Genomic DNA, 288358 nt, shown 5'->3' on the forward strand with positions numbered 1-288358 from the left:
GTGAAATGTTCTCTTGCTGTTGTTATTACTGCAAAATGATGGAAACAGCACTGGACTGTCAAAACTCTTAGAATGCTAGAGTTCACACACTTTCACGAATTGTTAATTGTGCTTATCTCCAAGTTTTATCTGATAAACACAAAGTAGTTCTTTTTTAAAAAGATTTTTATTTATTTATTTATTTGAGAGAGAGTGAGCTCACAATCCAGGGGGAGAGGCAGAGGGACAAGGAGAGGCAGAGGGCATTGAGCAGGGAACCCAATGGGGGCTCTGTCCCAGGACCCCAGAGTCATGACCTGAGCTGAGGGCAGACGCTTAACCCACTGAGTGCCCCAGATGCCCCGGAAACAAAGTAGTTCTATAAGTAAAATAAATGACTGGCTTTAACCTTAGTACCACATTTCTTTTTTACATAAACACTAAATTATTGGTTATTTTGTGTATCTTTAATATGATTTTAAGCTTTTTTACGAGTATTTAGACCAATTCTGATTTTAATTAACAAAGAAAATTGTAAGTTCTATAATTTTAGGTGGTCTAATGGTTTGCTTGTCTTCATATAAAATTTTCAGTGTCAAAAAATAAATAAAATCAAATCTTCAGTGTCCTTTCAATTATATGTCAGTTTTAAAATATTCTTCTGAACCTGATAAAATTTTTAGGAAAAAAAATGTACTCCAAGACTGACAAATGTTTTAATTTATTGGCTAGAACTGATTAAGATATCATGAATTTATTTGGACGGATAGTGTGGCATAATAAAAAGAATAGTAGCTTCCTAGTATATCTGAACTCCCAATTTTGTCTTCTGTAAAATATGGCCAGGGGTCTCAGATCTTCCTAAGGAAGGGAATACTGCATAAGTTGTAGAAAGTGGTCACTGAAAATGTTGAGTTGGTTTTCTTTTTAAGATCATTTCTGATTTTTTCCTATTATTTTATAATTTTTACATTATCCTGAATTATTTATGAGTGTCTACTGGGGTTCTTAAAAACCTTGGCATCTGGCTCCTTCATATTATCCTACCTTTATTTTCTTGCCTGCCTTTTCTTATTTAAAATTCAAGCAAATAAACAGTGAGCATTACTCTCTTATTGTATTTTAATGTCATCATTGGAGTTTTAACTGTTACTGGATCATAGGAAACTTTAACACTTTAGAGAGCCCTCTTGTTGCCCCTGTTTTTCTTAATATTCTGTTGTATTATCATACATTTCCAAATAGTTTTTGGAATAAAGACTTTGTAGTTAATTAAACCTATGATTACATTTTGAGAAAATTGATAGGTTCATCTTACTCATTTTTTCTAGTTCAGTAATACAGAATACCTCTTCATTGCTTTTTTGGCATTTGTTTTGTAATTGAGCTCTTTGTTTTTTTTTTTTTAAATCTCACACACACACACACACACACACACACACACACACACACGCCCCTCATTACTCTCAAATTAAGGAGCATTCTTGGGACGCCCGGGTGGCTCAGTGGTTGAGCGTCTGCCTTCGGCTCAGGGTGTGATCCCAGAATCTGGGATCAAGTCCCACATCGGGCTCCCTGCATGGAGCCTGCTTCTCCCTCTTCCTGGGTCTCTACCTCTCTTTTTCTGTGTCTTCCATGAATAAATAAACAAATCTTAAAAAAAAATAAAATAAAAAAGGAGCATCCTTAAGTGCTGAGTTTTGGTTATTGCTCTTCTTACCAACATTACTTTTCACTAAGAATGGTTGACATAGAGGAATGCTTTTGATTGAAATGTGTGTGTGTGTGTGTGTGTAAATGTCTGTTTACAAATCAAGAAGTCTTATTATTTTTCATAAGTGTAAAAGGTAGTTCACAGCCTCACGATTTCCCCCAAACACAGATTTCTCAAAGACCTAGCATGCTTTAGGATAAGGCTTAGGAGCGCTGCACAGTTGATCCAGCTGCTGCCCTCACTTATGGTCCTGTAAGGTCCATGAGAACTGAAAATAGGCATAAAACGTATTTGGGGAGTCCAGAGAAAAACTCATTGAGAGAAAATGGAAGTATCAGAGCCACATGAACTTGCTAGAAAATGGCAGGCCACTCAGGTGGGAGTAAAACTTTGAAAGACGTATGGGCTGTTACAGGACGAGAGACACCTGAGAGACTGAAGGGGGTTTCCTCGCAATAAGTGTGTGAATTTGTCCTGTTTTTTCATCCATCTTATCTATATCTTCTCCCTTTCTTCCCTGTGTTTGAAGGCCCCCCTTCCTCCCTAATATGAAAGGTACCCCTGTTCCTTCCAGTCCCCCTCCCTCCTGCAGGGCCTCAGTGAGGCCTTGGGCTTCCAAGCAACCCCGCAGGTGGCTTCAGGAAGAAGGAAGCTGGCAGGGCTCTGGGGGCCGGGTGCCCCACAGCCTGGGAGACCTCGCCAACAAACCTGAAGAGCCTTTAAATAGTTTTTCAAATCGTATTGCAGCTGCCTTGATACAGAAACAGAATAGTGTCAACAAGCCCTCAGTAGTGATGATGTGCAACAGTGAGTATGAGATTCAGTTCTTAGCATTTGATCTTTTTTGAGAGGCACTTCTCCAACATCACAGGTTTAAATATTTCTATTGATTTTCATGTCTAGATTTATTGTGAACATATAACCTCCAGTTAGCCTAAAGCAGCCTTTCTGATTTCTTAAGCAAAACGACCAGTTAGGAAGACTTAACAACAGCACTCTAAAAGTACGTGCGTGAGCTCTGAGAAATAATGGTATTTATTACGGTAGGCATTTTATACTGGAAACTGTTGTCAACAGTTCAGGTTTCAGAATATGTTATTGCAATAAATGGCTACATTTGGGTCAGGCAGGCTCGAAATTTCTTAAAATGATCTGCAAATTATTCATACATATATTTATTTATTGCTCTCTCTATATATATGACAAAGAAAACAGTTTTGATAGTTGTATTACTCAGTCCCACAGTATAACTTTTCCAGATGTTTGTGGTTAATATTTATAACTAATTAAAATATTTAATTGGTATTTTTCAGATGTTTACAGTTAATATTTAATTCTATTTACTTCTACTACTTCAAACAGGAAAATTAGCTGTGGAATTTAGAAGATTCCTGATTTCCCCTGCAAAATTCACACTTACTTTTTTAGGGGAAGTATTGGACATCTTATCTGAACTCTATGTTGTTACTGTCGGTCTCTTCTTTATAAAGTATTGACTTTATTATTTGAAAAATCCTTTCTCTTTCTTCTGCCTATTTCTGACTCTGCTCAGGTCAGACCAAGTTCTTATTGGTATAATTACATGTGTCTAGAGCACCTGGCTCTGGGCCAAGCGCATAATGGGTGCATAATAATTGATAGTATATTATTTTATTTTATTTTATTGTAGTCTCACTTGAGAAGAATTAAAAATTCTTAAGTGAAGTGATGCTGTATTTCTTCATTATGATCTCAAAACCAGAATATTTTGCAAAAACAGCATATATATTCCATAAACCTAAACTTTTTAACAAATAACTGATATAAACTATTTTTAGGGGATCCCTGGGTGGCGCAGCGGTTTGGCGCCTGCCTTTGGCCCAGGGCGTGATCCTGGAGACCCGGGATCGAATCCCACATCAGGCTCCCGGTGCATGGAGCCTGCTTCTCCCTCTGCCTTTGTTTCTGGCTCTCTCTGTCTCTCAGTCTTTCATGAATAAATAAATAAATAAAATCTTTAAAAAAAAAAATAAACTATTTTTAGTAGTTTTTAAATGAATAATTCAGTCTAGAGTAAGTAAATAATTCTGGAGTCACGAAGAAAGAGCGTTTATTTGTATATATTATGTTTTATGTTAAGTAGTTAAAGCCTGAACCTATAGAATTTCCTAAATAATACTTAATCATACAATCAATGTGAATGATTTAGTGCCTACCTTATAGGGTTTTGTATGCAAAATGGGATAAGAAGAAAAGCCCCTTTTAGGAACCAATAAACTAATAGTATGGATTATACATAAAGACAAATAATTAAAATTCTAGAAAATATATGACAAACATAAGAAGTAAAACCGAAGTGATCTAAGAATTTAGAGGAGATCAAAATACATCCATCTGCCAAGAAGAGAAGAAGCTTTTTAGAAGAGGAAGCTATTGGGGCATCTGTGTGGCTCAGGCAGTTAACCATCTGACTGATCTAAGGTCTTGGTCTCAGGGTCGTGAGTTCAAGCCCTGCATTGGGCCAACTTAACAAAGAAGAAAAGGAAGCTATAAACAATGTATGATTATTTATCTGCTACTATAGACTGAAAGTTTGTGTCCTCCAAATCCACATGTTGAAACCAAATAATCTTTAGTGTGATGGTATTAGGAGGTAGGACCTTTGGGAGGTGATTAGGTCAAAGCATGGAGCCTTCATAAATAAAGGATTAGAGCCTTATAAAAGAGACTTGAGAGAGAGCCTTTGGCCCTTGCACCACGTGAGGACACAGCAGAAAACAGCTGTGAACCAGGAAAAAACAGGCCCTGACCAGACACCACATCGGCTGATGCCTTCATCTTGGACCGTCCAGCCTCCAGAACTGTGAAAAATAAATGTTTGTATAAGCTAGCCAGTCGGTGGTATTTTTGTTGTGGTAGCCCATACAGACTAAGATATCTACTAAGTTTGGAAAAGCAAAACTCAAAAATTTAGCAAAACTCACATCTTACTATATCTGAGTTTAAGTTTTCAGAAATTCAGAAGAGAGATATATCAGGTCATATTTTCAGTAAACATAATAATTGAATTATAAGCATCTATGTATAGAAGAAGATTATACAAATTAGTAGGGAAATGGTTGTTTCAATATAAATGGATAAATCCTGAAAAGATTTTCAACAACAACAAATAATACAATTACTAAATATGAAGAAAAAATATACAGTCTTGTTAGCGAGCAAAGAAGCATAAATCCATGTGCGAGTTTAGCAGATAGCTGCATGGCCTAGATCAATATATTTTAGATGTTAAATTAAAGCAACAGTCAGTATTATGACATTCATCCATTACTGATAAGGAAATATTTGTACACTCTTAGAGTTCATGAGAGCCAGAGCTAACATTTGTTTTTTTTTTTTCAGAGCTGACTTCAAATTCATGATTTGTTATGTTATTTTTAAAAATTAAACAGAAGTGATAATACTGACAGAAGTAACGAAATAAGCACAGTTCTTTACTGTTGATGGAAGGACAGATGGGTAAAAATCTTGGAAAACAGTTTGGTTGGTGGTATGGGGCAAGAGCCGGCATATTGTTTTATCGTGTACATTAGTCTCAGCAGTGAAACTCACCAAGTAGTAATCCAAACACAGGAAATGTGGACAAAATTCTTTGTTATTGGACTATTTATAACTGCAAAGTATTTAAAACCTGAGGTCTAAAATTAAGGATAGGAGACGGGGAAAAAATGGAATCTGAATTTTATATGTGGTGCTGAACATCTATCTCCCTCTCGGGTTCACTCTTCACCTTTGTCCACACAATCCTGGGCCCTGCTGGCTTGTGTCTGGAGAGGGTGATAAGGGGAGTTAGGACATGATGTGAAGGGACACAGCCAACCACCATGATCAACAGGGAAGGAGGTGGGGGATATATTCCAAGTTCACTCTCCTCTTTCCCCCTCGTCTCTTGAACATGTCTCGTATTGACGGACCACAGCCCAAAGCCAGCGGAACAGACCAGTCTCCCCAGGCTCTTGATACTGCTCTTTTGCCTTTTTTCTAAAATCCTTTCATTAGTAAAAGCCCCCGAGATTGCTAGCCCAAAGTAGATGCGACAACAGCTCTTGTTTTCCTGAACACTGATCTCTTTGTTTGGCTGGCTCTTCCCAAATTGCCCGTGTAAAGGTGCCTTATGTTTGTTTCATGCCAAGATTCTAATTCTGAATTTTTAAGAATTTTGTTAATATTGCATTTTTTTCAGTGTTGATAATATACGTAAAAAAGCAGAAGAGCAAATTTTAAAAATTCAAAAAAAATTTAAAAAAATAAAAATTCAACTTCATTGTCTTATTACTATCGTAGTTTTTACTTGCTTTTTCAAGAAACATTTCATGTTTGCCCACTCTGCGCCAGGTATTCTCTTCTCATGAAACTAAAATATGTAAAACACTATCACTGGTGACAAATACAAAATATAAGCCTACCTGTTTATGATATAGCTGTGATTAATAATGATACTGTCAACCGATTTTCCAAATGTTATTTTCCAAGGATGGGATATTTATGTTCTTTAAGATTTGAATAGTCTTCTATTTATTATTGCTAGAAGTTATTTTAAAACTTTGTAGGATGTTATGTTAATAAATTTGGTTTTACACATTAGAAAAAATATAAAAGTCTATTTGAGTCTTCCAAACACGTAATGAAAAATGCAAGAACACACTTGAATCGTGAACTTTCCAGTAAAGCATTAGAATTTGTCTTTCAAATGGAACTCAAACACCTGAAATTTGGAGTCAGCTTGCAAGGACTCATCAAACTGCTCAAGAGATTTGCAGCATTTTGTTTTTGTTTTTCATTGAGGAGATATATTTAAAAAAAAAAAAACAGATCTTTTGAAAGAATTTGACAGAATTTAATTTGACAGAATTTGCCTACTGGTGATAGGTCATAAAACAAGTGAATAGATCAGTTTTACTCTTGTGGCTCACTTTGACTCTGGGGTCCAATTATCACACCTTAAGCTCCCACACGTGATAGTTGTGTGACCTTTCTCAAAGTAATAATAGTATTTATCTTGTGAGGTTATTTTGAAGGTTAAATGAGGTAATAATACCTGTAAAACTATCAAAGCATTGTTGGAATATAATAGTCACCACTAAATGTTAGCTATTTTTCCCTTAGTGCCACCGTAATTGTGGAAGTGGAAGCATCAAATATATCTAAACCCACTGATACAAGATCAAAACCACCACCATCTTGGACAAAAGATTATTTTAAGTGTGCTATTTATATTGGGAATATAGTCTTATATTGGCAACTGTTCTCTTATTTTGGTTTTTCCTTTAGATGGGCAGATAGATGCTTATTTCAATGTTTAGATTTAATTAAAAAAGGTCTTTCTCTTTCTTTCTTTTTTCTTTCTTTCTTTCTTTCTTTTTCTCTTTCTTTTCTTTCTTTCTTTCTTTCTTTCTTTCTTTCTTTCTTTCTTTCTTTCTTTCTTTCTTCTTTCTTTCTCTCTTTTTCTTTCTTTTTCCTCCCTCCCTCCCTTCCTTCCTTCCTTCCATTTTCAGCCTGCTTCCTAATTGCCACTGGTCCAGTTAGTCCAGGAAGGCTACACGTATATAAATTTAAAGATGTATAGAAAAACAAGTAGATCCTAAGATTAATGAGACATATCAACAAACTAGTAATAAGGATGTGTGTTGTTTGTGCAGAATGCTACAGCTATATGTTAAATATATTATGTTTATATTACCATAATAATGCATTTCTCCCTAGCTATTAATCTGAGCTACAGAATATCACATGTATATTTAATTTTCCTTCAAAGGGATCTAAGCTTATTTACATGTTCTATACATAGCATAGTTTTAAGGACATTTTAATATCGGCCACTAATTTTATACTGTCAGAATGTTTTAATGTAATTACAAAAGAATGTAGCTACAATCTAAGCTTATTTAATCTACATTCTCTCTGTTTGACCTTTCCTGTAGGAACATATGAAAAGAAATCCATACCATTCTACAAGATTCCCAGTGTGAGGAAAAGAGCAAAAATAACAAAAATTGCAGCACGAATTATTTCGTATAACAACAACTCACAGTCCGAATCATATAGCGGAGAAAAAGAGACGATAACAAAGCTAAACAAACAGCCTTCTTGTTGCTCACTTTCTTAATCCCTTTAAAATAAAATAAATAAGGCATTTCAATGAAATAAATTATTTCCAAGGAGCACAGTACCTTCTGTACGATGACTGTATTTACTTTCAAGTAATAATGCTTAGAGATAGTATGTACAAAAGTCGACATAATTATTTTCTTTATTTGACTATAGTGTCTGGATCTTAGTCAAAGGACAAAGTGCAATTGGTATGTTTTTCAAGTTATTTCTTATTTCAGTTGCATGTCGGAAAGATCATAGTGTCACTGTTTTAATTTTGATTGTTAACATAAAATTGGAATCCAAAGTAAAGGAAAATTGTGAAAATTAACTTGTTACAAGTATAAGAGAACAAAGCATGGGCATTATGATAATGTAATCATTGAGAATCTGTGAAGTAAAATGTATTTTTAAAGACACAAAGTTAATGCTTTCCTTTGAAATCTCCATGTAAAAATTGAAAACACAACTTTAATAGAAGACAGGCACAGGTAGTATATGAAGAATTACAACAGGGAAATTAATAAAAATAGTATCTAAAACAGTATTAGTAAGATATGAAGCTCATTCATTAATGGTCTCTATGATAATATATCACTGAAAATGTTGCATGAAGGACAGTCTTTGATAGGATTATGTACAGTATAATAGCAAGACACCGGAATTAAAATTCACTGAGAAGATACATCTTGTGAACTGAAGGGTAAGAAGATAATAATAGTAACATTAATAATAGTAAATAACAGGAATAAAATGACTCACATAAATAGAATTTCCATCAGCAGCCATTATTGTAATTGTGGGAATGATAAGCTGGTAATCTACAGTAAATAGCTAATCTTTATTGATTCACTGTTTAATTTCTTTTTATTTTAAAGGCTTTAGAGCTGCTGTCAATAACAATAACGGGTACAAGGGAAAAAGTTAACACCGGGAAAGAATGGGCAAAGAATGTACTGCGTGTGCAACATACGGCACTGCTAAAGAATCTTTTTAAAAATACATTTATATTCTATTGTGAAGGAGAAAGAAGAAAGGCATTCAGAAGATCCCTCCCACCCTGCACCCCCCCCTTTTATTTTATTTTATTTTATTTTTTTCCACCCCCCCTTTTTAAGTGATTGCGGTGGGATTTACTCTAACACAGTTTATGGGAGTTCCAGCCACGAGGTGGGAAAATGCAGGGATGTCCGCTGTGGCTCTTTAGTCACAGGGAGCTGAGGATCAGTCTTCATCCCTGACACCTGGGAGAGGAAGACAGGCCACCGGCGGGCGGCCTCCAGCAGCCCCAGGGCCACCGCCACCGACCAAGTGGGCACTAAGGTGACGGGGCCATTATCCAAGGTCTGGGGCACAACAGGAGCAGAGAACTCCCTTCTTGACGGTGGAAAAAAAATTCCACGTGTGGCTCCTGATTCCTGGCAACCAAGCCTTCTTCCAGGGAGTGAAGGTTACTTGTCTTTTAACATAAGTGAGAGATGACAATGTGAAGGGCGGCCGTGCGCGCTGTGGCAAGGGGAGAGGTGGCAGGGGCTGGTGTCCCATTCTACTGCAGGTGACACAGAAAGTCACGGGAAAAATTGAGCTGGAATCCAAAAACCACGACGTGCGGTGGTTATGGGGAGAGAGGGGGGCAGAAATCAAATTTATTTCTATTTTCAGATGGCTTTTAAGTGAAATCTAGATGGCTCCATCAGTTAGGCCCCTAACTGAGGACTGTCCTTTGGCTGTCGCTTAATTATTACCATTTGAAAAGTCTTATTTTTTTATGAGATCTTTTTTTAAATTATTTTTTTTTAAGATCTTATTTATTTATTAGAGACAGAGAGAGGGAGGCAGAGCTGAGGCCTGGGACACCGTCGTTGCCCATGGCCACCACTGTGCTTTCTAGAGAACCTTCCAGGCGCCGTGCGGTCACACTCCTTGCTCCTTTGAGATTCACGACGATTTCCCCCTTGTCCCTCCTGTCACCGTGCTAGGCCGGCCAGCCCGGTTCCTCCTCAAGGCCTCCTCTAGGGACTTCAGCGCGTTCTCTCTCTCTCTAGCCGTATCTTAAGCAACCAGTTCCCTTTTTGTAACGTTAGTTTTTTTTGCTTTACATTCAAATAGCCCCCCGAAAACTGTTCTCTCTCCTTCCAGCTTTATCGAGGCAAGACTGACAAATAAGATGGTAAGATATTCAAAGCGCGCTTCTGATGGACATGTATATTGTGATAAAAAGATCCCCCCCACCTAGTTAGTTCATACACCCACCACCTCACACAGTTGGCCCTCTTGGGTTTGGGGGTTTCAGGCTTTGGGGTGAGAGCCCTTAAGCTTCACTCTCTGGGCAAACCTCAGTCGTCCGCAGCTGTGTTATCAACTAGAGTCACCATGAGATTCACCAGACCTTCAGACTTCATTTATCCTGTAGCTCAAAGCTTCCACCCAATTTTTTTTTAAAGATTTTATTCATTTATTCATCACACACACACACACACACACACGCACGCACACACACACAGAGGGGCAGAGACACAGGCAGAGGGTAGGCCCCATGCAAGGAACCTGACATGGGACTCGATCCTGGGACTCCAGGATCAGGCCCTGGGCTGAAGGCAGGCACCAAACCGCTGAGCCACACAGAGATCCCACTTCCACCCTTTTTTAAGCCCAGTTTTGCAAGGCCGGCCGTTAAGTATGGGTTTGAAGCTCAAGAAGAGAGAGAGTTCAGGATGGAACAAAAGGTCACCCTGAAGGATAAGTTGAAGGTCACCAACTTGTTCCTAGATCCCCGTCTGTGGTGGCTCTGCCTCCCATTCTCTCCAGTCCTTCAGCGACTTTTCTGACCATCTACTGTCTAACCTGGTGACCGAGGGGCGCTTGCAGTACAGACTCCAATAAAGGGGTGCAACGGAGCACGACACCCAATGAAAGGGAGGACCCAGTGTTGCCTGAAGGGATGGATGACAGGGCATCAAGGAATCCTTCACAGAGACCATAGTGCTTGAGGCCAGACTTTGGGGATAAGAAGAAAAATATCAGACAGTGAAAAGGAGGGAAGAGCTCCCCAAAACAGGAAACAGGTAGTTCAAATTGCATGGCCATTAGAGTAAGCCAACATGGTGAATGGAGGGTACATACGAGAAAGTCACAGGAGGCAAGTGACAGGATGCTTCATTTCCTGCCACACACTCTCATTTGACTTCACTGTGGTACAGGGCCCATCATCTCATGCTGATCCTAAAATCCTTCCAGAGTGTCCCGTTGAAGTCTGATCCGTATGTTGGAAACATTGGGATTAGGCAGGTCACAACAGAAGACAGGCCAGGCAGTCTCATGAGTCTGAGGTTACTCTGTGTGCTCTTGTACTGTCCTTATTCCCTTAAAAATCTCCCATCTCCATTTTCTGGGCTCTGGTTCTGGTATTGGCCTTCTGGTCCCTGCCCTTGCAGTTGTCTCCTCTCTGGTTCCCTGACTCTAGTCTTTTCTTTTCCAGTTCGTTCTTCCCGTTCACTCTTAAAAACAAAAATTTAATCATGTCATTTTTTTTACATTTTTCAGCGGCTACCCAACTATAGGATAAAGTATAAGCTCTTTCATTTGACCAACCAGAACCCTTCATGAGATGCCCCTATTACTTATTCTCAGCCCCATCTGCTACCCCCTCCCTACGCTTTGTAGTTTTATCCCATACTTTCTAATTAACTGCAAGTCCCCAAAGACATGCTGCCCCATGCTCCTGTGTCCTTCAAGGTGCTGGTGCCCTCTGTCTGAGATGCCTTCTCCACCTAACGTGGTGAAATGGCAAACTCCTATTCAGTCCTCAAAACCCAGACAGGTGGTTCCTTCTTTATGGCATTTGTCCCTGTAGTCTGTTAAAGTACAGGATTTGTCGATGAGTGGAAGTTGTCTATCCATTCTCAGTGTCATTTCTGCACCCTACACATGCAGTTAAATTACTAGCTTAATCCTTATTTTAACCCTGTGCTGGCATATAAAAAGCACCTAGATAAGATATTGAAATGAGTTGAATTGCATTGAATAAAAGAGAGGAAAAGAAGACCGGTCGAAGACTTATTTTGCAGAAAGTTGCTGTTAAAGTACATCCTATCTCCGCAGTCATATGTCTGCCTAATCCACTTAAATGAGTGTAAATCTTCCAGGGCCTTTATCAGGAAGCAGAAACACAAGCAAAAGTGTCTCCAAATGATGCACAACCTATACTTAACCGAAAACTCCTCCTCGGAGAATATTGTCTGCCTCCTTTCATAGATTCCCTGCTTCCTCCTCATCGAAACCTCTACCCACTTAATGACAATAATTAGTGTCTCAAGAATAATGCACCAAGGGATCCCTGGGTGGCTCAGTGGTTTAGTGTCTGCCTTCTGCCCAGGGCGTGATCCTAGAGACCCGGAATCGAGTCCTACACCGGGCTCCCTGCATGGAGCCTGCTTCTCCCTCTGCCTGTGTCTCTGCCCCTCTCTCTTTCCATCTCTCATGAATAAATAAATAAAATCTTAAAAAAAAAGAATAATGCAGCAAGGTGAAGCACAGCTTTGTTATTTGATTCGTAGTCAGATAAGAAGAACAGTTACCCCAAACCTCGTGGGACGACACCCAGATGGCACCTGTGGACCTTGGAACATCCCACTCCCACTGGAGGGCCGTGTGACCAGCAGTGTTTACCGATGCAGCCTATATGTCTTGCTCTCAGTAAACTCCAAAGTAGAGAGGTTGTTAAGAGTCAAGCACTCAACATTTCTCGGGGTTCCAGCTACGGATCCAGGAGCGACAGTCTGTTTTCTTGCACATCTACCGAATCCTGTTGTCTTCCCTCATCCCGGGGGAAGGAAAGACCGTGCTGTGTGGGGTTCCTTAGAAGAGGGAGAGATGGACCTGACTAGTGGAGGAGCCAGCATCCATATCCTTCTGAGAGTTGGCAATAACTTTTGGCCGAGAGGCTGGACGTCACCTCCCGGAGCATGCGGTGTGTTGACTTGACTTGCCCCGGTGCCGGCTGTTGTAGCTTTCTGCTGCTGCACTACTCGGTGGCATCCACTTAGCTTCTTAGTGATGTGCACACACGTGTGTGTGTGAACACAATCGGTGTGCTGCTTTCTCAGTAACACCTGCATCAAGGGCGGGTGTAGACGAAGGTGGGGATACTTAAGCGTAGGAGGGGGAGGCACACAGACAGAGCCCATGCGATGTAAAAATACGAATCGAAGAGTCTGCAGATCCACAGAATGCAAGAATGATAGACTCCAGGTGGAGTGCGTAGTCCTGGAAGGAACAAGGCTCTAAACTTTGGTTGGGCAGACTATATCATTAATTAGCTAACTTGGGCATAAAACTTAACTACGGGGTTCAAACTGTTCCTTTATCTGTGTTTTCTGTCTGTTGTTGACTTCCTGTAAGAGCTAAATGATCTCAGCCCCTTGATTGCTCTGCACTTTGGTCTGGGGGCTCTGTATAAAATAGAACAGGGCGCAGACGTCAACTCAAGAACTAAACAGCACATGTTTCTAAAGAACCATTTCTAAAGAACATGTTTCTAAAGTTCTAAAGAACTTCTAATAGTTTTTTTTTTTTTTTAAATACTATTAGCACCATAGAAACAATGACTCTGTAATTACTTTTTGCCGTGGAGTGAGGTTAGGCGTTTCTCCTCGTAGAGGCCTGATGCACCACAAGTCCACCCTGCCCCTGTGACCCTTTCCCTTCATGATGAACACACCGAGCAGGCCTTTTGCATGGCCGCCACGGCCCTGGGGGCATCCCATACGGCTAGTGTAGACGGTGCACCTGTAGTCACTATGCCACCTCACTCCTTGCTAGAGAGGACAAGCTCAGTCGCGTACAGTTATTAAGGTCCAGAAGGTTTTGTTATGCCCTACCATATGCTTCGGACAGCCGCCCTACTCTCCTCTAGGAGGCCTGTTTTAGCAGGAAGGCAAAGGAAGGAGCAATCATCCTCAGATTTTTTTTTTTTTTTTTTTTTTTTTTTACACAAAATCCGTGCAGTGAAATAGGTGATGGAAGTTTCTCAAAGATCCATTTCATTAATGACACCTCCACTGCAGAGGTGGCAAACATTTTCCCCTTTAGAAATAGACTTTCTAAAAATATGTTAATGAATTAAGAATAAAGGCTTTGCAGATGGGAAGAAAGCTTTTGAAAATTCTCAGCTTGCTAAAAGGAATTCAATGTGATCACTTTGTTTAAAGATTTCAGAATCATCGTATTATGTTTTAAGTGACTGCTTTTGCTATGAAATGAAGGGCCCTTATTAAATTTACTCCAGGTCATTACCAGACTTCATTTAAAATTAACTTTCAACCACTGCCCTTAGTAACTATGTATTTTTAATCTCGAGGGTCATCCGGTGACGATAGTCTCGAAAGGCATCAGCTGAGAATACCTGGAGAGAATCTTCAGCTCTCCCCCACTTCTAGTGAAATCATGAGGAGACTTTCTCTTCTTATCACTGGTGAGCAAAGCATCTTGTAGGAAAACAATCGCGAGTTTATTTATTTATTTTTTTACACGGAGCATATCACATCTCATGCCTTTTTCAGAAATAAAATTTCCTTATACGACTTTACCGGCACTGGAGATATTTTTTAAATGTTATGAGTAGAAAAGCATGGGATGAGCAGCATTTTTTTAAAGGTCATTGTACAGAACCCGCATGATTGAAAAACCTTCGTTTCTTACAGCCTCAAAAAAACAGTCGCGTTGGGTTTTTCTTGTGTGTCATTAAACCATTAACAAGAAAAAAGTGTACTTACACAGCTCTTTCAAACAGTAGAAAAAGAAATCAGTTTACCACCAGTGCTATTTAAATATCTTCTAACTGGCAAAATTAAACCATGTCTCTTTATTTATTTATTGCACTTGTAAAAAGATTAATGGGGATGTGATTCCTTGAGGCTTTTACATATAACCCCTTCACAAAGAACAAAATTATACAGTTTGGCAAATGAACTAAATTAGCTACATTTATTTAAATAATCACTATAGAGGAAACAATAAATCAACAACATTCTGCACAAAAAAAGTGTTTACAGAGTGTCTTGTAATTTGTTTTATCAAGGACACAGACTTTTTGCTCTTAGCTAATCTTGCTTCTAACAGTCTATTATCACATCAGCCATTAATGAGTATTTGCAGTAGAAATTTAGCTGAAGCTCAGGACCAGAAAAGTAAGAATAACTTCCACCTTTGTGTCCAGCACAGTTTCTCGGAAACACATTCTTCTAATAAACATTTTGTCAGAGGGCCCTAATAACTTCAGAGACAATCAAAATCAAATGGCAGAGCTTTGTTAAATCAGGGAAAGGGATGATTTGAATGGTCATAATCGTGCAATTATCTCGGCCTCCCTGTATCTCAAAGGACTTTGTCCCTATCTCGGTCTGTATCGGAAGTCAGTGAGTAGGGGGAGCTCTAATGCTGAACCTGTGATATATTCATAAATCAGGACTTTCAGAGCCTGTCACGGGCACCATAATGAGGGTCATTATTCAGGCAGAGTGTCAAAACTACTATCAAAGGACCTTCTCAGAATTACAATCATTCTGTTTCTTGTTAAATAAGCAATGTAGTACACAAAAATGGCAAACAAGAAGCAGGTCAATTTGATACAGTGTGAGGGCACAGAGATCTCTAGAGTAATTTACCCTCTGGGAATTCTGATGGCTGGTGAGATGAATTATACACACCCTCAAAAAAGATTAATGGTAATAAAGCCCCTTGAACATTTTCACTAAAAGAAAAAAAAAGGCCCCACAAATTGCTCATAAGCAACTTTAGAAACAAATCTGGGGGAAAATTGTTTAGTTTTATCGTTGTGAGGCCTAAAATTCCTCGCAAAGATCAAAAAGAGCGTCTTGGACAATTGTCAGTCCACCAATAAAATGTTACCGATTTGATTAACTTCGTAGTATTTGGTCAATTAAAAAAAGGAAAACTTTAAAACTGGAAAATTCCCGTTCCTTTTATCTTCACCACATCATACATCCGCAAACGTTCTCGTAGACTCACACCAGCATGAATGCACATCTCCCGTACACACATAAAACCCAAGTGTTGCACTGTAATGCAGCAAGGAAATAATTTCCTGATGTTTGTATTTCTCTGGTAGGCAGAGTGATACAGAGAAAGGTGTAAAAAGCAATATAAACACTTTCATTCTTCATATGTCAAAAAGGGAGGAAACAGTCTTTAGAGTCAGGTGGCAGTTAAGTAGGTAAGTGCATCTTTCCTCACTTTCCAGGTGAAATTGGCAGCCTCTGTCTTTATATGACCTAAGTAGTAAAAGCGTCAGCCCCACAGACAAGCATGTCATCAATTAGAACTAATATAAAAATATAGGAGTGTATGTGGACAAGAACTTGAAGAAATTTTCATATACTCGTGAGTGAAAACTCATATAAACTTGTTGGTGGATAATTTTGCAATGTAAATACAATGTCATAAAAAAATTAATTCAGATTTGCATCCCAAGTTCCACTTGTAAAAAATCATCTGAAGGATATAGTTTTGTGCAAATATAACAATTGGAACATGGTATCTCAAAATAAAAGATTGACTAAACCAGTTACATTTGAGTCAAATAAGGAAACTATATATCCATTGAAAAGATGCTGTAGAAAAAAAAAGCATGATTATGAGAAAATATTTCTTAAGCACTGCTAAGTGAATAGATTTGCAGATAAAATTAGGCATCAGATGATAATTTTGATACATAAAGTAATTTGTTTCCTTTTTGCACTTCTCCACGTTTCAAATTTCCTGCGGTCAACATATATTACTTTTGCAATAAATAAATATATTACACGAATACTTATTTACATAAGAAAGATACATGCCTATTTTAAATATTTTAAAAGAAAGCTCTGAAATCTAAATAGTATTATATTAGAAGACTGTCTAAATAGAAAACACTTTTCTATTAGAAGTGAAGAATTTCCCTTTGCAACTTTTTCAATGAAATGGACACTTATTAGGAATGAGTAGATGCATTTAATACTTTTTTTTCAATAAGCACCGTTTGCGATCCGTGGAACTTCAGCAAGTCTGGTGCTGGCATGGACATTTATAAACATTTATATGAACATTTGTATTTATAGTATGTAATTTTGGAAAAATTCATGTTGACAGGAAGGAAAAGGGAGATCTTCGAAATTATTTTAATTCTTAGGTCTTATCTTCATAGACTTTTGTTATTGAGTTTAAATGCAACAGCTCCTATTAAAAAACAAAGGAACAAACAAATAAGCTTAAAGAATCATTTAGCGATTCTTAAAGCCTCATATTTTTTAAGTTTCATGCTTACTGTAAGCTACAAAATAGGATTAAGCACAGTCAAATGTGGATTTATTTTTTCAAATGTGGATTTTAACATAAGTGGGCAGAGCATAGTGTTCTGCTGGATACAAGGTATTAAAAATAATAGTTGTGTTTAACCCTTTGGGCTGGTGTGCTCACCGAAAAACAAAAATAAAAAACAGTTGAAATCTTCATATATAAGACACAGAGCTATTTCAAGAGACTTTAAGAAGCTTCAGGGCAAGGGCCCGCAGCATTGCTTTCCAAAGAGCACAGATTTCACAATGAGACAAAATACATTCAAATCTAGGCTTCACCATTTGTTAACTCTGCAGCTTTGAACTATTCAATCGCCTTGAGTCCAACTTTCTTATTTGTAAAATGGAAATGATGCCATTCTCTTTCCTACCTCTGCGTGTGTGTGTGTGGGGGGGGGGGGGGTTGTGTGTTGATGAAAGAAAGAGAAAGAGAGAGAGAGGAGAGATTTCACGGCTATACTCCTTCAGTTTTCAGATTTTATTTAACATGCTTAAAGAAAACATCCAGGATCCCTTAAAATACAGTAATTTAACTAAGACTTGGAAGTATAGCTGCATTTTAAAAACAATCATCAATAATTACTTCTTATATTTTTAAAATGGAGTGTTCTCCAGCTATTCAGAAGAATTTGCAGTAGGTGGATACCTACTGTGAAACCAAGAAACCATTAAGAAGATCTCAAGTAACAAGAAGACTTTAGTTTTTATCAAAGGTTTGTGTTGTTAGCTCTAAGCAAAGACAAAGCCAAACATTTGGTCAAGATTTCATTTCTCCCCAAGCTTTCACGTGCGGAGGCTGAACGAGGATCACTGAATCCCTTAACTCCTCTCTGTCAAACCGAATATTCTGTGACAATAAATCCTACCATGTCCAGACTTGCTCTTTAAGTAAATTGGTATCAATGAAATAATCAAAAGCAAACCAATTATGTTCTGGCATCTTTTATCCATCTGTTTGGATTTAACTGTCTATTAAATGGTGTTTGCATATGAGGAAATGCTCTATTGTAGGCAGAGGTACTCAATTATTTAGATTATACATTTGAATAAACTGTGCAGTGGAAGGACTACCCTTGTAATGTAGGACAATTACATTTTCTTGCATAGTTTACAGATTATTAAACTAATATCAATTCGACCCACACTACCGGTTGCTGGATTCTAACCTTTGCCTTCGAGACTTAGCTACTGTGAGGGTCTAGTTTCTACCCCAACAATTAGCAACCCATGTCAATCATTTCAAATTATACCAAATTATGTAAATTGGTTTTGGGAAAAGGATTGTGTGAGAAGAGACCACAAAAATTTAATTTCAATAAAGATCATAGGTGAGGTTTGTAGCTGCTCGCTGCTGCTGGAGCATTCCCAGACATCTGTGGTTAGTAAGCAGTGGTTCTCTTGCTTCGGAATGGCTTTGCCCCCACACGTACAGGTCAGGAGAGGCCTCTGCATGAGCCTTCCCCGCACACAGGAATGTCCATTCCACCTCAGCTGGGCACCTACGAGCTACAACAAAGATTTTCTTTATTAGAAATAGCTTTCTTTAATTTTTCTGAAAGAGGCACTAGGTCATTAACACGTTAGTTCATAACGATGCGCAATGTTTAATAAATATAACAAACTATCGCATTTGAACTCCATCTTCACAGAATTCGGTTTTTTTTATAAGATTGCTGAATGAGGTCATCTTTTTTCTCTCACGTCTACATTTTAATTACAAAAGTAAAAAGTACTTTTTAGTTATGAAATAATGTTGATTTGCTGTCACAAAACAAATAGATGCTTCTCTCTCCAATCCTGTTTGCCACTCATGTAATAAATTTGGTGTGGATGTAGATCTTTGTCTATGTTTATAAATGCAGGCATAATTTCGAAAATCTATATTTTATAAAGTAAGGTTAGAGAACTTGAGAGAACATGAGGTACAGACACAACACGCTGGTAACTTGATTCCCTCAATGTGGTTTGTTGGAAAATTCGTGTAAATGCTCTCTTTTCATATACCCGACTTGCATGGTTTGTTTCTGTTTCCTAAATGTCCACAAAAGGAATTTGAGTGTAGAAGCTTGATGGTTAACCAGTTTTAGTTTTTACAGATAAATTGAGGGTCAGAGAGGTTAAGTGAATTCTCAAAATCATACAGTGATTAGCTGACAGCAAATAGGGAAGTAGAACCAGGGATTCTTAACTCCTTGGTTAGTGCAATGTTCTCTGACCTCCACTGGTTCTTATGCACAAACAAGCAAGCTGGATTTTTCACATCATATTTCTTATATGTTTCACTACAACATACAATTCACACACATTTTAGAATTATTCGTATTAATCTAAAATGTGTTCCAACCCTCCTATGAATGTAGAAAGCAAATATGTTTTGCTTCCGGGGCACCTGTGGTTCAGTTGGTTAAGCCTCTGACTCTTGGTTTTGGCTCAGGTCATGATCTCGGGGTGGTGGGATCGAGCCCCGAGTCAGGCTCCATGCTCAGCTGAGATTCTCTTCTTCTGCCCCTCCCCACGAGTGCATGCTCTCTCACTCTCTCTAGTAAATAAATATTTTTTTAGAAATATGCTTACCTTCTAATAAACTCTGAGTCTCCTCATATCACAGACCTTATTTATTTCTTTCTGTATGTCCAAGTGAGAAGATGGTAGTTTCATGCATCAACTTGGCTAGCCTATAAGTATTCAGTTATTCAAACAGGAATGTAGGTATTTTTGAAGGTATGAGTAACATCTGTAGTCAGGTGATTTTTTTATGTAAAGGACGTTATTCTGGGAGAATCTGAGTGGGATTGATCTAATCAGTGTAAAGGGCTTGATAGCAGACCTGAAGAAGTTTCCCCCTATGGACTGTAGGGTCAGCTTCTACCCAAGAGTTTCAGCCTGCCCTTCCTGGCTGCCTATCTTTTAGATTTGGATTCGCCTAGCCAGCCAGCCCTGGACAATCTCATAAACTAAGTCTTTGATACAGATAAATATATATCTCCAGCTGGAACTTATAATTGATATGTGAGTACCAGCTGCAGTAATCAGTAAATGTTTTCCAAATTGATGAACACACGAATGAGTGTTTTGTTTCATTAAAAACTATGTATTTAACCTGAATTCATCATATTACTTATAAACATTTTGTTAGTTTTCTAATATGTTTAAATGTATTAATATTAATAAACCAGATTCCCTCATGATTTAGGGATTAAATGTCTATTTTTATTTCTCCTGTTAGAAAATCTATCTCACGGCCTGTCCTGGGGAAAGTGGACTAGCTTCCTTGCTTACAGAAATATACAGAGAAGGAGAAGACTCTTTAAAAAATAATATTTGTAGAAAAGAGTGTACATTTATATAGCCTGTTCTCAGTTGTTGAAGAAGAACCTGGTTAAATCTCCCCGGACCATTATGAATCCTTATTTTAAATCTCCAGTGCTGTAAATAATGAAATAGCAATATCTTGCAAGCATTGTATTGACTGTAGTATCCCTTTGAAGTGAAGATTTGGCTTATAGGTTACTCAGATCCTCTTCTTCCATTAATTAAAATTCTCATATATTTTTTGAGGGTTTGGGGATATTTAAAAAATTTTAGTGACAATTCAATTCCAAAATTTTTTATTGACCAACTGTTCTTTAGGTGTAATGACGATGACAGCATCATCACCACAAGAAAAAAAAATGAAACAAAACAAAACAAAACAAAACAAAAACCTCCTTCATAGCCAAGAGGAGGAAAAATACAGAGTAAATATTTTCATGTAGTTGATCAAATACAGAGCTTTTTAAGGGGTCCCATTTTCAGATTGGTTCCAACCTACTGAATATGTGACTCCAAGTAAAACCTCTCCTATATTCATGGGTAACAGAACCTGTGACAAATAAAAGACTAGCTGTACAACCAAATCTTTTACAGTTATTTGCATTTCCAATGACTGTTGACTGCATACCACAGTCAGGTAGTGTCAAGGTGACAGGTGTGCAGGAAATGATTCTGATCCATAATGCATGGAACTCAAGGTGCATTATCAGACTGTATAACACTATTTATCAGAAATGTTTTGGGACAGCAAAACATTTAGGTAAACAAGGTTTTGTGTAATCAAGGGACTTACAGGGTAATTGATTCATGTCGGGAGACGTAACCTAGATTTGGAAAGGAGGTGGTTTTGAATTGAGGATTTAGGACCTGTGGAGCTTTAATTACATAAATGTAGGATTCCCAAATTTCATTAGCAATATTAATGTGTACTTCGGTTTGCATTTTAAACACATACAAATAAGTTATCTGGAATCCTTTAGAAAATCCCAGAGACAATAAAAAATTTAAAGCATGACTATTTAAATGTTCGAATAAATATTGTTTTTCAAATATAATTTGTCTTGAAGTTAAACACCAGCCAATGTGAACAAAAGAATTTCCTGGTATGTGGGAATTTAGGCTCTACTGTTCGCCCCCCGGGTTCATATTTTTGTCTTCAAACACTACAAATAGCTCCACACACAACCTAAGCTTTCTATATAATTACTCATTTTTCATTTTAGTTTTTCCTGCTTGTTTCTGATCCAGCAACACGGGCAGAACCGTATACATTCTATTGTGTGTTGATGATTATTTCCTGAGAGGCCTGGGCTTTCTTATTCCCTTCATGGGTAAGTAATTGTTTCTCCTATAAGGAATCTGTTCTATATTGCTCTTATGGTAAGAATCACAGACATTGGGTTGGAGATTTCTTCATTAGAGTTTGTAAACTTTACTTAAAAGGAACCCCATATGTCCACAAAGCCTCCGTGCTCTGGTAAAGGAATAGGTGGCTTGTTCATTGAATCCCTTGGCCTCACCTAAGGTTGGTATTAGGGAGTAAGTCTTTCTTGGAGGTGGAGCAGCTTTAGCAGGCAACCTGTTGGGGGCAAGTTTTGTGGCCTAGAAATTACTTTACACTTGGGATTGCAGTCCGTTCTTAAGTAATATAATTTCCTACTATTTTTTCAAGATTTACTTATGTATTATTTGAGAGAGAGAGAGAGAGAATCTCAAGCAGACTCCCCACTGAGCCCCAAGCTTGACACGGGGCTCGATCTCACCACCCTGAGACCATGACCTGAGCCAAAATGAAGGGTTGGATGCTTAACTGACTGAGCCACCCAGGCTCCCCTAATTCTCTGTACTACTAGGGAGATCTCCAGTCCTTTTCCTTTCTATCAAGTGCATTGGATAATAACCAAAGCCAAATGTCTTGTCTAAATATAGAGTTCATTGATTCCTATCTCCAAGGCACTGGCCTCAGTGATTGGCCCATCTAGACTTTAATTCACGTCCTTTAGTTTAATGGCCTCTGATTTAGTGTACTGCTACTTTTTATTTTTAAAGTAAAAATATGTCATGGCTTCATATTGATTTTTTAATTCAAAATCAGAACATCAGGAGTTTAAAAATTTTCTTGGATCTTACATCTATATCTACTTTCTCATAACCTGTGAAGCCTGCTTCTCAATGAAATCAAGGATAAACAGAATTAAAATATTATGTACACAACAGTCTCAGAATGCCAGTGTAAATGTTATGACGCATAACACGATTATTGAAAACAGTTAAAAAATTTGTTGCAGTTCTGGCTAATTTAATTTAAAGGAAGGAAGGAAGGAAGGAAGGAAGAAGAAGAAGAAGAAGAAGAAGAAGAAGAAGAAGAAGAAGAAGAAAGAAAGAAAGAAAGAAAGAAAGAAAGAAAGAAAGAAAGAAAGAAAGAAAGAAGGAAAAATGTATAGAATCTGGAAAGAAAAGAATTTGTTGCAGTTCTGCATATGCCACTAAGGATATACAGTCAAATCATTGGAGTTGTTTTTTTTTTTTTTAAGATTATTTATTTATTTATTCATGAGAGACAGAGAGAGAGAGAGAGAGAGAGAGACAGAGACACAGGCAGAGGGAGAAGCAGGCTCCATGCAGGGAGTCCGATGGGGGACATGATCCCGGGACTCCAGGATCACGTCCTGGGCTGAAGGCAGGTGTCAAACCACTGAGCCACCCAGGGATCCCCAATTGGGTTTTAAAGTCACTTATCATAGTTACTCTTTTGTGTAGTTATTCTAGCATTTAAGGTTCATTTGTTTTCCTATTCTTTTCAATAGTTAAAAATTACTTTTTCAGTTCAGTTTTATATTAATTTTATACTATATCTCATCCTTATCTTAGACTAAAGTTTATACTAATTTATAAAAGAATTACAACATTAAATCAACATAAGCAGGCACATTCAAAGAAGGTAAGTTTTTAACACTGTCTCCTTTACCTTATTCTACTTTAGATGACTCAACTTCGTGAGTTACCCTGTTTTGTGATACCAAACACAAATATTTGTATGCCTCCTTTATTAGATAAAATAATTACATACTATACACACTTTCCTCCACCTTGCTTGTAATTACATAATATTTTTATAGATCACTTCTTGGTAGAATAAAGATTCTTTATTCTTTTTTATGGCCATCTGACCTTCTGTTGTATGGAGCTGCCATAGACAGTTCAATCCATTTCCATTTCTCTGTTAAGAGACATTTAAGTTGTTTCCATTTTATGCTATAACTAGTCATATTTTTGTCAGTGTATCTTTGGGATAGATTCTTACAAGAGGGATCAATGGATACATAGCTATCCACTTACCCCAGTACCACTTATTAAAATTTCCATTTCCTTTACACTAATCAGAGAGGTCAAATTATTATATATTATATATGCTACTTATATAGTATAGATTTGTTATATATTAAATTCACATATGCAATTGTGTTTACTTCTGGACTATTTATTACATCTGTTTCCATGGTATTTTGAAAAATATGACCACAAGTTTTTTGATCCTCTACCCCTATCCCAAGAAGTGGAACTTAATTTCCCTGCCCTTGAGTGATGACCAGACTTTGTGACTTACTTCTTTTTTTTTTTTTAATTGAAGTTGGATTTGCCAACATGTAGTATAACACCCAGTGACTTACTTCTAAACAATAGCATATGGCACATGTGATATGTCACTTTGGAGATTAGGTTATAGAAGACATGGCTTCCATCTTGGGTTTAGATTCTCTTTCGGTCTCTCTCTCTCTCTTTCCTTGTTTCTCATCACTCAACCTGGGAGAAGCCAGCTGCTATGTCACCGTGGGAAGACTGCTCAACTTCAGACGACTGCAACCCCAGCCAACTAATTGCCTACGGCCTCATGATAGACCCTGAGCCAGAACCACCCAGCTAAGCAGTAGCTAGATTCCTGACATTAAGAATATGAGTGAAATAATGAATATATGCTGATGATTTGGGGAAATTTGTTACACAGTAATAGGTAAGTAATGCATCCATCTATTCATGAGCCAATGTCATACAATTTTCGTTGCATAGGCTTTATGGTATGTTTTTATTGCTCATCATTTCCCAAGGTTTTAAGACTACTTTTGCTTGTTTTTTCATAAAATTGCACCATTTGGGGCACATGGGTGGCTCAGATGGTTCAGCATCTGCTTTCAGCTCAAGCCAGGATCTCAAGGTCCTAGGATTGAGCCTGCATCAGGCTCCAGCTCAGCGGGGAGTCTGCTTCTTCCTCTTCCTCTGCCCTCCCCCTGATTATGCTTTCTCCCTCTGTATCTGTCTCAAGTGAATAAATAAAATCTTTAAAAAACATTGCACCAAATAATTATATTCTCTAGGTCCAGACAGAAACATAGTAGGGGTTTCTTTTTTGGAGCGGGGTCACTAAATACAGTATATAAATTAAGAACTGCCACTTTTACATTGAACATTCCTATTTGAATACATGATACATTTTTCCATTTCTTCCAAGTCTACTTCTGTGTCTTTATGAGTGTTTTCCAGTTTCCTCAGAAATATTGTGTATATTTCTTGTTAAATCTATGTTTGTGTTTTTTCTCTTTGCTATGATAAATGGAGTCTTTTCCTCCAGTATTTCCACCCCACCACTCTTTCCCTCCTCCTTTTTTTCTTTTTTCTCTTCTGGTATTTATGTGTGAATACTTTTGATTTTTGTAAGTTGATTTTATTAAGGGTTAAGCAGAGTCGAGCTACCCACCCCACCTCCCCCAAAAGTGTTCATTCTAATCCTCAGAATCTGAATGTTAGGTTGAATGGGAAGGGGAATCAAGCTTGCTGACCTTGATTGAATGACCTTAACATAGGGGGAGAGCATCCTAATTACACAGGTGGGGCCAATGCAATTACAAGCGTCCTATAAAAACAGAAGTGGGACGCAGGGACGTAGAGTTGTTGTTAGGTGTGATGTGTGGAAAACTCGAATTGCTGTTTCTGGCTTTGAAGGTAGAAGGGGCCACACGAAAGGAAATGAAGATGGCTTCTAGAAGCTGGAAAAGGCAAGGAAATAAATTTTCCCCTAGAACGTCCAGAAGGTATGTAGTCCTACCAATACCTTGATTTTAACCTCGTGAGACCAGAACTATATGATAATACATTTTTGTTGTTTTAAGCTACTATGTTTTTGGTAATTTGTTACAGCAGCAATAGAAATGAAAGCACCTGAAGTTGACGAAATTTTCTTATTGTTTTCAGTGGTTTTTCTATTGGTTCTTTTCAGTTTTGCAGACATATCATCATGTCATCTGAAAAGGTATGCTTGTTACAATCTGTATGAATCTGGGTGCTTTGGCCGATATCCTCTAAAACAATAATATATTAAAATTGACACAGTGGGCTTATTCCTGGCTTTACTTGGAAAGCCTCCATCTTCACATTAAGGGCCTGGCTTTTGGGTTACAGCATATATATTTTATCATGTTAAGAAAGTATTCATCAACTCAATTTTATTGAGTTGTTGAGTTTTAAATAAATGGTGTTAATTTTTTGCAAATATTTTTCTGTATGCATAAAAATAATCATACAGCCTTTCTCCTTAACTCTATTAATAAGATGGTGGGGTCCTGTTTGCAAGTATTTCATTAGAGATTTTAACTTTGATATTTAAAAGTCAGTTTGATCTGTAGCTTTATTTATTGGTTAATTTTCTTGTCATATTTTGGAATCCCTATCATACTTTTGAAAAATAAATTGACAAAAGTGAAGTACTGATATATACTAGAGTGTGGGTGAACCTGAAAAACAGTGTGTTAAATCAAAGAAGCCAGACACAAAAGACAACATATTGTATGAATTAATTTATATGAAATGTCTAATAAAGTCAAATCTCTAGAGCTGGAAAGTAAATTAGTGGGTGCCTAGGGCTAGAAGTCAGAATGAAGATTAGCTATAAATGGGCAAGAGGATCTTACTGGAGTGATGGAACTGCTCAAAAAAGTGGATCGTAGTGATGATGATAGCACAGGTTGGCAATTTACTAAAAATTGTTCGTTTGTACATTTAAAATGACAGATTTTTTAAGGTATGAAAATTATGACTCTAATTCAAAGTTGTTAGTCATAAATTTAAAATCTAAAAAAATAAAAACATAGTCCTACCAAAACCATATAGTTGTGTTTAATAGAGAAAAATAAAGTTGGAAGTTTTCCTCCTTTTCCAAACTCTGAAATAGTTCAAGTAACACAGAAATTATCTAAGACCTAAATGTCTGGTGGAGTACCCAAGGAGAATATTGGGCCTGGTGATGTATTGTGTGTGTTAGGGATGGGGAAGCTGTTGCTTACACTTAGGTTACACTTAAGTTAGAGAAGTAGAGTGAGGTCTTTATGATTTTCGCATAAAGTGATTGGCCTGTTTAGACTTTCTCTACTGAGGTCAATTTGGTGAGTACAGTATTTCTTTAAAAATTATTTTCACTTAGATTTTAAAGTATATTTTCACAGGGATACTCAAATATGTCTTTATTTTGTGATTTTTAAAAAAAATCTTCAGGTATCTTCCACTTACTATTTTTAATCTTGTGTTTTCTCTCTTTCGCCTTTGGTTAGGTGAGCTAAGAGACTATCTGCTTTGTTGTCTTATTTCAAACAATGATAACTGGATTTGCAAACTGTGTCTTGGTGTTGGCTGTTCTGAGTAAATGTTTCTAGAGGTGCATGGTGCCCTTTCATTCAGTATCTGATTTCAGTGTAAACATATATTTTTTTTTTAATTTCAAGAGGCTTTCTTGAATTACACATTTCAGTAATTGTTCCATTCCACTGCTTTGGTTTTCTTCTTTGAGGACACCTATCATACTTATATTTCATCTTCTTTTCCTATATTGTAGATCTGTGACTGTCTCTTGAAACTTGCTATCCCTTTGGTATGGTTTTAAACCTATGTATTGGGATATAAGTTACATACCATAAAGTACATCCCCTTCAATTTTTAGTAAATTTATATACTTGAACAGTAATCACTATGATCCAGTTTAAGACCACTTTCATCATATTATGCTACAGCATAAAACAAGCCATGATAAATTAAAAGGAAGGAGATAATGCGATGAAAAATCTCCAAGTAAAGCAGAATTAAATTGGAAATCAAGAACAAAAAGAAGTTAGGAAAGCCCTCAAATATATGAAATTATGCAGTTCATTTATTAATAACACAAGGATCAAAGAATCATTCACCTATAGGATGTTCCACGTGCACTTAGCTTCTTTAAAGTCTTTGCTAACTACAAAATCTGAGATCAGCTACAAATGGTTTCTGGTGTGGGTAAAAAACTGCTATTTCTTTGAATTTCTCCTAATTTTTGGTTGAGATCTAAACATTGTAGACAATCTGTTTTGGTAACCCCACATTTTAATTTATTATTCTATCATCTTTTTGTTGTTCGCCTTTTTTTATTTTGGAGGGCACTTTGTTTGGTTTGGTTTGGCAACTTGTCTTACTCCAGAAATCTTTTTTCTGTATTCCTAAGTCCTCATAGATCTGCTCGGTTCTTTTACTATTATTTTTATTTTTATTTAAGCCTGGCTTCCCTGCCTTTCTCCTGTGACTACATGGCTTATAAGGCAGTCAATGATGTGGGCAGAGGTTGTGTTAGAATGTGTCAAGTTCATAAGGCTCCCACCTTCTGTGATCGATTTATGTGTGAGTTGGTGAGTCCATTCATTGTTCATCTGGTCCTCACATCTCTCTCCTGCCTTTTAATTTCCTCTGTATTCCCCTGAGTCTCCTCTGTAGATGTTCACAGTCTCCTGGTCAGCCAGAGATGTGTTATCTTATCTCATTCTGAATCCTTCTAGATCTCTCTTCAACTCTGGCTGGTTTTGCCTCTCATGCCAACTGTGGGCTTTCCCATGTATTTTCTATAGGAGTTTGTTTCTTACCATAATTGCCATGTTTATCTGACAAAGCCAGAAGTTTTAACCTCCTGCTCCAAATTGACTCTCTCCTCTCTGACAGCAAAACTGTTGGTTTTGCAGCCGTCTCCACTCCAATAAAGCTACAGATCTGAAGCACCTAAGCTTGTCGGGGTGTGTGTGTGTGTGTGTGTGTGTGTGGTGAAGCCAGAAGAGGGGGACGTATGGTAGTACCTGCGGACAGAAGGACCACAGATTCCTGCTGTTCTTACCCAAAGACAGAGCAGTTTTTTTTTTCTTTTTTTTTAATTTTAATTTTTTTTTTTCAGAGCAGTTTTTCAAGAATAAAGACTTGCTGATTTGTTTTATATTTTGTCTATTTCAAAACCTTGGAATGGTTCTTTCTGAGATTCAGCTAAATGCCTTCACCTTTGTAAGGCACCACAGCGTAGCATTTAGGATCTTTGGATTCTAAAATTGTTCTTTTTCACCCTCCACTTATTCTTCAGATACCTGTTGTCGATTCACTCTCGTGTGTGTGCACGTTCTAATAAGATTTATTTACATACACAAAAGATGGGCCAGATTTGACCCTTGAGCCCTAGTTTAAAAAATCTTAAGTTTTCATTTGTACCTTGAATTGATGAAATCTACTAATGGAATGAAGAATACAATTTGATATACATAGTTTGTTTTTGCTTTTTTCCTGTGGTGGAACTAGAAACATAAAATCTGCTCTTCCTTTTTGGTCCTGGGGGATGGAACTACATTTTATTGAACAGTTGCTGTTGCCAGGCATGAAGCCAGATATTTAATTCTTAGGGCAACCCCATACACCTCTGGTCTTAAGCGGATTATGATGACATTTTTAGATTTAGAGAAGTTAAGTTAGACTGTGAGTTCCTTGAGGGTGAGGCGCTCACAGGGCTTGTTCACAGCCACATCTCTAGGGCCTGGAAACATGTTGGCATCTAACACCAGTCTTCATCAGGGTGGCTAAGCAGGTGCTCACAGCACCAATAATAAGGGACATCCACAGAAAGAGAAAAACATGATATTAAAGTATATGAAAGATATTAACCTAAAAAAAGATATTAACCTAAAAAAAGATATTAACCTGATCATCCTAAGAATAATTAGAATATATTGAGCTTGCTCACACTTAGGTTATGATATAGTATAACTTTTAAACGCTTTAAACATTTAAAAGTTGTGAGATGTGATCTCTACATAGAAAAAAAGGCATCATATATGAACATACAATTGAATGAGTAATAACCTTTGTAATTATTAGCTAGGTCATGAGATGGGATCACAATATCCTCCTTACCTACTATTCTGACTTTTGCAGTAGTAATTTTCTTGTTTTCTTTGTAATCATTCTTAGTCTGTATGCATCCCTGAATTATGTGTTTTAGTTTTGCCCGTTGTTTATTCAAGCTTGTGTTTCTTCTCATTTAACTTTTCTTTGTGAAAGGAACTTTTGATTTTCTTTCTTTTTTTTTTTTTTCAGATTTCTTTCTGGCTGTTTCTAATTCTCATTTATGGTGCTCTTTCCTGTCTTCTGTTTATTTTCACTGAGCTCATTTTGAAATATTTGGTTACACTTTGTATCCCTTTTGCAGACAGGTTTTTGTGGCATGCTTTTATTATCCAAGAGGATGCTATTCTCTTTGTTCTTATTTCTCACAATGGTGTTTGGGATTCCTTTTATATTGCACATTTTTACATAAAATTAGTTTACTTAAACTCTTAAGGAGTGGTCAGGATAGTTTCTCTATTTTCTCTAGAAGAACTGACTCTAGAGATCCTGCTTGGGTTGTTTTTGCAAAAAGATCAAAATACTTTCTGAGATTTGCTGCCCCTGCTCTCCTTCCTCCTTTTTATCCAGACCTTTCTCTTTATTTTGCTGTTATTCTTCCCATCTTGCTTAATTTACATCCTAGTTTAAGTAATTTATTTTGTATCTGTGCGTGTTTGTCTAGGAAAAGAACTCAGGTTTATTCTTTGTTTTGTTTTGCTTTGTTTTAGTTTGGAGTATTCGTATGCCTATGCCTGCTTCAGCCTTCTCACCTTGATATGAATCCCATGTTTTCACTGTGTTAAATGTGCAGACTTCTCTCCATGGCGGCTGCTCTGTCCAATTGGCCTGCCACCCTTTCTAATACATGTCTTTTGGATATTTTGAAGCCCACTCTATTGCTTTTCTTTTCCTACAGATGCCACATTGTACTATTTATGTTTTCCCCTCACCTACTCATATTATGCTGTTCATGTAGATGATTTATCACCAGGTATTTTGTAAACTCCATCTGTGTTGTTTTTGTCGTGGTGGTGAATTTTACCATCCCAGTTATGCTATTTCTGTGGTAGGATTGACATAGCTTCAAACACGCTGGGGCAGGAGTTCCAGTTGAGATTCATCAATTAAGCAGTTAATTGACTCTCGTCTTCCCACAGAATGCCACTATACACAGTGGTCAGAATACTAAAGACAATGACTGGAAAGAACTGGAGAATGATCACAAGCAGGCAGATTATAAAGGAGAGTGAGCACTCGAAGGAAGGGAACAATGGAGTCGTCCCCATTTTCTTTAACTCTTAGCTGCGAGTTAAGTGATAGAAAATTTCTAGTTTTTCTTGTCTGAAAAACCAGAGGACAGGTTTTGGACAAGAGCCTTTTAGATACTGAAGGAGAAATCCCAGAAGGAAGAGAACCAGACAGCAAAAGTCCCACATTTGGTATTTCAACCCTGTCCAGATGTCTGGCTGAGACATAAATCATAAAGACCTAAGCTATCATTTTATCTGCTGCTCAGGAGAGCTTTTTTTTTTTTTCTTGGTGCTTCGAACCAAGTTAATGTCCCACTTAATAAAGAAATAGACCTATATATAGATTGATCGGCAGATATAGATAGATCTGTATATGTAGATCCATCTATCTATATCACCACCCTTTAGAAGACTGTAACAAAATCCAGAGTCTGAAAACCATAACAGCACAATGTCCAGTATCTACATCCAATCCAGGATCCATTACTAGACCTGAGACAAAGAGGGAATATATGAACTCTTTTCAAGAGAAAAAATAATCATAAGGAAACCAATTTTCAAATGTCTGAATATTGAAATTTGACATAACATGTAAAAGCAGTTATTAGAATTGTGCTCAAGATCAAAAAGAGAAACTGTGTTCACAATAAATGAGAAGACTGGAAATCTCAGCAAAGAAAGACAAATTCTGAATCCCTGAAAATAAAAACTCAGGAAATGGCTCCCACTGCAGACTGCACATAGCATAGCAGAGGTTGGAGTTAGTAAACTAAGGTATTTCAATACAAAATATCCACTCTGAAAAGTGGTTAAGAGGTTGAAAAAAATGAAGAGAACCTCACAGACCCATGAAACATTATCAGAAAGGATTATTGTGTGTATAATTGGTGTTTCAGAAGGAGAATGGATAGGGGGTGGGCAAAAAATAATGGTAACAAGAAATTAAGCCATTAGGAAATAATGGTTGAACATTTTCCAAATTTGATAAAGATCTAAATATCAATACTCAAGAATCTCTGCAAATCTACTGAGCAAAAAGTACAAAGATGCATGTCTTAAAGACACATCATAATCAAACTGCTGAAAACTAAAAAGAACAATCTTAAAAGCAGAAAAGTGCATCGACACTTTCCTTGCGAAGGAACAACAACTTACATGTTGCCTGACTTATCGGAAACTACGGAGGCCAGAAAATAGTGGGAATGTCATTAAAATACTGCAACTAAAAGCTGTCACCCCACACTTACGTATCCAACAAAATTATCCTTTCAGAATGAAGGTGACATAAAGACATTTTAAGGGGAAAAAAACTCAGATAATTCATTACTAACAGATCTGCACCACAAGAAACGTTAAAGGAAATTCCTAAAGTTGTGTAAGTTATGTAAAGTTGTGTGTGACAAGCAGTTTCTGTTCTTCTCTTACATATAGGAAAAGCAGGTTTTATTTGCTTCATTTGAGATCAGTCTCAAACAGCTGTGTTCACTTATTATAATGTTAACGGAGGCACCATTGTCACGGCGTGCATTGCACTCTTGTAAGCACTTTACAGTCAGTACCTTACTTAATCCTCTCAACCTCCATCTGAGACTAGGTGAGGTTATTACCTATAGAAGATGAGCTGATTGGTTCAATGGCTTGTCCACAGTCAGACTCCTAATAATTGCTGGAGCCATGATTCTAGACTCATCTCTCTTTTTGGTCCTATTTATTTAATGAATCCATCTAGCATTGAAGTTGATAATTGTCTTCTCCTTTAACCCAAACTTACAATACTTTGAACTATTATTAGAAACTGTACCCTGATTGAAGTGGTTAGGTGGAGGTTATTGAAAAACAAACTGGAAAGCATTTATTATTCCTACTGAATGATAGTAGTTATTGAAGTTGGACTCTTGTCAGTTTTATAAAAAGCAAGGGCAGCGAAAAAGTGGGATCTAAATACTTAGAATGGGAATATTCATGAAGAACCCGAGAAATGTCTCCAAGCTCCTCTGAAATGTTCCTTCTTAAGTCTTCCTTCTGGAAAGAAGACGCCAATTCTCACCAGCCTCTATTATGATGTTGTGACTAAAATTTGAATTTGACATAGCCTGAAGGATTAATTAATTAATTAATTGTTATTTTTAATTATTTATAATCAGAGTAAAAAATGGTACTTAAAGAATTGCTTAATTTAGTCATTTAAGTTGAGTGGCTGAAGAAAATTTGTGGCTATAGATTTGAGGTTGCTTCAACAGAGGAGGTCAAAGTTTTGGATCGATTTCTTAGCTGCTGTTACTGTAGCAAACTGTTGGCTGCCTTCCTAACAATCATTACACCTGTTTCCTTGTTGTGGAACCAAGTTTTGTATTGATATAATGCAGCCTTGTCTACATGGGGTAAGTTTTGATCATTGGAGACAATCTGAAAATTCTGTTTCCCTTCCCAGAAATGCTCCTCAAATAAATATGTAATGCAGTTCTGGTGAATGAAACATGAAGACGTTTCATTGCAATGGACCTATTCCAGAGATGATATTCACCATTTTAAATCACACATATATGCTCATGGTCTGCTTTACTCACTGGTGAGCTGAGGATAAAATCACCTCAAACTTGGGCTATACTCAGTAACTTATGGCGTGTCGGAACTAAATAGAAGTGTGTTGCTATTGTGTAAGAACATCTGAGTCATCTCAGTGGTCACGAATGCGAGAAGATGCTTATCCTGCTCAGAAGGTGAGGTAGTGCGAGGTCAAGAGCTATAAGATTCACTTGACTGTATCTAACAATGTAACTTGGTGATGAAGGATATTGGATGAAGAAAAATTGAAGTATTGATGGCAAGGAAGATTGGAGACGAGATTAATGAATGGCCCACTCAAAATGCCCCCAGGACCTGCAAATATTGTTGTTGTTGTTGTTGTTATTATTATTATATGAGAATTCTTACTAGAAGGATTGTTAAGACTGTTTGGTCACCTCCTTTTTATATACATATATGTATATTTTTTATTGGAGTTCGATTTGCCAACATACAGTCTAATACCCAGTGCTCATCCCATCAGGTGCCCCCCCAGTGCCTGTCACCCAGGCACCCCATCTCCCTACCTACCTTCCCTTCCACTACCCCTTGGTCATTTCCCAGAGTTAGGAGTCTCTCATGGTTTGTCTCCCTCTCTGATTTTTCCCCACTCATTTTCTCTCCTTTCCCCTTTAATACCTTTCACTATTTCTTATATTTCTTATATTCCCCGTATGAGTGAAACGATATGATGATTGTCCTTCTCTGATTGACTTACTTCACTCAGCATTATACCCTCCAGTTCCATCCACGTTGAAGCAAATGGCGGGGATTCATCGTTTCCACAGCTTCTCTATCCATTCATCTGTCGATGGACACCGAGGCTCCTTCCACAGTTTGGCTATTGTGGACATTGCTGCTATGAACATTGGGGTGCAGGTGTCTCGGTCTTTCACTGCATCTGTATTTTTGGGGTAAATCCCCAGCAGTGCAATAGCTGGGTTGTAGGGTAGTTTTATTTTTAACTCTTTGAGGAACCTCCACACAGTTTTCCAGGGTGGCTGCACCAGTTCACATTCCCACCAACAGTGCAAGAGTGTTCCCGTCTCTCCACATCCTCTCCTACATTTGTTGTTTCCCGTCTTGTTAATTTTCCCCTTTCTCACTGGTGTGAGGTGGTATCTCATTGTGGTTTTGATTGGTCATCTCCGTTTTATGGGGAGTTGACTCAATGAGCTCATGAACAGTATCATAAGGAGACAAAGTAAAAGTCCTACGTAGGCTCAACAATTTGGGTGTCTCTGCAGCAAGGATGACTTCATTGTGGGAGGCATAGAATGCACAATTTATCAATAATGTCCGATAGCTGACACCAGATATGGCATTGTGTGTGTACACTAGGACCTGATGGCAGGTACCATATTGGACCATTTCATGGGAAAGAGAAGTCATTTGTCTTCTCCAGAGTAAAGCTGCATTCTGCATTTAAATTTTCTTTCTCTGCTCTTCATGCCTGTGATCAAATGTGTAGACCTCCTGAATGCTTTATATTTACTACAATGTAACTTGCCTCCAAACAAGGCAGGCACAGGAAGCAGGAAGACAAGACACTGCTGGCCATGTGGTCCATAAGTCTTCAAGGTCCAGCTTTAATTCTCACTCCTTGCGTGAAGTCTTCTTGAGTACATGTCTTTGGTAATCATCACTTCTTCTGAATTTGTAGCCCTTACATTTTTATATCATTTAGATTATCTTAGCACTTAACTATCTTGTTCTATCATTCAGCTTCCATGTGTGTGTCCTGCTTTATTCTTAGATTTAAGCTTTTTCAATAAAATCTTATCTCACTGGTTTCCCTCGGTCTAACAGAATATTTCGCACTAAAGGCTTGTTTGCCGATGACAACCCTATTCTCAGAGTCCTAAAATTGCATGGGATTCCAAAGGGCATTGAAGCCCCAGGTCCTCGGGTAAAAATCTCCCTTCTCAGAATGTGTTATTTTTGTAGCAAGGTTAGAGTTGGCTGAAATAAGTTGAAACCTCTCTTACTAAGTAGTCAAGTCCCAGGAACAGTGTAAGATCCGTGGATATGCATCTGACCTTACAGTACTGTTGTATCACTTGCATACTTGTGTATCAAATGTTTTCAGTGAAAGAGCAGACCAAGTTATTTTTATCTCATGAAAGGAAAATGGTTTCTCCTCTTCTTTGTAGCTTGCACTATTTTCTACTAATATTAATAAATTTAAAAGTTAAAAAAAATAAAAAAAAATTAAAAGTTTATCTTCTGACTTCCTAGAATATAAGCTCCACTGGGGTAGGAATTCTCTCTCCCTATCTGTCTGTGTCTCTCTCTCTGTTTTATTCCAGTATTTCGAAAACTGCTTGTCATAGGATAGGGATTTGATAAGTAGATCATTGTTCTTTAATTGTGTGTGGTTCTGTCTTTTCAGTGAAAAACTTTTACCAAAACCAGTACCAAAACAAAATCGACACAAAATGAGAGCGTTATACAAGTAAATGTACTTTATTTTAAAGTCTTCCTATCCATGAAGAAAACCAAAAGCATTCTGTCTAAGAGACAGAGATTAGAAGTCAGTTTTGTAGACAAAGACATGTGGGGGATAGGAGAGTCTCCTATATATCTCCAAATACAGATTTGCTGAATCCAGAAATTGCTCTCAACATTCTTTCCTTTAATGAACTTAATAGAATATCCCAAATATTCTATGAATAACAGCTGATGCCATAAGCTTATTTAGGGAAACCCAAACCTGATTCTTTCTTTCTTTCTTTCTTTCTTTCTTTCTTTCTTTCTTTCTTTCTTTCTTTCTTTCTTTTTCTTCTTTTTCTTTCTCTCTTTCTCTCTTTTCTTTTCTTTTCTTTTCTTTTCTTTCTTTTTTTTATTAAAGATTTTATGTATTCATTTGAGAGGGAGGAAGAGAGAGAGAGCGAGAGCATGCATGAGCAGGGAGGGGACAGACAGGGAGGGAGAAGCAGAATCCCCCCTGAGCAGAGAGCCCAATGTGGGGCTCGATCCCAGGACACCAAGATCATGACCTGAACTGAAGGCAGAGGCCTAACCATCTGAGCCCCCTCTAGGAGCCCCCCAAACCCGATTTTCAAACCTGATGATAGCCTGACCTTCTAGAGTGATTCCAGTTGGTGCTAAATCACTTCCCTACAAATCCTACCACAGCAGTTTCATTTAAGATATCACTTCACTGACAGCTATTGGGCGGACCGAGAGGTCAGGGGAGTCTACTTCATAACCTTATTTCTGAGTGTTGACTATTCTGTATATATGCTTTCTGTGCTGCTTGAGAAGCCATTCGACAGGGGGCCTTTAAAGGCCAGAAGAGCTAGATATTTCCAAAACTAAAGTTTTAAGAGCACAGTGTCACGAAATGACCAGTTTCCAGTTTGGAGTTCTCTAAGGGGTTTGGTTCACCTGCGTCATCGATCTTTCCGTTTGAAGTGTTCATTTACCATCCTGACATAATCGAGGGCCGCACTGCATGATGTTGATGATACTTTTGTCAATGTGAGGAATGCGGTGCCATTGTTACAGAAATCGTACAAGAAACAGGGACCTTAATACGTACCATCTGTTTCACAAAAAAGCTCAATGTGGTAATGCATTTGCAATACCAGAAGCAATATCTCTAAGACATGAAATGAACATATGTTGTCTAAGAGCCTTCAGGCTGACATTGAAAAAGAGAAAAGATAGTACTTCAAGGCAAATACTGTCCCAGTAGAAAGACTGCCAGCTCCAATATGGCTCAGCCTATTGACAAGTCTCTGGTGAACAACTTCATATAAAGATTTTCACATTGTTATGGGCTGTACGGCTCTCTGGCCCATTTTTTTTTTTTTTCTTTCAGCATGGGTAAAATAGCAGAAAACACCCTCTTTGTCACTCTGGGTACTTTTCTGTTTCAGAGCAACAGATGTTGTCAGAAAAAGTCACACTACGCAATAAAGTACTGGAATGATTCTTTCTGAGGCTGGAGGGAAATGGAATGTTGTCTTCTGATGAGTGAGCGTGTAGTTTTAAGAAACTAGTTCAGCTGGAGATGCAACTACCCAAAAGCTGCACCAAAACATCGAGTTATTTAGCATGAGTGTAAATTATAAATTTGATGAGTGGTAGCTTATAGAGTTTTCATATGTGAATGATCCCTTATACAGAATTGCCTGGAAATTCTGACCCCATTTTTCTAGATTAAACTCTAATATACAATTATAATTTACAGTTAATTTTTTTTTTTTTTTTTTTTTTTTTTTTTTTTTTTGTGGAGAGAGAATCATAAGCAAGCTCCATGTCCAGCGCAGAGCCTGATGCAGGGCTGCCGACCCTGAGATCATGATCTGAGCCAATATTAGGAGGGAGCTGCTTGATCATTTGAGCCACCCAGGTGCCCCTATGGTATAAATTAAAAATATATGTACACACATGAATATTCAGTGTGTGTGTGTGTATACATATACCATAAGTATATATATATATATATATATATATATATATATATAGCCATAAGTCTGTATATGTGTGTTATATTTGTATAAGTGAGCATCAAAAGATATTGCAAAGGTCAGATGATGGATTATTAAGGCCAGTGGAAGGAAGAGTTAGCTGTCTTAATAAGTGTTAGTTTGCTTATATTTCACTTCCAAAGATTCAGTATGGGTTTAAGTTCTATTACACCGTAATCAGGCTTAGCTCTTCATAAACATGTCAATATGAAATAGAAGCCTTACATCAAAAAAAAAAAAAAAAAGTTAAGTAAACACAGCAGTGGACCTGGAGCCAGGAGATCTGGCTTTGAGTTTCCAGTCCCCACATATAAAGAGCATGACCTGATGTAAATCTGACCCTGGGTCCCCCTTCAAGGCCTCCATTATTTCAATCATGAAGAAGGGGCTTGAATCAAGTGATCTCTAAGGTTCTTCCCAAAGTGAATTGTAATTACAAAGAGACAATCCTGTAGTGTAAAATAGGAAAAAAAAAAAAAGTGCCGAGATAATTAACTCACTTATTTTATGTACTTTATGTTTAAAGCTCTACATTGATCTATAGGAAAGTTCAGTTAAGCGATGCTTGTAGAAGAGATCTTATATTTTTTATGCCTGTCCTTTGCATGGCATGGCATGGCATAAATTTGTGTTCCTATTCATTCTAAATCATACTTAGGAAAAAATGTAAAACCCTCCTCTGTGACTGTCCTGTTAGCTATTAGGCAGGTAAAAGATAATGACCTTACCCAATTGCAACCATACTCCTGTGTATGCAGAAGTAGTTCTTAGATGATCATTAATGTAAAGTTATTTTTAAAAATGATCTGATCTTCTGTCTTAAATGCACTCTACATTATAGCCCTCATGGTCTACTAAAGATCCAGTACTTTTTCCAGGCATCCTGGGTACTGTTCAGGTTATGATCCAAGGATGGCTTTAATGAGGAAATCTTGGTTTTGCTCAGGGTGGTATTCTAGGCGCTGGGCCCATCCTCTTTTCCAACACACCGATCCCTGGTGTTAAGAACTAGTTGGATTATGCCTCTCAGAAAGCTGGTGGTTCATTATTCTCTGGTCTATGCTGCAGATAGAAACTCCCAACATAAAAAGATAAATCCAGCTTCTGAGCTGAGACTTGTGGGGGAAGCTTTCCACACCCTATTGTGGAGCTGCACCCTCGCTTTGATTACTAACTTCTAATTCCCCGATCATACCCTAAGTCTACTTCCTGTTCACCGTCTACTCCTTAATTGTATTGTTCCAAAGCTTCTGGTATTTATGTTCTATCTATATTGCGCTACCCTAAAAAGTTACGAAGAGCAGTGACTGCTCTGGTTATCCTGGAATTTAGAGCTTTATTCCAACTGCCGCTGGGTCTCTCGACCAGTCAACAATCAGGAGTGGACCAACAGGAATTCTTCTCTTCGCAGCGGGCCAGAGGAAAGCCACTGATAAGATTCACTTCCAACTGCACAAAGTTCAGAGGCGCTGGCTTGAGTGGTGTGTGTGTGTGTGTGTGTGTGTGTGTGTGTGTGTGTGTGTTTATCCAGGAACATGTGGATCTGATGAGTGAGAGGAGATTGGTGCAGTATGGCTCAGATGCAAGTCGTTGAGTATAATTGATTTTTAATGGGCTGGCTACCTGCCACCAGATGTTCATCAATTAGGTACGCTTTAAAAACCAACACAGCTGCTTATTTCATGCTGACTATCCAGTGGCTGAGGTATCGTTAGCGCAGCCTAAGAAGTCATCTTTGTGCCGAGTGACTGACTGTACGTTCGGTTTGCTCGGGACCAGTCACGATGCAAGCCTGTGGTTATTAGTGGCACCGCCTTTTCCTGTTTCAAGATGCCCTAAGCTTGGACAGTTAATCACATGGGGACCCTCCCTGTCTGCCCCCCTGTTCCTTGCCCTTCACACACTGAAGTGAGACTGAGATCCTGCCCCCTAGCAGCACGTAATCCATATAAACATCACACACAGAGTAGGTGTTGCCTCTGAATAACATTAAATTTTAGAGGTGGAAGGACTTTTTAGATTGCATTGGGTCCAGTGGCTCGTGAATTGGTGAGTTAATTTTTACCAACTTAACCTCTGCTTCTCCAGCATCTTTTTCCAAAGCATCATCCCAGTTTCCTCCCTTCATTCATCCTTTCTCTTTCCTCTTCTAGACTACATCTGGGGCTGGCTTATTTCCTTATCTTACAGGTAATGCTCATGGCCAGACAGGGCCTTTTCTTCCCTTTGAATCAGTGTCTCCCCTAAACTAAGGGGATCGAATGACTTCACTGTTCTTTATAAAGAAATAGACGATCACTTTTAAGCCAAAATACCTTGTAAGATAATTTAATTTTATGTCTGTAGGAAGGAACACAGTATTATAAAAAGAGTTTCCGCCATCCTAGTCATGTCATTTTATGAGTGTCATAACATGTCTTTAAAAACATTTAACCTTCTTCATGTTGTTATGCTGTGATACTTTAGATAATTGCCTACTGGTAATTTCGATTAGGGCTGGCCCAGCCCATACCTAATGGAGATCACTTTTTCCCTGAGTCTCTACTGATCTCCAGGAAGTATTTATCCTGTCCTGGCCGCTGGCTCTAACCCCGCAATCTATTTACACTTCTTTTTTTTTATTTTTAACTTTTAAAATTTAATTTTCATTTATATCAAAGTAATAGATGTAGAGTTTTAAAAATCATATAGTTCTTTTTTTTTTTTTAAATCATATAGTTCTAAAATCTCCGATGACATACAGCAGTCCTGTTCTCCAGTGACACTTTCAGTTTTTTTAGTTCTTTGTGTCGTTGCCTTCATACTTCTAAATAATGTATTTAATTTGCTGGGTTTTGACTGTTCAGTTTTATCTCTCTTCCTGTTTTAGAGGTTTTACAGCCGTTCTCCACTGCTAACCTCTTTTCTCTGTCTTCATCCTCCTAATACACCACACTTTTGGTTAACTAAAGAATTGCTGTTTGCTTGTTACAAATAGGTAAATACTGCTACAGTTCAAGCTATGGTGTATATTATGACGACATTTTCTTTTTCATACAACTTTTTCTTAATTTGGAAATATGACTGCCCATTTGCCTGTTGGTTTTTGAGTTTCATTTTTGTTTAGTTTTCTCTATATCAGTCTCTAATTTGACAGCTCCAGCTTTCTCCCAGACCTGTCAATCTCTCAACTCACTCAAACATTTATAAGTAATTAGTAGTCTAATATATCAGTTTTAAATTATAATTCATAAGTTCCTTTTAATTTTCCTTGAACAACCTTCCTGGAGCCTTGGTCTTCCGGCTCCAATCTGTAGCTTCAGGAAGAAGGCATTGCTATTGTTGCTGTTGTTATTCTTTTCCTCCACTGTTAGTGTGGAGACATCCAGTGCTGTTCTGATACCTGAATTACCATAAATTTAGTGGCTTAAATCAACACAAAATTATCTTATGCTTTGGAGGAAAGAGGTCTGCAGTGGGTCTCCTGAGCTAAAGTCAAGGTGCCTACAGCCTACATTCCTTCCAGGAGGCTCTAGGGATAAACTTCTTTCCTTGTCATTTCTAATTTCTAGGAGGCCTCTGCATTCCTTGGCTTGTGGCCCCTCCCTCCATCTTGAGAGCCATCAGTGGCCTACGAAGTCTTTCTCACATCATATCCCATCACTCCGACAATGACTCTTCCCATTTCCTCATTTATAGACATTTGGGATTACTTTGGGCCAACTCTGATAATCCAGGATAATCTCCTTATTTTATGGTCACCTGGTTAACAGTCTAAATCTCCCTTTGCTATATTCATAGGTTCTGGGAAGTAGGACAGACATCTTGGAGGGGCCATTATTTTGCCTACCATAGGCTCTTGGATGCCATTGCAGACTCTTAAACATTCAGCTGTTTTCTCAGTGCTTCTTAGATTTCTGCTTGGCACTCTCAAGCCAAATCCAAAACTAAACTATTTTTTTAAGGTTTTATTTATTTGACAGAGCACAAGCAGGGGGAGCAGCAGGCAGAGAGAGAGGGAGAAGCAGGCTCCCTGGTCAGCTGAGATCATGACCCAAGCCGAAGGCAGATGCTTAACCAGCTGAGCCACCCAGGTGCCTCCAAAACCAAACTCTTGATATTCATTCTCCATAAATCTGTTCTCCCTTCAGCCTTTCATATCTTAGCAAATAGACAAATCAAAATTCTAATTGCCATAACAAATTATTGATGCCTTACATATTCTTACATCCTATCAACTATATCAGTAAGTTCTGTTTGCTCTGTTTTCAAAATCTAACTACAGTTCAATATTTCTGCCTACCTTGCTTCCATATGTCCAGTTGCCCAGAACAGTTCCTGGAATATCATAAATATTAAATATTTTATGAATGCTGTAATGACTGTATGTAGTCTATCCCAGTAAAATGATCACATATATAGCTATCCTTTATGTTGGTTTATGGTTTTCTCTTTGTTTGATTACATTTTACCTGTAATTCAGATTATGTATATTTTATACATATATATATTTTTATATATAAAATATATATAATTTATATAGAAAAATATATACATAAGATATATATATCTTTGATAAATATTTGTTCTCAGTGCAAACTAAGGAATATATGGTTTAGTCAGGATTCTTAATTAAAAGCAAGAGAAATTATTGATTAAACAGTTAATAAATTTATTGTAAATACATGTGTTAGAAAAAATTGGCAAGAGGTTTACAAAAGCAGGTCCTAAAAGTAGGTAGGACTCGGAGCAGCTACATTATCCACTCTGACACTGCTGCAACCCTATTATACAAATTAAGTGCTTGGGCATTTGCTTTTCTTGTCTTTCTTTTATGATTTTAGATTTTTAAACTTTATTATTTCTAGAATTTTCTTTCTAGCAATACTAGTTGTATATGACAGCTGTTCTTAATCTATCGCATCATTGAATGAAGGGGGAAACATGATCATTTGTAAACAAAAATGACACAAAGGATGAATGCACATGATTTGGATTTAATAGAACTTCTATTTAATCTTCTTTTACTCATCTTAAATTTCCCTAATGTTATATCAATGACCTCTTATTTTTATATTTCCTCCCATGTAAGTCATGTTGATTATGAAGAGAAACTGAATGTTACATTTGATATTTCTGAGCTTCAATTACCTAAATATTAAATGTTTTTGAAAATTAAGATTCCCAATATTCAGACAATTCCCTGAGGATGAAGAGGACACTAAAGGACAAGATATGGCCTTACTTCTTTGCAGTTGAAATGCTCTTCGTATTAGATTACATTTCCTCTAAATGGTCAAACACAGTGCTGTTCCATCTTAGTTTGCAGTGCATGTGACTCACACAGTTAATAGTAGTGGGTCAAACAGTGGTGACTAATAAGGCTAATAAGACTTATTCTATGTTGGAGCTAACAAATCCTTTATCAGTACTTCAACCACTCTGCTTATGTGGCCTCATTGTTAAGATTATGCCTTTCATCTATGGAAACCAATCCCTTTCATATACAGTTTCAGCAAGAAGCTTATAAAATGTGTATTAAAGCAGTATTGACTTGTCTAACAATAAAAAGTACAATTAGGCTTCCAACACAGAGCATTTCTAATTTGCATAAAAACCTCTCTAACCTATTCCTTTTACTGCAGAATATAACCAAAAGGTTATATTCTGTTCCATGCACCAGTAATTACTCTAAAATCACTAGATAGATGTACCTATGTAATATTGTTCAGTTCTTTATGCAGATCATTAAAACTAAATTTATATGCAAGATATATCAATAGGAAAATACTATTAAAATCATTAGAAAAAATGACCAAGCACAATGGATTCCTTTTACATAATATCACATAATGTAATAATTTAAGATAGTTTCTTCCTGAGAGCCTCTGTCTTCATAGAAATCATTCCAAGGGTAAGACTAAAGACATACTTTCATCACACCTTTTAATTGGGGCTTCTAGTTTACACAATGTATAATTTTAAAAGATCACTTTTAATCATCTGAAAGGGTCATTATGAGCAGGCCTTATGTTTAAAAAGTAAACTGATCTGAATCTGGTAATTATTTTAAGAATACTAGAAATGTTTATAATGGAACATTTTTTATTTTAAAGCACATGCTGTCCTCTGGCCACGTATGATCCTTGTCACAGAAATATATGTCTCTCTTGTATACCTGAGAATTTTAATTCCACTTTTAAAACAATTTCCATTGTGGAAACTTGTGTGGTTCTTGTGTTCTTTGATTTCCTTAAATGACTCCTGGGAGGAAGAGTTCAGACTGTGGCTGATTCTCTACTTCTTTGCAAAGGCGCATGAAAATGGTTTGTGACCACTGCTGATGAGCCTTCCCATGGTTGTTTAATAAAGAGCAGCACTACTCCACCAGGGTAACACAGAATGACATTGCCTCAGGTCACTTCAGGGCATGTCACATCATGTAACACAACATAACCTGATGTAACCTGATCCAACAGGTCAGGTGCCTGTTGCCTATTTGTAGGCAATACTTTTTATTTCTCCTCCAGAAGAGGGGCCATGTCACCATGCATAACGAAATGTCAGTTCTAGCTCTGGGTCCCAGGAATACCAATGGAAGTCATTTCCTTCCCAATTACAGTGGACTCTGTTCAGCATTGAGTTACTTAGAGTGCATGTCATTAACAAGACTGTAGTTGTGATTATTGAAAGTGAGTTGAAGGAAATCTGCCTTAATTAGGACAAATTTAAGACTGGACAAAAGTCATAGTAGAGACAGGGTGCTCTATTTTTAAAAATGGCAATAGAAACGGGAAAAGGGAGAGAACAGTTATGAACTAAGTGATGGTTTTAACAAAACAGCGTTATTTTACAAAAGAGAATTAGATTTTCTAGGAAAAACAACTAAACGGTGAAATGTTTTTTTTTTTTTTTTTCTTTTAAAATTGATTCATCAGTGTACTTCTCCATGCTGGGTACAGTTAGGTATATAAAAGAGGCATGATCTCTGTCACCTGCCTTCAGTAGGCTTAAGCAAATAAAGAAACAAGGCGAGTATACATTGCACAGCTGAGATTGTGAATGCTGAACTCCAGGCTGTTAACTCTCTCTCCTAGAGAAGGTAAAGAAAGAACAGAACATTGCCTGGAGTAGGAAAGAAAGTCTCAGGAATTTGAATTTATTATTACCTACCTGCTTTGAGTTTAATTTTCTAATCTCACAAGGAAATCCAAGTCAATTACAAGGTTCAAAAGACATGTGGTTTACTAGGAATGGTGAACTTTAAAAACATCGAACTTGAGTTTATCGATAAAGGTAAAGGAAGTTTCCTTTAATTCTTTTACCTGCCTAAGAAATATTTTTAATTATTTAGACATAAGACTATAGGATTCATCACTAGAAAATCTGAAATGAAAGGAAAATCATATAGTGGTACTATAAAAATTCACTTTTAAAAAGTTAATGCATGTTTGTAAGGATCACCCATATCACAGGTTCTCTTTAATTGATTAATCAGTTGACATGAATCTATCTTACGTGGCTCTAATCAGTTAGACATTAAAAGTGAAAAATGAGTAAAATGAACAGCTTAAGAAACATATGAATGAGCTTTTTATGGGAGTTAAGAGTTTCATACTGTGTTAACTTGAGGGGTGATGCTTTTTCTTCCTGGATCTAGATGGGGACACAAGGGCAGGCATGAGGGGCAACCGTAGTGAAGGCATTCATATTATTACTATTTCATCAGTAGTAATATAGATTTTTTTGGATCAAAGAGATAAATACTGTGTTTACTAGTATGTTGTCCAATATCTAAGTCAAATATGAGTCATTTAAAAATTATATTTCATTTTTATTTTTTTCTTTTGAGAGAGAGGGGAGAACAAGTGCACACATGTGCACGCATGAGTGGTGTGGAGGGGAAGGAGGAGAGGGAGAGAATCTTAAGCAGACTCTGGACTGAGTGTGGAGCTGAATGCAGGGCTCAATCTCATGACCCTGAGATCATGACCTGAGTTGAAACCAAGAGTCAGATGGTCGCTTAACCAACTAAGCCACCCAGGCACCCCTATACATCGCTTCTAATAATTTGTCCTGTTATTCATAAATTCTCTTCATATGCTCAAGATTTGACTGTGCATATGTTAATAGGTAAAGGACTGTAATAAACTAATATATGCCTTAAGAACCATTAATAACAGATGTTAGAATTTAGTTCATAATCTCATGTCGAAGGACAATTGGTTTCAGCTTAAATAAAGTGTGTGCCTCTGATAGTGTGCAATTTGTTACTACCCAAATATAAAATATTTGAAGTCTAAAATATATTTGTTATACAGACAGTTTTATTGCTTCGTAATGAAAACTAAAAGCTTTACCCCAAACAAGCACATTTCCAGAGTTGGGGGGAAAAACTATCTAAAGTAATGGAATGTTTTGGTTATTAGTTATGTATTCATCTCTATTGTGCTGGTGTTCCCAACTATGTCTATAATGTTAACCAGTTAGATAAATAATTCTAGATAAATTGGCATAGATGAAAACAAAAACAAAATAGTTTTGTGCTTCTGCTCCACAAGCAAACTGGCACTAACCTAAAGATTATTAAACTATTGGGAGTTGATTTCTTTGAGCACAAAACCTGAGCAGAAATGCCCAGAAGCCATAAACTATAGCTAAATACTACGAGCAGAGTTTTGGTAGCTCATGGTTCACTAAGATGCTTCAGTGCATGTGTCATCTTTGTGGACAGTTCCCCCACCCTTTTCTGTTGTCTCCTTTTCCCCAAATGTCCAAAAAGGAAGTTAAATGAAAACCATAGTTGGGACTAGATCAGGACATCCAGGGTCAGTTGACTGACTTTCCACTGTCATTGGGTTTGGCATCACATACATTAGGTTGTTGACCAATTACAAAGCATGATGGAACTATAAAACCACAGCTGCTGGAACTGAATTTGTTTTTAATAGTTGCCAAAAGCAAACCAAAACCATTCTTAGATATGATGATAAAGCTAGTGGGGCAGGAATCCTAACCACCTCCCCCCACCACCACCATCATTGCCCTCAGATGAACTAAGGGGATAAATAACATTCCCTCCTAAATTTCACAAAAACTTTTCTCTAACACAGTGGAACAATGAGAGAATGTGAATAGGCTGTTCTATTTTCCTTTGGCTTGAAACTTAGCTCACAAAGAGAGTTCACACTATGTAAAGATTTTCACAGTTATGTACTAACAAGTCTGCAGGATTTGCTGTACTTATACAAGGAAGTCAGATTTGAAAATAAAACCGTTTTTCTGTTTGTGGACACATGATGAACATATGGTCAACACCTGGAATTTATAGAGGCCTTTACCTAATAAAACCTTCTGAGACATTCCAAGAATGACAACAAAGTGATGGCATAGAGCAGAACTGCCAAAGGTAATCTTCTTCACCTTCTGGTTCTTTTAAAGCAGAAAACGTAAAACTAACAACTTAGTGCCCCCCAAATGCTTATGAAATGTACATTAAAGAGGTGGGAGCCCAAGTTCCCTGACAAAAGTGCCATTATATCATGGCTGTGAGTGTCTTTCTGGATTGTCTCAGAAAGAGCTGGTTTATGAGGAAGATGACTGATTGGTAAGCATACTATTAAAAAGTAGAGTAAGACAGATTGCAAGATCAAGTTCAAAGTTTTGAAAGTTTTACTTGGAATGTTTTTATAATGGAATGCATTCTTAAGTGATAAAACCACATACAACATGGACTTATGATTTTATACAAATCTCTTAAATTTAGCTGCAACTTAGGGAAATGTCATTTGCAAGGTGATTCTAAGCTCAGCATAGACTTTAAAAGTGAAATTCCCAATCAGGAAAAGAAACGTTGATGAGACTCGAAATGAAAACAAAAAACGAAACCCAAGATTGTTAAGGCATCAGGATAAGACAGCTCAACTTTTAAAGAAAACAAATCTCTTTACAAATGTACACCAAAGTAATAAAATCAAAATACTTTATGTATTTTGCAATATTTTGCAAATAATGCTTATTTCTGAAGATCATGACAAAAATGAGAATTAACCCCAGTCCTGAGCTTCACCTGACCCCAGTTCAGACCTCAGCAGCTTATGATAGCTAAACCAAGATTCACGGTACTTTTAATGACATCTCTCCAAGCCACTCAGTTCTCACACCCCTATACCTTCTCTCCAGGAGTCAGTCAGAGAGGCAGAAGGAAAAGATTATTTCACCCACAGACAGGCACCATTAAACCATTAACTTTTGGTTATCAGAGTTATGTGCTATAAATACCTGTCAGGGACCAAAAACCAAATGCTCTCCCTACTGTACCTCCCAGAAAAATCAGCCAGTTGGTGCCCTCTGCAATTATCAGATACATGCCATTGTCAAAGCAAAAAAAAATAAAAAATAATAATAATTTTAAAAAATGTTGCTGCAGCATAGAGAAGAAAACCACAGCCCATTCTGCAGAACTGGATTTGCTAAAGAGGAATCTGCAAGGTAGCTGGGATGTGCAGGCTAGGACCAAGCAGAAACCGAGAAGTAGCAGAAAAAACCATCTGAAGCTGGGCTGATGGGAGTCAGGAGTCAAGAACATTGATTACACCCTTTCGTTACTTTTCCTAAGAATTCTTTTAAAATAATACTCATGTTTAGAATGATCTTTCTACTAGAAATATAATTTTCTTCATCTATTATGGCTTATTCCTTTTCTCAAAAAAAACACACACACACACACACACACACACACACTATGAAAGTTACTGATTGAGGAAACCATTTGGAGCATTTAGTTCATTATTGTGTAGAAGTATAAAAGCCTGACCAGTCTGCGAAAAGATTGTTCGTCTTTCATCACATCCTTGTCTATATCTTACCCTGGGGAATAAACACAATAAAATAACTTAGAACAGTCTATCTTACAACTTGTTGATCATAAATCATTGCTTGGTAGCTGATGTTTAATACAGGAGCATTTGAGGTTAGTCAGGAGCTGAAATTTTGGTTATCAAACATGCTCTAAGACTCCAACCTTGTGGGTTCTCTAATGTCTTCCATTACACATGCATCTTGCATTTAGAATTCCTTTGTTTTATAGGTTCTAATTCATTTGGCTTAAATTGAAATACATTTGTAACCAAAAAAATAATAGAGACTTCATAGCAAATGCTGACTGCTATTCTTTGGCAAGAATTTAGATCTTTAGCTAACTATTAAAAGTAAAGGTAAAATAAAAGCAAATAGAACCCAGAGCAAAATCATAGCAAAGAGTGACCAAAGAATAATTAGGAGGAGAGTTTGCAGCAAATACTGGTCATAGAAAGCACTAAAATTTCATAGCCGATGCCAATCATTAAAGTTAATGGAAAATTCAAAGCAACTGCTAATAATTGAAGTCAATACAGAATTGATAGCACATGCTGATCAGCAATGTTAATGGAAAATTCTCCCACCAAACTGCTCGTTTTCAGATGTCATCTCAGAATAGCAAAAAGCTGTAAGTGTGAGTTTTGACTCTTATGTTGACATTTTCCATTTCTTTGTATTAATCACGTGTACGTAATGTGAAATAGGCACAGCCTATTGTGGCAACAGGGGTTTAATTATGACTCCAAATGTATTTGCAAAAGTGTGTTTCTTATGACTTTGGTGCCCCTAAAATGGCAGTGATCACCTGCTAATTGTGCACAGGGTCCCTGAGAGCTGTCTAGCATGATAATCTGGTCTGCCGATTTGGAATTGCAAAAGGCCCCTATTCTTCTGAGTTGAGTATCAAATGCCACTGATTTCCTCAGTGCATAAAGAAATCAACAATCCCGCAGATAATATATAGTATGAAAATGTAACCTTTCCTGTCCTTTCTCTAACCAAACAAGGAGCTTTTTTTTTTTTTTGCATGTGATGATAGTTCTGAATTTATTCTTGTTATTTCAGTTATTAGTTTGTGCAGGATAAGTTGTCCAGTGAGCATGGTGACCATCTAGGTAATAGCATTTAGACCACAGGAATTGTGTGGCAAACATGGGGCAGCACTGATGGCACACACTTAGGTATTACTTAGCAGCACACCTTTTACTGCAATCGCATAGGTTCGTTTTTCCCTAACTATTCCTCTACCTTCCATATTTTTGCACCTTTGCCTCTCCTAGCCTCCTCCCTAGTATCCTATCCTCCATCCTACTTGGGGACTCAAAACGTATTTTTCCTTCAATTCCCAGTCTTTTATTTTTATTTTTATTTATTTATTTGAGAGAGAGCACAAATAGGGTGAGGGGCAGAGGGAGAAGTAGACTCCAGGATATCGAGCTAAACCAAAGGCAGACACTCAACTGACCAAGCCACCCAGCTGCCCCCAATGCCTGGTCTTAATCCTGCTTCTACTCTGAGACATTTTCTGATTATTCCGTTTTTACTTCTTTGCATAAGCAAGCCCTCATTGTCTATATTGCTGATTTGATATACTGTCCTGTATTACTGGACATCTATTGTTATTTAAATCTTAATCGGGCCAAGCCGTGTCTCACAATGAGATAATCCACCTCTCTTAACAAAGAGAGTCAACATTTTTTTTTTTTTTGTCCTGCCCACAGTGCATATATCTCTGTGGCTTCTACAGAAGGAGACAGCATTAAAAAAAATAAATAAAGGGGCACCTGGGTGGCTCAGTGGTTGAGCGTCTGCCTTTGGCTCAGGGTGACCCCAGGGTCCTGGGATCGAGTCCTGCATCGGACTCCCCATAGGTGGCCTGCTTCTCCCTCTGCCCGTGTCTCTGCCTCTCATGAACAAAAAAATTAAAAATCCTAAAAAAAAAAAGTGAGAGGACCATTGAAACTAGAGTCAGACATTGGGTTTAAGTATCCATTAGCTCTGCCATTTAAAAATCCTAGGAGATTTCCCAAGCTTACCTGAGTCCCGCGAACATCAGTTTTCTCATTCAGTCAAATGGGAGAATGCCTAAAACTGCTGGTTGTCAGAAGCAAATGAGAGTGCACAGGGGGAAGGAGCTGGGTCCTATGTGGATGGATGTATTGCAGGGGCACCTCGGTACTGTAGTGAGGGCCGATACTTATTCGAGCACAATTTTCGATATGCAGTTCTCAATACGTAACTTCTGATTCATACACCTCGAATCTAGTTTTAAGCTTCTGGGGGAAGGCAGAAAAGAAAATCTCCCAAATACGTAGACTCAAAAAAATAACAACACAATGTAATGAGTACAGGGAAGATGAAGTGAGAGACGGCAGCAGATCGAGTCAGTAACTGTCAGGGGAGAGATGGTCTGTAAATCTGGAGCCTGACGTAGCACATAGCTCAGTAAGACTAGGATTTTAGTTCTATTTCTCCATAATATTGCTATACAAAATGGCTAGTTTAAATGTAAATTCTTTTGGGGTGCCAGCATGTTGTAAGTATCTCATTAATTGCTCTAATAAAAGCTATATTCTTGTCCTCAAGAAACTTCAATCTAAAGAGCAGAGTAGTCCTATAGAATAAAGATTTATGGGCTTTAACATGTGAAAGCATTCAGATTCCAAACTTAAGTCTTGACCTCATGCTCTCCTTTATTTTAGCTAAAAGACAAATAAGAATAGCTTTCAGAAACTCCAGTTCATACACTGTATGGGAATTATACCGGTTAATCTATTTAATGAGAGAAAACTCATAAACACAGGAAGTGAAATTCAAAGCATGAGACTTCTTTGAATATGGTACAAATCATCTCTTATGTTTTTATAAATATGATCCAAAAAGGGGGGAAAATGAAGGAAAAACCAGATAAGGATTTTTTAAAGTGGAGAATGGTAAAGACCAAGAAATGTGTAATGGTAGACGCAATCTCAATTGCTTTCTGCAATCAAACAAGGTATGAAAAATGAGTGAAATGACAACTTATAGCGAGTAAAAGCTGCGGAAAATGGAAGGAAAGAATATCTATAAACAAGTGAACTCAAACTTTGGAAATGCTCTGAGTGCCATGAAAAAACCTCCTTTACAAAGTGCTGCAAATGCTGGAGAGCCTATTACAAACTTAAAAAAAAAAAAATTAAAAAAAAAATGTGCCTGGGAAGATCAAAAGAAAGAAAGAAAAATCTCCAAAACCAAAATCGAGAGGGAACAGCAAATTAGAGCTGACGTTGTGCCTGTCTTTGGAGTACATCCAGCAAGTGATAGCCCAGAGGCCTGGCTTAATGTCCAGAAAAGGATAGACAATAGGACCCTGGGCCTGCAAAAATCAGTATTATGACTAAGGCCCTTTGCACTGAGCTCCAAAATTTAAAGCTCCACAGCCTAAGATAATGGAAAACTGGAGGAGAAGTTCGTTAAGCACAGGGAGACAGTGGGAACTCTGTCTTTCAACCTGGGCTCAGACTGGGACAAAAAGTTGCCCTGAGAATATAGCCTCAGAATAGTACACCTCAGGGCTTTGGGATGAAATTTTATATTATCTGTATGGTGTCCAAACTCCTAAGCTTAAATTTTTATATGAAAAGTGCATGAGGAAAAAAAAAAAAAAATTAAAAAAAAAAAAAAAAAGAAAAAGAAAAGTGCATGAGGGCCCTACTGAACCCTGTGGCATCTAGCAGAAACAACCAAAATACTTTTTGGAGGAATATGGCTTATATCATGAATCCTCCACTGAATATATACTTAGAATCTGAAACTACAGAATATCTGAGGGTTAAATAGCAGGCATGTTCCATGGCCGATTTAGACTCCCAAGAACTTTAGGGAACTACTGGGAAAATGCTACAAAAAAAGAGTCTAAAGTAAATAAAATCTTTAAAATATTCCCAAAAAAGTATTCAAAATTATAAGAATAGGCCACTATTAGTAAAGAACAGATATTTTAGGGGCATCTGGGTGGCTCAGTGGTTGAGCATCTGCCTTTGGCTCAGGTCATGGTCCCGGGGTCCTGGGATCGAGTCCCGCATTGGGCTCCCCCGCAGGGAGCCTGCTTCTCCCTCAGCCTATGTCTCTGCCTCTCTCTCTGTGTACCCCATGAATAAATAAATAAAATATTTTGGAAAATAACTGATATTTTAAATAACCAACTAGAATTTTAGAAAGAACAAATATCATCATAATAAAATGTTCAACATATACCTGAACAAGAAGTTGAACACAGTGAAAAGTTTGACAGCAAACTAAAAAATATTTCTGAGCAAATTACTTAGAATGCAGCATGGAGAGTAAAAGAGGTAGAAAATGTCAAGGAGAAGTTAAGAGACATGAATGCAAAACAAGAAATCCCTTCTATGCATAAATGTACTTCCTGAAGGAGGAAACAGAATGGAAAAGAGATATGGACATTAACCCTATACAGAGATAAGGAGAGAAATGTTTTCCCCAATTGAAAATGGACTCCTCAGATTTGAGTATCATAAATCCCAAGGAAGATAAATGAAAATATGCATGATAGTGAACCCTCAGGATACCCAATACAGGAGAATATTTGCAGAATAAGAGTGTGCCACCAATAGATCGTTGATTAAAGAAGTAAAAGGATAAAATTCTGGAAGAAGGAAAGCAGTGATAAGGTGCTCGAGTTTTATTTTGAGTATAATTGGAAACCACTGGAGGCTTTTGAAAAAGGGAGTGATGCAACTTCATGCATACTTTAAAAATAGTGCTGTGGGGATCCCTGGGTGGCTCATCGGTTTAGCCCCGCCTTCGGCCCAGGGCATGATCCTGGAGTCCAGGGATCGAGTCCCATATGGGGATCCCTGCGTGGAGCCTGCTTCTCCCTCTGCCTGTGTCTCTGCCTCTCTCTCTCTCTATTTGTGTCTCTCATGAATAAATATATAAAATCTTAAAAAAAAAATAGTTCTGCGAATGTTGTAGGGGGGGTAAGGGTGTAGTATTTCTTAGGAACTTACCAGTGATATTGGGGGCGGGTGTCAGTGGGAGAAGTGCTCAGGCAAGGAACACAGTTTGAAGGTAGCCAGTGAGTTTTGTTAAAGGATTGAAAGAAGAAACTGAAGTAGAAGGTCAGAGGGCTTGGTCTTCAGGCCTGAACAACTGGGTATGTTGCGCTGCCCTTTAGTGAGATGGAGAATCCGGTGGAGGAGTATCGGGAGGAGGGAAAAATGACTTTTTTTTTTTTTTTTCCCTTCATGGGGTACTTTCTATTGGCTGGGCAGACTTATTAGCACCTGGATCTGCAGGAATCCATTTAGCCTTTGCCACCCTGGAGTGACCCTGGCTGAAGGTCACATAGCTGTTTGACTTCAGAGTCCATATTCTCAAGCAACATTCGCTCTTGCCTCTTAGGAAGACTCATCCAAATTGAGATAGAGATTGATGACGTAAACCTCCAAGAAAGAGGAGATTTTCCTGAAAATGTCATGATAAAGGGGTTAAAAGAGAGAGAGAGAGAAAGCTGGCGCAGTGGTTCTCAACTTTATGTATATCCTCGGTCCATTCTCAAATCCTAAAATCTCTGGCAGAAAACTCAATGGGAGTGAGAGATCAAAGCAACACCATCATCCTATGGCAGAGCTGTGTCACACAGTGCTCCCAGAAGCTTCCAGAAATCATAGGACTTTCCTTTGATTGCCCTTCAGCACTGTGCACAATGTAAGCAGAGCTCTTTTTGGACCTGCACATTGCCAGGTCTCTGTGAATGAGGCCAGTGGAAGGTGGCCCAGGTGTCAGGCCCTTCCCAGGAAGTTCATCAGAATATAAGCTACATGAGGTCAGGGGATTTTTTTCTGTTTCGTTTCCAGTATGTGCTCAACCTAGACCAATATCTCACATATACTAGGCACTTTATTAACAGTAGCTGTACAAATGATTGAGAGTTGTCACATGCTCTAACCCCAATGCCTGACCACTCTCAAAAGCCTCATAGAAGTTGTTATTCAAGACAAATAAGCAAATAAAAAATTCAACCAACAGAAAATGTCAATTACATTCATTGATCAAGATTCACAAACCTGTGAAGGTCTGGGGGAGTTCATTAGCAGCAACAGGCTAGGTGAGTATCATCAAAGTACGAGACTGCCCTTACCACCTTTAAAACCCATGAAACGTAGGTTTTGGGGTAATGATCAAGCTATGCTCAGGAAGGCTTCAGAGAAAATACTGCCCTTGATTTAGAGCCAGTTTTCAACTTAGAAAAAGAAGACCTGGATGGATGAAAGGAAGAGGCATGGGAGATAGGGGAACTTGTTTTTAATGAACTGATGACTTCAGAAAGGTCAGTGGAAATAGTCACGGGAAGGAGGTCAGTAGTGAAAGGAAGAAAATTAGGGCATTAAGCAGCTGTAGGGGAGGTTTGTAAGTACCTGATATGACAGCCAGCCAGTGGGCCTTGCATCTGGAGACGTAGCCAAAAATGATAGATTTAAGGACTTTTCCTTGAAACTGGTAGATCCAAGAAGCTGAATTGTATAGGCCTCCTGATGATGTCAATCCCCAGGTTAATTGCTCAGCTCCCAAAAGAACATGTTCTTGAGTTCTCTTGGCATCTTTTAAAGACAAATCTGCCAGTCCGTGCTTTTTGCCATCGGTCTTAGAGGGCAGGGTATGAGTCTCTTACATTTGCTGACCTTTGAACTTGGGAGATTATTTCAGTTCCAGAATTCTCTACTTTCAGTCTAACCAAATGTTCAGTTTGCTGGGAGGCCTAATGTTCTAAGCACTGAAACTTGAAGTCCTTCTTAGATCTGGGAGAAAATGCACGTTGGAAAGAGTTCTGTATAGATGGTTGGAGATAAGACTTGCGGGATCCCGTATGCCTCCTACCGGGTGGAGTTGTAGCAGGATGTAGTGATGACAAGTCCTGAGGTTTCCAGTCTTATGACTGGGAAGCCCTGAGATGAGGTGGGGCTTTTTCACTTTTTTAAAATTTAAATTCAATTTGCCAACATATAGTATATATAACACCCAGTGCTCATCACACCACATGCCCTCTTTGAGGTTTTGAAAGAATTTTCCTCCAGTGGCTCAGGGCAGGATTAAATGGGGCCTTGGTTCCTCCTTTTAGGAGGAGTCACGTTGGTTCAAGATGACTTGGAAGCTGAAGCCATGATCTTCAACCCAACTTACAGAGTATGTTTTAAAGAGTAAAAATTGCACAATACTATGTTATCACAGGTCATTATCATAACCATTGCAAACTTTACTTTTTTCCCTAATGCTGAAATAATTTGCTCTTATCCATAGTGTTTTCTCAATCCTTATTGAAATCATTGTTTATAAGAAAAAAAAAGCAATCATTTGTGCTCTCTATAGAGTTGGCATATGGAGTCCCATTTTCTTAATGTGTGAGTGAGTGTGTGTGTGTGTGTGTGTGTGTGTGTGTGTATGAAGAGGAGAGTATGTGGACATGGGTATATTTACATGGTATTCTCAGGCCATGTTTCTGTTGTTCCTTTAAAATTTTAGAGAAAGTAAAAGCACAAGATAAAAATCAAAAGTAATTGTCTAAATGGCATTTTTAACTAAAAATTTTCTCAACTCACAGATGCTGAGACATTATAAGGAAAGCATCACATTCAACCTTTCTAAAGAAATGAATCAGGCTTTGCTATCACTACTTTTTACACTGGTTCCACGTGGGTGGTCTTTTATTTCAGAGGACATATTAATCTCCTGTTACACGTGACAACCACTACTGTGTGTCATCTCAGTTCAGGACAATAAAGTGACTCCAGAGTTTCCTTCTAAACTTAGCGATCAGGCTTTTCTTACTGTGACAAATGTTTATGGATTCTTCTAATTACACGTCTGGTTTAAAGCTAAGATACCAAGAGAATACAGTTCTCTTTTGTAAAGTTCCCAAGGTTTTTCTATAATAATCAATTACCATAATGAGTTTTTTTAAAGCTTCCATTCATCATTTTCTTAAAATATATAAACTACTAGGATAAAGATAAATAGCCATATCCAGCATACCCTGAGGCCCTCTACCAAAGGTTTCCTTTAAATCAAGATCAACTGGAAAACATGTTGGGTTTTATTTCAAAGTCAATCCTGCTTAGATTTTTTTTTTTTTAATAGGGTAAAACAAAAAAGGAGTAAAATAAAATCCATGGCAAGTAGGCTTCATAAGAGAACACTGGACAATGCATCATTATCACAATCACCCCTACAGTCCACATGTACTTGTTAAATGGGTCTCACTAGCTGGCTCTTGTACCATTAAAACTAGAAACTAATTCTCTACATGGGCCTTTTCTCACCTATTAACCTATTATCTCCTTCTGTTCTTAGAAAAGCAGTTCCTAAACTAGGAGTTACTTGGCACATCTTTAATCTAAACCAGGGTTTCTCAACCTTGGCACGATTTCTATTCTAGGAGGTACAGGTCTTTGCTGGAGGAAGCTGTCTTGTGCATTTTATGATGTTTAGTGACATCCCTGGCTTCCATCCACCAAATGCCAGGAGAGCACATACCCCTTGCCCTGAGTTGCGACAACCAAGACCATCTCCAGACATTGACAAGTGTGCCTGTGGGGACAAAGTCCCCTCCCATTTGAGAAGAACTGCTTACACTTACCTTAAGTATTTAACGTGAGAGAATTCAGTAGAATATTCTGGTAGTATAAAAACAGCATGAAATTAAAAAAAAAAAAAAAAACTGGGGCAAAAAATAACAAGATGGTGGTTGGAGCTTAGAAGGGATGAAATTAGGTAGGATTTGGGTGATGATAGAAGGGACGACAATGAAAGCATGGAAGGGTGTCCTAGGTCATTGAGCCAACATTGTCTCTTTCTTTATTACTATTCCTTAAATGTGGACTTTCTACAAGATAAATTCTTCAAACCCTCTGCTCTTTCCCCTTACTTTGTCCCTTACCTGCACGTCTTTGTCATCAATTTATGAAATTTATCTATTTATTATGCAATTTATGCAATTTATCTCCCTACCCATCAGTCCTATGCTCCTGCTCGTGGTCTCCTCTTAATAGTATATGACACCCCCCATCTCTTGGCCCTGCTTCCCTTTCTCCTTCCCTCTTGTCCTCTCCTCCCCACCTTCATTCTAGATCTTTTATTACTTAGCATTGTTGTTTGCATGTGCATTCCTTTGGTTACTGAGTGTATCAATCATATTCATACATTATTAGCCATTTGTATTTATTCGTGAGTTGTCTCTGATCTTTAATCTTTCTTTCTCTTTCTGTGTTCTCTATTTTTCTCATTGGCCTGTACAGAGTCTCCATATGTTAAAAACATTAATCCTTATCCAGGCAGGTTTAAATTTTTTTTGTTCAGTTTGTGAATGGAGTTTCTAAAGCAATGGGGAAAATAACAAAATAAACGACTAATAAAGTAGGGGCACCTGGGTGGCTCAATGGTTGAGCATCTGCCTTTGGCTTGGGGCATGATCCTGGGGTCCCAGGATCGACTTCTGCATCAGGCTCCCCACAGAGAGCCTACTTCTCCCTCTGCCTATGTCTCTGCCTCTCTGTGTGTCTCTCATGAATGAATAAAAAAAAAAAATCTTAAAAAAAATTGATAAAATCAACCATATTAAAGTGTTCAAGTTTGCCCTATCTTACCTGTATTTTTTAAAATGCAGGTAGTATAAATTTCCTATTAAAACTATGTGTAAAAAAAATAAAAATAGATAAATAAAACTGTGTATATGTGGATACATAGAAAAGTTGAAAATAACTACAAAGTATATCCAATATATATTAAGAATTCACAGTGATGAGAGTATTAATTTTTATATTTCTTATCCTACTTTCAAATTGTTCTGAAATATGAATATGCAATACTTTTGTAATCAAAACACGCTGAACAAGTATAATTTTAATTGTTTTATAAAGGAAGGTGAGCAAAATTACCTGCACCTGGAGTTTTTCTTAGTTGAGATTTGGCAAGTCCTCTACTCACTGGATGCACTCAACTGTTGGGCTGATAGTGATGGTAATTTTTAAGTGATCTCTTAAAAGTATTATTTTTAATATTTGGTGGTTTTCAATTCATAGCATGATAAAATACTCTTTCTACACAGGTCCTTAGCGAGAGTGCAGTTCAGAGACTCCTAGGATGGAAACTAGATGAACTGAGTTTGAATTCTGCCCTTATCCCTTACAAGCTCCTTAGACAAGCTCACCAAGATCGTACAGTTCAGTCCTACCCCTGTAATTAAAACACCTCTATCTCTTCCTTGCTTTGTGGATATGATAGACTGGAGAAAACAGAGAAAAGATTCAAAAGGCACTGTGAAGCTGTCTTACCTGTTTGGTATTTTAATAGTGTTTATTTGCCTGTAAAACTTTTTTTTTTAACTTTTTGTTTTTAAATGAAGGGTGAGGGATCCCTGGGTGGCGCAGCGGTTTGGCGCCTGCCTTTGGCCCAGGGCGCGATCCTGGAGACCCGGGATCGAATCCCACATCAGGCTCCCGGTGCATGGATCCTGCTTCTCCCTCTGCCTATGTCTCTGCCTCTCTCTCTCTCTCTCTCTCTCTGTGACTATCATAAATAAATAAAAATTAAAAAAAAAATTTAAAAAATTTAAATGAAGGGTGAGACGTAATGTCAGATCATCATCCATAAGAGGATGCTCCCTTAAAGTATTTTGTATGATTACTACCAAGAACAGTGTTTTCCCTGTGTTACCATTATTCACTGTTACCATTATTCATCTTCAGTCTGGAAGCTTCCTGTTTATTTTTCCTCTACCATATATTTCTAAAGAAATATTTTAGATAATCCTAGCCAGAATCTTGAGTCCCAAACAAAAACATCTGAGTTGTTGCTAAAAAAAATTGATGTAAGTATGTACCATCCCAACTAACCTTTAAACTGAAGGCATCGTTTGTCTATCTGAAGGAAAGTGAGAGTCATCTCAAAAGATGGGTATAAATTACCAGGAGTACTGTCAACGTCCCCTAACTAGTATCTTTGGTATATTATAGACCTTACGAGACATAATTTTTAGATAAATGATACTTTATTTGATACTTATTTATGGGGGGAAAATGACTGGGTTGCCTCAAAATAAAATATATCCTATGACAATGACTTATACAGAACATTGAGTTTATGGAAAAAGCAGTGGTCCAGAGAAATAACTTCTTTATTTATGTCAAAGATTTAAAAAATGCTACATTTAATTTTAATATCATGATGAGCAGTATTCCCCTTGCCTGATAGGCCTCATTACACTGCAGCATGTACAGTATTTGCCTTATTTAACAATTTTTATCAATCATGTAAAAATGGGCAGTGCTCTAAAAAAAAAAGTGATAAATGTGTAGCATACAGCTTCTTACATCTACAAAAATTTTCACTCAATTGTGAAGGATAATAAAAAATAAAAACAAACAGGGGTTTAATAAATCCTGGGTCCATGATTTGATTCATTCAGCAACAGAGACAATGACTGTTAATTATATAAGTAACCGTAATTCCTATTCAGTATAAAAACTCTCTGCTTTTCTTCTTAATAATTGTTTACCTCCATCCACCTACTTGGATTCATCAAATGTGTGCGAACATCACATTCCTGTCACTTTGGACTCTCCCTTATAATCGTCACCAGGGCTTATCCTTCCCATTTTTTTGTAGCATAAAGCAGGCTCAATCAGGGGTCCCTTTCTAAAGTCCTCTTAAAATGTGAATATACAAAGCAAGTAAACAAACACAGCAGTGATATGGAAAGTCCCACCACCCCAAATAATTTTTCTGGATCAGTGAGCAAGAAAAAAAAATGAGGAATCAAAACCTTTTACTTAAAGAGAACCCTTCATTCTTCAAAATATCATGTGTCTCTGTCATTTCTTTCATTATCATATTTTAATTCATCTTCTCTTTCAGATATCCCTGTTTAAATTTTATTAATATTTACCTCACTCTTGTTCTTATTCATATCATTAATAGTGTCTTATTTTATTAGTTTTCATTTGTAATTTTTTTCTTTTATATATTGTTTCAAAATTATTTCTGAAACATTGGCCTCATATTAGGTGATATCAGGGGAATATAAGCCCTGGCCCTTGTCTCTCCCTCTGCCTCTGGTCAAGTATTGTAACTTCTCTGAGACTTAACACCTTTCCTATAAAAGAATACTATTTGGGGATAAATATTTAAAGAAGAATTGAGTATGAAATAATATACTTTATTAAATAGTTATTACATCTCTTTTCAGCAGGAAATTTACGACTGTGTGACAAATGGAATAGTCAAACAGTATCTGTTTTTCTCTTTAATTCACTTATGAAGCCTCCCCCCTCTAAATATAAGCTACTTAAGAGAACAGGAACTTTGTTTTACTCACAGTTAAACCGAGACTTAGAACGGTGCTACGGTACGGTGCTACGGTATCAGGTGATTCAGAAAGAGAATATGCAGAATTAAATTAACAAAATTTCCATTTCTAAAAATACCTTAGTAACTCTTCTCAATTGAAAGAACCGCATTTTGTCATTAAAATATATTAAAAATTGCTACACTCCTACTTAGGAATGGGGGGGGGAATCCTACTGTCTTAGATTCTTAAAGGGACAGGTTTTTTTTTTTTTTTTTTTTTAAGAATAATGCTTAAATTCATCTACCTTACTCCGCCACACCAAAGAGCTATTGGAAAATAAAAGGATTTGCATGGGTGAGTCATAAAAAGCCATATTAGAGCCCTCTGGGATAATTTTTCAAAATGGTGTACCATGCTTTAATGGTGTAATTCTCATTGACCTTAATGGGAGTCATGCAGCTAAAACCACATATACTTCTTTTAAAACCTATCTCTAAGTGTTCTGTGACTAACACTACTAAGTAGTAAAATGGTACACTTTCTTCCTAGACATGTAAACATCATCATGTTTATATCAGCATAATTAGGAACTTTACTGGACCATTATAGCTGGATTTTCATCATGCTATCATTAGCTTTTCGATAGCATAAAGACCCAGTTTTCAATGGATATTGTTAGGACATTTTTCTTTTAACCCTATTTGATTGTAACAAGACAGCATTGTCCTGATAGGAAAAAAAGGAATCTTTTTATATGTGCATTTGCGTTAGAAATCATCCGCTGAGATACTCATTTATGTCCTTCCGGATACAGCTTTCTAATGTAGGGCTCTAGTTTGGGAAAAATATGGCAGTGTGATGACTTTTTGTCACAAAACAAATATAGTCTCAGCACCTTGCTAGCCTACTGTAAATATATGATTTTTAATAAAAAAAGAATAAACATTCAAGCATTTCTTTGCCAAAATATATTAGTTATGACCTGCAATATGGCTGTAGTCCTAAATTTCTTCTAAATATAAGGTGTCCACTGTGCCAGATTGTGTGATGACTTCACAATATGGGCAAATGTTCACCAGAAACCATAAGGTGGTTTCTAATAAAGTCAGCTATTACATAATACAAAAAGCTATTACATTGTAATTCATTTCAACAGTTTCAGAATAGAAAATGATTGAAAAAAATGAATAGGCTGGATACATTAGGCTCTCTGGATTTTTTGCAACTGTTTAAGCAACATGCTCAAGGTACTTTATTATCATAGGATCTTAGCACCAGAAAGAATATCAATGACCTCACAGTTCGGCTTTTCCTTTTTCCTCCCACTTGCAGATGAGCGAACTCAGAGAGGATGGCTAAAATATGTTTTTCCTAAATAAAAATCTTAATAGGTGGTTCGAAAACCATCATTTCACTTCTTAAATCTGTGTTTGAAGGGAATTTGTACCGAGAGTTTACAGTTTCTGGGCAAGGATGGACCTCACCCCTTCCCCACCCACACACCCAAGTGAACATGAAATGATCGAATAGTAATCTCCTTGAGCTTATATTCACAGAGAATGTTCCTTTGTTTTGGGTGCAAGTATTATCAAAAGCTTCTGCTTAGCGAAGATTCTATTTATAGTGGCTCGAGTCAATGTTTAAAACACCCAGGCTGTGGTTGGAGCTTGGGCAGACGCACAGCCAGTCATCTTGAGCACAGGAAGGCACATGCTCTTTCACCATCAGTAATGTCTGGGAGCCATGTTACCTGCTTAGGTCTCAGGTAGTCCACCCAGAGAACTGCCAGCTGGGATCTGGAACCTCTACGGCTAAGCAGCAGCAGGACACCAACAGCTCCCAGGGTGACAGAGGAAAAGAAAAGGCATATGTTGTATGGTAGGGCAGGCGCTAAGACAGTAGGTTTAAACACACTGAGGGGCCATGGAGGACAGGGAGGAAGGGAGGGAAACAGGAGAGGTCTGTCTACCACTGCAAGAGGTGGTCACTAGAGGGACCCCAGAGTCCAAACAAAAGCTGAGGGGATGCGTGAAGTGGAATAGTGAACATATCTCAGAAACTTCACGTCCACCGCACACGCACAGTCACGTACCTGCACAAAAAGACTGCGTGGATTGGAATAGATCCCTTGGACCTGAAGTAAGGTTGTCCTTGTGGGTTCTTTTATATTTTGTGTGAGTGCTCAGCTGGCTGACGGATGGACCATTTCACTGGGGGGACTATACAACTACTTCCTTCCACGGTAAAGGAACAGAGCTAGGGTTAGATGTTTGAGGAAAGAACATCAGAGATTATGAGGAAGACCAGCGGAACACAGTTGACCCAAGGATGGGGGTAAGGGGAGGAGATCAACAATGGATTTATTTTAGAGAAATTCTCTTTAACTATACTTGGTGAAGAGTTTTATCCACTTGGGTATTGAAAACTTATAACAGACCCCACTCTAAATCATTTCCATTGTTTTATATACTTAGCGTAATTGTTTAATGGATGGTGTACAGTTATCTCTTGGTGGAGTTGGCTAAATCATTTACAAGGAATATTTTTATTCTTGAAGTTTGTGAGGTTCTATGTTATGTACTGTATCTTCTATATAACATTGTATATATTATATACAACTGTCCTATATTATTACAGAAATGCCCCAAACTGACAGAATGGGATCAGACACATAGGAATTCTGTGTGATGATTATCTTTTTCTAAAAGTGATTCCTATTGTACACGCATACTGAAATATGGTTAATTAAGGTTGATTGATTTAGATCGATTATCTGGCTAACCAAGTAAGTTCAGCATGAAGGGGTTAACCTGTAGAGCCTTGTTGCATGACAAAAGTACCGCCAGGTGGAATCCATGGTTTCAAGTCCTTTAAGACACTTCCTTTCTCTCTCCTAGGAATCTATTTCTTGGGTCACCCCATGTAGAGGCCATGATGCATAATGCTCGATATCGAGGGCTCTAAATAGGTTTTAACCGAATCCTGCCTCTATCCCTCATTACTTGTGTGACTGAACAAGTTACTTAACCTCTCCAAACCTAGTGAAATAAAGGTAATAATAATAATAGTTGCCTCATCCATGTACACTGCTTAGCCCAGTGGACAGCACATAGTAAATGCTCCTTAAATGTTGTATTATTATACTAATAAAACTACTTCAGCTCTTCCATGGACATATGATAAAGTGTTTCCCCTATCCCTCTTTTTTTACATCCTGGGATTCTCTTTTTTTTTTTTTTTTTTTTTTCAAAGTCCACATATATTTATAGCTTTATTTTTTTAATAATAAATTTATTTTTTATTGGTGTTCAATTTGCCAACATACAGAATAACACCCAGTGCTCATCCCGTCAGGTGCCCCCCTCAGTGCCTGTCACCCATTCTCCCCCACCCTCTGCCACCACCCCTAGTTCGTTTCCCAGAGTTAGGAGTCTTTATGTCTGTCTCCCTCTCTGATATTTCCCACCTATTTCTTCTCCCTTCCTGGGATTCTCAACCTTGAATTTATTTTGGTGACCTAATTTAGTTCTTATATTCCTGAAATTACGTCTTTTTATTTTATCTTCTGCTCCATGAGAAATCAACATCTTGCCAAACCCAGCCTGACAATCCAACCTTGACTCCCGACATTTGATGACTCACCTTGGTAGTCTTTGTCCCATATTACACTCTGACTTCTATGAATTCTGCTGTACTAAGTAAGTAGAAGAGGTCTGAGTCCTTCTGGTTCACCCTCTTGGCTGGTACACGAATGTTTTATTAGCTTTTCCATAATTTATATAATAATAACAACATTTACTCTGTTCTGCTACAGACCTGGCAGGGAAGCTCCAGATAAAAGGTCTCAGTGGAGATATTTTTGACACAGCTGTGCCATCATCAGTTATGATTAGCTCACCCTGAAGAATAATCTCAAAATAGGTCATCAATTGTCACTAAATTCCTTGGTCAGGGGTGATAGCCCCAACCCAGCATGCCACCTAGCAAATGTCTATACTTGGAAGCAGAAGACAAAAAAAAAAAAAGGAATGCACGTTAAATAAAAAAAAGAGAATGTAATAAGCCTATGCAAATCTATCACGGCTACAGGGAAGATTTCTCCAAATGATTGCCACGACAATAGCCACCATTTATTTCTGCCCCATAACCGTCCTTTTGTTTGTGGTTTTAGCTTCTGTTTGTATACATTGGCTACCTGGACGTTACCTTGCAAGAATTCTGAGTATTCAGATAAGCGTTCACAGAGATTTTGTACAACCGTGTTGTTTTACGCATCTCACAAGCTTTCCACTCCAGGGCTGCCCGGGATGTGGCCGTGTGAAGGACAATGTCTATAGTGCGCTTATTCCCCGGGACTGTCGTGCTCTGTAGCTGTGACCAGAGTTGGTACACTGTGTCACAGGCTGGGTTCTCTGGACCTCGAGATTGAGAGTGCTTTGGAGTACAGGGTGTTTATTAGTGGTCTCCTCCTATGGATGGGATGAGGAGGAAGTAGGATTGGAGGGAGGGAGAAGTTGAAGGGTGGTAAAAGCCTGCAAAAACCTTGGTCAGCTGCTGGAATACGTGTCCCAATCCGCAACAAAGCTGGGCCTTGATACTTCCACCTTCATCAGTGGTCAGGTGTGGACCATCCAGGGAAGAGGAAGCTTGGCCTTGACAGGTGGAGGGTGTGTAAAGACAGCATTCCTGGCAGCTGGGCAACAGCTGTCTTGATGAGAACACAGGTGGTGAGTCCCTGGCCCACCGCTGCCAGCTTTCAGGTCACAGATCACTTGTGTTTTGATGTCTCATACGCAGACCAGCACATTTTGCGTAACAGGCTGTATCCATTGCTTCTTTCTTCTCATCCTTCCCCTTTATACCACTACCGCCCCTCTCCCCTCTTCTCCCCGCCCCCCCCGAATACACACTTCCAGGGGAGCTAGAAAGCAGGCTCTGCACTCGTCATCTTGCATAATTCCTTTATTCAGATGACAAAGGATGCACTAAAGTTCAAGGTCATGTATGTAGTACAGAGATAGAGCCTAGACCCAGTTGGTCCAAGATCTGTCTGTAAATCCCATATATTCGCCACTGAACTATGCTGCCTTCACGTGAAGACTGCGTATTCCTGGAGAGCAGTATTTAAAATGTATTATTTCTCTGAATTGAAATTTTCCCTCGTGGATGCACTTTCTTTCGGTCGGATCTTCCTTTTACCCATAGCCACCTTCAGCTTCTCTCTTAGCTGGGCGAATCTGTCACTTACCAAAAGTATAAACCCAAGTTAGAAAACACGTGTCATCCAGGCTTTCCTCGGGTTAAACTTCCCTTGCAGGATCATAGGTAGGTTCATCCGATGTGCACCTGTGCCCCAGCTGAGACTTCTAGCTAAAGAGACTTCTAGCTAAAGCTATGGAAGAACCGGCCTAAGTTTTCCACAATTTAAATGTCAAACCACGCCCCAGCCTAGCTCATTTAGATTGCAGTAGAAAATAGAAAAAGCAAGCAAGTTTTGGGCCCTTTCTCCCACTTATATACAAGATGATTTAGAGAGAAGGCATAGAGGAATTTTATAGCAACTAAGGTCTGTTTTGTTAAGGAATTATCATAACTTGTTCAGTTTTAGAACTCTTTGATACGTCTTTTGGCAGAGGGACACACACACACACACAGAATGATCTAATGGTCTTTTCCCAAGGTTAGGTACTCTTCCTTTGCACTAACGGGTCACAGTATGGGACTGGTGCCATTTAGCTCCCACAAGCCAGGAGGTCCTGAGACCGGTCGCTCACTCATTTTATAATTTACAGCATAGGGTGACATGCAAATAGATAAAAAAAAGACTTTGCCATTTTCTCTGTAATGAGGAACTTTCACATCAGCATATACTAAAGAATCCATCAGTACTATGGTCTGCTGTTTCTTCATTGTTTCATATCACTGTCCTTAAGCCACTTATTAGCCAGGTTCTCTTCAACATAAATGCAGCACCTTAATCCATCCAATTTTAATTCCCATAAAAGGTTATTTCACAAAATATTGTTGAGTAGTGAATGCATTCCCTCTCTGCCTTCCCCAGCATTTCATGGGCATTTCTAGACTGTAAGACAAACACTCTCAGCACAGTTATATTAAGAGACTGAATAGGAGACACTACATTAAACTTAAATTTTTTTTCCCTTTGTGTTGCATCTCTGATCTGAGATGCCCTTCTGTCAGCCGTGCTACACAGAATTTGACTGAATGTGCTGGCTATGTTCCTCTCTATTGCTCACATTGGGACTATAGTCATTAGTGTTCTCTCTTTCTTCCCTTTCTTCACAGGATGTCCTGATTCTTGGAGAGGGTCACACAAATAGCCATCCAGTGCAGAAGAATAGAATTCTCTGCCACTGTTACCAATCCTCTTCGTGCTTGAATTGTAATACACTCTAGCTATTGGTCTCTGAGAATCTATCAATTATCCACCTTTGGGACAGACCAAATCACTTAGGTGGATTAAAACTGGAGATATGTAGGCTCCTCTCCCCTCCTCCCACCCAACCATATTGAACTGGGGTCTCTAGAGATATAGTCTGGGAATCTGCTCTGTAACAAAGACCTGAGTGACCCTTAGGCATATGAAAATTTGAGAACCATTGAATCATCAGAGGATAGTTAACCTATTTTCAGTCTATGGCTCAATATCAAAGAACTCTTGATAATGTGAGGACCCTGGGGACATCTGGTCACAATGGCTCTGTGAGGAGCTGTTTTGAAGCACGCCTCCACTCTTATCACTTAAAAGTGAAAGATAAAATATAAAAAGAAAACACCCTAACACAAAGCCTGGTTCAAAAACAAACCAAACATCTCCTTGGACTAGAAAAATTGGGAAGTGTGGCTGAATATAAATGACTTTTGGGCTCCTGAGCCAAAAGCTGGTAGTGGGGGGTAGGGGCTCGGTTCCTGTGCTCCAGCTCCTCTGCTGGAAGCAAGGGGATAGCTTAGGGCTCTCAGCTCATGAAAGAAGCTAGAATTCGGAGTATCCGAATTATGGTTTTATGCAAATTATGGGCTTAGGGAGGCAGGAGGATAAAGCACTGTCTTGTGATCAGAACTAGGCCAAGAGAAAGAAAAACAAACCAAAAATCAAATCAAACCGAACCAACCAAACAAAAAAAACCTCCTCCTCATAATGACCCCGAAAACCCAATTATCTAAGACAATTGAAGGAACTGCATGCAGAGGAAGACAACACAGTCCACAGTGAATAAAATCAATAATTAAAAAAGAGCTTTACTTCAGATAAAACTTAACCTAAAGTATCAATGACCAAAAAATGAAAATAAATGTAATATGTGTATGATAATAATTCTAAGGGCTGGGAGAGAAACTATCTCCCTCTCTGATTGTCCCCACCCTGACTGTTGGGTGTTCTCCAAGGTCTTTGGTGACTGCTCAGGAGTTACCTACTGTAATACAGCCCCATATCACAGTTTTGTTAACCCACCTCAACAGAATTCAGAGATAATAACAAAGACTTAAAAGGAGAGCACTACTTTTTATAGAAATAGGGTAACTGAGGTGAAATGAATGCTTGAAACAATAAAAAGTTCTCCTTGCTCATTGACTTAGTCATGAGGCTCATTTATCTCTCTTCTCTAAGACTAAGGGTGCATCTTTTTTTTTTTTTTAAAGATTTTATTTATTCATTTATTCATGAGAGACCCAGAGAGAGAGGCAGAGACACGGGCAGAGGGAGAAGCAGGCTCCCTGCAGGGAGTCCGATGCAGGACTTGATCCCGGGACTCCAGGATCACGCTCTGGACTAAAGGCGGATGCTCAACTGCTGAGCTGCCCAGGTGCCCCCTCATGTGCATCTTGGTTATATGGTGGCGCATGGAGCCCTACAGTGTTTTGTCACTGGTTTGTCTGCTTATGTGGAATAACCATTTAAAATAAGGACACTCTAAGCCTTCTCACCGCAGGGGCCACAGTTAGCATAGTGTGCCACCTCTCTTTTAGGTATAAACAATACAGGAGTTTTTTGACTTCCCGTGTGTCACAGTCAACTCTGAAGGGTCCAGTAGCAAATCATACTTGAAAGTGATTGCAGAGGAGGTGACCAGGAGATAAACCGGCTGAGGAGCCTCAGCCATTCAGAAGGCAGCACCATGAATTATCTACCCATAAGTGATGGCTTTTCATGTGAGACATAATAACATCATTCCAGAAAATGGTTTTCATGACCTCTTACTTGTAGGATATCCAGGAATTATCTGCATGAAGGCATTGACAAGAAGATAGATATGGTGGCTCAGGCTTGATTCTCACATTAAACATGATAAAGACATGTAACACATGATGGGATAGCTGATAAAATATTTTAGAGTTCCCTAATTTTTCATGAAAAGTAATAACAAAAAAATTGTTTTAAAAAATTATAGGCTCAATCAGTTTTTACCTCGGTCTGAGATCCCACCACAAAATCTTCAGCTCTGTGATGGTTTTATAGGGAGTAGTTACGTTGCACATAAACATGTACCACGTACGTTGCATTGTTCTCAAGTTTCAGAAGATCACAGGCAAATTATCACACTTCATCCCCTGAGTCAAATGGGAAGGTGAAAATATTGTAGACAACTAAGGATAGTCCAAGAGCAGTCTATAAAAAGAAATTAAAAATCCTTTACTTCTATCCTTCTCCTCTTCCTTACTTTCTTAGCTTCCTTCTCCCTTTTCTTTCTATAATTGAAAAATTCATTCAGACCTTCAGATGTTTATCCTATCCCAACTGTATGTGTGCTGAGGATATAAAAACAGAAAGGGACATTCTAATTTTATATGGTGTCGCTTTCAAGAAGATTACAAAGCTCTGTTTGAATACAGGAGATGTGCTAGATGCTGCCGGGAGTACTAAGGGAAGGTGAGCAAGGAATTTAAGGAAATACCTGAAACCTGGAGGATTAGGACAAGTTTGCCAGAGAAGTAGGGACAGATTGTTTCAGGATAAAGAGGAAGGTGGTTTAATGAGACACAGGCATGAGAAGGCATGGATCTTCAAGCAATTACAAGGAAGTCAGGTTTGTTCTTAGTAATAATACTGTCATGGTTCGTTTTATGTATCGTTCGGCTAGGTTATGATTCCCAGGTGTTTGGTCAGACTCTAGTCTCCGTGTTGCTGTGAAGCTGTGTGAATGTTATTATCTTCCATAATGTGGGTGGGCCTCATCTGAGCAGTTGAAGGCCTTAAGAGCAAAAACAGGTTTCCTGGAGAAGGAGGAATGCTGGGACTTCTTCCCCAAGACTGTAACATAGCAATTCTGCCTATATTTCTGCCCTACAGTCCAGCATGCTGGTCTGCCCTGCAAATTTCAGACGTGTTAGTCCTCACAATCCCATGAATCAATTCTTTAAAATCTTTTCCTTTCCTTTCCCTCCCTCCTTCCTCCCTTCCTCCTCCTTCCTCCACCTTCACTCTATTGTCCTGTTACTCTGAAAACTGTTTACTAATGTAGATACTAATACATAGTATTGGTGTGTTATGCCCATTTCCATGGCTCATTTGATTAACTTCTCATTATAACTATTTAAGTGAGGCAAAGGCAAACAAAGAAAAACAAAAACTTGCCTAAAGCTGTGATTTCAGCTATTTTGTGTGACTCTACCTTCACTCTTAATTACTATACTACCTTAAAATCTAAGTTGTGCAGGGGTTCCTGGGTGGCACAGTTGGCTAAATGTCCGACTCTTGGTTTTGTCTCAAGTTGTGATCTTAGGGTTATGATCTCATGGTGGTGGGATCAAGCCCTGTGTCAGGCTCTGTGCTGAGTGCAGAGTCTGCTAAAGCTTCTCTCTTCCTCTCCCTCTCCCCCTCCCTGCTTTACACGCATTCTCTAATAAATTAAAAAAAAAAAAAAAGAAGAATCTGAGTTGTGGAGAACTAATAAAAAACAACATTCATAAGGAAGGGGGGCAATATGCCTGGTGTAAAAAATAATGAAAGCTTGAAAACCAAAGAATTTATTTAAAAATTAAGAGTCATCCTTTTTGATAAAACTTTCCAAAGCACTGATGGTCCCATTTGACATCTCTGAGTCTGCCAAATGGCTTCTCTTCAGAATATTCAGTATGCCTCTCTTCAAAAATCACTTGACCTAATTGTCGATTGAATCTAAGCCCCACCATCTTCTTCCTCAGTTCCTTTAATATTGAAAAGATGATGTCCAAAAAAGAAAGCCAAAAAAAATAAAAATAAATAAAAAATAAAAAATAAATAAAAAAAAAAAGAAAGCCATTCTTTAGACATCAACATGGCTATAATGGGATTAGCCATCCACGTGAGCATGTGTGTGTTTTCAGTAAATATTAACAGTAACAATAATAATGTGTAAAATACTGCAGTTCAGTTCTGCTAAAACATGCAGCCACAGACCCTGCCCTCCACAAAGTGATAATCTAGTAAAATGTGTTCCAAAGTAATTACAATGCAAGTATGAGAGGTCTAATGAGAATTGGAGATAGTAGTCTCTTATTAGAAATTACCACCACATCTTCTATAGTTAAAAAATTAGCAAATCAAGAAAACCTTTTAGGCATAACTAAGATTTAAGCTTTTTTTTTTTTTTCTGTGATTTGGGTGATTTTAACCCAGAGTGGTTTTTAACAGCAATAAAATATCATTTTATTGAAAGTTTGTATTTCTTTTGCCTATTTCATTGCTTTCCAAACAACAGGAAAGGCTGTGATGCTTCATATCACCCAATTCCTTAGATTCCCATCCGTGACGATCTGTTCTTCTGTTTTGTTTTTCCTTCTTCCTTCTTCTTCTCACACTAATTTTATTTTGGTTCACTTCCAGATTTGTCTTCCCACTTCTCTACTGCATGGATAGGGAGATGTTACATAGAGTCAAAGAGATGTGTTCTAGAGTCCCGGCACCACCGCTTACTATATGACCTTGACACCTTGAAGAGATTCATGATAATCCATCTTTGATATGTATTATAAGAGCTCAATTAATATATATTCATCCTCTTAAAATCTTCTGGTGGTTTCCCATTGCACACTGGGTAAATTTTCAAACGACTTACTACTTTAGTGTGAAAATGAATGACTTGGGCAATTTGTTCTTAAACCACCTACCTTAATCCACCCAGGCTGTTCTAGCAGAATACCAGAGTGGAGGGTTTATAAACAACAGAAATTTATGTCTCACATTTCTGAAGGTGGAAAGAGCAAGATTAAGGCACAGTTTTGGTGTCTACTGAGGACCCAATTCCTCATTCATAGACAGCCTCTTTTTCACTGTGTCCATGTGAGGAGCAAGGGAGTTCTCTGTGATCTCTTCTGTAAGGGGACCCATTCTATTCATGCGGGCTCCACCCTCATCACCTAATCAATCACTTCCCAAAGACTTCACCTCCAAATACTACTTTGGGGATTAGGCTTCAGCACATGAATTTTGAGGGAAAAGAAACAGTCGGTCTCTAGGACTACACTTCCAGTCATTGGCCTGGGCCACTTTGATGTGGGCCTTCTGCTGAATGAAGACCAGTGCATTTATTGTCTTAACATTTTTCCCCATCAACTTTGATTCTCTTTATCAGATAAGCAGGGATTCTGTGGGGTCTAAATTTTATGTGACTTGGAAGGTCTCCTTTAAGAAGGATTGGAAAGAGGGAAAGGGCAGAATTATGAATACAACATGGAGTACAGGTGTGGGGAGGGACCCATGCTCCTTAGAGTTCATTTCCTTCCTAGTCCGTCTTCCTCTGCCTATTGCACACTTTAAGATCTTTTCCCTTTTCTCTGCTCATTAAATATAACCTACTGCCAACCCAAATAGTAAAAGTGTTTCAAGCCCACTGCAATATTTTTCTCCTCTGAATTCTTCTAGCACTTATTATCTGCACTCTAACTTAGGCTGCATTGCAGATGGATTTATACAGTTACTTAAGTTGACATGCATATATGATTTTACAAAATGTCTAGTGTGATTACCAATTCCCTGGGTATTGGTTCTGTTCCCACCCTCACCCCTAACCCAACTTCGTGTTTTGCATATGTAGGTGCTCAGTATTTGTTGATTCATATCAAAGATGAGATTTCCAAGATCCATTTTGTAGTGAAGAGAGCACAACTTGTTTTTATTTAAATATAGGTTGCTCCAACTATAATCCCAAAGGCACCAAGCCCACCCAATTAAAATTAAAGTTCTTTTTATTTACATGTCATAAAAAATGTGTTAAGTAAACTAAATGGGTATGTACAATAGATTTCTTCTAAAAATTAACTTTGAGGAGACTTGTGGGGCATCTGCCTTTCATGTTTTGTTACATTTCAGTACATTTATATGAAGATCATTTTCTCAATTTTTTTACTAAACAATCAGTTCAATGCATTTTATAGTGTCTTTTCCTAAAGAAGTCTACTTCTAAAATAGTGTTATCCATATGAAAGAGGGTGTATTTCTAAATGAAGTGTCATTAAAAGCGGCAGGAAGGAGAGCATTTATGCACCATGTCTTAAACCATCCTTCCTTCATTTGTACTGCTGTGGAAGTATATTTCTTAAGCCCTTGATGTGACTATATCAGCAAAATATAATAAATTAACATGAGTAATCCTCGACTTTTATTATACTGTATCTTTTCACATGAAAAGCATATAAGTAGGCATGAAATACCATGAATTTTCTACCCCTAACTGCATTATATAAAGAGCTGTCGTAGGCATATGAAGTGCTTTTAATCTGAATGAACTTCATTAGCTTTGGATTTAGTTGTGCATTCAGGGTACAAGTTGAAAGGCCTACCTGTTTGCTCAGGCTTTTCTTAGCGTTTGCCTGAGCGATGCAGAAGGGATGTAGTGCGAGGGGCAGAGGTGGTTAGAGAAATGCTCAGAAGCAGCAGCACTTTTGAACACTCGCAGCAATCTATACAACCCAAGATGTGTTTCATCTAGAACTGACCAGGAATTGTCTTCTGGGAGCTTCTAGTGGGGCCTCCACGGGAATCGCTCTTACCTCTGGACCACAAGGATCCCGAGCCCAGGCATGACAGAAGGGAGTGCGGGGGGAAAGGTCCAGGAGAGAGAAGAGAGGCATCCCATGCACTACAGGAACCACCGGCAGGTGTCAAGGGCTCGCTCTGGGCCAGGTGTCACTCCAGCTCTGTACATCTTCTTTAAGCCCACACAACCCAGCAAGGTCTACATGGTCATTTTCCTCATTCTGCAGATGTCCTGTGAAGGTCAGAGAGGTTAAATATCTTGCCCGGGGCCCTGCCATGTGGTGTGAGCAGAGTGGAGATGTGAAGCCAGTCTGGCTCCAGAGGCACTCTTTAGCCACTCTGGTATGCAGAGTGCCGGGGATAAATAGGTGGTTAAAAAGACAACTCTAATGTTAAAGAGGTTTACATTTTATTGAGGGATGGCTGTTATCTAAAAGCAGAATAATAAGTTACATTGCTTCTAAGTAAAATAAAGGGAAATTAAAAGACAAAAGACATAAAGATACTATCCACCTGGAAGACAACAACTGTTAACCTACACGGGCCCTGAGGCCTCCATTAGCTGCAGAGTGATGCTAGGCCAAACACAGGCATGTGTGCATGCATGTGTGTGTGTGTGTAGGGGGGGGGTTGGGTAGTGGAGTTGGGGGCAGAGCAGGGCAATTACTGTTTTCAAAGAATTCCTAATGGGATAGTGAGCCATTCATGAAAAATAAATAAATAAATAAACGTCACAGACCAGAATACGTGCTGGGAGACTGAAGCGTGGAGCAATGGAAGCCCAGAGCAACAAGAGGTTGACTAAGCTGGTATTCAGGAAGGACTTCCTGGAGGAGGTGATGATGTTTAGACTTGGAGTTGGTAGCATTTTGCTCTATGTTGATGGGAGGGAGGGCAGGAACAGCAGGCAGAAGGAAGAGCAGAAGCCAGTGTAAGAGATGGCTAGCTCAGGACATACTCAGCACTTCCGTGCAGTCCCGTGTAGACGGCTGCCAGTGCCGCACGGGGAGAGTAGGGAAGTGTGAAAAGGTAAGGTGTGGGAGCTAAAAATCACGCAGCTGGGTAGAAGCCAGGCTGTGAAGGCATTATAATGTCTTGGCAATGCCTGGGGTCTTATCAGACATAATGGGGCCTACCCGTGGTTCTCCTGTAGGGGGACTGCTTGCTCAGAAGAGTGCAGTGGGAAGATTCCTCTTAGGAAGAGAAGAACGAACGAACGGGAAGGAGGGAAGGCCCCAGACAGGGAGAGCCAGCGCACACATTAACATACTGGATTCCATGAGAAGCAGCAGTGGCTTGAATTCAACAAATGACGATAGAAATAGAGTATATGGGATAGGAAGTTAAACAGCACAGTGGATCTTTTCTACTTTAAAAGCACACGGGGAATAAATGCAGAAAATCTCACCTTCCTTATCAGCCCAGTTGAGCAAGGAGAAAGGTTCTCCCATTATACTTAATTGACAGTTGGTTCACTCTGCACAATGCAGCATTAGGTGTCCTTCCTACTAAAATCTCACCAACTAATGAAATAAATTATGATAGAAGAAGAAATCTCACTATTCCTTTTCAAATTCTGTGTCAAAGAACAGGTCAGAATCAAACACACTTGGGCATGTCAGTCTTCGACCTTGGTATTTCTAGTGCATTTAAATACTACTCTGTTATTTGTGGAAATGTGATGTCCTTAAATAAAATAATGACCTTATTAACCCACTATTATTAGAATATATACAAACTCTGACAGTTTTTCGTGACGATTAACTGAGTTCTATATAGTACACATACTGGTGTCTGATGTATAGTAAGTGCTAGAAAACTGTAAGCTATTATTATCATTATCATTTTTATTAGCAGTACTAAGGTTAGTGTCCCTGGGCTAGGATGTTTAGTCTGATTTAATGCTGTTCCTATGATCAACTACAGATGTTTGCAAGGTGGCTAGCCCAGGTCGTAGGTGCAGTACGCTGTTTATCAGTGGAGCCAACTGGAATCCACTGAGATACTCCAGCATCTACCATCAATGACTTCATCACCTTCATAGTACAGAAATTCAGAAGCTGGTTTAACAAGTTTATTTTCACAGGTGAACATTTGCAAATATGAGTATGACTTTAATTAGAAAAAACAACATGATAAGGATACTCAGCACTGTGATCCACAATAAAAGCAAATCCTGCTGTCTTCAAGCCAGTGGGTGTTATCCTTGCATAAGAACCCTAGGATCATGCCCTTAATTAGCTAATTATTTAGAAATTAGAAAGGAATCACTTAACAAGGAACACGCACCCCATGATACAAGTGACATGAGTGGTGAGTAAATTTACTTTCAAGAATTAATAAAGAGTGTCAATGAACTACATATGGTATTCATGTGTAATTAAAAACAAATTACAGAGTAGAGAAACATGAAACATGCTAGTAAATTAATCTCCTCAATTAACCCCCCAAAAAAATCTCCCAAAATTTTTTATAGAAAACATATGTTTTTGGCACAAAATATGGAAATGATTTCCCTCTGTCTGACCCAATGTTTGTTTTAAAAAAATCAACAAGATTACAGCAATATATGAGGAATATTTCACTGACACGTGAGCCAGAAGACCTTGAACAACAACAATACAAAACAACCCTCTCCACATTTGCTTTGGCAAGTATTTCCCCTGCTAATTAAACATGGTATACGTGAACGAGTAAAAATAATCTACTGTGAATAGTATTCCACCTTTTTTTTCCTGTACAATAATAAATATAACATTCCAGATGTACAGCAGGAATCAGAATCACATAGATTTATGAAGTACTCTTCCACATTTCCTTGCAAAAAAAGAGAATCCTGGACCTGGTGGGCTATATTCTCCTGTAAAGCAATCACAGCTTATGCTCTGTGAAACTCCTGGTAAACTTCAATTAGCAATGAAATACTGCAAACCTCACTGTTGAAGAAGAATGGGAGTAGAACCAAGAAATAAGGGTAATACTTCAGGGGAAAATATAACAGATCCCCAGATTATCTATGTTACACTCAGTGGAATTTATTTGAACCTCATCTTACTAAATTTGACATCCTCTGTGTTGTTCTGCATTTATCTGTTCAATTGCGGAGCTGGTCACTTATTTCATAACCTTTACCACTACTCGCTTCTGAAATAAGCAACCCATAGAGACACTAAGAAGAAAAACATAAAAATAAGAGGAAGTTGAGAGGATGGTAGGAAGAAATTGGAATAATTAATAGAAGATAGAGCCAAGTATAAAATTAGTGCACAAATAATGATAATTCCTCCCATAACTTATTAGAGATGGGTTACAAATCTGCCTCTGAGCTGCCTAAGAATCAACCCAAAGACACAAATATGGTCATTTACTTAACACAATTCAGAAGTGAAAATAGGCATGGTAAGTCATTGAATCCTGATGAAATTTCTACCCTAGGTTTTCAGGTACAGAAAGAACCCATGTAGGGATCCCTGGGTGGCGCAGCGGTTTGGCGCCTGCCTTTGGCCCAGGGCGCGATCCTGGAGACCCGGGATCGAATCCCACATCGGGCTCCCGGTGCATGGAGCCTGCTTCTCCCTCTGCCTGTGTCTCTGCCTCTCTCTCTCTCTCTCTCTCTGTGACTATCATGAATAAATAAATAAAATCTTTAAAAAAAAAAAAAAAAAAAGAACCCATGTAGTATAGTGCCAATGTGCCAAGGGATAAAGGAGCCAATTAATGCATACCACATACTACCAACATCTTTCTAATAAATCTAAAGACCATTCTCCATGACTTTTTAAAAAAAATGTTTCAATATGACCTGCTGGCAAAAGCCTACATACCAGTCAAAATAATCTGGTGTAGTTTTCCATGACCTGGATTATTCTGAGGACATCGTTTGGATTTTGGAAGGGCTAAAAATAATTAATAGTTCTTGAAGTGTGGTCCCCCAACCAGGGAATTAGCATCACCTGGGAACTAACAGAAATACAAATGTTTAGGTTCCACCTCAGACCTTCTTGCATAAGAAACTCTGGGAGTGAGGCCCAGCAATTAATCAATTAAATTGCACGTTGGAGAAAGACAACAAGGTGAATTTATAGTTGAAAAAGGCAAATAAAACATGTTTATACAACATATACCTTTTAGTGTTTCTGGAGTATATACCGTTAAGTGAATGACTTGGTCAAAGGAAACTGAATGAACAGAGGAAAGAATTTATGAATTTAAAGGGTGTTTCAGAAAAGAGTTGTTATTTTAGGAAATCTTAAGTACTTAGTAGAGAAGGTGAGGAATGGAGTGATAAAAAGGCTGTGAGGGGGGATAGGTTATGTGACTCATAACAAAACTATGTGATCCTGAAAGTTCTGCTTTTACATGAAAAAAATATGCAACACCAACAGCTGTATTGTAAAGATTGCATCTGCTCAACCATACCAGAGTCAGTCATGGCTTCAATGTTGTAAGAAACGCTTCATGGAATAGGGTGTATTGATTTGTGGTTCTGAGTGTTCAAGGGATCAGACCAGCCACGGAAGTTCAGATATATTGCAATGCGTGGTCAATTATCATCCTGCATATAATTACATATAATAATTATATATTACATTAATATCTATATATTGAATTTAAAGTACAGAATTCAAACATCAGGGCTGTGGACTGAATTATATTCCCCCAAATTTCTATGTTGAACCATAGCTCCCAAATGTTGACTTTTGGAAATGAGGCCTTTGGGAGGTAACTAGGTTTAGATGAGGTCTTGTCGGTTGAGGCCCTCATGATGAGATTAGTGCCCTAAATGAGAAGAGACACAGGGCTCTCACTCTCTCTCCATCCCCCCTCCATCTCCCTCTAACTCCCTCTCTACCCCTCTCTCCTTCTCCCTCCCTCTTCTACCACCCGGTGAGGCCCAGTGAGAAAGCAGGCCCCTACAAGCCAGAAAGAGAGCTTTTAATGCCTTCAGCACCTTGATCTTGGACTTGTAGCTTCCAAAACTATAAGATAATAAATATCTGCTGTTTGAGTCAAGTAGTCTTTTGCATTCTGTTATGGCAGCTTTAGCTAATTCGGATAATAGGTTTGAAACAGAGGCCCCTGTGGGACTCGGTCAGTTCAGCGTCTGCCTTTGGCTCAGGTCAGGATCTTGGAGCCTTGAGATGGAGCCCAGCCGGGAACCTGCTTCTCCCTCTGCTTCCACCTGCCGCCCCGCCCACCCGTGCTCTCTCTTTCTCTCTGTCAAATATATAAAATCTTTTAAAAAATAATAAGTGAAAACTTTGATTTTAGTCCTTCAGAATTTAGAAGGAATTTTTAGTCCTGTGGGGATTTTATGACAAAATCTTCAAGTTACTAATCTCTGATCATTTAAGTGATTATTGGAGACTTGGTTTCAGACAGTGAGGCACACCAGCTGTTCCTGCAGGTCTCCTTCCCACTGTGGAGTAACCCGACCTGAAAATAGGAGCTTTGGGAGGAAGAAAAAAATCACCACTTTATAATATATTGAGATGATAAAAATAATGTTCATTAGGATTTCATGGAAAAAGTGAAGTGACCATTTGACTCATGGTCAGATTTAGCCCACGGCCGTAGGTTGCCAGGCCCTACTATATAATGTTGAAAACTCATGCTCATGTAGTACTTACCGTTTTTGTAAAACTCAGGAGCAACCAAATCTAAGTAACATGTTTTGTTGTGATGACGCTATTCTTAAAAGGATTCGATAAACACAAAATTCAGTGTAGCGATCACCTCTGAGGGAGGAAAAGTAATGAGAACATATGAAAAGACGAAACACCTTCAGTAATATCTTAGCTCTTAGGTTGTGGGGTGGAATCACAGGGCTTTTTTTGCCTACTGTGCTTCACAACTCTCATATCTGTTTCATATACTCTTTTTATATTTCAAATGTTATATAATTAAAATTATCACTGCCTCCCTAAATGATTTAATTTTCTAGAAGTGACTTTGTCCCTTGTGGTTAGGTCACTGGTTCTCCCATGACATCACGTTTCTCACCACCAAAGGGCCACTCTGGAAGCCTTTCAGGGGAAATACGTGAATACATTAATTTAGACAGACTTAACATAGGCAATTATGAATCTCTGTAGCATGTATAAATATTGTGTATATACATATTGCCATAAAAATTTTTAAATTTGAAATATGGGATAAAGTCATCTATTTCCTGAAGTTTCAAACAGTTCATAAGATTATGTTTATGTGATTCAGAGACAAAGGCTCAATGGCCATATTGTGTAGCAGGGATAGTTATAACGTCTGTCAACCTTATGTATATATTTTCTAAATATACACATTACGCAAAGAAATTATAAAACCTCAAAACTATAGTTCACCTAAAATAAATATGGCATTGTACACAGGGTGTTGGCCTGGCGCTAAGTAATTATGGGAAATAACCTGAATGTGATCCTTAAGTTATACAGGCTTATATCAGGTTTCTGCAAAAATCATATAAAATTCCTCTTTCTAAGGGTCTGCAGGGGAAACACAGAATATTAATTTCATGGAGTTCCATTCCAGTATTTCTGTAAGAATTATATGTCTGGATAAGGCAGTTACTACATACTGCACTAATACAGTTGAAAACATTCCATGAATTGAATAAGAATATTTCCATCCAAAAAGTGCCAAATAACAGGTCACCTCAAGCGAATGGAGAAAGGTATAATTATGGGTGCATTTAATACCTGTAATGAATTCAACTTTGAAAGCTTTCCATTGTTTATACGTCATATACTGGTTATAAATAAAATTTTAAAAGGTATAGCACAAAGAGAATATTAAAACTTCAAAGATTATAATATATATATACACACATACATATATACTGTATTTGTTATGTTGCGATGACATACTGTATTATGCAGTTATATGAGATCTTGACTGCCAAGCAAAATATATTTGTCCAATCTCAAACTACGGATTTTTATTTTCTTTTCTGTTAAAATCATTTGGATTTAAGCTAGCATTTATACCTATCAAAGCCTGATGGATGATCAGAGAAAGACTTAGAAAAAAATATTCACATACTGTAAGTTAAAATATGAGTTTTCGAAGAAAAAATATCACCACTTTATAATAAATTGAGGCGATAAAAATAATGTCCATTAAGATTTCATGGAAAAAGTGAAGTAATACCACTTAATATTATTCAGATAAACTGAACATATTTCATGAGCAATGTTTCAACTTCTAAAAAAATTGTAAAAGTAAACTTTGGGGTAGTGTTGTCGATCCCCAAAGACACATTTTTTTAAAGTTTAAGTGCCAATGATATTTAAGAGTTGGATTGAATAGTGTGGTAGGTGTCTTTCAAGTTACGATAACAACCTGGGTAACAGACCCTGAATTTTAGGCCATCTTCATGGATTTGCTCATAATTGATTAGGTTGGTCGTTGCCAAAAATATTAAAGTAAATAGACTTTTTATGTATTTATTCACTCACTAGAAAGCAATTACAAAGTAAGTGTTTAGAATGTGTTGGTCACAGAAGGTGAAAAGATCTATCATATAATCTGGAGCATCACATAGTTAAAAAAATATGTCATTACAGCTTAATTGGCTTTCATTGTAGTACATGCAAAACTGTGAGTTCTATTCCATGTACTTTCATATTACAGTATTATTTTACTACCTTAATAGCCAGGTTTTATTTTCCCCATCTTTTCCAACAAGATCACCATAATGACATTTTGTTTATAATACTCTGACCGATTTACATTGCTCTCTTTTCATGGATGTATTTGTACTATATATTATTTCTAACCATTTACAATAAAAAATATTTTATTTAGAAAATTGGCACATGCTCAGTGAAAAGGGTTGGTAAACAGTGAACTACCCAGATAACGTTATGTATCATCCAGAGTTCCACCACAAATAAATGATTTCTGCTCATATATTGGCATACCTTCTTCCAGACACAGATTCAGATACAAGTATGGGTCCCAGTATGAGTCTATGTCAGTAGGTAAATAGATGTGTGTGAAGCAGGCAGTAGTATATTGTTGGATGCCTGAGAAAAATACGACCAGTGATTACAAGGCAGCACCTAAAGAAAGCGTGGGTGCTGAAGAACAATATATGGATGTTTGGAAGTCCTGGGCATGGGGATTGTAACAATTTGTTAGCACCCTGCCTCTCTAAGTGTGGGCCATGGACCAGCTCCGTTAGCATAACCTGGAAACTTCTCAGAGATGTTGAATCTCATGGCCCACCCCACACTTAATGGATCAGAATCTGCATTTTAACAGTATTTCTCTGTTTTTCATGCAGATGAATATTTGAGAAGCACCACCGTAGCTAGATGCTTTGGGAGCTAGCAGATACACCGAGTAGATGAATCGGGGCCAACTCACTTGTCGGAACAGACAGTGGCTAAAACCCACAATATTTGAAGGGGTCTGTGAAATCATGAAGAATAAAAATCTAACAAAAATTAAGAATGAAAAAATAAACTTTTATGTAGCAGAAACTGTGTTAATACGTGATCTCAATATATTCAGCTTTATAAAAGCACAACTGTGAAATATAGTTTGTCATATGTTTTTTTTAATGGAGGAAGGCTCGAGGAAGACAATTTCCTAGGACCCACAAAAGCTGTAACGCAGCCTTGTAATGGCTATCTTTCATCTTTTCAAGTATTTAGAATAATCAGATTAAATTAGACCGAAATAAATCTATATATGCAAATTCAAAATCTTAGGAGAACAAGGAATGGTAGACTTCTAAACCAGAAGAAACCTCAGAAATCAGGGGGTACAATCCACTTATGAAGATAAAATACCTATTTATCTAATGACTCAACACTGATAATCATTTTCTTTGTTGTTTCATTTTAGCCTTATTTTTTAACTCACGTATAAAAGTTTAGTAATATCAGTTAGCAACAGGCGAATATTTTTGATAGTTAAAGTTAAAAGTGTGCAGGCAATTTTGTCTGCTTTTCCTTTTTATATTTCAAATAAACTACATAGAAATGAGTTTGTATATGCATCTAAGTTTACTTCACTTTCAAGTCCCCAGACTTAAAATTTTGATACTGAGCAGGAGAAATTTCTCTAACATCCATTAGCAAGCTATTGACCATGTTTGGACTGCAGCCTCCTACCCACGTACCCTTTACATTACATAGGATAGCACGTTCGTTGCCAAACGTACATTTTAGAAATCAAATAAATTTTAGCGTAAAGCTAGTTAATGAAACTAGCAAATTTAGACTTGTTTAAATGTCAGTATAATATTAAGTACCATATGCTGTGTGCCAAGCAGTTAAAATTGTTTTTGGAAGGATATGAAATTAATAGTTAAAAAAGAGAATTTAGTGACTTAAAGTACTTCACAATCAGTGTTATCATTTAATGCATCTTTTGGCAATTATTAAACCCTCGGGAACAGCATGAATATCCTTATCAAGTCTGGAAAGACACTAATGGGGAGGAGAATGGAGTGATGCTTGCATTTACATGTGGGCATGAGCCCAGAGAAAAGTGAAGGAGGGGGGAAACCCATAAAAACACCCTCGGGCTCAGTGCCCAGGGCAGATATATTGTGCAGCCACCAGAGTCCCCAATAGCACCATTTCCTTCATTAATCCAGTGTTTTATTCCTTTTCTTCCTTTTATGTTTTTGGATGCTTGTCAGTTTTAAGGACGGATGATTTTTAAAAATCCTCCTGCATTATTTACTTCTTAGATTATTAACTCAAATCCATGATTAATAAGAAAGTCCTATGAAGGTCAAAAGTGTGTTGGAGGGCTTGGGTTGGTTGAATTGGTAAGTCCTTAATGACAGTAACAGAAGAAAACCGGTAGTAAGCACTTATTGCTAGGCACTGTTCTAAACATTTTACAATTGCTATTTTATTTCATTCCCCCAAATCATCTTACAAGATATTTACTAGTAGTTTTATCTCCATTTTACAGATGAGAAGACTGAGGCAAGGTGAAGTTCAAGAACCATTTGAGTTTTAACCTGATGGGAAACTATCTGAAATACCTACTTTCCTGACTTGGGAAATGCAGCTATTAGATATAAATGCACTTTTTTTTTTTTTTAATGTCTCAGTATCGCAAATGCCTCAGTCTTCCTGTAACAAAAATAACTAATTGTGCTGAAAGTATCAGTAGGCAAACAAGTTATTGGCAGGACTAAGTCCAGAGTTTTGTTTCATTTTTGCTTTGCTTTTGGATCTGTTTGAATTCTCAGTCTACAAATTTGATTAAAGAAGTGAAAAATCTGAGCAGTTTCCATTTAATCTAGATGAGCCAAATGCTGAATGAGGGCAAGAAGATTGCACATCGCTTGGAGGGTGGGGGTGAGAGGTAAGGCCTTGTTCCGGGGCAGTTGGAGGGATATGAAGTGAAGAGGCAAGAATGTCTCCCACTGCAATGTTTGAGATAAAGCAGCTTGTGCCAGAGGACACCTCCCTTCACGTTCTCCACCTACCATTAAGCACATTCACACCATCACTTCCTAACCGGCCACATTGAGACCAGAATCCTGGGATGTCTTCATAAAACCAGAAGGGAGGGCTTTGGCTGGTTGTTTAGCCAAAAATGTGTAATTGTAAGCTTGAAATAGTCACTGCCACAGTCAAATAACCTAAGTTATCAGGTTTGCCAGCTTGAATTAATATTTGGTAGAATGTTTTAATTTATTTCTCTATCACACAGGTCATGTTTTTAAGTGGTCCTGTGAAAAACATGGCAGGGTTATATTATTTCACTGGTATAATCACAAAGTCTGTGCTTTGAAACAGTGTGTGTGCTTAGATGAAGCTAAGTAAGGATTACATAATTTAGGACAAGGAAGGGTGGTTGTTTTGTTTTGTGTTTTTTATAGGCCATGTAGGTTAAACAATGGACTTGGGTGAGGTTGAGAAGTTCCAGAAAAGCCTGCTCCTCCTATCTCCCACTGAAAGTGCCTCGTGTCCCCTTTCTGTGGAGGCTCTGCATGTGAATGCTAAGAGGTAAATGGTGTGTTGGGGAAGGACAAGAAAAAAGGGAAAGAATTTCTATTCGCTAAGCATCTTCTAGAACTAGGAAGGTTTCGAGAAATCCTCACAAGAAGCTATCCAGGGAGCTGGTGTCATCTCTATTTTACAGGTGAAGGGCATAAATTCCATAGTGAGATTAAATAACTTGCAAGCTCACGGTGTTCAGGCAGCAGAGGCAGGATTCAAACTCAGGTCTTTGTGTCCTCTAAGGTTTATGTACCCTTCCATTCTGGTTAGAGCCATACTTGGGAATAATTTTTCAACTAGCTTCGCTACCTAGCAAAATCCAGTTAAAATGGTCAGCGACAAGACAAGATAAATTTTGGTCACCCTGTGATTAAAAAGGATAGAAAGGAAGGGAGAAGGCCGTGGGACTGGTATTAAGGTTTCAACCCTACTTCGAAGAAGCTGTTACGGATTTCCCTCCCCCTAGGAAAATATCCTTATTTTTTCTGGAATGCCGAGGCATTCCAATTCAACGTTGGCTCATATTACTATGAATATACCGCGGGTACACTACACAAGTGAACAAAACCCCACGGAAAAAAATCGAATAGATTAGCAACAATTCTATACATTTGCCTGTGTTTTTCTTTTCTTTTTTATACAAGCACATTTTCTTTCAAAATTATCTTTGTTGCAGGAACAAAGCGTTGAATGGAGCTATTGAAATGATTCTAGAAATCGCAAACGCTAGAAAAGATGCCCACAAACACGTTCTGCTCTCTAAAGTAAGAATGCGCCCGCGTAACATTTTATCGGTTTAATTACAAAGTCCATTTAAAAAAAAAAAAAAAAAACACAACTCCCTGGGGATCACAGGAGTGGAATCCTTGCAGTGCACAATTATCTTCACCCGGTCGGTGCCTGAGATCCGGACTCCGTTCCCAGTTCTCAGTTCAAAAAGATCTTTAAACGTTGTGAGAGATAAATATAGCATGTGAGCAAACATGGTCTGCTGCTCGATTGTTCAAGAATGTGTTCACACAAACAACTGTGGGGGTAATTATTAATGCTAAAAACATGTGAAGTTGCAGTGACTCTGCATTTGAAGTCTAGAATGTGTCATTTGTTTTATTCATGATAAACAGATCATTTAGTTGGGGGAAAAAAAAATCCCATCTGCTTAGATATATCTCTTATTATTTATGAGAACCATGTTTAGGAATGCAGGCAGCACATGTGCATAATTAATCCTGAAGAGAATTAGACATTGTTTGATTCACAGCTGAATGCAATTAGCATTAGGAAGTTTACATATGTTGGCAATAACACAGATTAGCAACTAAAGTGCTTGTTAAAAAATTTAACCTGAGGCTGCTGGAGCAGACCTCTCTTAATGATGCTTTAAATGTTGTTGATGAAGTAATAATCAATTTTGTTTTATAAATAGTAAATCAAGAATTTAGGTCTAATTAGCGGCGCTACAGATCACTTCACTTACGTATCAGAGGTACTTGTGATGTGCGCTCTGAACTTTCTCTGAGCCTGTGTGCAAACACTTGTTACGGGCAAGACGTGACCCCCGCGCGGCAGAGGGACCCGCGACCCGCGACCTGCTCCCCGCGACCCGGCGGAGCTGACGGGGTGCGCCTGCCTCAGGGGGCTCTTCGGCCGCCGGCCTCGGCCTTCCGCTCCCGTCGCCGCGCGGCCTGTAACGCCGGACAGAGACGCCTCAGCCCGCCGGCCAGCTTCGCTGTGACGCGGGGCCATGTCACGAGGGGGCGGGGGTAGGGAGCGCGGAAGGGCCCACGCGGGGCCGTGTCGCGGGGGGCGGTGGGGAGAGCTCACCGCAAACGAGGAAGAGAGCAGGCTGACGGGGGGGGGCTCCGCCCCGGGGCCCAGGCCGGCCCTTGCGTCTCTACACGGTCGCCCGCGGAAGTCGGGAAGAGCACGTGACCTGACGTCGGGCCGTGACCCGGAAGTCGGAGCCCGGCACGTGAGCGCACGCTCGCCGCACGTGCGTCGGGGCGTCGCCCGGTGTGTGGTCGCCGACCGCCCTCTCGGACGGAGGCCGCGTTGAGGCGTCGAGCCCAGACGCCGGGTGTCCCGGGCCCTCGCCGCCGCCTGCTGTGGGGGGAGCGCCCCGCCCGCCGTGCACTGGGATGGACGGTGCACATCCAGCACCGCGGACGCCATGACCGAGGCCGGACCCCACGCTGACCCGCTCACGCCCGCCGCAGTCGCCCCTCGAGCCTCGTAAAACTAAATCACCGTCGACGCTCCGGGTGGAAACGCGGCCGAAGTGCGCGTTTTAAGGCTTCGGGATCCTACGTCCGGGTGCAGGATGGGATTGGGGGCCACTTCAGTCCGCCTGCCTCTGCCCCAGAAGAGCCACCCTAGAAAGGAGGCACCAGCCGCGTTGCATTGTCGGGGTAAGCTCCTGTCAGGAGGTCCCGAGACGTCCACCTGGAGAGATGTCACGGCTGTCAGGGAAGATGGCGCCGTAGCCTCCTCTCCTCGTTGGCGTCCGCCGCGGCCTCGGGGCTGTCACCCGTGCCCTAGGAGCGCGGGGCTACGGAGGCATCACCGAGCACGACAGGCGGGTGGGGGCGTCCGAGGTCAGGGCGGGGACGCCTGTGCCCCCCCCTCCCCCCGGGCCGCGGTTCAGCCCCGGCCAGGACTCGACGGCCTCGAGACGGAGGGAGCACGTGCCTCCACCGCGGTGCCCCGGGCTCCCGCCTTTCACCCGCGACGGCAGCCCTCGCCACGGACTCCACTTACTCTCTTCCGAGCGCAGACACGCCGGCCACTGCGCCCTTCCAGTCTTTTCGTGCATCTCAAAGCGCCGAGAAGACAGGGCCCAGATCTGTCCTGCTGATGGTTCTAGACACCCCAGCGCCTTTGTAGACAACACACGTTTCTTCCTAGAGGAAGATGCCCCAACCAGGGCCTGAGCCCGCTGGCTTCCCCTCCGAGCTTGCGCTTCTTGGCCGCCTCTCTGATGTTCTGGAGTCTTTCTGAACGTGGGATAGATACAAACGTGCAAGAGGAAGTCCCCTCTCAACAGAATAAAGGGGAGTGGGGAAGGGACAATCGGTTTAAAAATGAGAAGACTTTGACATGACGTTAGTCATTGTTTTGTCTTTAAGGAGGAAATCCTCTAAGCACAAGGCAGCTACGTCTGCAGCGTCTCCGTGTGGCCGAAAAGAAGGCTGCCCCCCCCCCCCCATTTCTAACTCGTCTATCTGCACGAGGATCTGAAACTTGGTATGGAGAGTTTTACCAATTTAGGTGAGGATTTAGCAATTCCTAAAGGTTTGTATTAAAAAGGAAAGTTATCTGGGAGCGTTATTACCCGGTAGCCACAAATTTATCATCTATTAACATTTTAGTATGAATTAGTAAGATCGCTACTAAGAACATAGAGCTGAGGAACGAAACAGGATTGCAAAAGCTTCGAAGGACTTGGTGGCTCAGTGAGTTAAGTGTCTGCCTTTGGCTCAGATCATGATCCCAGGGTCCTGGGAAGGAGCCCCGTGTCAGGGGGCCCCCAGGTCAGCCTCCTAACTCCTTGGGGAGTCTGCTTCTCCCTCTGCCTGCCACTCTTCCTGCTTGTGTTCTTCCTCTTTCTCTCTTTCTCTGTCTCTCTGTGTCAAATAAATAAATAAATAAAATTTAAAAAAAAAAAAAAAAAACTTTGAAGAACTGGATCAAATATCCAAGTTCAGAATATAGGGTACTATTGACAGGCCAGTTCTACGAAGTCATCTGTTGGGAAGCTGAGGAGTAACCCAAGAGGCACCTAGAAAGAGATGCTAACACTGGGAGGAAGATTGTTGCAGAGACTATTAGGTCCCCAGTGTACGTCCCCCTCTTCTGCCTTTTAGTTAAACACCCACACTGAGTTTTAGCAAAAAGCAGGGCAACCTAGTAGATAGTTTCTAACCTTCCTCATGGTTGAGCATGTCCCTGTGTCTAAATTCTGGACAAGGAGAAGTTAGCAAAGATAATATTTGCAATTTCTATGGTATATTCCTAAAAAGAAGCTGCTTATTCCGCCCCCCCCCATGTCCCTTTTCGTCTTCCTGTGTGCAGGAATGGGGAGGCAGTGCTGGTAATCTAGGGTGCTAGTCTGCTAGGGCTGCCATGATAAAATGCCAGAGTGTCTGGCTTCAATCATAGAAATACAGCTGCTTACCAGATCTGGGAGCTAGAAGTGCTCCATGTGGGTGCCATCAGGTTTGGCTCCTGGTGAGGCCTCTCCTGGCTTGTAGACGGGGGACCTTCTCACTGTGTCCTCACGTGGCCTGGCCTGTGTGCTGTTCTGGGTGACTTCGTACAGCAGAGGGTGTGAACGCTGCCCCTCTCAGGGCTGCTCTGTCTCAGCCACTGGGGCGGGATGCTTGTTACAGCAGCTGTGTACTCACATTGTGTGAAAGACGAGAGCCAAAAGGAACTTTTCTCTTACTTCACAAATCTGCTTTAGGGAGCTACTCGTGAGAGAGAGAGAGAAAAAAAAGAAAAAAACAAAACAAAACAAAAAAAAAAAAACCCACACACAAACAGAACAGGTCATCCATCCTCTTATCTGAATCTCTTTTTGAATGTGCTCTGACTCCATTTAATACTAATCTAATTACATCCCAATAGGCAAATGCTTGGAAATCACAGTCTCATCTTTCATAGAACAACTCTATCCAATCTGTGGCCGTGGAACTCGTTTTGGTCCTACCCTGTGATAGATGTGAGGATACCCAAGGTATAAATTTAGATATGGGCTTCATTATACTTCTTGCCAAGTTCGTGTGGCCAATGTGAAAGCCGGTGCTCATGTTTTAGAGTAGATACCTCTGTAAAAATAGAATTATTTGCCATGAAATTAAAGCACGTTATGAAAGCACTTTCTGTAGGATGCCGAGAAAACAGAGGAGTTCTTGGGTTTCTTTTAGGGATAGTAGAATGTTCTGAAAGCAGATCATGGTGATGATTGTGCAACTCTCCAAACATAAAAAAAAACCCCACTGATCTGTACACTTTAATGGGTGAATTTATGTGACCTTGAGTTCTATCTTAAGCCTCTAAGAAACAAAGAGGGAGGAGTAGGAGTTAGATGGCCAAAACCCATTGAGAAAGCTTCCCTACCTCATCCAGCCTAGGGGGATTTACAGGTACTGGACGGTATCGGCCTTAGAACAAACAAAAACCCACATAGCTTTGCTTATCTGGGGTCTTCTTGAAATCATTTAGCCCCGACTCACTGTATCACATAACCTCTTGCAGCAGAGATGTGTGCTCAGCTAAAATAATAGAATACTCTAAACTCCTGCTTTCCCGGCTTACCTTGAAAGGGATATAAAAATTGCACACAACATATACAAAAAGCCTGGGGGAGGTCAAGGACTTGTTTCCCCATCTCTGCCCTCTGAGCATGAAGAAGGGGAGGACTCAGCAGAAGTTTCCACATCCCTTTTCTGGTGTAGAAATCTGCCCAATGGCCTCTCCTGACTGCCAGAGAGGGCGAAAAACCACAAATTGAAGCCTTCCAGGGTGGACTCTGCAAGAAGGAAGGGGACAAGGAGATTGTTAATAGCTTTTGGCTTTCCAGTGCACCATTTGCAGGTCCATCCCTTAGGCTTATTTCCTACTGTACATTTTTTTCCTACTGTACATTTTTAAGGAGATCCTTTGCAGCATGTTTATTGAGCAAAGTACTTAGTGATTGAGAAATGTCTGATGTTTCAGACTCAAACATAGAATTAAATGCACAGTGTGTCGAATCCTCACTGAATATTTGGACATTGCTAGAGACATAAAATTGTGAAATTACAGGATTTTGGAGTTGCAAGAACCTACACACCTGTGTGTGTGGTGTCTTCTCCTGCCCCCGCCTCCACCCCAGGCTCTTTGTAAGGGATGCACATACCCTTCCCTACAGGATTCAGTGCCCAGGTCACAGCCAGTACCAGCATCCAGCCTGAGGTCCTCTTTTCCATGTGGTGTTTAGCCTTCAGCATTACATCCTTAAAGATCGATCCTTAAGATCGATAAGCTAAAAATGACTTATTTGCCCTGAACCAACCCCAGACAGTCTCTCTCAGGGACAGATCTACCTATTTAGAGCTGATCACCAAGTACGACAACACGAATGCATGGTCCCATGAAGCAGCTTCTAATAAATGAATGAACAGCTCATGGGGCACCTGGGTGCCTCAGTCGGTTGAACCATCTACCTTCCGCTCAGGTTGTGGTTCTGGGATCAGGCTTGTGTCTGGCTCTCTGCTCAGTGGGGAGCCTGCTTCTCCCTCTCCCTCTGCTTGCTGCTCTGCCTACTTCTGTTCTCTCTCTCTCTCTCTCTCAAATAAATAAATAAAATCTTTTAAAAAATAAATGGCCAGTTCGAAACAGATCTGTCATCTATGTGACTACACACACACACTAATATGTATTAGTAAGCCCTTATTTGTTTAAAAATCCGGGCTATATCCAGTTTTTTCTAGGTTCTAAAAGGTTCCCAAAATCCAAACCAAAAATATTAGATTGGAAAAAAGAAAAAAAAAGGAAGGTAAAGGGGGGAAAGCTAAGTAAAAAGAACCCTATGGCCTTAGAGTCATATTTCAGAGATACATGTGTGTGGTGGACACTAAGAAAGCCACGTCAGCCTTTGTGCTGGATACAGATAGTCTGTATACCATATCCTGGTGGAACCAAAGAGCTCTGTGTATCTGGAAGAGAGGATACAGAAGGAGCCCTCTGGCGTGTGTAGGAGCTAGACTGAACACCAGAGTCAGGTATGTGCCCAGGGACTTTTCTTACAGACGTCACGAAACTAAATAGACATTCTCAAGAAGACGAGAGACACATAGTGCTTGGGGGCTGTGAACCTGCATAATTTGTGTTCTTCCTTCTGCAGGGTCCCTCACACAGTGGACACAACACATACACACACCTTTGTTTCCTTAGGGTTTTTTTTCTTGTATTATTATAAAATGGAGATGATCATTAATTACTTTACCAAGCCAGTTGAATTCATTAGTCCCTTTTATACTTTCTTCTAAATTTGATACCTCTGAATAAACAGAAGCCTCTGCACATATGATGGGGGAAGTCTTAGGGTCCTAATCAATGAGTTAGTTGTAGGGATTGTTCACACTCATGTTTTTTTTAAATCTGAGTATCTGGTTGGTCTTCCCTCCTTGTGTTGGTGAAAGTCAGAGCTGGAACATCTTACAAAGTTTCACAGTTTCCGCATTTTACTATAAACTTAATTCCTTTTCTTATGTCTTCTCTAGATGTGGAGAACAGCAGGTGACTTTCTTCCTATACTGTTCTTGAACTGTAGATACTATTAGACCTGTCTCTTGGCTAAATAATCTGCGTTCCTCTCCTTAAATTTTCCTTTATAGCCCCTATTTTTCAACCCTTTAACAACTTTCAGTGAGGTCCTCAGTTGATGCAAATAGTCATTTTCACTTTTTTTTCTCGGTGTGATTACTTGAAATAGTATTTCTAAGAAACAATATAACTCTAAATGGTTTTACACTATGCACATTTACAGGGTCTAAAGAAATACGCTTCCAAGATTCAAAGAGACTGGTGATTACTTTTGAAAACTTAGGCTGAACTAGGTAGCTCCAGAAAATGGGATAAAATAAAACATGTAGGTTTTATTTGTCAGAACAAAGATTTGCCATGATAATTACAATTTGGCAAGTCTATTGTGAGGCCCCTGGGGTGGGGGAAAAAAAACCCTACAGCTTATATGGGATAATAGAAACAAGAGCAATAAGCAGCATGGGATTTTATAGGGAGAAAAAGTCACTCAAAAAACGAAAGTCCTCCTTTCTTTAACAAAATTACAAAATTAGTAGATGAAGGAGAAGTATTTAGTTTAATGCACCTGGTCAGCTATAAAGCTTTCAATAAAGTTTTACCTCAAAAATGCAATTCCAATTATCTTATGAAAAAGTATAACTTTTGAGACAAGTGAAACCTTTTACCTAATAAAGTGCTTACCAAGATTTGAAGCCTAATATCAGGCAAGGAAATATGAACAGTAGGCTTGCCTCAGTGTTTAGAGAGCAAGATGACACCTGTCACATACCTCCGGGCTAGTTCTCCCCTATTGACCTTCCCCCTCAAAGACCAGACCTTGAGTCTCTGAGGGGAAAAGAAAGCACCAGAAATGTTATGAAGTCAAGGCCTTCAGACACTTTGAAGGGTAGCGAGAATGCAGGAGGGGTTAGGGGAGATGCGCATGATCCCCGCTGAACCCCCCCCCCCCCCCGCCGGCCACCCACAGCATCCTGCCCACACCAATCCAGCACCCACACAGCTCTCCCTCCCACCCCAGGAGGTGAAGAGGAAGAACTCTTCTCTGGAGAAAATAAAGAACACTAGTGAAAAAACCCATAGACTCTGACATTTGAAGTTCCCGTCACATAAATATCCATGTCGAAATCTTTCTCACATACCAAGAGATGCCATCCAGTTTTTCTTCTTTAATTTACCAATGTGTCTCACTTCTAAGTTTGAATGAACAGTCTAGAAACACCAAATGCTTGAGGGAAATGGGAAAGTACAGAGTGACACAAATAAAGGGAATCAACTGGGGGGAAATGGAGGCAATATATAAAGCACAAAAGACAACTTTTAAAAAATGTAAATGCTTATTATTATCCTGATTGATAAGAGAAGAAATTTTATCTAAAAGAAACAGGTTATAATAATAAGAAGGAATAATCAGAAAACAAAGAATAAGCCTTAGAATTTAAAATGTGATTACTGGAAAGAAATTCTCAGAAGATGAAAAAAGGTAGTGTCAGGGAAGGAAGTGTCCCAGAGGGGGGAAAAAAGACAAACACTACAGAAGAGGAAGTAGAGAACTGAAAAGCTACAAAATCCAGAAATAAAGAACAAAGAAAACAGAGGCGACAAAATTATCAAAAATCAGTTCAGAAGCATTTCACGGAACGGAAGGTCATACGTCTCTGCATGGAAAGGGCCCTACAGATAGCCACGCACAGCAGAGAAGGAGCCTCACCAAAGCAGATGGTTATGAACTTTCTGAAACACAGGGGTGGAAAAAGATCCTAAGAACTCCTTAAAGAGTAGAAGCAAGTCACGGAGAAAGGCTTAGGAATGAGAAATTGTATTTGAATTCTTGAGAGCAACCCTGACTTCCAGAAGACTGTTGTTCAGTGCCTATATCTCATTAGAAAGTGATTTTAGGGGCGCCTGGGTGGCCCAGTCAGTTAAGCACCTGCCTTTGGCTCAGGTCATGATCCCGGGGTCTTGGGATCGAGCTCCAGTCAGGCTCCCTGCTCAACAGGAGACCTCCTCTCCCCTGGCTCACGCCCTTCCTCTCTCTCTCCCTCCTTCTCCCTCTCCCTCTCAAATAAATACATAAAATCTTAAAAAAAAAAAAGGAAAGTGATTTTGAAGTTATCAATCGTATATGAGGGTAGAATAAAGGCATCACCAGTCATTCAATATCTAAATTTAAAAAGTGTGTTTCTGTGCACTCTTTCTTAAGAAGATGCTAGAAGATATGCTTTAGAAACACAGGAGGGAAACACACACACACACACACACACACACACACACAAAAGAAAATCCAGGAATCCAGGGTTTAAGTACAGGAGACCCACAGAGGTAAGGACCAGTATGACAACCATGCACAACCAGAGAGAATATCAAATCGAGCAAGAGAGAGAGGACTGGTGTGGAGACAGCTGCGGAGGTGGGGGCAGCTGCTTCGAACTGTGTTGCGACATTTAAAAAAGAAAAAATGTTAAAAGCCTTTTGACATATTTTGAGGGGAAATTTATTTTAATAAATTTATTTTGGAAACTACTTCATAGGAAATATAAATGAAAAAAAACAGTTATAGGAACACAAATAAGGAAATAATGAGATATATTACTATGGGAGGAAGCTTTATTAGAAAAGGATTGTACCCCCAGAGCAAAAACTATTTATGTAACAATAGTTTATGTAAACACTGAGTATTGTTACCTGAACCAGAAAATTATACTTTAGCTAATATTGAGAGACTGGGGAGAGCACGCAGATGGGGAGCATAAGAGAGAGGTAAATTCTATCCTTCCAAAATAAAAAGTCAGTATAGTTATTAAATTAAGAAATGGACATATATGTGGTAGGTATCACGAGTGCACCAGAATATGTGTGTCCGTATATATATATGTGAACACGTAAGTGACACATCTGTGTGAATACCACGGAAGTGCCTTGCCGAGGGGAAACACTGTAATGGGTTGGAAAGTGGTTGTCTTTGTAGAACAGAATAACTAAGGGTTGCAGTAAGGACTGTCGGATTGTGACATCAGCCTTTTTAGCACGACCTGCACGTAGTAGTTTCAGAAAGTTGAACTCCCACTCATAAATGCTAATAGGAAGAATCAGGCTGAGAAGATGATATTGAGTTTTCTCCACATCAGTCAGACTGGTTAGGTGAGTTAGTGACCTTGGTCTTTGAAATCATCTTTTTTTTTTTTTTTTTTTTTTTAATATCTGAGAATGAACCCTCTGGGCAAATTCGGATTTATTTGCAGTTATAAAAGGTCCATAGATTAGGTCACAGTTTGTGAAGTGCTCTATAAATACGATGTCATTGTATTTACGTGCACATAATTTTGTTCAACTTGGTTTTCTCGAGTGATTTTTTTTGGCCTACAGGGAAGTACAGATCTCATGCAAAGAATTAAAACCACACGTGAAGGTATGAGAGGGGTGTCTTTTCCCCTCTAAAACTTTCTGTCTTTATATTTCATGGCTTCTCGTCTCTACTCAAGACTTTCTTGTTCACATTTTCCTCCTCATTTTTGATACCGGTTTCTTTTTTGCCACAGGGTGACAAAATTTCTCCCAGCATCTCAGGCTCTCTGGGACCTCGTGTGGCTGCTGAGGACAGTCACGGGGATGGCTGAGGGGTGCTAACCTGAAAGGGGCCTCAGGCTGGGCCGCTAGGCCTGCAGATGCTGAGAGGCACTGTTGGCTCTAGACTTCATGAAGATAAACATCCCAGAAACTATCTGAGTTGAACACAGACCAAGACTGTTAAGATTTCCAGCATGGACTGATGAGCACGGGAGTCAAAAAGAAAAAAAGAAAAAAGAGAGAGAGAAAGTTTGCATAAAACAAATAGTCATCCAGAGTTGGTCGCAAAGGAGAATTTTTCACCCAGAATTGTATGAGACAGGTACAAAATCGAAGTAACATGCAAGCGGCTGGTGTAGTCATGAAAACCAATAGAGGGGGGAAAAAAAAACAAAAACATCAAACTGGTGATTTGGCAAGCAGAATAAAATAATGACCAAAAAAAAAAAAAAGTTTGGCCTGGTGCTTTTACTTTTCAGACAGTTTTGTTGTAGTCTTCAGTTCAGACATCATAAAAATAAACTGCTTTGCCTCAGCTTTTGGAGATACCTGTTTCGTGTTATTTTTGACGACTTAAAAGGGAGCGTAGCATTCCGAATTTCACAGTGACCAGCGCATTTGTAACACAAAAACGAGACCCTTTTATTTCAGGAAGCAGCCCAAAGCAATTAAGGAAGACTGTATTCATCACAGCAGAATGCGTCCTGCTAAACTAATTGGGACATTAGACACTACAATCTTGGCAAAATGTACCAACTATGTAGAGCTGTCACCGTCTTAATAATTCTGTGATGGCCAGAGGAGGACAAACAGTTGTTGTTGACAAGTGTTTGATCTTCATAAGTCTGCCGCTGTGACAAACTACAAACTGTATTTTATCCTCTACTTCTGTGATCCTTCACCCAGATAAGAACCAACACCTGGCATCTTTTCAAATTTTCCTTTTTTTTTTTTTCCTTTTACATCAGTGGCAAAAGTTAAAAAGGTAACATGAAAAGAAAGATGAAACAGGAATACTGTTCAAATTGAAGGACTGTAGTTTCAAGTTTCAATCCTGTATCAAAACATCTCCGCCTCATCTTCTTTTCCAGTCATCACAAATGATGAGTATAAAGAGATACACAAACATCAGTACAATGCAGTGTGTGTACTGCAATCCAAAAATCACAGCTACAAAATTATACCTGACATATCAAAAACCGACAGTCACATCCTCAAGATTTCCTTCTCTCGTTCCCATGGACCTTCCTGATTAATAAATCTGACACATAAAAAGCATCCATATGACTAAAGTGCCAGTTACTGGAGAGACCGTTTTGATCTATTTCTCAACTTTTAGAAGAAATATTCTCTTTTTCATGAAGACAGGATCCGTTCACTGACTGCCAGCTTTCAAATGACCACCTCTTGAAGTTTAATTTTAAGTTTTAAATAAATATTGTATGCATGCAGAATAATTACGATGCTCTAGAGAGATACTGTATAATGACATTGATTCTTTTTTATCTGAAAATGCCAAGCCCTTAAGGCAGCAAAGTCTGCATTTGCTACAGATGTGGAAAGGTTCGTTCTATGTGTTAAATTTCAGAAGGGGCATGCATGGCACTTTCATTAAGACGCTAGCGGTATTTCCTGAGTAAACTCCAATTTTCATGAGTGTAAAACTTATTTCCATAAGACTCATCTGGTCTAAGCTACAGGAGGGAACCCACTGGCCTTCAAATGACTGTTATATATATGTATGTATGTGTATATTTTAAGTGAACAAAACGTTTCTTCGTTCTGAAACGACTATTTTAAAAACTAAAATATTCGTTAGGCTGTTGCCCTGTAAATGCTACCAAACTTCAGAGATACCACCCTGCGTCTTTTTCACATACTTAGAAACCTGATGAAGCTAAGACAAGGATCAGAGATAGACACACACCATGCCTCATCTTTTGTGCCCTCTGTTGGGATTCCTTGGGGGGGGGGTGTATTTTATTGGAATATAACCACATTCGTAGCAGCCATCAGCGTACATTAGGGTTTTCCCATCACTCCCTCTTCACTGGGCACCCTTTTTAAAATGCCACTTTGTATGCTGTTTCTCCATCCAGCTGTCTTTTCCTTCATTGTGTTCATCACTGTCTGAAATTAAGTTACGTTCTTTATTTGGTGAATTTTGACCACTAGAAGCTCCATGGAGCCGGGACTTTCTCTGTCGTGTTGGTTGCTACTTTCCTAGCATCCGAAGTAGTGCCCGGACAATGAAAATAAAGGAACCGGTATGCCAATGAATGTAGAGGAGGTAAGTGGCTCATCTCTGATTGGATTTTTTTTTTTAATTTTTCAGATGTGTTAGGTGGGTTTCTATGAGAACGCGGAGCTCCAGGATCATTTGTCCATGCCCACGGAGCACTGGCACATATTGCTTCAAACTTTTGATTGCCCCATGTGTAGCTCTCTGCTATGAAAGTTGCCACAGGTGCTTCTTTCAACTTTGCCCGTGGTAGCATGATTTACACATCCGAAACACTACAGCCTAGCAGACAGAAATGTATACTGATCAAACATTTCAAAGCCTGGACATAATGTGATTAATGTGAAAACTCTGATTCTGCCCCTTTCTTCTGAGCCCTACATCTCTGTGTTTGCAGCTGATATCTGAGACCTTTTCATGTATAACTTGGAGGCATATCAGTTCAACAGGCCCAACCCTCCACCCAGTCTTTCCTCCCAGACCTTCATTCCCTTGTATGTCCTATTGGAGTAAGATACCATGATCTAACAAGTCACCAAGCCAGAAACATGGGAGTCAGTCTGTAATCCATTCCCCTCTATCCTCTACGTCCCTTCCCACCCCCCAACCTCAAGTCAGTGTTTTTTTCTGTAGCTTCTGCCCTTGGCTTGTGCCCTGCTGCTGCTGCTGTTGTGCCTGAGGGTCTCACCTGCTGGGCTGTTGTACCTTCCTCTAAGTGCCTCTCTGTCTTTCCATCTGAGCCTCTCTGATAGTCAACCAATATTTACTCCCTGTATAGACACAGTGGTCTTTTAAAAATATAAGATACTCCATCGCCCACCTGTTTTGAACTCTTCAGTTCTTTCCCAGGGTCTAGAAGTTGAATTACTCAGTTTGGCTTGAAAAGCCTCCAGCTGACCTCTCCCTCGATGACCACCCAAGGCTTACTCTTCATCCCATGTGGACAGTGCACCGTTCCCTGAAGACACTCTGTTCTTCTGTACCCCTTCTGCTCTCCTTGCTTTCTGGAATAATCTTCTGCGTTTTATACCTATAAATCACCATATTCTTGAGGGCACCCATTAAGGATTTTCTCTGACTCTTCTCTTCTTTGTGTACATAACTCTTATTACAGTCGTTCCTATTTACACTGAATTCTATTTATGCAATTATATACCTCCCTGAACTGAATCCATGAGCAACTTGTGGCCAGGTAGCATATTTTGCTATTATAATGTCTGCTACCTAACAAATGTTGAATAAATATTTGCTCAGGTAATCAATCAACAAATGCATGGATGTATGTACCTTTTGTGTACGTCAGTGAATTGGAATTTTTGGCAGCTTTTAAAAATATACACTTAAAAGAGTCACTAATTAAGTCATATGTATAGGAAATCAGAATTTACTGGGTTCCTTTAAAGATAAAACCACCATTATTATTGATATTCAGGCTTTCTGTATGTATTATTTATTTCCTTTGGAACATCCCTTTCTTTAATCCATTCTGTATCCATTTAGTTAATGCTGATTAAAATTGATTGTTTTGATCTTTGCATAGATGTCACATGGACTTTTATAGACATTCTGTTATAATTAAACATACATTAATGGACATTTAAAACATGCCACTATTTTTTAATAAAGCTTGTGTCTGTGGTCCACTGCTGGTGAAATGACCCAATAATCTATCAGAAGAGTAGCTTCTAATTTTGATAAAGAACACATTTGACTTCCAAGTTTTTAAATCAAGGCCCTTTTCCACTTGGTTGGGAACCAAATACATCACACAGATTCTCTTTACATATGAGAATATTATCTACTTTTGTGGACAGATTTAAGTGTAGTGCTAAGCAAGGCCTAATTAGATTAAGCCTGTCCTTATTGCATAAGCATAAATTTAAAAACTATGTTAAGCCACTGTTGAACAATTTAAAGTAATAATTAAAAATCAGTTTTAATCCATTAGTCAGTAAATTTTATTTTTAACTTGACCTTTGTTGGCCGTATTTTGTTTCTTTTTTTTCTTTTTAAAAATTCATCTTCTTGCTATTATTAATAAAGACTTATTTGATATTTGTTTAAAAATTCCTCATATAGGGTGCCTATTTGAGGCTCATTTGGTTAAGTGTCCAACTCTTGGTTTCCGTTCAGGTCCTGATCTCCAGGTCCTGGGATTGAGCCCTGTGCCCAGTGGGAAGTCTGCTTGAGATGTGCTCCCCCTCTCACTCTCACCCCTCACAGATGCACGTTCTCTCTCTTTTTCTCCCTAAAATAATAAATAAATGTTTAAAAATTCTACATATGTTCTATCTCAAGGTTTTCCATCAGTGTCTCACATTGGCCTGTAGAGGTGATTCACATTTCAACCACAGAGGCCCATTCATGTATGCTTTATATATTAGATATCAGCTATTATATAGTGAGTATTTGGGAAGAAAAGAGGGGTTCTATAAACAAAATTTTCAAACAATTACAAATTGAAAATGTTTAGTCATCATTTCATAAAATTTTGGAAGGAGTATATTGGCTCGTTATGAATATATGTTTCCTATAATAAAGCCATCTGTCATTTGGTAGAGACGTCTTTAGCTTTTATATTGGATTGTTTAGGCAACATAATCATCATTTTCATAGAGTCTACATAAACACAGTGCTTACTAGAGTCCAAATACAGTTCCTTCTTTCCGTTGGAGAAAGCAAGCTCTCCAACCAGTTTTACTGAATTGCTAGATAGACAAGTTTCAGTGTACGTGGTCTTTCTTGGAGAATAAGAAATCACAGTTATTGAGTATATCTAACTTCCAATTTCTGAAAAATGAAACAAAACAAAACACCACTATGTTAAACCATCCATAAAATCTGTTTCTAGGAAAGTGAGCTTCATTTGCATCACAGGCAAAAAGGAGTTTGGTTTTTATTTCTTCTATGAAAGCCCCACAGAGACTAGCTCACGTTACCTGCTATGATGTTGCCATGAACGCAACATGGGTACCTTTGAACAGATTCATCCTGGAGATCATGTGAGTCATCACACACCTTCCCTCCTATCATCAGGAACCCCTTAGTACTCTGGTCACCAGTCAATTTGAATGGTCTCAGTTATTGATACTTTAAGAAAGGAGTCTAAAAATCAGGAAGACAGACTATACGTATATATTACTATAAATATATATATATTATGTATAATTGGATATATATCATATATATGGATGTATATGGACCATATATAGATTTAGATATAGGTATAGGTATAGATATATGATAAATAAGTCTCCTTGCTGTGTGACTTTGGACAGTTCATCTAACTTACCTGAACATTGGTTTCCTCAACCATGAGAGGGAGACAATAATGCATTATTGTGAGCATTAAATTGGTTAGGGTCCAGGCATGACTGAAGTCCTCATTAAGTTGGTAAAAGTGGTTAGTAGTTGTAGTGTCATGGTATCATGCAGGAGGGTTGTCTGAATGGAGCACAGCCAAAGAAGAGCATTTGTTGATTCAAGTATTAAGCACCTGATTCAGCCAGAAGGGGAAAACTATCTAATTTCAAGAGGAGCCTAATATAGTAGCCCTAAATATTTCTTTCCAAATATACTATGCTCAAATTATATATTGATGTTTTTAAAAGAAAACCAAAAAAATGCATATAAGTAAATTTTTGCTTGCTCTTTTTAAAAGAAAAAGCCAAATAAAAAAATACTTGGTATGTTTGACTCATATATTACAATTTTCAGAGAAAACTCAGAGAACCACCTTCATGGAGTTATTTATCCAAGACTTATGGAAACTGGAACATTGACATGATATTACTCCCAGGAGCCTAGAGGAATCTTTCTAAAACTGTGAAGATGGTGTATTTATATTTATAATTGTGAGTATGAAATCTCCAGCATTTTTCTTAAAGTTTTGAGCTCAGTCTCTAGTTACTCTGTGGAGCTTAATTTGTAAAACAACATTGCCCACATAACTGCTTAAAGATTAGCAAGACCACTTGGGGATAAAGATATAAATTGCAGCCATGAGCTAGAAGTTGTGCTCAGTTCTTGACCAGGCTTGCCAATATCAAGGATTCTCAGTGTCCAGGGCCCACATCAAAGTGACCCTCACAAATATTTTATCAACTCGCTCTATGCATTGTGCTATTTTCCAAGCACCTATACTCCTTCCTAATTCTCCTGAGCCTCATTTTTCCATGACTTGTGTGTGCTACCAGTAATAGCTAACTAAAATCTGATTTAGTTCTTGTGATTCCTTTCCCAAATAATACGGAGAATTGTAACAAATCTCCGTAAGACAATGAAATGGCCAGACATTCCAGTTTTAAATCTCTACCAAAGTTTTACTCGAAAGATAATAGAGAGCAAGCCCAAAATTTGAGAAGTCTTTAATAGTAATCAGAGTCACCTTCCACTGGATTTAGTCAGGTCTTTAATAAGACACAGGTGACATTTCTTCCCCACGCTCCTAGTATCTTCTGTTGTAGAAGAATCATCGTGCTGTCTGTGTCTCCTGCCTGTTGCCCACCTTAAATACATCGAGTGATCTGGGATAGGGTCGGCTGCAAAAAGGATGAGCAACTAAATATTGAAATCATTACAAGGGAGCATATGGTTAAATCTGGAGTATGTCTTCAGGGATCATTAAGAAACAGTTGATATCTGAAGGTTTTATGAAGAACTAAGTGATTGGTCACTCTACTTTTTCCATATGGAAAGATGACTTTAAAAACACTTGCCCTAAGAACAAAAACACTTGTCCTATGAGATCGTGCCGTTGGAGACAACATGGTTGGACCTAGACAATGAATGTAATGTTGTGGGGCAACTATGCTCAAATTTTTTTTTTGAAAATCATAATCAAAACAAACTTATCCTAAAAAATAAAATTGCTTCTTTTCTCCAGGAGAGGCCTCGCTGTCCCTGTTAACTCATAAGAAAAATAAAAAATAAAAAACAATTGAGTTTTCTGGATAAAGATTACTTCTTGTATGTTACGTATTTTTTTTTTTTTTTATAATCAAGATGTTTGTCCCTTCACATTTTAGTCCATTAGGAACTCATTCTAATGGTTTTATTCCAGGGGCAAAAGAAGGTTTGAACAATTATTTACTAAGAACCATCTCTTTGTGTTGTGCTTCCAAGGAATGTGTAATTATTGTTGAAATAATACCTCTAGAATTTGCCAGAGGACACTGCAGAAGAGGAGATATGGAAGTTGCTTCCCAAAACAAGAGTTAGAGCTTGTTTGTACTTTCACAATTTACTTTAAAAAACAGAATTGTGGGATGCCCAGGTAGCTCAGCGGTTTAGCGCCTGCCTTTCAGCCTAGGGTGTGATCCTGGGGTCCCAGGATGGAGTCCCACGTCAAGCTCCCTGCAGGGAGTCTGCTTCTCCCTCTGCCTCTCTCTCTCTCTGTGTTTCTCATGAATAAATAAAATAAAATCTTTAAAATTAAAAAAAAAAACAGAATTGTGTTGGAAATAGAATAAACAATAGAATCAGGCAGACCTGGGCTTACATAGTGTAATATCTTCTACTTATTCGCTATATGACCTTGGGACAAAGACTTTTAACTTTTGTGCTTCTCAATTTCCTCATCTGTAAAATGGAAATAGAAATAACTTTTTCTCAGGGGATCCACTAGGCACGGAAGGTGATAATGCGCCTGGCAAGTAGTAAGCAATTTATAAATGTCAGTTTCTTCACACTCTCACTCCATTAATTGACAATTAAGTACATTTAGTGTTTAAATTTGCAAAGGAGTTTAGTGTTTTTCAGCTACAAGTTGAAATCACGATTCATAAATGTTTTATAACCAATTTAATATCAATCAAAATATTCTCACAATTAGATTCCCATGTTGACAAGATTTCATTTTAGATGTCTTTTTCACTATTACAGAGCATATGTATGGAAAAATATTCCAAACTTTAATTATATTTGCTCCATTCAGATGGATTTATGCTGCAACTTGCCTCCATTTAGGCCTTTTCTCTCGATTATTGCAGTAACCTCCCGGCCGCTTTCCTTGACTACAGCTCCAGGGCCACCAAGTCCATCCGCCCCTCCATAGCCGTCCTCTGCACTGCTTGTCCCAGACACATATCATGACCTCCCTACTCTGCCCCCAAAACTGTAAGAGCTCCCCATTATCGAAAGGCTCATCTGGCATCTAAAGAGTGATTTTTCAGCCTACCTTTCCCATCAAATTGACCCACCTGGCAGGTATGCTCACCTTCTCCCACACAGTCACTTAAAGAACCAAACACCCACACCGGCTATTCACAGTGCTGCAAGCCCCTCGTGTTTTGACTCTGTTCTCCCTATCATTGTACAAAGAATTCCTTTGGAATGGAAGTCCCCTCAGGCACCCGCTCCCCAGCCCTATTTTTGTGGATGTCATCAAGGTCATTTAAATCTTACTATTTAGAGAGATTCCGAGTCCACTGAAGGCCAAGTGGGCTTTCAAACCAACCCTCTTGGAGATAACAACTCTTAACTTTAGACGAATATATATACCAAAAACCAAAAGCAGGAAGAATCTGGAATTGACACTTGACAAAAGGGAATCGCGCCTGGTGAGTTTTTATTTTTACACTTTCCAGCCAGAGGAGAGGCTGCAGTCTGTACCACAGAGGTGCTAAAATTCTGATAGAAAACCCACAGTTTGTATGGTTTGAAGAACTGGGATAGAGAATTCAGGGAAACCATAGCCACTCAAAAGTAAGAAGGAATCCAGGAAAGAACGGAGCCAGGGAATAGGAGCCCCAAATTCTCTGTGTTGACTCTACTCAAATCTTTGGCTAAGCTGAGAACAGCTCTTCCACGGGGCAGGTGCAGTGGAGCCCGAAGGAATCGACCTGAGCCGTGAGCACCTGCCGAGTATCCAGGTCTGAGGGTTGAGTCCGACCAGGTTAATTGTCTGCAAAAACAGATGTAAAAAAAATGTCAGGACCTTTCAGGGGAGTATAATCAGATTCAGAGTCTTCAGAACAATTTTCACAAAGTCCAGGATATAATCCAGAATTGCTCAAATAGGAAGAACAGGAGAATATGCCCCATTCTCAAAAGAGAAATCCATGAAGACCGAGCCTGAAACCACTTCCACGCTGAACTTAGCAGGTCGGATTTTAAATCAGCTGTCATGTTTAAGAACCTGAAGGAAAATGCATCTAGCGATGAATTAAAATATAAAGCATTATTTTAAGAGAGCCAAATGGAAGACTTTAAACTACAAAATAAAATATATGAAATCAATTATGCCTTTCCAGGAAACTTACCTAGGTTCTCATCTTCTAGTTGAAATTAACCTTCTCCTCATTCACAGATTGATATTTGTACTTCTATTATAGCAATTTGAGGTCTCTCTTCAGTGATTTATTTATGTACATCTCTAGCTCTCTGATAATAGTTCCTGGCATCATTCCTTGAATCCTAACCTAGTGTGCATTCTCGGAATTAGCAACACTGGGAAATGGTTACCGTCTTGGGCACTGAGTCCGCAGACCTGTGTTTGATTGATCCCTCCGACCATGCTACCTAACTCATCTAAGCTTCCATTTCCGCCTCTGTAAAACCACAATAATAACAACTGAAAATTAAATGAAATAATGCATAGAAAGCACTTAGCACACTTGTGAACTTGTTCTACAAAACGTTTTGGCCACCCACCCATAATGGACCAGGCATTCTGCTGGGTATTAGAGAGAGAACAGTAAGGACCGTGTAAGATCCCAACTTTCTTGGAGTTCATAAATGAGAGAGGGGAGACATTCAATAAGTCAAGAAACAGCCATAATTGCCCTATACTTCATAAGTGCTCCGAAGGAAATAAACACTTACTGGATGGACGGAGTTAACTTGGTTACAATTCAATGAATGGTGGTTATTTTGTTATTATTATATCATTTTTGTGCTCTCCACAGCACTACGCTCATGCTTTGGAGAAAGTATATGCCTAATGAACATTTGTTAAATTTGCTTTCTCTTTGCTTAATTTGCATTAGCGACATCTTACAATAGGAGGAAAGAAAGGGCTATGGGCTACTTGGTACATCCATAGCCAGACTGGCCCAGCCCACAACATATGGCATCTGCTCCCCTTTCCCTTCTGAAGGTCTAGACCATTTCCGAAGGCGAAAGTATTTGTTTAAATGCAATGTAATAAATTCAGTAATTAAATCTAAGAGAACTGAGATGTGGTGCTCAAGGGAGTGACAAATTTGAATTTGACTAGCCAGATTGTTTGTCCTTGGAGGAGGCATTAGCAGCTAATCTAGGGAGGGAAATTTGTTGTTAAAAGCAAACATTAGAATATAATAACTAAACAAGTGGTTTGACATGTGGTGCATTAATTGTGCTAATTGTAGGTTAAGAAGAGGTAGATCTCACACTGCTAAATGTTGATTACAAGCTGGAAATTGCTGCACAGGAATTGCGGTTTTGTGCTTTGGTGAAGGAATTCTGCTTCTGTTTGCGTCTGTTTGGGTGCGGGGCGGAGAAACATTGCTAGGAAAACAATTAAGTTAGTTTGTGACACTAGACCCCTTAGGGAGAGTTTCAGAGGACTGCTGTGATTAAGCCCTCAGGACACAATTTCGAACAAGCTTTTCTCCATTTGAGGTCTCTAACATGTATCCCACTCCCTCCCTGCAACTTGCAAGGCACACTTCCACTCACTCATAAACACAAACATAGCCTTTAAAGTAGTAGTAGTAGTAGTAGTAATAATAATAATAATAATAATAATAATAATAATAATGATTTAAAAATGGACAAAGCCTGTGTGTTGTTGGGAATACAAGTAAGCACATAACAAACGGTGCTAAGGTTTGTTTTCTCCTGAAAAGTACCAGTGTAGAGACACCACGGAATTATCTCTGCCTCATTCCGGTTAAGGTCAGTATGTAATTCACTGTAGGTCGAAAAGGGGCTTCTGTTTGTTGCTCTTTATTTGCTTTCTCTTCAGAGGCTTGATGATATTCAGAAAATTTAGAGTAACTGGGTGTCTGTGAAACTTTAAAATGGGCCACAAGTTTCTTCTGAGTTTTTTAAGTGTCCCTTCCTGCCCTCTGGCTCACATACATTTCCATTGTTCTAAGGGTTAAAAACTGCACTATCACAATGACAAGCCTTATTACTCAGTCAAAGTAAATGGATCACCACATAACCTTACAGAAATGTTCTTCCTTAAGCTATTAAAACATTCCATGCCCTTAGATGACAACAATTTCTCTGCCTTTTGAAATTTCTTTTCTATCCTGCGGAGTTCATAGAGATATGCTTGGTTAAAATCAACTTATATAAAACTATGCACTGTAAATTCTGACACTTCTGTTTGAATCTCTTTTCAAACACTTGTCTTTGCTCACCATAATAGATGTCAGTTCTTCTGATGTAGTTCAAGCATGAGCTTCATATGAAGACTCAGCTATGTCTATTGCATTTCTGAAGCTACTACTCACTGAAGTTTTGTGCTGTTTGACATCAAAGATAGGCAAGAATCACCTGCTGAGTTCACATGCATGGAGCAAAACATCTTCAAATCACTTTTGCTAGACAAAAGTTTTTTTTTTTTTTTAAATATTAAGCTTTCACTATCGTGTGGACTTAAAGACAAATGCAGTCCTCGTTAAGGTCACAACACTGTATTATTAAAATATGCGTCTGAATTTAGCCGACTTTAAAACTAAAGGTAATTTGTGTGGTTGCTTCAGATTTGAAATCAGCTGCAAAGAATTCAGCATCATTCAGACATTCAAAATGTGATTTTTATTCAGTACGCAGTTATTTTGCTCAAAGGTAAAAAAGCACTTTAAACATTCTCAAACCAAAAGAGACTCTTCTAATATTTCCAACTTTAATAGATGTCCTTGACTTCAATTAAAGAGATAATTCCATTCAAAATAAATACTGTATACAGAGTATTTGAAAACTACAGATTTGTATTTTTTAAAACTCTACTTAAATTTCAGAGTTACAACAAAAAATGCAGTGTATATCTTCCTTTTAAATAAAAACAATAAGCGATAATTTTGAATTTTTCTAAGCGATGTTATTTGACATTACTTTTGTTAAACATCAGCATTTCTTCTGGAAGAATAAAAATGATGTTACTAAAGAGATGTGAACGTGATGTTTTTCATGTCCATTGATGTTCTGGATAAAAGTTTTAAAATTTGGATTCCAGGGGCATCTGGGTGGCTCAGTCAGTGAAGCATCTGACTCTTGATCTTGGGGTCATGGATGGATCAGCTTGAGATTCTCTCTCCTTCTCTCTCTGCCCCTCCCCACTGTGTGCACTCCCTTTCTCTCTCTCTCTCTCTCTCTCTCTCAGATAAATAAATACAATCTTTTAAAAACATAAAAAAATAAAAATAAATAGGAATTTGGATTCCAAATTACTGAACTCCATAGAAGGCTAAGTGCGTGATACTAAAAATGAGGCAAAGGCTTGAACATGCCCAGAGAGAGGCCCTTGTGGTAATTCGCTTTTTAGATGCCACGAGTTTTCAAATTTTGGCTTTCATAAGATATTGTTTTAAAAATTTGGGAGGCTGTCATACAAAATCTGTAAATTTTTGTGTATTTAGGATATGTTTTTAAATGCACATAGTTACGTGATTTCAATACATGTAGTTTGCCATTGCCATTATATTTAAAGGGGTGTGTGTATATATGTGTGTGTGTATTTCTATATATTGTATTTATATAGACATTTTATTGCAAAAAAACTGAAAACATCTAACTTTAAAAATAAGTCACTAGATTGTTTTACTTTGCCATGAATCAGTATTTAGAAATTCCTGCATGTTTTTCTCGAACCAATCCAGAGATGCCCTGTGCTGATTCGTGTTCACATATATCATTCAACTCAAATCGTCTCAGTGGTAAAGTGTTTGACTGAAGCACAAGGACAGAAGAGAAATATATAGAGGGGTTTTCCCCCCAATCCATACACATACAAAAAAATACAGTGGAGAGAGAGATAAAATGTTATGTCAGTGTAATCCCTTAGCTAACTAGTCAACCAGAGAATGACCACTCAAGTCCAGAGTCCCTGTGCCTTTCTTTATTGCAATCACATTTTGAATTATCTTTCTATGCTATGAGAGACTCTGATTAAAGAAATGTTCTCAGTTTCATGTCTTGGAATGGGTATGGTTAGGAGTGGAATCTATCCAGATCTTAACCAATGTTGTAATCGAGCAAATATAAGAAGGAAAACAACAGAAGTGCTGTATGGCACTTGATTCTATTTTAGTTTCCTAGATAGTATTAATAAATATACTAAACTTAATTTAAATGCATTATTTGGGTTTGAGACAGAGATTGTTGGCGGCTCACCAAAGTCCAAGTTCTTTGCTTTTTCCTGGTATGTAACTATGCTACAGTTTCCCTTGCAGTTAAGTATGTTCGTATTACTGAATTCTAACCAATAGAGGGCGATCAGAAGTGAGATGTGCTACTTTCAGACCTGTACCTGGCCCATAAAACCCTCCCTTCATGTCACTCCCCGCAATCTCCATTTCCAGTTGGAAAGGTATGTGTTGAAAGCCTCTGACAGTCTGAGTTCCTGAAATGACTGCATGGAGGAGAACCACGCTTTGACTTACTTAGCCACCAAAATAGTTGCATGGGCCTGAAACAGACTTCTGTTGTGTTTGTACCAGCGTCCATTTGAGTTTCTACTTGTTATAATTGGTAGTCTGCCATCGGCCTACATGTCGGGATCTACTAGTACCAAGAGTTAGCCTACCTTTAACCTACAGCATTCAATTTTATCTTCAAATTATCTAATAAACTTTTATTTTTCAGTTAATGCAGGTGTGTGTTTTACGCTGGGCTGTTCATGAAGGTTTAATTGTCACATGGCATTCCCACAGCTCTCTTCTGAGAATGATGGTCTCTGAAATAAGAGAATACTCCACTGGCCATCACTCACTGGATGAAGAATTGACACTGTTGCTAAACATCTGCCCTAAGAAACTTGTCACTTGGAGGAATGAGAGAGAAAATAATTAAAAATACGGGAAGAAAATTAACAATATATGTTAATATATTTTTAGACATACTAAAAATTAACCATACTATACAGATCCTCCTTGAATACTTTCAAATTCTAGGCATTAGAGAAAGGTGGGTTTTTTCATTTTTTTTCTGTTGCTATTGCTGTGTAATAGATCATCCCAGAACTTAGTATCATAAAACAACCATTTTATTATGCTTATGGATTATGAAGTCTGGAATTTGAATAGTCCTAGAAGGAGTGGATTTTCTCTGTTCCACAATGCCTAGAATTCCACATAGAAAGATATGAAGGCTGAGAGTGACATAGCCACGAGGAGTCAGAACGATCTTTATTCTCATGTCTGGCGGTCAGTTGGGACCTCAGTTGGGTTGGCAGCCAGAACACCATCACGTGGACTGCCTGTGACATCTCAGCACAGGCTTGATTGTTCAGGCTTCCTTGCAGAACAGTGGCTGGAGTTCAAGAGTGAACATTCAGAGAGAAACAGGTGAACACTATGTTGTTTTTCCTAACCTAGCCTCAGATGTCACATCGCATCACTCTACCACCATCTTGAATCTGGCTAAGTTCAAAGGGAGGAAATGAAGATTCTATTTCTGAGTGGAATGGTGAAGTCACATTATAAGAAGACTATGTGGAGGAGCACCTGGGTGGTCCAGTTGATTAAGCGGCTGCCTTTGGTGCAGGTCATGATCTCAGGGTCTTGGGATGGAGCTCTGCATCAGGCTCCCTGCTCAACAGGGAGTCTGCTTTTCCCTCTGCTGCCCCCCGCTTCCCCCACTTGTGAGCTCTCTGTCTCTCAAATAAATGAATAAAATCTTTTTAAAAAGGAAGATTATATTTAACAGCTATCTGGGAAATACAATCTGTCACAAGGTCATTAATAGGAGGATATACATACATTAAATGTAGTTTAATAATATATAGGCAACAGAGAAGAAATTATGCAAAACAGCTAAGACACAAAAGTGGAGAAGGAATTGTACTTCGGCCTATGGCAGAGTCGCTGCTACAAATTTAGTTTGTAAAATCCTTATAGTGAGAATGCATGCGTGTATATATGCATACATATATATACACATAGGTGTATACATAGGGAAGCACACATGTGCATGTATACACACACTATCTGTATGCATATATGGGAACTTGTATACACAAAGGCTTTATATTAAGGATTAAAGAACTACAAATCAATAATAAGACAGTCAACTCAATTTTTTAAATGTACAACAGGCAAAAGCAAGCACTTTTTAAGAAAGGTACCCAGATAACAAACATAGCTTCATTTCAGTACTTATCAGTGAAATGCAAATTAAAACCAAAATGAGGTGTCACTGCATGACCACCTGAATGGCTAATTTTTTTCAATGTGTCTACACATATGTTTATTTCTTTTATTTAAGTTTTTATTTTAATTCCAGTTGACATAATACCAGTTTCAAGGGTACAATATAGTGATTCAACACTTCCATACATCACGTGGTGCTCTTTAAAATGGCAATATAAGTGTGAGTAGAAAAGTGGGGCAACCAACGATAATGTACATTGATAACACCCCTTTAGACATCCTTTGGTAGTATCTACTAAAGCTGACCATAGGCCCACTTTATGTTCAGAAATTCCAGTCCTTGATATTTATTGGCTGAAATGTATGCATATGTTCATCAAAAGACATGCGCAAAAGGTTATAGAAATATTATTCATAATAGTCCACATCTGGAAACCACTTAAATCCATTAACAGTAGGATGGATAAATAAATCACCATGTATTTGTGCAATGGAATATTATACAGCAATAAGAAACCAATTACCCTCTAAGGCTACACAAAATGATATGAATTTCACAAATATAACATTGACTGGAAGAGGCCACACTAAAGACTACTTATGATATGATTTGAATTATATAAAGTTCAAAACCAGACAAAATGGATTTATGGTTATATCTGAAAAGGATGAATATTTGGCATGTAGCTTATATCTCAACCAACCTATTAAAAAAATCAATCTGTATTGATAGACTCAAGTTTGCTCACCTTTGATCGGATGTTTACTGGAATGGAGCAAAGTAATGCTTCTGGAGTCCTAATACTGTCCCTATCTCTGTATGGATGGTGGTCATACGGATATGTTTCCTTGTAAACTGCCTCGATTTGTTTACCTGACTATACGTATGTTATACATCAAAGGCAATAAAGTTTTTCTAAAAAAAATTAAATGGAGGTATCACCCAGAGGAAGCAATTGAAGTTAGATTTTGAAAGGGAAAGCGAGACGACTGGGTCAGGGAACCCCTATTGCAATCTGAAAGATGTGATAGACCTCTGTGGGGCCTTCTGTGCCTGCCAGCGTGGTGTCCAGTGCTTCTAAGAGGTAAGCCTAGCACAGCTCCCCATGCCTGGGGTAACTGGAACATTGCTCTGTTTTTTACAACTTGAAGAAACCATAACAAAAAAAAAATTTAGTAAAATATGAGAAATTGCAGGATAAGAGAAGAGCAGTGAGAAAACGTGAGGTTGTATAAATAACAACTTAGAGATATAGTTTAAATATTCAACCATAATTCTGTGATTTTTTTTTCATGGAAATCCAGGCAAGGAGCTTTCCAATGATTTGACTTGACTTGATACATGATAATATTTAGCAGTAATGAGCAATATTTTAATAAAAAAGTAATAACAATGAAGTAGAAGAGCGTTGCTCTTTCTCAGAGACATGAGTTAGGTACGTATGAATGAGCTGACCCATTGGGCTTGGTGAGAAAAAAGTGATATGGAAGAAGAAAAGAAATCCTGTTTTCAGGAAATCCACTATGCACCCTATTTAAAATACTATCCACCAAAAATATACGTTTTTATAAAGCATTTGGTTGTGTTCAATTCATGTTGACTCATTCATTCATTCACTCAGTGTTTACTATGTGCCAGGCACTATTGTCGCTATTGGAGTGAACAAAACAGAGGAGACTCTCTGCTTTCAAAGGGGTTACGTTTTAGTTGTGGAAAGAGTGAGGGATACATCCTAAAAGTATCAATTAGTGAAATAAACTAATAAGATGATAAGATCTACGGAAAAATATGAACATGGAAAGGGGATGGGGAGTTCTTGAGGATGGGTGAGGTTGCTCTGCTTCTCCCAGCGGTCAGGAAAAGGTCTCCCTGATGAGGTGGTATCTGAATAAGGAACTGGAAGGGACAAGGGAGTAAGCCTTGAATGCAGACACTTACTCTTTGTTTAGTGGCAAGCACTTGTTTGGGACACTTGGCAAGGACCTGGGGATCCTCAGAAGTGCATGGGCTCTGGGCAAGGGTCTTGTCTGTGACCTTAGCTTGTGCTGCACATTTCCCCACTGCTCCTATGGACCCCGTCTCTGTCCTCGGTGCTCCGCTCTGTGCTGGCGATCATGACCACTGGGCACTCCCTGAAGAGACTCCCTTGCCTTGGAGGTCCGGGGACTCACCTGCCCTCTGGGTGACTTTGGCTGGAGGCCAATGAAAGAAAGAAGAATGGGTTCAGAGTATTTATTCTTGTGGTCGCCTTCTTGTCTCTCCCGAAAGCCTCAGCACCTGACAATGTTCCAGTTACCCCAGGCATGGGGAGCTGTGCTAGGCTTACCTGTCAGGTGCTTGTCTCTTAACCACGAGAGACCCTCACTGCAGGTTCCTGGAAATCCGTGGGCCCTTTGCTGCCTCAGGCCCAGGGGAGCAGCTGCTTCCCACCATTACCGACCTCAGCGCCCTGCAAGTCCTTCCCTCAACTCCCTGAACCCTGCTCTCTCCTTGTAAGTAGGCTCTTTATTCAACTCTCCTCATTCACACCTGCTTGGGGTGTGGCCTGTTGCCTGCCAGGACCCTGGCTGGTACAAAACACTTTATTTTCTTCATCTTTCTGAAACTCAGTTTCCTCACTGGCAGGAGAAACAAACCCAGCCCTACTGATTTCTTAAACTTCTTGCAAGGATTCACCGAGATGGCATTTTTAAAGTCCCTTAACACATTATCTAGAAAATAGGATGCAATTTTTGAATGGGCATCTTTATTACTCTAAAGATAAGTAAGACAGTCTCCCTCAGGGAGATCCGTCTAGAAAGAGGTGGCTACTTCCATAAGCAATATGCCTAATAAAAGCAATATAAATGCTATTAGTTTACACAGATTATCAGTCGCTTACAACTACATAATAGCAATATAGGGAAAATGCTACAAATTCTCAGAGTCTGTCCCTCACCCCTAATCCATTTTCCACATACCTGCCGGAGGGATCTTGCCAGCACATCCTCTGCCCCAAGTCTGTTGTGATAAATTCAGAATTGCTTGGCATGCAAGGCCTTTTGTGATCTGTTTTTTTGTCTGCTTCATCTCTTACTGGGCCTCGGTCCTTTTCCTCTCACTGTTGTCCAGCTGCATGGTGCCACCTTGTCACTCCTCTCCATCCCCTGGGCTGTCCTCTACTGCTGTTCTCTACCTCATCCTCTTAACGCCAACTTCCCCAGCAGGGGCTCCCCCTATGTTCCACTCATGGCACCACAGATATTTCCATCACATCCCCCACACAGGTAGGAACCCTACGTGCCCTTCCAGACCATAAGCTTCCAGAGGAAAAGTACAATGCTTTCATTTCTTTATGTTCAGGGAGGAAAACAAATATTTGCAATATTTAAAAAACAGAGGGGCGGGGGGAGGGAATTTCTACATGCACGTTTTTCTAGGTGCAAGACAGCTGATAATTCAGCTCAAGTTGACAGAAGTAGACACACAGTGAAGCGTGCCTAAGGAGGCTGAACTTACTAAATACACCACTTTTCCTCCCGCAGGATTTGCTTTGGAAATGTTGGCGTAAAGGTAGATACTCTGTGTTCAGAAATACGGCCACACAGGACATTTGGTAAGCTTTTGAAAGTTTGGTAAAACTGAATGAAATGATCTGTATTCATTTTCATGTTTAAGTTTTCTTCAGTAAGCCAAGTTCTTTCCAGAGTCCTACGTATAAATTAATGATGATAATAATGACAGTGACATGTATTGTAATAATAATGTTCTATGGTACTGATTTTAGTTGACCATGTGGCACCGTGTTCTGCAAATCTCTTAGACACATACAATTGAAACTTTAGTGAACAGCAAGCTATCAAAATGGTGCATATCAATAATAATAATAATAATAATAATAATAGGGACAATGAGAAAAACAGAAGCGTAAGCAGTTGAGTGATTATTTTGTTTCAGACAGAGGGTTGAAGTTATTCTATTCCCATGTAAAATGTGCTTCTGTCACACAAATTAGTTCAAGGGTGGATCAGTAAGTAGGAAAATGATATTAGCATAAAGAATGAATTGCATTTGCTTATATGTGATTTGGGGGGGCATAAATATTTTATACCATAACTTAGCTAAATACAAAATAAGCAAAGTGGAACTGCCAGCAAAAAATTCCTCATTGCTGTGTTATTTCTTCAGCATATTGGACATTGATCTACCCTTTAAGGTGTATTAGTGTCTTCTCACTTTTTATCGTGCTTGTCAGTGATCTGGAAACAGAGATGCCTGAATTTTGAGTGGCTGACTCCCATCCTTCTTTTTCTGTAAGTACAGTTTTGCTGAATGAAAGTTTTTTTCTGGAATGCCTAATTCACTTTTAATCAAAACGCCTAGATTTTGCATGCATCACTTCATTTATACATGACAGATACATAAAGGACAATGATCAACAAGAGTGAACATCCACAACAAATATATTAAGGGGACTTTGTAAAATTTTCTGTTTTCAAAAATAGTACATTTTTCTTTTGAGTAAATATTCAATATATTTTTTTTAAACGATGACACTGAAGGATGATCACTGAAGGACATTAAACCATTCTGGATATTTCACTTTAGATTTCATGGGAGAGATGGAGAGATTCAGCAGAAGCCTTTTTTTTTTTTTTTTTTTTTTCCAAAAAAATCACCTGTGATAGAAAGTAGAGTATTCGGGATGCCTGGGGGGCTCAGCAGTTGAGCCTCTACCTTTGGCTCAGGGTGTGATCCTGGAGTCCAGGATAGGGGATCGAGTCCCACACTGAGCTCCCCACAGGGAGCCTGCTTCTCCCTCTGCCTGTGTCTCTGTCTCTCTGTCTGTGTCTCTCATGAATAAATAAATAAAATCTTAAAAAAAAAGAAAGTATAGTATTCTAAATCACTCTAACAAAGACCATTATCTAGAATAAAAATATAAATAAAACCACATACAAAAAATAATTTATCTCCTTGCTCTGGTCAGTCTTTATATTTCATAGACTTGCTTGATTCCCATATTGTTTAAACTCACTAGGGAATGCAATAATTACATACATACTTAAATACAATAACTTACTTATTTCATAAATTTCTTTGACAATACAAGGTGAGGTAATAATTTTGTTCCCATGTGACAAAGAATATAAATGAAATAGGAATGAGTCCTGCCATCTGCAAGAAAAAACACAATGCCTTTCTAGTCCTGGCTTTATTGGCTCTGGACCTGCCAAGTGACCATCTTTGAATCAATCGTTGTAGCAAAGGGAATAGAATATGCAGATTCACTTAACCTAATGAGGTCCTCCTCATTCTACCACGGAGGCTCAGAATACGAAAGGTGGTTCCCAAAAGTTATGAACTGTTAAATATATGAAAAGATAATCATCCTCATTTGTAATAAGAGAAACACTAATTAAAACTACAATGAGATATAATTTCTCACCTATCAGATTGGCAAAACTCCAAAAATTTGACAGTGAGGCTGCAGAGAATCAGGATCTGTCATACATTGCTGGTCAGGGTGCACATAGTTACAACTCCTGTGGAACTGGCAATATCTTGAATAATTGTATGTGTCAGTAGACCGGGAAATGCCATCCCTAAGAAATCTGCCCCACCTGCCTACCTCTACAATATAAAACAAAATTTGAAATAATACAAATGTCCATTAATAGTTGTCTGATTAAAAAACAAACAAACTGTGCTCCATGGGTGAAGGGTAGTATTATGTGACCATTAAATTAAAGAGAATGGAAAAGATTTCTATACACTGATATGGAGTGATATCTGGTATCATTATAGATGGAAAAAATCAAAGTACAGAGCAATGAATAGATTATGGCACTTTTGGGTTAAAAATTGAAAACAGAAATATATATATACTATATAACGTATATAATATATTTTATATATATAAGTGTCATACCTGCTTTTATATATATATAAATCACATTCTGGTATTTATGTATATAAAATACCAGAATGTAACAAAAAATGGTCATGTATAGGGAAGGGAGTTGACAATGTGGAGAGGACAGGGATGACAGCAAACTTCACTAATAAATTGCTTTACATTGCTTTGACCCTTAAACTATACACAAACCTAAAAACTGAAAACAAATTGAGACAAATAAGCCTAATTGTATATTAAACTGGCAATATGACCACAAAGAGGAGAAAGAAAAAAGATTCTTCAAAATGTCATCTAAACACAGCTCTGACTCTGTATCCTCAGTGGGATATATTCTAAAGGGAAAAAAGGGATTTTAAGAAATCTTCAGATATACTCAGTAGTGAAGAATGAAGATAGAACTCAAGCAAGTATGACAAAAATGTTTACAGTTATTGAACATGGGCTGTGGGCTTATGGATATCCATCGCAATAATTTCTTCACTCTGTATATTTGAAATTTTTCATAACAAAACATTGGAAACAGGTTATGACCATTAACTAAGCCAAGAGTTTTTGAGATATTTTGTGGGTTATCACTTTGTTCCAAAGTAGATATTTTGTAAAAGTTAGAATCAAACATTCTTACACCACATGCCTCAAAACCTAGGAGAAAATCTAAGCAGTCACTCTGTGTCCTGAGTGTATATGGAAAGACAGAAACTACAAAGCTATAAATGAGAGGGTTATAAAAAGAATTCATTGCTTAAATAACAGAAAAATTAAAGATTTCTCTTCTGCAAAGAACATAGTACAGGGAAATGTGATAGAAAAGAAGATATTTGCCATATTCAAAACAACAGAGTAGCAATACCCTGATTGCAAGGAATCCCTGACAATCAACAAAGAAGATAAAACCTGTAATAGGAAAAGGCACAAGAGAAAGGAAAGACTTGCAGAAAATGAAACCTAAAAGAGGCCCAAGATTATTCAGTAGAGACCTGTAAGTGAAAACCAGGGGATCACCTTGACGCCTTCTAAACTCACAAGTACCGAAAGGAATGTGGGGGTGTCGATGAGTCCAGACATTCCAGGGAGCATGCCATAAACAGCCATCCCAGTCCAGAGGACTTTGAAAGGTATTCACAGTGCGGAAGTGCCCAAGGATGTTCCTCAGAGTTAAATCTATGAATCAGCCAGCACATACCAGGATGGCACACTTGGTTTTTGTTTTTGTATGTTTGGGTTATTTTTGTTTGTTTCTCTGTGTGTGTTTCGTGTTTTAGAGAGAGAGAGAGCCCAGAGGGGAGGGAGGCGGGGACAGAGGCAGAGGGAGAGAGAGAATCTCAAGCAGACTCGGTGCCCAGCGTAGAGCCCCACACACAGCTTGGTCCTATGACCCCAGATCACGACCTGGGCCGAAATCAAAAGTCCATCGCTTAACCAACTGAGCCACCCAGGTGCCCCCATAGTTGTTTTTAAAATATTGAGATAGACCCCTATTGCTTGGTGAACCCGACCAGCAGGGGTTTCTAGGAACCTGCTCCAGGGCTGCAGCTGGTGACTGTTTTAACCAGACAAGGATTGTGATGTGCCAGCTGTAAGCACGTCTACGTCATGCCCGCTTACAGCCTTGTTAGTTGTGATGAGGGAGTGGATGCAGCCTGGCACCTGTCCTTTAACGCGGGAATAGATAAATATGGTGAAGCATGGTGCCGTAATAGAGATGAGGCCTGTGCTCACACAGCAACACAGTTGTGGGATATAACATAGTGAGTCCAATTAGTCTCCTGTAGATGGGGATTCACATTGTTCCCAGAAGTTTGCTATACAAATAATGTTGTACATATGCCATTGTGATTTATAGAAGTATGTATGTGTATATATATATATATATGTATATATATATATATATATATATATAAGATTTTATTTATTTTAGAGAGAGAGAGTGCGAACACAAGTGGGGAGGGGCAAGGGGAGAGGGAGAAGCAGACCCCCTCCTGAGGAGGGAGCCCAACTCCGGGGCTCATCCCAGGACCCCAGGATCATGACTTGAGCCAAGGCAGACGCTTACCAATGACTGAGCCACCCAGGCGCCCATAGAAGTATAGGGACTGCTGAAGCAAAGTGTAAATACATATATAGTATGGCTTTGTTAGATCCTTCACAATTCCCTCCTGTCGGGTTGTTCCACTTTGCAATCCCACCAACAATTTTAAAAGGCAAGCATGTACACCATCAAAATGAAATTCTACTAAACTGCCAAAGAACAGATCCTTTCATTCACCTAAGAAGTCTTCCAGAAGAAAAGAAAGAAAGAAAGAAGGAAAGAAAGAAGAAAGAAGAAAGAAAGAAAAGAAAGATAGAAAGAAAGAAAGAAAGAAAGAAAGAAAGAAAGAAAGAAAGAAAGAGACCAACCTCTCACTCATTCTAAGAAGTAATACATGTCTTGATTACAGGAGCTTTGTAGTCTTTTTTTTTTTTTTAAGATTTTATTTATTCATGAGAGACACAGAAAGAGAGGCAGAGACACAGACAGAGGGAGAGGCAGGCTCCATGTGGGGGGCCCCATGTGGGACTCCATCCCATGACCCCGGGATCACCCTGAGCCGGAGGCAGAAGTGGTGCTCCTGTAGTAAATCAGTCTTGAATTTCTTTTTTTTGTTTTTTTAATTGGAGTTCAGTTTGCCAACATATAGCTTAACACCCAGTGCTCATCCCGCCAAGTCTTGAATTTCTAATAGCGTCGGCCCTTCCCGTTTGTTCTTCTCCTTCGGTACCGGGTTGGCCATTGAGTAAGCGTGTGCTTCTCTAGTGTAAACCAAATGAGTGTTTCTGGGGTTTTTCTCCCACAGAAGTAGGCCAGGATGGCCAGACTGGCTGGAGTGGAGGGTTCCTTGCTCCCTCTTGAAGGGTTGCAGCTGGCTCCAGTTGGCTGTAGTGCTTCCCCAGGGCTACCTGGGCTCCGAGAAAGGCCTCCTGGTCAGGCTCTGGCTAAGTGGTTGCTCCTGGGGCCAGAGCTCCCAACAGGGTGCTGTGGTGTGGTTCAGGGTGGCTCCTTTCCCTCCGTCCTGCGGAAAGCCTGGGGGAAGTTTTCCCTGCAGGAAAGCTGGTCAAGCTCATGGATGTGAGACTCGCAAAAAGTGTGGGGATCCTACAACGATGGGGGTTCCTCTGGAGTTTTGAACCCTGAGAGTCATCCACCGGGAAGCTCCAGCAATTCACCAGTTGCAGGCCTGGCTTTCCTACAACCGCCCTGGTTTCCACCGGTTTCCAAGGAGGTTTCAGCTTGTGAGTTTGTGCTCGGGTAAGTTGTGCTTCTGTATCCACTGGTGGGTCACTCTAGTTTTGCCGGCAGTGGTTGGCCCTGTGATCTCACCTCTCGTAGAGACCTGAGGGAAGAGTTGTTGAGTCTTGGTTTGTTCGACTTGTTGACTTGTGAGGACAGAGTAAAACTTCCAATCCCTTCACATTAGGGGATGGAAACTGGAATGGAAGTTCCTATTCTATTTTTTAAGCCAACGTGGCAGATGCACAAGAATTCACCGTGTCAGTGTTTTATAGATTGTATTTACATGTTTTATGAACTCTCGGGTATGTCTTGTATATGTCACAGTGATATTTTATTAATGCAGTTGGTTTATTAGGAAAATCTTTGATAAAAATGGAAGTCGTCGATGTGTTTGAAATGGATTAACACCAACATCTTCCCATTGCAATAATCATCAACATTTCAGCAACATTTTACCTTATGTGTCTCAGGCGTGAAAAAAAAATGGGCCTTCCACGTATCACTTTTTTTCTTACTACTCTGATTGAGTTCCTCGGCGATTAAAAAGCCTGAGTCTAGAGGGCGCCTACTTAAAATTCCTCTGCCTTTAGGATTATAAAAGTTAGGAAATGGAAATTGTCTTTGCATTTGAAAATCAATCATATGCTGATGATTGATGATTAAAAGCATACACAAATTAAATGCTTTCAGAACAATTTCCTTCTCTTCATCACTCCTTTTTACAGTCAAACCCCCAAAGAGTGTGGCCATGCTGAAGAGTAATTGTTCCTTGCCACCCCTCAAATCGTGTTCTAAAAGGTTTGTTATTTGGGAAATCTGATCCATTGCTTCCCACCACTTGTGACTGGGAACAGAGTTGAGTTTATCTCTCCTTATTTAAAAAAAAAAAAAAAAAGTCTGCGATTTGTATTAGAACCCATATGTCTCTACAATGCGATTTCCAGAAGCGGACCTTAGTGTTCATCTTGGAGAATTCCAGGCTTATGAAATGAAATAAATATCACATTTATTCTGCTAGGTGACGTTTTCCAACAATGAGCTGTTTCTAGAGCTTTGATCTAGAGTTTTGAATTCTTTATTAGAAGCCATTCTAGCAAATTTCTTTTCCATCTCCCTGGGAATAAATAGCCCCCAAGTATCATCCACTCACAGGTAATTTGGGTTATGTGGATTGGCGTACTTTGTCCTCCGCGAACGAGATGGCTTACACAGACCACAGGAGAGAACCCCTTGGGGAGCACGTGCACTGCGGAGGGCCCTTCTCCTTGGCCTCGGGCAGTGTCCATATGCCTCCTGTTGTTATCACACTCTCGGCAAGCCTGGTGCCACCCACTCCAGCGAAGAGACCTTAGTCTCAGGGTATTGGGACAGCAAATTCTCTGTGGTTCAGACCTGCAGATTTCTGGGTCTTAGAAAATCATACAGCTTGTCTCCTGGCCGTCACTTCTTTTCCCACTGGTATGCAAAACTTTAGTCCCTTGGCAAGAAGAGGGAATGTTTTTGTGGAAATGCATTTCCAGAAATGTATTCTTCCCCTTACTCTCTTTCAGATGTCCCCGAGTGCATTCAGGTTGATGGCAGGTTTCGGTGTGTAGAACACAACTTATTTTCATTGTCATGGGGACTCCAAGTGACCGGTGCCTACTGGGTCTGTGTTAAGGTCTCTACACCGGGGACTAATTTTCTTCTTTCTCTTCCGTGGTGCCTAAACCTAAGCCTCTGCCTCAGTGTTTTTTGCCTATAATCGTCTTTCATGGAATAGTTTCCGATTAAGGGAATCAATGTGGAGTAAACTGACTTTTATTTAGAATCAATGGCTTATTTGATTATAAAACACTGAAACAGGTTCTCCGTTTTCCTCCAGGATGCTCATCTTTTCTCCTAACCTTCACTGTGATCTCTATAGAAGCGCAGGTCCTCCTTCCAGGACTGAGTCTCTCTTCTGCACTTGTTTTCTCTCCTTTGAAATCTCTAGTTAAAAATAATAATAATAATAATAATAATAATAATAATAATAATAAATACTCTAGTTCAGTGTATTGTGTTATACTGTGCTCCTCTTGGAGTCACCATAAACTGAATATATGCAAACCCTAACTCATCGTTCTCTCCTACCCACTTCAAACTGACCCTCACTCTACCAATTAACTATCAATTATACAGTCATTTTTCTAGGCACAATTGTCCTAGTGATACCATTAAGTCTTATCTGTTCTTCCATTGAACTGTCTCTTAGTTCTCTGTGACTTCTTCCCACTAACAGGACTATAATTTAAGCTTTCTCTATCTCATTTGGAGTACTTTTAGAGCTTTCCTGTTGGACTCCAAGCCCCGCTCTTCTGGGGTCTGAGTCAGTGTAGACAAGATCAGAAGAGGCAAGGGATGGAGTCAGGTCAGGCAGGCAGGTTCAGCAGCCTGGCATTCAGATTCAGACTGCAAGCAAAGCGCTAGTGAGCAGACTTGAATGACCATATTATAACACCATTTGCAATATTCCCAATTTTTTATCATCTGGTGATTATAGCCATTCCTAACTATAGTCAAAATAAAGAAAAAAGTTAGGCTTTTCAAGACAATTCTATTCCTGGTTGAGGAAAGGACAGGGATGTAAGAATTGAATCATATTATCACTCTTGCTTTATTGCCTACTGCACTAAGTCCAGACATTTTTGCCATCAACTTAGGGATCTGGATAATTTAGCTCATCTAACGTATCTGAAACTTTTGAAACTTTTCAAAATAGATTTTCAACTAAATTGACTCAGTCTCCTTAATATCCAACATGATACTCCAGTTTCCATCTTTGCATCCAGTTATACTTCTTTTCCCAGAATGCCCTGGAAGATTTCTCCATCTGAATATACTCTTTAATGCTCAATTCTAGAGTCTTTTCTAATGACACTTTCTTCAATCATGTCCAATATTCATCTTTGTTTCTATATGTAGCACTTGATTAGTTTGTATTATGTACTGAATACTGCTGTTATTCATTCAGTTGTTCCTTAGATATTTACTGAGAATATTGTACAAGATTCTGAGTCCATATAATCAAAGATATAATTCTGGTTCTCAAGGAGCTATCTCTTTGATGAGCAGAGATATGTTAAACAAAAGGAACAGAATGAAGCTAATTGTACTTTTAGGTGTCCTAAAACTATAGAAAGATATACCCATTAACTGAATAGTAAAGAGGGAGCATCATCTTTCCAGGTGCATGAGAGAAGTAAAGAACACTCTAGAAAGAGTGAAACTGTTTCTGTGCATGCTGTGGCTCCTTAAACTTCAATTACTAATTTTCTAAATGACTGACAGTAGAGAAAAAGAACTGGATGCACAAATAGTACTCTCTGAGTACTTTTTAAAATTTACAATGAATAAACCACCTGGCTTCCCACAGAAAGTGCCCACACAGGGAGGGGAATGTACAACTGCTTTCGACTGAATGGGCCAATAAATAAACTGATCGGCTATACTAGTCAAAAATAGACGCAGCCAAGAGAAACTTGCTGGTCATGTGCAAGTAACATTAAAAAGTCATAAGATGATGGTGACAAGGAAAGTATGTTTGTAGAGTACTTTCAGTAGTGAGCGAAAACTTAACATTATTTTGTAATTCTTATTTATTCCCCCAGGAAAATTATCAAGTACACAAGTAATGGAAGTCTTTAGTAATGCATAACAGTAAGGAGAAACCATTTATTGAGTTTTAGGCTGTGCCTATGCAGCCAATAAAGCCTAGATGGGGTGCTTTCTCTGAAAGCAGGAGGGCTGGCCTCTTCACTCAAAAATTGCCATTGTCAGAGGGCTCACGTACAGGAGTGTGGGGCATGGAGGGCAATGTTTTTTAATACAGGGATTCCTATAACTTCTTAACACTTCAGTAAAGTTTCTAGAACCATGAAATACTGTCTGTCATTGACTTTCTCATAGAAAATGGAGAAGAGGCTGAGGTACAATTTCTTTGTTTGCTCTGAGATAAGATCTAGACGGTACCTGTGGGTGCAGAAACATGTGGCCAGAGAAAGACCCTGGAAATAAGATATGAGTCATTCACAGAAATTGTTGGGAGTGATCTGAACTAGCAGAGCTTTAAGAGTGGAAGTTGGGACAGTATTTCCAAATCTCCAGAGCCAGGGAGATGCAGCCAATGCTGAGGTTATTTATAATCAGACTTAATCATTATTGAGGCAACAGCGAAAATGAGAAACATTTTTGCTTGGTATTCCTCTTTATATTTCTGTCTAAGATTCAGCATACTGTTGAATTCTATATTTAAGCCAGTGCTTGCTGCTACATCTATTATTGCTAAGAGGCCAAACATTTTAGTGATTAGTTTTAGAAGACCTCAGAATTACTTGAGAATATTTCAGGAAGTCTGCCTAATGAATATTTCAGAGAATAGATTTCAGAAATATACTACAAAAATGTGTTTATATGTTTGGGAGAATATTTAAACCTCTTAAATGAGAGTAGAGTGAACATTCAGAGAACATTTCCCTTCATTAGCTTAGGGCTGGAGAGATGGTTGGCATAGGCCACTATGCCCCACAGAAAAACCTCTGAATAGAGACCTAGATTATGAATAAAAACATTATTTTCTTAAAGTCCATTATCTCCTTATATCTCAAGATTTCAAAAAAGACTATTGGGAAGAGAGACAGAGATAAGAGAGAAAAAGCAAGCAAGCACACTTGAGCTAAGTAAGCTTCTACAAAATGATAAAATGATGTCTTTAATAAAGGGGATATTTGTTGTAAAATAAAAATTAAAGTGTTACAGTCTCAAAAATGCAAAACACATTTCAGTATGTTACCTCATTTAAATTCTCGTAGATCCACAAAAAATAACCTGAATGCACTAGTGGTTTATAATATATACTTCAAGCTAGTAATTCTCCCAAAGCAGACATAAGCTCATTGGGAGTCTGGAAACCAAAAGAAGCTTCCACTCACCTTCCCATCTGGGGAATCCATGCTCTATGGAGCCTGGAGGAAATTTTCTGTTTTGTTGTAGTTTATTTTTCTATAACACTATTTAATTTTTAAACATTCAGGAATAATTTTCTTTCAGACTGATTACCTAACTATTGATTTTTTATCAAAACAATTTTAAGGATGAAAAACTAAAATCTTCATTTGTATTAAACCTATATTCTAGTGGAGAAATGTAAAAGATTAGATGCATAACATAATGTCAAACAGTGAGCAGTGCTATGAAGAAGAGAATAAAGCAGGGTAAGTGGATGCAGATAATGGAGGTAGTCCTACTTCAAATACAGTTCTCAGAAATAACCTCTCTGTGGAAGTGACACTTGAGCAGACATTTGATGAAGCATGGGGACATTCTTTGTGATTATCTGAAGAAAGAACAGTCAAAGCTGAGGGAATAGCAAGTGCAAAGGCCCTGGGATGGAAAGTGACCTTGCTTTGTTCAGTGAACAGCAGGGAGATCTGTACAGTTACAGCATACAGAATAAGCAAAAAACCCAGCATGATAGGGAATTTGGTTGAAGACCTAGCCATGAAGATAGAAGTGTATGTGGTCCAGTAAGCCAAGATAAGACCCTTTCATTTTATTCAAGGTGTAAGAGAAATAAATTGGAGAGTTGAAAATGCAGAGCATGACATTTTAGTAAGACACCACTGATAGCAATGTGGAAGACATGACTGTGGAGTGTGAAGAAGGGAAATCATGAGAACAATTAAGGAGCTTGAAAATGATACAAATAAGAGATGACAGTGACTTGAATTGAGAAAGTAGTTGTGAAGGTGGTAAAGAAAGGATCAAATTCTAGATATATATCTGAGGGATGATAGTACCATCAGGTCAATGCTGTGATTCCTAAAATATTATTGGTAAAAATAACTAACTAATTAACTAACAAATCAGGGTTTCCACCAACCAAATTTATCTTCCTGTGTTATGCAACTAGAGGATTAGACAAAATGAATAAAAGACCATTTTTCAAACTTTGGGTAATAGGCAATTCATGAATGTGATCCCTAAATGAAGGAAAAGAATAAAGTGAGCCCTCAATTCAATGAGGCAGTTTCTAGGCAGCTTCTCAGCAAGAGGAACCCTGAAGAGTTTCCAGGTATGTCATTGTTCTGAGAAATCAGAATTTAAAGATCTGGGAAGACAAAACAGCTAAAATTTTCAGGAGAGTCTACTGCAGAGGAGGGGGATACACAGAGGGGAACTCTGGATTTTATGCAGGGATGCTCTACAGGTTTTGGCTTTGTGCTGTACTACAAATGTATGTGAGAAACTACCTGAAGCTGAGGAGAGAATCATTGGGAAGGAACTTGCAGAAGAATTTCAGAGGTTGCCACAGTGTTGGGAGTAGTTTGCATTCCCACCAACCCAATTGGAAAGACACTGTAAAATATGGACTAATAGATCAAATCCTCAGAAGGATATCTCCATAGCCAGAGCTGAATTGGCCCAAGACTACAGGAAGCTCTAGACCTATCCTAATAAAACTTAAATACAAGCCTTAATAGCATCCATCTGATTCCAAGGAATTAAGTCCATGCCAGAACAAAATCAACCTCTATTTAAGAGCATGTAAGAAGGTAAAATTCACAATGTCCAACAGAAACAAAGCCCCACAAACTACTAGGTATGCAAAGAAGCAGGAAAATATCATAACCAGGTGAAAAATATCAATCAACAATAACTAGTACAGAAATGAGAGGGAGACTAGAAAGTGCAGAAAAATAATGTTGAAGGAGCTATTATAAACATGCTCCATTTCTTTGGCTAGGTAGAGAAAATCATTCATGTTGAGAGAAAGGAAACACATGAAAAAGACAAAAAGAGAACATCTTGATTTTTCTTAAGTGCAATATTTGAGATGAAAAACACACTGGATGGCACTAGCAGTATGTGAGATGCTGCAGCAGAGAAAATGAATAAATTTGCAGACATTATAATGTAAATAATTGAAAATGAAAGACAAGAATTACTGGGGAAAAATGAACAGAGCATCAGTGTTCTGCAGAACAACATTAAGCATCTATCATACTTGTAACTAGAGTTCACAAAGAGAGCAGTGAAGGCAGAAAGATATCTGAAAAAATAACAGGAAAACATTTTCTAAATTTGATGAAAACTAAATTAATAGGTCAAAAACTCAACAAATAAGCAGAATAAACATAAATAAAACCATGAAAAAAATGCATTAAGATCAAATTGCTAAAAATAATTATAGGTAAAAAATCTTAAAAGCAACCATAGAAAAAAGATGCCTTTATTGAGAGGGAAAAAAAAATCACAGCTGACTTTTTGCCTGGAACTATGCAATACAGAAGACAATGAATGGACATTTTTAAAGATTTGATGAAGAGAACAAAAAAGATGTTGATCAAGAATTATTAGGCCAGTAGAAATATCATTCAAAAATGAAGGCAAAATAACAACTTTTTCAGGCCAACAGAGAATTAATCACATACAGATGTCTAGTAAAAGAAAGTTCTGGCAATTCTTCAGAGAGGAAGAATATGGTACCAGAGGGAAATTTCAATCTGAACAAAGATGAAGAGCACCACAAATGGTAAATACATGACCAAATAAACCATTTTTTCACCTATAATTTTGTTAAAAGATGATTAATTTAAGCAAAAATGCTGTCAATATATTGTGGGTTTTATAACATTTGTTTGAATAACATGGATAGATCTCAAAAGAATCGACCTACATGAAAGAGCCAGAAACAACAGACTACATACTGCATGATTACATTTGTATTAAATACTAGAAGATGCGAAGTGAGTGAAGAAAACAGATCCATGGTTGCCAGGGGTGGGCAGTGGATAAAGGATTGACTACAAAGGAATGGAAGGGGAATTGTGGGTGACGGAAATGGTTTTTTTGTTAAGAGTTTTGTAGTGGGTAAGCACTAATCACAGATTGAATTCTAAATTTATAATTGGTGAGTAAATATCATCCTATGGAAAGTACTTCTCCAAAATCTGATTTTAAAAGAATTTTTAAGACACTACAAGAGTGTCAGTCAAAAATGAAAATCATTAGTTGAGTAGCAGTTGTACGTTTTTAAAAAATACCTGACAACTTTTATTTTGATTATTTTTTATTGGTGTCTGATTTTTGGACTGATTTGAATATTTTTCCATCAAACCATTCAAATATTTGTGGGCATGGGCATGATCTTCATTCAGAATGATCTTAATTTATGGTTGGCGGTTGATAAGCCATAAATGTCAATTACCATGCTATGTAAGAATTTAAATACTTACGTATTTTCATTTAATTTTGTATACTCTTGTTTTAATAGAAAGCCTCAATAACAAAATGCTGTACAATATCCCAGAATTATATCATAACCAACATACAGTTTATTTTCTGAATAACAAAGGAGTCTCAAGGAGAAATAAGACACCTAGACAACATGTGTATTGGCCAGAATATTTGTGACAACTCGTAGCCTTGCTGTAAGATGGTTTCGTAAGAGATTTTTGCCAAAAGCAGTTTCTCGAACTGATCCCCGTTAAAAGATGCATTTATATAGAAAATATTGTACCTTTCAAATATTAGGAAAAAAGCAAAATGTTATATTGAATGACATCTGCTCTATTACCTCTGGGAGAGGAGCCCCACTGCTCGGAAGATGGCAAATGCCTCGATTTGAGAGTCAGCCAGCAGGAGCAATCAGCTCATGACGTCCTCAATGAGCACATCCACGCATTCCTTGGTTTCCAGGTGTTGGTGTTGCCAAGAAGGGCAATTGAGGCAGAACTGATGGAACAACACTTTACTCACATAGAGAAGAGAAGCAGCAATCTAAGCTTAGTGATTGTGGTAGTGAGGCTCAGTCCTCCCTGGCTACTGGACCTCACCCCGAAACCCCTAAGCCTAGAGATCGTCTGCACATTGGCCTCTTGCATAAAGGCAAAGAACCACTTTACCTTTCCCCCCGGAGCAGAGAGAGCATGAGGCTGACCATGTACCAAATGGCACACATGCGCCATCAGAGGAGAGAAGTACATATCAAGTCTGGACCAGGGGAGGATCTTCTCAGACAGAGAAATATGCCCATCACAGGCTGTGGGAGCTCCTCATTCTTTGGAAACATTCTGGGCCCAAGGCACGTTATTACCTGAGCATGGAGGAGTCAAAAGCCTGCATACCTGGTGACTGCCTTTCCCAGGAGCACATTGGTCAAAACAGTGGAATAGGGAGGACAGCAAACGAGTGTCTTCAGGCCCTGACCCATGGCAGGCTTTTGCAAATGACCATGTGTTGGAACAGAGTCCTAGCCATTCATTTTCTTATAAGCTATGCCTGTTTTCATGGTATGATGCAGAGTTAGGCAGTTGCAACGGAGATCTCACGGTCACTTTGCAACAGAGACTGAAGGGCCCTTTACAGACAAGGTTTGCTGAACCCCACAGTAGAATGCTACCAACTAGGTAAGAATGTGATTTATGCATGTAATTTTTCTGGTTAGAGATAAAAGTAGTTGAAAGATATATTTGAGGGACACCTGGGTAGCTCAGTAGTTGAGCATCTGCCTTTGTCCCTCTAAGGGACATGTGGTAAAGACAGTGTTTGTCAGTTAATGATAGAATAATGATTGAATGTTTTTCAAAAGATAGGTTTTTTTGCAAAATGACATGATATAAGGATTTGTTTTAAAATACTTCAAAAAAGGGCACCTGGGTGGCTCAGTGGTTGAGCATCTGCCTTTGGCTCAGGGCGTGATCCCAGGGTCCTAGGATCGAGTCCCGCATTGGGCTCCCTGTGGGAGCCCTCTGCCTATGTCTCTGCCTTTCTCATGAATAAATAAATAATCTTTAAAAAAATAAATTTTTGCAAACAAATATTCTTTTGATATAAATCCGATTTCAAGAAAGCAAACCAGAAGTTTATTGAATCCTCAAGAAGTAAAGTAATCGCGGAATGTGCTTCATGGAGACCTTCAAAAATCTAGCAGAAAAATCTCTTCTCTTTTAGCTGAAAGCAGGAGACTGTACTAGCTGAGTTTCTTAAAGTCCCTTCCAGTCTTGAGTCAGTGATTCTCAGTATGGACAAGGAGTTTTGCTTTTAGTCCAGTCAGATACGTTTCTGTTAACCCCAGAAAATGCTTCTAAATGTACAACGACTGACATTCTTAAAAGTAAACACTGTGTCTTTTCTTCTGGAAGATGCTATTCAAATAATGACACTTCCTCTGACATTGACAGTGGCGAGTGGAGTAGAATGTCAGACTAAGACGAGAGACTATGTTCTAGTGAAAAATTGGATCAAGAATCCCCTGACACCACATCAGCATTTAACAGGCCAGACTTACCTGCCACTCCAGTGTATGCTAAAGGACAGGCGGAGAATCAATGAAACAATCACTAAACAGAATTCAAGTTTTTTCTTTTTGTTTTTAACACTAATAGGAGAAAAAAAAAACTAAAAAAACAAAAACACCCTGGTTCTTATCTAATGGAAGCTCATAAACAAAAGGAAAAGCATGCCAAGACCTAAGAAACAGAAGAAAATATACAGAATATCATGAAACTTGAAAAAAAATCTTCCCCAAATGTTTTCAGGATCATAGTCTACTTTTCCCCCCTCATTTTTAATTCCTTTTGTGACATTCAAGTCCTAGAAAATGTTTTTGAAAGCAATTATATTTCTAAAGTAAGTTTTCCCAAACTCCCACAGCTTAACTTTTCAGCTTAAAATATCATGTTTTAAAAGGTGTTGGCATTCAGTTTTACCTAACAAATAGCTGGGTCTTGGAAAAGAAGAAAATCTGACAATTTAAAAAGGAAAAAGCCTCTGTGTGTGTGTGTGTGTGTGTGTGTGTGTGTATTTTGAGCTTATTTGAACACATTTTTAAAAACTTTGAGAATTATAGACTTCATCTTTCACATCAGATAATTAAAGGACACTAAATAAATCTTATTCTTTCAAAACTATTCACTTGAACAGGAAACCCATGTCAGCTATCTGTACATCCATTTTTGCTCTTTTTTTTTTGAGATTAATTGCTACACGGTGTTACATTAGTTTTAGGGGTACAGTGTAGTGATTTCAACATCTCTATATATTATGCTGTACTCACCACAAGCGTGGCTACCATCCATCACGCTACAACACTATTACAGTATCATTGACTATTGTTTTTGCTATTCTCATTGTCAAATGCAGCCTTACTTTCAGAGCAATTTTAAGAATTGGAAATTCTTAAGAATAAAATAAATTTCTGATACAATTGGAAATTCTTAAGAATAAAATTTCTGAAAGCTGCAAGAAATTTTTTCTTAAAATATCTTTTCTACCTTTGATATATCTGGAACCCAGATGCTCTCCTGCCATAAATAACTAAAAGATAAATATGATTGGAAGTTGGGCCGTAAGGCCTGATAACTCTGAAAGATGGGAGATAAATGAGGTTTTCTCTGTGAATACTCTTTCTATCCAGTCATTTTCTAGATCAGGTTGTAGAAAAAGAAATTCCAAATGGAGCACAGTAATCTTTCTATGTTGAAGGGGCAGAGATTTGAATTTGGAGAATCTGAAGTAATTAAAATTTGTGGAATGGAATTATCAAAGACCAGGAGAGAGACTCTGCAGATCTGTGGAAGGGTCTGTTTGAGTCCTCATCCAGATAGTAAAGTATTCACAACATGCAGAGAGTACCCAAGAGCAGGCAAGAGAAGAGAACAGCTGGGTGTGCTAAAGTCACACAATTTCCAGAATATAGACTGGAGCTATTCAGATTCTTATCTGGCAATATAAAGATGTTCTTGAACACTCATAGCATTTAATAAAGTATCCATAAAAGGATGTTTTAGTAGTAAACCCTAGAGTAAAGTTCTCTTGAGACCCATTTGATAAAGCTTAAACACAGAAATGACCAAGTGATCTGCAAATAACTTAAATGCCTGCCAAAACAATATTCAACAAAATTCAGCTATTCAACAGCATAGTATCCATAATGTATAGGATCCAAGCCAAAACTACTTGATAAAAGAACAAGGAAAAATATGCTGTGCAAAGATTCCCATTTTAACAAATGATGCTGGAACAACTGGACATCTACATGCAAAAAAGAAAAAAAGATCTAGTGACCTTCCATCCTCCTCAAAAATTAACTCCAAATGAATCACAGACCTAAATATAAAATGGAAAAATAGAAAAATCCTAGTATATAACAACATAAGAGAAAACCTTGGGTTTGCCAGTGACTTTTAGATACAACATCAAAGGCATGCCCCATGAAAGACATAATTGATAAGCTGAACTTCATTAAAATGAAGAAACTTCCACGCCATGAATGGCAATGGCAATGTCAGTGAGAAGACAAGGCACAGACAGGGAGAAAATATATGCAAAAGATACATTTGAGGGATCCCTGGGTGGCGCAACGGTTTGGCGCCTGCCTTTGGCCCAGGGCACGATCCTGGAGACCCGGGATCGAATCCCACATCGGGCTCCCGGTGCATGGAGCCTGCTTCTCCCTCTGCCTATGTCTCTGCCTCTCTCTCTCTCTCTCTCTCTCTCTCTCTGTGACTATCATAAATAAATTTAAAAAAATTAAAAAAAAAAAAAGATACATTTGATAAAGAACTGTTATCCAAAATACACAAAGAACTCTTAAAACTCAAGAATAAGAAAATAAGCAATCTGATTTAAACACAAGACAAAGACCTCAACAAACACTGCTTCACATCCTATGTCATCAGAAAAAAATGCAAATCGTAATGAAATATTGGGGCACCTGAGGTGGCTCAGTAGGCTAAGCATCTGACTTGATTTCGGCTCAGGTCATGATCTCAAGGTCATGCAATTGAGCCCCATGTCGGGCTCCGTGCTGGGTGTGGAGCCTACTTAAGAGTCTCTCTTCCTCTCTCTCAGCCAGATAAATAAATAAATAAATAAATCCCCTCCAGATAAATAAATAAATCTTTAAACTAATAAAATGAAATACTACTACACACCTATTAGAATGGCCAAAATCCGAAACAGCAACAACCCAAGTGCTGACAAGGATGTAGAACGACAGGAACTCTGATTCATTTCTGGTGGGAATGCAAATAGTCTAGCTACTTGGAAGACATCTGGCAGTTATTTTTAAAAAAACACATTCTTATCTTATGATCCTTCTATCGTGCTCCTTGGTATTCACCTAATGGGCTTGAAAATTACACTCATGCAAGAACCTGCTCACAGGTGTTAATAGCAGCTTTATTCTTAATTGCCAAAACTTGGAAGTGATCAAGATATTCTTCAGTAGGTGATGGATAAACTGTTATACAATGAGATCATGGACTATTATTCAGTGCTAAAAAGAAGTAAGCTATTAAACCATGAAGAAACATCAAGGAACCTTAAGTGCATACTATTAATTCTAATAAGCCAATCAGAAAAGGTGACTTTCTATATGATTCCAGCTATGAAACATTCTAGAAATGGCAAAACTATGAAGACCTAAAAAATATGAGTGATTTCCAGCGGTTAGGGAAGAATGATGAACATGTTGAGAACAATGAATTTTTAAGGGTGTGAACCTATTTTGTATGATACTATAGTGATGGATACACATTAAACATTTGTTCATAGTCACGGAATGTATAACATCAAGAATAAACCCTAATACTAACGAGGGGCATTGGGTAGTAATGACTTATTAATAAAGGTTCATCAGTTGTAACAAATGTACTGCTCTGTTGGGAGATGTTGGTAGTTGAAAAAGCTATTTATTCATGAGTGGGTGCAGGGTGTATATGGAAAATCTCTATACCTTCCCTCTCAATTTTGCTGTGCACATAAAACTGCTCAAAAAGATAGTCTGTTAAAAAAAAAAAACTTCAGGAAAACAAAAAAAAAATGGTCAATTTCTGAATTTGATGAGAATTAGAACCTCAGAGACCCTAAAATTCCACTGATTCTCAAGATAGAAGAACATAAAGAAAACCACAACAAGGCACACCTTTTTTTTTTTTTTTTTTTTTTTTTTTATGATAGTCACAGAGAGAGAGAGAGAGAGAGAGGCTGAGACATAGGCAGAGGGAGAAGCAGGCTCCATGCACCGTGAGCCCAATGTGGGATTCGATCCCGGGTCTCCAGGATCGCGCCCTGGGCCAAAGGCAGGCGCCAAACCGCTGCACCACCCAGGGATCCCAACAAGGCACACCTTAACCAAGTTGCTAAAAGTTAATGATATAGAGAAAAGTTTAAAAAGAAAAGAAAAAGAAAATGACATAATACTTGCAAATAAAGAAGAACTGAGCTGGCTTTCCATCAGAAGCAATGCAAAACAAAATATGATATAAATAACATCTCTAAAATGCTGAAAAACAAATAAATGCAAATCTAGAGTCCTATATACAATGAAAATATCCATAAAAATACTAATGAAATGAAGACATATTCATACAAACAAAATGAAGAAAACATACCACCAACAAAGTTGTGCTATTCTACCAAATGGAAATTGAACTATACATTATTGGAGGAGCATAAACATTTTAAATATGAGTAAATTAAAAATACATTTTATCACTTTTAAGTCTTTTTATAAAATCATGATCAGGGAGGAAAAGTAACTTAAAATGAGTAAAAGAAAGAAATCAATAAAGATAAGAGTAGAGGTGATAAAAAAAATTTAAAAAACAGAAAAGAACGCAATCTAAAGCTTGTTTCTGGGATCCCTGGGTGGCGCAGTGGTTTAGCGCCTGCCTTTGGCCCAGGGCGCGGATCCTGGAGACCCGGGATCGAATCCCATGTCGGGCTCTCGGTGCATGGAGCCTGCTTCTCTCTCTGCCTGTGTCTCTGCCTCTCTCTCTCTCTCTCTCTCTCTCTCTCTCTCTCTCTCTGTGTGTGTGACTATCATAAATAAATACAAATTAAAAAAATTTGTAAAATAAAATAAAGCTTGTTTCTTAAAGTCATAACCAGACTTATCGTGAAGATTATTTCATAACATATACAAATACCAAGTGACTGTGATGTACACTTGAAACTAATAGGATAATGTATGTCCATTATACTGTAATAACAAAAAAAAAATACTATTGATAAACATCTAGCTAGAATGGTTAATATGAAAAGAAATGACCACACACCAATTACCAATATTAAGAAATACCTTGAGTTCCAGACATAAAGGACAAATAGGGAATATTGCAAACGATTTATAAGAAAAGCATAAAATTCCTGAAAGACACAAATTATCAAAACTTATATGAAATTATACTGCTTCAGAAAATCAGAACTGCCATTATAGGTGATTAAGTTGTAATTAAAGCCTTCCAAGATGTAAGTTTTAGACCCACATAGGTTCACTGGTGAATTTGATACAGAAATTTAAGGAATAACTAATATAAATCTTATTTATTTCAGGATTTAAAGATAGAGGAGATACGTCCTAATTATTATTTTTTTTTTTTTTTTTTTTATGATAGTCACAGAGAGAAAGAGAGAGAGGCAGAGACACAGGCAGAGGGAGAAGCAGGCTCCATGCACCGGGAGCCCGACGTGGGATTCGATCCCGGGTCTCCAGGATCGCGCCCTGGGCCAAAGGCAGGCGCCAAACCGCTGCGCCACCCAGGGATCCCCGTCCTAATTATTTTTGAGGCCACGATTACTCTGATATCAAAATGATACAAAGAAATTGTAGGAAAAGACAATCACAGAGTAATACTAATCATGAACATAGACACATAAGTTCTCAAATACCCAACAAAAGTTTCAAAGTAAATGATCTCTGCAATCCATATAAATAATAATGCATAATGACCAAATGAAGTACTACGAAATCATGATAGGTTTAGCATTTAAAAGTCAAACAATAGTATTCCTCTGTACTGAAAAAAAAAAAAAGAGAATCCATATAATCATCTGACGAGATTCAGGGAAAAAGGGTATCAAAATGCAACACCTATTTATAACAAAATTCTTACCAAACGAAGGATAAAAAGAAACATTGTCAAATTTTGAAGGACAACTTACAAAAAACTGCAGCTAACATTAGAATTGCACTAAACTATTTTCTGGAAGTATTTGAACAAGGAAAAGATGATTACTTCCATCCAGCGCTTCCATTCAGTAATATCCTGCAGGTCTTAGTGAAATAAGAAAGGAAAATTAAAGAAAAATAGATTACAAAGAAAGAATTAAACATTCCTTATTCCCAGAAGACACGATCATATGTAAAAAAAAAAAAAAAAAAAAAAACAACCCACTACACAGAGGCTCCTGGAAATAGTAAGGGAGTTTAGTAAGGATATAATACAAGAACATATATGCAAATCAATTATATGTCTACATATGTGGCATGAACCATTAGAAAGAAAAACAAACAGCATAAAAACCAAGATCTGTCCCTAAGAAAATATTTTTAAAATACGTGCAAGTTAATTATCCCCCAAATCGTCTACAGATTCCATGTGATCTCAGTGAAAATCCCAGGAGGTGATTTGTGCATATTGAAATCCAATTTGAAAGTTTAAATGGAAATGGGAAGGCTATCAAATATCCAAAACAATTTTAAAAAGAAAAACGAAAGTCCACACCCATTGGAAAGACTAAAATTAAAATGTGTGGCAATGCCGGGCACTGGCAGGGACATGGAGCAAAGGGAACTCTCCTACCTCACTGGCAAGAATATAAAATGGTGCCTTAGGGAACTGGTTAATAGTTTCTAATAAAGTTAAACAGAAGTTCATATGACTCAGCAGTTCCACTTCATTTATTTACACCGGAGGAATGAAAACTTATTTCCATCCCAAAACGTGTATGCTCATGTTCATAGAACCTTTATTTATAGTCCAAAGATAGGAACATCTCAAGTTCTGAGATAAATGGATAAACAGAGGATGGGATATTCATTCAACACAATTCTATCTGACCAAAAATATGCTGAACTAATGAATCCAGACAGAAAGGATCTATGCTGGATAAACCTATTTATGTGAAATTCTTTTTTTTTATTTATGTGAAATTCTATACTGAACTGATTTAATCTATAACAACAACAAAAAATTGATCACTAATTGCCTGCATTCAGAAGTGGTGGACCAGAGTGGACTTCAGAGGCCCACAAGAGGTTTGGTTTGGTTTGAGTAATTTTTAGTGAAGGAACAGTTCGGAATCCAAGGATCTACATGTGTCTAATTGGATATTGATTGTCCAATTTATTGTAAGTAAATTATACCTGAAATTTTAATTGAAAAAGTAAAAAGAAAAAACAGCGATTTCAGATTGGAGGTATTCTTAATACTGCCTCCCATTCACCTCAGCCCTAGATTTTACTGACTTGTGCCCAGAGGACCTGGGTTTTAATTTAGGTTCCACAATTAATTAGCTCTGTGATCTCAGGTAAGTCACTTGCTTCTCTTAGCTTCTTCCTCAGTAAACCAGAGAACTGGACAATCCCAGAGGTCCACCAACCTCTGAAAATTAGGGTGAAGAAATATATCATTGAAGCCTTAATAGGGTCACTGAAATGTTTTCTCCAGTTCATTTTACATTTGATTTAATAAAAGATAACTTAATTGATATATATTTATAAACATACATTTATTATATATAAGTTAATGTTGAAATATTTTTCCAACACTGAATAATGTTACCTGCAAAGACAGAAGCTAATCTAAATATGACATAGGATTCTAGTGGCCTAAAGAAGAGACATAAATGCTACACTCTTTCTTTGGAAGTGTTCATTAGGGATCTTGGAGTCAAGGAAAAGTGTACTTTTCTCTTTCTGATTTTTAGTCACCAACACTCATCATTACCATATTAAAAATGTGATTATTAAATATCCAAGTCTTCTAAGAATTCAGAAAAGTATTGAAAAGCAAAAAAGATTTCCTGGCTTGGATATTGCATTTGAAATGCAACCTATTGATGTGATCACAAATGCAATCCACCACTGACTTTCCAGCAAAAATTAATTCCCAATAAAATCAATCTTTTGTTTTCTGAGGTATAGTTAACCTATATCACCATACTCGTTTCAGCTGTACAACATAATGACTTGATACTTGTATATACTGCAAAATGTTTCACCAAAATAAGTCCAGTTAACATCTATCACCGTACATAGCTATAAAAGTGTTTTTCTCGTGATAAGAACTTTTAAGATCTTACTGTCTTAGCAACTTTCAAATATACAATCCTGTAATAATAACTACAGTCACATGTATGTGATTTATGTATTTTATAACTGGAAATTTGTATCTTTTAATCACCTTCACCCGTTTACCCATCTTTTAACCTATAGTATTTGTGTTTCTCTGACTTATTTCACTAAGCATAACGCCCTCAAGATCCATTCATGTTTCAAATAGCAAAATTTCCCACTTTCCTATGGCTGAATAATATTTGTGTGTGTGTGTGTGTGTGTGTGTATCAGGTATTTTTTAATCCATTCATCTATTGATGGACACTAAGTTTGTTTCCATATCTTGACTCCTGCCAACAATGCTGTAGTGAGCTTGGGGCACAGGTATCTTTTCAAGTTAGCGTTTTTTCTTTTCTTTTCTTTTCTTTTCTTTTCTTTTCTTTTCTTTTCTTTTCTTTTCTTTTCTTTTCTTTTCTTTTTCTTTTCTTTTCTTTTTCTTTTCTTTTCTTTTCTTTTCTTTTCTTCTCTTCTCTTTTTTTTCTTTTCTTTTTTTTCTTTTCTTTTCTTTTCTTTTCTTTTCTTTGAATAAATACCCCAAAGTGGAATTACTGGACCAAATGGTAGCTTCATTTTTAATTTTTTGAGCAACCTTCATACTGTTTTCCATAGTGGCTTATTTCAGTGTACATTCCTACCAGCAGTGCACAAAGGTTCCCTTTATTCCACATCCTAGCCAGCATGTATTTCTTATCTTTTTGGTAATAGCCATTTTACCAGGTTTAAGGTGATATCCCATTGTAGTTTTGATTTGCATTTCCGTGATGAGTAGTGATGCTGAGCATCCTCTCATTGACCTATTGGCCATCTCTATGTCTTCTTTGGAAAAATAACTATTGTTGTTTTAACCGTTAATTAATCAGATGGCTTATTTACTTATTTATTTATTGCTATTAAGTTGTATGAGTTCTTCATTTATTTTAGACATTAATCCTTTCTCAGATAAATGGTTTGCAAATATTCTCTCCCAATTGGTAGGTTGCCTTTTCATTTTGTTGGTTTCCTTTGCTGCACAGAAGCTTTTTAATTTGATTTACCACCACTTGTTTATTTTTCCTTTTGATGCCTTGGCTTTTGGTGTCAAGCCCAAAAAATCATCACCAAGACTGATGTCCAGGAGCTTACCACCTATGTTTTCTTCCAAGAGTTTTATGGTTTCAGGTCTTACATTAAACTTTCTCATCCATTTTGAATTAATTTTTGTGTACACTATAAGATGTTGGTCTAATTTCATTATTTTGCATGTGACTGTTCAGGGTTTCCAGACCATTTATTGAGGAGGCTGTCCTTTCTCCATTATGTATTCTTGGCCCCTTTTTTTAGTAAATTAATTGACCATATATGGGAGGGTTTAATATTGGGCTCTCTATTCGGTTCCATTGATTGATGTGTCTGTTTTTATGCTAGTACCATCCTGTTTTGATTACTGTAGCTTGTAAATAGTTTGAAATCAAGGAGTGTGATACTTCCAGCTTTGTTCTTCTTTCTGAAGATTGCTTTGACTGAAGTCTTTTGTGGTCCCTTACAAAAGTTTGGATTGTTTGTTCTATTTCTGTGAAAAATGCTACTGGAATTTTGATAGGGAGTGCTCTGAATCTGTAGATTGCTTTGGGTTATAGGGTATTTTAATAATATTCATTCTTCTAATCCCTGAGCATGGAATACCTTTCCATTGATTTGTGTCTTCTCTAATTTTTTCTTCAATGTTTTGTTTTCAGTGTAAGTCTTTCTTTCACACTGAAAGATTTATTAGATTTATTCCCAAGTATTTTATTCTCTTCAGATGCAATTGTAAGTGGGTCTGTTTTCTTAATATCTCTTTCTGAAAGTTCATTGTCAGTGTATAGAAATGCAACAGATTTTTTTGCATATTGATTCTTGTATCCTGCAACTTTTCTGAATTTATTTATTAGTTCTAACAGTTTTTTGGTGGAGTCTTCAGGTTTTTCTATATATACTATGTTGTCTGTGATAATAGTGAAATAAATAGTGATAATAAATAGTGATAAATAGTGATAATTTTACTTCTCTTTTTCCAATTTGGATACCTTTTATTTCTTATTTACCCTAATTTCTCTGACAAGGACTTCCCATACTATGTTGACTAAAAGTGATGGGAATGGATATCCTTGTTCTTGATCTTAGCAGAAAAGCTTTCCATTTTTAACCATTGATTATCGTGTTAGATGTGGGTTTATCATATATGGCCTTTATTATGTTGAGGTACTTTCCCTCTATGCACACTTTTTTGACAGTTTTTAAACTAGTTTGATTGCATTTTCTATATTCTCCATTTTTTATTGTATATATAAATACCACTAAAATCTGAAGACTATACTGTTGTACTCTGCTTTCAAATGTAATCATTTATATGACTCTAATATGTGTTTTAAGGAATTAAAATCCTTCAAATTCTTCAAAATATACTTAATTTGCACCTCAATACCAAATTAACTTCTAAAAATATGTTTACTTTCCTTTTTTACTGCTTTATAGTCAGAAACACTTTTAATCTGTAAAAAGCCTAATGGGCTACCTGGTAAACTCACTGTTTAAGGAGTGCTTGAACCAGGGCCAGGATGAGTCAAGTGAGGCATTTGCCCGTGGTGCAAAAATACAGAGGGTGATTATTTATCATAATAAATAAGGTAAATAATAAAAAAGGTAAATATTTTAATGCAATATTTTAAGAAATCATGTTTTAATTTAAAAATCTAAGATAAACAGTAAAGACAGGATCAATATACTAAATTGAACTGCATGTTTTTATTCATTCTTTCTGAATAAAATTGTGTTGTGACTGAGCCATTATACATCACCCTAGTCTTACAAGTATATTTCAGATAGTTCTTTGGGACCAAGAAATAGAAATAACTAGAAATAAGAAAAATTAATATTTTCTATGCTATAAAGAAACTAAATTTGGACCTGAAAAGTAGAAAAACAAATTTCTATCTTTGTTGTAAGCATAATATATTATCATTTGAGATATATCTTACCTGTGTTAATAAGGACAGTGTTTGTAAATCACAAATCCCCAAAAGTCCTTATTTTAAGAGATATTTGAACTTCATTGGCTTTTGTTTACTGACAGTGTTAAAAAATGGCATATTCATCAATTTATTTTTAGTAATCTGCAGACTGAGCAATTCAGGGAAACTTCTTATAATGCTTCAGGCCTACTGTTGGGTCACATGAAAACAGAAAAAAACTGCCAGGGAACTGTGTATATACAAAATCTGTGAGTTAAGAAAATGAAGGGAAAATATTTTAAAACATTCTACTTTCAGAAACCTACAACTATGTTTCTTATACTAAATTAACTAAAACTTGGATGTTTAAATGGCAATGCTTACAACCATATTTTTTTCTACATTTCAATATAAATGCTTTAATTGTACACATTACCAATGAAATATGGGTATAAGAAACTTCTTTAAAACCAAATTACATAAGAACTCAGACAATGAATGTTATCTTATACCAATAACAAAAGTAAATCAGTCAGTGATTGTGAATTTGAATATTTTTCAACTCTTGAATGTTAAATATCTTAATTTGCATCTGTCTCTGTTAAAAATAACATATATATAATGCACTCAGTATATTTTAAGACAAACTTTGGTTCTGAGGCCAATAACTATAAAATAATTCCTAAGTCATAAAGTTACTGAGATTCGACATGTCTGAGGCTGAGGGCATAATATCAAAATAGAGGTATCTTGTATGAGTGATTTTTTTTCATATTTTGTGTAAAAAACTGCTTTCAGTATGTGTGAGCCTGATAAAGTTTTAATGTGAGCTTTACAGTTGAATGCATCATCTCTATTTTCCTATAGGTCAGCCTTGTTATACAAAGCGACATACTGCTAATATAGTATGTTTTATGTCGTGACTACCAATAAGCAGTAAGCAGTGGAAGTGCTGTTTCCATAGATATGCTCCCTCTATACATATTTAAACAAAGCCTCGGTGGTATGTTTATTCATCTGATATCATGACATAGTGGGTAGCAAATCTACATACAGCTGTAGTCTATCTGGGTATAGATATATAAAAATCACAAAAATAACTGGTGCAGTTTTATACATTACAAAGTTTTTATAGCCTAGGGCTAAAATTTTCTTGTCAGGGAGATTAGTTGGTGAACCTTCCATTCTTCTACAGACTTTTGTGCATAGGTAGGACAGTGAATATCAATTCAAAGTCTCCCTGTCTAGCAGGCATTTCTGGCCACAGAGAAGAGAAATGCAAGAGGAGATGTCAGTATCTGCTTAACCAAAATGCTGGGTCACTGCCTGACTCAGGAGGCAACCCATCTAACTTTATTTCTTGATTATTTTTCCTACCTAAGAAAAGTTTGAGAGTACTAGACGTTCTGTACTATAGCCATCACTGGCTTTATTTTCTCCATATCATTTTTCGGGGGAAGGCTATATATGGATCCCCAAAATCTGGGAGATGTTTTTCCTTGAATATTCTCCCCCTTCATCCTGGCAAGAATTTTGAGAATATGTTGCCATATATAACAAAGGTGTAAAATATTTTGCGATTTCTCTGAAACATCTCAGGTTGTATAATTTGACAGTCACCTGAGGTTCAAATTTCTGAAGAAAACGATGAGGATTTCATGGAATGTTGTGGCAACTAACTATGTTAGTTCTGTAAGAGTTGTGGCAAACGCCAGAGCTTCATTAAGTGTCACCTCTCGCAGCTCAGCAGAGACTCACTGACATAGACCTCCCTCTTATGTTCAACAACTAATTTATACTTTTAAAAATTATTGTAAGCACAATGCTTCAGAAAAAAATACAATAAAAATAATTGTATACCATGACCAAGTGGAATTCATTTCAGGTATGCACCATTAGAAAATGAATCCTGCATTCACCACAGGAGTAAACTAAAGTAGAAAAATCATATGATCAGGTTAGTTGACACAGAATCAAATGTTTGACAAAATACTATTCCATTCAAGATAAAACTTTCAGCTAACAAGGAATACAGAAGAACTTCCTCAGTCTGATAAAGAATATGTACAAATAACCTTCACCAAACAACATGTTTATATTAAGAAGCCAGAAAACTTTCCTTTAAATTCAGGAGCAAGGCAATTATGTACTCAGTCACTAGCCCTATTCAAAATTATAGTGGAAGTCCTTGTCAGTGCAATAAAATAAGAAAAGGAAATAGAAGTTTACAGATTGAGAAGGAAGAAATGAAACTATCCATAGATGATAGGACAATCTGTGGTGGAAATACCAAACATCAACAACAAAAATTCCTAGAATTTATAACAGTAATAACTAGGTCTTAGGATAAAAAAGCTCATATACAAAAATACCAGCAAAGAACAATCAACTTTAGAATTTTAAAAAAATTACCATTTACAATAGCACCTCAAAAATGGAATACCTAGGTATAAATCTAATGAAATATGCACAAACATATATACAGAAAACTATGAAGTAATTATAAAAAAAAATCCAAGATATCTGAATGTTTGGGTATTCCAAATTTACATGTAAGAATACTCAACAGTGTTAAGATGTCACTTCTTCCCAATTTGGTCTATAGATTCAATGCAATCTCAATCAAAATCTCTGTAGGATATTATGGATATTGAAAACCAGATTTTGAAGTTTATGTAAAAAGACATATTGTGGATATTGAAAACCAGATTTTGAAGTTTATGTAAAAAAGACAAACACCTAGAATAACTAACAAAATACTGAAGAACTAAGTTGGAGAACAACCTGATTTTATGGCTTACTATAAAGCTACAGTAATTAAGACAGCATGATATTAACAATAGACACAAAACTTAAATGAACAGAATTGAAAATCCAAAAATAGACTTATACTACTAAAGTCGACTGATCATTGACAAAGAAGCAAAATAAATGGACAGAGAACAGTCTCTTCAACAAATGGTGCCAGGATAAATGGACATCCACATGCAAAATAAATAAATAAATAAAGCAGGACACAGATTTTACACCTTTTGTGAAAAATAACTCAAAATGGGTCAAGGCTTAAATGTAAAATTCAAAACCATAATACTTCTTGAAAAAATATAAAAATGTATAAGAAAATATACATGACCTTGGGTTCAGTGGTAAGTTTTAAATATAATAGCACAATTTATAAAAGAAAAAAACTGGTAAGTTGGGTTTCACTAAAAAACGTCTGCTCTGAGAAAGACACTATTAGGAGCATAAAAGTATAAGCCATACATGCACTGGGACAAAATATTTGCCCAACACATATATCATAAAGGATCTGTGTTTAAAATATATAAAAAACATGTAACAATAAGAAAATAAGTAATTGAATTAAAAATGTACAAAGATCTGAAAGACACCTTACCAATGAAAGACACCTTACCAATGAAATTATATAGATAGTATATAGATGGCAAATAATCCTATAACAAATTCTCAATATTATTTGTCATTATGGAGTTCCAATTAATGAGATTCCATTATACACCTATTAGAATGGCTAAAATTAAAAAATGGACAAAACCAATTGCTGAGGAGGATATGGGATAATAAGAACTCTTGTTTTTTGCTAGTAGAAATACAAAATGGGACAGCCACTTTAGAAGATTATTTGGAAGTTTGCCACAGCACTTAATATAGTCTTATAACAGGATTCATGACTCCTGTTCCTAGGTAGTTATCCTGGGAAAGTCCCTCCATCTCTCTGGTTTTTAGGTTTTTTGTTCATAAAATGGGAACAAAAATGTCAACTTCCACAGGATTGGGCCACGCTTTTAAATGAGATAATGTGTAAAATCCCTTGTCATAGTGCTTGGCACAGAGTAAGCACCCATTAATGGTAGCTATTATTTTGTTGTTTATGAACATAATGTTGGGTTTATATCAAAAAAAGTTCTAATATCTAACGTGACTGGGCTGCTTGGGTGGCTCAGTCCATTAAGCATCTGCCTTCAGCTCAGATCATGGTCTCAGGGTCCTGGAATTGAGCCCCAAGTCAGGCTCCCTGCTCAGGCGGGAGTCGGTTTCTCTCTCTCCCTCCAGGCATGCTCTCTCTGTCTCCCCCCTCTCTCAAATAAATAAAATCTTAAAAAATATATCTAACATGATTAATTCTGAAAGTTCAAAAAGTACATTTACTATTTTTGTCAAAGTAATACATGAACATTGAAGTCCACTGGACCCATGAGACTCAAACTAAAAACAGCAATCTCTCTCCTGCCTGTTATGCCAGAATCAGCCATTCTCAACACTGTCCATCCTTCTGGGGCATTCCTATTTCTAAAGTAAATGTGTGTGTGTGTGTGTGTGTGTGTGCATATTGTACTCTACTACCTTCTGATCAGTCAATTAGACATTGTCCAGTGACTTTCTGTTTTAATCAATGAAGATTTTCCCTGTTACTTTCCAAGTTTTGTTAAATCACAAGTATTTGTTAAATCCATATTAGGTGATTTCACTTTTACAAGCATGAACATATTCTTTACTAATGAATCGAGTATTTTGATTACATTTCCATTTTTTGTGCTACTTTTTTGTTGTTTTGTTTTCCTAGAGTGTTTTTTTTTTTTTAGGGATTTAAAAAATTTGCTTGGTAGTTCTCAAATCGCTTTTAGAATTCAAACAGCTCTATAAAATATCTCTCAATATGACGTTCTAGTTGGTCACATTTTTCATGTAATTTATCAGTTCTAATTTTTTTCTGAAGCTCCTAATCTTCTGGTCATATATAGACTGTTCCTTAGAACTGCTACTCATCTGTCTTAGACTACTTTTACTGTCACTGTGGAAACTCCCTTCACTCTCTCCTGTGGTCCTGTTTCTGGGATTCTGTAGCTATCTTTAATCTGGATTACTCATTCCTTTTGTGGAACACATCTTCTAGTAGGTTCCCGAGGAAAGGACCATTTTGTTTTGAGTTTTGCATGTCTGAAATGTCCTTTTCCCCTAACCATCACATTTAATTGATAGTTTTCCTAGGTATGGAAATATAGATTGAGAAGAATTTTCATATGAAATTTTGAAGGTTTTGCTCCATGACTTTCTAGCTTCTAAAAATGCTGTTGAGAAGTCATTATTCTTATCCTTTTTTATTTAAAAGCAAGAATTTTAGGTTTTTTGATACTTACTGTTTGAAACTACAGCCTGTGTTTAAATCTTGGCTCTGCCTTTTTGGCATCTGTGCGATTTTGGTTGATATTTAATTCCTCTCTGCTCAATTTTCACATCTGTGAACTGGGTATAATAATAGTACCCACCTTGCAGGATTGTTCTCTGGATCAAATCAGTTAGTATGGGAAAAGCCCTAAAAATAGAACCTGACAAGTAGCAAAATGCTCTTTCAGTATTTGCTGTCATCCTCATTAGTATCATGACAATGGGAACCCATTTAGGGATTTGAAGAGGGAGAGTGTTGTGAACAATGACTGGCTACTGGGTAGTATATGGTTTGCAAAGTGGGTGAGACAGAAAGTGCAGAAACAAGGTAAGGAGTGACCACTTCAAAATGAACCTGCTTCATAGGAGTCAACACTCCTGTGAACACTCTTGAATCAGAAGTTGGATGATAAAGGAGCAGTAAAAATAATAATATTAATAATAATTAAAACATTATTTTCTCAAATGAAAACCCTTAACCACCCAATAGACAGACTAAGCACATTTTCAGGGCTCCAGAAAAGCTGGGGTGCAACAATCTAGATGAATAAGAATGCTTTATTTTTGATATATCAAGAAAAAGCATTATAAGCTGATATGGGAGAAATTGGAACTTTGCCCAATTTTCTTACATACATGTAAGAGTTGAACTTCTTTTTTTTTTAATTAGTCGTTAGAAGGTGGGAACAAAAGTTTTCATAATGGTTTTTATTGCTTTGGCTACTGAAGATTTTAATCCAGACCTGGCTCTGGCTCTGAAGACATCTTATGGCCTCTTAGGAGCAGAAATACACTCACCCACACATTTGCTCATTTTAGATTCACCACACCCATGGCTGTGCATGTGTCTTCATGAATCCTAGAAAGAAGAGATTAGCTGAGAAATCTAATCATTGAGTGTCTACAGGTCATTCACTTTTCTCTCTCCTCTTTAATTAAAAATTCATCTTTACTAAACAGGCTATGGGGGTCATGTCACTATTAAATCCCTTTTTTTTTCTGTCAAAACAATTACACTTTCATCAAAGAAGCATTTTTAAGGGGAGAACCTATTTGTCAACATAAATAAATAAATAATGTAGCCAGGTAACCTTAGAAGTAGAATTTGATAATCTTAGAGGGGGAAAAAACCATAACTATCTGTTCCAACCGTGTTCCAAAATATGACCAACACTAATTTGACCGTGCTGTCCTTCTTTCATTAAACACACTCATACGGCTGCTTTTGTGACTGATATTGAGTCAGGCTCACACATCCAGTTTCTTTTATTTTATTTTGTTTTGCCATCCAATTTAAATTATTTTTATGATGCAGAGTCCAGTAATGAAGGAGTGCATCCCAGCCTGGGACATCTGGCAGTGTAGTAGGTGTCAATAGAATAATCAATTACTCCTGCGGCTAATGCTTGTCATGCCCTCTCACAGAAAGTGGGGGCAAAAGGAAGGTGATACTTAATTCACAGCAAGAAGACAGGCCATTTAATTGGATTAGCTGGCATCTCCCTTTTATCCTTCTCTTCGTATCCCCACCTCTTAACAGGCCCCTCTCCTCCCACCACATTCACATCAAAAGTGACAAGAGTTTGGCAATTACGCTGAAAACAGGAGCTAATTTTTAAATGAACCAATTGGATTGGCTTAAGAGGACCAGGATCCACCCCACTGTGCAGTGCTTAGGGACAAAGCACGGAGAGGCTAAAGCAAAGACAATGCTGTTCCCTTGAACCCCTCACCTACTGTGGTCCCATCACCAACCGCTGCCCCCCCCCCCCCCGCCCTGCTTCTGCCTAGACAGTGGAGCTGCTGTAGGGGCAGCTAATGTAGCACTTTTCGAAGGTGCAAGTGTTCACATCATCCTCGGGAAGGGAAGGCCAGTGCTAGATGGCAGTGAGGTACTCCCTGACTTTCCCCTTCAGTCAAATTCAAGTTCTACTTGGCTCCAGGGGATGCGAGTTATCACTCTCGTCTCTCTGCATCGTAGTATTGTAAATTGTAAAATCCACATGCAATCCTACCAAGTGAATCATCTTTCAAAGTCGATGGAGATTGGAAATGGGTTTCATTTCTCACTCACGTGGTTGCTCTTGAATTGTACCTTATTGTATCGCTAGCAACATTTGAGCGGGAGAAGTGTTGCCTAGTGGAAAAATTCTAAGCTCGTAATCAAGAAATTTGGGCTCTGTTCCTTCTTCGGGCGCCAAAGAAGACAATACTGAACATGTACTGAAAGGTGCTATTCTAAGCGCTTCACGTGTATTGTCTTGTTTAATGGGCGCAAAACCCCTCTGAGCTAAGGCTTATTATTATCTCCATTCTATGAAGAAGGTGATGGGGATGGATTCAACCTCGACAGTCTAACCCCATTGTCTCCAGTACACATAAACCAGGGTGGGTTTTTTTTTTTAAGATTTTATTTATTCATTTGAGAGAGATGGAGAGGGTGAGGGAGGTGGGGAGGGGAGGAGGGAGAGGGAGAAGCAGGCTTCCCACTGGGAGCCTGAGGCAGCAGGGCTCCATCCTAGGCCCGGAGGAGATCGTGATCTGAGCTGATGCATAGCCCATGAACCCACCAGGGGCCCCCAAGCTGGGGTGAGTTTTCAAGGATACCTGTGAGATGGGCAACCCTCCACCAGAATAGATGCTGAATCTAGCTGAGGTGCAGGGCTCCAGGGCTCAGGGTACACAGGCATTTGAGGTCGCTGGGGGCAAGGGGGGCCTGGTGGTCCTGGGGTGGGGCCAGAGAGAACAGAGACCCTTCCAAGGGCCTGCAGAGGCGGCTCCCTACCAACCTGTGTAGCAATTTTTCAGTATTTTCACAACAGATACAACCATAGTGGTGACGCAAAGTTACCAACGTTGAAGTCATTGCCGTCTTAAGAAGTCGACTGATTGAATGCGAAACGCAAGACGAGTGTCAGGCTCTGGATTAGTCCTCATAGCTTTTTGGGAGAACAAAACAAAACAAAATGCATAGCTGAAGAATGTAGTACGTGAACCCTATTTGGAAAATTCCACAATCTTCTCAAAATATCTGAACTTTGATAAAAAATCACAAAGGAATAAAAGACTTGCTCAGGTATGACTCACAGTAGCACAAAAGATATTTGGCTTTATAAGGAAGTTTCACATTTGAAGAAGATTCTCTTCCTGCTGCTGATAAAATGGGGGGAAAGGGTACATTCATTCACCGAGCGCAGAATGTGCCCCCAAATAGCAAACGGGGTTTTATGGAAGTCACTTTTCAAGTTAGCTAAGATTTTTTGTCAATTATTCGATAGGTTTTAGCTCAGGGATAAATTCAAAGCGGTTATTTTTCTGGGGAAGCCAGCAATGGAGAAATGTATGCTGAAGGAAAGAAAAGAGACACTGGAAAATTGAGCTAACTTAATAGAAATCTAACATTTGCTGGTGCGTTCGATAATTACTTTTTTTTTTTTCAGATCCCTTTGAAGACGAAAGGTTTTTGTATTAAAATTTTTTATTACCAGGCTATCATGGGAAGAAAAAAAAAAGTCTATGCGATGTCTGTGCATCTCCTGTTTTAAAATATACAAGTGATCTGTGGCCTATGTTTGTTGCAGTGGTTCCTGTGCCAAAGGGCCTTACTCTGGGGAGTACAGGACAGAAACTTCAACACCCGGGACTATTTTAGGATGAGCAATGCAAAAAACCCTTAGCTGGTCGCTGCTAGGCGCGATGGCAGTCTGTACTTGCAGAGGGGAGGCAGGGCTGTGTGGCCATCGCCGTGGGACCTGGGTTGTGTGACCCTCCCCAAGCCTTTGTCATCATTCCATGACTCCCACTTTGTAATCCTCGCCCAGTTACCTTCCCAGGGTAACTTCATTGGGTTAAAGTGTTCAAGAACTGCTGCCGAGGTTCTGCTCGGTCCAAATGTGCCTTTAGAAGGAGAGAGAGGGACACCCAGGTGGCTCAGCGATTGAGCACCTGCCTTGGGCCCAGGGCATGACCCCGGGGTCCTGGGATCGAGTACCGCATCAGGCTCCCTGCAGTGAGCCTGCTTCTCCCTCTGCCTGTGTCTCTGCCTCCCTCTCTCTCCTCTCTCTCTCTCTCTCTCTCTCTCTCTGTGTCTATCATGAATAAATAAATAAAATCTTAAAAATAATAATAATAATAAATCAAAGGAGAGAGAGGAAGGAAGAAGTGTCTCCTGAGAAAGGCACTCCCCTGGTCTAAACTCCGAATTGTCGGGCAGGTGTGCCCACGGTCCTAGAAGCTGGTGTCACCCATCAGGACCAGATCTATTTCATATTCGAGGGAGTCAGACAAGTTCTCTAAGTGCCACGAAGCTAAGTGCACTCACATGGTTTCTGAGAGCCTGGGTTCTTCAGTGCACATTAAGCCTTTCCAGATTTATCCTCGGAGGCTGGCCGTTTGCCAGAAGCCGACTCTGTTCAGTGGGGCAGTGGGCTGAGTATTCCCAGGTGCCGCCTGAGTTTTATGCCTCGTCCTTATTTACAGTTTTTCCTAGGATTGCTTTGAAGTGTGAACAATCAAGCTGCAGCACGCTGCAGAGGTCTTTCCACATGAGCCTTTGCTGCACTTTCTCCGGCACCGCCGAGGCCTCCTTAAAACAGAAGTATTTCTCTACGACCATTCAAATGCATTTAGAATGATAGATTCCTCGGCAAATATTTGAGAAATAATCTTATTCTCTTTTCGAGGAAGGGAGAAATACAAACAGCCTCTCTCACTCTCCACAACTTCTTGGCAGAGAAGAGTAGTGGTTTTTCAGGCCGGTTGGCTCCTTGGCTGGTGGTTCCCGAAGCCTCTCAGGCCTCGATGACCCCCGCACGAGGTGGGGCTGGTGAGCACCCCGCACGGTAATCTGCATTGGGGATTATTGGCAGCAAAGCCCCTCCTACTGATAGGATGACTAATTTTTGATGCCAAAGCCACCTTTTTTGGAAAAAGGCATGTCAGTCATAGCACGCGTGCAGCTCGTACCTAAACATCCTGGTCTTCCCAGTGGTTGCCATTTTCAATAATTCCAGAACTAAATGCAAATATCCTATGTTTCTAAGCCCTATAATCCTTTAGAGCGAAGAGCTCCGACTAGAATTGGGTGCAGCATGGCCAGGACGCAGCCGGCTCCCCAGGGTGCTCTTCAGACGCCCCCCGAGGTGACCGTGTGCGGCCAGGCTGGGCGCAGCCGGGTGGGCCTCTACTCCCGAAGCCTAGTGGGGTGACTGCAGACAGCCTTCATCCAGCCCTGGTGACAAAAGGGAACCAGGGAGTCCCCCCCATGGCTAGCCCCAAATGCATATTTCAAATTCCCATGGAAAAGATGCTTTGCACTGCCCAGGCTTCCCCCTGCAGCCTCGGCGCTTGTGTCCTGGCCAAGACCGTGCTCGACATTCAGACGACAGTGTTCAAACCCGAAGGGGTTTTGTACGTGGGGGGAAGTCGGGGGGCTTGCGGGAGCCGAGCAGCCACGGTGGAGGCAGGAGGTCTGGGTCGTGCTCTCCCGGAGACTCGCAGCCCTAAGAAACTTGGATTTACACGCCAGTGGGGCCCGGTGTGGGTGACTTCTGTTCCTTTCCGAACTTTTAATCTTTATTTTTTAAATGTCACCCTTTTAAATGATTTTTGCAGAGTTAGTCCCAGATAGATGATTCCCGGGAGGACCGTGGTGGTGATTATGAGCCCACTTACACTTGTGGTTGATGGCACATTAAGCAATAATGTTGATAACGGGCCGCGATCAGTACCTATAGCATTTTCAGCCTGACCCCAAGAAGAGGTTAATGCAGAAGACAAATAGGAGAGAAGCACAGGCTCCGTTTTTTTTTTTTTTTTTTTTTCATCAGGCTGTTACATAAGCAGCAGATAAACATCCTCCTGTTCACACCACATCACAGCAGAGGAAAATGCTGCAAACTTCAAGCCATCAGCAACTAAAAATTGCTGTTGTCAAATCAATTTTTTACAGCAGACTGACCTGGTTTGCAGACCATTCTTAATAGCAGAGGCAGAGTTTGGGGCTTGGGCTTGGAGTACACAAGTGATTTCCAAATGACATTTCAGATTTTAAAATCTCATATGCGGGCGTCTCCCCCACCCCGTGGCCCCCACCCCGTCCGTACGCATGCATGCACGCAGGCCCCATCAACTTCCACTGACACTTCTTCATTACCATGAAAAAGCTCAGCTCGGGAAGTCTTGGGGGATTTTGCAAAGCATCATTCCCCTTTTATACCCAGGCCCTCGATGGCACCTCTACAATTGGTTTTTGGAATTTTATGTCCCTGTAAGAGGGAGGGTTTGAGTTTTTAAAGTTGTAGAAGCAGTGGCTTCCACGTTCGCTTCTTGGACTTCTCTGGTCATTGGTGCTCACCTGGCGTGTCCCCACCACAGGAGCTGAAACACTGAGTAGCTTTTTGGGTGACCCGTCACAAAGCCACGCGGGCACATTTAATAGGAAAAAAAAAAATGTGGGCCCAGTTCCGTGGTGTGAGCAGATTGTCAAGGATTCTTCTTTTTATTTTCTTAACCCGAATGCAGCCTCTGTAGATTTTTTTTTTTTTTTTGGATGTTGAAGTTACACCTTCCCCTTCAGATGATAAAAGAATTCAGTGTGAAATTTGCTTTATAAATTTTTGTGAAAGTTCTGTCGTTCTCATATAATACTTCGGGAGTATATATAGGGAACACATTCAACGGATTCCCTTGATGCCTTAATGATCGAAGGCAGGAGGAAAATGCCTTGTATGGGTTTCATTCTTATTTCTTACTTAGTTCTCTCCTCTGTGTCATCTGAACTTGTGTTATACTGACACCATACTCTTCAGTAAAAATAAAAGCAGGGGGTTATTTTTATTGTAGGACCGTAACACCCAGCAAGAGTGTTGCCCAGCAAGAATTTGTCACTAGAAAATCAGGGATCTTCTAAATTGATAACTCTACCCGCTGAAGTTCAAATGGCAAAAAAAGGGTGATTTTTTTCACGTCCACACCCAAGGCTATTTAGATTTAGAATGAGCATTTTCCTGGCGATGTGTGTTTACTTATCTGCAGGATACAAAGTGCCAGATCAGAATCATAGGACGTATAAAGAAAACAATACCTTGAGAGTGTCGGCATTGCCATTCTAAGTCTTTTTCCCCTTCTAGGATGTATTAACATCTAGTCAAAATTGAAGTTATCCAAAAGTTAGCTCACAGCCCAGGAACTACATTTGTTGAAAATAAATTTTGCAGAGAACTCCTCTTGGCTATTTTTAAATGATAGCATTTCACCCACACAAGAAAGTGCATTTTTGCTTATTTATTTTATTTTATTTTTATTTCTGGCCTCCTATGACTCAAGTACAGCTTCGTTTTCAACCATTAGCCCATGATGTTGACTGGTGCCTGTAGGCATTTCAGGGATAAAAATAAAATGACCAAGTTATTTTGTTTGGAGAAGAAGCCTCTTCACATGTGCTGTATTTTTTTTTCAATAAATATTTCATAAATCTTTTTAAAGCATGGTCTTATCCTTTAGTGCATATGGGAGACAGCTGACTCTAAACCAAGTGGATATCCTAGAGCTCAGATTCCATTATTCAGGACTAGATTCCACTTCTCTGAAGTTTCACAAATGCAGAGAGATGCAGGACAAGCCCCCTAATATCAGAAATTATTACTAGTCATTTCTATATTTTAAATGACTAAGTATTGTGTATACTACATTCCAGGGAAAGGGCCAGAATACTTGCATTTTGCTGGCTGGGGTGTATCTCTCAGTTTCCATTCTATAAACCATGTTTCCAAGGCATTGGGCCAGTTCAGCACCTAGCAGAGAAGTACGGTAACCTTGCCTCTCCAGATCGAGCCAACCCAGGAGAAGGCTGAGCATGTTCCGAAGAAGAAAAGAGGAAGAATCAAAGCTCCCATGATAACCAAACACGCTCCTCAAAAGCAGCAAATGGAATTAAATAGGCGAGGGAAGACTTTACTCAATATTATTGCAATAGGAGTCAAGACGATGGCGGCAGGGGAGAGGTTGAACTCCACTTTATTGGAACAAGAGGCAGGAAGATTTTTAAGCACCAAGGTGACTTAGTAAAAAAGTACTGGAGGACGTTGGGGGGAGGTTGGCCAACATGATTAAGCCATCTGTGTTTGCTAATTGACACTTCGGAAGTCAGGTTCCTACCCTCCCACAGATACTGAGAGATGAGGGGCCCCACCTTTCTTGATAATTACATTTCAAGGGGATGGCTCCCAGGTCCTTGAGGAAGACATCCTTGGGTTTTAAAACTAGCAAGAGGCCGGGGAGGCGATTTACATCTCTAAGGGACTGAGAAAATAATTTACAATAATCTGAAGCAAAGACTCAGAAAAGTGAGGTCAGGGGCTGAGGGTCAGAAAGACTCGTGCTTAAAGTTTAGAGAAGGCGAGGGGAACATGAAGGCCATCTTGGTCAAAAGCCACATTGATCTCGAGGGAAGAAAATCAAGGGAGCAGGAGAACCAATCTTAAAATCTTTGGATCTTACTCTTAAAATCACCAGCTGTTCATGTGTTTGAATTCCTGGGTTCCCCCCACGCACGCTTTCCCCAGCAGGCTTAGGCTGACAAGGGCTTGGGGAAACACAGAGAGGCCCTCGGTCTTGACTTGTGTCCGCTATGCCACGTGTTGGTCTCAAATGCTGGTTTATGCTTCCATCCTGGCAGCCTCACCCTTGGCGGTCCTCATCTCCCCTGTGCCAGAGAGGTAGGGGCGACAATGACAGCCTTCTTAATTATCCCCCAAAGGTCATCCACTCTTTTGGCCTGTCCCATCTCCCAGGAACTGGGCCCAACGTTCCCAGGGCCTGGACCAAGCACCCTTTGAGAGTGAGCCCACTTACACCGTGTGTCTCTCATCTTATTTCCACCACACCTTCGGCAGAGGGCACCCCCCCCCCACCTGTAGCAGCTACAGAACTGCAGGTTTGTTCTGTTTGCTGTCCTTGTCGCTCAGCCTTTGTAAGGAACCCACCACCCATTTTTTTAAATTTTTTGTTTTATTTATGATAGTCATACAGAGAGAGAGAGAGAGAGGCAGAGACATAGGCAGAGGGAGAAGCAGGCTCCATGCACCGGGAGCCTGACGTGGGATTCGATCCTGGGTCTCCAGGATGGCGCCCTGGGCCAAAGGCAGGCGCCAAACCGCTGTGCCACCCAGGGATCCCCCCACCACCCATTTAACGGCCAGCTCCCCTTTGAAGCTTTTTCTTTCCCCTTGGATTCTAGGGCAATGCATTTTTTTGGTTCTCCTATTTCTCAAAATTTCCCTTTTCTGTGTCTCTTATGGGCCCAGCTTCATAGGCCAATGCCCTGAAGGGTAGAAAACCCCAAGGATCTCTCCTCAGCCTCCTCTGGTCTTGACCCATAACTTCCTGTTTGGTCCCTGCCTCGGTTTCAGCTACAACCTTCGTGCTCATGACTGTAACTGCCACCTTTCCAACAATGGTTGGGACCGTGACCGCTGCGATTATGCTGTTGAAAATCAACTGCCTTCAGTTCCCATCTTCTCCCCCCCCCCCCCCCACTAAAGCTCCAGGCTCAAAATTCTGTCTCTTAGACAAAGAGAACCTAAGGTTATGCTAAGATCTCAAACTGAGCATGTTCAAAGCACAGCTCGATCAGCCTCACCCCTGCACACCTGCCCCAGTGTCAACCTAACATTTTATTCCGGTTTCACTGATGGAGCTTCACCTGCCCTTCAACCCCGCTCCCCCCACCCTGCCCAGCGGTGCTGTGTCCTTGCCCTTCACGCCCTAGACGTCGCTTCCATGTGAACACGGACAGCTCCCCGTGGAAATTCTTCATTTTATTCCTGGTTCAAATGAAATGATGACTTCATTCTGTGACCAGTTAGCTCCCCCATTTCCTGGATTACAATTAATTTCCACTCAACATTGTTTCTGCCCTTTAAAACGTTCACTAAATTTTGCTCAGCATGGGAGCTTATCGTCTGCATGACTTTCTCCTTCACTAAATGCGAAATTCCTTCATGGCAAAGATTACATTCTATTTTTCATCTTATCCCCCAAATGATCTTTGGTGGAGTAGGCCTTCAGGGCTGGGGGTGTGGCAGTTATGTATCAGTGCAATTCCTGATATTTTATACCTCTTATATTCTGCGGACAATAGCAACTTAGTGTTTTATTTCATGTTTTGAATCCCTGGGAGGTGAGAAAGAGCGCTCCACAGTCTCTCCCAGTAACAGGAAAAGGTCCAGCTGTCCTTGGATTAGTCTTCAAAACCAAATTAAAACAAGCCTATGTTATTGCAAAATCCTCGTGTAAATGCTTTACCCAATTAGCTGTAAGCAGATACAACTCTTTGGAAGGTCTGCCCTCTGTTTTGACGCAGAAATGGGTGTCAGAGAAGGAAACTTGCAAAGGATTACCCTAGAAATTTCTCCCTGCAAAGATAAGCAAACTTCAAGGAAGCTTTGGGTGGCTTATTCCTCCCTAGCTGGATCACACGGGGAAGGCACCATAATCCACCAAAGGAATGAGCTGCTCAGTCTTGGAATGCTGTGATGCAACGTAGTTCTCAAAGGCTTCCCTGATGTTCCTGCAGGAAACTTGCCTCCTACAGGGGGTTACATTCTAAGGCAGATGTCTCCCTTCTTTGGGGAAAAAATGTAGATACAACAGATAGACAATCTTGGTCGCTGATAATTATAATTCTTGCCCAAGTAAAAACTGAACATTAAGCTAAATACTACTGCTCCTATAGATACAGGATTTAGTTAATGATGGCTTCTTTTTGTTGCGTACCTACAATAAGCCAGATACTTCATCTACTTTCGTGTTTATTTTCACAACAGCCCCACAGAAGTAAGTATAATTATGTCCCATTTTACTGGTGAAGGAACTGAGGCTCACGGAACAAAAAATTAGTGGAAGATGATTTTGAACTCATATCTGACTGCAGAACTTACGCCTTTTTGATAATATTTTGCTCTCTCTGTGATGATGAAAATACATCAAAGTATTAAAGAATTATTTTCAAACGAAGATTCAAAGCTGCCACTGCCACTGCAGCCTTTTAATTCTTGTAATTCAAAAATAGAGATTTTTTAAAGTTTTTTTTTTTAAGTTTTGAAAGTTTTGAAGAAATAATGCGCTGCAAATTGTCAAAGCCAGGACAACTGCTTTGTTCTCCTATCATGCATTTCTTAGACTTTCCATCTAAGATACAGATACTGAATAAGATGGACACAGGACCAGACCAACCTATGAGATTTGGGAAGCAGTGACCAGGTTATTAACATTATGTCATATTATTTCTCTATGGAGAAATGGAAATGTCAACGCCATGGTCAGAGCCCTGCCTATGCCCATCCTACCTCCAACTGACATTAGCAATGGTAATGATTTTGGCCTCTTCTGTTTTCTGGGTTAACTTGAACTGCCAAAAACCAAGTTTGATGAACTTTCCGAGTCTTACCCACAGAATAGTCTGGAAATAGTGTTGCTGCTTCTTCACCCAGTCCCCAGCACTCATCCGAAGCGTCTCTAAAATGACTAGACGTCAGTTTGTCTAACGTATCACCAACAGGTACAACTTGTTTCTCCAACAGTCTCTTCTTCCTGAGTCTCCAGGTCCTTGTGACTTCTTCCTTTGTGCTGGGCCATCCCTGTGGTTCTTGGCATCCTCGTCTCATGGGTAAAAACATTCACCAACTTCAGAATTGTTTTTTTTTTTTTTATGTGGGTAAAATAACTTAACCTACCATACATCAGCCATCATAAATATTGAAATAAGCCTATGCTACATACAAATTTGCCACATACCACATGAAGTTGTGACAGAAGAAGGGCAGAAATTGTTCTACCTCCCTAAATCTTATAGGACTGGTTTTCTACCACCTGCAAGTCTTTTTACCTGCAACAGATTTTTCTGCCTCCTCTCTTTTCAACTTTTCAGCTCTTATATACTGGAGCATAATTCATCGTGGTGGGGTGTGTGTGTGTGTGTGTGTGTGAGAGAGAGAGAGAGGCCAATGATTTTTATTTATTTTAAATTGCTTTGGGATATATTTTTAATTACTATCTTAGTATTTTATTTCTTGGCTTATATGAACTTGCGCAAAATTTTTTTTGTAAGAACTCAAGATACTACAATTTCTGAAATGACCCATTGTCAACTGGACAAGAATTTGAAAACAAGCAAATTAGGATCAGTATTCTAAACTACACAAACTCCTCCACTTTTTTTTGGGGGGGGGGCTTGGGCTAAATAAATAATGTCCTAAGTTTTAAAATAACATGGTAAAAAAAAAATAAAAATAAATAAAAAAATAAAAAAATAAAATAAAATAACATGGTAATCTTAGATTAAAATGATATGAAGGGTGAACAGTCCTATGGCACTGCAGGAATAATAAAGGTTAGCTTAGAAAAAGCAAAATATATAGAGTACAAGGAAAATAATGATTCAAATGAACACTTTGATTAATAATGTTTTTAAATGAGGAAGGACGGGTGCGCCTAATATCATTTAACTAAAATGAAATTAAAATATCTGAAGTCAAAAAATAAATAAATAAAATAAAATATCTGAAGTCTTTAAAACAGTGACAACAGGCTGGATTTCTAACTAAATTTCTGAAAGCACCAACAGGAATAGTAAATAGGTATCGAAAAAAAGAAGAGTCCTTGAAAGCATCCTTTGGATCAGATGGACTTGATTACAATCCAAACTTGTCAAAACTTGTGAGATCTCAAGGAGGATTATAAAGTGTTTTCATAGCGTCTGGAACTTATTAGACAAACAGTAAATCTTGTCCCCATCCCTCCTTTAGTCTTTATAGATCCTGCTGTGGGTGTGGGTCTGTGCGCTGGGCGTGGGGCATTCCTCAGTGCTCCAGTATGCGAAGAGCCCATCTCTCACTGCTTGATTTTATTTGTTTTACCATAAAAATCCAACTTTTATATTAACACTGGACAGTTTCCACTGGTGATAAGGAATAAGCAGACTATGAGATAGCTGATCAACCATCGCAAAAACAAAAACAAAACAACCACCTCTGAAATGATACAGCCTGTGAGGAAACGTTATAAATAGAAATACGTGGCTTCATTGAAGAGTACTGGAAATACTCATTTTTCAGAAATTTAGCTCTCTGTAATTCTTTTATTTCTTTCACAAATTGGATAATTAATGTGAGTTAGTCAAAATCCTCTATGGTTACGATCTCTGTGATTCTTTAATACTATAACTCTATGGGCTCATTTCTCATTTTCCTCCATACCTCATTTAAGGCTTGAAGTCAGTGGGAATTACCCCAGGCAAGATGAATTAGAGCCTATCTGCCTAATCACTTAAGGCAGACTGTCAATTTTTAGAAATTATTAAGTACATCTACACAGTCATATGAAAATGTGGGTTTTCATAAAAATCCACATTTTTATATTTCTAATATAGATGGGAAAATTATTTTTTTAAACTTAAAACCTCACAGGATCATAGAATTTGGAAACTATAAGAGTCTTACAGATTATTTATTGCTCAGTTATTCAAAAAATTGTCTGTTGAGAACTTCGCGGGCCAAAAATATAACCTCTTTGTCAAGTTATTTAAACTTTCTGGGCCCCAGTTTCTTGGTTGAGTGAGAAAGGTGCACAGGATGAAGTCTCTGCACCTCCTAGCTGCAATATTTCATAGTTCTGAGCTGGTAACTTGTCAAAAGTTACCTAGCTAATTAGTGACACAACCAAGACTACACTCCGGAAGCTAAAATTCCCTGGTTATCCCTCTCGTGTACCTTGCGCTATAACACGTTAAGTTCCCCAACTGTAAAAAAGAATAATTTTTAAATTCTGAAAATGCTTCCCTGTGTCTATAAAAGGTCACTTCTAGATCTGCAACACAGCTTTGATGGTTACATATGAATTCTCTTCATTAAGTAGCAAAATAGTAAATACTTTACCTAAAAATTCAATATTTGAACCAATACCAGGTTAATCTACATAGAATCCTCGTTTTCTTTCCTTTGTACGAATAACAAATCATTTGAACATCAATTACATTTCTCAGCCCTTTGAATACAGACCTTGTAGGGTAAGGCCCATCTCTCTCTTGGGGTGATTCAGGGCGCAGGTCAGGTGACACTCAGCAAATCAACAATCAAACCTCTATTTCTACAAAGGTGACAGCATATCGATGAACACGAGAAGCAACCTAGAAAAGGAGAAACTGTCGTTATTGCAGCCTCAGCCATATGCCACCCAACTTGCCTGGTGGGGAGCTGTGGGTCCCCGTTTTTCTGAGTGTGCCTATCAGATCCTCCAGCACCAGCCTGCCAGACCTAGGGTCAACTCCCTACTCTACTGTAAGGTGCCTAAATGAGGTACTTTCTTGATGTCAACAACAAAGGGTCGGCCGAATATGGAGATGGACTCAAAGCAAAGGTCACCAACCTCGAAGGATGATTCCTCTCACCAGCACCATCCCATCCCACACATATACCCCTCACACTTAGGAGAGACTTACTCATGAGGTGATACAGCTCTGCCCTGCCTTAAATCCTTAATCTGTCACTTACTAGTTGAGTGTCTTTGGAAGCAACACCCGTAATCTTTTTTTTTTTTTTTCCAACTCTGTTGAGACACAATTGATAGTGTAGAATTTTAAGGTGCACAACCTGTTGATGTGACACACTTGAATCCTGCAGCACGATTACCACCATAATGTTAGCTAACACCTCGGTCACATCACATCATTACCATTTTCTTTTTTTGTGGTTGGAACATTTAAGATCTACTTTCTTAGCAGCTTCTATAATCTTTTGGGACATTTGCTCTGCATATGTAAAATCATGATGTTAGAGTCCACCCTGTAGGGTTGTCGTAGAGATGAAAGGATTTTGCTTTCGTAAGCTGTTTAAAACAGGATTCGTTAGCTTTTCCTATTAATGTTTTCTCTATTGAGTATTTTTCTGTCATTCCAGTTACCAAGCCTAGAAATCATGCTGTCATTCTGAAACCCTCTCACATCTAAAACTTAACGTGTCTTCACAGTTCCATCTCAACGGTCTTGCTAATGAAACACTGTCTTTATACTCTAGCTGTCTTATGTAGTTCTTACTGTCTTTACACCCTGGTGACGTTTATTATATATCAACTTCCTTTGAATAGCTCATTTCATTTTTTCTTGTGTTTTTGTTTGCTTCCCTTTGAGATATTTTTTCTTTGCATTGTTCATAGAACTTAATATTAACAACACATGACATGTAATAATGCATAATCAATATTGATTAACCAAAGCTCTACCTCTTTTATTTACTTATTCAATGCAATGTTGTTATTACCTATTGCATGATAGGCATCAGGTAAAATAACTGCAATTCAGCAGAGTGAAAGCTATAATCAAATTATGCATGAGGAGTTGTGCTGGCAAAAAGTAGCAATAACGCTGATTGGGAGAGTAAAAAAGAAATTATATATTCTTCAATAGGGGTATTGAAGGATCGCTAGGAGCTCTCCAGATTCATTAAGAGTAGTAGGCCCATACCAGAGAAATAGGATGGTCAGAGCTTAGAGTAACTGCCAGGCAATAGAAGAAACGATGCCAAATAAGTAATATTAATTCAGAGTTTCCTAATTTCTAAGCACTCTGTGCATTATCTCAATCCTCACAGTGGCCCTAAAGAATGTATAATATTAATCCGGTTGTACAGATGAACAATGGAAGCCCAGTGGAGTAATAGGGCTGACAAAAAGGTAGAACAGCATTTCTAGTCTATGTGCTTCCGTATTTGCACTAATTCCATTATCCAAGCCTCTGTCTGACTTGAGTGTCTCGTAAGCCATGCTGGTGTGTGAAATTAACCTTGTGGCAATGGAGAACTATTGAGAAATTTTAACTTGGGGAGTGGCATAACTGGATTACTGTTTATGGATTATCTGTGTACCCCATCAATGTTAGCTTCCTGATAGGTTATACTGTTTCCTAAAAGCCAGACTTCATTCTTTCTTAATTACCTAAATTTAATGGCTTCTAATTTGGAAGCATGAACCTCATTACTCCATTAACGGGTTTTTATTGAATATCTCTTTTGTGGTTGGCACTGTGCCAGGGTGGGTGCTTTATGACAGAGATTTATGTAGAGCTGGACCCTGACAGGAGAACAAGTGAAGAAGGAGGTGAAGTATGAGACATAAGAGAAAGAGACAGAATAATCAACAGAGCGAGTTTCCAGAGGAATCTCAACATGCCAATAACAGTTATTATGCTTCAAATAGGAAAATTAAACTTAGATTCTAAACTTAAGTGTAGAGAAGTAAATGTTTATTTAGTATTTGGGATGCTCCAGCTACTTTACTAGGAGCGAGGGATTCAAAAACTAAGACATGTTCACTGCTTTCAAATAACTTCCAGGCTCTACAATAGAATCCCAGGGAAATAATGAGGGAAAACTATATCCTAATTTCATTCTGCTGTCCACTCAGTAGCCATCTAGAAATGACTAAGTAAATATTATTGGGCTTCTTTTTTTCATAAATGCATTAAGAATTTAAATCTATATTATGAAGATGCGTGATTATTTTATCTTTATGCTCACTTAAAAAATATTACAAAAACATTGATTAATATTCTTCAAAAATGCTATGAGACATCAAGCCAGAATTTTTTCTCAAAAATCATTTTAATTCTATCTACAGTCAAATTTTGAATAGTCCAGTATCAAATCTCTTCAATGTATTGATATACTAATCAGAAAAGAATACATCCTCTGTGCGAATATACAGACAGTAATCTGGCCAGACCAGATAACATTGGATTCTGCTTAAATTTGAAGCTGCAAAGACATAGAATGGCCTGCTTTTTCCCAGACTTTAACATGAATACATGCTTTAGACATGTGTGCTTGTGTTTATGTGTCTTTGAGTTATTTATTCAATAAAGAAACAAGGTGTCTTACACTTCCAGATACTATCTACCGGGATTAAATGCTAATTCACAGAGAAGCAAACAGAAAAAAAAAATCAGACAAAAAATCTTAATTATAATACAGAAATGCATTTGTAGAAATAGCTTCTTAAGAATTGTTTACTGAATGAATGGATATTATTTTCTAATACAATTTGATATTTGCCTAATATTTTTTACATCTTTCATCATTGTGTATAATTTGAGTTTGAAATATTGTAACCACTGAAACCTCTATGAGACTGTGTATTTCGTTTGTTCTCTTTACCTGCAAAGATTAGCTTCCTTAGACCTTTTATGCCTTCATACACATCCTAGTCACTAACATTAAATCCTCATACTAACATGCAGAAAATAAATGGTGTATTTTCAGTCTCCAAAAGTTTGTCTTAGATCCAGGTCAGGTGGTAAATATCATGATGGATGTGGAAACACAGTAATAATTTATCTCTCTGATTGTAGCTAGACTCTCTAACTCGCTTTCACTTTTTGGGTCACAGTTATATCTTACATAATCCAGCAGAGGGTGCTTCCTTTTTAGGGTTGGATTAGAACTGAATTTCATCAGCAAAAAGTTAAAATTTTTCCTATGTTGTTTCTAGTGATCAATTAAGTCCCATGCCCTTGCAGTTGTGTGCATTTTCAGATGTGTCCCAAAGATAATGTATCATCTTCTATTAAGTGCCACGTGTTTTAACCAACAAGTACTTAATGACACACACCTGTATCTGTATGTGATGTTTGACATGCTTTCTTGTTTTTCTTCTTACTGGAAGTTATGATCCTAATTAAAAGTTCCAGGTGTATTTAAGTTAGGGAAGTTTTTCTTTAACACTTTGTTTTCCGCTCTAAGAAACATAAAAGTAGTGTTCTTGATAGCCAGGAAAATTTATTTTCTTGTGGTTTTATTTTTTTTTCATAAAAAAAATATGGCTCTTTTAGGAATTCCATAGCAAAGGCATGGTTTTATAGCATTCTCTATACAATTGGCCATCCTAAGAGTAAATGGAAATGTGACCTCTTCTAAAGAGCAAAGTGGCCAGTTTTCAAAAACATTTCACCTCCCAAATGCATGACCCTTTATTTCCCTGCTACGTAGGAGCTGTTTCTGAACCACTCATCTCAGGAGGATCCTAGTATTTTTTTTTTTTTTTTAATCCTGTTTCAGCAAGTCACCTAGCTCTGAAATAGCTGGCCTTGTGTGGAGGTTCTGCTAAGGAATGTGAGGCTCATAAAATGGCTTTGAATCACACTTCTCAGAAGAGACAACTAAAGGCACTGCAGAGGAGAAGGCTGGGGTAGTCTGAGCTAGCAAGCTTGCAAGGATTTTCCCTCCCACTATCTCATGTCTGCTGGTACAGTCAAGTTAAATAAATGGAAGATTACATTTGTCTGAATATTTTTGCAATCAAACAGATTTTGCTTTTGAATCCTTTCTTCCATCAATGGTCATGATTTCGCTGTTAGAAGTGGTACACCCACTTGGAAGACTGGTCTTTATGGAAATACAACTTGGTAGGAAATCTCTATCTGTGAGCGGTGAACCATCTCATACTAGAAGCCAAACACGATGCCGAGAGAATGAGTTAGTTTTGGCGAGCAGATGTTTTATGCCTACATACAAGAAAGCCGAGTATAGCTTTAACCTCAAATCCCATTATAAAATGCTGTTGATTAACTGCATGACCTCACTGATTGTTCAGGTAACAGATGGACATGCCACAATGAAATATTTCCCCTTTTTATTTACAAACAAAAGAGGATTTTAATGTGGACAAGAATCAAAACATTACTGAAGCACTGATTGCCTAAGCTTAAATTCTTTCACATGAACACAAATCCTTTATTATGTAAAGTCAACATCTTTAATATTTCTGTGTGGTTTGGATATATAATCCTTAATATTTTGTAATTTCTCTTCAAACGGGTTGGTTTCTTTGGAGAGAATTATGTACCTACAACATAATGAGGTAATTAACTAGAGAACAAAAGCTTTTTCTTCTCTTTCACACAAAACTTGCTTCTAAGACATAAGCAACACATGCATTATTCTCTTGACCATCTGCCTTGACTTCCATGGCCATTTTGTTGTCAGAAATCTTACAACGTTTTATATAATACCAAAAGGGCCAGAGAGAAACATTAAGAGGACAACGGAGATAAAATATGACATGTGTTGTTATGCTGCTTTTATAAATATTTCAGGACATTTGCCAGTTTGATAAACCTTGATAAATCGCAACATTTCTTGAAATGAAAATCACTAATGTTTATTTTGACCAATAGCTATGTTAGAGGAGAACCACAAATCATACTGTAGACATATACATTTGAAAATTAGATTCAAATGGTTCTGAATATATTTAATTGAAATGCAGTTGGGAAGTCCTTTCCTCCCCTCAAAAAACTCACAAGATTTTCAAGAGTCTTGCCCATAGACTCACAGATTTACATGACAACAAACTCCGCTGTCTACGTTTATCATTTTACAACACATATTCTTTCCATTTGCAACCCTTTGTTAGGTAAGACATGCCACACAAAGTGAGAGGAAAAAAATAAATCCAGAACCCAAAGAAAAGTTCCAAAATCGCAAACTGGCAGCTTGCAAGATGACTGTCTCGTTGGTATGTATAATTAGCCCTTTTCATGTTGGCTACCATACCATAATTTTGCTTATTGGTTGCTGTGATAGATTGAATCATGGGCCTGACAATGTCCATGTCCTAATCTCTGGGACCTGTGACTGTTGCCTTATATGGCAAAAGAGCCTCGGCAGAGGTGGTTAAATTAAAGATCTTGAGGTCAGATTATCCTGGATTATCCAGGTGGGCCTGATGTCATCAGTATTTCCTTCTAAGAGGGACACTAAGGGAGTCAGAATCCTCTGCAGAGGGAGAGACATTTGACGATGCTACGCTGTTGGCTGCAATGATGCAAGAAGGGGCCACGATTTACAGGATGTAGTTCTCCTGTAGACTCTGAAAAGGGCAAGGAAATGGGTTCTTTCCCGGAGGCTCCAGAAGAAACATCACTTAGATTGCTGACTCATTTTAGACTTCCAATCTCCAGAATAGCAAGAGAATAAGTTGCACTTTAAGTCACTAAACTTGTGGCATCTTGTTGCAGCAGCAATAAGAAGCTCCTACAGTGCCTACAGTTCATAATTAGAAGACTTTCTATAAAAATTAAGGTTTCTTTCCATTTTTATTTTTTTTCCTCCATAAAAACTGGAAAATCTGGATCTTCTAATTTCTTGTGGCAATGACAGGTGGGAGCTATTCCTTTTAGAGGTCATTTGCTGTCCATTGGGCTTGGTGAGGCACTGGTTTTCTTTTTTCTTCTTTAAAACTTGGTCTAGTAGACATTTGAGTTTGTGACCTCTGCTAAATAGGTCTTATATTTTACATTTTCCTTAATGTTCATGTCGTATTTCTTTGCTTTGGGGAATGATAACTATTTATTGGGGTGCCTGGCTGGCTCAGTTGGTAGGATATGAGACTCCCAATCTCGGGATTGTAAATTTGAGTCCCACGTCGGGTGTAGAGATTACTTAAAAATAGGATTTTTTTTAAAAGCCTATTGTCTCCTTATCTGCTATCGCTTTTAAGACATTCTACTGAACTACTGATCTTGATTTCATTCTCATTTCCTTAGTCATCTCCCACTACCATCCACCTATTTTTGTCTTTCCTTTAAACTTGCAACTTGCAGGTTGGCCACTCTTGGTGGGCCTCAGTTACGTCGTTTCCAGTGTAGGCAGTGTGTTGGCTGAACTGGAGTCTAGAGTTGCAAGATGCAAACGATTTTCTTCTTTCTCCCTACCAGCCATCTCATCTGCTATTCCTTCCTCATGGAATCTCAGGCATATTGGGTATTCTTGGGTATTAACAAATATTTTTTTTGACTCAAGACCGGCAGCGTAGCACCTTGCTTCAGTCCTCACATTGCCTCATACTTCTGTATGTCCCTCCGTCTTTTCTTATAAGGACACTTGTGATTATATCACAGGGACCACCTGGATGATACCGAATAATCACCTCATCTCAAGATCATTACCTTGGCCGCACCTGCAAAATCCTTTCTGCCATATAAGGTAACATTTACAGGTGCCCGAGATTAGGACATGGACATCCTTGGGGGCCATGATTTAGGAAACCATATGAAGAATAAAGAATGGAAGCCCAAGGGGGATTTTACACTAATTGACCTCCTAACTGCCAGATTTCATGGTCATCCTCCTACTAACATTCTCTGTTGCATTTAAGGTGGATAACCACTTCTGCTGCTTGAGAAATTTCCTCTCACTTTTGTCATATGCTCTTTTCCCATGATTGCCCTCCTTTACCGTCTTTTCTTCTACTAAATTCTGTCATCTTTCACTTTATTTTTGAACTTTACAATCATATCATACTCATTTCTCCAGTCCCACACCTTCCATTGGTAGAGATCCTGATGATTCCCAGCTCCACGTCACATACCCTGATCTCTTTTTCGTCAGTATTTGCAACCACATTTGAGCCATATTTTCCTTAAACTCATTATTTCCAAAAACGAACTGATCCTCTTGTCCTGCAAACTTGTCTACCCATATTTCTTGCCATTTCCCTCCACTTTATTCTCATCACCACTATCCTTGTGTAGGCCCTAATTGTCTTGTGCCTGGATTAGTGCAGTATCCCCTTACCTGGTAGTCTATTGGTCTTTCATCACCCAGCTCCACTCTCCACATTACTGCTAGATTCAAGTTCTAAAACTCAAAAGTGATCATATCATTCTCATATTTGGAAAAAAACCTTAGATAACCACTCCCACCTCCAGGATAAATTTGGAATCTTGACTCTCACTTTGAATGTCGTTTTTAACCTGGCCCTACTCTAACACTTCACACTGTTTTTTCGTCACTTCTTTTCAACTCCCAGCCACACTAGATGAATATGTTTCTAGGAATATGTCTTGCACTTTTCCACTGGCTGGGATTTGCTCTCCCTCTTTTTTTTTTTAACCTTTGCTTAAATAACATTCTACTTAGATAAAGTTCTCCTCATTCTCATGGCACCACTTCAGTGTTACTTCCTCTAAAATTCTTTCTATTTTCCCATACCACGTTTGACAAGTCTCCATACTAGTAAACAGTACTGTTTTTATACATCTTTCTCTACTGAAAGTACTTTGTATGCCAAGCTTCTTGAGGGCACAGATATCATTCATCCTAATATCCTTCACACCATCCTTCTTAGCTCCTAGAATCAGCATTTAAGAGTTAAACCTGTGTAGTGCATACCTGTTTACTGTTATTTTATACTCCCTGTGCCTCAGTGTCTTCATTTATAAAACAGGAAGTTCTGTAATATAATAGTATCTTAATGAAGCATTTACAGTAGTGCCTGCAACATTGTAAGGGCTACAACATGTTAAATAAAAGTAAATAAATGTTTGCTGAATTATATTGGACTATTTCTAATACACAAAGCAATATTTCTTAAGAATAAAGATATTCAATAGCATCAAAAATGAAATAATTAAAGCATGCGTGAAGAAAAGTGAAATTATTCAGAAGAAGTCAACTAGTATAAGATGTTTTTGTCATGAGATAAGAAGAATAGAAATATGAGGGCATTTCTCATCTTGTTCCCCTGATGCAGCTCTGAGCACACGGTTACCTCCAAAAAAATAAAAAAATAAAATACTTCTTTGGTTGAATTAAGTCCATGGGACCACAAAGCAAAATGAGAAATTATCCTTTTAATTAGCTTCAGTAAGGTTCAATTAAATTATTTTCTGAGAATTAATAATAGTGGAAGAATTTTCTAGGTCTTTCTTTTAAAAGAAACATTTAAGTGTCTTTAAAAATCAAAACCATTACCATGAAAATTTCTTGACCAGAATGGAGAATTCTCTAGATAACTGCAATTAAAAAAAATAGAATTAAGAAGTCTAATATTGGCATGATGTTTCGAAATTACTAAGATCATCATATAATTTGCCCAGCAGTTGTTCTTTGAGTAAGCCCCTTTTAGAGCCAGAATTTAAGCAGGAAATTGAATCTGCAAAAAGAAGAATCAGTGAAGCATTGTGTCTTGAAACATTTACAGATGGATGGCTAAATACTCAAGGATAAGGAGTCACCGACTCTGTAGAGATGAGGGATAGGAGGGGAGACCCCAGAATGAGAACCAAGAACGAGTTCTTCCAGGCTTTGCTTTGCTCTAGACTTGACATGTGGCCCAAGGCTGTTACCTAAACCTCTTTGGATTCTTTGTGTGAGCTTGGACTAGAAAATTTATAATATCTCTTTCAGGTCTAACCATATTTGCTTTTATATATGATAAATAGTATGCACAGCTATAGTATGTTAGTGATATTCTAACTAGTTTCAAAAATAAGTATAACAGAGATGATATTTTGAAGCTTGTTAATGAGTCCCTTTTCCCTTTCCAAGTAGATGCTTGCCCTTTTTGGTCTAAGGCATCCATTTCCTTAGTGGGATATTAGGATTTGTATGAAAATAGTATTTCACTTTTGACATTCAAAATGAGATTTTTCAGCAAGACACCTATATCAGCAAGCCAGACTGTTATTTTAAGAGCAGATTTACTAAATTCCATCAGCTACCATTTATCATGGTAAGGGCTCAGACTAGCTGTTACCATATATGGTTCCCTCACAATATAGAAAACATACCCCTCTGGACCATAACATCTGGCTCTGGAGCTTGTTGTTTTGTGTTATAAGGGAGATGTGATATAGAGCTTTGAGGGAAAACTCAGCCCTCCATGCACCAAGGGAGGGGAGGGTTCATGATCTGGTTGTCTTCTCTTTGTGTCATCAGAAATGGTGGGTGTCACTGCTGACTCAATCTACCTCAGCTATCACCTGGCCATAAATCCTCAAAATGGGGCTGACCCTTTGCCTGGGGAGAATGTCCCATTGTGCTAGACTATGGGGTCACTTGTATACCTATTTGCTGCCACCTTTCTCGCATTCTTCTCCGCCAGCTAGATTCAGCTTTCTCATAGAGTACAGAGGAGCTTCTGGATTCGTTCTATACCACAGAAAGGCAAGAGCAGCTACAAAATATTTACGCAAGTTCTCTTCCACTGTTCAGTGATGCTGTGCCACCTCTTCCCAAATCTGATGTACTCACCCACCTGGCCCACCAACCTTCAAGGTAGACCCTCACCAACTATGAATAGGAAGTAAAGTAAAAGACCCTTTCCTCTCATCTTTACCTATGCAGCCTTCTCTGCCTCTCTCAGATTTCATGCTAGAAAAGGGAGGTCAGAACACAAGTATCTCACCACGTGCTTCTCTTTTATCTTTCCTTCAATATTTAAAGTCTAGCTGCCCCTCACTTATAGAGACAGGATTTTCTCTCCCCTTCTCTCTAGCAAATACTTCGCTTCAGTAATATACCCTTTCTTCCTGACTCTAGTCTCATGGCTCGGTGCACAGGGTATAGAAGGAAAATGAGCTTGCTAATAAGTAAGTATACAGTTATTTTGAAAATATAACATGCATTACACAAACTAGGGACCATGGTTTCAGTTCTCCGTAAAATTTTACTATATGTTATAAAATATGTTTTCTATACACTTCAAAATAAATTAGGGAAATGAAACAAGTAGAATGTATTTTGATTTTTGAAATACATCATCATGTCTCCCCAAATACGTCCACTTTTAAAAAGGCAAAGCATGTGGACTGGGTGTTTGAACATTCAGTTAAACTAAGTTTTTAAAGTTATCATATCCAAAAAAGGAGTAATTACGTTGTAAATTTGGACAGAACTTTCTAGTTCTTACATAAATCCTCTTTCTTATACATTCATCAGATCAGTGTATAACACAAACACCACTACTACTAATAACAGCTGCCATTTATTTAGCGTTACCTAAGGACCAGACACCGGGTGAGACACTTCAAAATTTATTTGATTGTATAGCCGGCTCTTGGATAACAGAAAAATTAAAAACTAATTTGAAAGATTGAAGAAACAAGCAGAAAACAAGATACATTAACCAGTGATGAATTCAGTCAGTCACTAAGATATACATTGATACAGGAAAGAAGAATAATATAATTTCAAAAAGGAATGAGGCATTTTTTCCTAAAAATATTTACAATTGGTAGGAAAACTAAGATTTATGTAAATAATTGCAATGAAGTATAGAAAGCGATAATGCTTTAAGAAGAGTGGTCTCTTCTGACTCCCCTCACCATATTTTTTCTGCTGGTTCTCTTACTGGTTCTCCTGAGGGAGAGGAGGAACCGGGTAATTCAGTTGTCTGAGCATCCTGGTAAAGATGTCCTGGTGAGTCAGGCTCTCAGTCTGGCCCATGAGAACTCTCTCTTATTATGCTTTATGCTTATTTCATTCTCATTTTCTCTAAGTGCTATGGGGTGAATGTTTATGTACCCCCCAAATTTATATGTTGAAAATCTAATTTCCTATGTGATGGCATTTGAATGTGAGGCCATGGAGGGGTGGTTTAGATCGTAAGGGTGGAGCCCTCATGGATGAAATTAGTACCCTTATAAGAGGAGACAAGAAGATAGGGCACTGAGGGGTCATCTGCATAACAAAATCACTATGAATTAAGCTATTGCTAAGAGTAGAAAGAATATAGAAAGCCATGAGCTATAGAGCTCAAGAAACAAAAAGTATATGCTTACCTAACCCTCTCAACCTGAGATCTAGAAAAATAAATAACTGGGTGGATAAATAAGTGAGAAATGTAAGTCTAGAAATAAAGTAGGAAATCTGGAAGAGATCGATAATTTCTTAGCAAAATATAAACAATAAAAGTGAATACAATTAGAAGTATAAAATAAGAAAAAGTGCTATGGAAGAGATAAAAATAGTGATAAAAATATTGATGATTTAAAAACACACCAAGACCAGATGCTTCAGAATTCCATCTAACCTGTAAAATATAAATAATAGCAATGTTTTGAGGCAAGTCAAGTACAGTGGATTTAGACATTAATTAAATATGATAAAGGTTATTTACCAAAAGGAATAACAAATAAAACAAAGCCATTTATTTTAAAATAAGGACCAAGAACAGAATGCTTGCCATTCCACTATTATTCAACATTTCTTCAGAGATGCTCATGTCTAGAATATAGAAGAAAAGTTGGTCAGTTATCATTTGGAAAGTCACCTCATTCTGCTAATAAATATTACTGAAAATTTAAGAAAACCCAAAAGATTCTATTAAAAACCCATTTGAACTTATGAGGAAATGTGGTAAGTAACTGGATTAAAATAAATATTTAAATACTCTAGTAGTCTTTTTTATACTAGCAAAAAAGATAGAAATAAGAAAAAGGAAAATACTTCATTTGCAATAGAAATAATTCTAAAATATCTGAGGATAAATTTAACATGAAATGTGATAAAATTGAAAATCCTACTAAAGCCCATGAAACAAGGACAGAAGGAATGAAAAGATATACCATGGGGCAGCCTGGGTGGCTCAGTGGTTTAGCACCTGCCTTTGGCCCAGGGCATGATCCTGGAGACCTGGGATCGAGTTCTACGTCAAGCTACCTGCATGGAGCCTGCTTCTCCCTCTGCCTGTGTCTCTGCCTCTCTCTCTCTCTCTCTTTCTCTGTCTCATGAATGAATAAAAAATCTTAAATATATATATATATATATATATATATATATATATATATATATACCATGCTGTGGGAGGTAGAAATTTCCAGTGATGGCTGCAACAACATTTAGCCCATCCTACAATGTGGTACTGGCACTCCTTCTCAGCCCAGGCTTCAGACATGTGAGTGAAGAAGCTTTAGAGTAACTCTGGCCCAGCCATCATCTGACTGCAGTTTCAGGAGAAGCCTCAAGCCAGAACCTTCTAGTCAAGTCACTCCCAAATTCCTAAACCATAGAAACTTGAAAAATGATAACTGATAATTGTTATTTTAAGCCACTTTTTGGGATGGTTTGTTATGCAGCAATAGGTAACTATTACATGTGTTCTTGGATTAAAAGATTTACTATCATACAAAATATGCCTTACCACGCAAATTGATAACCTAAACGCAATTCAAATAGACACCCAAACAGTGCTGTGTTTTGTTTTTTTAATGAGATAAAAATTCCTATACATCAAGCTAATAAGAATAACCAAAAGACATTTTAAAAAACAAAAGTAGACATGCCTTTTCAGCTATTAATATAACTTATAAAGGCATTGTAATCAAAGTAAAAATAGGCAAAGAGATTGAGTTGTGTAGAAAGCCACAAGAGAGATTCAAGTATGTAATGCATTTAATACATGACAAAGATGGTAATTCCATTGAGTGGAGAACGATTAACTTGAGAACATTTCTTGTATGAGTAGATATCAACTTGGAAGAAAATAAAGCTGGGCTCATATCCATTCTAGATAAAATAAAGCCTAAATGTAAAAATAAATAGAACCTACTTCCTTCCTTCCCTCTCTTTTTGTCTCTGTATATAGATGATGAATCTTAAGCAAGTTAGGCTACCTAAAAAATTAACAGAAAAGAAAGACATGTTTGCTATATAAAGATTAAAACTGTGAAACATGGTGTTCATAAATTTAAAAATGAGGGAAACATTTGCAATGTGTATGAAAGACAATAGTAGCTATAATATATCAAAACACTTGGAAATTGAGAAAATGATTACAAATATGGTTAATAATATGAATAAGCAACTCAGAAAAGCAAACTCAAGCAGCCAGTGGACAATGAAAAAAAATGCTCAATTTATATACAGGTTAATGCAGATTGATTGCTTATTGAAATTCCAGATATTCAACATCAAGCAAAAAAACACAAAGTGACTCTCATGAAGCTTATGTCCGAGGTGAATGCAGAGGAAACGATGCACAAATAAAAATATGTAACCTGAAGACAAATAGTACAAAAGTTAAAAATTGGGATAAAGGTGTAGAGTATGCTGATTGTGGAGCTTGGCCATTACAGATATATTAGCCCAGAAAGGCCTCTCCAATGAAGTGAATTTTTATCAGAGACCTCCGTGCACAAGCAGCACATAAATGGAAGCTATCACATTATACTTGTTAGATTGGCAAATATGAAAAGTAAGTGGGAATATTTACTGCTAGTGGGTATTCAAGCAAATACGTCCCGTTATACATTGCTAGTGGAAATGTGAACCATTTCAATCCATGTGAAAACCTAGTAATGTCTATTAAAATTGCATTTGTCCTTCAACTCAATAGTCTCACTCCAGCAAATCTATCCTCACAGATGTAACAAGACCAGCACAGTAAAGGCCCAAGTCCAAAGGTATTTGGTAAATATTTTTATGTAATTATGTAGTTTATTGGTTATGGTTCATCCCATTTTAAAGTAAAGCCTTAAATGGAAGAGTAAAGCCTCAAAAATTGTAGAAGAAGAAACATATATGTTTAGATGGACCTTTTTTAATTAAAATGGGACACTCAGAATATTTGAAAGATGGACATTTTAACTGCATAAAAATCAGTATTGTATAAAGCAAAGCAATAAATTGTGGTACATCCCTGCTCTTTGCCTGTACTTCATTAAAAGACTTAGGTCCATGCCTGTAAATATTGAGAGATTTCCTTAATGTATTGTGAATGCAAAAGTGAGAATTAAAGAGGTATGTAAAAATATTATTCCACTGAAATGATATGGAAAAGAAATCCACAATTGGTGTTGCTGGATTTGCTACCCCTGACATTCCTCTCATGTGAGTAAGAATCTCAAACTATCATTCCTGGGTGGGTGAAGTGACGTCAGTGGGTGAACTTGGGGAAAATAAGCAGGGCATGTTTGATCCCTAGCCCACCATTGTGTTTACGAGGGGGTTTGAGGATGCTCAGGGAAAAGTTGTGCTCTGCAACCCTGGGGCAGCTCTTGGCCCTGCCGGAGGTCAATGCTAGCCCCCCACACCACTCTCTTAGAGCAAGTCTGCCCATAGGGAGCACTAATTCCACAGCTCTGCTCCTCTGCACATAAATCTTAGGGGAGGGGGAGCAGGCCTTCATCTCCCCCCATAGGTGCACGAGGGGAGGCATCTGTCCCAGATGAGCAGCGCCTCCCACTGGGGAATCTGAAACTCAACCAATTCATATGGCTTTCACCCACTCCAGTTCAGACCACACAATAATGACATCATTATCCTCCATTTGCTACATCTTTTGCTGTGTTTTTCCCATTTGTTCAGAATACAGGTAGTGAAAAGAGGTTATTATTCATCTCCTATCAAGAAGAAAGACTGAATACAAATAATACTTAAATATGATGACATGGCCGCAGTTAAGGGGATCAAGAATACACACCAAGTTGTTAAAACACATGTAGAGGGAGATAGTGGTTGGGGGAGATAGGAATGTGAAGAAACCGAGAGACACGATAAGCTAAAAAGAAAGCATGCTATACTTGTTGTTGTTTTTTTACAAGATTCAAAAAATAAAACAAATGCATGACATGTTCTTATTGTTATGAAATGTTACCAAGTGTGTATTTATGAAAAAGACGCCTGGAAAGCACCGTCACCCCAGCATTGATGGTTGGCATCTGATTATGGGAGGATTTCAAGTGATCTTTGCTTTCTTTCACATACTTCTGATTACTGTTTGATGTTTTAAATCATAAACATATCTATTCTATAGAAAGTCAGAACATGCTTCACATACATGGGCATGATCCCCAACTTGTGTGTCGGGCAGGGAGATGAAGGCCTGGCCGGTAAGCTTTAGGGTACACAGGAGCAAGGTTGAAGATTGAATACTCCCCGTTGGGCAAGCTTGCTCCGGGAGGAAAGAGTTGTGGTGGGTGGCCACTGAACATTTAAAAAAAAAGTTATCACATACAAATAAAGATTTTAGTGTGAATTTAGAGCTGGAATGGGGATTATATGGTTCTAACATGATTTACTCTGATGAATCATTTGGCCTCAATAACCACTTGGGTTAAGCTAGTCTAGACAAAATGGCTACACAGATCTGAGAGAGAAAAGTGGAGACAAGGTGAATGGTGTGCGTGATGCATGTTGTAACTTCCCAATTAAAGCTTTAAGTTCCATGCAGACCCATTTCAACAACATTGGGTCAACAGTAGACATGCTAATTCTGCTGATGGGAAGCTACATGTCACAGTGTCAGTGGTGATGATAGGGGTGGGGGGAGGTCGGGAAGCTTCATGAGGCCAAAGCAAAGCATCAACACACCCTAGGAAGCTTTTGGAATCCTGTCCTCAGGGGCACGACACATTTCTAGGTGATCACAGTTTGGCTCTTAGTCTAATAGGTTAAAGAAAAGGGAGAAAGCCAGGGGAAAAGGACTCTTAGGGTTACTTTCTACAAACTTCTTTCCTCTTACCTGATGCCTGTCTCCACTTTAAAGGACAGAAATTTGCCAATCTGATCCAAGAGAGTCCTGTGTACTCATCAAGTGTGAGTTTATGAGGGCGGTGGGCTCCAGAGGCCAGGACTCCCTTCAGAACTTTGACTTCAGGTGCCTGCTGCCTGGACCCAGGAGGAAGGGCCAGCCCGAGTGAGGTGGGCTCACCTCCTCCAAGCATTCACCTGGGTAGGACGTCAGACCACAGTCTGCCCAGGAGATGCAAGCCTCCCTCTCCTTTCTCCAGCTAGGGTACCAAACCTGAAAGCGCAGATCCCAAGTTCCACTTGCAGAAATGAGGCAGACAGATGGACTCGCTCTGGTGGAAAGCCTCTGCTGCACACAACCGTGCAATTGTTAGCAGAGTGTCACTTCCCTTCCCCTTCCTCTCTGCCTGTAGTTCCCTCGGGAGCTCTGGGCAGACGTTACACATGTGTAGAAGGGCCAGATTTGACCGTTCTTGGATCCCAAGTAGTTATATTATCAAAATACTTGTGAAAGGTTACACCTAAATTCTGATAGGACAGAAGAACTACTAGAAATGAGAGGATCCATGTACATCCTTTCGCCAGGTTTCAAGCATCAACCTCAAAATACCAAGACAAAAAAAATTATTAAAATCAGTACAGATGCTACTTAAGCTAGCAACAGTTTGCTTATTGGAAAGCTTGGAGGGGGCACCTGGGTGGCTCAGTCAGTTAATCATCTGACTCTGGGTTTCAGCTTAGGTCATGATTTCAGGGTCATGGGATCGAGCCCCATGTTGGGGACACTGAGCACAGAGTCTGCTTGTCCCTCTCTCTCTGCATCTCACTCATGCTTTCTCTCTCTCTAAAATAAACAAAATATTTAAAGAAAAAAAGCTTGGAGATTTGGGTTGATTCTAGATACAACAGGGTCAAATGCTTGCCAATTTAATCAGAATAATATTGGATGCATAGAAATACAGTGGTCTAGGACAGGCACAGTTCTCCACTGTTACCTTCAAAAACTTGTTTAATTTTTTTACCTTAACTTTTAAGCATACTGTTGACTAATAGAAATATGCAAAGGACTTATTTAGAGTGTCACAGCTTAGAAATCAATTCAGGAGTATATGGTGGAGGAATGAAGGGTATTTCTCCCAGAGAAAAAAAGAGATGTGGGAACATCGGGGCAAGATTTAAAGGGCCACAATATAAAAATGATTTATTAAATGTAACTCCCAAAGACTAACTGGCAGTAGTTGAATCAAGCAGAATTTTCTAAACATAGGAAACTTCCTAATAACTGGATATCCTAAAAAATAGGATGAGCTATTGCTAAGTTAGAATTCCTCTGCCTCTCTCTTACACAGTGACTCTCACGGAAATAAAAATGTGCATGTGCGTGTGTATACTACATAAGTTTATTATATATTTTATTGGTAAAAAGATATATAGAACATAATTTACAAACAGCAAAGTAGATCATATTTTTTGGTAAATGCTATATAGCCAATTATTTGCCCACAATTCTTTTTAAAATTTTTGCCAAATGGTTGTATCCATAGGCAACCCATGGTTGTAGTTGTTGAATGGCTGCAGTTCCAACCTGAATGTTGGTTGATAATTTCACCTGCAATAATAAATAAGAAAAAAGTGAAACAGTACACAAGTATTCATAGGTATATATTTATTAATTCAGAACTGCACTCATTCATCAATGATGTGAATTAATACTTTGCTGAATGGGCTGATAGTTTTTGAATACTAGAATAAGATTTCCTCAGCTTCTTGTGCTATTCACCGTGTTGTTGCACTTCTACTTTTGTTTTAAATTTATTTAATTATGAATTTACATAATTTAAATTTGTAATAATGGGTATAATTAACAACTAGCTTGCAAAATTCCTGATAATTTAACTATCAGCTCTTATGGGCCAGAACAAGTAGATTCCAGTATAACACTGGGATAGTGGCACTCTCTGTACGTAAAAATTCAGCCATTTGGTGCACGTGAGTGGCTCAGTCAGCTGTGTGTTGGACTTTTGGGTTTCTGCTCAGGTCATGATCTCAGGGTCATGAGATCAAACCCCGTGACAGTCAGGCTCTGCGTTCAGCATGGGGTCTGCATGAGAGTCTCAATCCCTCTCCCGCGGCCCCTCCCCCACTCATGTATACACTCTCTCCCTCTCTAAAATAAATAAAGAAATATTTTTAAAAAATAATCATGTACAGACAAAATTATAGACTTCAATGGAAAACAAAGTGCAAAGAAAGTTCAAGAAAAGCAATCTACCTATTCTGAGTGTATGAAAACTACTGTATTAAAACATTCCATTTTATATTTGAAAATTGCTATTAGTGAATATGTCTGCTAGCCTTATTAATTTACATTACTTGGGTTTTTTTCATATAACATACACATGTGTAATGACATTAAAGAATTATAAGTGAAAGGCTTAGGAAAAGGATTCCAAGTAGATACTTCTAGATTTAAAATACTGTAAAAGAAGAAACAGAGAATCAACATTTCCCAATACCCTAGAGAGTACCAGATCTAAATACTAGACTATCTCAGCTACTAATTTGGAATGTACAGTAGGAAATTTAAGAAAAGTCACGTTCCTAAGTCTAGGAAGCCTACTTATTTCACCATTTACAAACAAAATACTCAGAAAAAAAAAAGCATTAATAAATAGAAATCCATTGTATTTTCAAATTTAGGTGTTTTCTCAGCCTCAAATTGTTAAAATATTTAACAATGATTTAACAAACAATAATTTTTGAAATTAAGTTCCTACATTTTCTCATTTTCTATTTCTTATAACTAGAGAAAGCAGATTTCCTATGTGACTGGAATTCCTATAAATCCAAGTGTGATTTATAAGCCCATCATATATATAAATATTAATTTGGTCATGGGTATTTCAGCGATATGCAGAACAAATATGTTCACTTTTAAACTAGATTTTTGGTATAATGTACTGTCTGACAAACAGACAAATTCAGACTAACTCATATAAATTCGTACAATAGACACAGCAGGAATTATGTGAGAATTAACGATGCTTATTCTAAGCTTTTAACAAGTTGTTTTTATGATCATAAATGTATTGAGTGTATTTACTTAACTTTCATGATAAAAGTTTCTATTTATTTTTAAAAGAGCTCAGTAAGACCTTATAATACAAAAATGCTAAATTCTTTTTTACATGTTACTAAAATTCAGGTTTTACTCTTTTACTTTGCAGTCACTCTACCACTAGCTGCCACATAGCAGCTTGTCATAAGTTAGGGAAATAAGATTGAAAGTCCAAAGGCAGCCAAAAGTAAATCCATTTTTTAACCTCATACTTACATGGAATCTACTTGTATTCACACATTTTCACCATCTTTAGAAATGTAAACATATCTTAAAAAGATGGAAGTTTGAATCATTAATCTACATTTTGATACTTTCAATCTAATTTGTCATACATTCCAATTTGTGATTTCCCCAGCTACTATTCATTTTTCTATTGTATTTACTCACCTATACTGGATTTTGAAAAGTTTGACAGCTATTAAAATAGAGAATATCAAAAAGGTTAGTTAGTGCCCTTATTAAATCCAAGAAGTCACTGAAATACAAAGAAAAAAATTGAAATTGTTTCATTCCTGCTCAATTTATTGAGCAGAATCAGATTTTGGTCAAGATTGATATTCTAAGTAGTATTTTACATATCTATTCCACTTTGTGTATGTACAATGGTATTTTGAACTACTTGAACTTGTTGATTTTAAAGCTAGTTTCTTTGAAAATACCTGAAGAATTAATTGCGTGGATCTGTGCAATGTGGAAACACTCTTCACATTTCTTATAAATTTTAAGTGACGTTATCAGTTCTCCTATAAAAAGTTAGTTTTTACAGGCAGCTTCAATTGATGTAATTTGTAAGATACTTTGTGACAAATATTAACTTTGGGACAAATTGACAAAAAGCCTCTCTCTTTTAAAGAGAACTTTTAAGTAATCTAAAAATAAATATACACATACGTATTGTACACGTGAGTGTACACGTATGCACGCAATTCTGGTATTTGACGTCTTTTAGGATACTTCCTAATTCTTCAAAGGTTTTTACACCTTGAAAAGTATTTTTATATCCCATTTTGTTCTCCACTATTATTAGAATTTGATACATGAGCCTTTTAAATATTGCTTTCAACTTTTTAAGAACCTTTGGTTTCTCCAGACTTGAGTTACCTTATTATACAATTTATTGAAGGCTAATAATTATTAGGACATGTGGTAGGCGGTTATCACAAGTAACATCACACTACTGGCTCTATGTACAAGCTACAATAGGGCAAATGGTACAATTAGAGGCACATTCATTGGTGCATAACAATAGAAGCCTAGTGACACTGCAAGATTAAGAAAAGGCTAAAACATCTTTAAAACTACTCATTACCACCAGTCAAAATGTGCATATTTGACCTTTATGGTAATCAGAAGAATCGCTGCTTATGCAGTAGGCGGCTAAATAATCGTCACTTTCGACACACAGTTTTCCTTGAAGTGACCTAAGGTTAACATGGTTGATCCTGAAGCTGACACAGACATTGAATCAACTCATCAGCGGTCACAGTGAAAGGCCATCATCTTCATCACCCAGGTTACAATGACAAGATAAAAAGACTGCTGCAGATTTTTCTCTGCAAGAGATAGTTAGGAGTTCGATGTTGACTGCTCTGTACATTCGAAGGTTGCAAAATTACTTGGAAACCTTTCCCTAAGGTGCAGATTCAGCCTGTGGTATGATAATCATGCGAGTTGCATCAAAAATAATTGCTTAGTTTATTACCTTGTTGTCTTATTATATTAAAGCCTCATGCTAAATTCAGAAATCTCTTACTCTTGATCTCTCTTCTTCCCTATAGGTCTACTGTTAACCCTACCCATTTTAATTTGAATATATTAACAGTTGCAAAGAAGAATCTCAAAGCTTAACTGTTATCTCTAAATAAGATTAAAATCTACAGTATAACTAGAGCTAATGTACCAACTCTAACATTTGAAAAAAAAATAAAGACCCTTAATCATGTGGAAGAAATTAAAATGCTCTCTCAGTGTCCTTCCTCAAATATTACACCTGAAGATTTAGAAATCTGTAGTTAGAATGGTTGTAATTCTTGAGTAATGGACACTTAAAATCAAATGAAACTAATTTTTGTGTCGGAAAGCTCATCATTCTCCAATTTTCATAGTAAAACATCATACCGACTAACTACAAGGTAATTATGTCATAGATGTTATTTCCCTGGTGGTTTTGGAAAAGGATACTGTTCCTTGTAGAAACAGAATAATTTAATAGTCATCAAAATTAGAACAGGGGGATAAAACTTTTTTTAAAAAGGTAGTTAAAGTAGTTTTTTTTTTTTTCTCAAAGCATAAAGCCCAAAGTTCCCCAATATTTGTGGCTTGGTTGGCACTTAAAAGTAGTCATTCATAATTCCCCCTAATGTATACAATATTAATCTGTGTGTATCTAGAAAAGCTGGCTACTTCCTGTACTTCAAAGTCATTGCCTTTGCTGTGAGACCTAGAAAGTGCTTCAGGATTCATTATGACATGTGGAATATATAAGCAATAAGGCATGACAGGGAGTGTGGTTATCATAAGATAATCACACCCCTGGGTCATTACAAAGCAAGAGGTGCAGTGGCGTACCTCCCATTCCCCCTGGGGTGTGATTACAGCATGATAAGCACACTTCATGCCATTACCTTATTGCTTTTATAAAAAGCCTTTGTTGGGAAGAAAAACTGTGTTTGGGTAGGTTTTTTGTTTGTTTTGTTTTGTTTTGTTTTTGGTGGGGGGGGGTGTTTGGGTTTGGGTTGGGTTTTGTTGTTGTTTTTTGCTTCAAGAAGACAAAATTGTCAGTTTACAGTGTTAACAGAAGTTTCGGCCAAGCCAGACAGGTTATATGTGTTAATCTGTCCCTTTAAAATGTACAGCTGCCAAGGCCAATCAAAATTCAGCACTTTAAGACACAACCTATTTGGTGGGTGTGTGTTCCAGTGATTCGACTTTGAGAAAAAGTGTGCCATTTTCACAGAAAGCCTAATACCTAGGAACAACTATTGAAAGAAACAATTTGTTTCAAAAGTTATTTTTTCTCCAAGATGATAGACTCAGAAGTAGTTTACAGACCTGGTTAAGCAAAATGGCAATCTAAAGTAGTTGACAGGCAGTAAGGTATTCATAAGTTTAATTTTCTTCATTTAGTCTCCCACCCAAATGCAGGTTACAACTCAATTTAGGGTGCTAGATTAGACACCAAATCCCATTGCTGTCATTCAAATTATAGCCTAAGGGCCCTATTGTGATCTCACAAATGTACAATTCTTGCCTTATATGTCTTCCATTACTTAACATTAGAACTTTTTGCTTTATCTGATATTCTGCTATGTAAAGATAGACAGAACCCCAACTACTAACGCTCACTAATAATCCAAACAATAATTGTCCTATATCATTATATTGTTTGCATACATTTGGGACACTAGTTTCATAAAATTCCTGTGCGAAAGATAGTAAGTAGGTATTACTATTCCCATTTTATAAAAGGGTAAGATAAGGTATAGAGAAGCTAAATTCTGTGGTTAATTCCATTAACCCCAAAGCTGGTATCCTAATTCCAACACATATAAGAGTTTTTTTTTTTTTTAAGAGTATTTACAGAAAATTGCCAGGGGCAAATCTCTTAACTTTCTTTAGCTTCATTTCTTTCCTCTGAAATAAGAGTGTTAAAGTAGATGGTCTGCATAGTGCATCTCAAACCTGCCGTTTTGAGGGTCACTTTCCTTGTATAATAGTATTAATTGTCACGGGACAATTAATTTCAGGCAGTTGGCTCTATCTTTAGAGACTGCATCTTCAGATACTAAGTAGTTTGAAAAACAACAGGTGTGTTGCTAATGAGAAAAGGAAATAGGTGAGAGCATAAATCCCTGAAAAAATGAGAGCAATCTGACTCTGACATATGTTACCACTCTATTCATTATTGTTGATTTATTTGATTTGATAGATGAAGTGGCAACTGGTTTCGTTTTTACCATTCCATGATTAGAAAAGATGATCTATTTGAAAAAATGATCTGGTTTGGGATAAATGTCTAAAGTAACTGCAGTCCCACAGTGGACCATCAGATGAATTCCAGGAGGATTTGTAGGAGAGCACAACTGCAACTCTACAGTTGGAATAACATGGAAGGGTCACTCTATTGTTAGATATCAAATTATAGTAACCCTATATTGATTTTGAAAAAGACTCATGCCAAAACAATATATTCAATATCACTTGGTCAGCTCTTTCTTCTTCCACAAAGAATACTTGGATGTGTTTTTTGTTGGATTTGAAAGGACGGATGCCCTCTATGTCAAGATCACTCCTCACTATTACTGAGGAGGCAAAATACTATTGTCTGTCCATTTTGGAGGAGGGTAATAAGGAGTTACCTCTATATTAGTCCTTTTTGCTTTTGCATAAAATGATGGAGATAACTGGTTAATTAATCACCATTGTGATCTCTTCACTATACAAGTGTTCTGTCCCCTGTAGGCGTTTTGGCATTGACCAAGTGCATTTGTGAGTATTGCTCCTTTTTACCTGACTTCAAGGCATGGGCAAAACCTTTCAAGGGGGTGTTACTTCACCCTGAGCCACCACTATACATATATTCTCTTTTGGATCCTATCCCCTTTCTTGGATCATAAAATATCCCTCCATTAATATTTTTATAGAGAATACCAAAAACCTAGAATGCCATCGGGGCCTATAGCTAAGTGGTACTGGATTTGGACTCTTCCACCCGCCTTCACCAATGCTAGGTTTTCCACATTTGTTTTATTTTGTTTTCATCATAGCTTGCCACAGAACACTTGTATGTATCCTAGCTTCTCACACAAAGTCAACAGCTTTGCTACCATTTCCAGAAGTACCTCTTAATTCTGTGAACACCTCTGAGTTGGGGATCCTCCATTCCATGATGAGGAAAGAGAGAAAGGAAAAGAGGAGCTAACATCTGCAATAAACTCTTTTCCTTCCCTGAAGACACAACCCTTTCTGCCTCTCAAACCTGCTTCATAGTGGAATTAGGAAGGAATCACTGTACCTGTCCTATGGGAACGCTGTTACTCTCCAAGTTCTTTGTTGGGATAGTTTGCATTGCAGTGAATGTTTCTCTAAAATTAAAAACTGAAGCAAGTCGAGGCTTATATTCCCAGATATAAACTATTTCCACTTACTCTCCACTAATCTTTTGAGGTAGTAGATAATTTGGGGGTAAGAGAAAAAATCTTCACAGGTTTCCTGCTCCATGTATCACCCTGATAGGAAATACGGCCTGCATTTTAATCAGCCTTGTATGAACTGCAAGAATTTTTGGTGCTGAGACTGATCATGGGGTTGCTAAGACTGATATGAATAAGCAGCCCTCTAAGAGGCTACTTGAGTATATCATCAAAGTAACTCTAGATCTGGAAATGTGAAAACCTGAGGAGGGATAAGCAAGTGTCAACCTCCCTACCATTATACCAGGCTTAACTCCGTTTACGTACTAAGCACCCCTTGAACAAAGTAGGCTTAACTGGACCTATGTTAATTTTGCAGAAGAAAGGAAAACATCCAGGCCTTTCAGGATTCTTGCCTGGATCTGAACAATCTATAATTCCTAGGGATCCAGAATCCCATACACAGCACTGGTTAGGATGGAAATTTGCCGGAGTAAGATAAGACATGCAGTTTCAACCTGGATTGTTAAAAAATGATAACAGTGGAAGTTAATTTGAATGCAGAGAATCAACTAGTCTCATGCACTATTTGTGAAACTATATACAGTTTTCTCAATTTCATAAAAAACTGACAGTGTTTATTAAGCACCTTTTAAGAAGTTTATACCTTCTGAGCATTTAAATATACCTCCTGTAGTAGTGACTTAAGATCATAAACAATAAAAAGTTTTGATTCTCAAATATATTAAGTATTTATATTCAGAATCATTGGAAGTAGCATAGATGGTTAATTGCCCAACAATAGTGCACATATAAATTAGTCTGTGATTCTAAAAGATAAACACAAAATATTTTTAAGTATATTATTAAGTGGGAAAGCAGAATATAAAACTATTTATGAAATTAGACTGCAACCATATAAAAAATGTTCCAAATTTTGGCATTAGTTATCTTTAGTGTAATTATTAATAAAATTATGGATGTTAAAGGTGATAACCTTTCCTTGTTTTCATCTTCGCGTTTTTCTGCTTTCTATAATTTCTGATTTATTTTTAAAATTTTAAATTAAAATTTATTTTTAATGAGTAAAGAATCCTAGCAAGATACAGAGATGATTTTAATATATTTTATTAATATAAAAACATAGAATATGAAATAAGGCACATATTTTAATTACCTACACATATATTATCATGTTCTACAAATTTATGATAATGTATCAATTCACATTATTTAAATGCTTCAATATTCCAAAGCTGAATGTATGATTTACAATTTATCCAGAGATAACAATGCAGTTTACCCCAGAGATAACTATGATAACCTAAAATATTTACAGACAGAGCCATGGGAGCTTTGTTGGCAATCTCACATAGCATACACTCTGCACTTAGTTATGATGAATGAGTTATAAGGAAAATGCATACACATATGTTAAAGTATACTATCAAAATAAGTCCATTGATGAAAATTCAGTGAAGCTGTTCTAAAGGAAGTAGTCATTGGAACGGTAATATAACTTGGTTTGATTCACTTGGAAAACAATTTGATTATATACCACAATAAATATAAAAATGTGCTTCTGGATTTTTGCTTCCAGTCCTGAGAAAGTAATAGAATTCTGACTTCTCTTATCATCATAAAAATACTAAGACACTGGAAAAATATGTGATATAAAAATTTAGGACAAAAAACAATACTGGACTAAGATTTCTGGAAAAGCATATAAATGAAAAGAGGTCTATGATTATCCTAGATTTCTATGTAGAGGAAATTTTCAAATTCCATTGCAGAGGAGGGAAAAGCAATCAAAGCCGAGTGATCCCTCTGAATTGAGAAGACTGAGATTGGAACTCAGGAAGATAAGGCAGCAAGAAATGGTGGAATAGAGTGTCATAGAAATACGAAGAAAAATAGTTTTAAGAATATAAAAGTGGGAGGCCCCTGGTGGCTCAGTCAGTTAAGGGTCTGCCCTCCACTCTGGTCATGATCCCTGGGTCTTGGGATTGAGCCCCACTGGGCTTCTTGCTCATTAGGGAGTCTGCTTCTCCCTCTCCCTGAGCCCTTCCCCATGCTCACAGGCTCTCTGTCTCTCAAATACATTAAAAATATTTATATTTTTTAAAAATGAATATGAAATTGGATCCCCTTGAGTCTTTGTCTGAAAACCGATCTTGGTTTGAATTGGGTGAAATTTAGCAAGGCCAAACAAAGAATAAAATCTGAGGAAAGAATAATTAGTAGGGATCTCAGAGCTAAAGAATTGCCAGAGATCAATTACCCAATGGAATCATCTGAATCCTAACCAGCCAGAGTGAAAATATGGCACATTAAGGACAGATTAAAAAAGAATCGAAGTTAGCTATAGAGAAAAGGTTGCTATAGATTTATCTTCAGAATGCTTTAAAACAAGCTTAGAAAGAATCACATTTAATCTGCAAGTATGTTAATGTTAGGAGAGAGCAAAGGCCTACTCTTAAAAAGAAATACAATAAAATCTAGTACCCTTCAACATAAAATTTGCAATATCTAGCATCCAATTAAAATCACTTGCCAATAAGCAGAAAAATAATGTTCTAAGCAGGAGTAAAATCAATTATTAGAAACAAACCCAGAATAGATTAAGGTGATGGACTTAAGAGAAAAAACTTTAAAAGCCCTATGACAAATATGCTCACTATTTCCAAGGATTTAAGATAAAGAAGGACATAGGAGAGAAATGTGGTACATAAAAAAGAACCACACAGAAGTTCTAGGAATGAAAAACACAATATCTTAAATGGAAATTTTGCTATTAAGTGCAGAACAGAACCTGCAGAAGTAATGACTGGTAAAGTATAGCAAGAAAAACTACAAAACCATAAAGAGAAAAATAGAAAAAGTCCATAAAAGTTTAGTGATCCCTGAGATAACATCAAATAATCTAATCTATGTACTCTTGGGAGTCAAGGAAGGGAAGGGGATACAGGATATTTGAAGGATTAATGGCTGAAAATTTTCCAAATTTGATTAATAAACATATAGATTATACCAGATTCAAGAAGCTTAACGAACCCCAAGCAAGACAAGGATGAAGACAATTACAAGGACTATCCTAATCGAAGTTTATTTCTTAAAAAAAAAAACATCAAAAAAATATATATATGTATATGTATTTAAATTAGCCAGGAGAAAGACACACTACATTCAATGGAGCACATATAAGAATAATAGCAGACTTGTTGGCAGAAACTGTACTGTACATAATTTGGTGGAAAAACACCCTTAATATAACAAAATATAATAAGCTGTCACCCTAGAATTCTAATTCCATCAAAATATCTTTTAAAAGTAAAGGTGAAATAAATACTTTTTTCAGAGAAATAAAGGCAAGGGATTTCATTGCCATTGTATGTATACTACAAAAAATATTACAGAAATTTCTTCAAGCAGAAAGAAAATGAAACCAGATGAAAATTGTTATCTTGGGTTTACACAAAAGAATGAAGGCACAGTAAGAATGTAAATAAGAATAAAAGGGGCAACTTTATATAGCAGAACTCTAGAATGTCTAATAACTGAATAATTGAGACTTTCTGGCTGTTGATTAGCAACTCCCTGTTTCCCCCTCCCCACAGTCCCTGGCTACTTTCTGATTCTATGAGTTTGACTTTTCTACATACCTAATCTAAGTGGAATCATGCCGTATTTTTCCTCTATGATTGGCTTATTTTTCTTAGCATAATTCCTCAAGGTTGGTCCATGTTATTACATATGTTGGGAAATCGTAGAAGTTCCTTATACATTTTGGATATTAATGCCTCACCTCATACATGTTTTGTGAATATTTCCTCCAATCACATAAGATGCTTTTTTTTTCCCCACTGTTGATTGTTCTCTTTGCTCTGATGCTTCTTAGTGTGATATAATCCCACTTGTCTATTTTGCTTTTCTTACCTGTGCTTTTGGTTTCATGTCGAAGAAATCAATGCCAAGACCAACATTATGAAGATTTTTTCCTATTTTTTTCTTCCAGGAATTTTATGGTTTCGAATCTTATGTTTAAGGCTTTAATCCATTTTGAGTTGACGTCTGTGTATGGAATAAAATAAGAATTCAATTTCATTCTTTTGTATATGGAGATGCAGTGTTCCCAGCACCATTTGTTGAAGAAACTACCTTTCCCCTTTGTGTATTCTTGGCATCCTTGTGGTAGATCAGTTGACCACATGTGCATGAAGTCATTTCTACACTCTCTTCTCTTCCATTGGTCTATATGTGTGTCTTAATGCCATTACCATACTGTCACCATTACTATATCTTTGCAATATGTGTTGAAATCAGAAAGTACAATGCCTCCAACTTTGTTCTTTTTCAAAATCCTTTTGGCTACTTGGAGTCTTTTGTGGTTCCATATACATTTTAGTTTTGCTGATTTTATTTCTGTAAAAACTGCCAATGCAATTTTGTTAGTGATAGCATTGAATCTGTAGATGACTTTGGGTGGACATTTTAACAGAGGGTCTTCCAATGCATGGACACAGGACATCTTTCCTTTTGTTTATATCTTCTTTGATTAGTTCATCAGGGTTTGGTAATTTTCAGTGTATAAGTCTTTTACCTTTTTAATTTTATTTATAAGTATTTTATTACTTTTGGTGCTTTTGAAAATTTGGTTATTTTCCTAATTTATTTTCCAAATAGTTATACTGATTTTTATGTATGACTTTTTTAATATATTGATTTTTATCCTGCAACTTTACAGAACTCATTTATTACTTCCAACAGTTGTTGGTAAACTCTTCAGAGTTTTCTCTTCATGTGATCTGAAAGCAGGAATGATTTTATTTCTTCCTGTCCAATTTGAATGAGTGTTATCTCTTTCTCTTGCTCAATTGTTCAGGTGAGAACTTCCAGGATTGTGTTGACTAACCATAATCAGAGTGAGCATTCTGGTGCTTTATTCCTGGTCTTTGCCATTGAGAATGATGTTAGTTGTAGGCTTTTATATGTGGCATTCTTTATTCAGAGGAAATTTCCTTCTTTTCCTAGCTTTACCATGAAAGGATGTTGAATTTTGTCAAATGATTTTTCAGCATCTGTTGAGATGATCATGTGATTTTTATTCCATTCTGTTGATACATCATATTAATTGATTTTCAAATGTCGAACGAATGTCCCAGGTAAACCCCACTTGGTCTTGGTGTATAATCCTTATAATGTCTGTTAAACTTGGTTTGCTAGCCTTTTCTGTGTGCTTTTTTGTTGCTTGGTTTTTAGGATTTGGGCATCTGTATTCATCAAGGATATTGGTCTGTAGTTTTCTTGGGGTGTCTTTGTCTGGCTTTACAATTGGCTTTGCAATTAGGTGTCTTGGGATGTCTTTGTCTGGCTTTGCAATTATGCTGGCTCATTAAATGAGTCAAGAAGTATTCCTCCTCTTTTATTTTTTTGGAAGAATTTGGAAAATGATTGGCATTAATTCCTTCCTTAAATGTTAGATAGAGGGCAGCCCGGGTGGCTCAGTGGTTTAGCGCCGCCTTCAGCCCAGGGCCTGATCCTAGAGACCCGGGATGGAGTCCCACCTCAGGCTCCCTGCATGGAGCCTGCTTCTCCCTCTGCCTGTGTCTCTGCCTCTCTCTCTCTCTCTCTCTCTCATTAATTAATAAATAAAATCTTTCAAAAAATGTTTGAAAGAATTCACAAATGAATCTATCAGATTGGTCCTGGGCTTTTCTTTGTTGGGAGGCTTTAATCACTGGTAATGTCTTTATTATTTGTAGGTCTATTTAGACTTTTTGTTTCTTCAGGATTCAATCTTGGTAGCCTATATGTTTCTAGAAATTTATGAAATGTTTTCAAGGTTATCCAATTTGTTGGTGTATACTTGTTCAGAGTAGTCACTTGTAATCCTTTTTATCTCAGTGGCATCATTTGTAATGTCTCCTCTTTCATTTCTACTTTAAGTTTTCTCTTGTTTTGTTCTTAATCTCACTAAATGTTGGCCAATTTTGTTCATCTTTTCAAAGAACAAACCCTTAGTATCATTGTTTTTCTTCCATTATTCTCTATTTTAATTCTGTTTTAAACATTATTCTTTTCTTATTTCCTTCCTCCTGCTAAACCTGAGCTTAGTTTGTTCTTTCTCTTGTTAAACTTAGGTGTAAACTGTTTGGTGTAAACTTAGGTTATTTATGTCCAATCTTTTTTCTTTTTTGATATTGACATTTATTGCTATAAATGTCCCTCTTAATACTGCATTTGTTGCATGCCATAAGTTATTTTATGTTGTATTTTCATTCTCATTTGTCTCAAGATATTTTTTAATTTTGTTTTTGACTTGTTCTCTGACCCACTCATTGTTCAAAAGTATGTTGCTTAATTTCTACATATTTCTGTGTCTTCCAAATTTCCTTCTGTTTTGGATCTCTAATTTCTTTGTGGCTAAAAAAGATACTTGCTATGATTTCAATTTTCTTAAATTTATTAAGACTTGTTTTGTAGCCTTACATGTGATCCATTCTAGAGAATGTCCCATGTGCATGTGAGAAGAATGTGTATTCCAGGGCTATTGGGTGGAATGTTGTACATATGATAGATTCATTTTCTTTTAATCATGTTGTTCAAGTCTACTGTTTCTTTGTTGATTTTCTGTATGGTTGTTCCTTCCATTATTGAAAGTGAGGTGTTGAAGAGTTCAACTATTGTTGGAGTGTAGTCCATTTCCCCCTTTCAGTACTGTTAATGTTTGCTTTATATACTTAGGTGTTCTGATGTTGGATGTATGTAGATTTATAATTGTTATATCTTTTTGTTGAATTGAACCTTTTATCATTAAAAATATTCTTTATCTCTTGTTTTTAACCTAACATATATTTCATGTGACATAAGTATAGTTACTCCTGCTCTCTTTTGGTTGCCATTTGCATAGAACATCTTTTTATATCCCTTCACTCACTTTATATGTGTCCTTAAATCGAAAATGAGTTTCTTTTAGACAGCAAGAGTTGGATCCTGTCCTGTTATATCCATTTAGTCACTTGTCGAATTGGGGAGTTTAATCCATTTACATTTAAAGTAATTATTGATAGGGAAGGATTTACTATTGCCATTTTGTTAATTGTTTACTGTCTGCCTTAGAGTCATCTTGTTCCTAATTTTCTCTAACTTTGTGTTTAGCTGATATTTTAAAAATTTTTGTTACTGATACACTTTAATTTCTCTTTCTCTTTTGTATAATTTCTGTAAGTATTTTCTTTGTGGTTACAATAGGGATTACATAAAATATAGTTTGAGCAGTCAATGTTAAGCTAACTTCTTAGCTTCAGTTGCATATAGTCTACGTTTTTACTACTCCCTCCTACACACACACTTTATATTCTTGATGTCACAATTTACATCCATTACATTGTGAACCCACTAATATTTTTTAGTTATATTTGTTTTTTTTTTTTTGTCTTTTGACTTTCACACTAAAATTGAAAGCAATTTACCCATAACCGTTACAGTAGTACACTATTCTGTATTTGTCTATATATTTACCTTTACCAGTGAGTTTTATACTTTCTTATGCTATTTAGCTTATGCTGTTTTGTATCCTTTCATTTCAACTTGAAAAACTCCATTTAATATTTCTTGTAAAGGAGTTCAAGTGATAATGAACACCATTAGTTTTTTTTTTTTTTTTTTTTTTTTGTCTGGGAAAGTTTTCACCTTTCCCTCATTTTTAAAGGGCAGTTTTGCCAGATATAATATTACTGGCTGGCAGGGTTTTTTTCTTTTTTTTCTTTCAACAGTCTGGATATATCATTACACTTCCCTCTGGCCTACAAGGCTTCTGCTGAAAATTCTACTATTGTGTAATTATGGGTTTCACTTGTGTATGATAAGTTGCTTTTCTCACACTGCTTTCAAAATTTGGTTTTTGCTTTTGATTTCCAAAGCTTTGATTATAATGTGTTTCCATGTGAATTCCTTTGGATTGATGATACCCATTGGGCTTCCTGGATCTGAATGAATTTCCTTTTCCTTCCCCAGATCTGAGAAATTTTCAGCTTTATTTCTTTGAATATACTTTCTGGTCCCTCCTCTGTCTTTTTTGGAACTGACACAATGTTATATTAGTTGGTTGATGGTGCCCTAGAAGTCCCTTTAGCGTTCTTCACTCTTTTTCATTCTTTTTTCTTTTTGCTCCACTGACTGAATAGTTTTATAATGATCTGTATTCAAGTTCATTGATATTTTCTTCTGCTTGATCAGTCTTCTGCTTTGAACCTTTCTAGTGAATTTTTCAATACAGTTATGTTTTTTGGCTTCATGATTTCTGTTTGGTACTTTTAAAAATATTTCCATCTCTTTACTGAAATTTTTACTTTGTTCATGCATTATTCTCTTGATCTTGGTGAACCCCTTTGTGATGGTTATTTTGAATTCTCTGTCAAGTCAATCACATAATTATTTTTCATTAGGATCAGTTTCTGGAGATTTATCTGATTTATCTTATTCCTTTATTTGGAAGATACTTCTTGTTTCTTCATTTTCCTTGACTCTATGTTGGCATCTGTGCATTAGACATAGTAGCCACTTTCCTAGTCTTCACAGCCTTGCCAGAGATTCTGGCTATCTCCTCAATCATCATGCTTATCCAACTTGTTTCCTTTGTTTTTAGATGTCCCAAGTGTCTAAAGTATGTTAGGTCCCATTCACTCTTCAAGATGAGTGAGACTGAAGCTAATTCTTCAAGCAATATTCAGAAAAACTGGATCATTAAATGCTAAAGAGATCTGACTCTTGCCCTCATCCCAGGGAAAAACTAGGATATGGTGTTTTTTACCTATTCATGCCATAGTAACCTGAAGGGAGAGACTGTGGTGAATAGTTTCATGACACATTACCTGCTCTTGGTGGCTGCCAGGAGGCTAGATTATGCTGGGTTCTGTTGGCCCTCCAAGATCAGCCAGAAGAAAGGGCAATACTCTGTGTATCCTCTGGAAAAGTTGGGTCATTAGATACATAGTCCAGCTCTTTCCCTCCCAAAGGAACATCTGGGGGTAGGATTTTTTTGTTTGTTTTCTGTCTACTGATGGAGCCAGGGAGAAGGATTCCAATTCAACTGCATCTTTTTTCTCCCTAGCCCAAAACAGCTAGATCTCCCTAGCCAGGTCTTGTTAGCACTCCAAGATTGGTCGGACAGAAGCCAGTCCTCTGAGTATCTCCCCAAAAAGTTGGAGCATTGGATCTGTGGGTCTCCCTTTCCTCCTCCCAAGTATGAAGCTGGGAGCTATAGGGTTTCCTACTGATCATAGGGCACTGTGCTTGGGATAGAGATGATAGCAAGATGGTGTTTTGCATTTCTCTACCAGCTCTGATATGGGCATATTTGCACTTACTCAGGGTGTAGAAACCTCTCTCTGGGTTTCTTACAAAGGAAATTGGTCCACAAATTGTTAAATTGATATGTTCTTGGGGTGAAAGAGGAGCCGGGGCTTCCTATTATCGCCATTTGCTAATGTTACCTCACAAATTTTTATAAGTAGTACTTCCATTTTTATTCAATTAAAATTTGTCTAATTTCTATTTGATTTTTCCTTGAACCTTAGGTTGCTTAGAAGTACATTTTGTGACTTGTATAATAATGAAGATTTTCTAGTAATCCTTTCTTATTGATAGCCAACTTAATTCTTTTGTAGTTCCAGAATATTAACCCTTTGAAATTTATTGAAACTGGCTTTATAACATAGCATATAGTCAATTTTGATAACTATCCCATGTGTATTTGAAAGTAATGTGTATTCTGCAGTTGTTGGGTACAATAATCTGTATCAGATCATATTTTATTTTATTTTATTTGTTTAAGATTTTATTTATTTATTTATGAGAGAGAGAGAGGCAGAGACACAGGTAGAAGGAGAAGCAGGCTCCCTGACGGGAGCCTGTTGTGGGACTTGATCCCAGGATCCGGGGATCACGACCTGAGCCAAAGGTGGACACTCAACCACTGAGCCACCCAGGTGTCCCAGTTAGATCATACTTTAAAAAATAATGTTGTTAAAACTTCTATAGCTATAATGTTTTTGTTGTTGTTTTGGTCAACATGTTGTTTTTGGTAAGGTGTGCCAAAATCTCACATGATTGTGAATTTGTCAGTATTTCCTTTACTTCTCTGAACCTTTATTTTATTAAAAAAAAATAAAATAAAATGAAGGCTAAGCTGTCGGTACATATAAATTTAGAATCATTCATCTTCTTGGTATATTAAACTTTTCTTATTAAGTGTCTCTATTAATCTTATGTAATTCTTATAAGTCTATTTATCTAATAAGTATGCAGTTTCACCAACTTTCTCTTATTTAGTGTCTGAATAATATATTTTCTCCATAATTTAAATTACATTTATGTGTTATATTTTAGATGTGCTTCTGAAAGTAGTCTATAATTGTGTTTCTTTTGTTTTGAATTTTAATCTAATTTATATATATTATTGGATCATTTAGCTATGCTGTGTTTAATGTAATTATTTGTACATTTGGAATAAATCTATAGTCATACTATTTTTTATTTCTTCCACCTGCTTTCTCTCTCTCTCTCTCTCTCTCTCTCTCTCCTCTTCCTCTTTTGAATTAATAATTTGATATGGTATTTTTATTGGTTAATATACCCTGGAGGTTGTGATGCACGTTCTTTACTATTCAAAGACTAAAGTAAGTAAATTCTTTTATTTCTTCCCACATGAAATAAGGGCCTTGGAATACCTCTCTACCCACTCCAGATGTATATTTTTATCATTAGCTTTAATTCTTTATGTATTTAAAATTCAAAAAGACATTATTATTTTCTATCATTAAAATTCATTTGTATTTATCCAGTTAATTTTTCCCCCATTCTTTCCTATTTCTCTGAGCTTCCCTTTGGGCCTCTTCTACCTAAAGAATACTCCCAAACATTTCATTTAGTGTGGGTTTACTGGTGACAATGTCTCCATCATTTTTTTTGTTTGTCAGTGTCACCCATTTTGCTATCTGATAAATTTAATATACGGGAAATGCCTATATTTTATTGTATGAATTTTGATAGTCTTATAAATGTATCTATGCCTAATATGTATATTCAAAAAATAATTGGATATGATAGACTTGAGTTTTCCAGCTCAAAAATGTTTAATTCCTAATCATGTAAGACTTAGTATAAGTTTAAAAGAAAAAAAATTGGTCATGGAATAATAAGCCAGGAGTAAAGGATTATAAAATGTTCACCATTTTTAAGATACTATAAATACTACCTAGAAGATTAATGCTATTTTATGAAAAAGTTTTTAGGCACAATACAGAATTCAACAATATCTGGCCAGTCTAACTAAGCAACAATTTATCTCCATGCTTAGGGATAAAAATTTAGCTTCTTACTAAACAGTTTGCCATCTGAATTTGGTTTCTGAGTACTGTGCAAGATAATCCTGGAAGGGAATAGAATAGCAAAAGGCCACAAAAGCTGTTTAGTCCCTGTAGTATAAAATCATAGAGACCATCACTCTAAGCCTTCTCAGACAGATGTTAATGAGTGTAATGTTGAGGTCAAACTGCAAGCCTGGCATGACTTCATCAGTATAAATTGATTAAAACAAACATTATGAATAATACCAATTAATACATAATTTGACATTTTCTGTCTTCATCTCATCCCTTATTCCTGAAAAAGTATGACATTTATGTATTTGGTATTTTATATCATTCATATTTTTTTATGAAAAACACAAACCACCCATTACTCTGGGACTCCTGAAATGTCTTGGGCCATTCTCTATATTGAATGAAATATATAACGCATAGAAACATCATATCAATAAGAGTTATACATAAAATTAGCCAAACCAAATCTTTTTTGGTAAATGCTCAAACTCACTTCTTTGCACTAAAGCTGCTTTCTCCCTTTAATATTTCAGTAGTCATAGAGAGTACCCATAAAAACATAGCACTTTAAAAAGGAGCAAAATGATAGGCTGAAAACTAAAGAAAAAACTAAGGTTAACCAGAGAAAGGTTACCTGAAGTTTAAAGTTAGAGATAAACGTCTATACCATGACCTAACAAGGTGGGAAGATTGGCAGCATTTATCTGGGGGAGATCCTTGTGAATAAACCATGCACAGAGAGGAGAGAGAAGAATTTCTGACATAAATACTCAGCAGAGGGTATGCACAGTGCCGGAGGCTCTTAACCAGGTGTAAAACATCACTCATCCTTTCACAGAAGTCAGCTCTTTCCCCATCTACTCTGAAGTTTATGCTATCCATCGCAGCAGGGATGGAAGCCAGGTATGCTACCAACAATATGAACTTCTTACAACAGCAGGTGTGGCACTCCTGGGGTACCCCAGCACCAAAGGCCAATGCCGATTAACAGACTGACAGCCTGATACAACAGACTGACAGAAGTATTGGGGGTCAGCAGGGCAGGGCAGTTTGGTCACCCAGTGGCAGGGTGAATTGGGCTTCTTTCAGACAGAGGGTGGCAAGTTGTCCTTAGTGTTTTACATGCAGATGGACACCCTTTCATTGCAATGCATCTACCAACGCAGTCCCTGACCTCAGCTCTTTAGACCCGCCGTCATTATTCCCTCTCTTTGAACCTTCAGGCCCTGAGATGGTAATGGCTTCTGATGGCTACATGTTGTTTGGTGTTTCACTGTCCTTTCTTGGTTCCCTTTAACTGTCACAAAGCTCTTTAACCAGTTCCTTCATTTCACTCTATGTGGTTAAAGCCTTTGAGTATGTGTATCGTTTCTCACTCAAGCTCCAACCAGTAATACTTGAGGTCATGAATATACTTGTTCAGGTAGAGAATGTACCACAAAATAAGAAGTAAGCTGAGAAGAATCCAGGGAGCAGAAAGAAGACACATTCACACCTGGCAAGGGAAAAGTCAGATTGCTAGAAGGAAAAATAGAGATGGACCAAAATATAACAAATTCATAACCAAGATATTGACACTGATACAGTCAAATAAAGAACAATTTCTTCACCAGGATACCTCCTATTATCAAATACAAAGACTTCCTTTCCACTTCCACCCCTCCTTAGTTAATGGTAACCACTTTCTCTGACTCTCTTGAAATTTGTAATATTAAGAAGGTCATATAAATGGAATAACATAGCACATATTTATTATAAACCTTTCAGGATTAGATTTTATGACTTGTATAATTCTCCCAAGATTTATCCAAGTCGTTATATGTATAAATAGTTTGTTCCTTTTCATTGTTTGATAATATTCCACAGTATGAATGTACTATAGTTGTTGTTGTTGTTGTTGTAACAATCCACCCTTGAAGGATATCTGGGTTGATTCTAGTTTTGTTCTATTAGAAATAAGGCTTCTATAAATACAGGTTTTTATGTGAATATAATTTTTTCATTTTTCTGGAATTAACGCCGAAGATTGTATTTTATGGTTCTGGGTTATACGGTAACAGGATCCTTAGTGTCCTAAGAAGCTGCCAAACCATTTCAAAATGTCTGTACCATTATATATTCCAACCAAGAATGTATGAATAATTAAGCCTCTTTACATCCTTGTCAGTAATTTGTGTTATTACTGTTTTGAATTTTAGCCATTCTGATGGGTATTTAATGATATCTCACTGTGGTTTTAACTTGAATTTCCTTAATGGCTAATGATGTTGAATATCTTTTCATGTGCTCATTTGCTATCTGTATACCTGCTTCAGTGATGTCTGTTAATGCCTTTGCCCATTTTAATTGGGTGGTTGTTTTTTAGTGTTGAGTTTAGAGTGTTCTTTATATATTCTAGATATTAGTCCTTAATTAGATAAGTGATTTGCAAATATTTTTCTCTCAGTCCATAGCTTTTTTTTTTTCTAATTCTCTTAAAAGGGTTCAAAGAGCAAAGGCTGTAAATGTTAATGATGGCTAACATATCAATTTTCCCCTTTTAGATTGTGCTGTTGGTGTCAAGTCTGAGATCGCTTTGCCCAGCCCTCGATGTTAAAGATTTTCTATTTTCCTCTTAAAGTTTTATAATTTTACATTTTACATTTAAGCCCATGATATGTTTTGAATTAAGTTTTTAAAAGGTACAATGTCTAGATTAAGGTTCATTCCCCTCCGGCCCCCGGGGGGTCCAGTTGCTCTTGCACTTTTGTCAAAAATCAGTTGGCTGAACTTGTGTGAGTCTATTTGGGGGATTTTTTTCTGTCCCATTGCTGTGTCTATCCCTCCACCAGTACCACAGAGTATTGATTACTGTAGATAGAGAAGTCTTAAAATTGAGTAGATTGATACCCTTCCATCTTTTTTTCTTCTTGTTTTAGTTATTCTGGTTCCTTTGGGGTTTTTTTCCACACAAATATTAGGATAATCTTTTCTATACCTACAATAAGCCTTGCTTGGGTTCTTATAGGAATAATTTTAAACCTATATATGATATTGGAGAGATCTGACATCTTTACTGTGTTTAAAGACCGACTCTGGGGATCCCTGGGTGGCGCAGCGGTTTGGTGCCTGCCTTTGGCCCAGGGCACGATCCTGGAGACCCGGGATCGAGTCCCAGGTCGGGCTCCCGGTGCATGGAGCCTGCTTCTCCCTCTGCCTGGGTGGGTCTCTGCCTCTCTCTCTCTCTCTCTCTCTCTCTCTCTCTGTGACTATCATAAATAAATAAAAATTTAAAAAAAATAAAATAAAGACCAACTCTGTGAAAAGTGCGCTGGAAGATCTGGTAAGCCTTGCATAATCGTTTACCATGTGACTTTATTTCCATCATAAATTGAACTCAGAGTCTAACTGGGGCAATGACACACCCAAAAAAAAAGATAGAAAACAAGATAGGAGTTAATTAGTTACATGTCAGAATATTTCAAGAGGGCAGGGGAAGTTCCAGGAACTTGATACAGAAAATTAAGGGTTCTCTGAAGTTCAGCTCATTCTTCTTTGGTTTCACTGCCTTTTCTTTCCGTGAAGAGGCCAGATTTTTCTCTACTTGGGGCATTTACATTTGTCGTTCTCTGAAAAGCTCTGCTCCCAGTCTCTGCGTGGCTGCTTTTCTTGTGCTTAGTTAATTCAAATGCCTCTTCTTCAGTGAGGTTCTCCTTGATTACGAAATCTAACTGATCCCACCCTTTTATGGCACTTTTACTATCTTTTTTTTTTTTTTTTTTTTTTTAATAGTAGCAGTATGGGGCACCTGGAAGCCTCAGTCAGTTGATCAGCTGACTCTTGGTTTAGGCTCAGGCTGTGATCTCAGGGTCCTGGGATCAAGCCCCACATCAGGCTCCATGCTTGTGGATTCTCTCTCTGTCCATCTGCCCTCCCCCTGCTTGTTCTGTCTCTGTCTGTCTCTCTATCTATCTAAACTCAATCAATCTTAAAAAAAAAAAAATAGTAGCAGTATGTCTACCGTCCTCAAAATTACTCTCTAGAACATGATTCTTTGAGAGCAGGGACCATGTTGGTCTTGTTCACTATTGTATCCTCTCTGCCTAGCACTGAGCCTGACACCCAGTGGGTGTGTCATTCTTTGTTAAATGAAATAAATGAGCACTGGCTGTTTAGGCAGAAGAGACAGAGGCAATTCAAAGAGCCAATGGCTAAATCAAAATTTGGAAGGGGAAAATAATGTTTTGAGCTCCTGTGATCGAGCAGGATAAGGAGGAAAAGGGATTTTTGTAATGGGAACTTTATGCTTGATTGTGGAGGGCTTTCAAGCTCTAGGCTAGGTGATTTTACTTTCTCCAGAGGGCAACGGGAATGCTTTGAACAAGGTTGAAATAATAATATACCGTTCTTAAAAATTAAGAGGGAACAATACAACAAATTGAGCTACAGGTTGGGAGCTCCAAGTAGAAACATGGTACCAATTGGCAATAATAATTGTGATAATACTGCTGTGAGGTAGGAAGACCCAGATGATGGTGGTGTCGTGTCAGTCATCATAAAAAGAAGGTTCACCTTAGAGAAAGCGTGAACAGTTTAGTCTTCTTCAGTCAGGCCCACTTACCAGTCTCATCAGTTAAGAACAATAGTGCTGATGAATTGGGGAGATAATTTGCTACCTCTTCGTGTCCTCTTTCTTTCATTCGTGTTTCCAAAGGTATTCCTTTTCCCTTGAGATATTTTTACAGGTAAAATCATTCTATCTGACTGTTAATAAACCTGGTTCCTTCTGGTTTTGCTGCATTCAAAGTCATTTTCATGTTGGTAAAATTGTTTTTCCATTTTAGAACTGAAGACAGTGTCGAATTGATCTAGAAAGGGCAACGTGTTTGAAATAGAAACAAATCATGTGAACTCTATTTACTTCTAAGCACTCCACTGTGTCAGATTGAGAATGTTTTGTATAGTTAGTACCTATTCTATTTTAGTACATCATTTGACTTAAAATGGGAAATAATGCTCACTAGGGTCCCTGATCTTCTGTCCCAGGAGGTTTTGTTGCTCATTGTTCATTTTGCTCAATTTATGCCCTAGCAGTTGTCTCTGGCACTCTTACAAAGTAGGGTCAGCCTACGGATAGCAACAAAAGACTTTTCTTATAAAGAGCTGCTCCTATAGCTCTTCTGTTTTACTCACACCCCAAACAAAAATTCCAAAAGTATCTACTGGCATTAGGATTTCTAGGCCAGAGTCTTTTTTTTGCTGTGAATAATTGCCATGATTTTCAAGGACTGTTCTATATTCTTTTCAGTCAATTCTTGAACCTGGCAGAGGGCTGCTCTTTGATACTGACTACCAAGAAGCAGTTGCTGTAGGAAAACCAAATAGTCCTGACATCTCTACTTACCAGGTTTCACTTACAGTTCATTTCAGAGTGTGACAATTAGAAGAAACAAGGAAGGGCTTTGTTTTGTTTTTCCAAACTAATTTCAAGGAACACTACACACAGCCTGCCTACAGGGTTGTTTGGTTAAAGAAAATGTTTCCACTCATATTACGGTTGCATTGTAATGGAAAATTGCTCCGGGTGCCAAACCCACCAAGAATGTTAACATCACCAAAGACCTCTGCACTTGACTACTGTACATTTTTACTTACTTCCAATATTTCAGCCACAAGTTATAAAGCGTAGCAGGCCTCTGGAAGCAGAGCTGAAGCAGTCAGGATCAATTTATCCCCACTCTGTGCTGATAGGCAACAAGATGCTTTCTGAAATGTAAGGTAAATAGTTTCACATGGGGATGAAGCAAGGCAATCCTTTTGGAACTTGGCTCACTGGCCTCCGATTCACACCTTTGCACTGAGGTTTGTTCTTTCGAGTATTTGTGATGCTTATTAAAGTTGACTCGGAAGGTTAAAAAGGCCAACAGAGACACTGTCGCTTCTAGGGCTGTTTTGACATCTCTTACTAGAATTCCCTATAAGGTAGTATTAGAAATATTATTACTTGTACGTATTGTTAGTTAAATTACAGCGTACCTCTCATTCACTTCCACACTGGAGAAAATTTGAAGACTTCTGACAAGGAAATTGTTGTGTAAGAATTTGCGTGGTACAAACTAATCCAAGAAGTGAATGATTTCATCTTTGGGATGCATGAAAGACATCATATTCGTAGTCTAATACATCAATAACAGAGATGGAGGATCGTGTACCTGTATGTGGCTTTATCCAGATACGTCAGCCCCTGGGATCGCAGGTATGAGTTCATGGGTATGAGTTCCATAAGGTAATTATAGAATATTCCAAATGGTCTCATTGTACAGAAGTGTAGAAATTACCTCCATAGTTAAAGTTGAAGGTAACTCTCCCTGCCCCCAGTTCAATAAAAGGGCCGTGGCTTCTCCTTTTAGAGGGATTTACAGTACTCATCAGCGGTATAGTTCACATTAGCATCCAGTGACATTGCTTTGTCTGTATATATTTCTAGCTGTCAACAGAATGTCCTGAGGCAATTGCATCCTGATTCTATAGCCATCTTCTATTCTTTTATAATACACAAGGGTCTAATTTTCCATCAGCAAAGCATGAAATCATGTAAGAATGCCACATAACCAGCATGTGCAAACAAGTAGCACTTTTTCTACACATAAAAATGCTTCATAAAATAACAGATAAATTAAATCTTCTTGTTCAAGTAAAGAGCTTAGAAATCAAGACCTTTTATACAAAATTAGAATTTTCTGTACAGAGCTGACAGTGTCATGTAATTCAACTAAATTTGTTCACCACCTTGCATGTTAATATGTGTGACCATATCATTTTTCTTTGATTTACAGTGGAACTGTTTTATATCAGGAACGTTTTATGGTTACAGATAACAGGCATGTTAACTTCATTAAGATCAGTATTTAGCAATTATCAAATTAACAGAGTGATGACTGGGGGATATGACTTATATCCAGCTACGTTAGCTTTAACACTCATTCGACACTGTGTAGTGGAAGGACATGGAAACCAAGTGTTCTTCTTTATGTATGCATATTTTGGGTACAGTGGGACAGGCAGTCAAAGTAAACATGAATCCTCAAAAAATGACATTATAAAATATACTAAATGATGCATTCAAGATTCCCCTTCCCTCTCTGGAACATCTCTAAGTTTGACAAACTGTTTGAAATTATCAATTCAATGATGCCCTTAAAAGGGCTAGCTTTGGCGTATATTTAAAATACATTCAAGACATATGTCTCTTCCGCTGCAGGAACTACAGAAAGCTCAGTTTCACATCAGTGAGATGACTGAATCTGCTTAAATTATCATTCTCTATATGCATCTCATATTTCTACAACTTCAGGGTATTTTTAAACACTTTCTACATAATGTACAATTTACTTAGCACGTGGCATTCATATGTCTAGCTGTAAAATAACTTGTTGTAATTTAAGCAAACATGTTTTAAATAAAAGGTAGCTAAGGCTTCTAATCTCTGATGTATTGAGTGCAATGAAAGCTTCCATTAAAACGGATTTCCCAGGCAGCTGAAGACTGTGGAGGTTCCCCTTAAGAAATATATTAATCTACGGTTTACCCTGGTATGTTTCAACAAAATTTCAATGACTTAGGGGCTGACCAGTGTCACCAGTGATGTAATGCCATTGAAAAATTAGACTGAAAACAGAGGGCAGGAAAGAAATTGCACCTACTTTTTGCTCCAAGACCCTTTTAGCTTACTTCTGATTTCAATCTTAGCAATCGGTGTAACAGTGGGGTTCCAGCTGCTTTAAAAAAAAATAGATGTAGCGAATTATAACTAAGGTGGGATACACACACACACACACACACACACACACTCAACGGGCACATTTTGGTAAATTTTGACATATGTGTACTTTGACGACATCATTGTCACAATCCAGGTGATAAACATTCCTCATCCCCAAAAGTTTCCTGCTGCCCCTTCCTGCAGCCTCAGTGTGTTCTCAGCTGTCTGAGCACCAAAATGCTTCCCAGGCATGACCCTTGATGGCATAAATAAAACGCTCGGCGCAGATACTCGCTTTCTCTTGCTCTATGTTAGTCTGCACTTTTAAAAGAATTGTGTATAAATGGAATCCTACAGTCTCCGCTCTATTTTTGGCTGACCTCTTTTACGTCGCAGAAGTTTGGGATTTAGTCATGTTACAGCACATATCACCAGTTTATTCTTTTTGCTGCTGTGTAGTATTCTATGTTATGGATGAACCAGTTAGTTTATCTGCTCACCTGTTGTTGGACATTGGGCTTGTTTCCAGTTAGGGGCAGCTGCTCTGCGCACTCGTGTCTAAGTGTGCGTGTAGACATGTGCTTTCATTTTCCTTGTGTAATTGCCTGAACAGGGAGGAGCTGAAACACATATAGTAGCTGTGTGGTTAGCTTTAAAAGGAACTGCCACGATATTTGGCAAAGTTGTTAAAACATTCCGTGTTCCCACTAGAAGTGTGTGGGGTTTAGTTCCTCTGCTTCCTCGCCAATACTTGATATGGTCATGGCCTTCTCAGGTATTCTAATAGATACCTAGTGGTCTCCCAGTGTGGTTTTACTGTGCATTTCCCCAATGACTCTGTTGAACACTCTTTTATCTGCTTATTTGTTATCCATATATCTTCTTCAATGAAATGTCTATTCTAATCGTTTGCCCTTTTTTTTTTTTAATGGAATAGTTGCCTTAATTCTGAGTTTGAAGGGTTCTTTATAGATTTTGGAGACAACCGTTTTTATCAGTGGTGTGACTTGTTAATAGTTTGTCTTGGTTTGTGGTCACAAAGACAACGTTGGTCCAGAAGAGCCATTAATGTGACTTGGAAATGCTTTTGAGGTTTAGTCTTTGGCAGAACGCTAAGCTCAACTTTCCACTTGGGGGACATTATAATTGAGCCAACAGGCACTTTATGCTATGTACATATCCTGGAAAGAGACTTGAAATGGCAGATAATTATTTCTTCATCTTTAATTGTTAAGTTGGTCACATCATACTTGGAATAAGTCATAAGACTCCTTTTTATTTTCCCATTAAATTTCTGTTTCTTTTTATTAAATTCTCTTATATTTCTTTCCACTAAAAGCTTCCACATAATTGTACTTGCTTGTTATCACATCTGTATCTCTACCAGACTTGTGTTTCTTAGGGCAGATGCCACGCTTTTTTAAACAAAACTGTAAATTTCCATGATCGAACACAACGCTTGGCACTATCCGGTGCTCATTAAGTTTGTAGTGAAAGGATTAAAAGGATCTCTTCTTGTATTGTCAGTGTACGTGGCAAAAATCTACTGACACCTTCAACCTCCTATTTCTCCCTCCAAGCAGTGGCTAGGTGGCATCAGTCCTAACCCCTGGGTAGTCACCCAAGAGACAGTAGTAGTCTAAAGTCCAGATGTGTCTGCTACCATGATCCTCACCTATAAAGAAAACTCATGTTCAACTCTTGAATGAGTATTGAACCAGAATATAAAGTGCCATAAAATCTGATATATTCTGAATACCAGAATTGGACTCATCTAGGGAAAAGGAAATAGTGATATTTCTCCCCATGGAGAAAAGCAAGCTTCTGAAGATTCTGATGCAATCTTCCATCATGTCTAGGAGTTCTGGCCATTCTCTTCCCCAACAGCCAAATTTTCTACAGCCATTTCTTTAAATTTTTCTCTTTTTTGGCTATAGGATTTGTCCCACCAAATAGACACCAAAACAAATGCCTGGGGGTCTACTTTTTTGACCATAGGAGGATGAGATGAGTTGACTATGATGGTCCTTCCTGAACCTGCAGTGTCCTTCCTTCCTGTGAGTCACAATCCTCTTGGAGTGGGGGAAGCTGTGAAATAATTGTAGGAGATTCACTTGGGCAAAGGTCTCCCCAACATGACCCATAGGTAGCATAATAAAATAATTGTGGGTGTATTCCTGTTGTGTTATATACTTATATTTTTCAAGTATATGTAAATACTGTGTGATAATAAAGTTAGAAATATTATTGGGCTTAAAGCCACTTTTTGTCACCAGGTACTTTTTTGAAACAATGCAATTGGCAGATTCAACTGCTCTCTAATATAAACCCTGGATTTTTTTCCCTTTAAAAGTAGTCTTTGCCCTGAAAATGGTTGATAATCATGCATGGACACATTAAAAACCCATTGTTTAGTTTTTGTCATATATAGAGTTGTCTCAGATTTTATTTTATTTTTTTTTTAAGATTTTACTTATTTACTCATGAAAGACACAGAGAGAGAGTCAGAGACACAGAGAGAGAAGCAGACTCCATGCAGGGGGCCTGACGTGGGACTCGATCCCGAGACTCCAGGATCACACCCTGGACCAAAGGCAGGTGCTCAACCCCTGAGCCACCTAGGTGCCCCTGTCTCAGATTTTAGATAATGACAAATAAATGGCAGTGTAGTAAATGTACCTTTTATTTGAAAAAAAAAAAAACTGTTAACAGAGTTCTGGTTAACCTGGCATAAACATCATGAGATATAGACATTTTATCTCTGGGGAAAGATTATGGCATTTAAAGGAGTAGATCTAGGCATTTTAAAGAGTTAATAATTGATTCATCAATTGATGAATAATCAAAATATACATTGGTCAAAAACGTTAATTCAGAAAATATTATAGGCTGTGGACACCAAAAATAAAACCTTTCATGTTTGCCGTTTAAGCTTCTCATCATTTATTACTGCCCTACTTTTTCTGCACGAGGAGAAAAGTGTCAAGGAAAAATGCACTCACAAATGATTGTAAAACCTTGGATATTAAAGTTGTCAAAAATTTTAAGTTATCTTTAAAAGGGCAGGACATTTCATGAATAGGACAAAACTGAAGCCCTTGATAATAGACAAGAAAATTTCCTTCATGAATTTTGAGAAAACTCCATTAAGAAGTTAGATGAAAACAATTAATAAACCCCGAGAATAAAAATAAAAGCCCAAACCATGGTGGAAACTATGGATGCATTCTGAAAAAAAAAAAAAAAAAATCACAACCGTGTAGTGGCTTTGTTTTCAAATTTAGGCTTTTCCAGTAAGTGAGACCCAGTTTCAAAAGAAGTTACTCTGAAGATGTTTATTGTATATAAAGGCAACATTTGAGCAGAATAAGTTAAGTACCTCTCACTAAGTTTTCCATGGAACTCTCTTAGTCAGCAATGGTAAATCCAAAACAATTTTTTTCAAAGCAGATCACTCATATGAAGAAATTACTTCAGCTTGGATAGCAGTAGACACGGAATGGAAAAAAAGAGAATGACCGAAGAAATTGAAAGTGATAATGAAACAAGAGGAAAAGCCTACATTCAAATTCAAATTTGTTCAAAGGAGCCTAAACTAAAGGACTCTGCCTAATTTGGGGTCCCTATGCAATAGCATTTTCATGAATCCAAACTTTTTCATGTCAGAGAAGTGCAGAACACAAAACAGTCTACTTGTAGCCTAACGCAGGGCGTGGTTCACCCAAGATGCACAGCGTGATGGGAAGCAAGTAGTGTGTCCATAACTCTACTCCATCCTTTCATTGAGACAAAACAGAAAGAAAAAAAGGGATCAGTCCATTCTGAGGGCTACTTCACACTCCTTCTGCAGTACAATGTCTGCTGACGTGGTGGTAAAGGATCCGAGGAGATGGTGACCACAGAAAAGCCATCTTGCCACTGACCACCCTAGAGACAAGGTTCCATCCAGGAGACAGGATCACTGTAGGATCCTCATAAGAAAGCTTCAAATCCATGGGTACCCCCAGGACTTTCTGTAGCTGAATTAATCAAACTACAGCTTCAGTCCTTGAAAAGGGTACCCAGCCTCAAAAAACCAGGAAACCTAATCAATGGTTACTTCATTCATTCATCCACACACATTAATGGAGAGCCTATTATACCATAGGCCCTGTGCAGATTCTGGGAACAAAAAGAGGAAGTGGACACAATCCCTATCCCCTGAGATTCCCCAGATGGGTAAATTCTGTTGCTCACGACTGAAGAAGAGTGATCTCATGATTACTTTAAATAAAAGTAATCCGACCTGAGACCGATTTGTCACTGTATGTTAACTATGCTGGAATTAAAATAATAAAAAAAAAGTAATCCAACAGTCCTTAGAAGCTAGCCATCGGCAGCAGGGACAAATCTTTCTTTTGGTCTTGTTATTTTTGCTTCCAGACAGCCTCTTACTCTACATGCCATTGCCTTACAGAGGACATGATCTGAACTGCAGAACACTAAGTTCTTGTCACATGAACTTTGTTACAGGGAAGGCCACTGACACACTACTAAATATTAGTCTGTTCTTCTCCAGATAGGGTATCACTGGCAAATGAGAACCAATTGTGCTTTCAAAAACTTCAATATAAGAAATCCCAAAAACACCCCAAGTAACGTCTCTAATTCTAACCTAGACAGGAAATTTCTGGCTGCCCTCATCTTCTCATGTTTCAGGTAAGCCTTCGTCCTTCTGACCATATGGCCTTCAAACAGCAACTCATTCTCCGTAATTTACTGTGTCCTTAAAAACAGTATTTACCATGGCTGCGTAAAATGGAATATTTATTGTACCCCATGCCAGCCAAATGCAATGCAATGATAACTAGTATCTCTCTACAATACCGGATAGCATGAAATTATATCAGAATTCAAATGTATTCCTTTACCAGTTAAGTATTTCAATTTTAGAGAAAGGGGATTTAGCCTTTTCATAATAATAAAAAAAAAAAAGACTCAAGCATTTCAAATGCTTAGGTAACTCCATAATTTCCAGAAGACATTTTTCAAAATTCTGTGTATAATGTTAGGATTAGGGAACAGAAATTTAATACTTTGTATTTGCGAATTTGATGTTAGCTGTAATAAAAAAAAAAAAGGTTCGGTTTCACCCTATAGATCCAAAAAGAATATTGCAAAATGAGTTTGTTTTCTTTTTTAAACCACTTGATAAATTTGCAGAAATTATCAAAACAACCACAGTCCTAAAGTTCAAAGAATTTACTCCAAAAATAATTCACATGACTTAAAAAATACATTCTTTCAAATAATTTGGGGTGGAGATGATTCTGGTAAGAAAACCTCACATTTATTACATAAATTGTTATTTCTGAAAGACAAAAATACTATTATAAGTACAAATAATTCCCAGGAAAACTGTTTGCTCACATAACTCTTTGTAAAGCCACCCTAATGATTGCTTTGCAAAGTTGATTGTTATCGTCATTCCCAAGAAGGAGTCTGACATTTTATCAATATCACAGCATTTTCAAGGAACAGAGGAAATAGCAGTACACCACTTCCAAGGATCTTTATTAAGCAGAGAATTAAACTGACAATTACATCAACAACCTAAGCAGGTGCTCGTCCCGGATTCCGTCTGGTCGAAGCATTCCGAGGGTTTATAAACTGTGGCTTCAGAGCAGTTGTATGCATATCTTTGTGAGTTACCATTTTAGAGATGTGATGCACTTTCCCTTGTCACATTCTAAAGTCTCATGACAAGGTTTTTATTATATGCAAATTAGTAGCATTTGATTAGGTCCTGAGGCAGCTTCACCTGGGTGTTCAGAGGAATAGCAATGGGAAGTGAGGAAGAATATTTCATCACTGAAGTGCCTTTTCCCTTGGGGGACACCACCATTTGATTTTGACATTTATTTGTCCTGTGCTATAAAGGACAAAACTACAATTACACTTTTTTTTTTCTCTACTGTGCAGTGGGCACGGTGTCAGAAAAAATTAAATCAAAGGTAGTATGTTTGCACACAAAACAAGCTCTAAAACCAAACTTATTGAACAAACCTCCAGTTACAATCATAGTGCATTAAAAAATAAATACTTCTGGACTAATGTACATTGTTGAGCCTTTCCAGAAAACATCCATGAGAACCCGACCCAAAGAAGCAGGAATGCATCTATTGTACAGTGTTATCTTGGCTTTTATAGCATAAAAACTATGGGTTACTTGATTACTAAGTTCCTGTTTGCCTTATTCCAGTTTTAGATTCCTGAAACAAAGATATTCGCTGCTAGTTAATTTGGCTATCATATGAGCGAATAACATTGGCCAAAATTAGTTTTGTCGCATTTTAAGTGTTTTGTAATTGATTTTAGATTTGAAATCTCTAACACTTTTGTCTAAGTCTTAAAACAATTTACCAGCACATGAATGATTGCACTCACCTTTTTCATAATCAAACTTGATCATATTGAAAGTAACTCAAAAATATATTTCATTTGTCCATTTATCAAGATACAAATACCTTTGCATATGATTACCCTCTGCGAGAAATATAAGGAAAGATGGGGGTAAGTGGCTGGCTCAATCTGTAGAGCACGGGACTCTCGATCTCAGGGTTGCAAGTTCAAGCTCCCTGTTGGGTATAAAGATTACTTAAAAATAAAATCTTGTTTTTAAAAAAAGAAAAGAAGCAAGAAATACGTGGAAAGAGATGAGCACAGCCAAAGACAGCTGTAACTTTTCTTAAGGATGGAATTAGTACTTATTCCCTAATTGTTCTTACATCTGACAATTATAAACAATCCATTAAAGAGTCAACAAATTAAAACCTCCCTGGAAGTACTCAAATTTTATTTCTTCCCAAATCCATGTTTCTCTCTAATGTCTCTTTAACCAAAGAAAACAGTCAGGAAGCACTTTGTTCTTTACGTAGAAAAGTAAAACTAAAATCACCAAGACCCCCCAAAATATCAGAATTGATGCATTTCTATGAATTCCAAGGTAAGTTACCTTTTTCCTTTAGGTTTTATGTATCGACATTGCGTGTTTTCCTAAACATCATAAATCCAAATATAAATAATAATTATGTATCTGGCACAGGAAAAGATGGCTCTGATGCCAATAGTGTCAAGGAGAGAACTGAAACAGTAGTAAGTGCTAATAGTAAAAAGTAAGATGAGATAAAAATCCTCTCTAATTAAGGCAATCTTAAGTCATGAATGATGTAGCTATTATGAATTATTAAGGATGGTCCCAGTAATTTAACCAAAAATAATCCTCTTACTATATTCCCAAAAGCCAAGTATTCTAATAATTTAAAGCTTTGAAATCTTCCCTTCACTTTGAAGGGAAACAAAATTAAATTACCTTTTTAAAAGGCCAAATGTTGAACCATAAACTCCTTTTTCTATCCTGAAAAGGATCCCTTGTTTAGTTTTAATTGGAAATATTTGTAACAAAATTTAAAATCACTAATGTGATTAAAAGGAACATTTTAGGTAATGAATTAAACAGGAAGCCGGGCAAGCCTTTATTTTTTTTATTTGATTTTTCCCCTTCCCATGGAGTGAGCCACCCTACCATGCATTATCTAGCGTGACTCCCAAGAGGGCAAGCAGAAAAAAGTAAGAATTAAAGAATAACTGGTCCACATATCTACAAATGAACTTCTAAATGGATGATCAGAGGTTTTTTGTTTTTTGTTTGTTTTTTTTTAGATCAGCTCCTGTGGTCCAAACCCAATTCCCACACAACTGCTGTCTTACAATCGAACCAGTCCTCTCTCTTCTCCCGATGTGTCTTTTTTTTTTTTTTTTTTTTGTCGTTGTTCTCAGGATGACATGGTTCATCTTAATTCTAGATGTGTCTAATGGACTTAGAGATTAACTTCCGCTAATGAGGCGACGAGTAGGTAGCCAGAGAGACAGCACTGCTACCAGGGTCAAGGGTTATGAGTGTGACAGAGCTTTTGAATAGGCAGGGACCATACCAATGGAAGATGTTTTTATTATCAATTGAAGAGGTCTAAAAGACGCGGAGGACAGGTTGGGAGTCAAGAGGGAACCAGAGCCTTGCCACATCAGGTCGTGAATATGCATAATTTGAACTTTATCTCCCCTGCGAGGCTGTTAACTTCTCAGGAGCCTAGAAACATCTTACACCCCCTGCAGTGTTTCAGAGCTTGCACTGCAGCGATAACCAATCCATGGCCTGGGGCCACGGCCAGCTCTTCAGAACCTCATGCTTAGGAGACCCTGGGAACAAGCTTAAAGAAAAAAAAAAAAAAAAAAAACCACCTCATTGTCATTAAAAATTGTGTGGATGTTCTGACTAGAATCCCAGGAATAGCTTATCCCTTGGGAAACTGAGAAATATTAGGACGTTGGGCAAACACATGCGCACAAAGTAGTGTGATGGGCAGAAGGGAAGGGAAAGCAGCACTAACACCCTCAAGGAGATATGATGGTGGTGGCCGTCTCCTCCATGCTGCCTTTTCTTACTCCTTTTGCCTTTGATCAGATTCACACCACCACCACCACCCCCCGTTGGTATGGGAGGCCCCCCCCCCACCCCCCCCAGGGTTCTGGCTGAGGAGAATTGACCAAGCACACAGATGCCCTTTATCCCTGACCAGGTGCTATTTAATGTGTTTACCTAAGAGTCAGACAATTTCCTCAAGGAAATCATGCACATTCCACACTAATCCTGGTTCGAGCCCAGGTTGGGCCTGGCGACTTGCAGAGGGAGAAGGCACTGCCCTGTGGGAGCATGAAGGACATCCGGCCCTGTCCCCACAGGACAAAGTCGCTGCACCAGCCACAGGAGCATGCAACCAAGTTGGAATTGGAGGGAAGGAATTGGGGGCCTCTATGTTGTCGCCCACCTGGCGACATAATGGCAAATACATCATCTGGAGACTTGAGTCGAGAGTCACAAGTGCATTCCACCAAAAGTACATAACCCTCTGAGAGCCAGGGAAATTGTCTTTAAGAGCTTCACATGATTTGCCTTTTCAAAAAAAAAAAAAAAATCAAAAGAATCTATCGACTTTTCAAGAAAACCCTTCTCTCGTGAATGTGCAAATAGTTTCTCAGTTTCACCCATTGCATCCACTAGTTGCCTGTGTCTCAAGAAAACATAATCCAGCAATTATAACAAAAAATACATTATCCAGGTAACTGAAAGTTTTTGTAATGATAAAATGTTTTCATATTAAAACAAGCTCAGAAATGTAAAGGGTCCTCCAGGTTTTTCTTCAGATGCATTATGTAATCAAGGCATGTACAGAAAAATGAAGAAAATTGGTTAATCGGTTTAAAAAAATCAAACGTGAATGGCTCTTCCCCTTCTGTCTCAAGTCTTGAGCCATAAAAACAGTCCAAAGATGTCATGGGTTGGTTTGCTCTGAAAGGCATCGGGATTAAAAGGATTGGAACAATGTTAGATATTGCAAATGAGGATTTTGTCGAATAAAAGAGAAAAACTTGCTGTAAGTTTATAAAATATTTCTTGAGCTCCAATAATATGGTAGGCATCGTGGAACGTGTAAATGCGGTTCCTGTCCTTGTTTTCTTATTATCTTCTTTGTTTTTTTTTTTTTTTTTTCTTAACAGATCTGACTAGCTCCTGCAGCTTTGAAAAAGAATTTAAAGCCCATAAATTTCACAAATCCTAAGCAAGAAGCATATATTAGTTCTTCAAAGCATATTGGTATATTTTTTAACTGCGGATTTTAGCTTTCATGTGATAAAAGTTTTAGTGATTTCCTTACCATGTCTTGTTAAGGCTTAAGTTCCTCATTTACATATTTGATGTCTCTCAGGAGACAGACAAGCTTCAAGTTAATTATCTATGTAGCTGTAAGAACTCTTGTTTCCCGCTTAAGAACTCTCCAAAAGAAAACTAATAGTTATTAAATGTTACACTGAGTCACCAAAAGTAATCAGGATACACAATGAGAGGCACTAAACAGACACTTAAATTTAATAAAAACCTCAACTTTTTTTAGATAAATGAAATATAAATCAATTAAATCTCTTACAGTAATTTTCAGGGAAAACAGCCAGCAGACACCAAACAGCTAAAATCTCTGCTCTCGCAAGTGATTAGGCACCGCTGGAGGCTTGAGGAAATTACTGTAAAATTCTGGATATAGACCCATTGAACTCAGATTTGTAATAGAGTTGTAATTAAAGAAATGCCACATCAAAAGAAATGTTGCTGTTTCCTCCACCGAGTGCGTATGCGTATGCGTGCGTGTGCACACACGTATGTACAGATGCATGTAGATATATGTCCTATATACACATGGATACTGTGTGCATTTCATAAATACATGCCTTATTTTGTATAATGACAAAATAATATATGTGGACAGAAATGATCATCTTTGAGAGTCTGCTGAGGAACAGAGAGTCATGGAATGATAACAAGAAAGAGAAGAAAGAAGGGCAAGCATCAGATAGACTGGAGTTGCAGTTGGGAAATTGGAACCACAGCTATCAGGTGAGTTAATTAATCTGGGTATCGTTCAGTAAATGAAAGTGTGCCATCTATTTCACAAGGGCCCATTGTGTCTTGCATGTGAAACAAATTTACCCTGTTTGATTAAGGATTACTGATTGCCTCCAATTTATTATATGTATCCTATAATTAAGTCACAATGAGTTCGAATGAAATGGGGATGGTCTCCTCCACAAAGAAGACAACAAGCTCATTCTAGGAAGACCTTGGGGGTCATTCAAGAAGCAATTAAATGTTCTCCAGGGTGCATTAAAGGGAAAAAGAGCCTGGTGGGCTGAACGGCCTCTCCTTATATTCCAGCCTTCTCAATATTCTCCTGCTTTTATGGAGACAAATGAAACTATGTCATAAAATAACTCAAGGCACTATCAGCAAGGAAAACAATGCTGTCTCTTCTTGTAGTAAGAAAAGCCTTGCCAGGAAAACATACTACCAAGAAGGGGGGGAAAAGAAAGTCTGTAAGCCAAAGTGACACCCTATGTCCAAATCCATTTTGGGGGGGGGGGGGAATCTAAATAAATCAATGGACTTGGAATAGTGTATGTGCTCTCTGAGAAATATGCATCAATTATTTCTCTGTGTACAAGTAGCAAATACCTAGGAGAAAATCTTTTTGGCAAGTGAAACGCAATGAAAAGGACCAAGATCAGTATCGGCGTCATACCTACAATATAGTTCTCCGTATTTTGTATAAATTTTCTCAATCATGGACACTACCAAGAAAGAAATTATACAGGAAACTTGATAAACATGGCAAGGGAGCCTTTATTCAAGATACTGTATTATTAGATTTCTGGGAGAAGATTTACATCTCAGAGGGCGAAGAAAAAACTTAGAATTGCACGTTTTTGTTTTTGTTTTTGTTTTTGTTTTTAAGCAGATACTCTAAGAAAATAGACATCAGGAGGAAACCTGGCTAAAGTTCAGACAAGTTCCAGACCATCTCAGTCAGTGCACTATTCAGAAAGTAGGATGACCTCACACAGACCAAACGATTCTTTGGGAAACACATGCCAGCCTGCAAAAAAGTTCACATGAAAATTTAGATTATTGTAGGAACTAAAATATAATAATTAGAAAATTAGTTTTACATGTTAAAAAAAAAACAAACAGTGGAGGGGTACCTGGCTGGTTCAGTCAGTAGAGCATGTGATTCTTGATCTCAGGGTTATGAGTTCGAACCCCATGTTGGGTACAGAGCTTACTTAAAATATGTTTTTTAAAGCCAGTTGATTTTGTTGACATACAGTCCAAATTGTGAAAACCTTCCCAACTAGTAAGTGACCCAGAAATTACAAAGACTTTTCTGTTTTCAGCATAGTCACAGAATGAGCACATTTGTACATAGAAACCACATGTTATAATGGAAAAATAAGTCATAAGTGGAATCTGAAGAACTCGGCCCAAATCTCAGCCCCTTAAGTCATTTGTTCCATAGACCTGGGAAGATTATTTATCCTCTTCGAGCTTTATTTTTCTCGTCTTCAAAGAAAGATAGAAGCTACCCTGCTTGCCACACTGTAGATGAGAGAATGCCCTAAAAACCTGTAAAATGCGTAACGAAAGGGGATACCAGAGAGGAAAGCAGAGGTCAGGTCAGAATGGACCTAAAAGCTGTGTTTAGGAATTTTTCCCTAAATCCTAAAAGCAATAGGAAAACATTGGAAGATTTTTAAGGGAGAAAGTGGCACAATATCATTTTCACTTGCAAACCGTCATACTGTGGACAGTGTGGAGAATGGGTTAGTTGAGCACGATACCAGGGACAACACAGTGTGTGGGCCTGGGGGCAGACCCAAGGGTGGTAGGTTCTGAAGCTGAAGCAGTTTGGAAGTTCTATTTAAGACGACGAATATGACATTCTAAGTGTTTGCAAAGCCTGTGGAAGTATAGAACCTGGATGCCGAAGCATCATTAGCTTAGTAGTAAGTTGGCCTGTCTAGAGGCTGTTGAAATAACAGTATGGACCTGAGAATGGTACACTGATCCCAAATACTTAACGTGGAGATGAGGATACTGGAGAAAGTGGAGAGACAGGAAATGGGACAGAAATGGTAGGACATGATGCCTGATTATAACAAGCAGAGTAAGAGGGGAGGAGTCAGGGTGCCTGGATTTCTGGCTGAGTGGATTCAGACCTGTGGGTGACAGGCTTAGGCTTTGGAAGAAGAAGTCACCTCTTCTCTGACAACAGGAGGGGGAAAGGAACCTTGAGTGTGGAGGTATGTATGGGTGGGGAATTTGTTGACGAGCTGAAACATTCCCACATCTGTTATGAGGTGAATTGCAAGGCAAGAAAGCACTTTGTCAGAAAAAAAGGGAGAAGCAGTATTGTCAGTGCTACAGAGAAGACAAAGAAGGGGAGGGCTTCCAGTGTCTCTGGAATGAACGACTTCATCTCCGTCAAAGAGCAGATTCCCAAGGTGGCTGGATTATGAAAGGGAGATGATACAAGGTGTGGATGCAGACGTGAATATAGCATAGGTCAAGGATAGGCAACTCGCTGGAGAATTCTGCTGGCAAGGCAAAGAGGAGGGACAGAGCCACGGTCAGAGAGGAACGTGCAGTTGAGGACGCATAGACAGAGGAGTGATGGTAACTAGGTGAGCAGGTTGGAGATTGAAGAGACAGAAGGGGCTGGTAACCTGAAGAGCAGCATCCTATCAAAGGATGGAACTCCAAGCGCCACAAGTAGGATAATCCTCAAACAAGAAGGGGCGTCTTCTCTGATACAACAGGAGACGCAGAGGCAATAATAGTTGTTCAGGCAGCTAAGGTTGTTGGCTTGGGAAAGAAGAAGAGAGTTCCTTTTATTTATTTTTTTCTTTCTTTATTTCCTCTTAGAGGCAGGCTCATTTGCCACAAATGAGACTGTGGAGGTTGGGGTGGGGGCAACCAGAAGTCAGAAGCTAATGGAGAAGATTGGAGGTAGGCACCACAGGGAATAGAGGGGAGATAGGGGCACCAGAAGAAATGCCGGCAGCATGGATGACCAGGTGAAGGTAGAAAACATGAATTTTGGTGGCAATAGTCCATGAAGTTGTGTGTGTGTGTGTGTGTGTGTGTGTGTGTGTGTGTGTGTGACTCCATCTGTTCAATAATTCAACAGTTCAATTAATAAGCCATTATGAAGAAAGCACGTGGCTGCATTGACCCAGGGTTGGAATTTTACCAGGTGGATTGGAGGGGACAAAATGACAATGGGTTAAAGATTCTAGAGATACGGACAACAGTGTAGTTAAAATAAAAGACTGTGGTATCCAGTCAGGATAGGGAGGAGAGCACAGGGACATGTACTCATGATACCTGAGAAACTAGTAGAGCAGTGAAAAGCCTGGATATCCCTAAGCAAGCAAAGGTTGAGAAGAGCTATTCGTAATTGGACGAAGACTTAGAAAGACAGTCTAGTTGTCATCATACGGAGAATGTTCCAGCGTGTCCTTCCAGAAAAGGAACCATTGCTAATGATTCCAGCGTCCAGAATGCGGTCATAGGATTGGGTACCTGAAATAAACTGGGTAGAAAGGCCACCAGGAGGAAGACATAGAGAAAATGAGCTAAAATGTTGAGTTAAACATTAATGTGAACAACAGAGTCATTGTAGGTGATGGAAAGAGCTGGATTAGACGGAAAAGTAGTAAATCAGTTCAAAACACCTGACTGGCTGGTAGTCTTTAGGTTGGTAAAAGGAAATAAAGAGCTTCAAACGACTAAGGGTTTGTATTTGGGAAAGAAAAAAGATCTAAATGGGGTACTGGGGGCCAGCTGGGTGGCTCAGTCAGTTAAGCATCTGCCTTCAGTTCAAGTCATTAACCCCAGGGGCCTGGAATCAAGCCCCACATCGGGCTCCCAGCTCAACTGGGAGTCTGCTTCCCCTTCTGCCCCTCTTGTTCTCTCTCTCTCTCTCTCTCTCTCTCTCTCTCAAATAGATAAATAAAATGTTTTTTAAAAGAGGAGGGTACTGGGAAGGGAGGAGGGTGTTACTCGGCTCTAAGGGAATGAGAAACCTCAGTACGATGAGCAGCCTTGGAAACGGCACCTGTAAGAGGCCTCTAGGTCTCTAGTAAGATCAGGAAGGAAGAAAACATTCCATGAAGGGTTGGAGGGTGCCAGGAGTATCTGAGGATTCAGGTGACACACTGAAAAACTCAGAAGGGTGTTGCGGTGGAAGAGGAGTCAGGCAAGGTGAGGCACCGAGTGGTCTGGGATGAAGATTCCAGAGCCGGAGAAGAGGGTTTCAATTTAAGGGACTCTAGTGACAGCTCGGAGACAAGGCATCGTGGATTTCTTTCTCTCCCAATTTTTCTGATGAAAACCTCATGGATGGGCAGAAAATGGGCTCATTCCAAAGGCATTTAGATAGATCATCTCCAATAGAAGAGACAGCAAACAGAAAAAATAAATCAGATTCCTAGAAAAAAGAGGATGTCAGGGATTCAAGCACAGATTTGATGTGTTCACAGGTTTGCTTTAGGAGGGGGCTGAGTGTCACCTATACACAGCTTTGGGAAGTCTTTCTATGGCTCCAATAGTAAACAGAATGACTCGCTTTGCTTTACATGTATTTGAAAAATCAGGCTTTCCATGGGTTAGATCTAAAATAGAAAAAAAGAAATGTTCACTTATTTGACCTTGTCATGCAAGCTTTTGTCTTCAACAGCAGACTTGCTGTCGGGAACCTCTTCTATGAACTTACGCGTTCCAGCCACCCTGGTCTGGCCCATTTCCACATTATTAACTTTGTTCCTTGTCTAGAATATTCCTTACCTTCTCTCTTTTACCCAAGCTCTACCTTCCATCTGGGTCAGCCTTCAGCACCTAGTCAACCAAACACCCTTTTCTGAGGACCAGCCCTTGGAGATTTTTCTCAGCTCCCCAAACATGATGATTTATACACAAGTGATGATTTCCACAAATGGAGGTAACGATCTCCACAGATGCTCCTTTCGCTTGTCATTTTATCACACATATTTTCACACACACATATGATGTACGTGTGCCCTGTCTCTCCAGACCATAAGCGCCCCGAGGGCAGGAACCTTCCCTGACCTGTGCAAGTTTGCATGCTCAGTTTACAGCAAGATGCTTTCCCACTACGGGCCTGCTATAAGATGACTGCGTCCTAAGACAACCCTGGCGGGTCAGGTGAGTGGGGAACACCTGAGCTAAAGGAGGCCTCTCTGGGAGAAATTGCAGCTTTCGTAACAAGCTGGTGAAACATTTATGAACAGAGTCACTTTTCTACACCCCTTAAATTATGCAAGGTAGGTATAGGACCAACCATGGCAGGAGGGGGAGATTACTAAAAATATATATTTAAGCATAAGAATAGTTACAGGATATTTTTTTTAAGTCTAGTTAACAGCAACCTTACTGAGAAGATACTCAGGTTAGTAGTGGAGCATTGGTTTGAGTGATGCCGTATATATTTACTAGACTAATGACATCTGAAGCATTGCTACTAATAACTGCATAAAAGCTGCTTTTTGTCCTGAGATGTCCTTTGAACAGCTGTCTCACATCTGAGCACACATCTGTGCTTACAAAAGGGGGAAAAAGAAATCAAAGAGCAGACAAGTGAAGAGGCCACCAGTGTGGTCATGAGCACTCTCTGCTAAGCAGCTGCTGCAGGGCCTCGTTCTCTGCAAGATAAGGAGGCAATTGCACGTCTGGCCCGGGAGGTCACTGTATCAGCCCCTTGTTCCTGTCCCGGGGGCTCTGCTCCCTGGTCTCTGGCTATTTTAGGAATGGCAAGTGCCTGAAAGAATCACAGTCTCCAGAAGACAGAGGTCGCCGGAGCTGTGGGTTCTCCCTACATCCTCTGTACTTTTCTTCAGAGCATAGGCTAATCCTCCCAAAAGATGCTCTGTCCAGACTGTACATCCAAGGTGAGATGTAGAATAAAAAATAAATAAATAATAGAAGAATCCAAGATTTTAGTAGTGAATTAGCATCTAAATTTGGGAAATAGGTTGTTTCCTCTGGGGCCGTATCCTCTGAGTTTTTTGACACAAATTTCAGGCAATAAAAAAATAAATGGAAATGAATAGGACTCAATTTATAAATTAGGTTAATTTAAGAACCAAAAGAGACAACAAATGCACAAAAATATCAAAATGTAGAGCAAAAGAAAAATATGCTTGGAGTTTCTGTGAAGCCATAACTTTTAGCACTGCAACAGCTCTGAAATGGGAGTTGTTTTTACCATTTGAAAGTCACAAAACGAAAGGGGGCTGGGAAGGGATGGAAAATGTTTGAAAATAATGATGCTACTCACACAACAGGGAATGCACTTAAACCCTTGTGCTATAATGGAACTGCTCCGATCCAAGCAAATACAAACACCTTAAGAACTTTGCTCTGAGGCTCTGTGTGAATGCACTGTGCCCCATCTTCTCCATCCCAGCCATTGTCACAGAATCAGACCAAGAACTGTGAACATTTCTCAAAACGATTTTCCTTCCTGTTTAAAGAAAGCACGAGACGTCTTTAAAAATCTCTCTCACATTTCAGTTTTTTTTAGATCTAAATTCAAGTCAAATATGAAAAAGAAAAGGTTTACTCCAGAATCTGCTTTTTTGCCCAAATGCTGAATGTGGTTTACTGCATCATGGAGGGGTTCGGATCTCTCACCAGAGAAAAGGTTGTAGCATAACCTGAAGTTCAATAAAATTATGTTATGTGAAAAATTGGTGGAAAAAAAATGTGAGGCCAGTAGAAGAAATCATAGCTGAAAATCTCTCTTTGGAATGAGAAAGAACTTATTAATCAAGATTCAAAAAGTTCAGCGAGATGAAGACCAAACCGAATTTGGGATTTCTGTTTATCATTACCATGGACTAATGGTTGACAGAACTGGAAAGCTGAAGATGCTTCAAAAATAAGAATTACCGGGATCCCTGGGTGGCACAGCGGTTTGGCGCCTGCCTTTGGCCCAGGGGACGATCCTGGAGACCCAGGATCGAATCCCACGTCGGGCTCCCGGTGCATGGAGCCTGCTTCTCCCTCTGCCTATGTCTCTGCCTCTCTCTCTCTCTCTCTGTGACTATCATAAATAAATAAAAATTAAAAAAATAAGAATTACCTCGGGATTAATATCTACAGTCTAAGAGCAACCTCTACAGAAAAGACAAGTAAAAGATAGGAAACCCAATAGGGGGAAAAATTGAGCAAAATACAGAAAGAGAAATTCATGGATGGGAATATACACAGCTCATAAGTATTTGCAAAGATGCTTAGTCTGACTAATTACTAGGAAAAAATGCAAATTAAGGTATCACTTCATATTTAGGAGATTTGTAAAAATCTAGAAGTTGAGTAATACCAAGAGTTGGCCAAAATGTAGAAATAAAACTAGTACAGTCATTCCAAAGAACAATCTGGCAGTACTTAATGAAAATTGGAGTGCTGTAACCAATGACCCGGCAATCCCCCTCCAGGGTACATCCCTAGAGAATCTCTCACACAGTTGCTTAAGGGGACATTAAAAAAAAAACATGTCACACTACTGGTGGTGGCAGAGTGTGAATCAAGTCAGATCACTAGCAATAGATTGGTAAAACACGGCAAACGCATACTATAAAATGTTATGCCTTGCTTAGAAGCAATGAACTAGAAATGCAAACGGCAAACGTGGATAGATCTTAAAATCATAATCCTAAGAAAAGGGGGAAAAGAAAGAATACAGGAGCTTAAGCATCATGCTGCTTTTGCAAGTTAAAAATGCATGAATACGTAAGATATTATAAAAGAGGAGGAAAGATCTGTGGGGACAAACAAGCGGCTTTTAAAATTTTCAGAACTTAAATGTTGTAAGTTGTAATTAGAGTGTGGTCCACATTTAATCTTCGAACAGCGTAGTAATCTTTATAGTGAATAACATTTCCCTACTTTAGAGCTCCACGTGGAAAAGTAAACTATCAGTTCATAGATTGCATTCTATCTCGAAGGAGGAGCCCCAGCTCTGCAGACCAGGATTCCTGGAGTCTGGCCCTTCTCAGTTAATGGTGCAAGAAACCAAGGCCCAGGGGGGAGGGGGGGGGGGATCTGAACCAGGAACAAGATGCCGTGAGTTGGACTGAAGCTTTTAGCCCGGGTTCCTCCCAAATTTTATCATCTGAAACCTTTTGGATAAAATCAGCAAAACTTACCACATACCCATCGTAAATAAAGTCTGTAACCTAAGAGTCATATCATGTTATGAAAAAAATATCTGTAGTAGAAATATCTGTATGTACAGAAAAATATCTGTAGTAGAAAGCTGTGTAGCCATCTGATGGCTAATTATGTAACGAAATTTCTCAAAATGTGTTGAACTTGTATAAAAATAAGCCAACGTAGTCTCCACTGTAAACAGACCTGACATGCAGTAGAAAGAGGTTCTGTCTTGAGAATTTCAAAATGCAATAAGAAAAATGATTTTTAAAAGGGTGAGGGATCACATACTAGAAAACATTTAAATAAGTATAATACAATCCGGTAGTGCATATTATGTTGACTATGATGCAGAAACTCCTCCTATAAGTCAATCAACTACATAGAAATAGAGCCACTTTTACGATTCTATCTCATACTTTATGTACTTTTTGTATTCCAAAGAGATACTGGAGTTTAAGAAAGAAGTCTGAAGCAGTATTCAAATTCATTCATACAAAGGTAAGGTAGAAGTTGCTATAAATTTGGAAAATAAGAGGTACAATAAAATTTAATAAGAAATTTCCCTTGAACATTGGTGCTTAAGGTAAATTAAATTAAAATTTTAATTATAAGAGAAAGTAGAAGATGTCATTATAGATTCTGAAGAGGATTCAAGATATTTTAAGGTTGATGCCATTGCTTTCTGATACTGTGACTAATCTCGCTACAAAAGATAAAACTTTGGTTTTATTTAATGAAGATATTTCATTAGCTCTATTCTTCTTCTTGCTTGACTTGACTGAGACCATATGGGATTCCCAACTAGCAAAGTGAAGAGAGAATAAAAGTAAGAGAGATGAAGTTTTTCTATGGCAATAACAGAAAAATCCAAAGGAAAGAAAACGACATTGTAAGCAGTAAGAGGCAATGGAGTATAGAGTTTTATTTTTTTAAGATTTTATTTATTTATTCATGAGAGACACAGAGAGAGAGAGAGAGAGACAGAGAGACAGAGAGAGGGAGGGAGGGAGGCAGAGACCCAGGCAGAGGGAGAAGCAGGCTCCCCACAAGGAGCCCCATGTGGGACTCAATCCCAGATCCCGGGATCACGCCCTGAGCCAAAGGCAGGCGCTCCACCACTGAGCCACCCAGGAATCCTGAGTGTAGAGTTTTAAAGAGTAACTTTCTGGGTCAAAGGGCCTTGAGTCAAACCCTTGCCTACTATTGGGTAGAGCTTGGGCAAGTTATTTACCCTCCTCCCCTCCATGCCTAGTCCTATAGTGGATATTTCTAGAGGATGAGACTAGGAGCGAAGAATGACTTTCCTTTTTTCTTTGTCCATTTTTGTATTCCTGGATTGTTATTTTATATCTATTTTTTAATGTTTCTTTATATAGACAGATACATTTACATGTATATAGGTATAATGAGCTTGAGCCATTTTATATCAAATAAACTTTAACATGCATTTATTTACCCTAAAATCAATAAGAAACAAAAAAAATAGGCAATGAGAATTAGAAAGTAATTAGAATTTAATTACAAGATATTTGGCAAGTATATGAAATTGAAATATCATATATTATATATGAAATGCTCCTCATAGGAGCAGACTTTTGGAAATTAGATTGTAACCAGTATGATTTTTTTGCTGGTCACAGTTTTTGCATGAGGAAGGAAAACATGTTAAACAATTTGTGCCCCACACAAAGATTCTCAGTCAAGGCAACAGGGGAGCTAGGTCCAGCCCAGATTCCCTCAGCCAATCTGAATATATCCCCTATCCTTGATGGAGTTCATTTTCTAATTCATTCATAGGTACCCCAGAGTTCCCTATACGGCTCAGTGATCCTGTTTCCCACCTAAATTCCAGGAGAGGTTTTAAAACTTCTCTTTTTTTTCTAAAGAGCCAATAACCACTTAGCCAGAAAAATATCCTCCCTTGCAAAAGAGCAGGCATTAAATCCGGTGATATGAGCAGATTGTTTCTTCCGTACGGTAGTTTCTGGGAAAAAAAATGACCTGAATTTGCCTGGGCTCATGAACGCCTCCGTACATCACCTCTCTAACACCTCAGCCTCAGTTTCACTGTTGACCACAGGTTATTGAGTTGTACGTTAGTCTCTTATTCCGTGGGCAGGGACCGCAAGCACCTTCACTCATTGGAAGATGTGACTGTCAATGAGCTACTCCTCCAAAGCAAGATTCCCCTCTCCCTCCCAGTTGCCAGGACTGTTCTCAAAAGTTCCAAAAAAAAAAGTTCCCAGTAACACTAATAAGCAACAACACATACGTTGTTACTAATCAGTAACATGTTTTGGCAGCTAATACCATTTGTCAAATGAATTTATAACTTTGTACTCTTAGTATTTTAAATCTTTGTGGGACCTTGGTTCCAGGTATGAACTCTGAATCTGGCTTCCTCTTGATCAAAACAGTGACTCCAGGCTCAGTGACATTTTTAAAATCAACCTAAAATAAATAACAAAGTTCCATTCTTTCCATGTAGACGTAGAACTGTGTATTTCTATATTATATTTACATATCTCCAATGTGGGATGCACATAATTAAACAGAATATTTAATAAATCCAAATGTGCCATTCCCTCACAGGTCATTACTTAATATATTGGTATTTTCTCTCTTTTCGTAAAAGCTCCTGGTCATTAAGAATTTGTTTTGCCCTACTTCTTCTTAGGTATGGTCGCAGTATGAAATACTCTACAAATGACTAGATAACAATATAATGGTTAATGATGGTTAAGGCCGGGATGCCTGGGTGACTCAGCGGTTAAGTGCCTGACTTCCACTCAGGGTGTGAGTCCCGGGATCAAGTCCCACATCGGGCTCCCTGCATGGAGCCTACTTCTCCCTCTGCCTGTGTCTCTGCCTCTCTCTGTGTGTGTCTCTCATGAATAAAAAAATAAAATCTTTAAAAAAATGATGATGAAGGCCGAGTAGATGCCTTAAACCCAGAGGAATCTATGTACATAATGCATATGGGAACTTAACTGACTTAAATGCACAAGTTTTTAATTAACTTTTGTAAACCTCAATCTCCTTTTCTCTAAGATGGAAGACATAGACTAAGAAGTGTCAGATAAATACCTTGACATAGGCCTTTGTGTAGTTGGTAGCTGTTTTGTCACCAAATGCAAAGACCCAACCAGGGGCAAAGGTGATGACAAAGGGCAGTGAAAGAAGTAGGACCAGTGGGGGAACGAGAATTTGTTTTTAATCCTCAATAATTTGGAGAATAGATCATTCAGTAAATTGAGTTTTAGCAAATTAGCTTTAGGCAAATTGGTCATTGGGCAAATTGGCTTTCAGCAAAAGAGTTCTCAGTTCATTGGTTTTCTGTGATTTATTTTATGTAAATTGTCTGTTTCCTTTCTAAAGTAATGTTTGACATTAGTGGACATTTCTTCTCACAAAAGGAATAATCAATGGCCTCAAGAAGAATGAGATTTAATAAAAATAATACATGTCAATAGTGATAGCTCTCTGTCCCAAAAGAAGCAAGAAGTATCTGTTTCCTTTGGTTATCAGCAACAAGTTTTGGGAGGAAAGTTCTCTCCCTTGTGCCTGATGCTTGATCTTAATGGGAAAGTATCCCACCTGAAGACCTCAGAGTACCTGACAAAGTAGCATAAACTGTGTCACATAGCATGGTTACTCTGTGTTTTGGCCACTTTCTTACTCAATACTCATGTCTATCTTCAAATGAAACATTATTATCTATAGCAATTATTAAGAGGTCAAAATAAACGATTCCCTTCATTTCCCCCCAATCTAAATAGCCATTCTGTTGTCCATTTTCATGCATGTGCTTTGCTTCTATTATGTTCCGAAACTATTTTAAGCAATTAATTTCAGAGGTTGAAGTATTAAGGTAGGATTGAGGGGAAATTAAATTCAGGCTAAGAAATATTCAGTTGGTATTCAAGTGATTGTTTTGTTTTGCTTTCTGAAAAGACACTCCAGGTCATTCCCTGTGAATTTTTCTGAAAGGCACATCTTGAAACCAAGTTTTCTCTTTTTTCAAAATAGTGCACCTTTGCAGTTGTCCACTTGTAGCTGTAATAAGGAAAAAATGAAATATACATATACCACCATCAGGAGAGACACTGGAGGTTCAGAAAGAAAATACTGATAAAAGATGTATCCATTCACCTTTGCACAGGCAGAAGCATTTTTAGCTAAAGTGAGCTACCTTCAAAATGTCTTTGTCCAAAAATAAGACAAATATACTTTTAGTAATAAAAAAAATACTCTTTTAGTAAACAATACCAGAGATACTAGTCTTCAAAAGGAATGGTGCCAAAGCAATGTTGCCATGTGATTAGCAGGAATACACATTCTTCATGGGAGAATATATTCGGGGTAAATGTGTTTGCACTTGGGTAAACTTAGGAAGAAACAGGCTTCAACCCTCACTGACAGAAAGAGAGGGAACAGAATGCACACACACTGTAGAGAGAACTGCTGGAGACATTGTTTTTGTTTGTTGGCTTGTTTTCGTTAGCCAGCAAAATGTCACCACCCACCCCTCTTCTTCTGGTCCCAGACACTACTCCATGTCTTCGGGGATGAACTCCAAAAGCGATCACTGCAAGACAGGAGCCTGTGACAGGAGCAAAACCAACAGTCCTGTCTTAGAATATGTGAATGGATGCTGAGGGAAATACACTTTTTCTCCAGCAGAACTGGAAAAGACTACAGGTAGAATGCAACCCAATCAGAAAGCAGCAGAAATGAGAGACTAACAGAAATAAGATTAGGCCAAATAGCATTTGCATTCTGGGTCCAGTCCCTCTTGAATATTCTTTGAAAGAGCTAACCACCCCCGTATTCTTCTCAGCTACCTAAACCAAAGAATTTCCTCTTTCTTAATCTGGTTAAATTAGATGGTTCTAAATTGCGATAAAAAGAGACCTAATTCATATGTGCATATTACCTATATCTAAGGAAAGAGAACTCAGCTGTGTCGCCCCCACTCAACACATACACACACACAGGTGGTAGAAACTTGGTCACAAAAAAAAAAAAAAAAGAAAAGAAACTTGGTCACAGCAAACCCCTTTCTACCATGGGGCAGAGCTTGGAGGAAGCAGGCTCACTAGATGGTAAGGCCCCAGAGAAGGAGAAAGTTGGTACAAAGCATCAACCGCTGTGACCTGGAAGGGACCAGGAATAATTATGTTGCATGGCTATACAAATATTTTGTCAAGAGTTATGGCTGATCAGCCTTTTGTGGAGGCCTACCAAGAAGAAAAAAAAGACACACACCCCCATTAAGGTGAAATCTGTCCCTTCTCTGCCAGAGGATAGCAAGGAATTTGGGTACCTCCCTGTGGGATAGAGATGAAGGACTTTCCCTCAGAGGTGAAAACACAAAGCAAGCACCCTCCTCTGTGTAAGTGCACCTTGGTGTGACTGGTAAGGGGAGGGGTGATATTATTGTGTTGTTAACCCACAGGTTCTCCTATGGAGGCTTTAAGCTTTTGTGAGCAGATGAGGTGTCTCCTGAGGTCCGTGGACCAATTGCTCACAGAAGAGTGGTTTCATTAGATAAGAAATCTGAAAAAAAAAAAAAAAAAGAGCCAACTCTACTTCTGCCTCTCCATCTTCCTAATGACTTTGAGACTTCTTGATGTTTTCGAAGGTGTTTCCAAGGGCCAGTGGTCAGATACCGCTTCTGTTAAGAACAGGCCTCTGGGGACCCAGAAAAGAGCTATTGTATCCTGATTGTAAAATTCTAGCTGAAATTAAGTTCTGCTTCATAAGCCAAATAGTCTAGTTTATCTACTTCTCTCATGTATTTCCATTTGGAAGAGTGAGAGTCCTGTCTGAATGCCTTCCTTAATGCAGGTAATAAAGGTAAAGACTATATATTCATAGTTGGGTCAAAATGGAATAACCAGAAAAGCACTAAACCCACTTCTAAGAACAAAACTGGGATCAGAGAGCTACAAGTATAGCAGGGGAAAATATGGTAAAATCCCCAAAAAGAAACCCATAAAAATCCACCTGCCCCCTATTCTATAACTGATTCAACTTCTTTATACCACCCTTGGAAAATCTTGATTTTCTTTTATATAAAAGGAAAAAATGCCTATTAATTCTAGAGAAACAATACCAGGCAAGTTTGCAGTTATAGAAAGTTTCTTAAACAGAACCATCGGGGCACTATAATTCAATATATTTGCAGTCTATTTGGACATATACTGTGACATAATTGAAGAAACAACTCCACTACTATTTGTTAGTCTGTAAAGAACTAAGGAAAATAATGGCTAAAATTTTGTTTAAAATAAGTTAATTATTTTAACTATTGTAAAATAACAAATAAAAAGCTTTTTAATGAGTTCATCATGTTTGGGGGTATGTTAAATGTTATTTTTCAATTATATGATTAGAATAAAAAGTCAAATTTCAATGCAGTTATTCCATTATTATAAATGAGAGCTAAAGTTACCATTGGCTTTGGCCAAGTTCTCTTAAAAAAATAATCTTCTAATGCATTATAAATTACTATAAATTCCTCTATAATTAATACTTGAGGATGCAAAATTGTATGCGTTCATTATTTTCAAGTAAATTGGGTCCATATTATATATAAAGTCCCTTTTCTGTTATTGTTTTTGAAAGGGAAGAAAAAACAGCTAAAGTCTTGCTATACTGGGTTTTTAACTCTACCTGCTATGCAAACATGCACAGATATTTAACAAAAAAAATGAAATGAAAACAAAACAGGCATTTTCTGGTCTAATGAGCTATTTCCATCAAAATAAATTCCCCAAATGGAAGCATTAGAAGGCTCATGCTAAGCATAACAATAATGCTTTATGTATTTTCAGAACCATTGCAATATCCCGGTAATATAGGAACTTTGAAAGCCAAGCATACAGCTGCAGCAAATGTTCTAACAACTGTATTCTTCACTTCTAATCAGAGCAGCACCCAGGAGCCCTCAACACAAGCAACATGAATAAAGGCTGGAGGGGAAAGAGAAGTTCTACTGAACTGGAGTCTCCCACTGCTTGAAATAACAGGCATTTTCAGTGGGTCAGATTTTATTATCTGTTATATAATGTCTCAAGTTTAGTTATTTCAGTAGGATAGGAGGATTTTCAGGTGGATTGTATTCTGGTAATTCACAAAATATAACTGCCCAAATTATGGAATGCCATGATGAAGGCAATGAAAGATGGCACTGAATAAATGAAGTTGCGTTCTTTATCTAATTAACTACCCAGGCCCACCTACCTCCCAGTGTTGTAAGGATCAAATGAGACAAAAAATATTCAAACACTTAGCAAACATTCCAGAAGTGTGGTCAAAATCAGGGCTGATTAGATGTCAGTTAGTGCTATTTGGGGATGAGTGGTCATTGGAAGGGGCACTCATGAGTCTTTGGGGTTCATAATGTTGTTTCTTAAACTTGATGCCGATTACCTGGGGATGTTTAGTTTGTAAAAATTCTGTGAGGTATACACTGATACGTGCATGACTTGTGTATATTCTTTTTTAATAAATTTTTTTCTTCAAAACATGGTTCAATGAGATGAGATAATGACTTTCAGCTATGTCAAATTCAAATGCCTATGGGGGCTAGTCAAGACATGTAAACCTATGTTCAGGATGATCTGGCTTCCTTTGAACGGATGAGGAAATGTCCCATATAAAGGAACATATTGCCCGGCTCCATCTTTTGCGGAGACATGGGATTCACGGGCCTTGTGGTGCCAGATTTTGAGGGAAGGACACAAATTTAGCTTCTGCATGTAGAAAGCCACTATTTTAAAAAGTAAGCAAACATTCAAAATGTTTAAAGCCCTGTGAGCTCTCAGGGGCAAGGAAGTTAGCTATTCTCGACTTCCGTGTTTTCACCATGCAAGCCACCAGGTATGATATGGCAAAAAGGGAGTCATAGGAAATACCCTTCACTGATAAATTATACAAACTGTAAACTCCTGGAGAATATTCCCCATTATCTTTGTCAATGGCTCTGGGAATATTACAATAATTGGAAAACCTTTTCATCCAGGTTTGCAGTCTACTTTTGGACAAGAAGACATGACAGGGGACACTAGATGGTATCCCACCCTACCCACCAAGAGATGTGTTTTTAACTTGGTTTCCTTTGAACCTTGTATCATTTGGAAATACCATGTGAAGAGATATTGTGCAAAGGGATATTGTGGAATGTGGTGTTATTGCCCCAACTATCCTTCATTCTAATAGGAAATGGCCTTGACCTTTGAAATGACAAGGATGGGATTTAAAAACGAAAGAAGAAAAAGAAGAAAGAAAGAAGAAAGAAAGAAAGAAAGAAAGAAAGAAAGAAAGAAAGAAAGAAAAAGAAAGAAAAGGAAAAAGGAAAGAAAGGAAGAAAAGAAAAGAAAAAAGTAAAGAAGTTGACATTTTCTTGTATTTTAAGGTTTAGTAATGTAAGGGGGTTAGTGGAATTCTAGGCCCTCACACAGGGAGGCCCCAGGAGCATGTCTGAGGAAACTAGTAAAACAGATGTTTGCCACCCCTTGTGGAAATCAGCAAGAGATATTTTTCTGTAGCCGTTGGTGTCAGAGTTCCGCCCTTTCCTGCTCTACCCCTCCTAGGCCCTCCTGTGTGTCGTTCAAGATGATAGAGATTTCTGCACTCAGTGCCAGTATTCGGTTAGATTAGTTTTCCATAAAGCCATTGTGTACCAACCAGTAATTTCAATGTTTTATTTCAGGTATGAGAGTTTGAACTTTCACAACTATTAAAACAATGCTTTGAAGATAAGCCTAAATGGGAAAAAGAAAAAAGAATACATGCAGGCCAAATAAAATAAATCTACTTTTTAATCTTAATTACAGTAATCTTTGAGAAGTTGCAAATATTCCAAACTTTCTTCTCTAGTTATCTGTTTTCTCTTTCCCCTTCCCTTAACAAAGTAGAAACAGCTGGAAGAGGACCCATTCAAGTTACCTTTATTCTCTACCTAACTCAACACTACAGTGACCCTCGCTGTATTTCACAAATATATACCTACTAGTGAGTAAAAGCGTATTGCATACTTATGACAATAACAAATAGAAATCTTTTCCTTATATTTTCCACTTTGTCCTTCTGTCTTGCCTCTAGGAGAAATTTTTTAGAATGAATTTATTTGAATTTTTATATATTTTTAAACTACCACTAATGCAGAGTAAAGAGTGGGACAGAAAAGGAATTAGGCATATTGCTACAAACTTTTGATGTGCAGCCTTTTTTTATTTTAGCCAAAGCGTCCTTATGGAATGAAGGAATGAGAAGTATCCAGCAGGCCCAGTGGTGCTGGTTCTTGAGGGTAGCTGACTTTCTGGTGGTTCTCCTCCAGGCGGGTTCTTTCCAGCTACATATGGGAGGATTTCCTGAGGGAAAGGTGGATGGGAATCCTATGCTGTACGATCAGTAAAAGAAGGTGATGTCCACCATGGGAGCCTGTGTAAATACCAAATGGGTGTTTGGTCATGAGAAAGGCAAAGTAGTTAAAGGTGTGAAGAAGTATCTCCTATGGGATCTTGTTTGAAAAAAGCAGAAAAAAATTGAAGTGCCAAAAAAAAAGACAAGACATTAGACCCTGGTGAAACATTGAGCGTCTAGGCTTTTGCAATAAGATCAGCGCACCCGAGTCGTAACAGGGACAACGAGCACTCAGTTACTGCTCACGGAAGCGTGTAAACCTCTGGAACATGCAAAGCAACACCGACTAGACTATTCTCAGGAGAAGCAGCAGCTAAGTTAGACCGAGCAACAAAGACAGTGTGGGGCACTTCAGAAGAGAAGGTCAAAGCACAGACAGAAGGAGGCTATAGGCCGAGCCACACATTGAGCAAAACCAGGAAAACATTGTAAACCTCCCAGTAAGAAGATACTGGTAAAATACTTTATTTTTACAGGTACTATTTACAAGCCTCCTATTTCCAAAAGAATCTGGTTGCACTGAAATTCAGCAATACCTTACAAATGTTACCACAGTAGCTTGTAATTGGCTGTACACTTGAAATTGAGCTGAAAAAAAACCTGGTGAAACTACCCATACACATCGAAATAGTTGTTGATAATTCATTTCTATTTAAAGCCTCAGAAAAAAAAAAAAAAATGAAGTCCCGGAAATTGTTAGAAGATGCTAGACCCACAGCGAACAGATCCATTGAGCATCCTTCTGGCGAGGGCAAAATAAATGAAGACAGTGTGGTCACATGCAGTGGGTAGAGAGGAGGGCTTGAAAAGATCTAGCTAAAAATCTTGACTTGTTAATAACAAGCCATGTGACAACGTTCAGGTCCTCCCGTTTGCGACTTCGTCTCTTGTCCGTCGAACAAGATGAAGGATTGCTACCTGTACTCCTTATCTCACAGTTGTGTTTAAGGATCAAATAAAATAATAGGCATTAAAACCACAAAATGTTATAGAAGGGGGATTAAGACCCATTAATGCAAATGTCACATATTGAGTGCCCTTTCCTCCTGGGTCCCCATCAGGGCCTCGGTTACCCGATGTGTCGTTTATTGGGCACATATTGTTACCAGGCGTTACTCTATGCTCCTTACATGTGCTTATCTATCTCTTTTCTTCATGATGATCTTCTGAGATAAGTGCTATTACTATTTACCCTAATCAGAGGGGGGAAAAAAAAACAAAGAGAAAAGTTAGATAACTTGACCCAGCTTATCATAGTTAAGAGAATCAGGAAACACACTCAGTCTGCCCTACATTTGTCCCAGTTAATCATTTGTATTTTGCTTACAATCTTAGGAGCACTCAATGAGTGCTAAAATAATATTTTAAAAGAAACGTGTTTTATTATCGAGGTGAAACTGACATATGTTTTATTAATTTTAGATGCACAATGTGTTGATTAGACAATTCTGTACGTTACTCAGTGCTCACCACACTAAGTAGAGTCATCATCGGTCACTGTACAAAATTATTAAAATAGTATTTGGCCATATTCCCTGTGTTGTACTTTTCATCTCAGTGACTTATTTATTTTATAACTGGAAGTTTGTACCTCTTAATCCCATTTATTTATTTATTTATTTATTTATTTATTTATTTATTTCCTTTTATTTATTTTGCCCTTCCCCCAGCCTAGCTCCCCTCTGGCAACCACCTGATTGTTCTCTATATTTAAGAGTTTGTTTTTTGTTGGTCTCTTTTGTTTTTTAGATTCCACATGTACATGAAATCATATGGTATTTGTCTTTTTCTGCCTGACTTATTTCCCTTAGCATACGACCCTCTAGGTCCATTAACGTCACAAATGGCAAGAACACATTCTTTTTTACAGTTAGGTAATATTCTCTTGTGTGTATACACCGTATCTTTGTTATCGATTGATCTTTGGATGGACACTTGGGTTCCTTCCCTATCTTGACTATTGTAAATTTAATACTGCAATAAACATAGAGTCTGATACCACAGCAAAATATATCTTTTTTGAATCAGTGTTTTTGTTTTCTTTGGGTAAATGCCCAGCGCTGGAATTACTAAATATTATGATACATCTATTTTTTTTAAAGTTTTTTTTTTAATTATTTTATTTTTTTCATTTTTATTTTATTTATGATAGTCACAGAGAGAGAGAGAGGCAGAGACACAGGCAGAGGGAGAAGCAGGCTCCATGCACCGGGAGCCCGATGTGGGATTCGATCCCGGGTCTCCGGGATCGCGCCCTGGGTCAAAGGCAGGCGCCAAACCGCTGCGCCACCCAGGGATCCCGATACATCTATTTTTAATGTTTTTGAGGAACTGTTTTCCAGTGTGGCTGCATCAGTTGACATTTCCACTAACAGTGCACAAGGATTTCCTTTCCTCCAGTTATTTCTTGTCTATTTGATACTAGCCATTTCACACTTCTGGTGCGGGGTGGTATCTCATTGTGGTTTTGATCTTCTTTTCCCTGATGTTTACTGATATTGTGTGTCTTTTCATGTGTCTGTTGGCCATCTTTATGCCTTCTTTGGGACAATGTCTATTCAGGTCCATTGCCTACTTTTAAAAATTAGATTTGTGTGTGTGTGTGTGTGTGTGTGTGTGTGTAGTATTGAGTTGTATTAAGTTCTTTATATGTTTTGGATATTAACCTTTAATGGGATATAGTGCAAATACCCTCTCTTATTCAAGATGTTGCCTTTTTGTTTTGCTGATGGCTTCCTTTGTTGTGCAAAAGCTTTTTATCCAGGTGTAGTCCCAAGAGTTTATTTTTGCTTTTTTTTACCCTCTTGCCTGAAGAGACATACCCATAAATATGTTGCTAAAGGCTTGTGTCCAAGAGATTATTTCTCACGTTTTCTTTTAGGAGTTTTATGATTTTAGGTCTTATATTTAGATGTTTAATCCACTTTGAGTTTATATATATATATATATATATATATATATATATATATATATATAATGTAAGAAAGTGGTCCAGTTTCATCCAATTTTCCCAAAACCATTTGTTGAAAAGACTGTCTTTTCCCCATTGTATATTCTTGTCCCCTTTGTCATAGATTAATTGACAATATAGATGTGTCAATTTCTATCGTGTCTCATTAATCTGTATGTCTATTTTTTGTACCAGTACCATAATGTTTTGATTATTATAGCCATACAGGGTTGTGATTAAAATCTGGGATTGTGACATCTTTACTTTTGTTCTTTCTCAAGACTGTTTTGACTATTTGAGGTCTTTTGTGCTTCTATACAAATTTTAGAATTATTTGTTCTAGTTCTGTGAAAAATACTATTGGTTTGTTGACGGGGATTGTATTGACCCCATAAATTGCTCTGGGAAGCATGGACATTTTAATGATTTTAATTCTTTGAATCATGAACATGGTTTACCTTTCCATTTGTTTGTGTTGTCTTCAGTTATTTTCATCAGTATCTTATAGTTTTCAGGATATAGGTCTATTACCTCTTTGATTAAATTTATTCCTAGGTATTTTATTCTTTTCGGTGTAATTTTAAATGGGATTGTTTTCTTAATTTTTCTTTCTGCTCCTTCATTATTAATGTATAGAAATGCAACAGATTTCTGTATGTTAATTTTGTGTCCTGCAATTTTACTGAATCCATTTATCACTTCTAATAGGCTTTTTTTTTTTTTTTTTTTTTTTTTTGGCAGTCCTTAGGGTTTTCTATATATAGTATCATATTATCTGCAAATGGTGATGCTTTACTTCTTCCTTACCAGTTTGGATACTTTTTATTTCTTTTTCTTGTATGACTGCTGTGACTAGAACTTCCAGTACTGTGTTAAATACAAGTAGTGAGAAGGGACATCTTGTTTTATTCCTGATATGTATATAAATAAAAAAGGATTTCAGTTTTTCACCATTTAGTAAAATGTTAGCTATGGGTTTTTCATATATGACATCTATTATGTTAAGGCATATTTTATCATCTATTTTATCATGAATGGATGCTACACTTTGTCAAATGCAGCTATTGAAATGATCATATGGCTTTTATACTTTCTCTTCTCAGTGTGATGTTTCACATTGATTGATTTACAAATATTAAACTACCCTTGCATTCTCACAATAAATCCCACTTGATTGTGAGAAATGATCCTTTTAATGTATTGTTGAATTATTTTGTTGAGGATTTTTAAAAATCAGAGATGTTGGCCTCTGGTTTTCTTTTCTTCTTCTTCTTCTTCTTTTTTTTCTTACTGTCCTTATCTGATTTGGTACCAGGGTAATGCTGTCCTTGTAGAATGAATCTGTGTATAGTTTTTCATAATATTCTCATGATTCTTAGTATTTTGTAATATTGGTTGTTATTTCTCCTATTTCATTTTTGACTTTATTTACTTGAGTCCCCTCTTTTTCTTGATGAGTCTAGCTAAAGTTTTATCAATTTTATTTATCTTTTCAAAGAATTAGCTTTTGGTTTCTCTGATCTATTCATTTCTTTTTTTTTAGTTTCTATTTTATTTATTTCCATTCTAATCTTTATCTTCTTTCTTCTATTAGCTTTGGACTTTGTTACTCTTTTTCTAGCTACTCTGGGTGTAAAGTTAGGTTATTTATTTGAGATTTTCTCTGTGCTTTGAGGTAAGCCTATAAACTTTCCCCTTAGAACTGCTTTTGCCACACCCCAAAGATTTTTGACCATTGTGTTTTCATTTTCATTTCTCTCCATGTATTTTTTATTTCTTTTTAGATTTCTTTGTTAACCCAGTTGTAATTTAGAGTGTGTTGTTTAGCCTCCATATGTTTGTGTTTTTCCAGTTTTTCTTATCATTGCTCTCTAGTTTCATACCATTGTGGTCAAGACAGAAAATTGATATTTCCGTCTTCTTAAATTTATTGAGACCTGTTTTGTGGTCGAATAGGTGATTTATGCCAAAGAATGATCCAGCTATTATTCCTTTAAATAAGTTTTCTACTCTCTTCTTTCTCTCTCTTCTCCTGGGATCCTGATAATGTGAACGTTGTTAAGTTTGATGATGTCACAGAATTCTCTTAACATATTCTCATTTCTTATTATTCTTTTTTTTTTAGTTTTTTTTATTCTTTTTTATTTTTACTGTTCAGTTTGGTTGCTGTCCCTTACCCTGTTTCCTATAGTGTACTTTTTATTTCAGTTATTGAACTCTTCAGCTCTGACCCATTCTTTCTATATTTTCTATCTCTTTGTTAAAGTTTTTACTGAGTTTATTCATTCTTTTCTCAAATCCAGTGAGTGTCTTTATGACCATTACTCTGAATTCTTTATCAGGTATACTGCTTTTCGCTATTTAATGGAGCTCTTTTACTGTGATTTTTGTCTTGTTCTTTCACTTGGGATATATTTTTCTGCTTCTTTATTTTGTCTATCTCTCATGTTTGTTTCTGTGTATTAGGTAGGTCAGTTACATCTCCTTATCTTGGAAGTAACGGCTTTGTGTAGAAGACGTCCTGTGGCACCTCTAGCACAATCCTCCCTGATCACCAGAACCAGAGGTATCCCCTGTGTGGGCTGCACATGCCCTCCTGTTGTGACTGAACCATGATTGTCTTCAGCCCAGATGGCTGCAATGATCTGCTTTGCCTGCTGTAAGTGTACTAGACAAGGTTTGTTCCCTATGCTGTTGAGAGGCCTACTTGTAGCCCCTGCTGACTTGTGGGAAGTCAGCCTACCTATCTGCAATTAGCCTCTTTGGGGTCCCAAAGGACAGAGCTTTCCCCTGCAGAGCCAGCTAAGAGGCCTGGCTGCAGGAACTGTGGGTGCTCTGGATATGAGTTTATGCCTCTTCTTCTCAGGGGTAGGAGTCACTTTGGAGTGGTGGCAGTCCTGGCCTGGGTTGCCTGTTCAGTGCAGCAGGGCAGGAGCTGCTTTAGCTGCTAAAGTGGGTGAGTTTGATGGAGTTGGTCTATAGGAGGACCTAGGTGCAGGGTCACTGGTATTAGCAAGTTAGATGGAGAGAGTTAGTGCTGCTTCCACAAGCTTCCAGCTATCTAGGCTGGGGGAAGGAAAGATAAATGGTGCCTGCTGGCCCTTTTGTTACTGGAGAAATTTCCTGTAGATCTCTGTCCTCCAGTATGTGTTCTAAGATGAGTCAATAAATCTCCTTTGCATATGCCCCAGGTGCTTTTCAAACTGCTGCTTCTTTCCTGTGTCTCGAGCCTGAGTTATTTGGTAGGCTGGTTGAGGGACAGAAACTCCTATTACCCTCCAGCTCTCCTCGAGTTAGGCCCTACTGTTTTTTAAATTTCCCAGAACTAAGCCCTTCCGGACTTCAAAGACAGACAATATGGGGACTCCTTCCCATCGTGGGCTCCCAGGACTGGGCGTGCCTACCAGGGATCTGATTCTCTCTTTACTTGTGATATCCTCCTTCTTCTGCTTAATCCCACCCAGGGTTTGGTTCCTAATCATGTTTCTGTTCTCCTACCCTTTTCAATGTGACCTTCCTCTATGATTAACTATGGAAGGTCTGTTCTGCATCTTCAGGCCGTTTTCAGAGTTAGTTGCATAGATGTAGCTGTTATCTTGGTGTATCCATGGGATGAAGTGAGCTCAGAATCCTCCTACTCTGATATCTTCCTAAAAACACTAGTATTATTGTTTTTAATTTGCCCATCAGAAGTAATTCTACCCAAATGAGGTTTGCAGCAGATTTGATGTTGGACAAACTGACTTGAATCCTGTTATTTTAGTATCATGTCAGCAATCTAATCTACAAATCATAAATTTGCTTTTGTAACATTAGTATTTTTTGGTACTCAGCTTGGATATAGAACTATATATCATTCTGGTAACAGGAAAGAATTAAGACCTATTTTTGTTTGATATCAAAAAGTGAAAAGTAGATCTGGTCCTACTCTAACAGGAGCTGACTTTTTGATACTCATCCTACCACTCAGAAGGGTGCTCAGTACACAAACAGACACCAGACACCAAGGATAGAAAAATGAGCAAGACATAGCCCCTGCCCCGAAAACCTTATAGGCTGGCTGTGTGGAGAGACATGTAAACAAATAATTATAGCACAGTGTGAGTCTTACCATAACAGAAATGGGCCATTGGAACACTGAAGGGACAGCAGTATGCACAGCCCAGTGGATGTAGATAGCAAAGCCTTCACAGAGAATACTGTGCCTGAGATGGGCTTGAAAAGAGACAAAACTTGCCAGATGGAGAGAGATGAGAAGGCCATATCAGGCAGAGGGAATTGCATGAACACTAGCATGGAGCATAAAGGCAGGCTGTGTTTGGAAAATAGTATGTGGTAGGTAAAAGTTTCTATGTATGTCTCCCTTTGCTGTATGTCTCACAAGCTAATGGGATTTAGTTAGTTAGGTTCCACAGAGGTGAAGGGAAACATGACATGCAGGCATGGCCATTTGAGCCAATTCAAGGCTTTTGTTGTTTCTGCATCTGAATGTAGAGTAGGAATTGATATATTAAATGCTGTGGCTCCCCATCCCAAAAGTGGCAGTGGGATTTTTCTGATTAGGAAGAGCCACATGTAGAAAAGTGCTGTTATCTTTGGAGCCCCACAGATCTCATGAACTCTTTGAGCTTTAAGTCTCTGTGACTGATGATTTGGCCAATGGGAGCCTCTGGGAAAGGATGGCAACCTTCCTGACATGGCAAGTAGGTTCATCTTGTTGAAAATAAGATAATACTTACTGCTAGGTTCCTATTGAGAATGAACACCTGACCCAAGGAGGTCTTGTAACTCTCTGTTCTGATATTACCACTTTAGGGTGGGTCAGCTTAGCTTCAGTGACTAATAAATGGAAAGATCCAACAGGCCTTCCTTGACGAATAGCAATGGTATAGCCAAGAATGGGCCAATCTGGCCACAGCATCTCAGCTTTATATGAAACAGTGGCAACTTTTCCTTGGGGAGAAAGTTCTTCTCCACTCTTCCACCTGAATCAAAGCTGCTGATTCAGTGGAGCTCTTGCTTGACAGAGATCACCCTAAGTATCTGGGTCTAGTTCACGGAAAGTTGAGCTAAACTGAATCTTGATGCTGTCCATTGAGCTGATGTGGCTGTAGCAGCTAGAGCAGGACCAAAAACGACTTGGTAGTTCTGCTCAGTAGGAGAAATGCCACGCTGTTCTCATTGCTACTCCCCTTGATGAATCCTGTTATAGTTTTATTAACTCAAGCTGTTGTCAGTATTTGGTCTGCCGCTTGGAAAAGTATGGATTATCAGATTAAAGACACTGCTTTTTGAGCTTGTAAACTGTGGAAAGAAATTGTGACTTTTGATAAAAATGTCTGGGTCACTCATGTAGATGCCTATGGTATCTGCAGTTCTTTAATGAGTCTGAATGGAATCAAGCTGCCGTTAGACCCCGAACCACCTAGATTGCCATGATCACAATGAATCCTTCATCTTGATGAAAAAGGAAACATTCACAGTCAAAGGCTAAGCACAAAACAAAAGACTATGTTCAGACACAGATGCTTCTACTGCACGCCAGACTGCAGTTTCTGCCAAATTTGATCTATTTGCCACACAGGGGAAGAAGGCACCTTACAAGGGGCATTGCTTCCTCTCACTCCTAAGCAGATTAACTCTGTCAGAACTTTGATCTCCCTCTTGGACTATTGGTGGTGCCCTCACCATTGCTGACACTTTTTTAGGTAAGGTGTTAAAGCTAGTCAGACCAGTTGATTCTGTCTTTACTGCTACGGTTCCTGAAATGATCTGTGTTGTATTTTAACTTCTCAAACAATTACATTCTGAAAATGCTTTACCTTTTATTGAAACACCACTACTCAACAGTGGGTTTATACTGCAAATATTCAATAGACCTTCCACACACACAGATCTGATTTTATTGAGCACTGCAAAGGCTTCCTTAAATGTCAAGTCAAAAATATTTCTGACTCTACTTTCCTCACTCCTCCTGGTCTACAGTGTTAGCAAGTCAGTTGGGTCACTCAAATTGGTTGTCTCAGAAAGGGGTGGTTTCTTCTCACCTGCTCCATGAGCAATTAGCAGGTCAAAAACACCGGGCCATTCTGTGGATCAGTTTTGAAAATGTGGCATCCGTTCCACCATGACCATTCCTGAACATGATGCACCTTTCCCCTAACAGTAACCCCCAGGTACCCTGGGCTGCTATAACCTCTGGGCATCAACCTGGTTAAGAGGGAACTCAAATGTAATTGTGGTTCAGTCACCTAGATTCTCTTATTAGATTATTGTGGTCTTGATAATGAATACTCACTTAAGCATACTGTTCACCAAGTCGCCAATAATATGGCCCACATAGGCCAAAGCAGGTGCCAAAATGTGTCTGTAAATTTTATAAAAATGCACTTGTCCCTGTTATATTTGATGTTTCCAGATGAAAGGTTAGGATGTAAATAGGAGATAATTGGGAAAAAATGGCACTATAGCTACAGGTATGGCACAGACTGATATCACTGCTGTGAAAGGGGAGCCACAACCCTGGCATTGGGATGAGGATGAGAGGAAAGAAAATGAATGAGAATCTTAGCAGAGAGACAGCGACATTAAGATCTGTGATTTGTCAGCCACCCTGGAGGCTTCCTCACAAATGAAAATACCCTGGTACAGTTCTCCCAAACTGTTGCAAGTCTTATGTTTAACTGATTGCTGGGTCCACCATCCCTCACAACACTGCTACTCCCATGATTTAATCACCATTCCCCTTAGCCTCACAGGGAAATGAGATAATGTCTCCCTCTGATCAAAAGACAGGCATACTTATTATCCAGTAAAATAAAGATTAATATTTCCCTCCAGAGCAAAAGCTGCCATGCCTACTACCCAATATAAAGTACTAATTACCCCAAGCTCAGGGTTTTTCTCCTGTAATTCTACCCACTGCATGTGCAGGTATCACCTGACCCCTGTGAGTCACTATGTAGGAATTAGAGCTTTGGGGGTCAATGCAGAAAAATACTGATATTTTAGCTACTGCTATTGCTGTGAGCAATAAGATTCTGTGTCTGTGACCCAAGAATGTCTTGTGTTTTGACAAAACTCATGAAACTATCGCAAGTCAACTTGCTACCTTACAAATAGGATAAAATCTCAGAATTTTAAGTCTTTTGACTGTACATAAATCCAGATGGACTGAAGCATTACTGTTCCAAAACAAATTAGCAAGAAATGAGGCTGGTAAAATAGCTGAGAGCTTGATGGTGAGAGGCCTTCTTTGCCATGTGATGGGATTTGGAATTATTCTGTAAAGAAGAGGGAGTCATGGATGGTTATTAATAAGTGAAGTGGCAGTTAGAAGGAGAGGTTGGGTAAAGGAAGATTTACTCAGAAACTTTGTCAACAGGCATCTGACATCCAGGTAAGAGATGACAATGACATTTCCCAGGGTATTAGATATGGAATGAAAAAGAGCATAACACTTCAAGAGCCATTTTACAAGTAGACTCACGTAACTTGGCTTCCAACTGAATATAAGGGCTGAAGAAAGAAAGGATTCTAGTGTAACTGTGGAATTTTTAGTTATGGGTCCATCTAGAGGTATGGACAAGTTTGATTAACAATGCATGGCAGTCAAAGAAGAACAAAAGTTTATCCTCTCCCAAAAATAATTATTGATAACAAGAATTACTCAAAATAGTTTCCTGAGATTCTAAAGGCATGGACATTTTGGACCATTGATTTAACTATATTAATGTCTAGCCCTGCACGGTTTCCTTAAAAGCCACATTCTTACTGTTAATTACAGGCCCTACATAAAGGGAAGACTCTGGTCTGATTATGCTCAGGGCAGTAGTAAAGGAATGGGTTGTAGAATCTGTTGGCCATTGGCTTAACTACAACACTCCTTACTAGTCCTAATCACTTTGCTTCCCTGAGTCCGTTCCTTCTTTATAAAATAGGAATGGTTATTCCTAACTAGCAAGGTTATTGGGCGAGTCACGCAAAGCACACATACAAAGTTTCCAGCAGTAGGAAAGTGAATTAGTCTTCGCTGACCTTCATTCCTCGCTGACTGCACTATGGTCTCCTCAGATCTAAATTGCTCACCTAAGCTCTTCTCCCACAGCTTTCCCCAGTCTTGATACTGTTCTGATTTCCCATTCAGACTTGACAGTAGGCTCTTCTTCATGGCTCTGTACCTATCACCTTTGAATGTCTTCCTCACACTGGGCTTCCCCGGGCTGCCCTGCTTAGTTGACTCTGGAACTCCTCTCTCTCATCACACTTTGGGTGTTGGCTTCTAGAGCCAACTTCTCTCATTTCGAACCAAATATAATCCCTGAGGGAGAAGAATGAATCAGTAACGTTAGGACTGAGAAACTTGAGATTTTCTTTTTAGGACTTTTGTTTTCTATTTGATTGGGTAGCATTAGCATGGTGATGGTGAAAACCCGTCCGGCAAATCTTCCTGCAAAGGAAATGATGGGTATAAGAAAGAATCGACTATTAAGCTCCCCATGCAGCTCCCATAAAGCCCACAGTTTAGATCTCAGGTAGGAAAGATCATGACAACAGTGTCATTCTGTGGGAACCAGGTCCCTAGTCACCTTGGTTTAAGGAGACAGAGTCTAGAGTTGTAATCAAAATTAGGCTTTGATAAAAAAATAATAATAATAAAATAAAATAAAATTAGGCTTTGAGTTCAGGCAGGCCAGGGTTCCATTACTAGCTTTGTCATTTACAAGCTCTGTAATCTTGGGCCAATTACTTAATCTCTTTAAGCCTCAATTTCCTAATTTATAAAGAAAAAATGGTAAAGGTGTCCATGCCATGGGTCATTGTAAGGATTAAAACAAATAAACTATGTGAAGCATAATGGCTGGCAGTTGTAAGTGCTCAATACCTGTTAGGTCTTTCAAACATCTTATGTACAAGTGGAAAGCACACACACACACACACACAAAAAAAAAAAAAAAAAAAAACACGGATGCAAATCCAGACATGTGACTCGATGTTTATGTTTTTTAAAAATCCCATATAAAATGAAGCTACCTAGGAAGTGATTTATTTGTATGATGGTTGTCGTAAGCAGAGTATGTCACAAAGGATGTGAAAGCACATTAGAAGTGCTGTGCAAATATGACATTATTATTATTAAGCACAGAGGTAAACAGCATATGTGGTTATTCATTTCAGACCAAAATATTTTCATATTCAAAGCACTTTCAGAAACTGTATTTCTATAAAAAGAAAAAAAAATTGCTAGGAAAGTGAGAAGTTAGGCATCTTTAAAAGCTTTCATTCTGATAACATTACTTAGATGACAAATCATAAGATTTCATAGCTATTACACTCATAAAAACATCTCATTCACAATGTAATCTTTCATGATATATGTTATTTACCAGATACTTAGATTTTAATCTAATCCGAGAGTATTAATTTTTAAAATGAATATTACAAAGACCCTAAAAAATAACTATCAAGTAGATAGAAACAACCAAAGTACCTGTCATAAAAGTCACATAAACTTCTGCAGTACAGATTGAGTTGGTATTTTATATACTCTACAGGCAGTAAATGCTGTATTTTATCATGTAAATTCATTTCTAGCTACTCCTTATAAATCAGAGAGCTGATACAATATATCATAACAGTCTGTCCTGTAAATACTTTTTGAGTCATGTTTTGTTGACCTTACCATCATATTTGTTTATAGAACACATTCACAGAAACTACATTGTAAAATAAATATTTATGAGCTCTTATTGCCAACATTTAAATGCGGTCAGAAATTTCTAAAAGTGTCAGGATATCCCCACAAAATCTATGTCCATATAAAGTCATGAAGTCCAAAAATCAAAGTCTGAAATCCAGGTACCAGCATGGCTGGTTCTAGTGAGAGCCCTCTCACTGGATTGTAGTCAGCTACTTTCTTGCTATATCCTCAAATGGTAAAGACAGAAAGAGCCAGCAAACCCTCTGATGTGTCTTATTAAGGGCACTAATTGCATCATGACTTCATCCAAACCTAATCACTTTCAAAGAGCCCTATCCCCAAAATACTATCATATTGGGAGTTAGGACACCAACATACAAAGTTTAGGGGGACATAATTTGGTCCATAGCATCCTGTTACTGAACATTAAAATTTAGCTGATTTTTTTTTAAGAAGTGGGAGAAAGAGGTGGGAGGGGCAGAGGGAGAGGGAGAGAGAGAATCTTAAGCAGACTGCACACCTAGTACAGAGCCTGATGTGGGGCTCGATCTTACAACCCTGAGATCATGACCCTGACTGAAATCAAGAGTCAAACATGGGGCGGTTAACCAATTGAGCAACCTAGTTGTCCCAAGATTTAGTTGATTTTTGATGGTATAAATAACCCAGAGAAATAAATGGTGGAAAATTAATTAGAAATTAAATAGGAAAAAAATTGGGGAGGGGGGAGAATCATAAAGAATTATAGAACTGATATCTATCAGGGCACTGAAATCACCAACCCTTGAATAACCAGGTACTATATATAGTCATTTTTTATAAGAACATTCTTTATATCAAAGTTTAGAGCCAACCAAGTTGCTTCTGATTACATTTTCTTGAATGCACTGCTTTCTACAAAATTATTTTCGGTCAAATCATGTGTTGCATTTTTTTTGTTGGTGGTAATACTGTAACCTAGATAGACTGATGCCAAGTGAAATGAGGATTTGAGATATTATTTCCAGGAAATTGTGACTTTGATAGCCTAAATTATTTCTCTGGCTCAAATGAGGTATATGGAGCAGAGAATCAACTAAAATTTTAAAACAACTCCACTGGGCCCATGCTATAGGCTTACTAAACACTTGTTGATTTGTTGGTTCGCATAGACAAGACATGGGATTAGAAAGAAATGACACTGCTGCCAGCCATGGACAAAAGCTTTGATACATCCTGCAGGAAATACTGGCACTCTAGTTAGCAAAGGACAGCATGCAACGGCCCTGACAGACACAGTCAACACATTCAAGAAGTTCTGAGTGTTCTTATTCTGGTCAAACTTATCAATAGGAGGCTGACGATATTACTGCTATTTACATATTGGTACCACACTGGCATGGATTTGCATAATGTATTGAGGCTCTATGCTCTAGAGAGTTGCATTGTAACATATTGGTGCTTAATGAACTCTGAAAAAATTGATTTTCCACAGAGTAAATTAAGGAATGCATTATAGCTGTTAAAGCAATCTTAAGGGAAATCCGAAGCTTCCACTGCAGCACCATGCTTAGTAAGTAATAAATTACATGTTATACTTATTTGCCTTAATTCATGCTAATTTTGTCCAATTAATGTATCACAGTAATTCAGAAGCCTGTCACAGGAGAGCTAATTATTTATTGGATTTTTGTGTTCAGCTCCCTAGGAGTCTACTAGCAAACAAACTTGCGACTGTCTTTCTCTTAGGTCCACGGTGACATTCTTATGTTTTACTGTGGGGAAGTGAGATTTTTTTGCTTCTGTCTCAAGTTTCTAAGATGAATTATGGGGCACCTGAGTCATATTCTTGAGTTTCGATTGGTGAGATTGTTTGACAGCCTCCCAGTAGGTTCGAACAAGACCTACTATCTGCCCTATCAAAGTTCTTCTACTTATGAGCATGTATATTTCAGAGCTATCGTTAAGAAAAAAAAAAAACATGTTTTTAAAAATGTGCCCACATTAGAAGATTTCTACTTATTATGTGGGTGTGTATCCATATCCCCAAAGTGAATTGGAAAGGTGATTTAATGATCTGGACAACTCTCATCTTTGCCTCAATTCTCTTTGTAGTCTAGATCATTCTAACAGATTATCTGGATACTTGTATCTGTCACTGTACTCTGCACGTTCTTTGTTCTAAACCTTAAAAAGCCATACGCAGCCTTCCAAAAAGTCTTATTTGAAAAAGAATTCGAATCTAACGATCAATACCAGCTTGGCAGAAATAAGTTTTTATTTTACCGTGGTATACTCTTATTTCACAGCCCCCCAAATGAATTATTTATGAGATTAATTTGTGCAATTCATACCTATAAATAATGTGGCAGTGCTAAATAATTTGCACACCACGGTAAGATGCAGACGTCAGAGTCAAAGGAGCGGTGCTTCGCCAGCTGCGAAGTGTTCGCTATCTCCTGGAATCCTGACATACCCATGCATTTGCGGATAGTTATTTGCAGAGAGTAAGAAGCATTTGAGCTCCTACTTTTGCTCCCTCCTGCGAGTATCAGGAGAGCACTTGTCTGTTGATTACCATCTCCCAACCAAATAAATAAGAGGTAATATTTCTTTAAATAAGTAAGACAGCATGATGTTTACCAGCAAGTTCTATCACAGTGATCCAACTAGATGGCAGGTGAGAGACAGCACCATTCATGTCACAGATATTTTTAAAAAATCAAGTTCACCGTGAGAGCCCTTTTAAATTTGATGGGAGACGATGACAACATCTTTTCATTCAGTCAGTTTATACCAACCTGTTTGCCCTTAACCAACTGAGTATCTGAACATCCGTAAACTTCTCTAAACCTCATACAATTTTACACCTTGGTATATGATGACTTCGAGACAATCTGTTATCTACAGTATAATGTTATTTCCCCCTCCTGTCAATTGTTTTTATTACTATTCAAAACTGGAAATGAATTTCCCTCTCTCTCTCTCTCTCTCTCTCTCTCTCTCTTTTTTTTTTTTTTTTGCTCTCGTTTCTTTTATGGCATTAAGGTTTCAATCACCTTTTCTTTTTCTTAACTATAATTTAGAAAGTTAAAATGAATCACTTCCTTAATTCTTGGGAAAGTAAATTTGCGACTGCAGTTTCAGCCTTTGTTAACTTTGACCAAATGAATGGAGTAGAATAGAATAGAATAGAATAGAATAGAATAGAATAGAATAGAATAGAACAGGAGAGTAGAATGAAAATACCTGGTTTATTACTGAATGAATATATTCCTCTAGGGAAAATGCAGATGTCTGTGTTGGTTATTTCGTTATGTATTTCTATTCCTCTTCTAAGGTCTAAATTCTCCCAACATACACCATCCCCCAGTCCAGTATTGAAGACTTGGACTGTTTTAATTATCTTTTTTTTTTTTTTTTTTTTAAGGAAAGGTTTAAGCTTTTGCCCTTCTGATTTGTGTTTGTATACACTTGCTTTACATCATTTTTGACAGGAAGGGGAGACTAAAATCCTGAGTCCTTACTAAATCCCAATGGAGAACATTAAAATTCAACTTCATAGGTTCTGTTTTAGATTAGTTTCTTTCTAGGTTCCTAAAAATCTTAGGACATTAGTAAGCGAGGCTAAACCAGGTCTGGGGTCTGTTTTCCCATTCTTGAGGTAGCAAAACATGGCACACAGGGGACTTCTCAGTCCCCATCTCTAGGACCCAGACGATGGCATTTGTCCTGTACTCGCAGGTTCCCTATCCTCGCTCAGGATTTTGACTTGGCCCTCCTCAGCCTTGATGTGGTTAGGAGACACTTGATCTGATGCACGTTTGAGGTGGGAATGCAGTCGGTGGGCAGGAGGCTCAGCTGGAACAGCCCTTGGACTACATTTGATCACAGGATTTCCCTGGGCCTAAACCACGTCCCCTTTAAAACGTGGTCAGTCAAAGCGAATTATCACTAAGCCTTTGGGTGTGACACCTGGTTTTCTCTGAGTTTAGTCTGAAAGCACATGTGATGACACACCTCAGTGGACGCAGCAGAACTCTGTTTCTCCTGGGGAGTCAGGCCCAAGCCCAAGAAAGGATGACAAAAGTCCTGAAAGGTATTTCTCTCCCTCAACCTTCTTTGATATGAGGAGGAAATCCTATCAGTTTTATTTGATGAATTTAACTACACCTTGTTCTTCCTTTGATCAAACTGCCCAAGTGGCTCTGAGTTTATCAACTGTTTCATTTTTAGCAGCATTTTGGGCTTTGGGGTTTAAAGATTTTGTGTCCCTGAGTCTAAGATTATGGTGACATAGTCCCTTTGTCCACTTCCTCCTGGCAGCAGGTCTGAGAGCTCTACACCTCCAGGAGTCTGGGCAACAAAAGCCACCTCCAAATTAGTAGCCAGATTCATCCTGGGAGGAGTCCCCGACGGTGGCACTGGTGCTGAAAATCTCTCTCTCTCTCTTACATTATTGTTCACACGAAAACTCCACAAAGGAAAAACCAGTTAGAAGTCACAGAGGAGTGAAATTCAGCTGGAAAAATTGAGGTGTGCCTGGTTGGCTCAGTCGGTGAAGCGTCCTCCTTCAGCCCAGGTCATGACCCCGGGGTCCCGGATGGAGCCTCTGGCATCAGGCTCCCTGCTCTGCGGAGTCTGCTTCCCTCTCTCCCTCTGCTGCCCCCACCCCCACTTGCGCTCTCTCTCGCTCGCTCTCTTTTGTTCACTCACTCTCTCAAATGAATAAATAAAATCTTAAAAAAAAAAAAATTTGAGAACTGCTATGGAAACTTTAATACGTCTTCTTTAAGCAAGACTAAATTTGCTTGCTGTTCTTTCATGTAAACCGGAGCTCTTCGTACTATAATACGTTGTCAGTATTTTTCTGTCTCATTCCATCTGCTGTGAAAGCAACAACATTTTAAGGATATTTAAATCATTTTCAGTCTCTCCCTGTTATAAACAATACTTCAGTTACCATTCGTAAAAATTAGCTGTAATGGGAATTTCAGGCTCTTTAAATGCCTTGGCCCCACCGAGATCAGGACAGTGCCCGAGTGGGCCACCGTCTGTACCATTTGAAAGTGCCCCCAAGTGATTCTAGTGGAGAATCTTCGGGTCAGGGTGGAGCATCTGTGAGCTAGGTAATCCAGAGGCTATGAAAGACTGCTGACTTTGACTTTAGGTTTAGATTCTTTAAAAGGTCAGGGATACGTAATACTTCCCTTTTTAAAGATTTTAACCTTTTTTACTTAGAAATAGAGTTAAGTCTCTTCTGTGTGTGAGAATACTAACATTTCTCTCTTCGGCATTCTTCGTATCAACCATTTCAATGTCAGATTCAGTATGAAGAAGATGCTTTTCGATGAGCACCTATTTGAAGCCCGCTTGCCCCTTTCTTTGAAGAGTCTTAGAGGCATTGCTAGGGGGTTGGAATAAATGAGAAGAGTTAGCAGTTGTTTTTCATAGAGCCTTTTACTGCTAAGAAATAAATGACTAACACAACTTATTTGCAATGGTGTAAGATACAGACACCTTTAAGAGACAACCGGACGATTGGTGGTCAGGATATTCATATTGGTCCATCCTCCCTCTACGATGGGACAGCATGATCCTTTAATGGCTCCTTTTTATAGACTACCAAAACAAACAAACAAAAAACCAACCCTTAAAACAAGCAAAATTAAGAAACACTAGTTAGTTCAGCAATAATCCATTCATTTATGCTTTAATTAAAATATTATTGAGGAATAGCAAGAATCACATATTCTTCTCTGTGCTGAAGCTACCACAGTAAATGAGCGGACCAAGGTCTATGCTGTCACAGACCTCAGGGTCTAGTGCAGGAAGGTGAATGAAGAAGAGAAGGAAATGAGGAGGCATAAAGGGAGGTAAAAATGTCAGTAGTGGTGGGTCCTTTGCTAAAAGTTAAAATAAAAAGATACTATAGAGAAGATTCTAAGTGGCTTCTTTATTTTTTTAGTTTATTTTTTAATTTTACTGTAGTTAACACACCGTGCTATAGGAGTTTCAGGTGTACAATATGGTGATTCAACAGTGCTCATCAAGACAAGTGCACACCTAATCCCCTTCACCTATTTTATCCATCCCCTCACTCACCTCCCCTCTGGTGACCATCTCTTTGTTCTCTATAGAGTTGGGTCTGTTTTTCAGTTTGTCTCTTTTCTTTTCCTTTGTTCATTTGCTTTGTTTCTTAAATTCCACATAAGTGTGAAACCACATGGTATTTGTCTTTCTCCTACTGACTTATTATACTTAGCATTATACTCTCTAGATCCATCCATGTCATTGAAATGGCAAGATTTCATTCTTTTTTATGGTTGAATAACATTTCATTGTATATAACACATCTTTATCCATTCATCAGTCTATGGACATTGGGCTGCTTCCGTAGTTTGGCTATTGTAAATAATGCTGCAGTAAATAGAGGGGTACATGCACCCCTTCGAATTAGTGTTTTTGTATTCTTGGGGTAGATACCCAGTAGTGTGATTTTTGGACCATAGGGTACTTCTATTTTTAATTTTTTGAGGACTTCCAAACTGTTTTCCACAGTGGCTGTTCCAGTTTGCATTCCCACCAACAGTGTACAAGGATTCCTTCTCCACATCCTCATCGACACTTGTTTCTTTGCTTTATTTTAATTTTTTAAACAAGATTTTAATTATTTATTCATGAGAGACACAGAAAGAGAGGCAGAGACATAGGCAGAGGGGGAAGCAGGCTTCTTCCCAGGAACCTGATGTGGGACTCAACCCCAGGACTTTGGGATCATACCTGAGCCAAAGGCAGATGCTCAAACACTAAGCCACCAGGCATCCCAATTTCTTTGGTTTTGATTTTAGCCATTCTGACAGTCTTGATTTGCATTTCCCTGCTGATAAGTGATGTTGAGTATCTTTTCATGTGTCTGTTGGCCTAGATTGTGTAGTCAGGGGAAGTTCTTTCTAGAAGTGACATGTTAGGTGAGAATTGAATGGCAGGTAGGAATGGCAGTCATTCATGGGATAACTAGGTACTAAGAACATTCTAGATAAAGGAAAACCCTACAGCAAAGTGTTCTAAGATGAAAACAAAACAAACAAAAACTGAAAGAATTATCTATACAAAAGATCATAACTAACCAATGTCTCTTACAAATTAGTAGCTCACATTTACTAGCAGTCCTCATGTCCCATATAAGCACCATGATCCCTAAGAGCAAATCTCAAGTGACAGCTGATATCTACATCATTGTTGGGGTCCAACCTCAACAGTTCCTCATTGCTCCTAACCTGTTGGTGCTCAGTCTTCTCTCCCAGGACCCAAAATCTGGACTCTGTGCCCCAGTTTTGCACCTGCTCTTATCCCACCTCTAGTCTTCCTGATTCCCTGATAGGCAGCTTGAGTCTCAATTTCCCTGCTTAGATTTTGGCTTCACCCATTATTCAGGGCTAATTTGGTAAATCTTTTGCTCAGGTAGACTTTTTGCCTTCACTTCACCCCTGAATACCATCTCCCACTCCTTTCACTGACATTGCAAAACAGTCTAACTTCTCTTCCTTCTCCCCATCCCCACCCTCCTCCTGCAGCAAGGAGATTCAGATAAACGTATATTAAAATTTAAGGAGACTTTGGGGGTGCCTGAATGGCATTGTTGGTTAAGTGTTGGACTCTTGGTTTCTGTTCAGCTCATGATCTCAGGGTCGTGGAATGGAACCCTAAATCAAGACCCGTACTGGGCTCCATGCTGGGTGTGGCATCTGCTTCAGGTTCTTTCTCCCTCTCCCTTTGTTCCTCCTACTCATGCTCTCCCTTTCTGTCTCTCAAATAAATAAATAAATCTTTAAAAAATAAATAAAAAAATAAAATTTAAGGAGATTCTGAAGTGATAGTTGGGTTTCCCCAAGTACAGTGTTTCTGGAAACAAATTTCTCTGTAACAATGGCTCCATTTGGTGAATGGCAGGAAATAAGGGTAATAATGCATAAACTGCTCAATACTTCACCAGCCTCTTGGGTTTTTTTGCCCTCAATGTTGATTAGACATAGTCTGACAATTATAACTGGCAAGAATGGTGAGTCTGATAAATTGAGAAGGATTTCTTGTTTCTGCTCTTAGGAAGTTTCTATCTTATTGGATGTCACAATGGTAGGAAAAAAAAAAAAAATCTCTGGTTCTAGAAGAGTATTAGACTGTGTAGAACCAGAGTCTGCTTTCTGGAATTCCAATTAACTGTGGAGCCAGATATCCCCAGGCTTTAGGCCTGCCTGGTTTCTGAACTGTAGTTGAAGCTGAAGTGGCAGGCTCACATCAACTACACTAATGACAAAGGGTAAATGACATTTTCACGATGAGTATAACCCGCATCTGAGCCCGTGAATTTAGCATATAAGGGCTAGGCCTATATAAGCTTACTTTATAGTTGTATGACCATGTGTTTTCATTTTATGAAGTTCATTGAATGTACCAACATCAGGACTAACTATAAAATCCAAATCTGGGGATCCCTGGGTGGCGCAGCGGTTTGACGCCTGCCTTTGGCCCAGGGCGCAATCCTGGAGACCCGGGATCGAATCCCACATCGGGCTCCCTGCATGGAGCCTGCTTCTCCCTCTGCCTGTGTCTCTGCCTCTCTCTCTCTCTGTGTGACTATCATGAATAAATAAAAAATTTAAAAAAAAAAAATCCAAATCTTTCTTTCTTAAATGCAATTGTCAGCATGGCACAAATTGGCACTTTTTACACAAAAGTGCCATTTATTTAAATTGCTTCCTCCTGGTGTGGAGGAATGAGTACTGTATTTGGAGTACTGTATTTGATTATAACTTCCATATTTTTTTCTCCTGCACTGATCTTGCTCCTGATCTAGAGCCTTATATGTTAATGTATTTACATTTTAGTATTCCTTTAGGTACCTTACATCTAGCCAGTATTTCTCATTATTGTACATGCATGCATATCATAGGGACATCAGCTATTAAGACTCTTCTATTTCAGTTACTGAACACATCTTGAGGTCTTTATACTTTATACTGCCCGTAATGTTCTCCCCCCAGATATCTACATGGCTCACTCTCTCATCCTCCCTATTTTGATCCCTTCTAAGTGAGACACCCCCCTCACCCCATCCCTGGCCACCTATTCAAAAATGTAATCTACTACTCATATTCTTTATCCTCCTTCCCTCCTTTATTTTTTCTATATTCCTAATACTACCTGACATCCATTTTTCCTTATCATTTATATTTGTCACATAACTCCTTTTTAGGGAGGAAGTATTTTTGGCTATTTTATTCACTGCTATACTCCCAGGACTTAGGATGGTGTATCTGGAATACTATATTCTCTCATTGTTCATTGAATGAATGAATGAATCATTTCCTTCATCTTCTAACCTAGAATCCTCAATTCAGTCCTGGCTATTCTCATCCAAAATCCATATATGACTGGTCATCAAACCCTAATAGAAAATAACTGAAAAATGATTCTCAGATATAACTGTTATTCTTTCTTCCTGTGATCACTACCTAAATCATTATCTCCCTTCAACTATTGCAATAATCTACTTTTCACATCCCTCCCTATAGCTCCAGTTCTATCTTATACACAGTTGTCAGATTTAACTTCCTAAAATTAAAGCTAATCTTGTCACTATCTAGGTTTTAGACATTGTTAGTTCACCATTATCTTTGGGGTAAAGTCCTTCACATTGTCTTTCAAATCCCTATTCTTCCTCTAAGACCCAGTATCATCTCAGAAGAATGCCTAGCTTTTTCAACGGGAGTTACAATATCTGTCTCATAGTTCTTCAATCATGTTGCTATGATAGCACATTAATTTTTACATCAAAGGGTTCTTACTATTTTATTATTTATTATTTTATCTTATTATTTATTATTTTATTATGTCAGGTGTTTTATCATTGCTAAAGAGGAAAAGGGTGAAAAAGAGAAGCTTATGATATCATGAGTAGATAGATGACCCACAACCCACAAAATACCAACATACTATTCAACTGAAAAGATAGCATGTCTTTCCCAAAATATGTTCTGTGAGATGCCAGTAGATATTTTATAGAGATGACATTGCTGGTGTTGCTGATGTATCAGCATAAATAGTGCTGATGATGCACCAAAATCTCATGGGCACTAAGGCAAGTGGGGAAGAAATACCTGCCTTCTCTGTTGTATTATAAACTGTTAAGATGGTGTCAGATATATCTTCCAGCTTTAGGTAATGGTGTAGTGGTTTGGTTGGATTAATCCTTCCAAAGATAACAACTTAAAATTTAGACAAGATATTAAAAAGAAAATTCCATTTGAAGACATTAGAAAGTAATCAAAATTAAGGTAAAAGCTAGAGTAGTCAATCCATAGAAGACCAGGTAGGATTTAATTAACTGATGCAGATAAGATGTATAAATTTATGTCTTTTTGCCTAAGAGCACTCATCAGTGGACATTATTGGTGGCATCAAAAAATTCAGTGAACCTTAGTCATACCTGTTTGAGGTTGTAGAACACAGAGTTTGGGATTGATAGGGCATATATGTGGGGAATTATAAAAGATTATATGTATTTTTATTCTCTCAATTTAAACATCATATGACTATTTAAAGGAAGCATAACTTGTGTTATGAGGTATATATGTATGTAGATATATAGGACACTAGCAAAAAGGGCAGAAGGTAACTGAAACTATGCTTTCCAAGTTTCCTGTAATTTATGAGAAGTAGTAGAATATTAATTCTAAATAGACTGTGATAAGTTAATGATGCATAATGTAATCCCTAGAGCAACCATTTAAAAATGCATAGAGATATAGCTAAAAGACAGAAGAGGAATTAGAATTGAATATGAAAAAAAAAAGATTCTATCCACTCAAAAAAAGGTAGGAAAGGGGGAACAGAGGAACAAATAGCAGACAGACAAAGTAAAGGGTGCCAAATGGTAATGGGTTTTGGTGCTTAAAAGATTTTGCAGAGTTTTTACTTAAATGATATTTCCCCCTGGAATTTACAGAATAATCCAAATTAAAAGGGGCCAAAGATAAGTCTGAGAAAACAAGCTGTATTCCTCCAACAAATAAGTCTTTGTTATGAATCAAGTCTGAGAATCTGACTGCTATACACTTCCTTTATGGCTCTCTAACTTTCAAGAGGTGCCTGTGTCTCTCCCACAAATAGACTTTTGGTGAATTATTGTCCATAAAACAATCATGGACTTGTCTTGAAACCAAATATAGCTACAGGTTAAGCTCAAATTGACACCACTGGCTTTACTAGCAAACTAGAAGTCATTCTTGACTCATTCCTCATGGCATACATTTAATAAACAGTAAATCACCAGGTCTTGTGCGTATTTTCCACCAAGGAAGATAGCTCTTAAGAACAAGTCCTCCATCCTTAAAACTTCCCCATTAGTTTAGTCTTTTCCATATTCTACCTACTTCAATATCTTCTTATCCATTCTTGCTCCCTAGAAGCACCAACTTTCCCAAATTAAGGCAGAATGTATGTTGGTGCAATTTATTTGAAAAACTGTTTAGCAGTTATTTAAATATTTACATCTCTACCTATTGTAAGACCCAGACACTTCACTCCTAAAAATTTATTTTTTTAAAAGATTTTTTATTTATTTATTCATTAGAGACACAGAAAGACAGAGGCAGAGACATAGACAGAGGGAGAAGCAGGCTCCATGTAGGGAAACTGATGCAGGACTCGATCTGGGTACTCCAGGACCGTGCCCTGAGCCAAAGGCAGACCCGCTTAACCACTGAGCCACCCAGGCATCCCACACTCCTAAAAATTTACACAAGAGAAATGAAAACATGTTTTCACAAACACTTATAAGGAAATATTAATAGGTAGCTGCTTTATTTATAATAACCAACAACTAAAAACGCCCAAATGTCCATCAACACATGAATGGACAAATAAAATGTGTTATAGTCATATAACAGACTACCACTTGGCAGTTAAAAAGGGCGTGACTTTTTGGTGCATGTGACAATGTGGATGAGTCTTGATAATAAGCTCAGTGAAAGAAGCCAGGCATAGAAGAATACATATTGTATGATTGAATTTTTCTAAAATTCCAAAGCAGAACAGTGATTGCCTAGAGCCAGGGATAGAGGAAGGGATAGACTTCCAGGGCACAGGAGCCATCTTTTTGAAATGAAGAAAATCTTTTCTGTTTTGACTGTGGTAGAGGTTTTATAGGTACATACAACTTTCAAGACACAGTGATTGAGCAGTGTGTTCAATGTAAGGGTGCAGTCTTTTATACTTGGATTATTCCTCAATAACATTCATGACAAATATTTGGCACTCATGGCAGGGGAGGTCAACTTGTAAAATAAATAAATTATTATAATCAACATTTCTGTTTTATGCATAAGGAAACTAATTTCAGAAGGTTGTGGTGCTTGCAAATAAGTAGCAATTTTAAGTCTAATACTTGACCTTAGCATCTTGTGAGGTTCCCACCACCTTTGATCCTCCCAATGTAGATGAGGGAAGTTGAAGGAATAGGGTGACTCAGTGTTTCAGTGTGTAGGTTCTGGAATCACGTAGTCCTGCATTTGAATCCTGGCTTCACCATTTCTAAGCTCTTTCATACTAAGCAAATTCTCAGACAGCCCCAGTTTCTTTATCTGTAAAATGGCAATAATATTAATAATTGTACCTACCTCACAGTACATGTTTATGAACATTAAATAGATAGTATAATGCATACAAAAGACTTAGATTGATGCCTGGCACATAGTCCAACATGCATTAGCTGGTTTGCTTCATTTTCTTCATTTGTTAAATCGATAGGATATAATACAAATAATATAATTGTTTTTTTTTGAATGGTGGCCTAGACGGTATACTCATGTCTTAGTTCCTTGAATCTGTGAATGTTACTTTAATTTAGAAGAGCATCTTTGTGAATGAAATCAAGCTAAAGATCTTGAGATGAGGGGATTTTCCTGGAATATTCAGACGAGCCCTAAACCAGTGACAAGTGTCCTTGTCAGAGACACACAGAGGAGACACCAGCAGAAGAGGAGGAGGCGATGTAACCATGCAGATAGAGATTGGAGTGATGCAGCCCTAAGTCAAGAAATGCAAAAAGCCAACACAAGCTGAAAGAGCCAAAGAACGGGTTCTTCACACGAGGACCCAGAGGTAGCACATCTTTGCTGAATTTGGGGCTCCTGGCCTCCAGATTTGTGTGAAAATAAATTTTTCTTGTTTTAAACCTACTTTTTTTTTTTTTTTTTTTGTAATTTGTCACAGCAGTGCAGGGACACTAATTCCTCATAGGATCATTGTGAGGATAGAAGAAGTTAATGTAGCTAAGCACTTGGTGCCTACACATAATGCATTATATGAAGATCGGTTATGTTGTGTTTGCTGTTATTACCAGCCAAATTGTAACTCAGTTATAACTCTGTAGTCACCTGGCCTCTGATTTGGAAGACACTGTGCGATGAAATAAAGAAAAGTCCCCGTGGTTAATTTCTTCAATCTAAACTTTAAGCTGATTTGTTTTGTTTCCATTTGTCTACGATAATTCCCTTAGGAAATCTATTGCTTTGATGCTAATTTTAACTGTATTCATTGTTAAGTGCTCTAGGATTGCAGAACAAAGGGCATAGTAGCAGTGTGAGAATGCATTGTTCTCTGTTTTATTCCAAAGGGATGTGTTAATGACAGAGTTTTAAGCTAAACTCATATTTTTCTAGCATTTTGTTGTTTTAAATTTTCAATTGCCCTACTTTTAAAAGAAGCGATTTTTCTCCAAATTTGAATATAATTCGACACAGTAATACTTTAGAAATATTCCACTTAAACCTTTACTCACAGACTACATCTGAGTGCCAAATTAAAAGCAGGGATGTTGTCCAATTAACATCCTATCTGTGCAAGGGTAGAGCCCAATGACATTAGGCTTGTATTTTTCAGGATGTATACAGAACGTGGCACTGCTCTACATTTTTCTGTAAATAATTTAGATTATCCTTATAAGAATCACCATTTTACCCTGTCAATTCAGGCAAGCCATTATAGCTAACCATCCAATTAATTCATTAAAAAGAACAAACTGTTTCACTGACTAATCTGACAGTTCAGCCATGCTGGTTGGACTGCAGGTATAGACACACCAAGAGGAAAGCATGAGATGAACATCTGTTCCATTCCCCGGTCATGAGGCACCAATATCGTGTCCACCCCATAGGCTCAGATCTGGGGAAGAAAGTGAGAAAGGAAGAGACAGAGCTAATAACTGGCCCTCCAATTTCCCAAGAGTCTAGGATTACACTAAAAGAGAAAATCAATGAGGGCATTTCTTTATTTCCTTATTAGAAAGGGACCACACAGAGTGAGCATCAGTAACAAAATACAACTGTGAAAACAAGATTTTGGCAGGCAAGGGAGGTGTGAGGAGGAAGGTGAGAAGGGCATATTTGGAAGTATTCCACCTCATTTTTCCTGGGAATAGTTGGTGAGCCAATAACATAAATCAAGAAAATGCTTAAAAACATTATCTTTGAAGACTATTTATTACACATATATGAGGTCAGCCTGGTGCTCTATGAAAGAACAAGCGTATGTGCAATAATTGCTTGAATAACCAAGAAATAATAATGTTTCTTTTTTTTTCCTAACAAAGAAAAAAAAGCTACTATTGAGTAATATATTTCAAAACTCTTTTGAGAAAATAAAACTCCAGAAGGTGTTTGTTTTTCTTTAAGTGCTTTAAAATGAAGAATGAGGGGATATCATTTCTGAATATGTTACAGAACTATATTTCAATAACAAAACTTGTTTTCTTTTAAAAAAATTAACATTCTTCTAATAGTATAGAATTTTCCACATATTATAATAATGCACCGTACTTTAGATGCATGCTACAATAGTTTGAAAATAATTGATTTCTTATCAGTATCTTCCTATGATTTCATAATCGTATTTGATACAGAAATCAGTGAAAATAGTGGTGGCAAATACCTGTGTAACATGGACAAGGTACTGCTTCTAAGGTGTGTAGGGGAGGAAAATTTTTTTACTCTACCCTTCTAGGTTCTTTTGGTTGGCCTCTTAAGCTGACATAAAACAGATTAACAGAAGAAAAATAAATACTATGTGAATGGGAGCCCCACAAGGACTTGAGAGACCCATAGACAGTCAGGCAGTTGAGGCTTATGTGCCAACCTGAGCGAATGAGAAGTGGGTAGGGGTCTGAGGCTTCAGGGAGAAGGAAGACCAGTCACAGGAAGATGGGAAGAGTGAACGTTTGTTTACCATTGCTATGCAGACACACAGGGACGCAGATAAGATTTTGAGCAAAGAGGCCAAACTCCCCCCAGCTTACCACACCTACTCCATACTCTTTGTTGTCTCTGGTGCTAGCTCTCTTCCTGGACCAGGCCCTTCATCTAAATTCTTTTAGGCAGCCTTTAGCCCTTGTAAGGGGGTGGTGAAAAACCTCTTCCTGAGCCTTTTGGGCCTTGACTGTCTTCAGCTCAAAATAATTTGCATGCTAAAGTGGCACATTCTAGGGTGGCATATTCTGCTCCCCTTCAAGTGGTAAATGAAAAATTCTAAAATATCAGACTTCAGATGAAAGTCATGTCTATTAGAAAAGGTAAACATTAGCTTTGGAAGAACAAATGGAATATTTCTTAACAGGTTTGGCAAGATGAGTGGAAAGTATTTCTCATACACATTTTTTTCCTGAACAAGGGATAATTTGTGAAAGGATAACTTAGTGTAGGAAAACAAATTGGGATAGATTGTAAGCAACAGTTTAATGAGTAAACCATCCACAGATTCCCAGAAACTGTTAGGCACTGAGAGGGCTTGCCACTAAATATATAGTAGTGATTACCTTGAAAATCTCATTCAACTCAGAAACATACAGCTCATTATCCCTAATATGATTTTTCTGAGTATTTTTGCATGTGTACAAAATTTGCCCAAAGCCTGGAGACTGTAATTTTCCTTCTTTAAATACATGGATTATCAGTATATTTGGTTTTTACAAACACTGGTAGGCAGACATAATTCAGAAAGATACATTTTTATGGGAGAAATTCTTAATTATTGAGCAGAATGAATTGATAATAAAAACTTAAACATCATATGCCTGGCATTAGGCTAGAGAGAAATATTGAGAAATATGACATGGTATGTTTTTGAGAAGTTTACCCATTTTGTGGAAGAATTAAAAAGAACACACCAGAAGTAAGTAATAAATTTGTGTCACTTATGTTGCCTTTCCCACATTTATGGGAAATTTCAGGCAGAAGAAAAATTAAATTTCCTTACTACCTACAGCCCATTGACAAGTCCTTGAAAAAAGCAGAGTGACCTTCCTCTAAGAATTCAGCTGCCTCGATGTTAATACTTTGCTAAGGGCAAAAGGTGATCTTAGCCTGACCCCGGGATCCAGTAAATTTACTTTAATATATAAAAATTACTTTGGAAACTTCCTTTATTCGTACCCCCCCAAGATATATGTTGGCAATCACACCCCCAAGGCATTGACCCACCCATATACATATTAAGGTCCTCATGACAAAGGTCTTCTTAGGCAGTAATAAATGATTTTTTCCTAACAATAGCTAGTCCCTCAAGGTCCTGGAAACCTTGCTTCCAAAATTCCTTAGAGGCTTAAGCCATCACTAACCCCCTCCCAATTTGAAAGTATGTAATCAGCCACTCCTCACAACCCTAGTGCAGCTCTTTCTGCCCACGGGTCCTGTCCCCATGCTTTAATAAAACCACCTTTTTGCACCAAAGACATCTCAAGAATTCTTTCTTGGCCATCGGCTCTGAACCCCAACATCTTTCCTATATCAGTAGGAGTTCAAAGAGGGAAAACAATGAAAGATGATATGTAGGAAAGGTTAAGATTATGCTGACATGAGAGGAGTATAGAACTTAACTATACTGTGATTTCCAAAGGAAGGAGAATATAACTTCTTTGAAGTGGGGGAAAAAGCACATTATTTGAAAAATACATATTTAATATGATGACAAGTTTATATTTTTTAAAAAATCAGTGATATTTACCTTTATAATACATATCCAGGGAAGTTCAACTTTCTAAATTCCTAGCTGGTAAGATAAACAAAAACCATAGTTGTTAATGGGGTGAAGGAATGAGGGCATATCTGAATCTCTGGAAGCCACAGTAGTTTTGGTTTACCACCAGTTGAGAAATATTGGGGAAGGGAGCAAAATGGATGAGGATGCCTTCTGGATGGCAAAGTAGGATGGGGAAGAAGTGGGCAAATGCCTTGAGATGTGTGGAATAATATGAAGATATGGGAATGAAGACAAGTGCTGGTGCATAGGGAGACCATTGAGAGATAAAGTACCAAGCTAAAGTGGCCGGACTTGATTTGATGGACAACAATGAGCCATCTTTGATTCTCAAGCCTGAGAGTGTTGATAAGTGGAACTTAGGAAAGCTAGTCTATTGGATATTAACGTATAGGATGGGAAAAGAAGACTAAGAAAGAAGAAAATGGAAGAAGATAGGTGGGTTAGAAATACATTGGAAACTGTGTTCATGATGAGCCAGGGTTGGGGATAAAGCAAGGGTAGTAGACTTTCTTCTGTCCCAAAGGAAGAGGAAAATGTATGACTTCTGAGTCTGAAACACTAGAAAGATTTGTTGTAACCATGCCCATACTCTCAACCTTCCCTCCCCAGAGTGCCTGTAGGCATGCTCTTCTCATGCAACGAGAAGGGCAGTTAGTTGGCCAACATGGTTAATAGTTTACAGTGGGACCCCATTTCAAGAGCTCAGTATATTCCATACCACGGTGTAATTTCTCCCTCTGGGTTGGCATTCCCCTTGTTTTACATTGATAAAAATAGTGCTCAGTTGCAGAAACAAAATCCAATATCTCCTTCCAGTCATGTGTATGATGGTCAAGTAAGCTCCAAAATTGTGAAATACAGTGTTTGTGCCCACAGGTATATGGAATACAAGCAAGTGAATGTCTTTTCACTTTTCATTTGTGTGCTGCTTCCAGCATATGGCCTTCCTTGGCTGGTAGTTAAGTGAGAGTTATACTTCAAAATCTCAAGTCAAATGGTATTGAAGTGTCCCTTCCCACTTGAAGGTTCCCACTTTAGCTCTCAAGTCGTCCAAAAATCTGTGTTGCCTGGCATGTGGAGAAGTTACCGATTGTGGAGCCAAACCCGTCTACTTGAAGAGGGCATAAAGTGAAGCAGGAATATTTCATACCTGCCCAGCTCATAGGCTGACTAGCTGTACCCTATGGAGTTAGCCGGAGAGAACTAGGGAGAGGTACTTAAAAATGCATGGTTTTGATCTTATCTGTTTCTCACAGTATTCTTAATCAAAGTCAGATCTGTTGTCCCAAGTTATTTTTACCATGGCACGGTGAGGTATGATTTTAAGTGCCAGTAATATGATAGTTTCCACAGTACCATGACACTTCTTTCCTTAAAAAATTTTAAAAACACGTGGGCCACCCCAAGGACTCCATACTGTCACTGTCACTTTTAGTGGTGTCAAAAAAGCCACTGCCAGTTTTGACAAAGAAGACAAGTCTACAAATATAATCACCACTGCTGCCCAAGTCACCAGAGAATACGGTAGTGTTTGGAAGGGCTAGAAGTAAATTATTTAGTACTTCGTGTGCCTTTGTGTTCAACATGCCACCACCCAGATAAAGTGGTTTAACTCCATAGAAAAAAAGCAGATAATGAGAAAACACACATAGACACACACACACAGCTCCAGCTGCCAGTGATTTCTGTGGATTTACATACAGTTTCAGATGGAATGTAATATTTTAAAGAAAGCAATGAGGAACAGGAGAAAAGCTACAGATGAAGAAAAGAGGGAAAAAGCAAAGAATAGGAGGGAGGTAGGGTGATAATAGTGCTAACGTCTTTGACAATTTAGTTTCTATACCCGTCAAATTAAGACAAGCCAGAAAAAGGAAAAGTCAACCCCTCTGGTACAGTACTTTGTTTGTAATAACCCTGAAAATAAGTAGCTAGGGTTAACAACCTATAACAACTAACAGTTCACACATAACTCATAGGATTGGGAGAAGAACAGAGATTGCTCACATTCAACATTTTTTCCAAGGACTCAAATAAAATCACATAAAGAATAATGGTCAAGACTCACTGAGAGGGGAATTGTGATCCTTTGGGCAAAGAAGCCAATACCAGGGTTTACAAGGATACAAGAGTAGTAAGTTCATGTGGTCAGGGAATGACACAAACTTTCTGCAGGTTGAGTCCTGATCAGAGGGCAAAGGGCAAGCGTATAGGGTAATCTGTGCACCGATGGTCAGGGGGGAGGAGGCAGGGAACCAAGCACTAGCCCCTTCCTGCCTGTTCTGGGGCAAAGAGAAGATAATAGCTTGGCAATGGATGTGAGACTTGTTTTAGAATTAAAAGACCAATTCTTGAACACCAGAACTGAACCATGCTAAGGGCCAAAAATTGTGGAAAAATTACGGTATCAGGCTATGATGCTGTTAAAGAAAGAAGAGAGAGGGAACCCAATATAGAATAGCTGACGTTTATTTGAAAAGGTAATTTTGTTCATGTTTGTTGAGACTCCTCTCTGAAGTAGTGCTATGGACTGAAGGGATTCCCCTAAAATTCATGTGTTAAAATCCTGTCCCCTTAACGTGATGGGATTAGGAGATGAGGAGAGGTGAATAGGTCAGGAGGAGAGAGGCCTCAGGATGAAATTATTACCTTTATAAAGGATATTCCAGAGAGTTCCCTATCCCCTCTTGTCATGTGAAGACAGCAAGAATCTAATGAACCAGGAAGCAGGCTTCACCAGGTGTTGAATCTACCCACCCCTTGATCTTAGACTTCCCAGCCTCTAGAACCGTGAGCAATAAATATATGTTATTTGCCATCCTGTCTCCAGTGTTTTTGTTATAACAGCCTGCATAGACTAAGACAAGCAGTGTATCATTGCTTATGAGGAGGTATTTTCTTTCTGCCTTGTCCACTAGCAACATGATACTCTGCCTTTGGTGTCTATTTGCTCCTGATGTTTCACAGATATAACTGGACCCCATTCCTGAAACCTGCTCTCCATGTCTACATCCATTACAATGCCATCCTTAACTAGAATTTTTCGGCAGCTATATTGGGATATAACTCACACACCATACAATTCACCCAAAGCATATTATTCAGTGATTCTTAGAATAACACAGAGCTGTGCGACCATCAGCAAAATCAAGTTTATAACATTTTGTCGTCCCGAAGAGAAATGCCACACTCTTTATTCATAATTGCCCATCCATGTCACCACCAGCCCTAAGCAACCACAAGTCTACTGTCTCCACAGATTTCCCTATTATAAACGTTTTATATGAATGAAATCGTACAGTATGTGATCCTTCCTGACTTTTTCATTTAGCGTAATGTTTAAAGGTTCATCTATGACCCAAGAATCGGTCCTTCGTTCCTTTTATTGCCAAATGATATCGCACTTATTTTTGCTTGTGCTTTTACTATCATATTGAAGAGCAAATCGCTTAATCCAGGGTCATGAAGCTATGTGTCTTTGTTTTCTTCTGGGGGTTTAATAGTTTCTGCCTTTATATTTGAGTCTTCAATCCATATGGGTTGACACTTTTACACTGTGTGATATATGGATCCAGCTGTATTTGGATATCTCTGTCTTTTGGATACAGTTATTCAGTTGTCCCAGAACCATTTGTTGAAAAGATTACTCTTGCCCTCAGTGAATTATCTTGGCATCAACTAATTACTTATTTATTTATTTAGATTTTATTTATTTGAGAAAGAGAGAGAGCATGAGCAGGGTGGAGGGAGAATGACAAGCAGACTCCCTGCTGAGCAGGGAGCCCAACTTGGACTCAACCCCAGGACCCAAAGATCATGACCTAAGCCGAAGTCAGATGCTCGACTGAGCCATGCAGGTGCCCCTAATTTATTTTTAATTTGAAGTATGGTTGACATATAAGATTACATTAGTTTCAGGTGTACAACATAGTGATTTGACAATTATGCATATTACAAAATGCTCACCATGATAAGTAGGTTACCATCTGTCACCGTATCAAGTTATTACAATGTTATTGCCTATATTCCCTATGCCATATTTTTATCCTGTGACATTAATTTTATTACCAGGAGTTTGTGCCTCACAAACCCCTTCATCTAGTGTGCCTATCCCTCCCACACCTATTCCTTTTTGGCAACCACTAGTTCATACTCTATGAGTCTGTTTCTCTCCTTGTTATTTGTTTTGTTTCTTAGAGTCCATATATAAGTGAAATGATATAATATTTATCTTTACTGAGTGACTTATTTCATTTAATATAATACCCTCTAGGTCCATCCATGGTGTCACGAATGGCAAGATATCATTCTTTTTAATGGCGGAGTAATATTCCATTGTGTATATTAACTGTGCATTCTTTATCCATTCATAGCTGGTGATAGACACTTAGGTTGCTTCCATATCTTGGCTGTCATAACAATTGTTGAAATAAACAGGGGTGCTTATATCTTTTTGAATTATTATTTTCATCTTTTTGGGGACAAATACCCAGAAATGGAATTACTGGATCATGTGGTACTTCTATTTTTAGTTTTTGGAGGAACTTCCACACTGTTTTACAGAGTGGCTGCACCAACTTACATTCCTACCAACAGTGTACAAAGGTCCCTTTTTCTCCACATCCTTGCCAACACTTGTTATTTCTTGTCTTTTTTTATACTAACCATTCTGACTGGTGTAAGGCGATATCTCACTGGTTTTAATTTGCATTTCCCTGATGATCAGTGATGTTGAACTGCTTTTCATGTGTCTGTTGGCCATCCTTCATTAGAAAAATGTCTGTTCAGATTCTCTGCCCATTTTTCAATCAGAATATCTGGAGGCTTTTTTTTTTTTTTTAAGTTGAGTTGTATGAGCTCTTTGTATATTTTGGACAGCAACCCTTATCAGATACATCATTTGCAAATATTTTCTCACTTTCAGTAGGTCGCCTTTTTGTTTTGTTAATGGTTTCCTCTACTGTGAAAAAAAACTTTTTAGTTTGTTGTAGTCCCAATTGCTTATTTTTGCTTTTGTTTCTCTTGCCTGAAGAGACAGATCCAAAAAGCAATATTGCTAAAATAGATATTCAAAGAAATTACTGCCTATATATTTTTTAGGAGTTTATGGTTTCAGATCTCACATTTAGGTATGTAATCCATTTAAATTTATTTTTTATGCAGTGTAAGAAAATGGTCCAGTTACATTCTTTTGCATGTAGTGGTCCACTTTCCCCAACACCATTTTCCCCATTGTATATTCTTGCCTCCTTTGTTGTAGATTAACTGACCATATAAGTGTAGGGTTATTTCTGGGCTTTCATTCTGCTCTCTTGATCTACATGTCTATGTTTGTGCCAGCATCTCACTGTTTTGATTACTGTAGCTTTGTGGTATAGTTCGAAACCCAGAATTATGATACTTCCAGTTTTATTCTTCTTTCTCAAGATTGCTTTGGCTATGTGGGGTCTTTTGTGGTTCTCTACAAATTTTAGGATATTTTGTTCTAGTTCTGTGAAAAAATACTATTGGTATTCTGATAGAGATGTCATTAAATCTATAGATTAGGTACCATGGACATTTTAACAATATTAAATCTTCCAATTTATGAGCATGGGATACACCAACTATTTTAATTTGATTTTTCTAAAAAATAGTGAAAGGGAATAAAGGTGAAAGGAGAAAAAATGATTGGGAAATATCAGAAAGGGAGACAGAACATGAGAGACTCCTAACTCTGGGAAACGAACGAGGGGTGGTGGAAGGGGAGGAGGGCGGGGGGTAGGGGTGACTGGGTGACGGGCACTGAGGGGAGCACTTGATGGGATGAGCACTGGGTGTTATCCAATATGTTGGCAAATTGAACATCAATAAAAAATAAATTTATAAAAATAATAATAATAATTGACTTTTCTACTGTTTTTTCTTCATTTTATGCTTTTGGCACATTATTTGTTGCTATGAAATTTGGCACTTGGTATTTTCTGGGTAAATTGCCCTCTTTCCTTACTGGCCTGAAAACTTTAGCTACTGGCCAGCAGTGGCTGCTTCCTCCCAGCTCCTCAAGCATGGCCTACAGAAATTATCACGACTCTGTTATGATGCAACTACTAAGTTATACTTGAGCTCACTTCTGGCCCAGCCCACAGTTAGAGATTAACAATCCAAGTTCTTCATAAACTACCTCTATAAAAATTATTCTTATGTACATTTTTAATTTTAGACCGTCTCTCAAGCTCTAAACCTAAATCTCTAATCCCCTGCCGAGCATCTTCACATGGATGTTTCATCGCTCCTAAAAACTCAAATGTATCAAACATTGTGTTATTTATAAAAATTGTTTTGATTCTAGTGTCCTATTTTCCAGCAAAGAGAATTATCATGCTCCCAATTAGTAGGTCTGAAAAATCAAAGTCATTTCTGACACTTTTGCTACCGTGTTTTCTAGTCTAGCTTTTTTTTTTTTTTTTTTTTTTTTTTTTTTTTTTTTTTTTTTAACCCGTGGATGAATCCGAATTACCTTCCTGGGAATTTAAATCCTAAGAAAAGATTATGTTAGGCTAGGACTGCTCTAACAAAGTACCATGGCTGGAGAACTTAAACAACAGACATCTATTGTCTCAAAATTATGAAAGCTAAAAGTCTAAGATCAAGGTGACAGCAGGGTTAGCTTCGTCTGAAGACTATGGGGGAGAATCTGTTCTATGGCTCACTAGTAGCTTCTGTTACTGGACTGTCGATCTTTGGTATTCATTGGCTTTTGCTACATCATTGTGATCTCTACTTTTATCTTCACCTGACATTCTGTATGTATGTGAAAGAAAAAAAAAGAGTTTCCAAATTTGCCATTTATATAAGAAGACCAGCCATACTGGATTAGGGGTCCACCCTACTCCAGCATGACCTCATCTTAACTAATTACACCTGCAATGACTCTATTTCCAAATAAAGTCCCATTCTGATATCCAAGGGTTAGGGCTTCAATATATGACTTCTGGGGAAACACAGTTCAACTTGTAACAAAGACAATGAAGATAAAAGGAGGTTAGAGAACCCTAAATAAACAATCTCTGCTTTCCTACTGTTGAAAACATCAGAGCTGATCTGATTACTACAGTTTCCCAAGTTTGTTATTTTCATAGGTCAGAGTTTCCCAGGAAGGAGACTCTGAGGCTAAGATCTGCATCTGAGAGGGTTACTGAGGAATTTATTGCAAAGATTGCCCATGTATGGATATTTAGAGGACTCACAGACTCCACATAACATACTCATGTAAGGCTTTATTTAAAGACAGAGATAGTCATGAGAGAGAGAGAGAGAGGGAGTGCAGCAAGCATTGGGCTTAAAAAGATATCCAGTTGCTAACTCCCAAGAGCCCTTATATACATAAGGACTGTGCTTTGCATCTGGACTGAACCAAGATTTGTGTGAGAAATCCTGTCTTTGGGAGAGCTCAAAGCTGAAGTTCCCAATAAGTTTTTATGCCCCTCTGGTCATGCAGTCAAACCAGGCTGTTTAACCAGTTAAGCTACTTGGCAAAGACACCGACACTGAGTATTGTCAGAGAAGTTTCAAGCTTTTAACAGCACACAGTAAATCCCGTTGCCCTTATCTTGGCCAACAGTCAAAATCAGACATTCAAGTAGTACTCAAGTTTAAAATAAAGCTTTTTTCAATAAAGCTCTGTATCAACTGTATCTTCTACAGGATTGTCCTGGGGGTCAACACTACCTGTAAGGGAATGAAATGAATCTGATTAAGAAGAAAGAGGATGTAGGCTGCAATGCTGCAATGCTGTTGCAACAATCTTCAGCCAATTGTACAGAGAACTCTGGAGTTACAGTGGCTCTGGACCTAGAGGTGTCCCAAACTGAAGCAAGGAGGCAAACGATATATTCCCCCATCAGGCTGTCATGAGACGAGAACTGAAGCTGTCTAAGGAGAGTAGCCTTAATCGAAGTCATGGTCCTGGGAAGGTGATTATCTTCTGCCAAATTCAGTTCCCAGAGAGGGGTCAGTTGAGCTGTCAGCTTCCAACACTCAGCAGCCAAGGAATGAGGGCCAGAGCTCTGAAAGGTCAGGGTGCAGGAGATCACAATTCTATAGCTCTTCCTTCTGTTATACATACTACTTTAGTATCTTTCCAAGAAGTTAGTTTTTCACTGAGTGTCAGAGTGAATTCATGTTTCTTACCATCAGTGAAATTTAACTGATACAATGCCTCCATAAAATCAGTTCCCAACTTTTTCCACTATCTTCATTTTGATTCTCTTGACTGGAGTGATATGATTATCATGAATCCTGCTTCCAATCTCTTGTAATTCATCCTACCACAAGCAAATCCAAATTTATCTCTTTATTCCAAATGATATCTATCACACTCTTGTGTGTGATACTATCCAGGGTAAAATTTGTCACTCTTTTCAACATCATTCAAGAATGATGATCTTCTCAAGGCTACCTAGGTCATATATGGAGATGGGAGAAAGTGTCTTACTCCACAAACATAAGCTATAAAAGTTGCAAAGATCAGAAGCCATGGGAGCATGTGCCAACTTTAAGAAAGTAGTCAGCATAATGGATCCTATATGAGAGAGCAGATTTCTAGCAGGTTTATAGAGTACCGTAACAACAGAAACTGGGATGGATGCACAGCGCTCTTCAGGCATGTGACCAGTGAAAGGGCAGAGGCCTCAGCCTCTCGGTTGGTGTTTAAACACAAAGTTCTAGTGCAAGAGCCAAAGACTATTGAGTTTAAGGCAAAATGTCGAGCTCTTGGGCTGAGTTCCTGCCAGGTCTCTGGCATGAACTTAAAGGGTAATGACTAAATTTGAGAGTAAAGGTCAAGGCAAACATTCAGTGCTAATGGATTAAGTCAACATGGTAGAGTTGGAAAAAAAAATCGAGACTTGGAAGTAACATAAGTATCTAGTCACTGAGATCGAAGAAACTAGATCTTGGAGGGGTCAGTGAAGGACTTTCAACAGCACATGGTAAATCCCATACAGTACAAAATCATAGTTAAAACTGTAGGATTTGCCCAGAATACTCCTGGTTTTGCCTATTATCCAAATCCCATTCCATTTATCATTTATCCTATACAAAATATCCAAGTTGGGTGACTTACTATGTGATCACCCTATAAGTTACATGATTTGAAGAATAGGAAGGCCAATTACTAATGAGTTTATTTTCCCCTGACTCTGCCAGTATTAGCTTGGGAACTATGGTTGAAAGCAGGGAAAAAGAGAAACCAGCAGAAATGCATAGATTAGGGCTGAATAAGGCAAAAAGGAAGAAAGAAGAACAAATGGACGCTGATATCTGAATATAACTTTCTTTAAAAACAACAACGCTAACCCTGATGCCTTTGTTAACTATATAATGCTTCCACCATTTTTTGTTTCCTCATTGAGAAGCAACCCTGCTGTATCCCACATGAAACAGTGATTTGGTTTTTTTAATCAAAACAACTGTTATCATGATTCAAAAAAGTTGCTTGTCCAGTTGATTTAATGAAAATGATTGTGTGGCTCTGGTGCAAAGAGAGCACACAATTATATATAAATAAGTTTCTACTGAAACAAAATGATATAAGTCCAGTAAAATCATACATTTTACTAATTTGCTTTAATTCAAGTGAATTCTATAGCTTAAATTTGACATTCCCACTTCTGGGAAGCAAAATTCTTTAGAGATTGAATGTCTTAAATCCTTAGGCCAAGATAGAGCCTTTAATTGAAAAATAATTTTATTCTTTCTTTCTTGTTTTAACGGGTAAAAAAAATTAAAATCACTGTATTTTTTCTCTCTTCTAGTCCCTATGAGAGGTTTCCCCATTCATGACATAATTGAAAGTTTTCAAACCTAAAACAGTTTTAAAACAGGAACAAATCAAGACTAAATAGGATCCCTCTCTGTGCTTTTTGGAGAACAGGTTCCAGGAAGCTCTCAGAGGGCTCAAAGTAGGACAATGTAGCAAGAAATGAGGCTAGAAATAAGGGCAAGGTACCAATGGGGAAAAAAGGCTTAGCAAATAATTGCCTAAGAAAACATTTACCAAAAGTTGAAAACCTTATAACCAGAGTGGCCAACCAACAATGTTAGAATTTATCTCAGTTGATATATAAATAAATGACCAAAAGGAAATAAATTTTTCAATATAACAATTTCTATATTTCATGAATTTCAAGGCAATACTGTGCCGACGTTAAGAGTGCAAGCTTGAAAATCAGTCTACCTGGACCCAGCTCTTAGCTCCATCTCCTACAGGGTGTGTGACCCCAAATATATCCTATAACCTCTAATTCTCAGTTTCATCATCAGTAAAATGGGAGTGGCTATAACAGTTTGTTGCAGAGTTATGAGCATGAGTCCAATTAATGTAGGCTCTAAAAATACTTAAAATTCTTTTCTCTAAGCCCTTTTTTTCATTCTGTCAGCCAAAGTCAGAAAGAATTTTAATAATTCCTCATCTGGGAACTAGATTTTAAGGTTTCCCACCGACTGAGATGGTTTTGTTCATTTGTGCTCCTCTATACAATTGCCTCTGGAACTCTTTTCAACCCTCCCTGGTCTGAATACTTGTTGACTTTTACACATGTGGAGCTATTTATCCAGATAGTCTGGACAACAGATTGACTTGAGAAGACTGGTGCTTCTGTTCTGTTTCTAATGTGGTTTTAGAATCCAAAGCATATTCTTCATCTCAAGGCAGAGTCGTATACCGCATAGCTTGTAACAAATAAAATAATCAAAGCCACCTGTTATGAGTACTGAGGATAAAGTGATAGAAGAGTGGGTGTATCACTGCTCTAATGCCCAAATCTTAGACTCAATTTTAGCCTTTTTGTACTTATGCCAAGGATAAAAGTAGGGAAGCTTCCACTAGTATTATTTGGAATATTGAAATGCATTGAGTAACAGGGCCACCTTGAGAGTGAGTTGGAGATCTTATTGTAAGTAAACTTCCCCTTCACCTCTTTACATGCAGGTGCCAACAAATCGAATATTTGTCAAGGAGGACACAATTACTTTACCAAAGGAAAGAACGTTTAATAGCTTCCATGACTGATCTAAGCTTATATCCTCATGGGAATAAAATGGGTATAATTTTGCGTACATTTTGTAGTTGTAACAACAAGGATTAAATAAAATAATGCACATGTAGTATATGCAGCCCAGTGCCTTACACATGGCAAATACCCAATAAATGATATAGATCAACTCAGAAATCAGTAGCCCTATTAGTATTTTACAGTATATTTAACATTACATGCAAATTCTTAATATTTATAATCCTAGAAGTCGGAGTATTAGAAAAATAAGTAGTATAGATGAGCTACTGGTTATACATTGTATTTTGTTCTGGGGATTTGAAAAATTCCTTAATTCTTCCAATTTTTTTCTTTTTAAAAATTTTTTAAAGATTTAATTTATTCGAGTGAGAGAGCACAAGCCAGGGGGAGAGGCAGAGTGAGAGGGAGAAGCAAGATCTCCACTGAGCAGGGAGCCCAGTGCCAATGCTGGACTCAATCCCAGGACCCCTGGGATTACGACGTGAGTGGAAAGCAGACACATACCTGACTGAGCCACCTCGGTGCCCCCAATTTTTTTTCTTTTTAATCACCTTTCAAGTTGAGCAAAATTCAAAGTTAAAAACTAAAAACATGCCCTGATGAGGCTACAATGTTATCTCAGAAAACATGTTCTTTAATTTCTGTGAAATATAAGATGTTCAATTTGCTTCTTTTGATTTGTATAATAGTTTTTAAAGTAATCTAAAACATATAGTTACAAATACTATAAATGTTCAAAAAGAAAATGTCAATAAAAGAAAAAAGGACAAGAAAAATTATCTGTGGTAATTTCCAGCTACACAAAGCAACTTGTAAGCATTGGACAGCAGGCAACGCAATCTCTGAAAGAAGAGAAATTCACAAGGTGAATCACATGTTTGTTACAGTTCTCTCTGCCTTCGGGTAATTTCTGAATTTCCCAGCATAGGGAGCTGGGGTTCAAGCAGAGCATGCAGTCCTCTGGAGATGAGCAGGCTGAGATCTGAGTTTGAGGCAACTAAAGTGGCCGGAATAAATATGATATATTTTATAACACATTTATATTATGCTAATGTTATTATAATATTCATAGTATGTAAAAATAGAGGATATATACCTTTTTATGAGTATATATTAATATTATATATATATTGATTTTCTTTGACATAAAAATGGTTCATGATAGTCATATCTTAATTTTGAATCACACTCTTTAGAATATATGGTGACTATTTGTTCCATTTACCATATTACACTTTCGGTGTAATGACAACACATGTTCTGTTTTCTATTACATTTTGCCTGGCATAATTTGACTACTATATTTCTTTGGACTTTTTGTGTATGTGTTTTAGAATGTCTCAAAGACAACATGTAATTGAATTTAATTTTTAAAATTGAATCATAAAATTGATTACGTCAAGAGTCCAATTTTATTTTAATTTAGAGGGATATACCTTGACTTAGGTTTATCATTTATATTTTTAGTTTGTAAAGCTACTAATTTCTTAACATTTCTCTCATTTTCAACAAGGATTCCTTTTCTTTGTTCTTTTGATTTTCTCCAATGCTTTAGGAAATGTGTCCTGGTTTTAATCTTTTCAGAAGATACTAAAGTTCTCGACCACATTTTAAAGCTTATTTATTTAATTGACACCATCAGAGATATGCTTAAGTCCTTTTTAATTGGGAAAATTTTACTCACTTCCCCCTAACTCCCCATATATGTATACTACTCGGGCTTTGATGATATTACTGGTATTTCTGATGATTCTAGGTATTAACATATTTTCAAATAATATAGATTCTCATTTAAATGTAATTACTATATTATGTTTAGCTTTAAACCCAGACTTTTTAAAAAAAGACTTTATTTATTTATTCATGAGAGACAGAGAGAGAGAGAGAGAGAGGCAGAGACATAGGCAGAGGGAGAAGCAGGCTCCATGCAGGGAGCCTGATGTGGGACTGGATCCAGGACTCCAGGATTACGCCCTGGGCCAAAGGCAGGTGAGCCACCCAGGGATCCCTAAACCCAAACTTATATAATCTAATCATTTTAACACTTAATTGCTATGAATACTCATTACTTATTGTCAACCTCCAGTCAGTGCCATCGCTGTGTCCCTTGGTGAAAAGCATTTCTCCATTTCAAGCTAAGATCTCTAATCAATAGAACTCAAAACTAGAATTAAGGAAGCAAAAATTCTACAAATGTGTTATTAGTTTTAATAATGAAAGACTTCACCTTTATTTCCATCCCTGGATTCCTAGATTCACATAGTATGGCTTTGTGAGAAACACTGATCTTGGTCTTTGTTTTAAGACTACACTGCATCCTCTAAGATCGATCTCCCCAAATATCAGGTTGTTATCACCTCGCTAGTGCCGTAACTTGATTTTTGGGAACTATTCCATTACACTAACTAGCCAGATACTTTTGGATTATGGGGCTCATGGTAATGCTAGTGAATTCCATATACATGAGTCATTGCCACATTTATTTTGCTATGAAATGAGTTCCTTGGCCAGAAGTAATGTTGCTTGCCCCTCGGTAATGAATAAGGCATTCATAAATCCATGGATAATGGTGCTTGTAGAAGCTTTGTGGGCAAGGGGGAAAAAAGCCATATCCAAAAAATAAGTATATATTCTAATGATGACAGATCTCTGCCCCAGCCAAGATGGCAAGAGCACAATGTAATCAACTTGCAGTAAGTGTCAGGCTCACCTCTGTTGGGAGGATCAATATAGTCTCTGAGAAGTTCAGCTCCAGGCCTAAATCTTATGTGTGATTTTTTTTTTTTCCCTAAAGTAGACTTCACGTCCAGTGTGCAGCCCAGTGTGGGGCTTGGATTTAGGACCCTGAGATCAAGACCTGAGCTGAAATCAAGGCTTGGACACTTAACTGACTGAGCCATGCAGGCACCTCAACTTTTGTGTGATCTTTTAGACCCAACCATAGATAATTGCCAAGGTTCTGTCTGGTAAATCACATGGGGAAAGGTGCCTTGCACACACCAGACTTGGTGCAAAGTCCGTTCATTACAGTTTTCTGGAAGGAGTTACCAGTCCCTCAGGCCCTCCTGGGATAGCCATGCTTCTATGTGTATTTGTATTCTTAGCCCAGGGGCCACCATTAGGTCTTCTGATGGGGGAGGGAAATCATCTAAGCGAAGGCACTTTTCTTCACCCTGACTCAGTATTTTCCTACTATTAGACCTTCACTTTTCCTTCCTTTTCTTTCCTTTCCCTAGCTCCCCAGGTACATAAAATGGCAGGAACTTTTGTTCAAAATTCCTTGTCTGTGAAACAATCCCCCTCCTTGTGCTGCATGTCATCTGACCTTCTCCTGGGGCAAGCTTAAAGGAAAATTCATGACATTTGCTTACGGCACTGTTGCTAGATTGCCTGCCCACTCTCCAGTGTCGGGATTCTGGGGCTGTGAATGTAGTTAGCTCTGGAACCCAGGTGAAAGGCTCTGACTCTTTCTGGGGTGACTTAAATAAGATTTTTAACTACCAGGTCTGGAGTTTTTTCTTCTACAAATTCAGATCAAATCATATTTTTATAAAGTATTCATTTTGTTCTCAGGGATACTGTTGTCCATTAGCTGCTACCAAAGATCCCTGCAGCCTAAAATATTCTTATCACTATTTCATGACTACTCCTCCTTCTTTCTAGTACTTAAGTGCTGCCACCTGACCTCTACTATAAGAGCCCATCATCCCCCTTGAAATCACAGGGACTTTCAAGGATATAAGCCTTATCTCCCTGCAGACCAATATCTTTCTCAATTCCTTAGTGAAGGGAGTATCCTCCATGCCCTCTTAGGGATTGTGGTAGAGATGGGTAGTCAAGTCATACATCATAAATTTACTCCAACATTCCTATATCGCTAAGCATTTAGATTCTTCTCTTCACATTATGCCAGGGAAGTTCATCTCAATCTCATTTAATCTAGGCCAATACTGAATCCAAGGTTTGTCATCTAGTGTTCTATTACTTCCTCCATTTGGTCCAAGATCCTTAAAATCCCTTCCCATATATATTCCCAATGTTTCCACCGAGATATATATAAGCAAAATCTTTCAACCCTTTTGAAGTATAAGCTATTTTCTCCCAGGTTAGGCTTTGTATTAGAGTATACCAAGATCTGATTCTAGTTATAATCTAAAATCAGGAAGGATGGAATGGATCTTGAGAAAATTAGGATTTCCCTTGCAAAGTAGATGACCCCTCAGAACTTATTACTAGGTTTTCAAGCGAAAGGCTAGTATCCTTAGGTACAGCAAGACAGATAGCCTCTACTGATAAGGGAAACCTAGAGAGCCCCAGGGGAGGGAGTTCAAGATTCTCAACTTCCTCTCAGACCATCAGATACCCCCATTCCAAATATCAGGGTTTTATTCATTGCTAATCATTGTACTCTTAGCCCAGGGGAAGCTTTTTTTTTTTCTTTTGCAGAAAAAGCTTAACAAGTCTGAATTCATCTTCTATTGTCATTATGCAGCACGCCCAGTTAGATCTTGAGTCTGATTTTCAATAAGGTTGCTCTCGTAGCTATAAGAAATCAAGCTTCTCCTAGGGCCACTACAGAAGTTTTCTGGTTGTCTGACCTTGCCTAGAACTGAAAATTGAAAGCTCTGGGAATGCTATTTCCCTTCTGCAAATTCTCCAATACAGAAAAAGGAGCTCTTGAATTCCTTCATAGGACAGCCATCATTATTTCCATAATAGTCAAGTTCAGAAGCCATTTGCTTCCCCCAAAATACTTTTTCAGCAGGCATTTTGTTACCACCAGTAGTAGGTGATAATGTGGTTAACTGTGATACCACTGTAAATGTACATCATGTGAAACTGGCACTGAATTCAAGATCAAAGACACAACCAGCCAATCCCATTCTAATCCCAGTCCAGTCAGGGTCCTAGAAGTCACTGCAGTTATTTTAACTGAGAGAATGAATACAGGAAAAGTAGTTGCACAGGCAATGGAAAGACTGAAAAAACCAACAAGAACGTTGAGACGTGAGTGAGGGACAGCAGGAAACACCAACCCTAAACTAGGGGGGGCTAAAGAAAGATGTTGGAAGTATCGGAACCCCTAGAGCTAGCACCACCCTGGACTCTGCAGAGATGGCATTCCTGAGGAGTGCTGCTAAAGTTCTGTTTGCTCAGAAGAGGGACCCCCCCGTCCCCAAAGAGGGGCTCAGAGCTCTAGGGAGAGTCTGGCACACGTGGCAGGTGTGGTATGAAATGAACCTGGCAGCTGGAGCCACCACCCTTTCCCAGGTGAAGGGATGATTCTCAAAGGTGCTGAGGGGAACAAGAAGCAAACAGGAAGAAGCCAGCCCCTTCTCTCTGCTCCCACCAACCCACCCCCCTTACCCACCCCCCCTCTAGCGCCCCTATTGGTGTTATCAGCTCGGAAGGCACCTGGCCCAGAAGAAATGGAAGTTTGCAGAATCCCAGTGCAGGATCACAAAGCGGATTATAGAAAGCTGGGTTTGGAGCTGAGAGACAAGCTTAATAATTGGCACATGATGTCCTCCCAGTTCTTAAGCTGTTAATTTTGATTCATCTCTTGATCAGCTGGAATGAATCTTCCTGTAATTTCCACATTACGCTCTTCGTGCATTAGAAATTCGAGAATATTCTTGTCTTGCCTTTGCGGATAGATTACAGTTTTATTGTTTACAAAAAATCTTGGGTTATGATTGTTTTTCTACTAAAATTTCCACGAAAAATTCAGAAATTGAGTGCTGTAGAGAACAGATTGTATGCTAAATTGTTGTGTTTCTTTGTAGGTAATCTATTTTCCTCTGGAACTACAATTGTTTTATTTTGAATGATCGAAGCATTAACTAGAACATGTATAGGTATCTCTGCATTGGCTTGGTTTGGAATGCAGTACCCTCTTTCCATCTGTATTATAGTTTCTCTTTGGCTTGGAGATCTGTTCTCATATTTTATTATCTATTACTGCCTCGTGTTCATTTGTTCTAGTGTTTTCTTCAGACCGAACAATTATCTATATGTTGGCTTTCTGGTGTTTCTTTTACATATCTATCATTTTATTTCTTATTATTTTGTGTATTTTTCCTTCATGTTTGATGACCGGAAGACCTGTTAATCTATCGTTGATATCACAAGTTGCAGTATCACTTCTGCCCAGGACTATGTATTTTAATTTCCTTGCAATCCTTTCTTTATTAAATCTTGTTGTCTTTCCCCCTTAAACTGTTGCCTTTTAATATTACCCAGTTTTTCTTTATGAATTTCAACTCCTGTTTCACAAATGCTGTGCTTTCTTGCAGTGTGTGTGTCGTGGATACCAAACCTTTTACTGAAATTTTCATCTGGACCACTTATTAGATAATCTTCAGAGATTATTTTTTATTTTTATTTTTTTTACTTCCAAGTCTTATTATTATACATACCATTTTCATTACCTTGGTCCTCATTTCAATCCCTTGATGGTGGTATTCTTTTTTTCTTTTAAGATATCTTCCAAAAAGTGTGTTACATTCAAATTCTGTATCTCCTATCTGATACCGTATATGGATAGCTTTGTGTCTGGTTTTCTTCCTGTGACAGACATCCTTCCTTAAGCTCTAGCTCAAAGACAAATTCATTTGTTTAGCTTCCATCCTATTTCTTAGTTTCCAAAACAATTCTACTAATTTTCTTCTAAGATGAAATCTTTTAGTGCGCCTCCTTCCTTATACCCATCATGCAGAACATAAAACATATGTGAAAACATAGAGTTTCCAGCCACCAAGTTCTTCTACTGGTTATTCATGTTTCCCCTTCCATCTCCATACTTTTTTTTTGCGGTGATTATTCCACTTTTAATCCAAGGTGCTGTCAGTACTTCTCCCCTTCCTGCCCCCTTCCACATCAGTTCAGGTGTTTTCAGGGATTTGTGTTTTCTCTCACTGTCTCTCTCTTCCTCAGTAAGATGTATAGCCAGAGTAGATCCCAGTTCTACTGGGATTGGCTCACATGTAAGCAGAACAATTGCCCACCTATCCAGTTAATATATTCCTTGAGTATCTGAATCTGAATGTAAACATGCCTTTTATGAAATTAAAAAAAAATGCTTCACGAGATAAGGCCAAGAGTATCAAATTAGGAATGTCGGAATATGTTTTTCTCAATCTAGCTTCATGTGTGTGTCATCCCTTATTCTCCTGAAATCAGAGACCAAGGCTTGAGCTGCATGAACCCAGGACAGCCAAAGGGAATTATAAGGAACATGAGGTAAGGAAAGATGCAAAGCAGTGCAAAATCCTGCATCATCTCACTGACCACGGCTTCCCAGCAATAAACAGATGCACTGCTGGGCAAGCTGAGTGTCTCAGGGGAGCTACGTGGACAAACATTTTTAGAGCAGTCCATGTGCAGGAGGGAGAAGGTGGGACTTATTTGCATGGTCCTTCCAGTCTCTTATTTCCCCTTTGGCAAAATTTAGTCATGAGAGAGGTGACTTGCACGCTTCCAGAATGCATCATCTGGATCTTTTGGCAACCATTCAGGATACCAGATATGATGGCCTAAAGAATGTATTCCCTTTGAGTCCAGGAATGGCAGGGTTAACCAAAAAGTCTGGGCATATGAGACTGGTCAGCCTGGTTGCACCAAACTGCTCTGGCAGCCCCAAAGCCAGTGATTTGTTGGATACCCCACATGGAGTCCACATGGTCCTGTAAGGAGGGCCAAAACAATCTGGAGTGACAAATATGATTTATATGAGTCAATATGCCTTATAGTTTATCATAAATTTTTGTAAATTTTGGTATGAGGGCACCCATCAGACCTTATATTCAATATTTTTATTGTTTTTTGGCAAGGGGCTCAGGGTTTTTCTTAGTGAAAGTGTAATGGGAAGTCAGTATCAATAGCTGAGGACCAGATGCGAGAGTAAATTTGAGATGTACATGAATGCTTCAAAGAATAGTGATGTTTTATACCTCTACTTACCTTAACACATACCTTATAATTATTAGTGTGTCAGTTTGTAAGATGATTCTAGCTGATTTATTTTTAATAAAAGGCAAACTCCAATTTATTAGTTGACATTGTTTAACACCTTGTTCAAAGTTAAAAAGGATTCGTTTTCTGCTTGAATGTCTAGTATTTGACATGTCACATTTTCTGCTTATATTTTCTTTTGAAGGAATTGGCTGATTTTGATAAAATACAGAAAGCTAATAAGAGGTATCATTATAAACTATAAAATTGCCTTGTGGTTCTGGCTGCTTTCTGGAAAAAATGAATAAGAAATTTTTACGTTAACATATAATTGTGCAAATCATGATTTAGAATTTAAAGAACTAGAAAAACAAACTAAAATATGTCCTCCATTAAAAATATTTTAATACAGGGGATCCCTGGGTGGCTCAGCGGTTTAGCACCTGCCTTTGGCCCAGGGCATGATCCTGGAGTCCCAGGATCGAGTCCCACATCAGACTCCCTGCATGGAACCTGCTTCTCCCTCTGCCTGTGTCTCTGCCTCTCTCTCTCTCTCTGTCATGAATATATAAGTAAAAATAATAATAATAATAATAATAATATATAATGGTAAGAAGTTATCACCATTTGGAGGCGTATCAGTTAAAAACCATAACTATATAATTTTCTCTCTTTAATGATTGCATGTCATCTTGCACAAGAAAAGGTAGTGATACTGATCCCTCAAAACAGGAAAATAATTCTGAGTAATTTTTCTAGTAATGCTAGAAAGTGAATTTTGGGGATGCCTGGGTGGCTCAATGGTTGAGCGTCTGCCTTTGGCTCAGGGCATGATCCTGGGGTCCTGGAACCAATTTCCCCATCGGGCTCCCTGTGGGGAGCCTGCTTCTCCCTCTGCCTGCCTCTCTCTCTGTCTCTCGTGAATGAATAAATAAAATCTTAAAAAAAAAAAAGAACGTGAATTTTGCAAATTCAGTTTGACACTGTGATCACACCTACAGTCTTTTGAAATACGCACTAGTCATCTAAAAAAAAATTCATATTTTTTGTTCAGTATTCCAGTCAAGCAAAATAAACCTAGATCATGAACTAAGCCCCAGACATTTAAGGGGACCCATTCACCTCTGGAGTGAAGACAGTGGGGGTACTTTAGTTGCTTAGAGAAGCTTATGTGGCATATAGAAAAATATGAAATAAACTTTCCCCTAACCAATTTTAACCTTGGTTTTGTTTATGTACTTGGTGGCAGGGAGGAAGGGAAAGGAAAGAATGTAAAAAAGTGGAAAAAAGGGTAGAGAGAACTCATAGTCAAGGAGAAGAGGTAAGAGGTAAATGAATAGTGAAAGGAAAGGTAATTGAGAAAAGTATGCTAAATATCGGTCAGGTGTTGGAAGTCAGTATTAAAAATGTAAAGCACCAGAACCAGAGCATCATTACCTCCCACAAACGTAGAGGAGCACTTCATTGCATCATCTTTAATTTAAAAACACAAACCATTCAAAAGGCATTTTTCCCTAAGTAGTCAGTAATTCAGATTTTAATGCCCATCCAATAAATTAACATATACATCCTAAGTTCCTGGACTGTTGTATTTTTCATTACAAACAAAAACAGTTTTTTACCAAAGATGTTTTTCTACCTAAGTGATAGGATACCATGTTCTACTTTGTGAAAATTGAGAATATGTGGAGAAGTTATTCTGTGCATTTCCTCTCAGGATCTGACTGTAAAATGTGACCTTTACTGAAAGCTGACATTATGTACAGATATTTTGATATCTCAATTGCATGAAAACATTCCTTAACAAATTGAAAGCAGTGAACTGTCTCTACTCTCAAATATATAAAGAGAGAGTAAGAATCTTTCAGGCTAAGGGGAAAAGGTGGGGAAAGGGTCACCAAATACTGTTAGAGCAGCTCCACTGAAGAGCAGTGCAGGAGTGAAGCAATAAACCATCCTCGTCCTCAAATGAAGACTTTCAATAAACCAAATACAAGTAATGAATAACTTCATTTCTTAAATTTGGGTTTTTGCTTTAAAAATGTGCTTTAGGGCATGTGGGTGGCTCAGTCGGTAGAGCGTGTGACTCTTCATCTCAGGGTTGTATGACTTTGAGCCTTGTGTTGGGTATGGAGATTACCAAAAATTTAAAAAAAAAAAAAAAGCAAACTCTTGGCATACCTGGCTCAGTTGGTTGAGCTTCCAACTGTTGATTTCAGCTCAAGTCATGATCTCAGGGTCCTGAGATCAAGCTCTGTGCTGGGCATGGAGCCTGCTTATGATTCTCTCTCTCCCTCTACGCACCCCCAACCCCTACTCATGGGAGAATGCTCTCTCTTGCCCTCTCTCTCTCTCTCTCTCTCTCAAAAAAGTGCTTTAGCTGCACTTCATTTCACACACCTGAGCAGTCATAAATTTCTTCATGTAGCAATATATGCCTTCTAGCATCAGCTTTTAGGAAATCTACCAGGACAACTCGCATGAAAAATGTATATTCCTACAAAGAAACTTTTTTTGAAAAAAACCAAATGACTTATTTCACTTGTTAAAAAAAAAACTAACAGGCTTTTCCAATTTTTAATATTTCTGGTAGTAGAAAGAGGTTTTCAGTTACGACAGATACACCTTATGTCATACGGCAATTCTCTCAGGCAATGCATCCGCGTTTTGTGTCCTTTCACAGTGCAGTTCACTTGGAGACAAAAGCAAGAAGAATTTGTTTCACTTGAGCTACTCCCTTTTAACATATGCTTTCCAGCTGACTAAAGTTATCTTTAAAATTGCAGCAGTCAAAAGGGCATCAGCCATAACCATCAAAACCGTTATAGATTTTTTTAGCACTATCATGCTCAATAAAGGGGTGAGAAACTTGTTATAATTTGCTCATTAATGTTCTAGCATTCATAATTTACCAGGTACATATGCAGTCTTCTAATTACCTACAAATTAACCATATTAAAAGATACTTGATTTTAAAATATCATGTTCAAAAACTACCTCCTATGAAATATGACCACTGGAGAAAAAAGAATTCTTAGGTTGCCATTCTAAATAAGAATATCTCATTGGCCTTGCTGTTAAAAGAACAATAGAAGACTAATTAGCTCAACTATGTATTAGTCCCAGTGAGAGAACCCCAAAGCCCACAGTAATTTTGACACAGATGTATGCCACATGATACCTTTATTATATGCTAATGATATTTGACCAGGAAACATAATAAAAACTTTTTAAAAAAATCAATTAGAACTATTTCATTATGATAAAAAAGAAAAAGATCTATGTTCACTATAAGATCTTTCAACATTTTTTTGCTAATTTAATTATGTTCTATGCGTCTCTAATAGATCAATCTCATGTATTTTCCATTTGAAATAATTATTTTAACATCTCTAAATGACCATGTATACTATTTTGGAGGCTATAGAACCATATATAGTCAACTAACAAAAGATTCAGGTTTTTATTTGTCTTTTTTCGACAATTATTACTGCATCGAATAAAGGTATGTCATGCCTTCCCTGCCTCAGATCCTCACCAGGAGGTACAGATTTATTTAATCTACTAGCCATTAGAGTTTTGTTGGTGGTTGTGCTGGCTGGTTTCAGCCAACACCAGGAATATAGCTCAGAAATGTTAAAATACGTGTCTTGGTTCACAGGTATTGAAAATTAAGTAGCAATATTCTATGGTCCTCTCTCTGTTTTCCTTTATTCTGCTAAAGTTCTGTTGGTCAGAAGCTATTTCTACTGTATTTATCAGGAGCATCTAGCACAGCATCTAGCTTTTTGTCAATATTTATTGAATGTTTATTCTTGAATACAGGAAGAAATTAATGCTAAAATTCTAGATTACAAGGAGATACAAAGCAGCCATCCATTTTAAGAAGTCTTTCCCCTTAGCATCTACCTCGATGCTTGCCCAATTAAACATCAAATAAAAATTATGTGCTAATGATGATGGAAAATGATGATAATAATGATTATTATAAAGCATTGTTCTCAGCCTTTACTTTACTTTAGACTCACAAGAATTTTATTTTTATATTTGAGAGAGAAAGAGTGAGCACAGGCACATGACCCAGGGAGAGGGAGAGAGAATCTTAAGCAGGCTCCATGCTGAACTCGAGCCCGGCATAGGACCCTGAGATCATGACCTGAGCTGAAATAAAGAGTTGGATGCTCAATTGACTGAGCCACCCAAGTGTCCCAGACTCATATAAGAATATTAAAAAATACTGTTGTCTGGGTTCAATTTCGCTTGTAATTGGTGTGGGGTGTAGTCTGGGCATTAAGGTGTTAAATCCTCTCCAGGGCATTCAGATACACAGCTAAAATAGAGAATCACCATTATATATGATGACATGATGATGCCTATGAAGAAGGAAAATTTCAGAGCATCCACCTTATAATTTAGATTTATAAAAACAAAAAAGGAGCATTTTTAAAAAATAAAAGCCAAGTTTAGGAAATAGAACAACTCCGTTCTATTTCTGCTTGACCCCCTGGTATGCAACACACACACAAATACAAACTTCAACACTTTGTTTTTTTCCTTACAGTCCAGAGAGAAAAAAATGTATTAAAAAAAAAAAAAAGAAAAAAGACTTGACAAGAGCTAAATTTGATTTGCTCCTTAAGTGTACCAACAGAAATATGTATAAAGATAAGAAGCTTGGGGAAGGGGCAAAGAAAGTGGAGAGACAGGCTACTGATTCTCAACCTACAAAGGCAGGTTTCCCATAATGACATGAATGAGAAGATGCACACAGTCAGATTGCCAGCCCAGGGGCTCAACTATCTACTAGCTAGCCTGACCCTTTCCATTCTGGGTTGTTTTTTTTTTAATTTTTTTTTTTTTAAGATTTTATTTATTTATTCATGAGACACACACATACACACACACACACACACACACACACACAGGCAGAGGGAGAAGCAGGCTCCATGCAGGGAGCCTGACGTGGGACTTGATCCCGGGTCTCCAGGATCACACCCCAGATTGAAGGTGGTGCCAAACCGCTGAGCCACTGGGGCTGCCCCTTTTCCATTCTAAGGCAAGATTCCTTAACTCCAAGATTACCATTCAACCAAAGACCCTGAAACCAATCTTGTTACAAATGAAGAAGTATTTAAGAAGTCTGAACCTGTAACTTAGAAGCTCAGGCCAGTTGTATTTATTGTAATTTGGGGGCCCACTTTCAGTAAATGGATTTCTGTCTTGTCCCTACACCTGTAAATCCTTGCTTTGAAACACTTTTTATTTTTTTATTTTTTTAAAAAGATTTTATTCATTTATTCATGAGAGACACAGAGGAAGAGGCAGAGACACAGGTAGAGAGAGAAGCAGGCTCCTCACATGGAGCCCAATGTGGGACTCAATCCCAGGGCCCCAGGATCATGCCCTGAGCTGAAGGAGGATGCTCAAATGCTGAGCCACCCAGGTGTCCCTGAAACATTTTTAAAATTAATTAATTTATTTTATTTTCATTGAGATATAACTGACATTATGTAAGTTTAAGGTGTTCAGTGTGTTGACTTGTTACACTTACACATTGCAATATAACTACCACTATGATACCACTAATGCATGGAATCTCAAAAAGCTTTGAAACCCTCTTTCCTGACTTATGCACTCATCCTGTAAAGAGTTTTTCCTTAGTTTCTTTCACTTCTCAGGAACCAGAATACTGCTCTTTCTACTCTCCAGAAACTCTTTAATTTTTTCAGAAAAAGTATAGCTTTGGGGCCAAGATTACCAAGCAGCCGAGTTGATAGACATGTACAAAGTGTAATTTATGGAGCTACAAATATCCCGCATGAAACACATCTCAAAATATCTACTAAAGTATCTCTGCTAGAGATGGGTTTACTTCTGTTCAACAAATTCTTTGAGTATGCTAGGGCTATTGTTATGGAAGCTGTATTTTCCAAAGGAACAATTGGAGATAAGTTGAGAATGTCTAGCAATAGGAGAGACTATTTGATGCCAAAATCACTAAATCCAAAATTAACTAAAACATTTTTTTTCTTAAAATACTCGTGGTCATAGAATAGGTCACTGCTCCTTATGCAAAAATTTTTACTGCATCTCAGAACAGAGAACTATCTAACTTCTAATGCCAGAACTGTTTAGAAAAAAAAAATGAAAACAAAAGACTATGGAAACTGGAAACTGTTCATGAAAAGAGCAGTAGTTAAAACACAGCATTTAATCTTTAATCCTTCTATTTGTTGCCTGCATGAAAATCGGTAGTTTTTTGTTCTCTACACAACTTTTTTATCTGTAAATTGAGAGGGATAATGCATCGAGGATGGTGCCCAGGGAAGCAGGTACTAAAATGTAGTCCCTATAACAATAATTAATATTGCTGCTAAGAATAAAGATTACCTTCTACGTTCTTCAGAGGTAAACAGTTATTTTGCTCCTTTAGTTTACCAAGAACCTATTTGTGAAGTCAGAAAGCTGTCCACCAATAGTTATTAATTATATGGTGGAAATGCAGATTACCTTCCAGCTAATCCACTCACTAGAAATATAGCAGCGAACTACTTTCTGTAAAAGAAAGGAGAGCTAACCAGGAGATACTGTCACCTATTTTAAGCTAATTTTCGAAATACTTATATTCCACAGCAGGGTTGTTTCAGTTCCAATAGCTCTTCGTAGGCAACTATCAACCGGGTTAAGAATTTAGTGCATAGTTATTGTGACATGAGTTTTTGACAAGAGCAATCAGCTATTGTTAGCAAGTGAAAGTTGAAAAGATTGGATTGGTCAAACAAAAGCACTTTTAGGCTGCAAATGCAATTGAGAAAAGGCAACAGTCAAAACACTGCCA

General features: G+C 38.1%; 1 protein-coding gene and 2 long non-coding RNA genes across 6 annotated transcripts; 1 reads left to right on the plus strand and 2 right to left on the minus strand.

Moving 5' to 3' along the window:
• Window positions 1–17441: 17441 nt before the first annotated feature.
• On the minus strand, window positions 17442–87167 carry LOC144288533 (uncharacterized). 3 transcript variants are annotated; one of them, XR_013356408.1, is made up of 5 exons: window positions 86943–87167; window positions 86596–86803; window positions 79776–79883; window positions 74160–74377; window positions 71693–72100 (listed from the first exon to the last, which is right to left on the minus strand). It is a non-coding gene; the product is annotated as an uncharacterized LOC144288533 (long non-coding RNA). The 3 variants fall into 3 exon arrangements; XR_013356406.1 differs by lacking the exons at window positions 71693–72100; window positions 74160–74377 and adding an exon at window positions 17442–18681 and having other exon boundaries at window positions 86943–87046; XR_013356407.1 differs by lacking the exons at window positions 71693–72100; window positions 74160–74377; window positions 79776–79883 and adding an exon at window positions 85915–86060 and having other exon boundaries at window positions 86943–87045.
• Window positions 86895–100790, plus strand: LOC144288532 (uncharacterized). 2 transcript variants are annotated; one of them, XM_077856062.1, is made up of 4 exons: window positions 86901–87526; window positions 88244–88385; window positions 89745–89853; window positions 95963–100790. In XM_077856062.1, the coding sequence occupies exons 1-4, from the start codon at window positions 87439–87441 to the stop codon at window positions 96038–96040; spliced, it is 417 nt and encodes a 138-aa protein (XP_077712188.1). In that variant the 5' UTR covers window positions 86901–87438; the 3' UTR covers window positions 96041–100790. The 2 variants fall into 2 exon arrangements, 1 of the variants encoding a protein (XP_077712188.1); XR_013356405.1 differs by lacking the exon at window positions 89745–89853 and having other exon boundaries at window positions 86895–88385.
• Window positions 100791–104791: 4001 nt separating this feature from the next.
• LOC144288246 (uncharacterized) lies at window positions 104792–170723 on the minus strand. Its single transcript, XR_013356218.1, has 4 exons — window positions 170632–170723; window positions 161069–161196; window positions 147810–147870; window positions 104792–105136 (listed from the first exon to the last, which is right to left on the minus strand). It is a non-coding gene; the product is annotated as an uncharacterized LOC144288246 (long non-coding RNA).
• Window positions 170724–288358: the final 117635 nt, after the last annotated feature.

Source organism: Canis aureus, chromosome 18 (assembly GCF_053574225.1).
Source record: "Canis aureus isolate CA01 chromosome 18, VMU_Caureus_v.1.0, whole genome shotgun sequence".
In the NCBI taxonomy this organism is placed as follows: Eukaryota; Metazoa; Chordata; class Mammalia; order Carnivora; family Canidae; genus Canis; species Canis aureus.

Bases quoted from the DNA above. Each gene is read 5' to 3' on its own strand.
- LOC144288532 (XM_077856062.1), top strand. From the start codon at position 87,439: ATGGGATTGGGGGCCACTTCAGTCCGCCTGCCTCTGCCCCAGAAGAGC. The intron at 87,527-88,243 runs GTAAGCTCCTGT...TTTGTCTTTAAG, and splicing joins AGCCGCGTTGCATTGTCGGG to GAGGAAATCCTCTAAGCACA. The intron at 89,854-95,962 runs GTATAAATTTAG...TTTTTGCCACAG, and splicing joins TAGATGTGAGGATACCCAAG to GGTGACAAAATTTCTCCCAG.